Raw genomic sequence first — 288,358 nt, 5'->3', positions numbered from 1 at the left:
GGGTACTTGTTCTTGACTGTAATCTTGTTTAACTCTCCAAATAAATGCATATTTTCCAAATTCCATCCTTCTTTTGTACAATTTTGATGGGTGACCCATAAGGTGAGTTTCTTGGTTGAATTACACCCTGATCTAGCAGCTACTACAAATGTTTCTTCCCTTTATTTCTTCCATATTGAATTGTTTGTACAACCCAATATTTGGCAATGGAGAATCCAACAACAATTGCTTCTTCTGTTCCACTTTCCCTTTTAGTGATAACCCTTTAGGCTCCTAGAACACTCCCATGTATGACTATAATAACCTTTCTAAGTTATTTTATCTATTCTTTAGTACACCTCGTTAGGGATGCCTTTGCCATTATTGACTCCTCGCTAGACTAATTTTCTCTCAAAAATAGGAAAACATATTTCTTTGTAGAAATGATCAATTTTTTGGCTTAGTTGGCACGTACTAGTAAAATCTTGGACTTTCCTTTGTGCACATTGATGATCAATGATTTTCAATCCTTGATGATGTGATATTGGTTGGCTATCCACATGAATATTTCATCCTGCATGTACATATATAGACTCCTAAACACAACTCCACGTACGTCAAGTGGAACTACATCCAATTCCAATTCATCAATAAAATGGGAAATGATAAAAAAAATTATCCTACACTATTTTCTTACCTTAATTTCACCATCATCATTTACCCATCCTAATGGATATGGGTCAAGATGATCTCAAACCTCCAATCCAATTTTGTTGATAAAATACATTGCTATGAGACCATCTTGTGAATCTAAATTGAACAAGGCACTAATCTTTGTCTTCTTGAGCTAGATCTTAATATGGAAGAGCCATCTCTTTCTCCCCTCGATGGTGAAGTCATTTAGATTTGAATTCTTCTCCACTGAGGTATAGATAATCTTCATGTCCACGTTAGAACCACTTTCCGCCTAATTGCTTGAATATGTGAAAATAAGATTTTTTTCTTCCTACCCTTCTTCCAGTTATTTAGATTTAGCTTTGGATGCAATTTCTAAAACTTATCCTCTGTGTGGCCATCAATGTTGTGGAGTTTGTAATTATTGCTATGATCCTTGCATTGATGTGTAATGGTCATTATCTTCTTTTTCTTTGCCCCTTTCCACTTCTTCTTCCCTTCCTTGGAAGGTTCCTCGTGTTGTTTTTGCTTCAAATAATTTGACTGGCCTTACTTTTGGCCTATGTTTTCTAGGTATTTTGTTTGTACACAAGCCTCATCCATTATCTTGGCTCAACAACATCACTTTCTTTAGTATATGGTTATATAAATCCCCTATATACGTAAGGCATACATTTGGGCTGTTGGGAGAGATACCAAACATGATGGATGATGGGCCAAGAAATCAACTCCTTTTTGTCACTTTGCTATCATAGTTTTGACCATTTTTACCTTTTAAATACCTTCATAATCATCCTTTTTGCATATATTTGTCACCATCCATACATATATACACCATCATATTTACAAAGGATACAAGAAGGATCTTCAAAGGTAATGTGTCCAATATTCTAGAGTTTTATACGTTTTCTTTATAAAAGTAATCTAAAATGTGATAATTGAAAAAGTAATAAAATGTATAGCTTCTTTATAGATTTGTAGCAGATTTGTAGGATGGTGCCCCTCTAGGGACAACTCAGTTGAACCAAGCAATGGAATGTGTGGAAAAAGCACGATGATGGTTATTTACATATTAGGCAAACCAAAGAAGCAAATGTGTCACTATTGTAGCAAAGTCCATGTTCCATTCAAAGTGAAGAACAATTATGTGGTATAATACATAGGCAGATCATTGAAGAATTGTGACATGGAACCGTGACAAAGCATTGAAAGATTGTGATAAACAACAATACATCCTTACAATATTGAGCACTTGAGAATAATATTTCAATGGCTAGGTGTGATCACCCAAACTCATTCACCATCACACAATGGGCTGAGTTATATGCTTTGAGTCTAGATTATAGCGATATAATGCGTACTCATCATATCTAGTTCTGATTTTTAGCAAGGAAAATTTGAAGATTGTTACTTTACAAACTTTATATATTGCAGTATCGCTCAACATAATAGATAGACAGATAAATTTTGAGTTTAATTATTGCATGAACCTTATATCTTTAGTATAGTTTGTAGATCAATTGAGTTCCATTATTTTTATGTGTATGCATTTTTTATTCTATTCGAAAGTTGGGTTCTTAGGTTTCTTCAAGCTCTTGCGAACACCAGGAGGCCCCCCTGTGCTAGGTTGTGCAACATTTTTTTTCATATGTTTTTCATAGTATTATTTTCTTTATTTTTCACAGTATGATTTACATGTTCTATTTCTTACAACATTAGAGATACTCTATTTTTCTAGCATTTAACTAAGTATTTTGTGTTCATTACAGTCTTCCAATCAAGCGCCTAGAAATAACTTCAAAAATAATTCAAATTTAAAATTACTCCAATGATCACTTAGGTTTATTTTTGCAGTGTGAATTTTAATTTCAAGTAGTGTGGATTTATTTTCTTTTGGTGTGTCAATATGATGTAGGTTGATCATATGGAACTTCTGATTGAATAGGGGTCAAATCTTTAAAAACTTTAAACCATTATATTCAAAGATTCTTGAGAAAGTTTGTTGTTAAAATTAATTGAATTTCTACATGGAAAAGAGGGTTTATAAATGTTTCAGAACCATGATCATATTAAGTTAGACTAGATTTAAATCACTTTCATAGAATAGAATAGAATTTAAAGTTCAATTTACATTTGATAGAATTATAAGCTAAGTCCTTGCATATATTTTTCTTTACACTTAATAAGTCTACAAACTTAGATTGATAAGATAAAATGTTCTGGAATTCTAGTACAATTGAATTGAATGTCAATGCCCATCTTCTCGAATTCAGTGGTGTACTCTAGTACACTTTACCCCTGTCTCTACCGAATGTAGTGCCATTGGATCCATTGGTCCTCTAAATACCCAACAAGGTGGAATCAAGACTTTATGAGGGTTTTAAAATCCTCCCACTTAGTTATTGGGGGATCACCCTCCATCCTAAATGTCTTTGTATGACTTTCCCACTAGGAAAGGGAATGGCCCTCTAACTTCAATCTAGCAAATGATATTTTTTGCTCCTCATCTACGGGGTGAACGATAAAGTGAATTTCTAATAGTTGCAACCAATGATTTAATTTTAAAGCATCTCACCTTGATATGGCTTGATGTGTACCTTTTCTTCCATCTTGAAGAGGGACCGTGACTGGATCATGTCACTAAAACTTGATTTCTCCTTTTTCAGATTCTTCCCTTGACTCCTCAAGATATTACTCATCCCTCAATTTTCCATTTGATCTGACCTATGAGTTAGAGCCTCCCTCCTCTTTGATAAACCTAGTTTTTTTTTTTATGGCTACCATGAGGAGGTTCACATTATAGTTTATATCAATGAATTAAGCTTATAGCTATGGACATCTCTTCTTTGTTGGATCTCAAGGGCTATTATGAACATATTTGTTGGCTATGATTGGGATGTTACAGATTCTTTCTTAAACTGATCCCTAGATCCCCTGCAATTTCCCACAAAATTCACAAACAAACTTGCTTTGATACCAATATGATCCATAAATGGTTGTGGACATTCCACTAGATAGTTCTTCATAACATATCTGATAAAAATAGACAAAAATATATAATATGGGGGTTAATTTCCTTTGATTCTAGATTTTTTAATTATAATTTTATGCTTATGCATGTAAAATACAAAATGTAGAAAATAGGGAACAATGAAATACAATTGCACATTGACCACATTAAACACAAGATATTCTCTAGGAATCCATTATGGGAGAAAACAGAGCTAGAAGATTAGGTTGCTCTACTATTTCTTTCTCTAAAATAGAGTAGTGCAAATACAAAAGGAGATGACACTCTCTGTGGAGTTACCCAAAACTCGTGGCTTGATAGGATCCTACAGACACCAAACCCCCTGTGTTATGCCCTCTCACTCTCACTCCCAAGTTGTTCTTCTCTAGTGCAAAACAATATATAATCGAAATGAATGGAACTGTTATTCCTCTTAGTGGCCCAATATTAACATATCTTAATAGCCAACTAGGATCAAGTTTGAATCCTTCATCTCTCAACTAGAGTTATAACTTTGACTCTTCACGAGTCTTCTTCATAGTTTCCATGTGGCTAACCTCTTTTGCGTGAGTAACAACAATTGACGTGGTTAAAAAAAATCCTCTTGAATAATTGTGGTCAATCATAATAGGTCAACTTGTGAGAGGCATAACTGATCCGTAAATTGTCGTGGAAATTCCACTTGACAATTCGTCACAACAGATCTGATAATAATATATTAAAATTCTAAATTTTTGCACTATTACAATTTTATTAAACTTCTAGATCTGTAAATGTAACTATAATTAGTCCATGCATGTGAATGAAAATTATGCAAAAAAGTATAGAATGAAAATATAATCTCTCTCACACACATAAGACACAAGATATTCCCTTGAAAACACTTTTGGGAAAAAACCCAACTGGAAGGTGAGGTTTCTTCACTCTCCCTCTCTTTCTATTTCTGGAAATATGGATGCTTGTACAAAGAAGTAATGTGTATGGCATGTGTGATGCTACAGTGCACATATCCACTTTGTGTGCTCTACCTCATATCTCTCCTGCCTATCTTTTCTCAAGTATGTAACAAAATTCTCTTGAAAGAATGGAATGCCTCTTCGTCCTAGTGGCCCGGTTATAACACAACCCAATAGCCTACTAGTGGTTAAGTTTGACTACATCAACTCTTAACTAGAGTTACAATATAGACTCTTCTAGAGTATTTTACATAAAAAAACACATGGCTATCCCATTTTCCTTGAATAATGGGGGTTGATGTGGCATCCTCCCAAACTATAGGTGTGAAAATAGGAAGGTCAACTTCTGAGTGGAATAACTTTTGCAAATGTACCTCGATTGACGCGCTTCTTGCGCCATTGGAAAAATATATGTGTAGAATAGCATGAAAAGGTGTTGTTCTAAAGAAATAAATTTTTACCCCAAAAAATTTCATTTGATGCCTCAAAATGCTCTCAAAAAGTTTCAGACTTCGTTTCAGCAAACTAGGTCCTGCCAGTAAAAACGGTCTCGTGAGCTGATTCCTCCACTTTTTCCACTATGAACACATCAAGATGGATGGAAAACAATATAATGATGCAAAATGGATCAATAACTTTTGCACCCAAACTCATATTGATGCGATTCTTACATTGTTGGAAAGGTATCTCAGTATAGAACAACGTCACTAGGTCTCACATTTAAGAAAAAATGTTTTTACCCCCCAAAAATCATCATTTAAGGCTTCAAAATAACACAAAAGGTTTCAAACTACAATTCTCCAAAGTGGGTCCCACCCAAAAAAATATTCCTACAAGCTAACTCCTCCACCTTTTCCACTCTAAGAGTATCAATATGGATGAAAAATAATACAATAATCCAATCCTGATCAAATAGTATGCTTTTATTGGAATTCTTGCTTATTGGTTTTGACACAACTAATAAAGGTAGCAAAAAAGAAACTTGAATTGAATTTATTGATAAGTAATTATTCTTCATCGAATATTTGAAGATGGACTTGTAGCCTGGTGAATAACTAATGAATTGTTGTATTGTATGTTATTAGTATTGCTAGAGTTGTATTCATTGCACCATTAAACTTTGATGGTGTTCAAAGAATATAATTTCTCCTTTATAACAATGTAGAGATCATGTCCCATTTGATAAGGGGATTACTAGAACTAGCAATTGTCCCAAAAGGTACAAAGAGAGGCCGATAGGATTAGTTAAAGGAAGAAAGTTTTATAGATAGTCAAGCATATATAAAGGTATGTAGTGACGAAGGCAATAACCACGTTGACCATCCTGTACCAGTACATTTGATATTAGAAGAACAAAACCAAAACCAAACCATTCATATTAATATAGTAAGTGTAGAACGCGTTCATACTTAAAGCTCAATAGGTTCAATAGAATATTGGCAGCACGGTTTTTTTCTAAATACAAATTGAATTACAACGTTGTACATGGTAAATGAAAAGTGGAGAAATTTGTGATTTGAAAATGTTAAAACAAATCACTTACATTACTGGTTGACAGTAGAAGTAAAACATTAACATTATTAAAATTTTGAAACCGATTTTAAATTCATGTATTGTATTTTTCAAAGTATTTTGTTTTACATACTTAAGTCCTCAAATATAGTGGTTTTAGATTCCATTTTGGCAAACCCACCCTTCAAAACACTATGTATTTCTCTGGCCCTGAAAGCAAGATTTTAGCACTTATTAATCTATGCTCTGTCCAAGATACAATTCAAACTTTCATTTTCAAGCATTTTAAGAGGCAAAACAGTGCAAATATTTTAAATGTTCTATTTACTTGTCTGAATTTCTACAAATAAAATATATATCTTACATCCCCACCCCACCTTTAAGGGGTTTAAAAAGAAGAAAGAGCAGACTCAAAAAAATTAGCAGGATCTACGCATCAATTCTGCACTCAATGGCTCCACAATTATAGCCCCAAGCATAATTTGTCAGGGATTACCCTAGATTTGTGACGGTAACAATCTAGAAAGCAAATACTCAAAACTAATTGATTGAATATATCTCAGTCCCAGATGAAACATATAAAATTAACATTAATGGTAAAACTTAACAACATTTGAATCCTGCAAATACAGGCAGGGATTGCCTATAGTTACAGCCAAGAATAATGCCTTGTTCAGGATGATATACAATAGAAAAATTCATTATGGAATGAAACGGTTTCATTATGTATCAAGGATCAAATATGTAGAAATTTTGCATTATGTAATGAAACGGCAGCATTTCATCTCAATGATCAAAGATCTCTTAATCAAAATAATGGTTTCCATTAAATGAATGTCATTACAAATTGCAGGAAGAATGGTTAGGAGCTCTTTAATGAAGAGCAGATCCCCATAATAATCACATGGTCCAGAGAGATATCCCGCAGGTATGTACAAGTAGTTGAGAGTATAAATGAACAGAACATATTTACAGGTGGTCTAATAATCAGGACCCATGACCAAATCAAATGACTCACTAAAACAGAGACAACTCAGAAAGCTGTTGCTTCATCTGGATCAGTAAGTCCTTTGTGTTATGGAAACCAACGGAAGATAAATAAAATCAACTATACAGTTAGAAGAACATATTGTATTTCCAGGAGATGAATGAAGAAGCTTTATGGGCTTTCTAAAACAGTTGTTTTTCTGCCAATAGCAGGAACTTTATAGATAGCCCATAACAGTCAACATGGGATCGGTAATGGAGAGGCCATAACTGTTTGCAAGGCAGGACAATAGACACCTACACAGTCTATGATAAAATTTCATCAGGCATAAATGTTAATATGAGAGGAATAATCAAGGGTTCCAGCTCCTTCCCATCCCATCCATTCTTCCCACTCGTCCCAATAAGCGTTATTGATTCCCATCATGCCCTCGACAGAGTAATCAGCAGAATAGCTTTGTTGCTTTGCCTTTGCTAAACTGGACATTAACGTCTGCTCATTATCACAAAAGTAACAACAATCAGAAAATTGTGGGCCTGCATAAGAGTCCCATATTACAGAATGAAAATGCATATAGATAAAGATTACTCTTAGGCAGGCAATTTACCTCATAAGCCTGATTGATCTTGTGAAATTGAACCCCACGCACATCTCCTTTGCAAACATCCGGATGATACTGTAAGCAGATTATATCAACATATGAGTGCAATATTAATGTTTTCTGACATTATATATGACTAGGGATATTGCCAGACAAATTTTCTTAAAAATTCTCAAGAATGTGTGAAGTCTGACATTTTTAATTTCTATTTCAAAACTGTATCTCTTTTTCTATTTGCTTCAGAAATGGAAGATTTATTGAAAATATCTGATCTTGAAAGTAAGAGACATAGCTTCAAATGGATACTTGCATACCTGCAACGCAAGGCGACAGTAGGCTCTCTTCACATCTTTTTCAGAAGCCCCAGGGCTCAATCTCAGCGTCTCATACTGCTCTTTCATCCCAGGAAAAGCAACAGAGGCCATCACAGTTACATTCCTCCTGCCTCCCATTTGTAATAGAATACAGATTAATAGCAGTGTGCAGCCCATTGTGAGTGTCTGGAGCATCTTCCATAGTAGAGAAAACAAGGGATCTATCTTATTTGTGAAAAGCACTCACCATAATCCCCAACTTTCTGACAGAATTAAGTCTTCTTGTTTCATGACACATGTACACACTTGGCTCACAAAAGTTTGAATGATCCATAGTAATCTATATCTACCAGAAACAATTGCAACATAGCAAAATCATCCTGAACCAAAAACTATCACATGCCACGTACCAACACTAATTCTGAAGGGTTAATCCATAATAGTAATACTTTAGGTGAGATCACGTAATTACAGAAAACCATCTCTAAGCATCTTGAACCCAAATGTCTATAGGTCTCGTGTGAATTCTATGATAGGTGCAACAAAATATATAAGAGTTCAGTTTTGCAACAGTTAACGGAGGTTTTGCAATTTTTATGCGGGTAATGGAGATTTTGCAATTTTTATGCAGGTGTAAGCAAGCCTAATATGATTTCACAAAATTAGACAAGAACAACAAATCGTTTTGCTTATGACTGCTTTCGGATTAACATTTACGAATGCGGTCTCCATTGAGCTATTAAAATAATACAGTTAAGGAAGCAGCTGATGCAATTAAACTACGAGGAAATTTGATATGAAACCTTTCTCACTGATAAAGCTATAAGTCAAAAAAATTGTTCTCCAGACACCAAAAACTTTCAGATGGCAACCAATGACACCATTTCATTTACCTTTCAAAAAGATGAACATGACCTAAAATTATCCACATTATAAGCCAGCAGCTGTAATCTACAGTAAAGAATGTCAACTGAACAAACCTGTCCTCCAAAATGAAAATGATAGCACTTCTAATTTCCAAGGAGTAAAGGCCCAAGAGCCATATCTAGACAATATGAAACTAAAATAATTGAACTCACAATACTTGGCACTCTAACATGCATCACCAAGCATGTGAAGAGCCCAGAATAAAAGAAATAGTTCATTATAAAGAAAACACCTCTACTGTCAAGAACTATCCTCATCTACTATTTTAATTGCAAATATGAATATGAAATGCATGAGACATAAAATTCCCATAAATTCTAGGGATTTGTGGTGCTGGACGTGTGTTATTTCTTAAGGAAAACCATAGTTTCTGTTTCAATGCTGCATTGGCAGAAGGTACCAACTACTTGGCAGAGTTAAGTGCATTTTCGATACTGGAAAATTTAACAATTAAGAAAGGTACTGCTCAAATCCAGACACTGGGAGATTCAGAGCTAGTCATCAACTGGGTAAATGATAAAAAACAATATGCAGATTTTGACCCTATCAACACTAATAGAAAGAATTAAAGAGCTGAATGAAAATTTCCCTAATTAAAGAGCTGAATGAAAATTTCCGAGTTTTATTTTCATCACATAAGGAATTGAATATCAAGGAAAATGAGCTTTCTAAACAAGCCCTTACTATTCAATCTGTCGTTTTTAGGCCAGAGGTGGAAGAATGTTCCCGCCGGCTTCTTGTAAGGTGATTCAACCGGACTTCGATTATTCCTTCTGTTAAAGCCCTGTTTATCCTTTAAAGCACCCCCAGCCATATCCGAATCAATGTTGGGCATCACGACGAAAAGGGGTTTGCTTGCCACTTTTGAACCCTTATTGCGCTCATGATTAACCTCGGCAGCTCCGTTATCGCTACCATCGGCCAAGGGATCCCCTTCAAACTGATCAACATTTGTCATATTTTCACTCTGCTTGTTCATACAGATACCTTGAACATCAACCGGTGGAATCTCAGCTTGAACGTCCCTAGGGACTTGATCATTGCTCTGATTAAACCGTGACTGGGTAATTTTTCTTGTTCTGACTGCAGAAGGAGGCCTGGCTTTCGAAGTCGGTCGCATTGGCAGTACAAGAGGGATACTATTGTCACGTGATCTATCCTCACGACCCTTTTCGAGAGCACTAACCTGCAATTTAAACAGAACAGAGGAATTCTGAGAACCTAGGAAACAGAGAGCTGTACCTGCATTCAAATTCACATCGAGTCCTGTGTTGGTTATTTGTGGTCTCATTGCCACTGTCAGTTGAAGGAATCGCTACAAAGTTTGTAAATGCTGCGAGATTGCCGTAATGGAAGCCTCCAACAGTTGGAGGAGGCGGTGAATGTAAATGCTGCGAGATTGTCGTAATGGAAGCCTCCAACAACTGGAGGAGGCGGTGAAGTTCTCGGCGTGAATAAACAGAAATCACGACAGATGCTACCAAACGGACGGAAACCCGGAAGTTCTCGGCACTGAGAATAAACAGAAGCCCGCCGAATATGCATGCTAGGTGTCAACCTGATATTGAAAAGGACGACGAAAGTCTGTTTCAATAGGAAAGGCCTATCGGCCTAATGACTTATTAATGTGGTGGCATTAAGTTCAAAATCGATTTGTGTCTTGGAAAAAATGGAGTTCGATGATTCATCCACCATTCCTAAAATGTCTTCTAAGTGAATCATAGTGCATTTCATTTTTTGTTGTTTTGTCCACTCTAAACATGAATTAAAAAAATACCATTTTGTAGATTTAGGGGTTTAAACTTTCACCATCTAGTGTACTCTTGAACTTAGGTGATGTTACATGGATGCCCAACTAGATATTGAGTTTAGAACTTGCCATTGGATTGGAATACATGAGTGCATTATGTTTGCATACATTGCGTTGCATTTTCCAATGCCTCCAAAGTCATGTTTTGGATATGTACAAATTGCATTGTTGTCATCATGACTTGAATTATAACTATGAAATTTTATGGACTTGGTTGTTGTTATGTAGCTACCACGTCTTTCAAAGGAGCCACATCTTAATGTATTATCTTGAAGAAAATTAGGGGTGTTTTGTGCTTATTTTTATCATTTTGTTCAATCCACAAAAATAATTATAAGCTCAAAGATGGAAAATGAGTTCCTCTTGTGGTTAGCTAGGCTTTGATTTTTAGAGTCTTAGTCCGAAAGGGAAAATGAGTTCCCTTTCATTTTAGCTAACCTTTTCTTCATATGTAAAATTCAATTGTGTACCAAATTAGTGTGAACATAGGAAATCAGAAGTGTAAGACCTTTGAATCCATAATCATAAATGTAATGCATTAGAATGACATAAGGTATATATCAACTCAATTAATACAACAAGACTAATTAGCCTAAAGTCACATTCATTGAGATTTATTTTTATTTAAGTTCTTATAGGATTTATTTACATTTTGTAAGATCAATATACAAAGATTACTATGCCATGGTGATTGCCACATACAATGATAAAGAATATCCATTAACTTAACACAATGACAACTAATCATTTATATTAAATAAAGGCTCTAGATTATTTATGGACTAATGACTAATTCTATCGTATTTAAGACTGACTTATAAAACTAGTTTATGTTGATTACTAAAAAAACACCAATAAACTCTACTCACTTCCTACAAACCTTAACACATATCTCTACCATTTATTGCAATCCATTTAGCTCAAATAAATTCTTAAAACTATTATAACAAAATATATATATATATATATATATATATATATATATATAATTTCTACAAATTACTACCAAAAAAATTTGTTGGTTTTTTTTCAATAAATTTCCAATACCATTTTTGTCGCAAATTATAAATATACTTTAATTAATAATTTAAATTTATAAGTTAAAAACTGTGTATGCATTTTAATAATAAATTTAAACCATCAAATCTTTAATAATAAATTTAAACGGCCAAAACTTTATATCCTTCGAAAATTAAAAATACAGGGCATGAAGGAATAAATAAAATTCCAACATTTATAACCCCAGTCCCTTCTTTAACCTCGTTGGCTAAATATTCCACCACTAGCGCTTTCCCTTTTAAACGCGACTGGTTTCTGATCATCAAAAATATATTAAAAAATTAAACGAATGCGGACAGAGAATACTAGAGTAGCAGAACTATAAACCATATCTGCTTGTTTTTAAAATTAAACAAACGCGGACATACGTGGCAAGAAATAAAAAGGATATTTTCTGTAATATTTACAAAAGCACAGGTGGAAAAAGCTGCGAACTCAAATTTTGCATGGAATTCAAATTGGAAGTGGGATGTTGATGGACCCACTCCCCCTTCCAGAAAGCTATTCACAAAAGCTATCAGTGACCGTTTGAGAGGGACAATATATAAGCCCATCTGTTACAGAGCGCGTTCTCACTTTTATCTTATCATTTCTTCTGTAGTCTACATTGCATTGCATTTGCTTTCGCTTTCTGTTCAAGTTTATTTTCTTTGTTGCATTGGCTTCCTGTTCAAGTTTATTTTCTTTCTAATTTCTTTGTTGCATGGCCATGCACTTTAGATTTTACAGTGTTTTATTTTCGTTGTGTTTTTTCTGTTTTGATTGTAATTATCTTTATTTTTAAAGAGTGTTTGCATTGTTATATTGGCTATTTATTTTGTCGCTGTTATGTTGAGCACAAGAATCAATAGAAATGAAATTCTTGATTCATTGGAATGAAATTCTCAAAATTTTTGATGGATAAAAGCAGGTATGTTTTTGGTTTTCAATATCTCAGGGTTTTACTAATAAATTTATGCAGGGAAAAGCAGCTTGGTAGATAATGGCTATTCATGGAACCCAATTTTTCCAACAGTTTCATTTCATTATTTCTTTATTATACTGAAGCTGTGGAAAAATCGCAAACACTTTAACTGTAGAAATAGTGCTTTTATTTTATTTCGCAGTTTTTGCTGAATGGTTTTGACCTGCCTATTAATTTTGCAACAGGAACAGGGGAAAAGAAGAGTTTGCCATGGAGAGATAATATAAGCCAAGAAACTTCAATTTCTGATTTCTTTATCCATCAAAATCTGCCGCAGATGCGGATTTTGTCTCTCAAATCTTTCTAACACAGTAATTGAATGCCCGCCGTGAATCTGGACAGGTGAAACAACACGCAGGACAATAATATGCGTGCAAAAGGATATTCGTACACCACTTTGCGCCATTCATTTTATTAGGTAAGGTGGGTAGCGATTCTTCTTTTCTCAAAGATAAATCATTATCATTTTTGGTCCGCTCTCTGCAATTTCTATCCATTCATCATTTCTTGTTTAATTACTTGTGATTTTCTCCATACCATCAGTTGAATGTCCAGAACCTCCTATATTTATGGGTAGATGCCCAGAACAGGTAGATGAGAATGCCCACTTAAACAGGTAAGCAAGTAGAAGATGATGGTTAACATTAATTGATTAATTTGTTCAGTATTGCCCTGTATATATGCACCATGGCATTTTTACCTTATTTGGTTGCAGGGAGCCGTAACTGTTTTGCCGTATTCTTGATATAGCAGGAGAGGTTAAACCGTTTTTATTTATTATTTCACATGGTTTTAATTTTTTCGCATAGGGCAGCGATAATTGTCCAATGGTCGATATCGACTGTCTGTGGCTTCATTTTTATTTTTTTGGCATTTGCTTTCTTATTGTTTAATTATCTGAAACACTTCAAATGAGAAAGATGGGAACTCATCAGGACGAAATGAAGATGACACAGCTCAGATGGGAACTCATCAGGACGAAATGAAGATGACACAGCTCAGGTTTGATTCGTTATATTTGAACCGCGATTATATATGTATTTTTGCCTTTCACAATTTTTTTTATAGTTGAATTGTGGGAGAAAGGACGAAGAATACTGACTGGTTTGGGCAATTGAATCCCGAAAGAAAGAATACTTCGTTTGGCCTCTTGCAGAAAAAAGAGGGCACGACGGCCTTTTGTACTTATTTTGTCAGTGAAGTGAGCAGAGGGTATGAGATCAAGACAACTTCGTGGTTTAAGTAAGGCATTTTCACTCATTTTGGCTGAAATTGGCTCAGGTACTATGATATTAGTAAATGATCGTTTTTCATACTTCTTTTTAGATGAGTAGCGAATCTTCAAAGATAGGTTTAAAGAAGTTTTGGTATATAGCTATTCATGGAAAGTTTTTGTTTTTTCAATGAAGTTAAAGAATGTAAAATAATTATTTAGGAATTTCATAATATTAAATTTAAATATATATATATATATATTTTTAATGTTAGTTAATTTTTTTAATATGTAAAATGATATTGATTTAGGAAATCAGAGGGTAAAATGATATTATTTAGGAAATCAGCACGATATGATATTAATTTAGAAAGATAATTTAGGAAATCAGAAGTGCATGTCATCTTAATACAATCATAAATACAGAAGTGCATGTCATCTTAATACAATCATAAATACAATGAATTAGAATAACATAATCATAAATACAATGAATTAGAATAACATAATCATAAATACAATGAATTAGAATAACTTAATGCACATATCAATTTAATTAATAAAATAACATTAACTACTCTAATATCTTATTAAACATAAATTCAATGAATTAGAATTACATAATATTTCATTAAACATAAATTCATTAACATAATCATAAATACAATGAATTAGAATAACTTAATGCACATATCAATTTAATTAATAAAATAACATTAACTACTCTAATATCTTATTAAACATAAATTCATTAGACTGAATTAGAATCACATAGACATAAATTCAATGAATTAGAATCACATAAGGTATATATCAATTCAACTAATAAAACAACACTAACTAGCCTAATATCTCTTTGTCTAGTTTTATTTTTATTTATGTTTTTATAGAATCTATTTACATCATCTATTTACATCATGATCAATATATCGCTATACTAGCCTAATATCCCTTTGTCTAGTTTTATTTTTATTTATGTTTTTATAGAATCTATTTACATCATGATCAATATATCACTATTATTATGCCATAGTGATTGCCATATTATATAATAATAGTTTAGACTATTAGCTAACTTAAGACAAAACCAACTAATTACTAATATTAACTTTATTTACATTTTGTAAATTTTGCAAGATCACTCTACTAGGATTATTATGCCATAGTGACTACTTTTAACACAAAGCCAACTAATCACTAACGTTAACTAAAAACTTTTCATTATTCATAGACTAACTTTACCCATTATTTATTTAGGAATAACAAATATCTCTACTGTATATATTATAATTCAATTATCTCAAAAAAAATTCGAGATCCAAAGTATTTTTTTATTATTATAAATTTCTAATACAATTTCACCAAAAACACTTTTATTACCATTTATAAATGAATTTAAATTTAAAAATTATATGTACATTTTAATAATAAATCTAAATTGCCTAAGTTTAGAAAAAATATATATCCATATAAAACATAAAAACGTAAATAAAACCACACGCACATCTATTTAATTTTGTTTAGAAACAAAAAAACCATTCTTCTTCAACCTCGTTCGCTAAATTTTCTACCACTAGCATCTGTAAATAAACCACGCCATTTCCCTAATAAAGACCTATATTTAATTTGGTTTAGCAAATACCCATTCTCCCTCGACCTCGTTGGTTAAATCTACCACCACTCACATCTATTTTCGTTTTTATTTTTATTTTTCCCGAAAGAGTCATGAAAAATATATTAACATCAAACCAGGCGGGACAGAGGTTGCAACTAAGAACCATGTCTGTGCAATATTTACAAAAGCAAAGGCATTCACAGTTGGTTTTTACTTTTTTCGCGGGCTAAGGGTTTCTAATAATGAAATATATGTTATATCTTTAAATTAAACAAAGCCTGACGGAGGTTGGGAAAAATAAAAACAAGATTTCTGGAACACCATTTTGCCGCATTCATTCAATTGGGTAAGGTAAAGTAAGTACCAACTCTTTTTTTCTTAAAGAGAGAAAAGATTTGGTCATTCTGGGTATACTTGTTGTAGGTACGAATTCTATCAATTTATGTATGCACGCATTCGATCATTTCTTAATTTGCTTACCATTGATTTTGCTCAATGGCACCAGATGGATGTCCAAAACTGTACTCGATGAAGATGGCTCAAGCAAACAGGTAGATGGGAATACCCCAAGGAAACAGGTAACCCGTATATATGAGGGTTAACATTAATTTATTAATTGGTTCAATATTACAGAATATTGCCATGTATGTCTGCATTTTTAGCCATGGCATTTTTCTTTTATGTTGCATAGAGCTGTAATAGTTGTTTTACTGTATTTTTATTTATTGTTGCCATGTATGTCTTCATTTTTAGCCATGCCATTTTTATTTACCGTAGTAGTTGTTTTACCGTATGTCTGCAGCTTTTCATTTTTTTGGCATACACTTTCTTATTGTTTAATTAGTAGAAACAGTTGAAAAGAGGAAGATGGAGACTTAGTAGAAACAGTTGAAAAGAGAAAGATGGAGACTCGCCACGAGGAAATGAAGATGACATAGCTCAGGTTTGTTGAGCCCCGATTATATATCTATCTTGACCTCTGGCAATGTTTCAGTTGAATTGTAGGAGAAAGGATCAAGAATACTTACTGGTATTGCAGGAGAAAGGAGGAAAAATACTTCGTTTGGCATCTCCCATGAGAAAGAGGACACATAGGCCTTTCGTGCTTATTTTGTCAGAAAAAGTGAGCAAAGGGTATGAGATCACATCATCTTCGTGGTTTATGTTGTTGACTGAAGTTGACCCAGGAATGTTTAATATGATTGAATGGTTGCTGGTGCAGCCCTTTTCCTACTCTCCATTTAGGTAAATCGTTAAACCTGTAGAAGACCCTTTTCCTACTTTCCATTTAGGTAAATCGTTAAACCTGTAGAAGACGGGGTTAAAGTCTGGTTAAATAGAGGTAAAATAACTATTTAAACTATTTATTTTGATTAAATAGAAAGTAAAATAATTATTTAGATTTTTTTAAATTTTTTTTCCGTCTTAAATTTCATTAAAGATTGATTTTTGAAACAAAGTTAGTTGGAAGTTTTACCTATGATTAGCTTAGTTTTGAGTGGTTTTATTTTGGGTGTGGTTTATTATGGGATTTTATTTTATTGCATTATGTATAACAGAAGGGAAGAAAGATGGATAGATATGAAATTCATTGTAATATACCAACTTGATAACTGATTTTTAAGTAAATTAGAATGTCTAAAGATGTAAGAATTTTATTTGAAAAAGTTCATAATTTAGAATATGATAAATCTTTTTATTGATTATTTTAGTCATAGGTTAATGTATTTCAATTTTCAAAATGATGTTTGTTTGTTTTTAATTTTTTTGATAATGCTGGGTTATTTATTTGGGTCAAATTTATGGTTTCAAATGAACTTTGATTTGCTCATTGTTGAAAAAGAAAACTAGATGAAGAACATTTTTGTTTCAACTTAGGAGCATTCTTATTTTTTTCCTAATTAGGTTTGCTAATTTGGGTTGATTATATCATTTATATATAATCAAAATGGCAAAAGAAATTGATTATTTTAATTCTTTTAATTTTTTTTAGTTATTATAGAAATATTTTTTTTAGTTATTATAGAAATGAGATAACATGCTAGATGAGAGATGATAGAGAATACCACTGGGCTTTAACTTTTTTAGTTATTATAGAAATATTTTTTTTAGTTATTATAGAAATGAGATAACATGCTAGAGGAGAGATGATGGAGAATACGACTGAGCTACCAGTGTGAATCAGGTAGATACACATTCTAATGCCAACTAACCCCATAATTATATGTTATTATGCTTATTATTTGGATTTTATTTTATGGATCATTATATCATTCATATTTGTAAGTATTGTCAAAACAATGTTTATTAATAATTATCTATATTTTAAGAAAATTTTATTTTATTCCTAGGTGAAAATTTTGAAGTGCTTACCATTTTTATGAGCCTTGTTTTATTCTAAGAGCCATAGAGATGAAATACATATATCAAATGCTACCAGATTCATTCATTTGGATCTCATACTTCAACTTTATATTTTTATAATAAAAGCCAATTTGAATTTAGCAAAACTAAAGTAATATCATAATTTGATTTTGTATTTTTATAGCAAAGCATATGTGAATTTGAAAACCATAATAGAGCATTTTCACAATAATAGAGATTGTTTCTAGCCATACTCACACCCATAAAATAGGGAAATACCTATCAAATCATGTTACACTAAAAGAAGAATTCAAAAGTTTGCAAATGAGGTCCATAAATCTGGCTTAAGCCTTCATAATACATATGCTACATAGTGGTCAACCCATTTCCATTGGAGATAAAAGTTTTTCCTCAGCAGAGGAGAGTTGGTTATATCTTCTATTACAAGATAAATTGAGATTCCCACATAGGTATTGCTTGGAATTTTGTGAATAGCCAAACCTTTAGTGTTTTTTTATGCTAATCTGTTAAAATTTTGTTATCAAATCCATAGAAAAGATGCGATATTAGTTTGTCATGCAATATTAGTTTGTCTCTAAGCCAATCTTGAGTATGTCTCTCATCATCCTCTTCTTTTGTAGTAGTCTGCATTGCGTTGGCTTGCCTTGCTTCCTATTCAAGTTTATTTTTTGGGTTTTGCAGTGTTTTATTTTCGTTTTGTTTCTCTGTTTTGATTGTAATTATGTTTTTTTTATTTAAGGAGTGTCTGCATTATTTACCTGGGCGATTTATTTTGTTGTTATGTGGATCAGAAGAATCGATAGAGATGAAATTTTCGAAATTCTTGATTGATGGAAGCAGGTATGCTTTTGTTTTTTACTATCTATGTTTTTTACTAATAAATTTCTACAGTCAAAAGCGGCCTGGTAGATAATGGGTATGCATGGATGATGGAACCCAAATTTGTCAGGTTCAATTCATTATTTATTTTTTACGGTGAAGCAGTGGAAAAATTGCATGGGCTTTCACCGTAGAGATAGTGCTTTTATTCTATTTGGCAGTTTTTGCTTAATGGTTTTGACCTGCTTACTAATTTTCCAACGGGTGAAGAGAAGGGTTGGCCATGGAGGGATAATATAAGACGAGAAGCTTCGATTTCTGAACCCGCCATCTGTTTTCTTGTTTGTTTATCCGTCTAAATCTGCCGCACATGCAGAGTTTTTCTGTCTAATCTTTCTAACACGGTATTTAAATGGTTTGCAGCGAATTGGACAGGTGAAACAACACGCAGGACAATAATACACGTGCCAAAGGAGGTTCGTACATTTTGCTGCATTCATTCAATTTGGTAAGGTAAGGTAAGTACCGATTCTTCTTTTCTATTTTGGTCATTTTCGGCTACAAATTCTATCAATTCGAACATTTATTGTTTATTTACTTAAGATTGATTTTGCTCAACGCCATCAGTTGGATGTCCAGAACCTGTATTCATGGAGATGGCCCAGGTAAACAGGTAGATGAGAATACCCCAAGTAAACAGGTAACCCGGTAGAAGATGAGGGTTAACATTAATTGATTAATTTGGTCAGTATTGCTCTGTATGTATGCGCCATGGCATTTTTATCTTATTTTTTTTTCAGGGAGCCGTAGTTGTTTTACCGTATTCTTAATATAGCAGCAGAGGTTAAACCGTATTTATTTATTATTTCACATGGTTATAATTTTTTTTGTACAGGGCAGCGATAATTGTCCTATGGTCGATATCCACCGTCTGCAGTTTCATATTTTTTTGGCATTTGGTTTCTTATTGTTTAATTATTTGAAACAGATAAAATGGAAAAGATGGGGGCTCGCCACGAGGGAATGAAGATGAAACACCTCAGGTTTGAAACAGATAAAATGGAAAAGATGGGGGCTCGCCACGAGGGAATGAAGATGAAACAACTCAGGTTTGATTCGTTTTATTTGAACCGTGATTATATATCTATCTTTCCCTCTTAAAATGTTTTACAGTTGAATTGCAGCTAAAAAGACAGAATACTTACTGGTTTGGGCAATCGAATAGGAGAAAGGGGGGAGAATACTTCGTTTGATCTCTAACAGGAAAAAGAGTGACGCCACGCGAGGACCTTTTATTTGTCAGTGAAAGTGACCAGAGGGTATGAGATCATCGAGGTTGATGTGACGTATTTTCACTCACTTTTGCTGAAGTGCCCAGGTATGTATGATATTGGTGAAGGGCCCTTAGTGTAGTGATGTCAGTGAATGGTTGTTAGTGTAGGTTTTTTTTAGTACTTTCCATTTAGGTAAATCGTTATGGTTTTAAAGTTTTGCAAAATAGATTAAAATAGTCATGGATAATAATTAAAAAAATAAAATAACGTAAAATAACTATTTAGAAATTTGTTAATATTATATTTTATTAAATTCTCAATAATGTGAGTTTATTTATTTTTTATTAAATAAGAAATCAGAAATGTATGACATCTTAATCCATACTTATGATAAAGTATTTATCAATTCAATTAAAAAACAATATTCATTAGCTTAATATCTCATTTGTTGAGTTTTATTTTTATTTATTTTCTTATTAAATCTATTTACATCTAGTAAGATCAATATACTAGGATTATTATGCCAAAGTGATTGCTACATACAATAATAAAAATTATTAGCTAATTTAAGACAAAGTCAGCTAATAACCAATGTTAAATCTATTTACATCTTGTAAAATCAATATACTAGGATTATTATGTCACAATTATTGCCACATACAATAATAAAGACTATTAGCTAACTTAAAACAAAGCCAACTAATCACCAATATTAATTAAAAGCTCTTAATATACTAGAATCCACATACAATAATAAAGACAATTAGCTAACTTAAGACAACCAACTAATCACCAATATTAATTAAAGACTCAATTATTCATAGACTAACTTTACCCATTATTATTTCAAATTCTAAAAATAAGACTTAATTTCCTTCACATCCTATCAAACCTTTAACACACTGTATTCAATTTACTCAAAAAAAATAAAAAAAAATCTAATACATTATAACCATTCTTCCTTGTAACATTTATATTTAAATGAAAAATAGATAAAATATCAATAATCAAATTCTACCAACTCTCACTTAAATATTTTTAATTGTTTTTTTCCCTAAATTTTCAATACAATTTCACTATATAAAAACACTTTCATAGCCATAAATAAATTTATTTTAATAATTAATTTAAATTAAAAACTATATATGCATTTTAATAATAAATCTAATTTACTGAAACTTTAAATCGGGAAAAAATTAAAAATATTAAACATAAAAACGTAAATAAACACATACCACGTCATTTCCATAATAAAAACATATATTTAATTTGGATTAAAAAAAAGACCCAGTCCCTTCTTCAACCTCGTCCGCTAAAGATCCCACCACTAGCATCTATTTTGGTTTTTGTTTTTGTTTCAAGGGCGAACGTGTTATGAAAAATATATTAACATCAAACAGGCCGGACAGAGGTCACAAAGGTTGCAAATAAAAACCATGTTTGTTCAATATTTACAAAAGAGGCATTCAAAGTTGGCTTTTCTCCTTCACGCGCTAAGGGTTTCTAATCATGAAATATATGCTATATGTTAAAATTAAACAAAGCCGGACAGAGGTTGGGAAAAATTAAAACCATATTTCTGCAATTCTCCAAAAGCATAGGAATTCAATGGTTTTTTTCATCTTGGTAACTCAAATTTGGCATGGAAGTCAAACTGAAAGTGGGATGTATGTTGATGCCATGCTCACTACCCTCTCACACGTTCTCGCTTTCATCTCTTCATCTTCTTCTCTCCTCTGCATTGCATTTGCTTGTCTCCTTTTTCTCCAAGTTTATTTCCTCTGCTGCATCGCCATGCATTTTGGGTTTGTCTTGTTTTTTTCCCAAGTTTATTTTCTCTGTCGCATGGCTATGCATTTTGGGTTTGTCTTGTTTTTTTTCCTAGTTTATTTCCTCTGTTGCATGGCCATGCATTTTGGGTTTTACGAGAAATTTATTTTCGTTGTGTTTTCCCGTTTTGATTGTAATTAGTGCTTTTTTGGTTTGCATTATTTGCCTGGGCGATTTTATTTTGTTGCTGTTGCGTAAAGCAGAAGAATCAATAGAAATGAAATTCTTGATCCATTCGAGTGGATGAGCAGGTATGTTTTTTTTCCAATATATATAGTTTACTTTTTACAGATAAAATTGTACAGTATGCATAGTCCAAGTTGTTCAACAGATTTTATTCGTTGTTTCTTTATTACAGTGAAGCCGTGGAAAAATCGCAAAGGCTTTTATTTTCATTGGCGGTTTTTGCCCACCGGTTTTAACCTGCTTAATAATTTTGCAACAGGTGAAGAGAAGGGTTTGCCATGGAGGGAGAATCTAGGACGAAAAGCTTCGATTTCTGAATGTCTTTTGTTTTCTCACTTGTTTCTTATTTGTTTATCCGTCTAAATTCGTAGCAGATGCGACTTTGTCAAATCTTTCTAGCACGGTATTTAAATAGTTTGCAGTGAATGTGGACAGGTGAAACAAATCGCAGAACAATAATACACGTGCCAAAGGATGTTCGTACATTTTGTTGCATTCATTCAATTTGGTAAGGTAAGTACCGATTCTTATTTTGTCAAAGAGAGATAAAACATTCGGTCATTCTCGGTATCCTCTCTGCGGCTACAAATTCTATCAATTCGATCATTTCTTAGTTTTTTTTTCAACAGAAAAAATGGATCTCTGATTTTATAAAATAATAACAAAAGTTTACATCATTCTGGAAGATAATTATTTCATGCATTTCTTAGTTTAACTTAAGATTGATTTTGCTCAATGCCACCAGTTGGATGTCCAGAACCTATGCTCGATGAATATGGCCCAAGTAAACAGGTAACCCCGTGGAGGATGAGGGTTAACATAATTTAACTTATTAATTTGTTCAGTATTGCCCTGTATGTCTGCATTTTTCGCTATGGCATTTTTATTTTATGTTGCACAGAGCCGTAATAGTTGTTTTACCCGTGTTCTTGATACGGCAGGAGAGGTTAAAGCGTTTTTATTTATTATTTTACAGGGTTTTCATTTTTTGCATAGGGCAGCGATAGTTTTCGTATGGTTGATAGCTTTTCAGCTTTTTTGGCATTAGCTTTCTTATTGTTTAATTATTCAAAACAGGGGAAAAAGGAAAGATGGGGCTAGCCACTAGGAAAATTGCTAAACCCGTAGAAGATGGGGTTAAGGTCTTGCTAAATGGACAAAGAATGCTCACTTGTTTGCAATCGAATTGCAGGGAAAGGAGGAAGAATACTTTTTTGGGATATTTGCAGGAAAAAGAGGACATGAAGGCTTTTTGTACTCATTTTGTCAGTGAAAGTGGACAGGGAATGGGATCACGAAATCTTCATGGTTTATGTGAGGTATTTTCATACTCATTTTGGTTGAAGTTGGCCTAGGTATGTGTAATATCAGTGAATGGTTTTTCCTACTTTCCATTTAGGTAAATTGCTAAACCCGTAGAAGATGGGGTTAAAGTCTTACTAAATGGACGTGAAAGAACTGTTTTGAAATAAGTTATCACTAAATTTCACTAAAGATGATTTTTGAAGCAAAGTTAGCTGGAATTCCTATAAAAGATTAGCTTAGTTGTGAGTGATCTCACTTGTGTGTTTGTGTTGTTTACTTCGTGGATTTTATTTTATTGCATTATGTACAAGAGAATGGAAAAAAGATGGGCAAATATAAAATCAATTGGAGTGGATGAGCTTGATAGATGATTTTCACGAAATCTTCAAGGTTTATGTGAGGTATTTTTTGGCCTAGGTACGTGTAATATCATTGAATGGTTTTTCCTACTTTCCATTTAGGTAAATTGCTAAACCCGTAGAAGATGGGGTTAAAGTCTTGCTAAATGGACGTGAAATAACAACTATTTAGAAATAGGTTATTGCTAAATTTCACTAAAGATGATTTTTGAAGCAAAGTTAGCTGGAATTCCTATAAAAGATTAGCTTAGTTGTGAGTGATCTCACTTGTATGTTTGTGTTGTTTACTCCGTGGATTTTATTTTATTGCATTATGTACAAGAGAATGGAAAAAAGATGGGCAAATATAAAATCTATTGGAGTAGATGAGCTTGATAGATGATTTTGCTAAATGGATTAATATGCCTAAATCCGTAAGATTTTATTTGAAAGAGTTAATAATTTAGAAGATATTAAACCCTTTTATTGACTATTTTAGTCAAAAGTTAATTTTTTTTTATTGATTATTTCAATTTTCAGAATGATGCTTATTTCTTTTTAATTTCTTTGGTAATGTTTGGTTATTTGTTTGGGTCCGATTTATGGTTTGAAATGAAATTTGATTTGCAACATGTTTGAGAGTTCTTCTTTGAGAAAGAAGAGGAGATCAAGAACATTTTTGTTTCAACCTAGGAGCCACCCTATTTTTTCTAAGTAGGTTTACTTTTTTGGGTTGATTATATGATTTATATACAATCAAAATGGCAAAAGAAATTGATTCTTTTTTAGTCTCTGTTTGCAGTCATTATAGAGATGAGATAACATGCAAGAGGAGAGATGATGGATAAACGATTGAACTATTAGTTTGAATCAGGTAGATACATATCTTTTCATACTCTTTGTTTAGATGGTTTTTCTAAGTAGGTTTACTTATTTGGGTTGATTATATGATTTTTATACAATGAAAATGGCAAAAGAAACTGATTCTTTTTTAGTCTTTGTTTGCAGCCATTATAGAGATGAGATAACATGCAAGAGGAGAGATGATGGAGAAACGATTGAACTATTAGTTTGAATCAGGTAGATACATATTTTTTCATACTCTTTGTTTAGATGGTTATTCTATAGTTAACACCAACTAACCCCATAAGTTATATGTTATTCTCCTTATTGTATTAAATATCAAATGCATAAGATTATTATTTAGAAATCTTCCTACTGAAATTTCACTAAATGAACTAGATGACACTAGGAGCAACCTTTCCCAGAAGTTAGACGATTACATTGGCCAAACATGTAAGTGTATTAATGTCATGCACCGTGTATGCAAAATTTATTTTTTTCACAATCAAAGACAAGTATTTATGTTTTAATGTGGTTATGAACTTTTGGTAATGATTATCATGTTGGATAGGGGATTTGGATTTTATTTGAGGGATCATTATATCATTTATGTTTGGAAGTATTATCAAAATAGTGTTTATTAATAATTATCTAAGTTTTCAAGAGGATTTCATTTTATTCTTATGGGGTAATTTTGGAGTATTTACTATTTTCATGAGTGTTATCTTATTGTAAGATTCATAGAGATGAACTACAAATATCAAATTCTACCTGATTCATTTGGATCTCATATTTCAACTTTGTATTTTATTGATTTCACAAAACTAGTTTAATAACATAATTTGATTTTGTATTTTTAAAGCAAAGCTTAAATGAATTTGGAAACCATAATAAAGCATTTTCATAATAACTTGATCATAGAGATTGTTTCTGGCCATACTCATGCCCATCTTAAGAAAAATAGGGAAATACCTATCCAATCATGTTACGCTAGAAGACAATTTCAAAAGTTTTCAAATGAGGTCCATAAATCTAGCTTGAGCCTTCATAATGCATACTCTACATGGTTATCAACCCAATTCAATTGGAGATGGAAGTTTTTTTTGAAGCACGAGAGAATTGGTCATAGCTTCTATTACAAGGTAAATTGAAATCCCCCCATAAGTGTTGCTTGGAGTCTTGTGAATAGCCAAACCATTAGTGTTTTCTCCTATAATCAACGATGTTAATGATAATCTTGTTCTCAAATCTATAGAAAGGATGCAATATTAGTTTGTTTTTCAAGAGGGCGCACAACCCAATCTTGAGTATGTCTCTTTGTCCTCTGCTCCGTATATTTTTTGTGAAGGAGGATGAGTTGTAATGCACATGATAACCTCACTTATTTGGAGTCCAATCGACTTGAGTCTAGCTTAATCTTATGCATTGCAGCTTTTCTTAAATAACTGTACTTCTTGTTTTAGCTGCACAACTTTTTTTTTTTATTTTCTTTTCCTTTTTCATTAAATTGTGCCAAATTTATTCCACTCATTCAAGTCATTTGGACTCAAAGGCTTTGAGTCTTCTGTATTAATGAAAGATTTATTATACATGCTTCTCTCATTAATCATGGTTGGTTTTTGTCAAACTCCATAATATTCAAACTAAAATTTATTTTCTCAAATTGAATATCTAGATGTTAGAGATTTGAATTAGGTACCAAATAGAGTTTTCTAAACAAAAAATAACAAAACCTATATGCTCCCTCATGAATCCCCACACAAAATCATTTGATTTTGGATCACAATTACTATTTTTGGATTGTTTTTAGTCAAATCATATATCCCACTTCCTCATGTATTATTTTTAAGGTGCAAGTGTAAGTCATTTCTATGTTTGTCTACATGTTGCTTGAAGTTTAAATCATTTGAATCGAGCTTTATTTGCATGCCTACTATTTGGATTATTTGTTATTGCTATAAATTAGATCCTCATTAAACTTGCAAAAACTTCTCTTTGCCTTACTCATTTTCATAACTTAATTATTTTTATCTTGCAAAGAGAGGTCAATAACCTTGTAGGAAATAATATATCTACTAATCTCACCTAAGACAATGTCCTAAGGAACCAATTCATTTTTTTTACCTAAAAACATGTAAAGCATGAAGTGAAATGCATTGAATCAAATACAACTCCAACTACATAGATTATTAAATTTTCTCTTTTGGGCTTATCATTGCATTTTCCCAATATTATCCCTAGACCTTATCTAGCTCAAGCTAGCTCTTGAGACATCTGCTTCCTTGAGAGTGTGACAACTAGTATGACTATTGAACTATTTGTTACATTTTTTACTACTCCACTATGGCCCCACATTAGAGTGTTGAGCTAGTTAATTATTTAAGTGGTTCCTTGTCGTTTAAACCCACTATTTATGGGTTGCATTCATTGTTGTTTAGGTAGAATCCCTCCCCCCTTTTTTCTTTTCTATTTGTGGGAGAAGTCTCCTCCCCATCCCCCTCTCTCGCATTCTCTTAATAGTTTCTTAACCCTCCATTTTCAATAATTGGTTCCCCTTGTCTCCCAACAAGGCCATTTCCATTGGTGAACATTTAGTATCTCTTTTAAGTTTTGTGGATTGTTTCTCAAGTCCATATTGTATTCTCTTGTGCAAGACGCCTTCTTGCTCCTTTTCATTTGGGGACCTTGTCTCTCTCCACTTCCCTAGGGTGCATCACATTTCTTATGGCCTTCCCCTCTTTATAATAGCATCATTGTTACCTAAACAATTGTTGTGCCTACTCCTACCCATATTGGTGGAGTCTCTTTTCCTTTCTCTTGATTTTTTAAACAATTTGTGCTACAATCCATAATACTCACTTGGCCTTGCTCCTTTTACTTTAGCACATTCCGGATCATTAAGTAATTATACTTCAAAAAATTTCAACCATAAATGCAATAGAGCAATAGAGATCACAATAGGATAAGCATGCAAAGAGACACAAAAAATTTACCCTAGGAAAACCCAACCTTGGGAAAAACCCAACAATCTTTTCTTAGGAGAAATTGTCCAATTCAACAAATGTACAATCTGAATATCCCAGTCAAACTTGGTCAAATTGACCAAACAAATCATATAGGTCAAACTTGGTCAAAAGAGATAATTTTAGTCTTCTGCAACAACCAGTAAAATTTGGTTAAACAAGTCAAATTTCAGCCTTTGTAACTGCCTTAGAAATTTCGGTCAACTGCCTCAAATTTCAGTCAACTTCTTCAGCGAAACTATGGACAAATAGAGCAGTAGAATGTTTCGTCAATGTAGGTCAAATAGCTTAGAAAAACCTTAGTCAATGCTAGTCAAATCAAGTCAAACTTTTGGTCAACATTGCTAGTCTTATCTCTCTCCCCTTTGAATGCATGGACAAAAAATAGAATATTTGATGATCCAAATTGATGCCAAATGGAGGATGTCGATTGGTGTTTTTATAGTGGTCAAAGTAGGAGGGTTTTGATCCACGGTCAAACCCATTCAACTGTTGGGGCCAACTTGATTGTTTCGGTCCTACATGAACTTAAAAAATAATAATTTAATTTCCTTTGCTTTGTTGACTTGAATATCGACCTTAGCTAAAAAAATTCAACACTCCCTCTTTTCTAGGGAGGTTTTCACCTTGACTTATTAAGATGTACATACATTTGTTGAAAAAAATTATCCATCCCAAGAAAAGATTGAAAACATCCTGCATCAACATTAAATAAAGGAGCTAGTCACCCACTAGTCCTTGTGTCACCAAACAACAAAGGAGCTAGTCACCCACTAGTCCTTGTGTCACCAAACAACCAAGTTGTCACTTGGAACCATGTCAGTCACCCCTTGACAAATGGTGAAACCTAGGGCCCATTTAGCATTCCCACATGTCGTCACATGTTATTGAAGGTAAAAATACTTGCTCGATGTTGTAAGTGTTGATTTCTGGTAGCATCAGACGTGCTCTAAGTCTCAAATTTTGCAGAGAGGCTTAGGCACGTGTATTCCAAAGAACCGAGAAAGTGTTTGGGAAATTTCACCCAGAAACAATTTTATTAAAATAATTAATCATTTTTAATGGGACCCTAAATCTAAACATAGGAAAATAAAATAGTTAATGAGTATTGATCTAACTGTGGGTGTAACTTCTAGAAGAAGACGAAGATCAAGCAGAAATGATCTTAGCTTCTAATCTGGACCTTTGAATGCCAACGAGGAGATTATTTAAGGAGGCTTGAGGGTCACTTGGAAAGACACATAGAGTGAGTTCAGAAGTTCGATTTCCTGAAGCAGGGAAGTTGCTGAGAGAATTTCGATAGTGAGCTTGTGCAGAGAGGGGCATATGAAGTTTGGCTGGAGGATCTTCTCTGAAGCCAGGAATACTCAACAGAAAGGCAAAGAGACACACAGAGGAGGCAGCGTAGAGGGCAGAGAGGGTCACGTAGAGCCAAGAAGGGCTCACGCAGGCCCCACGAAGAGTAGTGCAACAACTTCCAACACAGAGGTCCAAATTTGCTGAAGGAGATGGCGTTTCTAAGCCGGGAGGGCTAGAAAAGGCTTCTAAAGGCAGATCGATTCTCAGTTGAGTTGACGCAGTAACTTAGAGGCTAACACAGGGCCCATGCAGGGGCATCACAAAAGTAGCCAGGGAACTCGTAGTTCAGCTATCGGATCAATTGGGATCAACAGTGTTGAGTGAGGTAATCTCACCCGTCTTTCTTGCAAGTGATTTTCTCTGTAACTGGATTGTCGGGAGGGCATCCAAAGTTGTATTCAGAATACTTCTACATAATAATAAAAACCCTCAGATCTGTTGCACTAGTTTTCCCGCATTGGGTTTTTTTGGGGACATTTGTCCAAAAAGTACTGTGTCACTTGTGTTTATCTTTCTCTATTGTTTTGGGCAAATTAATTAATTAAGTGAAGGTTGTTGTTGTATTAGCTTCGATATTTGTTGTAGGAAGCAATAAATAACTTGTTTAAGTAATTAACAAATACGAGAAGTATCAGAGGAGTGCAAGTGAAGCAAGAAGAATAGTGCCAGAGAACCCAGTGCTAAGCAGAAGAGGGAGATCAAAAAAGATGCAGGGGATAGTAGTTCGAAACCTCAGAGGGTTTGCGCAATCTTAACCGAAGGGATGAATTTCGAGGCAATCTCTCTCTGAGTGAGTCGATAGAGAGAAGGGCTACCAGATCGAGATCTTGTCGTGGCAGAGGGAGCAGTGCTGAAGCCTCAGCGTGAGGAGAAGCTGGTGGGATGCAATCTTTTCTGCAGGCTGTTTTGCTGGGCAAAAAGACGTCAGAAGAGAAGGAAGAAGCACGGTTGAGGGAATTTCTTCCTCAGAGGACTTCCAACCAAGGAGTCTGAATTCTCACTTGCTGAGCAGCAACAGAGAGGGGCAGATCTACAAGCTCCAGCAGGGAGTGCGTAGGCCAGTCTAGTGTTGCGCAGAGGAGAGAGGAGGTCATTCGACAGTTCTTGTGGCAGAAATGGCGACCAGTGGCTTGAGAGATCAGGATAGGTTGGACAGAGCATCCAACTATGTCATCTGGAAGGCTAGAATGTCATTCCTTCTAGATGAGCATGCTCTCAAGACATATGTCGACAGCATGGTGGTTGTGCTTGCAGATGCAGATCCGTTGAAGAAATACAAGGTCAAGATGGCGAAGGCAAAAAGAATGATCCTCGATGAAGTGAATGATCATGTTTTCTGTCACATCGCTAGCAGAGGGATTGCTAAGGAGATGTGGGATGCGTTGTCTACGTTGTATCAGGGATCTTCCGAGCAACAAAAGGTGTAGCTTGAGCTGAAACCGAGATCTGCTCAGATGCAGAAGGGGGGACGTGTGGATCCATTCCTCACGAAGCTTTAGGAGATCCGTGATGAGTTATTTGTTGTGGGGTCTACACCTCAAGACTTAGTTAGCTAGATTGGCCCTCAATTCTGTCTCATATGAGTGGCAAGTCTTTCTCTAGAGTATCCTGGGCAGGGCAACTTTTCCGAATTGGGATGAGATGTGGGCAACTCTCAAGCGAGAGGAGCTGAGGAGAGACTTGGTCCAGTGTAAGCTTGACAGAAGCAACAATAGTGGGTCAAAGCCCAAGGAAGAGGAGGATAATGCAGCCCTTGCATTGAAGGGGCAGCAGGAGCAGCGTAGGCAGAAGAAGGACGTCTTGAAGATAAAGTACTTTAGTGTGGTGAGATGGGTCACTATGCTACACAGTGTCCTCTCAGGAAGAAGGACAAAGATGAGAAGCATGATTCGAAGGTTGCGCTTGTGAAGATCGAGGAGGAAGAGTTCACCATGATAGCCGAGATACCTCTAGGAGGGAGGTAGAATGATTTGGGGTTGTAGTTCGAAAGAGCTACAGATGGGCAGGATCCTTGGGAGCCCACCTCTTGGATCAATTCCTTTCTACGGGAGCCTAGAGCAGAAGTAGCAGGTTGGACTAGTGTCGGATGGTGCCGAGGAGTGTCGGAGAGACAGTTGCAATAGCTAGGAATGCCACAGACTTTGAAGCATAGAGCAGAGTTAGCAACAATGCAGATGGCACAGAGCAGTAGTCAACAACAACACATTAGATTCAGAGAAACAGCGTAGAGACTAGCAATAGTTAGGCTCCAACATTCACATGGTATCATACTGAACACAATTAATTCAATAATTTGGGATGTTTTTCCCATTGCTGATGGAGTAGTAGCAACAATTTACAGTGTAGTGGTAGTGCCAGCAGCAACACAAATGCAAAATTTCAGAGGGAGTTGCAGTACAGATGCAGTGTTGACAGTGGCAGGGTTAGCAGCAGTAAAGTTGCAGTAGAAGCACAGTGGTTGGTGGACAACATGTCAGACATCAACAGTGCAGAGGACGATGATATAAAGTCAGTGTGATGCTTCAGATTGAAGGCACTGCTAGACCACATTCCTCGCTAAGAGGAAGTGTTGATTTTGGTAGAATCAGATGTGCTCTAAGTCTCAAATTTTTTAAAGAGGCTTAGGCACATGTATTCCAAAGAACCTAGAAAACATTTTGGGAAATTCCACCCAGAAACAATTTTATTAAAATAATTAATTATTTTTAATGGGACCCTAAGCCTAAACTTAGGAAAATGATCCTGCACAGAAACAAGGATCAAGCAGAAATTCAGAAGGGTCACTTGGAAAGACACTTAGAGTGAGTTCAGAACTTCGATTTTCTGAAGCAGAGCAGTTGTTGGGAGAATTTCGATAGTGAGCTTGTGCAAAGATGGGCATAGGAAGTTTGGTTGGAGGATCTTCTCCAGATCCAGGAATATTCAGTAGAGAGGCAGAGAGACACACAGAGGAGGCAGCGTAGAGGGCATAGAGGGTGACGCAGAGCTAGGAAGGGCTCACGATGTGAAAATTCCTACAATTTAGGAACCCCTATTGCAGCAAATTTGAATCTACTTCACCTACTTGCTTTTTAAATTATATTCATCAAGTTATTCTTCTGAATATTGAAGCAAATTACTTATGCAACCTACACTAATTAAATATTTAATCTCATGAAACAGAAAACAGAGCAAAGAACAAGATGCATAGGACACACTTATTTTTGGACACAATAGTCCTCGAAAAAACCCAATGAGGGAAAATCGGTGCAACATCTCTGAGGGTTTATTATTATGTAGGAGAAATATTTGAATACAAATGTATGATGCTCGTCTAGCAATCCTTTATAGAGAAAATATTGGTGGAAAATCTGAGTTATTTTTAACTCACTTCATCCGACAAAATTCTGGTTGATCCGACACAAGATTGGCTAACCCCAGCTATTTCTGTGTTGGCTTTGCGTCAGCCCTGCATCACCTTATTTTTCCTTTGCATCAGCCCTCTTGGCTGTTCTGGTAGTTCCCGGCAGTTTCGGTAGTTCCGGTTGTTCTGACAGTTCTGAATTTTGCGTGATAGGCATCTTTTTTGTGTCATCTCTCTCGGCTACTGCGTTGCCTCTGCGTCAAATCTCCCGGATATTTCGGCATTTCTCGACAGTTTTGACAATTCTGGATTTTGCATGACAGGGAACTTTTTTGCGTCAACTCTCTTGGCTACTGCGTTGCCTCTTTGCAAGCTCTCTCCACCTCTCTATTCTGTATTTTCCGGAAAGTCCTTCTCCTGGATTCTCTCTGCCCCTCAGCTACAAGATCTCCCCAATCGATTTTCCTCCTGAGAACTTCTCACTTCAGAAAATCAATTTCCTCGATCTCTCTGTGTCTATTTCCAAATGAACCCCAAGCCTCCATTTTATACTTTTCTTGTTGAGTCTTCAACGGCCGATATTAAGTCTTTAATCAACGGTTAAGATTAAAACATGACTTCATCCGCCTTCTAGATCATTCTCACCCATATTTTGATTAATACCCATTAATATTTTAATTTTCTTAAGTTTAGACTTAGGAACCCCATTAAAGATATTAATTATTTTAATAAAATACAATCCAAGTGGAATTTCACCAAACGGTTTCTGGGTTCTTTAGAACTCATGTGCTTTAGTCTCTCCACCAATTTTTCAAGGCTATAGCACTTCTGATGCTACCAAAAACTAACACTCCCTCTTAGTGAGGAAAGTGCTCTAGCAACAATGTCCACTTGCATGCTGCTCTGTTTCTGAAGCACCTTCTTTCTGCACTGTTGCTGCCACCAACACTATGTTGTTGTTGCTAATGTACTGTTGCCCATAACACTATTGCATCCGTACTACAACTCCCCTCAAATGTTGCATTTGCTATGCTGCTAGCACTGCCACTGCTAACACTGCATTCATACTGCAACTCAGTGGTTGAGAGAAGCAACTGAAAAACATCCAAGTTTAGTTGAACTTAATTGTGTTCAGGATAATACAATGAATGTTGGAAACTGACTGCCACTGACCCTTTGAATCTTCTGCACTGTGCCATTTGCACCGCTGCCAACCTTGCTCTGTGCTGATCAGTCTCTAGTCCCAAGTCACTGCTTTTGTCCTCCAAACACTCCACTGTATCATCTGACACTAAGTCCATCTCGCTACTGCTGAATCTTGGGCTCCCGTAGCAAGGAATTGATCCAAGAGGTGGACTCCTCAAGGATCTTGCCCACATGTAGTCCTCTCGACTACAACTCGATATCGCCCCATCTCCCTCCTGGAGATGCATGGGCACTCATGGAAAACTCATCCTCGTCAATCATTATTGAAGCAGCCTTAGGATCATGTTTCTCATCCTTGGCCTTTTTCTTCAAAGGACACTGGGATGCATAGTGACCCAACTTGCCACAACTGAAACATTTCACCTTTGAAATGTCCTTTTTCTTCAGCTTTTCCTGTCCCTTTGATGCAGGAGTTGCGTTTTCCTCCTCCTCCTCCTTCGTCTTTGAGCTACTCCCACTACTTCCACTGAGGTTGACCTTCATTAGGTCCCTCCTTAACTCCTGTTGAAGAGCCGCCCACATCTCCTCCCATGAAGGTAGTTTTTCTTTGCCCAATATGTTTGGACGAAAACTTGCCATTCATCCGAGACTCCATTCAGGGCTATCCTCACCATTGCGATTGGCTGAAAAGTGGACCCCACTGCAACAAACTGGTCTCTAGTGTCCTGAAGACGCTGAAGATAGAGGTTCACCCCTTCTCCTTTCTGCATCAAAGTCCGCTGCAACTTCTGCTTTAGATACATCTTCCACTATTCGGAAGAGCCTTCAGACAAAGAAGACAAGGCTTCCCACATCTCTCGGGCTGTATCCTAGACCTACAAGTGTGAGACCACATGATCTCGAACTCCATTGAGAATGAGCCTCTTAGCCTTCCCCTGCTCGACCTTGTACTTCTTCTTTTGATCGTTGTCAGCAAGAACAACTACAACACTATTGACGTAGGTCTCGAGATCATGTTCCTCCAGAACAACTAAGATTCTAGTCTTCCATATGACATAGTTGGAAGCTCCTTCCAACCTATCCTGATCTCTAAGCCCATGTGATGCCATTTCACCCAATTGTCGAATTGACTCCTCTAGTCACTGCTTAGCACTGCTCAGCTGCTCAACAAGTGAGAAATTCAAACTTTCTAGCGGAAAGTTCTCTGAGGAGAAAATTCCCCTTCTACGTGTCTTCGTTCTTTTCCAGCGGATTTCTGCCCCGGCAGAAACTGCGCCCTTCAAGCACTGCGCTGAGGCTCTGCGTCACTCCCTCTGCCTCTGCAAACTCACGAACTGGAAATCGTACCTCTCTATCGTCTCACTTAGAGAGAGATTTCTTGGATCTTCTTCCCGGCAAGGACTGCACAATCCCTTCAAGGAGATTCGAATTGCTGCCAAGTGCAACTTTCGGGCTCACTGCTCAGCATTTGATCTTTTCTTCCTGTTTCAAAACCTTGCTCTGGTACCATGTGAAAATTCCTACACTTGAGGAACCCCTATTGCAGCAAATCTGAATCTACTTCACCTACTTGATTTTTAAATTACATTCATCAAGTTATTCTTTTGAATACTGAAGCAAATTACTTCTGCAGCCTACACTAATTAAATATTTGATCTCATGAAACAAAAAATAGAGCAAAGAACAAGATACATAGGACACACTTATTTTTGGACACAATAGTCCTCGGAAAAACCCAATGTGGGAAAACCGGTGCAACAGCTCTGAGGGTTTATTATTATGTAGGAGAAATATTTGAATACAAATCTAGGATGCTCATCTAGCAATCCTTTATAGAGAAAATACTAGTGCAAAATCTGAGTGAGTTTTACCTCACTTCACTAGACGAAATTCTGGCTGCTCCGACACAAGACTGGCTAACCTTGGCTATTTCTGTGCTGGATCTGCGTTAGCCCTGTGTCACCTTCTCTACCCTTTGTGTCAGCTCTCCTAGTTGTTCTGGCAGTTCCCGGCAGTCCCGACAGTTCCGGTTGTTCTGATAGTTCTGAATTCTGTGTGACAGACAAATTTTCTGCGTCAACTCTCCCGGCTATTGCGTTGCTTCTGCGTCAGTTCTTCCGTCTACTCCGACGATTCCGGTAGTTCTAAATTCTGCGTGACAGGTAGTTTTTTTTGCGTCAACTCTCCCGGCTACTGTGTTGCCTCTCTGCAAGCTCTCTCCACCTCTCTGTTTTGTATTTTCTGGAAAGTCCTTCTCCCGGATTCTCTCTGCCCCTCAGCTGCAAGATCTTCCCAATCGATTTTCCTTCTGAGAACTTCTCACCTCAGAAAATCGATTTTCTTAATCTCTATGTGTGTTTTTCCAAATGAACCCCAAGCCTCCATTTTATACTTTTCCTGTTGAGTATTCAACAGTTGAGATTAAGTCTTTAATCAACGGCTAAAATTAAAACATGACTTGATCCGCCTTCTAGATCATTCTCACCCATATTTTGATTAATACCCATTAATATTTTAATTTTCCTAAGTTTAGACTTAGGAACCCCATTAAAAATATTAATTGTTTTAATAAAATACAATCCGGGTGGAATTTCACCAAACGGTTTCTGGGTTCTTTAGAACTCATGTGCCTTAGCCTCTCCACCAATTTTCAAGGCTATATCACTTTCGATGTTACCAAAAACTAACACGCGCAGACCCCACACAGAGCAGTTTAGCAACTTCTAATGCAGAGGTCTGAATTTGCTGAAGGAGTTGGCGTTTTTGAGTTGGGAGGGCTGGAAAAGGATTCTGAAGGCATATCAATTCTCAGTTGAGATGACGCAATAACTTAGACGCTGACCTAGGGCTCACACAGGGGCAACGGAAAGTAGTTGGGAAACTCGCAATTCAGCTGTTGGATCAGTGGGGATCAACAGTGTTGAGTGAGGTAATATCACTAGTCTTTGTTGCCAAGTTATTTTCTTTGTAATTGGATTTCCGGGAGGGAATCTAGAGTTGTATTCAAAATACTTATGCATAATAATAAAAACCCTCACATTTGTTGCGTCGGTTTTCCCACATTGGGTTTTTCAGGGACATTTGTCCAAAAAACACTGTTGCTTGTGTGTATCTTTCTCTATTGTTCTGTTCTTGGTTTGGGAAAATTAATTAATTAAGTGAAGGTTGTAGTTGTATTAGCTTCGATATTTGTTGTAGGAAGCAGTAAATAATTTTTTTTCAGTAATTAACGAATAGGAGAAGTTTAATCAGTTGCTGCAGTAGTAGATGCAGGTGGGATTCTCGAATTTTCACAATAAGGAACTCACTCAACCCACTAGCAAAGTAACCCTTGGCAATATGGTTAGGTAACCCCTGACCGAGAGAGCACTCCATGCCTTGATTCTCACTAGGCTAATCTCCCTAGCCACATTACATGGCTTCTGGTCAATACCCTTTATCTAGGGAGAATTTTCGCCCCTTGACGCTACAACATCAATATTTTCTCTCACCGAGGAAGACATTCTCAACTACTCCAAGTCTATCACTGAAGTAAACAAACTTAATCCTGGGAAGAGTTTTTGTGAGAATTTCAGCAAGCAGCTCGTATGTAGAGATGTATTGGAGCCTCATTGCTCCCTTTTGTACCATGTTTCGAATGTAGTGGTACTTGATTTCAATGTGCTTTGACCTGTCATGGAAATCTGGATTTTTTTAAAGCTTCACATAGCTTTGATTGTCACAATGTATCACGGTTGGTTCCAACACTTGATCAAACAATCCTGAAAGTATCTTTCGAAGTCACACTACTTCACAACTCACAAAACAAGCTATAATATTCTCAGCTTCAATAGTGTTGAGTGCGAAAGATGTTTGCTTCCTGCTCATCCAGGATATCATAGCAGAGCCCAAACTGAAACAACATCTTGATCATCAATCAAAATCTGTGAATCCCTTCAAATGTACTTCACCAATCATGACATATCTCAATCCATGACTAATAGTGCCATGCAGATATCTCAATATATGCTTTTCTGCAATCCAATGTACATGCCCGGGTTCCACAAAGAACTGGCTCATAGTGTTCACTGCATAGCAAATATCAGGTTTGGTATTAACCAAATAATTATAATATCTGGCCAGTTGACGATACATAGAGGGATATACCAAGTCTAAATCGGAGTCTCACAGGTTCTTTAGATTATTCACCATGGGAGTGTCCATGGACTTGAAATCCATCATCCCAAATCTCTAAAGGATATTAATATTATACTTTCCTTAACCATGGAAGATTTTACCTAGCTCTTGCCACACTTCTAATCCCAAGTAGTAATGCATTGAACCAAAGATCCTTCATCTCAAATTCAGAATTCAACTCCCTCTTACACAATGAGATTATCTACTCCTGTCAGAAATAAATCATCAACATATAGTAACAAAATCACAAGCTCACCTCCAACAACCTTGTAGTATAGATTTGGATCAACGTCACTCTTGGTAAAACCAAGACTCATTAGGTATCCATCAATTTGAGAATACCAAGCCTGAGGTGCCTTCTTGAGCCCGTACAAAGCTTTCTTCAGTCTCAAAACATGAGTCTCCCTTTCATGTACCTAAAAGCCTTAAGATTGCTCTATGTACACTTCTTTCTCAATCACTCCATTGAGGAAAGTTGTTTTCACATCCATCTTATGCGATTTCTAGCCTGTAATAGAAGCAATAGAAATAATAGATCTAATAGAAGTGTACTTGGCAATTGGATCAAATATGTCCTCATAATCCTCTCCCTCTTTCTAGGACTCGGGAGAACCCTCTTGCCACGAATCTTTCTTTGTACTTGTCAATGCTCCCATCAACTGCATGCTTGATCTTGTAGATCCACTTGGGAGTCGCACTGACTTCCCTTCATGTCTCGATACAATTTTTGATACATCATTCTTCATGATGGATTGATATTCCTCCATCATGGAATCCTTCCAAACTTGCTGGCCTACTGCCTCCTCATAGCTAGATGGTTTAGAGTCAATGATTTGAATCATCAATGTTGCATATCCTAACTACTTCTTAGGATTTTTGGGTTCTCTGAAAGTGCCACCGAGAGCTACATCTCCCTCTGCATCCTGCAATGTACTTTAAAGCCATGCTAGCCTCTTCTTGGATTCTAGAACAAAGGCATTAAGTGGGTCCACATGTTCATTTGGCTCTTCTGACTCTTCTTGATGATCTAGGGGATGTTTGGCAGGTCTTGAGCCCACATCCTTGGGAACCTCTTGCCCCTCATCATCAGTATCCAAGTAATATCCTTTGGACTTCCAGGAGGCGACATCCTCATCAAAGGTAACGTCTCGACTAATTTTAACTTGTTGTTGTCCTAGAAAATAAATCGTGTAATCCTTTAATGTCTCACTGTATCCAACAAATGTTCCCTTCTTCTCAGAAGGCTCCAACTTAGTCCTCTTCTCCTCTTCTCCTTGGGAATATGACTGTAGACAAGACATCCAAAGATCCTCAAATGCCCAACCTTTGGTTTCTCACCTATGAAGACTTCTTCAAGAGTCTTATTCCCCAATATCCACTGAGGACTTTTGTTCTGGACATAAACTACTTCCTTGGATGCCTCTCCCCATAAGAACATGGGTAAGTCCTGATCATGAATCATTGCTTTAGCAACTTCCATAATGGTTTTGTTCTTCCTTTCAACAACCCCATTATGTTGAGGGTTGTAAGGGACTATCAACTCCCTCTTAATCCCAACTTCCTTGTAGAAGGCAATGAGTTCCTTGGAGGTATACTCTCCTCCATTATCTGACCTCAGGACTTTAATCTTCTTCCCTGTAAAGTTCTCCACTTGAGCCTTGAATTCTTGAAACCTGCTGAAGACCTCATCCTTGGTCTTCAAGAAATAAATCCATGTCTTTCGGGAGAAGTCATCAATGAAAGTCACATAATACAAAAAACCACCCAAGGATGACATTGACATTGGTCCACATACATCTAAATGTATTAGGTCCAAAATTCCTTTGGATTTGTTGTCACTACTCGGAAAAGGTCCTTTGACATTCTTTCCAAGTGCACAACCTTTGCAAACTCCTTCATGCTCTACCTAGATTTCTGGAAGACCTATAACCATCTTCCTTAATGTTGGTAAAGCCTTGTAGTGAATATGAGCAAATCTTCGGTGCCATAATTTGCATAGATCAGTGTTGTCATGTACCAATGCTTGAATTGATTGTCCCAAGAGTCTATACAAGCCTCCCTTGAACACCATTCACCTTGGCAGAATCTATGCTTGAACCCTTCTTCCATACAAGGAATTGTCCATCAATGAACGCAATTCTATATCCTTTGTCTTCCAAGGAGGAGGTAGAAAACAAATTCTTTTTTAGACCAGGTACATATGATACATCATTTATAAAAATGTTACCTCCCGACTCCAACTAGAAAGATGTTGAGCCAACGCCTTTGATTGCATACTTGTTATTGTCACCAAGCTCCACTTTCTGTGTTGAATTCTTTTCTACCAATTCTGTGAGACTCACGGTTACCTGTCATATGTCTGGAGGCACCACTGTCCACTAGCCAAATGTCATTGTGATTTGCAATAGAACCTGCAAGGGCAGAAAAGAAGAAATAATTATCATCATCAGTATTGTCATTCCTTGACATCTTCTTATGTTCATCATCAATGTTTGTTGTTGAAACATGTTGTGTGCCCTTCCTCTTCCTATTATCCTTTCCTTTAGGGCATTTGTCCTTATAGTGACCAAACTTGTGGCAAATGAAACATCGAATCTTTGACATATCCTTCTATTGTAGCGGTTGCAACACCCTCCAAAATTTTGGCCTGCATCTAATTTCAAAGCCTCCCTTGGGTTTTAACTTGATTTTTGCAAACACTCGAGCTCACTCGAAGAGGTCGTGTTGAGTCTTTGCACCCCCCTTGCTTGACCGTACAACGGACATTTTTTTGCATGTTGGTCACAATGTCACGCTTGCAGCCATGTTCTGGTCATGCACAAGGTACCGCTTCGTGTGCACAAGTTGTATTCTCTATGTAAACATCCGTCACACTCACACACGAAGTTGTATGCATTGTCGCACAAGCGTCGTTGCGGTTATTCAACAATCTATCACAAGCTTCGCGCTTGTCGCTTGCACCGTCGATCAATCATGTTGAGACTTGAGTATATGTTGTCTTGAAGGTTTGAGATGTCTCGTCGTCGAGTCATGTTGAGTGTGTGTTCAATCATGTTGTCTTGATGGTTTGAGCCATCTCATCGTCGAGTCATGTTGAGTGTGTGTTTGCAAAGGTCGCGTATGCACAAATTCACTTGCTCACACACTTAGTCATTTTGCTGAAGTTCTGACGACCGGATCACCCTCTAATAGTCGGACCTCCACCCAGAGTCGAATCGACCGATTTTCATCCAAAACAACGCAGAAGTGTCCAACAAACCATTTCAATCTGCACTACCCGCAAGCTAGTCAACCAATCCTCCTGCTGGTCAACCGGAGAGTTTGACCGGGAAATGACCCCGTGACTCACTCCCCTCAAAAATTGCACAAAAGATGCAGACCTTGCCCACTCTGCTAACTGAGGAAATTGCGCAGACAGGCTGAACAGACACCTAGTGTCCGTCCTTGTCTCCCTAAAAAAATTGCACGGTTTTTCCAGTCAGCCACCCAGTCAATCGACTAGCTGCTCACCCAGAAAGCTACGTAGATTTCATGAGCAGTCCCTCAGTTGCCCAGCAATCCACTCAGTTGCCCATCAACCCTTTCAGCTCAAAAACTGCATAGAAGTGTTCAACAGGTCAATCTCCCAGCAATTGCGCAGTTTTTGTCACCAGCAATCACATAGCCTATTGTGAGCTCCCTGAAAAAATGCGCAATTTTTCCCGGCAAGCCTCCTGCAGCCCAATGCCAGACCCTCTAGGAATTGCATAGTTTTTGCTGCCAAGCTCCTCTACAGCCCGTTGCCATCTCCCTATAGGAATTGCACAGTTTTTGCTGCTAAGCTCCTTCTGTTGCAAGTTGTATTCGCTATGTAAAAATTCGTCACACTCACACACGAAGTTGTACGCACTTTCGCGCAAGCGTCATTGCGATTGTTCAACGATCTATCACAAGCATCGCGCTTGTTGCTCGCACCGTCAGTCAGTATATGTTGTCTTGATGGTTTGAGGCATCTTGTCGTCGAGTCATGTTGAGTGTGTGTTCGCAAGGTTGCGTATGCACAAATTCACTTGCTCACACACTTAGTCATTTTGCTGAAGTTTTGGCGACTTGATGACCCTCTAACCGCCGGACCTCCACCCAGAATTGACTTGACTGACTATCACTCAAAACAACGTAGAAGTGTTCAACAAGCCATTTCAATCTGCGCTACCGTCAAGCTAGTCAACCAACCCTCCTGTTGGTCAACCGGAGAGTTTGACCGAGCAGTGACCCCGGGACTCACTTCCCTCAAAATTTGTGCAAAAGCTATAGACCTTGCCCACTCTGATGACTGAGGAAATTGCGCAAACACGCTGGACAGACACCTAGTGTCCACCCTTGTCTCCCTCAAAAAAATGTGTAGTTTTTATAGTCAGCCGGTCGACAGCTCACCCAGAAAACTGCGCAGATTTCATGAGTAGTCCCTCAGCTGCCCAGCAACCCACTCAGCCAGAAACTGCGCAGAAGTGTTCAACAGGTCAGCATCCCAACAATTGCGTAGTTTTTGTCACCATCAATCCTGTAGCCCGCTGCTAGCTCCTTGAAAAAAAGCTCAATTTTTCCCAGCAAGCCTCCTGTAGCCCGCTGCCAGCTCCCTCTAGGAATTTCGCAGTTTTTGCTGCCAAGCCCCTCTGCATCCCACTACCAGCTCCCTCCAGGAATTGCGTAGTTTTTGCTGGCAGGCTCCTCTGTTGCCCGCACTGCTTCCCTCCAGAAATTGCACAGATTTGCCCTCTAGCCGAGCCAAATCCTGCGGATAGTCATTGTTGACCCAGAATGCCCATCTCAGTTTCCTAGTGACTTCTGCGCAATTTTCACCAGCAGTGCCCGGAGCCCGCATCCCAGCTTCAAACTTGTCTTGCGCAGTTTCATAGCCTTGTTCTCTCTCCCGGTTACCTGCATCCGAAAGCGAATGACAGTGCATCATGGTAGACTAGGAGGTTTATGGATTTGATGTCGTCTCGTCATGAGTGATTATAGAAATAGGTACATGGATAAGACATGATGCGATGACGGACGACATGAACAAGGAGAGCACGTGCAAGGAGAGGTGTTCGCGAAAGGAGGAACGAACGATACATGCGAGGAGAATTTTTCGCGACCGAACGATACATGTGAGGAGAATTTTTTGCGAACGGACGAACATGTGAAGCATGCCAAAGTATAAGCAAGCGAGTGACATGAACATGCAACATCAAGCGAACACTAAGACCATTGAAGACTTCGCACACCTTTCCATGCGAAGGTGAAGCTGTGATACACCAAAGAGCACATCTATCACTCAGCAGCACTGTCATGTCGAGTCGTGTCATGAGTCATGTCGGCCACATCACTATTGTGGGCCATGCTGTGTAAATCAATATAATGTAATGTGGAAGTCCAAGAGACCCACATGTCATATGAAGAGTCATGTAAAGCTGAAGAGTCAAATAAGTCAAACAGTCATGAGGGAAGTCGAACAATCACAAGGGCCAATTTTACCCTTGACTATAAATACCCCCTCATTTATACATGCAAAGGACTTTTTCACCTTGGCTCCTCCCACATAGCCTTGAGAGTCTATAGTCTTTTCTTTGAGGAGCAAGCAATGGCTCCAACGCCCCTTTCATGGGGTTAGTGATGTATGGTGTATCGATGTGTCTTGGAACTTTTGCTTAATTCAGAAGCCTGATAACAAGCTAGCACGTTTTCACACATGTATTGTAATTGTTTGTAAGACTAATCTTGAACACTTGTAATGCATGTTGCTTTAACCTGTGTTAAACAATCTGGTTTGTCTAATACATATATATTGATGAAAATGTGTTGTATAAGTTGTTAACGTTGTCCTGCCCATGTGGGTTGCCTCACCGGACATTAGACAAAACCTTTCCCATAAACTTGTTATAACGACCATCGCACTCGCGTGAACTGCCCCACTGGGTGTTGTACGTGCTATCTCCTCTTGTGTGTTGAGACTGTCGCATCTGTGTGGATTGCTCCTCTGGAAGCTGTGCATGTCCTATTGTGTTGTGTGTCTCTGACAGAGTTGGGATTTCCTCCCTTTCGACTAGAGACTCACCTCCACCCTCTCCCTTTGCGGTGAAAGAACCTTGACACAAGTAACACTAGCAATCACTAGGCACGCGAACCTCGAAGACAAAGCAGACCACTCTCATGTGCTGACAAGTAAGAGCTAAGGCAAACATTTAAGATAATGGCAACCGGGCCATCATACCGGATGGGACTCCCACACCAAACGGTGTGAGGTCTATTTGGGACTTCATACCGGGGAGATCCCTTGAATGTTGGCGTGTCCAGCGCTGTCAACACCTTCTATTCTTGAAATTTCTTCTTCCTCTACTATTCTTAGAATTGGTTGCAAATGCTTCAAAATCACCATCTTGAGGTCTTTGAATCTTTGCTTTCGATACTAGTCGAGATTCCCCTTGAGTACATGAGGTCCATAGTTGGTCAAAACTTGGAACTTCTGCTCTACCACAAATGCTAGATGAAAATGAATACAAAGAATTAGGTAGACCATTAACAACTGTAGTCACAAGTTTTGTTTCTTCAATGATTCCTCCAATAGCATGAAGTTTATCTCTCAATTGAGAGATCCCCATGAAGTAGGAAGCCACCATATCATCTCTAGTAATTTGAACATCACAAAGTTGGTTCCTCGAGCTCATTTTCTGACCAATGTTGTTGATCGTATACAATCTTCCTATGGAATCATACATCTGCTTTGAAGTTTTCATGTTGAAGTTTTTAAGTTTACTTAGTTAGAAACCCTCCATGCACTTTATCTGATTTATTCCTACCTACTTGTTATTTTCCTTAACAAGTTATTTACAATCTAAATACTGAAAATAAACACTAGTGCACGCTCAACATATTACAGATCAACAATTAACAAGAAATAGAAACAAGCACACCATATGACACCATTATTTTTGGACTAATGTCCCTGGAAAAAACCAATGTGGGAAAACTAGTGCAGTTATCTGAGGGTTTTCTTATTAAGCAATATTAGAGTACAATCTGGGTGTCGAAATTGGCCTACCCAACAGAGAATTTCCTTAACAGTAATATCTCTATGTTTCTGACAAATCTATTGGACGAAACCCTGGATCAATGTTGCACGAAGCGGGAGCGAAGCGGAAGCGTTTTTTGGATGTGGGGACGCGGAAGCGTCATTTTCCAAAAATCTAGGAAGCGAAGCGTCTGCGGAAGCGTCTGCTATATATATATATATATATTATATTTTTTTGCATTTATACTCAAAACAAACATCCCAAATAGCAAATTAATTGTATAAGACATGAAAACATGCATATTTTTGCATAAATCAAGATAGATATGGCATCCATGATTCCATTGTAGTTACTAGTATGTACACCAATCATCTATATTCTAGCTATTACAAACATGCATCAAATTTTTAAGCATATTATAAAACATAAAACATTTAAGCATATTATAAAACATAAAACATAGAGCATATTTTGATTTATCTAGCAAGTGAGCAACTGTCAACATTTGTCATGTCCAAAATTCAAATAATAATGTTTACAAAATATGTCACTTGGTCACCGCCAAGACAAAAAAGGTTCAAAATTCAAATTCACAAGCCTACAAGTCTAATGAGTAATCTATGACAAAAAGTAGTAGATTGTGAATATATCTACTAATCTCTCCTCCTTCCACCACGAACAGAACGTGTCGGTGGGCGGGGGCCTCCACGTGGTGGCAATGAAGAAGATGGTGCCGGTGGAAGTTGTGGAAGTGGCACTGAAACTGATGAAGAAGAAACCCCTGTTGTTGGTGTTGAACCAAGGGACCAGATGGGTGTGGGGGTGGCATATCAACACGATCATCATCATCCTGGAATCGCTCAAAAAATTCATGCAAAAAAAAAACACTAGTTAACAAAAAAATAAAAAACACGAATTAGAGAAATGCTTTATAAGGAAAAATTGGAAAATTCATACCACAATGGACACACCTGGATAAGAGCATCCTCTAATTGCTCTAATCGCAACACTCCATCCTCCAAATTGGTCTCCTCTGGATTCTTGTCCCAAATCAACAGGTCTTTATTAGACTTTGCATCTTCACAGTAATGGGACAACAATCGCAAGTTGTAATGAACATAAACCAAGCTCTCTGCCCGGTCTAAACTCAACCTGTTCCTTTTAACACTGTGGATGAAAGAATAAGAGCTCCAACACCTCTCTGCAGAAGAAGTGTTTACCACTTGTGATAGCACCCGCAATGCCAAAGCCTGTAGAAGTGGAGTACCCCCTCCATGCATGTTCCACCACTCAAGAGAAGAAAAAGTCTCTTGATCTTTAATTGCATGCATGCTCCCAAATGGACTAGTGTTAAGCGTATAGTTGCTCACCTGTCTCCGTACCAATGCAGCCTCCTCCTCATCAGGGATTAATTTACTCAATGCAGCCATATATTTTCTATGAACCTCTTGATCTTGGTGTGGTTTTCTCCTGCTTCCCCCCCTAGGTTCTGGTGTTGAAAGCCATGATGGATGATAGTATTTAGGTGTCAAAACATATGCTAATGCATGCAATGGAACATTTAGCATTTCCCATCGGTTTTGCACCTCTACACGAATATAATTGTACAAGGTGGTATCTCTAGGCTCAACAATGTCTTTAATCTGCCCCAACATGCTATCCATTTGCTCATACACCTCCCCAATTACTGGTCGATTTGAATCTGCAAACTTGATCATGTAATAAATTGGTTTGGTGAATTGCAAAACATATTTAACCTGTGACCAAAAGTAACTGTCAAGAACAGTGTCCTTGATTGCATTAGCACCATCTATGTCAGTGTTAATTTCATCCCATGTTTCAGTGCACACCAGATTAGTTAAAGCTTGTCTCACCTTCACTAGCAGCCTAAAGGTGAGGTAATAACTAGCAAATCTTTTCTTTCCAATTTTAAGCAACTGCAACTTGGAGTAAGTGCCATAGAAGTAGTTTACCCTTGTATGCCCTGTGATGAATTTAATGAGTTGCTTCCCTCTCCTGTAAAGCTCAGTAATCCACCCACATTCTTTGTGCTTCACAATATCATGCATCAAAAGGTTCAATGTGTGAACCAAACACCCAGACCAAAAGATGTGTGGATGAGTACGCTCAATAATTTTTCCTGCTGCCTTACAATTTGCTGCATTATCTGTGATCACTTGAACCACATTATTCGGACCAACATCTTTGATTGATTTCAATAGGAGATCTGCAATTTTTTGTGCAGATGCAGTGATGGAGGAGGAGTCATGACATGTAATAAATACTGCACCACTAGAAGAAACACCAAGAACATTTATCAAATGTTGGTTTCTAATATTTGTCCACCCATCTGATACAATGGATACCCCAGAATCTACCCACTCATTTGTAAAACGTGTCAAAGCTCTTTGAACCTTAGCTTTTTCTCTTTCTAATAACACTGTTCTAGCTTTCTCATAGTTGGGGGCCTTGTATCCTTTTGGGGCTTCATTGATGGCCTTTACCATTTCATGCCAATAGGGAGAGTGAAGCACATTGAATGGTACACCGCAAGCACAAAGAAAACGGACTATCTTTCCATCCACATCATCCCTCCCAACAACATTAAGGAAATCCCCTATTGTTCTTCTACCTCCAGAGCTTGCAGAAGTACCATGAGGAGATGAGCAGCTACCAAATTTAGAGGTTGCACTTGATTCAGAATGAGTTCTTTGTTTCTTGTTTTTTTGTTGTGCAACCATCTTTATTTGGATGTATTTTCTTCTTTCTTCAGTTGAAATGTTTGGGAAAATTTGTACCCCCACAGGACCCTTTTTTTCATCACTAACCAGCACCCCACAAAGATGCCTCCTCAAACGGGTATATGAACCACAATATGGTTTTCCTTCATGACAACCATGAGGGCACACAAATTTGTAAGATCCACCACCCTTTCCCCCATCAAGTTTGGTCACATAGTTCCACAAGGGTGTTCATGTAGCTTTCCCATCTTGTGTTTCAGTGTCCTCTTCAGGTTCATCCCCTTCCTCTTCAAACCCTTCCTCCTCATCATACATTGGGTCACTCATATTGGGACCACTGTCCTCTTGTGTTTCTTCCCTTCTATTCCTATTCCCCTTTGCCATCATTAAAACCAAGAGTGGAATGATACATAGAAGCCAAAAGAACACCATCTTGGAATATGGATATAGGTGGTGGACAACCTGTAAGTAAAGGAGCAAGTAGAAACAATGGGAAAGAGTAGGAGAGGGAGGAGAAAAATACAAAAAAATTGTCAAAAAAATAAGGGAGTTTGGGGTTTGAACTTACCTCTTTAGCTCTTGTAGATGAAGTCCTCCAAGCTCTTGCTCCAAGCTCCTCCTCCTTCTCCTAGCTCCTCCTCCTTCACTCCTCCAAGCTCTCCTCTCTTCTCCTCTCCTTTCCTCTCTTCTCTTCTCCTCTCCTCTCTTCTCTTCTCCAACTCTCATAAACTCAAAGTGAGAAAATGAGGAATGAATGGGGGCTTTATTCTTTTCATTCCTCACCTTAATCTCACTCTAACCTCACCCTAACCCACCCCCTTTATGTTAAGTTAACATAAATTAAAAAAAAATTGTTTTTTTGCCTTGCGCGCGACCTCCTTTCCGAAGCGTACGGAAGCGTACGCTTCCTCCTCCGAAGCGCCATGCTTCTGAGGCCCGAAGCGCCGTACGAAGCGCGCTTCGGAGGCTTGGAAGCTGCTAAAAAACAGATTCGGAAGCGCCGCTTCGGGCCACGCTTCCGAATTCGGAAGCGCCGCTTCGGGCTACGCTTCCTAGGTGCTTCCGTATGGGACGCGTTTTGGGGCTTGGAACCGCCTGGGGGGGGGGACGCTTCGTGCAACATTGCCTCGGATAATCCTTCCGGTAGCTACTCAGCACTACTTTGCCCCAAAAACCTCAGTGTCTTCCCAATCTAGACTACGTCAGCCTCTCCTAGCCCAGCGCTGGCCTTGCGTCAGCCTATCTTGGCCTGCGTCAGCCCTAGGAGGCCCTGCGTTAGCTCTTTGAGCCTCTGCGTCAGCTACGTTGGCCCCTCTGGTGCTCTGTGCAACACTTAGCTGCCTCTGCGTGGCCTTGCGTGAGCACTGGCTGCTCTTGCGTCTCTCTCTTAGCAAACCCCGCACTAGAGAATAGAATGACTGATCACTCTGGTGTATTCTCCAAGTGACCCTCAAGCCTCCTCTTATACTTTTCCTGTTGACATCTCAACGGCCGAGATTAAGTCCTTTGTCAATGACTAAGATTAGATCTGGATTGATCCATGTCTTTTGGACCACTCTAACACAGATTCATATTAATACACATTAATATTTTATTTTCCCTAAGTTTAGACTTAGGGACTCCATTAAAAATATTAATTAGTTTAATATCTCCTGATTTGTTTAAAATCTGCCCAAACCCTTTCTAGGTATTGGAGATCTCATATGCCCCAACCTCTCCACCAAATTTCGTGGCTAGATCACATCCGATGCTATCCCAAATCAACACTCCCTCTTAGCGAGGACTGTGCTCTAGCAATACTCCCCACTGAGTATTACTCTGATCATCCGACATCGGTACCTATGCTGATGCTAGGCCTTCCTGCCCAACATCCTCTGCACTACTGCATCCTATGCTGTTGCCCATGGTTCTGCCACTGCCACTGCTGCATCTGTACGATAGCTCCCTCTGCATCTGTGCTGCTGCTGGTCCTTTCTCCTAGCATTGCATTCGCATTGCACCTCCTCTCATCATGCTGCATCATATTGCCCATTGCTGCACTGCAACTCAGTTACTGAGAAGTAAGTAACTGATCTCCCAACTGACCTCCCTATTGGGCTAGAGACACCCACTAATGTTGAAGCTCCCTCTACCACTGACAAGTGCTCCCTCTCTGACCTCTGCGTTGCTGCAACAACTCCCTGCATCTCGCACCATTGCACACCTCTCTGTGCCTTCCTACACTGGTGCAACATTCCTGTGCCTCTTGCACTGCTGCAGCCTGCTAGCTCTGTGTTGTCTCGGGACTCTTGCACTATAGCTCTCTCTGCCGCTCCATCTGCATCCGTCTCTACCCACCCAGCCAGTCCTGCTACTCCTCGTCGGGGCTCCCGTAGCAAGGTCTAATCCAAGAGGCTAGGTACCTCGAGGATCCTGCCCCTCATCACTTGCAGTCCACCTGACTACAGCTCTATGTCTCCCCACTTCCGCTCAAGTGGTGCGTGTGCACTCATGGCATAGTCATTGTCTGTCAAAAATTGCTTCTCTGCTCATGCTGGCACTGCCTTGGTCTTGGAAGACTCTCCCTTACTTTTCTTCCTTGGACACTGGGTCACATAATGACCCAGCTCCCCACAGTGGAAGCACTTGATCTTGGAGAGATCTTTCTTCTTCTGCTTTCCCTCAGATGCTAGGGCCACATCCTCCTCTTGCTTGACCTTGATCCCTTTGCTGTTGCTACCTGTCTTTGACTGCGGTCTAATCTCTTCTTGGCGAAGAGTTGCCCACATATCGTCCCAAGGTGGGAGAGTCCCTCTGCCCAGGATACTCTGGACAAATACTTCCCAATCTTCTGAGACAACATTTTGGGTTGTCCTCATCATAAACTCCTGATCTGGTGTCGCTCCTATAGCAGTCAACTGGTCTCGGATCTCATTCAGTCCTCCGAGGAAGGTGTCAATCGATTGACCCTTCTTCATCTGATACGACCTCATCTGATTCTCGAGCAGCATTCTTCTCTACACAGAAGTATGCTGATACAGCTTCTTGAGAGCCTCCCACATCTCAAATGCCATTTCCTTCTCGGCTATATGTGGTACCACATGATCCTTGACCCCGTCAAGGATAATGCTCTTGGCCCTTGCCATTGCCTCCTTGTACCTGTCATTATCACTGGGGTCGACTGGGACAACTATTACCTTCAAGGTGAAGTTCTTGACACGATTCTTGTCAAGAACTGATAAGATTTTGGCCTTCCAGACTACGAAGTTCGATGCTCCATCCAGTCTATCTTGGTCTCTTACCTCGTGTAGTGCCATGATGCTCCTCTACTTCCCTCCTGGAAGTTCTTTGTTCGACTCCTCTGAGTCTCTACTTCCCATCTGGAAGTTCTCTTCTGGACTCCCTCTGAGTCTTGATTTCCCTCCTGGAAATCCTTCTGCCGCTTGTCGAGATGCCCCCTACTTTGATCGTCTTGTGCAACTGCACTGCTGATCCAGGTTCCTCGGCTAGAAACCCTCAGTAACAACTCCTCTGGCCCTGCTCTGTCAGTACTTTTCTGACTACAGTACCTCACCAACTCCACTCTGCAATATTCTTGCAGCCTTCTAGACCCCAACAACTGCCTCTCTGTGAACTGCATCAGCCCTCTCTGCCTCACGCTAGCTCTATGTCACCCCAGATTGAACTGCGTCAGCCCTGGGATGCCCTGCATCAACCCTCTGGCCCTTTGCGTCAGCAACGTTGGCCTTTTTGGGGCTCTGTGCAGCTCCCGACTTCCTCTCTGTGGCCTTGCTAGCTCTGTGTCACACTCCTTGGCTTCTGCATTGCTAGAAACAACTTCTGTCACCTCGGGACAGTTGTTTTCTATTTCTATTGCTCCACTCTGCTGATGTCTTTTAGTCCTCCTGTGATGCAATCACGCTCTAATACCATGTTGAAGTTTCTAAGTTTACATAGTTAGAAACCCTCCATGCACTTTATCTGATTTATTCCTACCTACTTGTTATTTTCCTTAACAAGTTATTTACAATGTAAATACTGAAAATAAACACTAGTGCATGCTCAACATATTACAGATCAGCAACTAAAAAGAAACAGAAACAATCACACCATATGACACCATTATTTTTGGACTAATGTCCCCAGAAAAACCCAATGTGGGAAAACTGGTGCAACTATCTGAGGGTTTTCTTATTAAGCAATATCAGAGTACAATCTGGGTGCCGAAACTGGCCTACCCAACAGAGAATTTCCTTAGCAGTAATACCTTTCCGTTTCTAACAAATCTACTAGTTGAAACCCAGGATAATCCTTCCGGCAGCTACTCAGCACCAATGTGCCCCAAAAACCCCAACGTCTATCCAATCTGGAGTGTGTCAGCCTCTCCTAGCCCAGCGCTAGCCCTCTGTCAGCCTATCTTGGCCTGTGTCAGCCCTAGGAGGCCCTGCGTCAGCTCTCTGAGCCTCTGCGTCTGCTATGCTAGCCCCTCGGTACTCTGCGCAACACTTAGCTGCCTCTGCGTGGCCCTTCGTGAGCACTGGCTGCTCCTGCATCTCTCTCTCTAGCTGCTCTACTGCTATCCCGACACTATCTATGCCTCTCTGTTTCTCTGTACTGAATGCCCCTCAACTGTTCTCCGGATCACTGATTCTATCTCTCTTAGCAAACCCCACTCTAGAGAATAGAATCACTGATCACTCTGGTGTATTCTCCAAGTGACCCTCAAGCCTCCTCTTATACTTTTCCTGTTGACATCTCAACGGCTGAGATTAAGTCCCTAATCAACGACTAAGACTAGATCTGGCTTGATCCATGTCTTTTGGACCACTCTAACACAGATTCATATTAATACACATTAATATTTTATTTTCCCTAAGTTTAGATTTCGAGACTCCATTAAAAATATTAATTATTTTAATATCTCCTGATCTGTTTAGAATCTGCCCAAACCCTTTATGGGTATTGGAGATCTCATGTGCCCCAACCTCTCCACCAAATTTCGTGGCTAGAGCACATCCGATGCTACCCGAAATCAACATTGTAGTCCTGAGACATATGGAATCAAGTGGTCTCTGATGGACTCAACAAGAATCCTCTTAGTTGTGATTTCAAACTTCTTGTACCTTGCTCTTTCTTCATTATCATGTGGTTCAGTAGCCTTGCCTTTCACATAATCCATAATATATTCTCTTCAAGAATAAGATCAATCTTTTCCTTCCAAGCCCTAAAATTTGTAGCACCTTCCAACTTATTCTCTTCCATAGTAGATGAACCCATGGTCAAAGCTCTGGTCACATATTAGATTGCAGAAGTATGTGTATTCAAAAGGGATCTCAATGCCCTTCCCTTTACCAAAGCTCTGATACCATGTTGATTTCTCAAGTGCAATAAAGGCAAGCACAATTTTCTATTACATATAATTACTTCCAATGATAATTTTTTTTACTTTAGCACATTCCAAATCATTAAGTAATTATACTTCAAGTAATTTCAACCATAAATGCAATAGAGCAGTAGAGATCATAGTAGAATGAGCATGCACAAGAGACAAAAACTTTTACCCTGGGAAAACCCAGCAATCTTTTCTTAGGATAAATTATCCAATTCAACAAATGTATAGTCCGAATATCCCAGTCAAACTTGGTCAAACAGACCAAACAATCATATAGATCAAACTTGGTCAAAAGAGAGAATTTTAGTCTTCTATAACAACCAGTGAAATCTAGTCAATGCTAGTCAAACAAGCTGAATTTCAGCCTTTGCAATTCCTCAAGAATTTCGGTCAACTGCCTCAGTCAAACTGTAGTGAAACAGAGTAGCAAAAGGTTCATTCAACACAGTGCAAACAACCCAGAAAAACCCCAGCCAATGCTAGTCAAAGTAAGTCAAACTTTTGATCAACTTTGTTGGTCTTCTCTCTCTCTCTCTCTCTCTCTCTCTCTCTCCTTTGCACGTGTGGACAACAAACTGAAGATTTGATGATCCAAATTGATGCCAAATGGAAGAGGTCGATTTATGTATCTATAGTGGTAAAAGTAAAATGGATTTGACCAAGGGTCAACCCCATTCAATTGGTGGGGCCGACCTGATTGTTTAGGTCCTACATGAACTTAAAAAATAATAATTTAATTCCTTTGACTTTGTTGACTTGAATACCCAGCTCAGCGACAAAAATTCAATAGGCATGACCTTCCTTCTTATTTCTTATAATCATCCCAATTGTCATTTCTCTTCATTGTCATCCCATTGTATGTTTCAAAGTACTTGTGAAGAGTCAAACAATTGGGTTCATTAGTGGTAGAAGCCATGCGTTCACTATAAGGGGCATGTCTTCTTGATGCGAGAAAAATAGAGTACAAAAACAATTGATATTTTATGCTAAGTTGTTGGATAATTTTTGAAAGTTTTGTAACCTTGCATGATGGTTCATGCTTCTCTTCCTATATCTTTTTCTACCCTTAATTTAATTTATTTAATTGTTCTTATCCTTTATAGTTGGTGGTTATCAACATTAACTTATCAAATTATATTATTAGCCATCCCAATACTACTATCATCACTTGTCTTTATTAAAAGCTAGGACCAGCCAAGAGTGTTGAATTTGACTACGCGGTTTAATGTTAGGACACATGTTTAATCAAATGAGTTTATTGAAGACTCCCCTTCCTTTTTTAGCCTTTGATTTCGTCAGGGAATCCTTTCCTAGTGTTATATTTTACATGAACCTAGCACCAGGCATTTAATTCAAGCAATTAATTACTGAATAAACACACAACTAGATTCCTAACACGTAATATTTGGCAGAAGCAAAGTATGATATGAATCACATATTGTAAACATATTTTTGCCCAAAAAATCAGTTCTTCATTAATAGAAACTCAGAACTTACTTGGGCTACCGTCCTAAGAAAATGGCCCTACTAAGAAATTACAGATTATAATATGTTGGGTTTGATCCAACATATTTGCTCTCTCTTGCAAATATGAATCTCCAATCCTTCTGCACTTTCTCGGACCCATTGCACACCCACTGAGATGTTTCTCTCAACCTTGTGTTGTTGTTTTGTGTCTTCTCCTCACTTTAGCCTTTCTTTTATAACTTTACATTGAGCCAAAGCCCTAACCCTAACCCTAACCCTAATCTCAAAGTGATTGATGACCGAGATTAGACCTCGTCTCACTTAAGATTGATGACTAAGATTGAAGCTTATTCACTAAAGTAAATTACTTTACTTATCCTAAGTTTTATTTTAACTCAACAAGCCAACATAGGCTAAGTTACATCAACAACTTGCTAAACCTAGAGCAAGTGTTCTAAGGAATGTGGGTGACTACTGCACACCTAGACAAAACTCCTGTGCAGAAGTACCTTCCCGAGCTACAAACTTCAACAGTCCCTCTCAGTGAGGGGGGTACTTCTAAAATAACCTTCTCGACCTGGATTTGTATCCAATCCCTTCATGTCATCTGTTGTTGTAGTTGCTCTCTCTGAATTGGAAGACTTCCCCACTACTTGCTTCAAAATTTAATTTGAAGACTTGTTTCTCCCAACCATGTTCCTGGGATCCTGCTCTTGAGCATCCATCAATGTTAGCTCATACCAAAGGGCCCTGACATATTTGGTAGAGGCCTCCCGCCCATCTTCAATATTATAAAGTTGAATCCTTGGTACCGAACTCAGTGTTCAGAACTTCTTTCTCAATCTCTATCACCAACATCATTCTTGTGCTAAGTCCTTCTAATATCGCTATGAGTCTGTCTCGGTCCTTAAAGACACCCACAAATTCTACTGCCAATCCCTCGATTGGGATGGTATCCCTCTCTCCCTCTGAGGGTTGACCTCTGCCAATCTTGTTGGTTGTTGGTACTACCCTTCGTACCTACACGACCGACCAAACCCTGCTGACACCTCTACTCATAGCCTGGCACCACATATCGCCTGCCCAGTGACCTTCGCTAGCCATTGCTTCTCGCAACTCCTTGATCATGCGAATGCATTCTTCCCATAACATGATCCTTCAACCTATTGTATGGCTCTACGTACAAAGGACCTTGTAGCTCCCTCTGCGATTGGACCGTCCATAGCCCAACTGCACTTTACACTGTGCAGTCTTTTCTTGATGGTTCCTCATGCACAACCTTGACACTCCCTGCCCAAATCCATCGTGCGGGGCAACAACTATCCTACCATGTCTCGTTGTAGACTGCACTTCTTCCAACTATCTAACAATGTCATGAGCCTTGTCTACCACCTCTGCACACCTCACAGTCTGCTTGTCTCTTGGCCTTGCATGCTCTTTGCATTGCTTCACCTATTTGATGACTATGTGGTTGTGATTCTTGCACAACTATGGCTCTACTTGCGGGTTCCATTTCTTGTAGACCCTTTTTGGTTGTGGCTCTATCATCCCTAGTTGGACTACCAAAACCTGCATGTAGGCTACCTCTCTTCCTCTATGAAGTCGAATACGCTCCACCACAGGAGATTTCAACTTCAATGTCCCTTCTTGGCTTGAAGTTACTCTTAACTCATCCCTAAGGTTGTGATCTTCACTGCTATAGCAGGGCAAGTTCTAGGTAGGAGTCAATTCAAGCTTCCCTAGTGATAAACATAATGCATCCCTTTGGACGCATAATCCTATTCCAAGGAATGCTGCAAAGTGTGTTTTCAATACACCCTCGACATTACGCATGGCTTGTAGTACTTGTACGCTCTTGAGAAATTCAATTCCATATGTTTGATCTGAGAAATGAGATGCTTGATATCCTCTTTGGAGGCTAGATACCTAGGCATATTTGCACCATCAATCTTGCTTTCATGAAGAGACTCATCTAGTTGTTGCGTGCAATACAGGTCAATAAAATTTATCAATCTTGACAATTATTGTCAATGAAGTTAATGCAAATGACTTAATCGGCCACTTATTTTGTCCTTGGCCCAACCTCAATCTGCTATGCTATTCTCTCCTTGGCTTCCTGTTGCTATTGTGCCACCCCTGACTAGATCTGGCGGCTCGACAAGTCAATTCTTCTCTAGTAGACCTTGGAGAGGGAAACCCTACAAGGTATAAACTAGACTAAGAATCAACAATGGGTTAGTGGCCCATTGTCACCACAGCCAAAACCCCCTGCTCTTTATGGACTTTCACCATTGGGAGGAGTTTTGGTAGGAAAGAGATCACTTATAATAGGTATTTTATGGTTAATGTGTGAAAAGATCTCACTAGGAGCTTTTCAAGAAAGACACAATTTAGGTTCAAGTTTCTATGAAGAGACTTAGAAATGAGGGCACAAGACCTAGGGTTTGATAAATTTGATGAGAGTTGGAGTAACCAAAGGTCAAGTCTAGGATAAAAGGCTTATTGCAATGTATATTAGCTATGCCATGGCTCATGAAACCTTAGGGAAAACACCTAGGGCAAGAAAATTTATAGATGAAATTGGAGTGGATTCCTAAAAAATTGATAGGTTTTGTGGCAAACCCTACCCTCTTAATGTTTAGCCTCTTCAAAATCCTTCTTCCCTAGAAATTCACTCCAAGCCCTAGCTCTCTCCTCGAGCCTTGAAAGGACCGAAATTAAGAGAAGAAGATGGATAAAATTGAGATATGATCACCAACCAAATGGACCAGACACTTGTTCCTTGGGAGTATGGAATCCTCAATGCGTTAGATCAGCCAAAGAGCTTCTAAGGGGGGGAAATTTTGATGCCCTAACAGACATAATTCCAACAATTACCTATGAAATGGAAGATGAATTTTTCATTGGAAAGCTACCAAAGAGTTCGCCTCTAAGGACATTCATTTACACATTATCTATGAGTAATGCATGCAACAGATCATCTAGATTAGCATTCAATAAATATTCAACAAATTAGGGTGCAATAGAAATTACTAGAATCAAAAAAGTTCCATACATTAGACATGTAAGAGATAAATTTTCAACATCTAGTTACACTTACAAGATAATATGCAAAGACGCCATTCCATTCATCTAAAGAATAGCTCCAAATGTCAAAGTGCATTAAGATTACTCCAAATTCTCCACGAGAGAAAAGTGAGAATTGCTCAAGAGATCCGAAATTCCTAGTGTGATGATGTTGAGAGATCCAAATGAATGATCTCTAATTTATATGTGTGCTACTAATGCCTAAGTATGCCTAGATTCCCTTCAAACGTTAAAATAATGGGCAATAACTAATCATGGTCACAAGATGATCTTGTAGCTAATGTGAAACATAATAAATCTCCCAACAAGAGGGTCGAAATTCTGATGTCATGTTGTCATAGGCCCTTCTAGGGCTTGCATTGAGCTCCTCTTATGCCATGGCAAGTGTAGAGGGCTCCTAAAATCAAGGTCTAGGGGTTGGCTCCTAGATATCTCTGCAAATCACCTTATAGCCCCAAACGTGGGTTTTGGGTTATAAATTGGGTCTCATGGGTCTCCAAATGATGAATAAGCTTAATTCTGTTCCAACGTTGAGGGTACTAAATATGGTGCTATCCCTCCCATTTCTCAAGGTATGAGACAAACCTCATCTGGGTCACGGATCAATTGCCAAACCATGTAATCACTACTTCGCCAACAGGGGGAAAACAGGTCCAGGTGCATCATCTCATCAATAATAAAGCAAGTGCGGGAACACTGTGGGTGTTGAAGGTGCCCATGAGTGTGAATGATGTTCTACAACTGTCCGAAGTCCCATGGCTCACAATGCATCACCTGTGGGTGTCAATATGTCCCTCTGGAGGATCTGGGCCCTAATTAAGTTGTCGAGGCCTATAGATGAAACCACTTGCCAATTACACTGAATATCTAGTGTTGCAACTTTCACCATTAGGTACATTAATCAGTATTGCATTTGAGTGAACCAAGCTTGAAAGAAATGGGCAGAATAACACTTCATGTGAGGCTTCTCTTCCAATATTGGGGCCTTAGTCATGTAATGGTGTTACCTACCTAGGTAGGAGTGGTTAATAAACTATCCTATTAGGTGTTCTAAAACCCCAAGGGGAAGTAACATGTCCTTGGTCCACCCTTCAATCAATATGTGCCATGTAAATAATGATGGAACGGAGGGGAAAGGACTTCATGGCCAAGTGTCATGGTCAAAGGGATTGGTTATGATGGAGTACCTCATCTTGGGTGTATATATGTGAGGAAGGCGCAATCGTGGATGCATGAGTTACCTCGACCTTTTTTTCCACCCATCTAAATGCCTTTTGCATTTTTTTGATTCTTCTTTGTATTACTGCTCATAGGTCAAGGAATGAGAGCTTGCTTTGTATGATGTATAATAGTTACTACCCCTTTTGGGATGGGGCAATTCATCGCCCATCAGGGGTTGGGACATGAAAGGGTTCCTTGTATTCTATGAGATAGGGCAACATTAGCCCAAGAATCGGGTGATGGCCATATGAGAGTGGTAAAGCTCATGCTTGGCTTTTGTTCATTTGCTAATTTGTAAGTCTCGACCATCATATGCTCTTCCTTTTTCTTTTAGCTGCGTCAAACTCCCAGGGTGCATTTCTAAGCCCTACCCAGCTATGAGGATGTGTGGATGCAAAATACCAATGAACCAATGGTCAGTTGAACCCGAAGAAGGGAGGTGGAACAGGGGCTTGTAATGTAAGATGGATAGTGTTAAGTATGGAATAGGGATAGATGGCGTTATGCCATTTGAATCATGGCTTCCCAAGTAGTGCCCCTTCCTAAATATGGTTGCCATCAGGGGAGGTCCCAATCGACTAGGATTGAAAATAACCCCCCATTTAAGGTGTGGAAACAAAACTATGGCCAAGACCCTTCTTTCTTCCAAGTTACCCCATAATCCATGTAAAATGCCCAAATACAAACAGACATAAGCACCCAATTTCAAAATGAATAAGGTACCTTTGGATTAGAAGCCCACCTTCCAACATGTGTTCTTGACAAATGTGTGAGGAGACATATGACTGATGTAGGTAGTGGAGATATGAATGACACATCACATCGGCTACAAGGTGGCTCTTAAGGGTTGTTAGTTAAAAGAGATGAATAGGAGAAAAGTTTCTCCTACAGGTCACCCACTTTTGGTGGGTAATAGTGTGAAAATTTCTGAATCTAACACATCAGAAACCCCTACTACATTTTCTAGTTTACTATCTCCTACTTGTTCTTTGCATTAACAACTTATTTAAATGCATAAATATCAAAGTAAACACAAATGCAGCCTTCACAAATATACTGATCAACAACTAAAATAAACTGAGACAACACAAGGTACACCGTTATTTTTGGACAACTGTCCCCGGAAAAGCCCAATACGGGAAAACCGGTGCAGCATATAGAGTGTTTTATTATTAAGCAGATTCTAAGTACAACTAGGGTGCCAAAAATGGCTCACCCTTCAGAGAATATCTTTGGCAGCGATACCTCTATCCGGAGGCAGATATTTCAGCTGATCAACAACTGGATGAACAATCCCACAGTGACTTCGGCTATTCCTTGTGCTCGACAATGAAAGTTGCTCCACTCACTCCACTGGAACTGCGTCACCCTCTCTGGCTCTGTGTCAGCCAATCAACTCTCAGTCTGTCCCACAGAATTACCTCAGCACAGCCTCTGGAGCTCTCTGCGTCCTTTGCGTCAGCCTATATGGCCTTTGCGTCAGCTCCTTTGGCACTCTGCCTCCTCTGCGCCTGCCTCCTTAGCCTCTGCGGTAGCCCTTGCTGCCTCTACGTCAGTCCTCCTAGGCTCTGCGCTACCTCTTCTGGCACTTTGCTGCCTCTCTGATATGTATTCTTCAGCCTTGGATCAAAATTCCTTGTTGAATTGCCCTTCGCTGCAACTGATCACTCACTCGATTTCCTCAGCAAACCCAGCCCCAGAAAATTGAATTCTTGATCTCTTTTGGTGTATCTCCAATTAACCCTCAAGCCTCCTCTTATACTTTTCTTGTTGACGATTCAACGACCGAGATTAAGTCCCTAATCAACGACTAAGATTAGGTTTGGCTTGATCCTCGTCTCTTAGTACTTTCTCACTCGTTTTATATTAATACACATTAATATTTTAATTTTCGTGAGTTTAGACTTAGGAACCCCATTAAAAATATTAATTATTTTAATATCTTCTCATCGAGGTGGAATTTTTCCAAACGATTTATGGGTCTTGGAAATCTCATGTGCCTTAGCCTCTCCACCAATTTTCATGGCTAGAACACATATGATGCTACCAAAAATCAACACCCCCTCTTAGCGAGGAATGTGATCTAGTAATGCTTCACTGTAGAAACATCACATTGATCTTTCGCATCGGTACCTGTGTTGATGCTTGGCCTGCTGCCTCACATCCACTGCACTGCTGCTTCCTGTATTGTTGGCCATGACATTGCCACTGCCACTGCCACATCTGTGTTGTAGCGCCTTCTCAACATGCTGCATCATGCTGCCCATAGCACTGCCACTACTAACTGCTGCACTGCAACTCAGTTACTGAGATGTAAGTAACTGACTTCTCCGAAACACTAACATCCCGGTCAATCTAGAAGCCTCATGATGTTGAAGCTACCGCAACAACTATTCTGTGTTCCCTCTACTGCCACTGCGCTGCTGCAAACACCCTTGTGCCTCTTGCACTGCTGGAACCTCCACTGGGCTGCTACAGACTTCTGCACTCTAGCACTGCCTTGCTGCTCCATCACCCCTTGCTCTACTTGACACCTGTCATCATGCTACTGTCATTAAGGGCTCCCGTAGCCGGATGTGATCCAAGAGTTTGGGTACCTCAAGGATCCTGCACTTGCATGTAGTCCTCCTGACTACAACTCGATGTCATCCCACCTCTTCTCTAGAGGTGCATAAGCACTCATGGCACAATCGTCATCAGTCCCAACATCCTTCTCCACCTTTGCTGGAGCTGCCTTTGAGTCAGAATCTTCTCCCTTGCCTTTCTTCCCGGGGCACTGAGATGCATAATGTCCCAGCTCCCCACAATTGAAGCACTTGACCTTGGAGATGTCCTTCTTCTTCCATTTCCCTTGCTGTCCCACAGATGCTAGAGCTTCATCCTCCTCCTCCTCTCTGCATCTAATATGACCTCAGTTGATTCTCCAATAGCATCTTCTGTTGCATGGAAGAGCCCTGGTATAAGGTGGTCAATGTCTGCCACATCTCATTTGCTATGTTCTTCTCAACAATATGTGGTATGACATGATCCTTGACCCCGTCTAGGGTCATGCATTTCGCCATCGCCATGGCCTCCTCATACTTCCCATTTGCATTCGGGTCAATTGGGACAATTACGGTTTTCAAGGTATAGTCCTTGATGCAATGTTTATCTAGGATTGCCAGGATCCTGGCCTTCCAGATGATAAAATTGGAAGCCTCGTCCAATCTGTCCTGATCCCTCAATTTGTTCACTGCCATCTCTCCTCCTCTTCTAGGCTCCCTCTGAGTCTCGACTTCCCTCCTGGAAATCCTCTTTCCAATTGTCGAATCACTCCTCTTGAATCCCCTTTTGCTGTTGCAACTCAGATTTGGATCTCTTGGCTTGAAATCCGTCGAGGTAGTGATTCCGTCTACCTTGATTCTGTCTCTTTAGACACTATTCTGCACAGACAGAAATAACGTCCCACTAGCTCCTCAAATCACAATATGCACAGCTCCCTTAGTCCGTAGCAACTAAAGAATCCGAGCCCTGCTGGCTCTGCGCAATCACAATGAGAGCTGGATCAGCTCCTCTGGCCTCAGTGTCGATCCTTCCTGACTGAGAAAATGACTGGGCATTGCATAGGCCTGATCTGCCGCCCCTCTGCTTCTACGCTGGCCTTTCTCCTGGCTCAGAATGATAACATAGGCTCTGCATGAGCCTCTGCGTCACCCTCTTAGCACTGCGTCACTCCTCTTGTCTCTTCAGCTCTTGAACAATGTTGTCTCTTGGGACAACTGCTTCTCTGCTGCAAATCCTTAGATTTCTTCTATTGGTGTCTTCAATCCTCCTTGATTTGCAATTCCTATGATACGATGTGAAAATTTTTGAATCTAATACATCAGAAACCCCTACTGCATTTTTTGGTTTACTATCTCCTACTTGTTCTTTGCATTAACAAGTTATTTAAATGCATAAATATCGAAGTAAACACAAATGCAACCTTCACAAATATACAGTTCAACAACTGAAAAAACTGAGACAACACAAGGGACACTGTTATTTTTGGACAATCATCCCCGGAAAAACCCAATACAGGAAAACCAGTGCAACATATAGAGGGTTTTATTATTAAGCAGATTATAGATACAACTAGGGTGCCAGAAATGGCTCACCCTTCAGAGAATATCCTTGGCAGCAATACCTCTATCCGGAGATAGATATTTCGGCTGATCAACAACTGGATGAACAATCCCATAGTGACTCTGGTTGTTCTTTGCGCTGGACAGCGAAATTTGTTCCATGCACTCCTTTGGACCTGCGTCACCCTCTTCGAAATTGCGTCACCCTCTCTGGCTCTACGTCAGCCAATCAGCTCTCATTCTGTCCTACAAAATTACCTCAGGGCAGCCTCTGAAGCTCTCTGTGTCCTCTGCGTCAGATGACCTTTGTGTCATCTCCTTTGGCCCTATGTGTCCTCTGCGTTGGCCTCCCTAGCCTTTGCGTCAACCCTTTTTGCCTTTGTGTTAGTCCTTCTAGGCTTTGCGCTGCCTCTTCCGACACTCTGCTACCTCTCTGATCTGTATTCTTCAGCCTTGAATCGAAATCCCTTGTTGAATTGCCTCTCACTGCAATTGATCACTCACTCGATTTCCTCAGCAAACCCAACCCCAAAAACTCGAATTCTTGATCTCTCTTGGTGTATCTCCAACTTACCCTCAAGCCTCCTCTTATACTTTTCTTGTTGACGGTTCAACAGCCGAGATAAGATTAGATTTGGCTTGATCCTCGTCTCTTAAAACTTTCTCACCCGTCTTATATTAATAGACATTAATATTTTAATTTTCCTAAGTTTAGACTTAGGAACCCCATTAAAAATATTAATTATTTTAATATCTCTTCATCCGGGTAGAATTTCTCCAAACGATTTCTGGATCTTGGAAATCTCATGTGCTTTAACCTCTCCACCAATTTTCATGGCTATAGCACATTTGATGCTGCCAAAAATTAACAAATATGACTCACATTAGAGTCTTGTGCTGGTTAATTATTTAAGTGGTTTCTTGTGGTTTTCCAAAATTGGGGCCTTAGTCACATAATGGTGTTACCTCCCTGGTTAGAAGTGGTTAATAGACAATCCTATTAGGTTTTCTCAACCCTTAAGGGGAAGTGACATGTCCTTGGTTCACCCTTTAGTTAATAGGTTCCATGTGAATTATGATGGAACGAAGGGGAAAATACTTCATGGTCAAGTGCCATGGTCAAAGGGACCGACTATCATGGAGTACATCATCTTGGGTATATAGATGTGAGGAGGGAGCAATCGTGGATGCATGGTTATCTCGGCCTTTGTTTTTTCCACAACCTCTAAATGTCTTTTACTTTTTCTTGATTCCTCTTTATATTACTACTCGTAGCTCAAGTAATGAGAGCTTGATTTTTATGATGTATGGCAATTATTACCCCCTCAAGGATGGCGCAGTTTGTTAGTTTTTGTATCATCGGATGTGTTCTAGCCACGAAATTTGGTGGAGAGGCTAGAATACATGAGATCTCCAAGAAACAAAAATCGTTTCTAGAAATTCCACCTAGAAGTGACTTAATTAGATTATTAACCAATTTTTTAATGTTTCCTAAGTCTAAACTTAGGAAAACTGGTTAATTAATTAGTATTAATTAAGTCAAGGTGAGAATCATCTAGAAACTCACACGGATCGATTCCAAGATGATCCTAGCCATCGATTAAGTTTGAATCTTGGGCATTGGTGCTCCAACAATGGATTATAAGAGGAAGTCGATGGGCACTTGGAGAAAACACTTGAGCAGTTCGATTTCTTGGTAGATCAATTGTCAGAGTAGCAACAGTTAGTTGTCGGATAGAGTCAAATATCGAAGTAGTGAGTAAGGGGTATGGACAGTGATCCAGAGGAACATTTCTAGATCTGGAGAGGCAGCAATAAGAGGGTTGAGTTATCCTAGTGAGGTAGCGTAGTAGCTTCAGAGAGGGCAGCTCGATTTGCTAGAGAGAAAATCGTTCTCAGTACCAGAGGTCGGGTAGAGGTTCCAAAAGGACGGGGAGACAATTTCCTCAGTAGTAGAAGGCAGAACGAATTCATCAGAGACTGGTTGGAGGCTTGACATCAAGTAGACTGCACAAAGCAGTGTAGAGGCTGATGCAGAGGGTCAGAGGGCTGAGTTTCTGTTAGGATATTCCGACACATAGGATATAGTTAAGTTCAAATTGGTCTAGTATAGAGTTAGGTTAGAGTTAGGTAAAGTGTGTTTCTTTACCGTTGTACATTTTGTAACTTACAATCCGACGGTCACGATATGTAGTGATCCGACGATTCACTCTCACCTCGGTATTACCGACACTTGATCCATGGCTTGACACCCGATTGGTCCATGAGTTCTATTTAAAGCGCATGGAGGGTCATTGTTCGGGTAATCCGTGCATGAGAGAAGCTTATGTAAATTTTCATTCTTTGATTAATAAATTGCCTGTAGTACCCACGTTGGGACAGGCCGTGGACTGTTTCCCTCCTTGCACTTTGAGGGTTTTAACCACGTCAAAAATACTGGTGTATTGATTTGAGATCTGGTTGTGAGCGGTGTCCTTTTGCTGTTCTTTCTGAGGAACTTACCCTGTAAATTCCTACATGGTATCATAGCTATTTGAGGGCCGCGTCCGTTGGTGATCCAAATCTGAAGCCGGTAGAACTGCATGCGGCTGTCGTTTCCTAGATCTGCTGTTTCTGACTGCTTTCGGGCCTAGAGGACTGCTCTGTTGCGTTCGGAGCATCTGTTCCAGTGAGGAACCCCTTTCGTTTCACGCGAAAAGGTTTCTGGTAGCCCTAGCTGCGTCATTTTTCAGATCGGGAGGTATACAGTGTTTTTTTTGCAGTTTACTGTTATTTTCTCTCTGCTTATTTCGGTCTCAGTTTATTTAGCCTTTTTTTTTAACCGGATCTATACCTTTCATTTCTGCGTATGCTCTTTGCCCTGCGACTCTGTGCGATCTGGGCAAATCAGAAACAGAAAGGAAGGATTTTTCTCATGCGTATGCTCTTTTCCCTGCACCTTAGTGTGATCTCGGAAAATCAGAAACATTGAGAAAAATATTTAGTTTTTCGGCTAAAGCTAAATTTGAGATTTTTTTTTTTTTTTTAATTTCTAGTTTTTTTGGTTAAAGCTAACTTCGAGCCGCAAGGTTTGTTTTTCTTTGCATATTTGTGTTGGGTTTTGTGTTTTGTAGGGAAAAAAAGAGCTTTCTCCAGGCAAGCACGCAAACCAAGGCCCCCCCCTCTCTCTCTCTCTCTCTCTCAAATTTTTTGTATAGATCAATTGGTTCAAAGCTATTTTAAGAGAGTAGAGGTCTTGGATTCAAATCTCCATTTTGTGGGGGCGGATTTTTTTCATTCCCGCACATTCGCGCACTTTGCCGGCAACGTCAACAATTTTTTTTTTCAAAAAGCCATAACTTCTTCATCCGGAAGCTTTTTTCAGAGCCGTTTTTTTTAAAACCGCCTATTTTTTCGAGATCTATCCATTGGAACACTTACTTTCAGCATCTTCAGCTTCAGTTTTTTTTTAAAAATGGAAAGTCCATGCCAAGTCATTCTTGACAGCACTAACTACTTCCAATGGGTAGCCTACATGGAAGATTTACTTAGAAGTAAAGGTCTCTTCAGAATAGCCACAGACCAAGAGAAGAAACCAAAAGATGAAGACAAGGCTGCAAAATGGGAAAATAGACAAGATCAAGCACGTGGTTTGATAGGGATGTCTATTTCTCCTGATCTTAGATTCCACATTGCAGAACTTGAAACTCCTCATGAAGCATTAGAAAAACTCGCTAAAGTTTTTGGGATTAAAAATGAAATTAGAGCCCATCAACTTGAAAATGAGCTGCTTACTTTGGATCCTAATAATTTTTCTTGCATTGAAGATTTCTTGTCCAAATTCAAGACCCTTAGATATCTCTTGGAAGGTGTTAAAGTTAAAAAAGAAGATGGTAACCTTATTTATTCCATCCTTACTAAGTTGGGACCAGCCTACTCTGTATTTGTTTCCACTTTCCATTCTACAAGGGAAGCTTTCATTTGTCAAGGAAAAGACTACAAGGCCCCTTCCTTTGACTCCTTTTGTGATTCCTTAATAAGAGAACAAGAAAAACTCTTACACCTTGGTCTTCTTAATCTTGGAAACTCTTCCACGAAAGCGTTAGCCGCCCAGCAGCAACCAAATTCAAAGAATCCTAAGAAGTCATATCCTCAAAAGAATGGTCCTAAACCATCTCAGCCTCAAAATGAAAGATCATTTCAGCAAAATGATAAGACCAATAAAAACAAATGGAAGAAGACTGATAGACATTGTAACTTTTGTAATCGAGATGGCCACTTAGAATCTAAATGCTTTAAGAAGATGGAAGCCTTGGAAGCCGCAATGAAGAAACATAACATCCATGTGGAGCCTACTTCAACTTCAACTTCCGGAATGGCACTTTCTGCATGTCATTGTCAATCATCTCAGTCTGGTTATGCATTAAATGTATCTTCTTCTTCTTCTCATTCTCATGAGTGGCTCATTGATTCTGGAGCCTCTTGTCACATGGCCAAAAACCAAGCCATGTTTTCTTCTTTAAATGATTGTAACGCCAAAAATATATATGTTGGTGATGATAGATCTCTTAATGTTGTCGGGACTGGAACAGTTCATCTAGACAATGGTCAGTTTAATGATGTATTATGTGAAGGTAAAATTGTTGAATTTTCACCTCATGATGTTGTAATCAAGGATCTAAAAGATCCTAAACATATTCTAGCTACTGGTCTTGCTGATGATTCCAAAAGGTTGTATAAGTTTCACAACTTTGGGTCATCAAATCTTCCCTCAGTATTTGTTGCTCATAATGATGAAGTGAGCAAACTTTGGCATGAGCGATTTGGTCACTTAAACTATCGCTCCCTTCAGCATCTATGTAAAGAAAATATGGTGACAGGTCTTCCTATGGTATCTTGCAGAGATGGTGTTTGTTCCGGATGTGTACTCGGAAAACATCATCGGGACAGTTTTGACAAACGTGCCTCTTGGCACGCCTCAGCCCCTTTACAGCTTGTGCACAGTGATTTATGTGGTCCTCTTCCTGTTGCTTCATTCTCTGGCTGCAAGTACTTCTTAACTTTCATTGATGATTTCTCCAGACGCACTTGGGTATACTTCTTAAAACTCAAGAGCGAAGTATTTAACACCTTTTTGGCCTTCAAAGCCTTTGTTGAAAAACAATCTGGACATCAAATTCTTAAGCTAAGAACTGATAATGGTGGAGAATATGTTAAAAACACATTCATCAACTTTTGCACCGAAAATGGAATTCAAATGCAACATACTGTTCCATACACTCCACAACAAAATGGTGTAGCTGAAAGGAAAAATCGCACCTTAAAGGAAATGGCTAATTGTATGCTGCAATCTAAAGGACTCAGTCTTAGTTTTTGGGCCGAAGCAATTAATTGTGCAAATTATATAATCAATCGCACTCCTACTAAGGTTCTAGAGAATATCACTCCAGAAGAAGCTTGGAGTTCCATTAAACCAGATGTAAGTCACTTTCGTGTGTTTGGAAGTGAAGCATGGGCCCATATTCCAGATGAAAAGCATAAAGCTTTAGAACCTAAGAGTGAGAAATGTACTTTTGTTGGATATTCTGAAGATGTAAAAGGTTATAAACTTATTCCATTTAAGTCCAAAAATGTTATCATTAGAAGAGATGTAAAGTTTGATGAAAATAAATCGGCCTGCGAGCCTAGTCCGGCGGATGTGCCACCTCTTCCTATCTTTTATACTTTTGAAAACATTTCTTCTTCAGATGATGAAAGCGAGGATGATAATCCTCCCCCACCTTCTCAGGATCCTCAACTTCCACGATGGGTCCGTGCTACTCGGGATGCAGCAGGTGATCTTGCCGGTGATCCTACAGATCAGCGACGTACACGTTCTCAGTTTGAAAGAGCCTCTTCTTTACTGGCTCAAGCTCCAGTAAATCATGATCCTGACACTTTTGCAGAAGCTTCAGGCCATCCACATTGGGAAGCAGCTATGAATGAAGAATATCATTCATTGATGACAAATGATACATGGGATCTTGTTCCTCTACCAAAGGGACGCAAACTTGTTAGATGTAAATGGGTTTACAGAACCAAGTATGGACCAGATGGGAAAGTTGATAAACATAAAGCTCGTCTAGTTGCTAAGGGCTTTTCACAGGTTGAAGGCATTGACTACACTGAAACCTTCTCCCCTGTTGCCAAAATGAACTCTATCCGCCTTGTTCTTTCCCTTGCTGCCTCTTTAAAATGGGAAGTCCATCAGATGGATGTTAAATCTGCCTTCTTGCATGGGGACTTGCAGGAAGAAATCTATATGGAACAACCCATTGGCTTCATACAAACAGACTCCAGCCTTGTTTGTCGACTTAAGAAATCCCTTTATGGCCTCAAGCAAGCTCCTCGGGCTTGGTATGCCAAAATGGATAGCTTTCTTTTAGAATCTGGCTTTTCTAGGTGTCATTCTGACAATACTGTCTACACCAAGAAAGTGGGCAACTCTCTTATCATCCTTGTTCTTTATGTTGATGATCTTATTCTTACTGGTAGTGATCCCAACCTTATAAACCATGTGAAGTCCAGCCTTAAAAAGAAATTTGAAATGACAGACTTAGGACACTTACACTATTTTCTCGGTCTTCAAGTCTTGCAATCCCAGGAGGGTATTTTCCTTTCCCAGTCCAAGTATGCTTGTGATATTCTTCGTCATTTTCACATGGAAGACTGTAAGCCAGCCCCTTCTCCCTTTCAGTCTGGAGTCAAACTTTCAGTCTCTTGTACTTCTCCTGAAGTTGATGCTACCTTATACCGTCAACTTGTCGGAAAACTCTTGTATTTAACCCATACTCGTCCTGATCTTTCCTTTGCTGTTGGCCTTGTTGCTCGTTTTATGCAAAACCCCCGTGAAAGTCATTGGAAAGCAGCTAAAAGAATACTTCGTTATGTTCGAGGTACAGTACAATTTGGGATTCATTACAGTGCCAAAGCAGCTCCTCTGTTAGTTGGTTTCACTGATTCTGATTGGGCTGGTGACCCTGATGATCGGAAGTCTACTGCCGGTTATGTCTTCACTCTTGGTTCAGGACCTATTACATGGGCTTGTAAGAAACAGGCTGCCATTTCTCTTTCGTTAGCAGAAGCAGAGTATCGTGGTGCCGTGGAAGCTAGTAAGGAAGCCTTGTGGCTTCGTCAGATCCTATCAGAGTTTGGCTTTGAGCAGCAGCATCCAACCACACTTTGGTGTGATAATCAAAGTGCCATTCAGCTATGCAAAGATCCAGTCCAGCATCAGCGCAGCAAACACATTGAACTACACATGCACTTCATCAGAAAGCTCATTCATGACCGTGTTCTTGAAGTGCAATATTGTCCAACAGATGATCAGGTTGCAGACATCTTCACAAAGGCTCTCACAGAGGCGAAGTTCACTAAACTTCGATATATGCTTGGAGTTCAGGAAGTTGTCACTAAGGGGGGATAGGCTCTAGTGCCTCCTTCCTTCTCCTATTGTGTCATATTTGTAAATCCTTCAATCCTATCCCAAGTTGTTCTTAAGGGGGGATGTTAGGATATTCCGACACATAGGATATAGTTAAGTTCAACTTGGTCTAGTATAGAGTTAGGTTAGAGTTAGGTAAAGTGTGTTTCTTTACCGTTGTACATTTTGTAACTTACAATCCGACGGTCACGATATGTAGTGATCCGACGATTCACTCTCACCTCGATATTACCGACACTTGATCCGTGGCTTGACACCCGATTGGTCCATGAGTTCTATTTAAAGCGCATGGAGGGTCATTGTTCGGGTAATCCGTGCATGAGAGAAGCTTATGTAAATTTTCATTCTTTGATTAATAAATTGCCTGTAGTACCCACGTTGGGACAGGCCGTGGACTGTTTCCCTCCTTGCACTTTGAGGGTTTTAACCACGTCAAAAATACTGGTGTATTGATTTGAGATCTGGTTGTGAGCGGTGTCCTTTTGCTGTTCTTTCTGAGGAACTTACCCTGTAAATTCCTACAGTTTCTGAAGGCATATTATGTCGGGATTACTGGAGGAGGAAAGTTAAATTCCCTTCAATAATTTTTCCCAGAAATTCTTGTTGTGGATTGCCAGTTTCAGGGATCCAAATTGTACTAAGATTTTCACTGTTGCATAATAATAAAAACCTTCACTGTTGCACCAGTTTTCCCATGTTGGGTTTTTCTGGGGACATTTGTCCAAAAATAGTTGTCTCATATTTTATGTCTGTGTGCTAGCATTTCTCAGCTTCCAGTGTTTTATTTTTCCGCAAAATTTTATTTGTGAAGGTTGTAGTGTGTTTATTTCGATATTTTCTGTAATAGATAAATTGTTAAATTAATTAACAATTAGGAGAAATAATACCAGTTGCTGCAATAGGATACCATATTGGAATTTTCACATGGTATCAGAGTGCAGTTGATCATTCGGAGAGCTCATAAGCAAAAAGAAGGAATTTCGCTACTCAGTAAGAGCAGCTGACCGAAATTCCCAAGAGCAGCACAGTCTTTTGCCAAGAGGCTGAGCTGCTTGAGGAAGTTCGATTTTTTTAAGAGGGGCAGAAAAATTCGATCCTTCCAGATTGAGTGATTCCAGAGGTAGAGGGAGAAGATCAGATTCTTCGTTGGGTAGATCTCTAGTTGGACGCAGAGTGTTTTGCAGCAGTTTGCTAGTGCAATAGTGCAAGACCAACGTCAGGGTGTAAGAGAGAATAGCACACAGAGGGAAAATTTCTCTCAGGGAACTTCTAGTCTCAAGAAGTCAATTTTCATTGCAGATTGGCATTAGTTGTGAAGAAAATATTCTCACTCCAGAAGGGAGTGCGAGTAGCTGGGAACAACCAAGCAAAAGGAAAGAGGGAATTTTCGACAGTTCGTTGAGATGGCCACTGCGGGGCTTCGTGATCAGGATAGGTTGGATGGAGCTTCCAACTATGTCATATGGAAGGCAAGGATGTCCTTCTTTCTAGATGAATATGGCTTGAAAGCTGACATTGATAATGTAGTGGAAGTTCCTCATGATGCAGATCAGTAGAAAGAATACAAGAAAGAGATGGCGCGGGTAGAACAGTTGATCTTGGATAGAGTCCGGGGTCATATAGTCTCACATATAGCTGGCAAAGATATTGCCAAACAGATGTGGGTGCTCTCTCAACGTTATACCAAGGAACTTCCGAGCAATGGAAGATATTTCTTGAGGAAAAGCTAAGATGCATCCGGATGCAGAAGGGGGAAGGCATAAATCCCTTCCTTACCAGGATTCAGGAGGTCTGAGACCAATTGTTAGCTATTGGGGTAGTGCCTCAACCCACAGAGATAGTGTGATTGGCACTCAATAGTGTCGTAGAGGAGTGGCAGGTCTTTGTCCAAAGAATATTGGGCAGATATAGGCTACCAGAGTGGGACAAGATGTGGGTCGATTTGTAGCAGGAGGAGTTGAGACGAGCTTTGTTAAAGAGCTCCATTAGTGGCAGTAGAGACGGTAGATCGAAGGTGGTGAAGGAGGAGGAGAATGTGGCCCTCGCATCAAAGGGTCCTAGTCAGGGGCAGGGAGAGCAGAGGAAGAAGGAGGATCTGTCAAAGGTCAAATGTTTCAGATGTGATGAGCTTGGTCACTATAGTATCTAGTGTCCTCTCAAGAAGAAGGACAAGGAGGAGAAGTAGGACCAGCAGGCAACGTCAGCCAAGATCGACAAGTTGTCCTTCAGGCTAGAGGAATACTTCGCGATGTTTGTAGATATACCTCCATGAGTGAGGTGGGGAGATTTGTGTTAAAATTGGCAATTAGGGCCAAAATCCATGTGGGTCATCTTATCTATGGCAGCTGATATTTTTGTTGGATTCCTCTTGTCGAGAGGTGTAGGATTGATCTAAAGATCATCTGATTTCGACACGTATTCATGGAGATATGAATTTATTTGTGTTATGGGACAATTTGTCAAGGTCGACCAACAACCAAATTGCCCCCACATGTGCTCAACGTTTTAGTATAAAAAGAGGTGGCTTGCTAGTCATTTACACACACTCTTCTTGTGATCTCTTCCTCTCCACTTGTCTTTGGGTTTTGGTGGGAGGAGAGATCCTAAGAGACTACGCAACCCTAATAAGAAGAAGCCCTAGCTCTACGCTATCATGGAGGAGGCTTTAATGAAGCTACAATAACGCAACAAGGAGAGATCTAATCGCAGGTCTAGGAGAGACCTTATTCGCTGTCCTAAAAGGCTTCCTAACGCTGTCCTAAAGGAAGGGATCCTAGCCGCAATAAGGAAGAGTCCTAAACACAGAGATGTGGCTAATGCCCTAACCCTAAACGCAATCTCTTAGCCGCACCACAGAAGAAAGAAACAATGAGGGGATAAGGGCTATTTTAGGGTCAAAACAAGGGTCTGAGTTGATGTCATGGAGGCTGAGGGTGCTAGTTGTTAGGCCGAGTTCTTGAGGGCTAAACATTGTTGATTTTGACAATTCTTTGGGCATGTTTTAAGGGACCGAAAGCTACCAGTTGATATTGTGCTAGGCCGCAGGCCATACCATCACAACTAGGCTTGTGTAGGGTAGTCAAGGGTTGGCATATGCCCTTAGGTAGCAGCGTAGCAAGGGAGGGGCTCTCTTAGATTGGGCCACAGCTCTAAGGCAGTCATCGAGGAAGATTCCTGAGAAGATTTGAGACGAATTGCCTTACAGACTATGCCGTAGAGCAGAGGAAATGTAAGAGGGATTTTGTGCATATTTATGTGTGTATTTTTTCTTTGTTTGGGCCACAGAGATAGGAAGCTACAACAGCGAGTTCTGGAGACTGTTTGTGAGAGCCGAGAGGGCTAGTGAGATGCTCTCTCCTAGTCGCAGACATGTAAAGGAAACCGTAACTCAAACAATGGTGGTCACCTTTGTTAGAAGGTTGGTTTGTATTGTTGGTACATGACTGTGTGTTGTTGGGTGGCTTGTGGAGGTTCCAAGACGAACAAAATTGTATAGCGATGCCTAGAAGGACAGCAAGGACAAGAAGCCTAATTGGGAAAGGGAGTTGCAGTGAATTGTAGCAGTTTGGAGGGCTATCACATTGTTTTATATGCCCTAACTAGTAATAGGGAGCTACATCAGGAAATCACAAAAATCAAGGCAAAAGAGTAGCAACATAGTGCACAATGATATAATGACAATGGTGCATACAGTGATGCACAGTGCAACATGATGATGAAGAACAACATGTTGGGTACAACATGATGAGGTATAATTCAGTGATGGTGCAGCATGGTGCAACACAGTGATGATGGACATCGTATGATGGTGCAACACAGTGATAGGTACAACAAGGTGATGGAATCACCTGTGTTCAGATCAGCTGTCTCATGTGCCATCTTCTTAGAGAAGATCTCTGCTCTTATTTAGATAAGTCAAAATGTTGATTTCTGATGTATATGTACTATCTCTCTCTCTGCTGAACTATTGAAGAACATATAAGAAGAATTGATCAAGGGTTTCCCCACATTGGGGTTTGTCCCTGGTTGGCGCCACATCTTGTGTCCTCTTGTCTTGGCTTGTCTACATCGATTTATGTTTATGTTCTATCTGCATTTTACTATCATACTAAGTGTGATTGCTAATCTGGAATTGATATTGAGCTAATATGGAAAATCGAAGTAAATTTGCTATCAGCATAGAACATACCTAAAATTAACAATTTGGTACTGTAGTACCAAAGAACTACAGAGATTGGGTAGGGTCCTCGAGGAGTCCACCTCATGGATCATTAGCTTGCTACGGGGGCCCAAAGTATTCAGTAGCAGGATGGATCAGTGGCAGTTAATGTAGTTGGTACCATAATGACAGTTGCAGACTAGTATCAGTCAGATGCTGAGGAGCGCAGTGCAGTGTTGACAACAAAGTAGATGGCTTAGTGTAGAGTTGGAAGTAGCGCAAATTCTTCTGTGATAGTGCAGATGCTAGTAGCAGTCAGAGACTCAGGAGACAGATGCATCATACTTAACACAATTGATTCAGTATTTTGGATTCTTTTCAATTGCATATGTTGCAGTTGAAGTAACAACAGATGAGAGGGAGTTGCAGTGAAAATGCAGTGTTGGCAGCAGTATCGCATTGTCATCAACAACATAGAAGTAGCGTATATCAAAGTTGCGCAGTGGTTGGTGGGAAGTGGCAGCCAGACATCAGCAGCGTGACAAGAGATGATACAGAGATAGAGTGTTGTGGTAGGGTGTGCAGCATTAGAATACATTCCTTTCCGAAGAGGGAGTGTTAGTTTTTGTAGCATCAAATGTGTTCTAGCCACGGAATTTGGTGAAGAGGCTAGAATACATGAGATCTCCAAGACCCAGAAATTGTTTCTGGAAATTTCACCTAGAAATGACTTAATTAGATTATTAACCAATTTTTTAATGTTTCATAAGTCTAAACTTAGGAAAACTGGTTAATTAATCAATATTAATTAATTCAAGGTGAGAATCATCTAGAAATTCACACGGATCGATACTAAGATGATCCTATCAATCGATTAAGTTTTAATCTTGGTCATTGGTGCTCCAACAATGGATTATAAGAGGAAGTTGATGGGGACTTGGAGAAAACACTTGAGCAGTTCGATTTCTTGGTAGATCAATTTCCAGAGTAGCAGTGGTTAGTTTCCGGACAAAGCCAAAGATCGAAGCAGTGAGTGAGGGGCAGGTACAGTGATTTGGAGGAATATTTCTAGATCCGAAGAGGTAGCAACAAGAGGATCGAGTTATCCCAGTGAGGTAGCGTATAGCACTGCGCAGTAGCTTCAGAGAGGGTAGTTTGATTTGTTGGAGAGAAAATCGTTCTCAGTTCTAGAGGTCGGGCAGAGGTTCCAGAAGGCTGGAGAGACGATTTACTCAGCAGCAGAAGGCAAAACAACTTCATTAGAGACTGGTTGGAGGCTTGACATCAAGCAGATTGCGCAGAGGCTGATGCAGAGGGTTAGAGGGCCGAGTTTCTGAAGGCAGGTTTTGTTGGGATCGCTGGTGGAGGAAAGGTAAATTCCCTTCAATAATTTTTCCCAGAATTCCTTGTTGTGGATTTCCAGTTTCAGGCATCCAGATTGTACTAAGATTTTCATTGTTGCATAATAATTAAAAACCCTCACTGCTGCACCGGTTTTCCCAAGTTGGGTTTTTCCAGGGACATTTGTCCAAAAATATTGTCTCATATTTTATGTGTGTGCTAGCATTTCTCAGCTTCCAACATTTTATTTTTTGTAGAATTTTATTTGTGAAGGTTACAGTGTGTTTATTTCGATATTTGTCGTAGCAGATAAATTACTAGATTAATTAACAATTAGGACAAATAATACCAGTTACTGCAATAGGATTCCATATTGGAATTTTCACACAATTCATTACCTATTTGGGGTTGGGACATGCAAGGGTTCCTTGTATACTATGAGATAGGGCAATATTGGTCTGGGAACTAGGTGATGATAATATGAGTGAGGTAGAGCTCATGCTTGGCTTTTGCCCACATGCTAATTTGTAAGTCTCAACCATCTTTTGCATTTTGATTTTTTTTTTTTTTTTTTTTTTCTTGTGGCCATCATATGCTCTTTCCTTTTCTTTTAACTGCATTAACCTCCCAAGGTATATTTTCAGGCTCTACCTAGGTATGAGGATGTGTGAGTGCCAAATCCCAGAGAACCAATGGTCAGCTGAACCCGAAGAAGGGAGGAATAAGAGCTTATAATCTAAGATGGACAGAGGAAAGTATGGAATAGGGATAGGTGGGGCCACACTATTTCAATTATGGCTTCCCAAGTAGTGCCCCTACTATATCCATTGGGCCATTAGGAAGGTCCCATTGGACTAGGATTGAAAATTAACCCCCCATTTAATGTCAGGGAACAGGATCAAAACCAAAACCCTTTTTCTTCCAAGTTACTCATAATACATATCAAAATGCCCAAATACTGTTGTTTTTTAAGCATCGGATGTGCTCTAGCCTCGAGATTTTGTAAAGAGGCCAATAAACATGCATTCTCCAAGACCAAGAATTCATTTTGGAAAATTCTACCTAGATATGGTTTAATTGGTTTAATTAAAATAATTAATCATTTTTAACGTATTCCTAAGTCTAAACTTAGGAAATGTGATTAATTGAAGGGTATTAATTAAATATGGTGCGGATCTTCTAGAAGAAGACGAGGATCAACTCCCAGTTAATCTTAGCCTTTGATTATGTTTTAATATTTGTCGTTGGTACTCCAATGAGAGATTATAAGAAGGATCTTGATGGGCACTTGGAGAACACATCGAGATAGTTAGATCTAGAGATTGAATTCTCAAGAGTAGTAGCGTTGAGTTGCTAGAGAGAGATCGAGTGATCTTCTTGCAGTGAGGGGTAGAGATTGTAGATCGGAGGTGATTTTCTAGTCAAGGTGAGTGCAAGGAAGAGAAGGCATCAAGAGGTCCAGAGAGGCAGCACAGTGCTTTAGAGGGAGTCCGTAATTTTGTCGGGGAGCAGTTGAGATCAAGTGCCAGAAACTGGGGTGTGAGTCCGAAAGGCTAGGGAGTTGAGTTTCTAGTGGGTAAAAGATCATAAGGAAGGGAGAAGTAGTCCCTTGAGCTGTGATACAGTGATTGCGTGAGCCCACACAGAGACTACATAGAGATAGCATAGGGCAGCTCATCCAAAGCCCAGATCAGTGTTGGATCTCTAGCGAAAGTGTGAGATATTTTCTCACTACCTCTTTTCCAGTTTATTCTTTGTATCAAATAGCCAGTTTGGGCATCCAATGATTTGTACTTAGATTACTACTGCATAATAATCAAACCCTCAGCTGCTACACCAGTTTTCCCACATTGGGTTTTTCCGGGGATATTTGTCCAAAAACAACAGCGTACTTGTGTGTGTGTTTATATCTCTCCTTTGCAGTATTTTGTTTCCGCAGTATTTTATGTTGTGAAGGCTGCATTAGATTTTCTTACGATGTTTACTGTGTAACACTATAAATAACTTGATTAAGAAATTCACAAGTAGGAGAAATTTAATTACTTCTTGTAGTAGGGATTTGGGTCACTAAATTTCCACATGGTATCAGAGCACAGTTCATAAGCCAAAGAGCTCAGAGCAGAAGAGGAGGAGGTTCGAATTTCTGCGTAGGCAGCAATTCATAACCCTAGAGGCAGCTTAGTCCTTGGGCTAAGAGGGTTGAGTTTTAAGGAAAGGTCTATTTCTCTGAGTGAGTCGACAGGGAAATTAGATTTTTCAAGTCGAAGCTTACCAAGAAGCGGAAGGGAGCAACAATATTTTCCTTGCAGAGAAGATCTTCAGCTGGGGCGCAAATTTTGGAGCAGTCTGCTAGTGCAAATACCGTCAGGAGGAAGGAAGAGCACACATTGAGGGAATTCTTTTCTCATGGGACTTCTAGCCCAGAAGTTTGATTTTTCCTAGCAGAGCAGCAGTAACTGTGAGAAGATTTGCCCACTCCAGCAGGGAGTGCGAAAAGCTAGTTAGCAACTGCGCAGAGTAGAAGAGGAGGAATTCAAATTTTTGTTGAGATGGGCACAAATGGGCAGGATCCATGGAAGAATAGTAGATTAGATCCAATTGCTAAAGATTCCTCACATGGATCAGTGTCCTTGCTACAATAGCCCAACAAAATCAGTAGCAGGAGGATCACAGTGTTAGCGGACGCAACTAGTTATTCAAATGGCAGTTACATAGGTAGTTGCAGTCAATTCCCGGAAGACAATTGCAGAACTAGTTGCAGTGTGAATTGCCCAGCTGCAATATGCAGGTGCAGTTCCAGCCAGGAGTTTCCCAACGCAGAGCTTTGTAGTCCACTTTCTAGTGCAGGAGGGTTGTGCGAGTTTCCAGGAGGGGGTAGAGAGATTTCCCATGGGGAGATCGAGACTCATGGGGAGTCTAGTTTCAAAAGAGAGCAGCCCTATGGAAGCTAGTACTTCTTAATCTTGGGAGATTAAACTCATTATTACAGTAGTTGTAGTAGCAATGCAAAAACATTAACAGAGCAATAACAACTGTAGTATGCGCAGATCATATTTTGCCATATTGGCAGCGATACCTCTAGGAGTGAGGTGGGGTGATTTGGTTTTGTAGTCCTATAGAGCTATGGGATGGGTAGGATTCTTGAGGAGGTCCACCTCATGAATCAATACCTTTCTACGGGAGCCCAAAACATGCAGTAGTAGGATGGATTAGTGGCATTTGGTGCAGTCAGGTGCTAGAGTGATAGATGCAGTAGCTAGAGTAGGTCAGATACTGGGCAACGCAGTACAGAGATGGTCACAGTGCATAAGGCACAAAGCAGAGTCAACAACAGCAGCACAGAGGCTTCAGTGACATCGTAGAGTCTAGCAGCAGTCTTTTATGTTGTGAAGGCTGCAGTAAATTTTATTTTGATGTTTATTGTGTAACACTGTAAATAACTTGATTTAGAAATTAACAAGTAGGAGAAATTTAATCAGTTGTTGTAGTAGGGGTTCGGGTCACCGAATTTTCACAAATACGAATAAGCATAAGCACCCAATTACAAAATAATAAAGTATCTTTTGATCAGAATTCGTGCTCTTGGCAAATGGGCGAGGATACATATGACTAATGTAGGTGGCAGAGATATGAATGGCATGTTAGATTGCTACAAGGTGGCTGTCAGGGGCCGTGTTGCTGCACAAACTAGTAGGCCTACTAAATAGGCTAAATTTAGAGGGCACAACAACAATTTGGGACCAAGGCCCAATGATAGCCACAACCTATGTCCCTTCTCTTCTCAGATTTTCACTGACAGGAGGAGTCCCAGTATGGAGGAAATCACTTAAGGTGATAGGATCAATGATGAGACATGCAATGATTTCTAAGGCCCATTCAATGGAGAGGCTCAATATGAGGCTCACTTGCTTCTATAAAGCTTAATGGCTCTCCAAGAAGGGCCTAAGTACAGGGAAATGAGACCTAGGGGTTGATAATGATACAATGAGGTTAGGTACACCTAGAATCAAGATCCCCAAGATGATATAGGACTTCTCAATAAGCTCTTTGAAATAAGCAATTGCTTCCAAGATAGGTGTTGCTTAAATTGAGAGACCTAGGATGGGTCCACACGAGACCTAGGGTTTTAAGATTTATCATGAGAGGGAGGCCTCCTAAGAGGACGCTAGGTCAAGCTAGGACAAAGAAAGGGTTAAAAATGATCAAGCTTTGATGGAAGATAACCCTCAAGAAAGTATTTCACTATGACGTCCAAGATTAGCTTTCAATGTCCAAGCTAGGGCTTGATTTTTCTCACAAATGAACCATTGAAATCTCACGAAACCTTGAGGATCTCTAGGAGAGACACCAGTGCAGAAATTGGTCCAAATGGAAATGCAAAATCATCCCTCAAAGGGAATTCACATGATTCCCTAGCAAGGTCGTCTAAGTGAGAGACCGAAAAATTTTGGAGGAAGGAAAGATGGTGAAATGAAAGGTGACCACCCAAATTTCTTAGACTAGTGCCCTCCCCTTGGGCTATGGAGTCTTTATGTTTCAAAATTAAGACTAATTCGTTTCTCAAGGAGGTAGAAAAATGATTCCCTAGCACAATCTTTCAACAGTTACCCACACAATGTAATATTCCTTTCCCAAGGCTTCTTGCATTTACATCAAAATCCCGAGTTTCAATTATAATCTTCAGTCTGTGGATTTGTCAAATCAGCATGTGATAAAGCTAATGTAGGTGTAGTTTAAATTTGGTGTTTGCGCACATGTGAACATGGGTGCAATTTCAAGTAATTATACTTGGCATTCTGAAAAATTTCAAGCAAATGTTTCCAAAATATTTGAAGATTTTCTCTGAAACCTTTTTACAAACAGACTGAGTGCACACTGCAGACTTCAGAAAATTCACTTTAATAGGCACACAGAGATTTTGTCAAAAACATCTAAGACAAGATTGATCTTCTTATTAAAGGCAAATTTTAGATTACAAAGCTACTGGAAGTAGGGCACATGGAAAGCTCCAATTGGCTGACTGAAATCAACTTGGCCTGCTTGGATTATGGCGTAATTTTCAGATCTGGAACCTCTTCAGAATTTGGTCTTATATGATCAAGTTCCACTGCTCGGCCTCCTTAAAAAATATCAGAAATTCATCCTCCTCCTGAGAATAATTTAGCTCACCTATAGAGCAGAGGTCGAGCTCTCTTAGTGTATCAACTCCAGCCTCTATACTCCTTGGAGAAAGTGCAAATCAGTCATGGAATTTGGCTTCCCACTGTGGCAAAGATCGTATTCCCTTTGGCACCTTTTCAACCTTAATATTTCTGGAAAATAATGCTCAAAACAACCCTGGAATAATAAGCATTTGGCTGCGATATCTTGGTGCTTCATTCATCTCGGCTCCTTAAACAAATGTGGTCATTGTACCTTGTAATTCTGAGCATAAATAGGCTTCTCATTCACGTAATATCACCCGTCCTTGGCACTAAATCTGGTCATACATCAAATCTGGCAACGAGGAGTAAGATTCAGCCCCAAAATATATTTGGCCTCAGTATCTTGTAACTCCTTTACTCGTGGGCATAAAGGAATTTGGTCTCAGCTGATCCACTGGCAGGTGGTAGCAAAAATCGACCTTTGGTGACAAATAGCCCAGCCCTCAGCGCTGGTGCAAAATTATATAACTTGGCCACTGACTGAAAAGCTTCCTTGTTATGGTCACAAGATGAAATGCTGATATGTCTTTGGCACTTGGTGACTTCTGGACACCATTAGATCTGGAAATTATATTGTCTCTTCCTTGAATCTAAACAATTCGACTACCAATGGATGGACAAATGATTCTGGTCTTAATGCAATTCAGTCTTGGCAGATGCTCTGAAATCAATCCCCAACTCTTGGTCTATTGAGAGAGAGGAATTCAACCCCTTGGAAATAGTCCTACAATCAACCTAAAACCCCAATGCTAGAGCCTCCTACAAAAATGCAATTCAGTCTTGGCAGATGCTCTGAAATCAATCCCCAACTCTTGGTCTATTGAGAGAGAGGAATTCAACCCCTTGGAAATAGTCCTACAATCAACCTAAAACCCCAATGCTAGAGCCTCCTACAAAAATGATGATTAGATCCTCGGGAAATGAATCAAACAGCAAACCCATTGAAATTCCAACGGAAGATCTGAAAATAATCTTTCCAACAAGCTAACTAGGGTGGCACTCAAAGTCCACTGAACTCAGCTAATGAGTTTTGCTTGAAACTCCTGAAATTAGCTTGAGCTTCTTCACAATGTCAAATAGAAATGATAGAAAAGAATGATTTGCAATTGAATCTCTCCTCTATTTATAATTCTCCATTGAATCTCCTTCTAGCTTCTAGACTCTCCTTTTTCCCTATTATTTTATTGGTGGGGCCCATTTTCCACCAGGAGACTGTTTGCCACCATTTTAAATAAAATAATCATTTGCCTCCTTTCTCAATAAAATATTATTTTGTTGTCATTCTCCAATGAAATAATAATTTTTTCCATCTTCCAATAAAATATTAATTTGCCACCATTCCCCATTAAAATAATACTTTTCCTCTTTTCCCCACTAAAATATCAATTTGCTGCCATTCTTCATTAAAATAATATTTTTTGCTTTTATCCCACTAATATTTTCTCCTTTTTATTTAATTTCACCAAAAATTGACAAAACTCCTTAGTGAACTTTGCACTCACAAAAATTGAGAACATTACACCCAAGATCATTGGACTTTAATGGAAGAAAAGAAACTTCAATCCACTAGGAACATTCTTCTACTTGCTATCAATGAGTAACATGCACAAATTTGCAATCTAACAATCTTTAACAATGATATTCAATAATTAGGGCATGAAAGAAAGAGCTAGTTGCACAATTCCCACACATTAGAGATTATTCGTGAAAAACTTTCTTCAATAAAATTCACTTTCAATATTGGGTAGGTGAACAAAATAGTTACTGGAGAAAATGGAAGATGAAGAGTGACTGGCTTAAAGCCCCAGAAACTGATCAATGGACAACCTATCAAAAAGAATTGGCAACCAGGAAAATAGCTATTAAAGAAGGACCAGATATAATAAGATGGGGCAAACGTATAAAGGGCATGTTCACAATATTAGAAGGCTACCATATGAAAACAGGAGGAGCTGGAAATGTAGACACAAAAAAATGGAAAAGAATTTGGCAGTTAAAAACCTGGCCAAAAGTGGTGTTTTTTACCTGGACAGTGCTACATGGGCGAGCCTTGACTTGGGATCAATTAAGAAGGAAAGGGACGCATGGGCCCTTGCGATGTGCGTTATGCCAAAATCAAGAAGAAACCATGGAGCACGTCGTAAATTCTTGCAGTGTAAGTAACAACCTGTGGCAAAATCACCAACAACTTTTTGAGATTACAGAAAGAAATTTAGGGAGCATTAAAATAACAATAGAGCAGTGGAGCAGCAAGCCATACTGCAACATAATCCTAAACCATGCTTGGAACCTGTCAATCGGGTTTCTCCTGTGGAACCTTTGGAAAGCCCGAAACAGGGTAATATTCAGAGAAGAAAAAAACGACAAAGGGGAAATCTAGAACCAAATTATGAAAAACATAAGAGAAACAATCATCCTGGGAAACTGGAAAGAGGAAGACTGGAAGACGGAAGGAACAGAAACCAACATCATGAACCAACTGGAAATCAAAGCAAAAAACTCAAGAAGCATAGGGAAGGAACATGATGCAGGAAAGGTAAGAACCGAAGAAAGATACAGGAACCCTCCCCAAGGATTCATAAAACTAAACTTCGATGAGGCAATCAAAGGCAACCTAGGGGAGGCGGGTATTGGAGGGATATTCAGAGATGAGGAAGGAAAGATCAAATGGGCATATGCAATGGATTGCGGCATTGCCACAAACAATGAAGCAGAATACCACGCACTAAACAGGGGACTGGAGATAGTGATACGAGAAGGGTACCAAAGACTGCAGATAGAAGGTGACTCCTTGCTGGTCATAGAAGCCATAAAAAAAACTACAGCAAGGAATACCAACGGAAAAACTAAGCAAAAGTTGGAGGACGACGTGGGTAATAACAGACGTTGAAAAGCAACTTCAGCGGCTGGCATACACCATCTTGTCCCATGTGAAAAGGAAAGGAAATGCCCCGGCGGACCTCCTTGTGAACTGGGGATGCCGAAATAGAGAGCAACAGTTAGACGCGGGAGAAGCAGAGCTTAGCCAGAATGAGGAAATGAACCAAATGATACAGGCAGTCGAAGCAGATAGGCGACATCTAGAGAATTCGGGTGATGCTGATGGGAGGGTAGAAGGACGAAGGCAGGTGTAGGCAGGTCAGCACAGATCACCCATGGAACAGCAAAGGACGAAAGAAAGGATAGAGAGGACATGGATGACGGAAGAGGGAAGAGAAAGGACTGACCCGAGAAGCGTGGGGGCAGAAATGGAAAGGGGTGGGAGAAGGGAGAACAGGACAGCAGGACCGAGAAGGGACAACAAAGGAAAGCCAGATGGCAATGTGGAGTCAACAAATGGATGGCAAGAGTAGTCAGGAGAAGATAAACATTAATGAAGCACGGAGGACAAGACATTTGGGCAGCATCCCAAGGAAAGTGGGCCGGAAAGCGAGCCAAGGATGGATGGAAACGGAGACAACTAGAGGTAATGTTAAGACAGGGGAATATTAAAAGAGTAGAGTATGAGGGAAACCATGCATTTTGCATGTGGACGTGGAAGAAGGAAGGTGGTGAGCGAGAACGCATCGACTGCAAACGACAACTGCAGAAGATAGAACAACGCAACCAGGTTGACGGGTATGTTAAATTTCCTTCCCCACCCTTGGAAAAAAGATTTATCATGAAGCATAGAGTAGGCATGAAGGTAGATAGGGATAATCTTCATCACCTCAGATTCAGTTACAGAGTTAAGGTAGTTTGGGACAGGGAAAAACCCCGAGAATCCATGGCTGGGAAGGGCGGGTATAATAGTAAGGAGAAGCACAGAAAGGAAATGAAGGACCCATCCACCCATATCCCCTGCGATAGATTTGGAGACTCAGGCATTTCAAACCTTGAGACTCTGCCTAATGAAAGGAAAACCCGGAAAAATCGAGAGTGGAACCAGGAGCATCCCATAGGGAACAAAGAAACTGAAGAAATTCGGGAGGGGGACTCTGGACTAGAGGAACCCAAACCAGGGATTGGGACAGGCAAGCCTAGGAAAGATAGGGGGAGCCTTGAACCTCTAAGTGGTGGAAGCGTGGAACCTGAAAGTTCTAGAGAGGCCTTAGCTCTGCATAATCGAGGCGGTTATAACATGAGAGGACCTATGACGAGGGGTGGTAGCACCACCCTATTCAATTATACCACCTCAAAGGCTAAAACTGACAACTGTGTTTATAATGTGATAGGTCTAACAAACGGTAAGGGGGCAACTGCAACCCAGCCAGAACATTTCAAGGATAAGAGCACTAGGACGCTGACAAGCAAAAACATGGCACCTAGGCGCAACAAGAGAAATGTTAAGAAGAAGGAACAAGCAACACAGGATAGAAAAAAGGAAGGAAATCGAACGGTGAATAGATTAAGAAACTAATTGACGCCTACATGAAGGCAAATCCGCAGGAAGTCCGGGACCAAATTTGGGGTTGGGAACGAGACCTGAGACAAAATATAAGAGGCAGAGACCTCCCTATGCATGAGTGGGAAGAAATGGTACAGGACCCAGGTACAACAAATGGTTGGCAATCTCTCTATAACAGGACTTTGCAACAGTACTGGATAATGAAACATATTGTTGCTCGAGCCATGACCTTGCATCAGGAACATATGGAAGGGGAAGTGTTGAACAGGCAGGAGAGAAACAAGGAACCAGAACTTGGACGAGGGGAAATTATGAAAGAACTGGCGACCATTCAGATACAAACCTACAGGAACAATCTTGCCTTGGGCTGAATTGAGCAGACTCTGTCAGAGATAAAGTGGAAATTGTTCTAGCAGGGACGAGAGCTCCCAGGCCCAGGGGTGAAGTCGCAGAATTCTGGCAAGAAGATGCTGAGCCTGGAAGAGAAGGAAACATTTCAGATAGCCTCCTCAGATGAGGAGTAGTTTATTTATCTTTAGTTTTTGAATGTTTTTGTTTAAAAGGCCAAATATAGGAATTTGGGTAATGGATAGTAAAGATAAGATGATATTGATGAACTTATTTAAGTTTTGGAGGGGATGCAATGTTGATCAATGGTTTCCTTCGGGCAAGTGACTGATTGAAGGTTTTGAATGTAAATTTTTTGAAAAAGTAAATATAGAAAGTACTACCTTGTTTACAAAAAAAAATAAAAAAAATTCACTTTCAATATAACAAGAGATATATCCAATCCAAGATCAAGACAATGGCTCCAAGAAGAAAATCGAACTAGCCTCCAAAGATATCGAAATGCATGAAAGAGTCTCCAATAGTCATCCAAGAAGAAATGTGAATTTCTCAAGAAGAGCTAATCCAAGAATGTGATGATGATCCAATACAAAATGAGGCCTCTCTTATTTATATGAAGCTCCTCAAGTTCGATTTAACCTAATTTATCTTAATTAATCTCTTAATAATATTTTCGTCTGTAAAATAACATGTCTTTGATGGAGAGGCACCAAATAGCTACTAAAGTGAATGATAAGCCATCCCAATATGATTGAAATAATGCAAAATGGAGTAGGAAGGGCCATTGGAAGGCCAAGATGAGTCCTCAATGTGCTATGATGAAAGTGAGGGCCTCAAACATGATGAATAAGAGAGGGGCGCCCTCCAAATGCTGCAAAACATCTCAAAACCCCATCTAGGGCTTTGTGGGCTCCTAATGGGTCTCCAAATGGCTCAAGATCATGTCGATGCTCCATCAATGAGGGCTAGAAGATGCAACATGCCCTCCCATGTCTCTCCAAGTGAGACAAAACCTCCCTTGGTGCCTGAGTCAACTGCCAAGTTGTTGATTTGGGGTAGCATCAGATGTGCTCTAGCCACGAAAATTGGTGGAGAGGCTAAAGCACATGAGTTATCTAATACCTAGAAATGGTTTGGGCAGAATCTAATCAATTTGGGAGATATTAAAATAATTAATATTTTTAATGGAGCCCCTAAGTCTAAACTTAGGGAAAATAAAATATTAACGTGAATTAATATAAAACTGAGTTAGAATGGTCCAAAAGTCATGGATCAAGCCAGATCTAATCTTAGTCGTTGATTAGGGACTTAATCTCAGCCGTTGAATTGTCAACGAGAAAAGTATAAGAGGAGGCTTGAGGGTCACTTGGAGAACACACTGAGTTGATCAAGAATTCGATTTTCTGGGGCAGGGCTTACTGAGGAAATCGAAGGAGTGATCAAAGTTGCAGTTGAGGGGCAGTGAATACAGAAGCAGAGAGGGTACCAGGAGCATCAGCGTAGAAGCTGGGAGAGGGTTGACGCAAAGCTAGCCAGAGGCTACACAGAGGCAGCTAGGAGCTGCACAGTGCCAGAGAGAGCCAGCGTGGGTGACGCAGAGGCTCTAGAAGCTGATGCAGAGCCTCCAGAGGCTGACGCAGGGCTAGGTAGGGTGATGCTGGGCTAGAGAGGTTGACGCAGACCCTAGAGGTTGACGCTGGGAGATTTTGTGGGGCAGATTGGAGCTGAGAGCTGTGGGATTGTACATCTGGGGTTTTTAGCGGAATATCTATCTCCTATTGAGAGGTACTATTGCCGAGAGAATTCTTTGTTGGGTGAGCCATTTCTGGCACCCATATTGTATTCTGAAACTGCTTAATAATAAAACCCTCAAGTAGCTGCCCCAGTTTTCCCGCATTGGGTTTTTCCAAGGACATTAGTCCAAAAATAACAGTGTCACTTGTGTGCTTGTTTTTCCCTTCAGTTGATGATTTTTATGTGTTGAGCATGTACTTGTATTTATTATCAGTATTTACATGGTAAATAACCTATTAATTAATAGAATAAGTAGGAAGAAATAAATCAGAATGTACATGAAGGATTTCTAACAAATAAGGATTTCTAACAAATAGAATTAGAAATTCCAACATGGTATCAGAGGGTTGTTGTAGATCACAAGAGAACTGAGGGCGTCAATCGAGCAGAGCAGCAGCAACAGAAACAATTGTCCCGAGTGACAGAAGCTGTTCCTAGCAGAAAAGCAGCAAGGACGGGGTGACGTAGTGCCTGTGTCATCAAGTTTGAGCCGGGAGAAGGATCAACGCAGTGGCAGAAAGGAGCAGACCTGACCTACGCAGTGCCCGATCATTTTTCTCAGTCAGGAAGGATTAATGCCTGTGGCCAGGAGGTGCAGATTTTGCTAGTGCCGGGATTGTGCAGAGTCTAGAGGCTTTAGCCTTCAGTTTGTTTGGGTATAGGAGGCTGTGGAGAAGTTGCGGAGTGAAGCTGGTGGGGTATTGTGGTAAGAACAATACCTAACATGACAAGACCAAGGAGGAGGGAGTTGCTACCGAGGATTTCTAGCTAAGAAATCCGGATTAGTGGCGCAGTTGCACTAACAATCAGAGTGGGGGCATCTCGACATTGGCAGAGGGGTTTCTAGGAGGGAAATTGAGGCTCAGAGGGAGTCACATCCAGAAATTCCAAGGGGGAAGTAGAGAGACTTGAAAGAGTCAAAAGAGGAGCAATGAGATGGCAGTGAATGGGGTAAGAGATCAGGATAGAATGGATGGAGCCTCAAAATTCGTAGTCTGGAAGGCCAGGATCTTGTCCGTTCTAGATAGGAATCGTCTCAAGGACTTCGCCTTGAAAACGATAGCAATCCCAATTGACCCGACTGAGAATGATAAGTACGAGAAGGCAATGGCAAGGGCCAAGAGCATCATCCTTGACTGTTGAAGTTTCTAAGTCTACTAGTTAGAAACCCTCCATGCACTTTACTGATTTATTCCTACCTACTTGTTCCGTTACTTAATAAGTTATTTACAATGTAAACATTGAAAATAAACACTAGTGCATGCTCAACATATTACAGATCATCAACTGAAGGAAACGTAAACAATCACACCAAATGACACCATTATTATTGGACCAATGTCCCTGGAAAAACCCAATGCGAGAAAACTAGTGCAGCTATCTGAGGGTTTTCTTATTAAGCAATTTCAGAGTACAATCTGGGTGCCAAATCCAGCTTACCCAATAGAGAATTTCCTTGGCAGTAGTACCTCTCAATCTGAGACAAATGTCCTAGTTGAAACCCCGGATAAACCCTTCGGCAGCTCCTCAGCTCCAAACTGCCCTAGAAACCCCAGTGTCAGCCTTTCTGGATTGCATCAGCCTCTCTCTACCCAGTGTTGGCCCTACATCACCCTGAATGGGACCGCGTCAGCCTCAGGAGACCTTGCGTCAACCTTCTAGCCCTCTGCATCAGCAACGCTGGCCTCTTTGAAGCACTGTGCAGCTCCCGGCTGCCTCTGCGTGACCCCTAGCTGCTACTACGTCACTCTCTCTCGCTCCCGCGCTGCTCTCCCAGCACTATCTCTGCCTCTTTGTCTCTCTATACTCAATGCCCCTCAGTTGCAACTCTGATCACTCATTCTATCTCTCTTAGCAAACCCCGCTCTAGAGAATAGAATGACTTATCTCTCTAGTGTGTTCTCCAAGTGACCCTCAAGCCCCCTCTTATACTTTTCTCGTTGACATATCAACAACCGAGATTAAGTCCCTAATCAACGGCTAAGATTAGATCTGGCTTGATCTATGTATTTTGGACCATTCTAACAGAGTTTTATATTAATTCGCATTAATATTTTAATTTCCCTAAGTTTAGACTTGGGGACTCCATTAAAAATATTAATTATTTTAATATCTCCTGAATTGTTTAGAATCTATCCAAACCCTTTCTGGGTATTGGAGATCTCATGTGCCCCAACCTCTCCACCAAATTTCGTGGTTAGAGCACATCTGATGCTACAACAAATCAACACTGACAGGGTCAAGGACCATGTAGTACCACATATTGCCGAAAAGGACACGACAAATGCGATGTGGGAGGCCCAGACGAAATTGTATCAGCAAAATTTCCGTGCAGAGGAAGATGCTACTAGAAAATCAGTTGTGGTCATATCATATGCAGAAAGGAGAACAGATCGATATCTTCCTCGGTCGATTGAAGGAGATCCGGGATCAGTTGACTTCCATAGGGACCATGCCGGATCAGGAATTAATGGTGAGGACTGCATTGAACGCAGTCTCAGAGGATTGGATGGTATTTTTCCAAAGCATATTGGGCAGATCAACCCTTCCAGATTGGGAGGAACTGTGGGCGGCTCTTCATCAGGAAGAGATCAGAAGGCTAACCAAGGCAGGAAGCGAAGACAAGGGGGTCAGAATCAAGAAGGAGGAAGAGGAGGATGTTGCCCTAGCATTTGAGGGAAAGCAAGAGAAACGAAAGAAGAAAGACCTCTCCAAGGTCAAATGCTTCCACTGTGGGGAACTAGGTCATTATGTGAGCTAGTGTTCGAGGAAGAAGAGAAAGGGAGAGGCTTTTGAGACCAAGGCTGCGCCAGCAAGGGCGGAGAAAGAAGTAGAGATAGATGATGACTGTGACATGAGTGCTCATGCACCTCGTGAAAGGAAGTGGGGATACATCAAGCTGTAGTCAGACGGACTACAGGCGATGAGGGGCAGGATCCTCGAGGTACCCAACCTCTTGTATTATACCTTGCTACGGGAGCCCCGAAGAGGAGTAGCAGAATTAATGGAGATGTCAGAGTTGGGAGATCAATTACTTACTTCTTGGTAACTGAGTTGCAGTGTAGCAGTTAGCAGTGGCAATGCTATGGGTAGCACGATGCAACATGATGAGGGATTATAGTGCAGATGCAGCAGTGGCAGTGGCAGGGCCATGGGTAGCGGCATGAATGCAGAGGGAGCTATTGTACAGATGCAGTAGTGGCATTGGCAGTGGCTGGGCCATGGGTAGCAGTACATGATGCAACCGTGTAGAGGATGTTGGGTAGCATGCCTAGCATCAGCACAAGGACCGATGCCGGATGATCAGGGTGATGCTCAATGAGGAGTATTACTAGAGCATAGTCCTTGCTAAGAGTGAGTGTTGATTTGGGGTAGCATCGGATGTGCTTTAGCCACGAAAATTGGTGGAGAGGCTAAAGCACATGAGATCTCCAATACCCATAAATGGTTTGGGTAGAATCTAACCAGTTTGGGAGATATTAAAATAATTAATATTTTTAATGGAGTCCCTAAGTCTAAACTAAGGGAAAATAAAATATTAATGTGAATTAATATAAAACTGAGTTAGAATGGTCCAAAAGGCATGTATCAAACCAAATCTAATCTTAGCCATTGATTAGGGACTTAATCTCGCTCGTTGAATTGTCAACGAGAGAAGTATGAGAGAAGGCTTGAGGGTCACTTGGAGAACACACCGAGTTGATCAAGAATTTGATTTTCTGGGGCAGGGCTTGCTAAGGAAATCAAAGGAGTGATCAGAGTTGCAACTGAGGGGCAGTGAATACAGAAGCAAAGAGGCAGAGAGGGTATCGGAGCATCAGTGCAGACGCCGGGAGAGGGTTGATGCAGAGCCAGCCAGAGGCCCTGTAGAAGCAGCCAAGAGCTCCGCAGTGCCAGAGAGAGCCAGCGTGGGTGACGCAGAGGCTCCAGACGTTGACGCAGAGTCTCTAGAGGCTGACTTAGGGCTAGTTAGGGTGACGTTGGGCTGACGCTAGGCCAGAGAGGCTGACGCTGGGAGATTTCGTGGGGTAGATTGGAGCTGAGAGCTATGGGATTGTACATCCGCGGTTTTTAGCCGGAATATCTGTCTCCGACTGAGAGGTACTACTGTCGAGAACATTCTTTGTTGGGTGAACCATTTATGGCACCCAAACTGTATTGTGAAATTGCTTAATAATAAAACCCTCAGATAGTTGCACCGGTTTTCCCGCATTGGGTTTTTCCGGGGACATTAGTAAAAAAATAACGGTGTCACTTGTGTGCTTGTTTTTCCCTTTAGTTGACGATTTGTATGTGTTGAGCATGTACTTGTATTTATTTTCAGTATTTACATGGTAAATAAATTGTTAATTAACAAAACAAGTAGGAAGGAATAAATCAGAAAGTACATGAAGGATTTCTAACAGATAGACTTAGAAATCCCAACACAAGTGTCGGGTGCAATGCATGGTTAATTGGGCAACATGGTCCAAGTGCATCATCATCCTTGTATGGAGGGGCATGAACAAGCAATGTGGTGGTGCTGAAGAAGCCCATAGCGTAGCAATCAATGCTTTGTAATGTTGGAGGCCTATAGCTCTCAATGCTCATCCTACAAGTACCATTATGTCCCTCTATAGGGCTTGGACCCCTTATAGGGAGACCAAGTCTAAGATAAAGATCCACCTACAATGTTGTATAAGATCCAATGCATATCTTTACTTTCCAATACAATTAATCATTACTGCAATTGAGTTAATAATCTTTCTAATCAAGGGCAGAAGTGGGCACTTTATAGTGGTATGCCCTTGCAAATGGGCTTTGAACACATACAAATGTCACCTTTCTTGACAAGAGAGGTCAATGAAGGACCTTATTAGGTGGTTTCAACCTCTAAGGGAGTGACAGGTCCATGGTACATCCATCAAATGGCAGGTGTCATGTGAAATAATGATGGAACGAAGTGGCAGCAAGACAGAATGCTCCAAGCCAAATGCCATGGTACAAGGGTAGCTATGATGAAGGAATCCCACACATTGGTATATGAATGTAGGAGGGAGCAATCATGGTACATGAGTTAACCCGACCTTTGTTTTTCCACCCTTCTTCATATGCCCTTTTCCTTTTATTGTTTTTCTTTTTTTTCCTCCTCAGAGCTGAAGGGGATGAAAGCATGATGTGTTAGATGTAGTAGTGAATACCCGCTTTAGGTGGGGCAGTTCATCACCCACTAGGGGTTGGGACAATCAGGGGTTCCTTAATGATGTAGGAGGGACTCACAGGGGCCCTAGGAACCAGGGTTTTGGCCATAATGATAGGGGGTAGAGCTCATGTTTGGCTTTTTCCCATGTGCTATTTTTTTTTCCCGGCCATATTTTTCATTTTTTGGTACATTTCTTGTTGTATGTGGCCATATTATGCTTTATTTTTTTTTTAGCTGCATCAACCTCCAGGGCATCGTTCCAGGTCCATCCCAAGGTGTGGACAAGGGGAAGGGGAGGCTAAGACCTTGTGGACCCACTGGACAAATGTGGACCTAGATGGGGAAAAAGTGAAAAGGGCTTGTAATGAGTAGAGGGGAGTGAGATATGTGGTATCGGGAAGTGGGACCACCCAACCAAAATCAGGGTTTCCCATGTAGTGCCACTCCTAATGCTAGTAGCCAATAGAGGAGATCCCACGGGACTAAGACCTAAGTTTAATCCCCAGGATGAGGTAAGGTAACAAGAGTACAATTCAAATCCCGTTCTTTCTGCCCAATTCCCCCACTAATCCATGCCCAAATATGCCCAATAAAAGCAAGCATAAACACCCAATTACATAATGAAAAAACATACCTTCATGGTTAGATGGCCCACCTTCAAACATGGTATCATAGCAGATGAGTGTAGGGCACACAATGGCTGGCTCAGTTGGTGGAGAATAGTAGCACATTGAACTATCAGGTGGTTGTTGGCTGCAAGCTGAAGAAAACTCTAGGAGAAAATTTTTCCTATAGGGGTCACCCACTGCTAGTGGGTAATAGGCCACTGGCTGTCAACTGGAAGAGATGAATACGAGAAAGTTTCTCCTAGGGGTCACCCACTTTTGGTGGGTAACATTTGGCACCTACTGCAACATGAGCTCATCGTAGAGCACATGATGCATGTACTCGAACGGGTTGTCCATGAAAATTCTAGCAATCTCCTAGGACTACAGACCTATAACCTAGCACATTAAAATACCATTGTTTGGAAGCATATGCACTGGGCGTACTATATTTGCCCATGTTTTTCATAAAAGAAATAATACATTTGGGAAAGTAAATCTATACTAAATTAAATTCTAATCTATATGCAACCTAATCTAGGATGAGACCATGATATGATATTAGCTATGCAAAAGGGATATGCAATGCACCTACACTACCATACCTAACATGTGAATCATGTGTCCAAAAAAGGGGTGATTCGGTTAGCTTTTACCGGAGAGGGCCAAAGATCACCATCAAGTTTAGCTATGTAAAAGTAACCCACACCAAACTTCCCATGAATCTTCACAAGGATGGGATGCTTGTCAACTAAAACCATTTCCCCAATCTTATTTTGCAAGCACTGCCTCTTAGGTATGGTCGGCTTAGGATTAGGTCTTGTAATAAGGCAGACCTCTTGAGGAGGGGGGAGGTTTATAGGCTAGGATTGGCTAGTGAGATGGCCTATGTCGGATAATGTAACTAGATTCGATCTTCATAATGACTATTGTAATCATGGCATTGTATATTTTATATATAAAAAGAGAAATAATTTTATTTATTCAAGCATGGGTTTCATGCTCAAAGTCTAGGGCTTGTTGAGTCAAAGAAGAAATTTTTTCATGTATTGTAGACTTATTTGGACTTGTAACAAAAGAAAATCATTATTTTTGAGTCTAGAAAGTCACTTTGTTGTCCAAGACCGAGTCAGCCCTACCGATGAGAAGTTGGCCTAGAAGAGCCCTATTCGACCTCTTGAAGAGTGTATATATAGCATGAGACTTCAACTCATTTGGAGCACTTCACAAGTTTGATTTGCAATAAGATAAGAAGATAATCTAGAGTGAGAAATCAAGGAAGAAAGGTGAAGTCAAATCGAAGGAAGAAGACTTGAAAAATCTATCTTTTCTGTCCACACGTGTGAGCAGATTAGGGTTCTTGTGCAAGTTGCTGGTTCGAATTGCAGACTTGAAGTTGTAGGACTGGATCTTTGACTGGAGCAGATTTTGAAGAGCTTGATATTCATTGAATTTGGTAGACTTTGACTTGTTTGGAAGAGATCCTATTCGAGGGTTGACTTGGTGCTTGGGAGGAATATTGGCTTTGGTCTTTGGGTCTTGGAGGTCTCATTTTGATTTGATTCTATAAGAAGAGAAATATTCTTTCTGGGTTTTCCCTTTGGAGGGGTTTTTCCTTGGCTTGGAGCCTATATCTTGTGTCTTTGTGATCTTTATGTTTTGGTAATTGCTTGATGAAGAATAAATAAATGTAATTAAAGGCCAACTAATATCATAAGTAATTCTCAAGTAAGAAAAGTCAACTATAATCTACAATTACCTTGATTTTCTAACATGGTATCAGAGCTAAGGTGAAGGAAGGAAGTTGGAAGATCACATATTTGTTGGCACCTTTGTTGAAGAGCAATCTAGAAGTAGTCATCTACTCTTTCTTCTCAATGGAAAGCTTTATGAAGAAAGGTCTTAAGACTCTTGGGAGTCTCCTTGTAACTATGTAAGGATACATGTTGAAGTACATGTCCAAGCAAGCAAAATAAGTGGTGGATGGAAGTTTCTTCTCCACTCTCACAGGTACTTTTAAGGATGATAATCTATGGGTTATTGATAGTGGAGCTTCTAGAAATATGACAGGCGAATGCAATAAACTCAATACCTTATCGAAAGAAATGTCTCCTCATTCAGTCAAACATGGAGACAAAAAGACCTACCCTGTAAAAGGAATTGGATCTACTTCACTGGAGCTAAACACTGGTGGAAGTATTCATCTCAATAATATACTCTATGTGTTAGGTTTGAAGAAAAAATTGCTTTCTATTTCTTGCCTAGAAGATAAAGGTGATAGGATTGCTTTTGTTGATGGCAAAGTTTTTGTTTGGGGAAGGGATCTAGTATTGAACATGCTAAGATAATTGGGATTCGTGAGGGGACGTTGTATAGACTTCTTACACCTCTTCCTCAAGCTTTAGTACACTTAGATGTTAGCCCTTCTGAATTATGGCATAGAAGGTATGGACACCTTCACTACAAGATATTTCCATTCTTGAATCAAATGGTCACTGGCATTCCTGAATTAAAGGAAGATCATGAAGGAATCTGTAAGGGATGTGCTCTAGGAAAGAATGTGAAGAAACCCTTTGTAAGAAGTGATACAAGATCCAAGGAAATACTATATATCATACACTGATGTGTGTGGACCTATGGCAATAAAATCTCTTGGAGGTCATCAATACTATGTGACATTCATTGATGATTACTCTAGGAAAACATGGATATACCTCCTCAAGAATAAAGATGAGGTATTTGAGAAATTTCAAGAATTCAAGAATGAAGTAGAAAACCTAACAGAAAGGAAGATAAAAACCCTAAGGTCTAATAATGGTGGAGAGTATACCTCCAAAGAGCTTATAGCATTTTGCAAGGAAGCAGGGATAAAGAGGGAGCTAATTGTTCCTTATAACCCTAAACAAAATGGTGTGGCTGAAAGGAAGAACAAATCAATTGAAGAATGTGTTAGAGCCATGCTTCATGATCAAGATCTCCCTAAGTTCTTATGGGGAGAAGCATCTGTAACAACTGTCTACTTGCAAAATCGAAGCCCTCATAAAGTTCTCAATAATTTGACTCCGAAAGAAGCATTTACAAGAAGAAGCCAAGTGTGGATCATCTCTGAATATTTGGATGTCCAGTTTACATGCACATTCCAAAGGAAAAAGGAATAAATTGGATCCTACAAGTACAAAAGGCATCTTTGTTGGTTATAGTGCTTCATCAAAAGCATACAAAATCTACATTAAAGAGGATAGTCATATTGAAGTAGGCAAAGATGTCATTTTTTATGAAAATTTAGCTTACAAGAGATCCAAAGATATCTCGGTTGATTCTAATGAAGAAGAGGTACCCATTTTTGTTAAACACACATGGGCAACCAGAAATATGAAAGATAAAACATGCAAGTACATTTTTTATTAACATGAGATATACATTTATAGTACATTGTTGTGACCGTTGGGTTTCACATCCCAAGGTCTCTTGGACTCCTTTTGTCCATTCAGCTTCCACACTAACCCATTGAGGATTAGGTGTCCAACATTCCCCCCTTAATCCGAAGGGTTATGTATGAGTCCAAGAAGAGAGCTGAAATACAAAATGTGCAAAAATGCATGGCAACACTAGGCTGAATGTGCTCTCTGAAATGTAAAATACCCGTAAAGCTTATAACTTTCTAGAGGCTTTATCCATCGTTGTTCTCTTCCACTTTGAACCAGTACAAATCACGTGAAGCAGATTTCTCAAGAAACTTCATTTGGTTAATCTAACTGCCATTTCTTCGAAAGCTAACACTTCTGGAAATAAAGCAGTCTCCTAATATGTGTGTAGTTGGGCCGACTCCTTGTGCATACTGCAAGCAACATCATCGTCCAATCGAGGATACATGTCTTCGTGCTGCTATAGCAAAGCGCTTAATAATAGTACAACTTGAGCGTTTTCTACCAATCTCAGAGAATTGAACCTTCTCTTGGAAAAACAACAATAATTACCAAAATCTGTTAAACACACACAACCTTCAACGCACAATTACATGGAAATTTTCATGGAAACCAGCTCAATGCATATCATACGGCATTCACATGTCACTAGTTCCATCAATAATATATTCACGCTGCTTCAAACCTCAACGCAGGAGGCTAAGACAACGCACAGGATGCAGAATCACGCTCAAGAAGAATCAGTGTGGAAAAAGTCGGGAAAAAATCGGGATTAAATCCCCAAAACGCGATTTTTTTGGCTGGCCGATTTTATCGGCCGATTTTTTCCGAGTCGAAAAAATCGGGATTAAATCGAAAAAGTCGGGATTAAATCGAGACTTTTTCCAAAAAATCGTGGTAGTTTCTTTAATGATTTTTTTTTTCTTTGAAAAAATCGGGATTTTATTGAAAAAAGTCGGGATTTTATTGAAAAAGTCGGGATTTTATTGAAAAAGTCCGGATTTTTTAAAAAATGAATATTTTTGTATTTTTTTTAATTTTGTCGACTTTTTGCCGACTTTTTCGAAAACCTCCGTCTTTGCCGAGTTTTTCAACTTTTCGACCCTTGCCGAATTAATCCCGACTTCGACTTTTTCCACATTGAGAAGAATTAGCACAACATTGAAAGGAGCCAACACAAAATTTCATTCAATTGCAGAGTCACTATTGTTTTGATTAGCGCTCAAGAATCTAGCGTTCGAAGAATCTCGGTATTTTTTTTTTAAAACAAGAGCAGAAGCAGCGTTGTTTACCAGCGTTGTTTAAGCAGCGTTGTTTACCAGCAGTTACAGGAGCAGTTACCATGTTCACCACGCTTCCGCTGTGTCAGCAAATGGTTCCTCGGTTGTAGACCTCAAGGGAAATTCTCAAGGGGATTTCTTTTTGCATAGGTATTCCGTCTCTACCCTTTCGACCGATTTCAGCGATGGACACGGTTTGCAGAATTTGGCCACGTTGCAACATTTAATTCAACCTCTGTCTGGAACAATTCGGCCTTAATACGAGCATCAAATGAATTGGTCTCGGCCTTTATACATTCAGGGAATTGTTCGGAACTTGCCTCTGTGGTAGTACACAGCCTCAGAAACGAATGTTCAACAACGTGATTATGCACAAAGAGGTATTCGGCTTCCGAAAAGATACACTCGGCCTCAAAGGATTTATTTGCTTGGAACAAAGAACTACGCCCCTGAATTTGTCTGCAATCTTCAATATTAACGGCCTTCAATTTCTCGGCTTGGGCATGAATTCAACTTTCAGTGAAGATCACATCTCAGCTACGCAGGTCCAGTTCACAAGTGAGCTTCACCACAGGTGTACACAAGCTCGTTGGGGTTTTAACCATAATTTAAACAACCAATGCATTCACCAAAATGAACACAGAGATTCAACGCTTAAATCGACCATAGCTGCTACATTCTCATGTTGGTATCAACGCAGTGTTCAAAACTTATTCCGCTTTTAACGCGTTCTTCAGCAGTTCAACGCTTTCCAAAAGCTCAGAACAGAAGAGAAACTTTCGTTCAAGTGATCGAATCCCTCAGATTGCATGACAGCTTCCAGTCGCGGTGGTGCAAAGAACAAGAAGACGCAGAAGAGGTCTCGGCTTTGGCATCGGCTTCAAAGGGTGGTGATGCTTTGATAGTTTGGCTCCGAATTGAATTGAGACTCAGAACTTTTGTAATCTGGATCGGGAAGCATTTCCAACACAGCTCGGAGAGACAGCAGTTCGTTTCTCAAGATTTGTATGCGATAGACTTCAAAGCCTCATAATCATATCAAACAGCAGAATGAGAGAGACGAATAGATTACGCAGAGATTGGAATCTAGAAAGGGCTCGTAGACTGCAACTCTCTGGCAAAGCCCGCGTCCATGGCAGAAATGTTTATGAATCAGTCATTTGCACAGTCATAGTATGCAATGATACCATGTCAGGCGCAGCTACCATGTCAGAAACGTTTATGAATCAGTGAGAGAGTTGAACAGTCAGACAGATCGCAGTGGCGCAGCTGAAAGGAATATGGACAGATGCATTATATGGCAGAGGCAGCATGTCAGGCTATTCACACAGACAGCGCAAATACCATGTCAGGCTATTCACAAAAAATTTTAACGTACAACGCTTCTGTCTGGACAGTATGGACAGATGCGTTATGAGGCAGCGCTGGAAAAGAATATGGCAGAGGGCCAGGACTGCTCACAACAGAGGAATGGCAGCGCTGATAGAGGTAACATCCTCTATTCTAAGAAATGCTCAGAAAAGTATAATCAAGAGGAGAGCATTGGTTTACAAAGGCCACAGAAACAGGTGGCTCACACTGGAGCAGGGCAGGAGATCGCCCGCTCTGATACCATGTTAAACACACATGGGCAACCAGAAATATGAAAGATAAAACATGCAAGTACATTTTTTATTAACATGAGATATACATTTATAGTACATTGTTGTGACCGTTGGGTTTCACATCCCAAGGTCTCTTGGACTCCTTTTGTCCATTCAACTTCCACACTAACCCATTGAGGATTAGGTGTCCGACAATTTTTGAGGAAATATTAAGGGATGAAAATGTTCAAGATCCTACATCTAATCATGAAGCTGTTGAAGGATCTAGTGAACCTGTGCAACATGTTGTTATTCCAAAAACTCATAAGAGACTTGCTTGGTTGAAAACAACTCTACAAGTGGCCAAGAGACATGCATCAGCTAAGGGAATTTTTAGCAAAAGTAAGAAACCTAAAAGGTATTTTGGTTATGTATCTTATATGACTAAGCTCATTGAGACCGAACCCTCTTCCTATGAATATGCAACTGAACATCAAGAATGGAGGAGTGCAATGCAAGAAGAATACCAGTCAGTTATGCAGAATGATGTTTGGGAAATTGTTCCTATACCAAGTGACAAATTTGTTGTCACTTCCAAATGGATATACAAGATCAAACATGCAACGGATGGGAGCATTGATAAGTATAAAGCTGGATTTGTGGCAAGAGGATTTTCACAAAAGGAAGTTATCTATTATGAAGAAACCCTCACTCCTACATCAAGATATACAACTATTAGATTGCTTGTCTCTTTGGTTTCCACTATAGGATGGAACATTCATCAAATCGATGTTAAAAAAACTTTTCTGAATGGGACCATTGATGAAGAAGTTTATATTGAGCAACCTCAGGGATTTTAAGTCCATAGGAGGGAGACACATGTCTATAGATTGAAGAAAGCTCTATATGGATTGAAACAAGCACCTAGAGCATGGTATACTAGGATGGATGCATACCTATTGAGATTTGGTTTTGTCAAGAGTTATGCAGATCCTGACCTCTACATCAAAGTGCTCGAGGATGAACTTGTGATCATACTTTTATATGTGGATGACTTACTTGTCATAGGTGTGGAGAATTAGATACAAGAATGCAAGAGGCAGTGGGAAGCTGAATTTTATATGAAGGATTTTGGGCTTATGCACTACTATTTGGGACTAGAAGTTTGGAAAAAACCTAGTGAAATTTATCTTGGTCAAGGAAAATACTGATCAAGATATTACATATATTGGGCATGACAACTCCTAGGATTACTAATCTAAAGAAGTTGAGGAGTTTAGAATCTATTATGGTGGATCCAACATGTTATAAATAGTTAATTGGCTCCTTAATGTATCTTGTGAATACTAGACTTGAAATTTGTTTTGCAGCAAATGTCCTTAGTGAATTTCAGATGGAGCCAAGGCATGACCGTTGGATAACATCCAAACATATCCTGAGATATCTTCGTGGGACAATGCATCATTGCCTTAGATATGCTGGAAACGAGATTAAACTATTAGGATGTATAGATTCTGATTGGGGTGGCAGTGAGGCAAATGTTAGAAGCATTACTGGTGGATGCTTCAGTTTGGGATCTTCTATGATCTCATGGATGAGCAAGAAGCAAGATACTCTTGCTTTGAGTAGTGTTGAAGCCAAGTACATTGCTACAAGTGAAGTTTGCAAAGAGGTTGTTTGGCTTAGAAAGCTACCATCAAATTTATTTGAAGGACCATTGAGCCCTACTATTATACATTGTGACAACCAAAGTTGCATAAGGTTGCCTAAGGACCTAGTGTTTCATGCTAGGACAAAGCATGTTCACTATAAGTACCACTATATTAGAAGCTTGGCACTCGATGGGGTTGTGAAGCTACATTATATCTCTATAGTTGAACAAGTAGTTGATACTGATATTTTGACAAAGGCACTTCCAAACAAGAATCTTGAGTACTTGAGAAGAAAGCTTGGTTCGGTAAATATCTCCTCCTTTATTGAGAAGGTGTTAAGTTATGGTATGTTCTATGCTTATAACAATTTACTTCTTTTTCTTATTATATTCCACAGATTAACAATCACATGTACATAAAGTAAAGTGCAGATAGAACATTAAACGATCGACAGAAAACAAGCCAAGACGAGACACAAGATGTGGCAGCTAGCCAGGGACAAACCCCACAATGTTTGGGGAAACAATTCGATCAAATCTTTTTTTATCTTCAGTAATTCAGCAGAGATAAATAGTACAATAAATCTGATTTATATTAACAGTAGAAAACCCTAGATCAGCAGCATTAGCATGAGCAACTTCATCATCAAACTAGGGTAGACGATATCTCACAAACCGACCTTCGGATCGACATGATTCCACCACCAAAAGTTGCAGCTTCCAGAGGAGGTTCAGATGAACCTACAACACAGTTTAGATGAGGAGATCTTCTAGTCCATGCAAGTCAAACTTTACTTCTGCAGTTGCAGCTTTAGTTTCAACAACTTCCTTGAAACTAGGGTAGTCAATATCTTGCAAACCGTCCGTTGGATTGACTTGATTCCACCACCAAAAGTTGCGGCTTTCAGAGGAGATCTTGATGGAATTACAGTGCAGTTCTAAGGAGGAGATTTGATGGTCAACGCTGGTCAAACTTTGGATCTGCAGTTGCAGCTTCAGGTTCAACAACTTCTAGCTTCACATGTGTGAGAGAGACCCTTTTCTGCGCAGTAGAGAAGAGACCCTTTTCTGCGTAGTAGAGAGAGAGAGATGTGATGAGATGAGTGAGTCCAAATGAGGAAAAGTCCTCCTGTATTTATACACAACGTTGGTGTTTGAATAGATGCGACTGTTGGGCTTCTGAGCCTACATGAGTTGTAGGTCGGCTTGATAATAATTCCATAATCAAAATAAATTCATATCTCCATGAATACTTATCGGAATCGGATGATCTTTATATCAATCCTACACCTCTGGACGAGAGGAATCTAATAAAAATATTATCAGCCATGAATAAGATGACCCACATGAATTTTTGCCCTAGCTGCCAATTTTAAGTTTTTAACACTCCCTCTCAACTAGGGAGAACTTCATCTGCAATCTGTCTATCGGTCGTTACTATTCATCCATCAAATGCATTGCCCTGTATAGCCTGACCCTTGCCCTGCTCTGCTCTATTCTGCCTGTCCTACTTTGTCTTGTTCTGCCCTGTACTGATCTGCTCTGTTCTGCTCTGCTCTTGCATTGTTCTGTTCTGCTCTGCTTTTGTCTGAATTATGAAGAAGAAGAAATGATCGAGGATGTATCATACTGACTCAAAGTCAGTCTCAGAGTATGTACCACTGGTCGCAGACCAGTCTCAACCAACCCGAAGTCAGCGTCATAGTGAGTACAACTCCACTGGTCCCAGATCAGTGTCATCCTCCACTGACTCAAAGTCAGTCTCAGAGTGCGTACCACTGGTCCCAGACCAATCTCAACTGACCCGAGGTCAGCTTCATAGTAAGTACCACTCCTACCACTAGTCCCAGACCAGTATCACAGTCATAGAGAGTGTACCACTGGTCCCAGACCAGTCTCAACCGACCCGAAGTCAACGTCATAGTATGTACCACTCTCACTGGTCCCAGACCAGTACTGCACTGACACGAAGTCAGTCTCAGGATATGTACCACTGGTCCCAGACCAGTCTCAACCGACCCGAAGTCAGTGTCATAGTATGGTACAACTCCTACCACTGGTCCCAGACTAGTATCATTGATCCCAGATCAATGGAGGTCATCCTAGCGTAGGGAGTACGGTAGATACAACGATGCGTCCATCGGTACTACTATGGTCCCTAACTTCATTTCCCTGTTCATTGATCAGATGAGAGGTACTTCCCATGAGTCCCAGACTGCATGGGTAGGATGCCTCGACAGGAGAACTAATCAATCCTGTCCTCACAGGAGAACACATCAATCATGCTACAATTTCCATGGAGAACACATCAATCCAAGCTGCCATGGAGAACACATCAATCCAGGCCTCATAGGAGAACACATCAATCCTGCTACAATCGCCATGGAGAACACATCAATCCAGGCCTCACAGGAGAACACATCAATCTTGCTACAATCACCATGGAGAACACATAAATCCAGGCCTCACAGGAAAACACATCAATTCTGCTACACAGGAGAGCGAATCATCTTGTCCCACAAGAGAGCGAATCATCTTGTTCCAGTGCGTACCACCAGGAGAGGGTGAGTCACCCTGTGGTCGTATGTTGCTCTGGTAAGAACCGCAAGCCCTTAGAGCTCCCAGAGCTCAATGTATGCAACATGTAGGACCCTTGTACAAGGGTTTCTTGACGACTCCAAGTCGTTTGGGAAAATCAGAAATTAGATCTTTCCTCGGGGCTTTGACAAGGTGTATCGGCATGTACATCATCTTAATGGGATGGAGCCTCCTTGCTCATCGACTTACCATATCCCAGATGATGTCTATCTACTAGAGCAATCGATGAATACAAGATTCCTCAATAATTGAATCCCACCTCTGGTTGTTACAGAGAATCACAATGGTATGTGTTCAAACATCTCATTGAAGAGCTTCCCCAACTAGGCAGCTTCATACGAGTTCATACTCGTAGATATGTATCCGTTCTTGGCGGTGCTTATGGCAACCGACTTCTGCTTCCTGCTCATCTATTATATCGAAGCAGAATCCAAAGAGAAACAACACTAAAAGTGCTGCAGTAATCCTCCACACTACCTGCCTAATCAACATTCGAATAATCATGCAGTTTCATATTTCCGGTAGTGTATCTCAATCCATGAGAGATTGTGTCCTAAAGACATCTCAGAAGATTCTTGGCACCAATCTAGTGAAGCTCAACCAAATATGAGCTCACAATGCTAACTGCAAAACATATGTTCGGACGGAGGTTCACCAAGAACATCAACGCGAATGAGTTTTTTTGAAACTCAGAGGCATTTCCCAAATCTGGTCCGACATCACTACCATATAACTTCTGAAAGTTAAGATCCTCGAGGTAATCACAGGCTTGCAGTCCACCATAACAAATCTTTTCAGAATCTTCACCACATATTTTCCTTGAGATAGGAAAATTTCCCTTGGCTTCTGCCACACTTCAAGTCCTTGGTTCTTCATTTCAAATTCAGAAACCAACTCCCTCTTATATTTGTGAATGAGAGGGTATGCACCTGTTAGAAAGAGGTCATCCACGTACAACACCAGTATGAGAGGCTTGTCATTTCCAACCTTAAGGTAAATGTTAGGATCGGCTTCACTCCTAGTGAATCCCAGCTTCATCAAGTAGCTATCGATCCTCTCATACCATGTTCGGGGTGCTTGCTTCAGCCCATAGAGAGCCTTCTTCAACCTGCATACATGAGATTTTCAATCATAAATCTCAAATCCTTCAAGTTGCTCCACATAGACCTCTTCTTTGATCGAACCGTGCAAGAACGTGGTCTATCCATTTGATGTAGGTTCCATCCTTGTGAAGCCACAAGGGCTATGATCAAGCGGATGGTCGTATATCTGGCAACAGGTGCAAATATCATAGTCTATACCTTCCTTCTGGGAGAAACCATGTGCAACAAAACGACATTATACTTTTCTGTACTTCCATCTGCTGCATGCTTTATGTTGTAAAGCCATTTTGAAGTAACAATTGTCTTGTCCGGGGTCTGGGAACTACTTCCCAGACATCATTCTCCATAATAGACTCATATTCTATGGTCATAGCATCCTTCCATACTTGATGCTTGACGACATCTGAGAATGATGAAGGCTCATTTTGTATGATCGTGCTCATGATGGTTAGGTATCCCTGATACCTGTTAGGTTTCTTACTTTGACGGAAGGTTCCTCAGGGTGCAACATGTCCTTCAGCATCATCAAGTATCCCCCTAAGCCATGAAGGCCTCTTTCTAGAAGAGGAAGGCTCATGTGGATGAGGATCAATCGGATCCATGGGTTCTTCTACATCAAGCATTGATTCATCATCCTTTTCTTTCGGTTCCCTGGTGTCGGCTTCTTGAGTGCTCCTCAAAGTTGGAAGATTGGCCACCTTGCTGAGAGCCATATCTTCGTCAAAGGTGACATCATGACTAATCACGACTTCCCTTTGACCGGCGGTGAACATTTCTTTAGGAGTCTTGGAACCCAATGCTTGATGAGGGCATCGATTTTGTACATATACGGCGGTGTTTGTAGTTTCAGCCCATAGAAACTTCGGAAGTCTTTGATGATGTAGCATGGCCCGGACAACTTCCACAATCGTATGGTTCTTCCTTCCCACCACACCATTTTTCTCAGGAGTATGTGGTGTAGTAGTCTCCCTCTTAATGCGAGCCTCAGATATGCCTGAGTGAACCAACTGTAATATATCGGAGTTCTTGCTTTGGCTTGAGGGGAATGGTCCCCTTTTGAGCTTTCCTTCGGCACATCCTGGACATACACCTCCTTTCTCTACTCGGAATTCTGGCATCCCTGTCACCATTTGTCTTACATCGAGTATAGCTTTGTAATGGGGGGGGCAAACCTCCGATGCCAAAGTTTGGACTGAAGAGGTGTCACAAGACATGACACCTAGTGGATTTCCATCGACTTGATATAATGAATCAACACTAAACCCAAGAGTAAAGGAATCTGTAGCATTATTTTTCCATATACGTACCTTGCCATCACTGAAGGTTACCTTGTAACCTTTGTCTTCCATTGCCGAGATGGACACTAGGTTCTTTTTGAGGTCAGGTGCATTTAATACATCCTGGAATGGTTGTCCTCTTCCTCGATTCCCATCTCTCCTCTTACTTTTTCTATTGAATTTGTCATTCCTTTTATTGCCATCAGAGGGATTTTGATCATCGTCTCGGTGTGAGTCCTTTCTATCAGGGCACTCCCTTGCATAGTGACCTGCTTTATCGCAGATGTAACATCGTCATTTTCTTCCACCTTTAGGTCCAACCTTTCCTTTTGGTTTAGTCCCGGAATTATTTCTTTTCTTAGCATGAGAAGAAAAGGCAGCAGGAGGACCTTTAGGCATGGGCATTTCTTGCTCTTCTTCCCTTGTTTCTTCTTGAATGCATCTAGCCATTAATTCCTCGAAACCAGGAATTACATTATTGTTCATAAGAGTAGTCCTGAACACGTATCATTCGGATGGTAATCCTCCAAGAGTCGTGAGTTCCATTTCCCTGTCAGTAATAGCCTCCCCAATAGATAGGAGATCGTTCTTGATCTCGGTTATTCATAAGAAGTATGCTTGCATACTCTCATCTTTACCCTTCTTGATTTCCCTCAGCTTATTTTTAAGAAACAAAACTTGATTTGCATCATTAACTTAAAATAAACTCACCAGTCTATCGTAGATTTCCTTGGAGGTGTCCAATTCAGAGATGTAGGCCACCAAATGCTTGTCGATAGAGTCCCGGATGATCTTCTTCGCTTTAACGTCTTCGTTCTTCCATTTGTTCCTGGTAGTAGGAGGTGCATTTGATCGAGGCTCAATAATATTGCCTCTCACATGATCCAACACTCCTTGATCTTCTAGGGTTAGATCGATAGACATCTTCCATCCGTGATAGTCAGCGTTCTCACGAGGCTTGCCTTCGACAGAGTGTTGAGGACCCCATAGTTTTTTTTTTTTTAGGATAGCCTCGCCAATCTTCTCTTCGATGATTGCTCTTGCTCTTGCTCGGCCTTTGTCTTCACCTCAGCTCTGATTCCATGTTAAGTTATGGTATGTTCTATGCTTATAACAGTTTACTTCTTTTTCTTATTATATTCCACATATTAGCAATCACATGTACATAAAGTAAAGTGCAGATAGAACATTAAACGATCGACAGAAAACAAGCCAAGACATGAGACACAAGATGTGGCGGCTAGCCAGGGACAAACCCCATAATGTGTGGGGAAACCCTTTGATCAAATCTTCTTTTATCTTCAATAATTCAGTAGAGAGAAATAGTACAATAAATCTGATTTATATCAACAGTAGCAAACCCTAGATCAGTAGCATCAGCATGAAGGGCTTCATCATCAAACTAGGGCAAACGATATCTCACAAACCGACCGTCGGATCGACATGATTCCACCACCAAAAGTTGCGGCTTCCAGAGGAGGTTCAGATGAACCTATAGCACAGTTCAGATGAGGAGATCTTCTAGTCCACGCAGGTCAAACTTTACTTCTGCAGTTGCAGCTTCAGTTTCAGCAGCTTCCTTCAAACTAGGGCAATTGATATCTTGCAAACCGTCTGTCGGATTGACTTGATTCCACCACCAAAAGTTGCGGCTTTCAGAGGAGATCCAGATGGACCTACAACACAGTTATAAGGAGGAGATTTGATGGTCAACGCTGGTCAAACTTTGGATCTACAGTTGCAGCTTCAGGTTCAATAGCGTTCGGCTTCACATGTGTGAGGGAGAGACCCTTTTCTGCGCAGTAGAGAGAGAGATGTGATGAGATGAGTGAGTCCAAATGAGGAAAAGTCCTCCTATATTTATACACAACGTTGGTGTTTGAATAGATGCGACTGTTGGGCTTCTGAGCCTACATGAGTTGTAGGTCGGCTTGATAATAATTCCATAATCAAAATAAATTCATATCTCCATGAATACTTATCGGAATCGGATGATCTTTATATCAATCTTACACTTCTCGACGAGAGGAATCTAATAAAAATATTATCATCCATGAATAAGATGATGCACATGAAGTTTTGCCTTGGTTGCCAATTTTAACAGAAGGAGTGATGATGGACATTATATTCTCTTATTCATGAGTCATGCACTACGCCAAGACTAACAATTGTACATCTAGTGAAGGCTATGGAGAGAGAATGGGGTCAGGTCTAAGTCACCTGACACAGGGATTTGGGATTCGTAGGATTCGGGATTCGTGGTGTCGGATTCGGACACGTTGACCCCCCAGAACAGGACACGTAGGATTCGTTATATATTATTTTATTAAAATATATATATATATTAAAATTTAGATATTTCTTACACAAATTTTAATTAATGATACAAATTTATTGATGTCAAATATAGATCTTCATCTATAGCTACTAGCATGCATAGTACATACAAAATTCAAATACATGTCAATCTATTATCTATTTCTTATGCTTGGCCCTCTTGCCGGCACGAGAAATGTCTAATTTTTTAGTCTTGTTGGAAAATCAGGATCTTTGTCATTAATATCACCCTCTAAGCATTAATATCCAGAGGTATATTTGTCATTAACTCTATATCTGTATAGGGATCTTTGTCATTAATATCACCCTTTAAGCATTAACATAAGATAGAACAAGCATAGCATGTCAAGTCAAGATTTTGTTTGAGTGATGCGTACATTTTTAGGAGGATCATGATACAGGAGTTAGACAACCAATGTCACTAACATCAAGGTACATAGAGGGATTGGTGCTCTTGATTAAATACGAGTTCCATACCCTAATACATGACAAAATTCAATGGAAACATTGCAATCCCCCAATCCTAAAATCCTGAAAAACTGATAAGTCTGCTGGATTTTGAGTGAAATGTAAAATTCTACCTTCTCCATATGAAATCCAATGAGGCCGGAACCACTCTCAAACATCCTGAGTCATTTCATGGTAATGTTAAAAATTTAAGTAAAAGGATGAAAATGAAGATTAAGGAGAATGTCACTTTTACTTTAAGAATTTAACATTACCATGAATAGCATATCAATACTAGGGCCTAGACTTGATCATTAAGCTGCCAAAACGCTTGCCAAATGAAAATATGCGTGGCTGTAATGACCAAATGCGGCCTTTTCATACCCGTGCAAGTCACTTTTGCCGCCTAACGAGTCCTGGAAAACAGGACACGCTACCAAAATCGTGACACGTAGTCGGATTCGACGTGTCAAAATAGGACACGACGTGTCATGGTTTTTGGACACGAATCTCGAGAGAATCGTGTCGGACACGATGGATTCGGGATTCGTGGGGCCTATAGGACGAATCCGGTTATCTAGGGTCCGGTGGATTGGATAAGCACCTGAGAATAGTACTTTAGGATTAATAATCCAAGATAGAAGTAGTCTCATAGACTGATATTCTTTGAGGATGAGGTAGGGAATCCAAGATAAGAGTAGTCGAAGAGGACTGAAATTATTTGAGGATTGGGAAATCCAAGATATGAATAGTCCTAAAAGTACATACCTATTCAACATCCGGATGGGGTATGTGCCTTAAGAGGTAGTGTGGTGTCTCACGTAAAGCCTCCCAACATTGTGCTCTAATCTAGTGAAGAGATAGAGCTCGTCAGTTAAGGCCTTGCTATGTTGACAATGTTGGTTATGATGTTAATGCTTAAAGATGGCTTATCAATTGGACTCTTTTTATGAGAATACTTCAATTTGAAAATCCTTGTACCTCATGATGGGATTATGAATGTCTCCCTAGTTAAGGACGGTTGGAGAATGTAACTAGATTCGGTCTTCATAATGACTTTTGTAATCATGACATTGTATATTTTATATATAAAAAGAGAAAAATATTTTTTTATTTATTCAAGCATGGGTTTCATGCTCAAAGTCTAGGTCAAAGCATGTTCTTCATGCTTCTAGGGCTTGTTGAGTCAAAGAATAATTTTTTTCATGTATTGTAGTCCTATTTGGACTTGTTGTAACAAAAGAAAATCATTATTTTTGAGTCTAGAAAGTCAATTTGTCCTCCAAGACACAGTCGAACCTACTAAGAAGAAGTCGGCCTAGAAGAGGCCTATTCGACCTCTTGAAGAGTGTATATATAGCATGAGACTTCAACTCATTTGGAGCACTTCACAAGTTTGATCTGCAATAAGATAATAAGATAATCTAGAGCAAGAAGTCAAGGAAGAAAGGAGAAGTCAAATTGAAGGAAGAAGACTTGAAAAATATATCTTTTTTGTCCACACATGCGAGCATATTAGGGTTTATGTGTGAGTTGCAGGTTCGAGAATTGCAAGTCTAAATTGTAGACTTGAAGTTGTTGGACTGAAACTTTGACTGGAGCAAATTTTGAAGAGATTGACCTTCGTTGAATTTGGTAGACTTTGACTTGTTTGGAAGAGATCTTATTGGAGCACCGACTTGGTGCTTGGGAGGATCCTTGACTCTGGTCTTTGGGTCTTGGAGGTATCATTTTGATTTGGTTCTACAAGAATAACAGTATTCTTTCTGGGTTTTCCCCTTGGAGGGGTTTTTCCCTAGCTTGAATCCTATATCTTGTGTCTTTGTGATCTTCATGTTTTGGTAATTGCTTGATGAAGAAGAAATAAATGTAATAAGGTCAACTAATATCACAAGTAATTATCAAGTAAGGAAAGTCAACTATAATCTACAATTACCTTGATTTTCCAATAGCCTATACATTTAGTTCCAGGTTGTTGACCAGGATATGGGTAAGGGTCCATATCTTCAACATGATTTGGGAGTTGAGGCTCCCTAGAGAGGATAAATGGGGTCCAACTAGGCTGAGGAATAATAGCCATTTGATAATTCCATTTGTAATTTCCCATCGATTGATGCACCCCACTTTCTAGACAACAACATTCTCCACACATCAGGTATATCAATGACAACAACATCCATGAACACAAAAATATCCTAATTAACAACTAAAGTTACTTTCAAATCCTTAATGAGCCCATGAATGGGGACGAACCTAGAATCAAAGCCACAAACATTTTTATAAGGTCTAGTAATATCCAACTCTAATTGGTGCATGATCTTAAGTGGCATGATGTTGGCGGAAGCCCCCAAATCTAGCATACAGTTCTGGAGAAGCAACCTATCAATGGCCAAATTCAGCAAGAATGGATCATCATTGGGGTTTGTCTTATCAAAGTGCATATTTTATAAAATGATAGGGGGATCATCGAGTTCATCATCAACTCCAAGAGCCTTCTTAACTTGTCTTCTATGTTGGCATTATGATTCTGGTATGGCTCTATGATACAGATGTTGTACTTGATGGCAACACCCTCAAAGTGGCAATGAACTGATCAGGCTCTCAAAATGTTGGAAATTAAGAGGTACGCAGGAGAATAGCTCAAAAGGTGCGTATCCGCAGGTACGCCATGAAGGGACTGTGGCCGCACACGCAGGTCACCAGTTCAGAAGGTGCGTACCCCCAGTTCACTTACTTCAAGGCAGAGAAGCGCGCTCACGTGGGGTTTCTTATGTTTGGCCCGTGGTATTTAGCCCGCCGTTCTTGATTCTATGGTTTTGGCCCGTGGTATTGTTTTATATTATTATTATTATTGAGCCCCATGTTTTTGGGCCCCTTGTATTGGTTATCTATGGTATTGATCCATGATTTTAGGAAGAGCTTGCCTATATAAAGCAAAGGAGATCACTTGGCTAAGCATCTTTTGAAAATTGAATATCTTAAGATCTGAAATATTGGGTTATTGTTTTAAAAGCTTGATCTATATAAAAGTGAAGTTGAAAGCGAATCTATGAAGGGTGATCTGTCGAGCGCATGATCAGATCTGGGCATTTGACGATCTGTATCACACTGGTGGACTGCCAATTTGGCCCTAATCAGAGGTACGCAGGTGATTAACGGTGCAAGTGCGTGGGTACGCAGAGCAGAAGAAGGAGAAGTGCGTGGGTACGCAGAGCAGAAGAAGGCGCAGTGCGTGGGTACGCAGCGCGACAGAGGTTCAGGTGCGTAGGCACAGGGAAAGTACGCGGCGCTTCAGAAGCCGCAGGTGCGTAGGTACGCGGCGCTTCAGAAGCCGCAGGTGCGTAGGTACGCGGCGCGATAGCATCTGTGGGTGCGTGGCTACAGTAGCAGTACGCAGCGCGATAGTATCTGTGGGTGCGTGCCTACAGTAACAGTACGCAGCGCGATTGAAGAAACAGTGCATGGGTACGCGGTGCAGCAGAAGGCTCTCTGCGGGTATACGCAGGGGAGCAGAAGGTGAAGTGCGTAGCCACGCAGGCCAGAGAAAGAAAAACTGCGTATCTGTATTAAGGCATTTATTTGACTGACTTTTCTCTGTTGATAAGGTGTTCTGGGTTCAGTTTACTGTTATTGTTGATCTGGTTACTGCAGTTGACTGGGTGATTTACTTGTACTTGATGATCTCTTGATGTTTATGGATCCAGTTTGAAAATTTATGAAAAGTGGTCCTTGAAAGAAAAGAAGTAGGGGGTTGTAGCTCCCTTCCAGGAGAGACTGGAAAACGAGAGAGAGTTGTAGCTCTCTGCAGGTTGCAGCCTGCGTACTGGTAAAGGACTGCACCAGTACAAAACCATTGTAAAAGAAGTTTCTAATTTGAAAGAAGATAGAGACATATTGCAGCAGGTGGTTTTCACCCACATTGGGTTTCCACCTTACATCTGGTGTTCTTTGGTGTGACTATCTGTTTTCTTTGTTCATGCTCATTATTTTATGGTACTGACATGCAAAAATAATTCAAAGTATAAATAAGGAAGATTTATTAAAAGAACTTGATAATACTGATTCACCCCCCCTCTCAGTGTTATTTCCAACAATTGGTATCAGAGCAGGTCCTTCAGAGAAGCTTGATCGCTTGAAGGAAGATCATTCATCATGAGCAACTACGAGAGGGAAGCATCAATCAGGCCACCAATTTTTGATGGGACAAACTTCAATTATTGGAAGGTAAGAGTTACTACCCATCTTCAATCTCTTGGTACAGAAGTTTGGGATATCATAGATACAGGGTACACTTTTCCTTCAGCTACTCCTACAGATACGGCCGAAAAGAAGAAATATGAAACAAATGCTAAAGCAGTCAATACTCTGCTGGGATGCTTATCTCAAACAGAATTCGTGAAGGTTATGCAATATAAATCCGCAAAAGAAATATGGGACAAGATTGTCTTGAGCTACGAAGGAGATGAACAGGTAAAGCGTGCTAAACTTCAAACCCTCAGGATTCAGTATGAGAATCTCAGAATGTATAATGATGAAAGTGTGGCTAACTATTTCCTTCGGGTAGACGAGATTGTTAATTGCATGAAAAACTTGGGTGAAGAAATAAAAGAGGCTATTGTGGTTGAAAAAGTTCTAAGATAATTGTCCCCCAAGTTTGAATCTAAAGTGTCTGCAATAGAAGAAAAAGAAAATCTACGAATTCTTACTATGTCGCAGCTACACGGAATTCTAATTGCTTATGAAATGAGAAAGGGAGGTCCATCAGACAGAAGAGAAGCTGCTTTCAAGGCTTCAGGCAAAGGAGACTATTATGAAGCAAGTCACGTGCTAGAAGAAGAAGAAGAAGAATCAAATTTTGTCAGAAATCTTCAAAGGGGTACTGGAAGGTTCAGAGGTAAGTTACCTTTTAAATGCTTTGCTTGTGGAAGAGTAGGTCACTATGCTGCGAAATGTCCTCATAAGGATAAAGGAAAGGAACCTGCTAGATGGAACAAGAAACAGATTGCAAATAAGAAAAGCTATTACACTCATGAAGATAGTGATGGTCTATCAAATAGTGATGAAGATGAACGAGGTAATGACTATAAACTTTTAATGGCATTTGAAGATGATGATTACATGGATGCTATAGATGTGGATAGCTTTTGTGAAGAAATTTCTAGACTCAAGACATGTATAGAAGAAAAGAATAGGATCATTGATACTCTACAACTTCAAATTGATGAAAAAGAAAAATATCTTGAAAAGTTAGAAGGTGAAATTGTTGGTCTTAGAAAAGAGATTGAGAAAACGAAGGCTATTAATCTTAAGTTTGTCAAAGGATCTGAAACTCTGGATGAGATCATCAATGTACAACGTTCTCCTCTAAACAAGACAGGTCTGGGCTATAATGGAGAAACTTCTCAAGCATCCACCTCAAAGAGTTATCTTGATGCAGCAAGAAGGAATGAGCAAAAGCACAATGGAGATCACCAGGTAAAGCAGGGACCAATTACAAACAAAGACTATCAGGCAAATCAGGGGCAATCCGTCTTAAGGATGAACAAAAGCTACAACCAGCCACAGGTAAAATCCTCTCAATTTGCTTCAAGAATGAATGACAATAGAAATTACAATCGCTTGGCCGGAAGATTTGATAACCGCAGAAGTTTCTTCAATGGACAATGCTTTTCTTGCCATAACTTTGGTCACAAAGCAGCTCAATGTGTTGCATATAAAACGATCATGACTAGAGAAGCTCAAAAACAGAGAAGTATGACCGGGATTACAAAAAGGACCTATAACAACTTTTCGGTTCTTGAAAATGAAGTTGAATGTTCTATTTGCAATAACTTTGGTCATGAAGATTCTGAATGCAGGAGCAGGTTTCAGCAGACAAAGGAACAAGCCTCAAGCACCAAAACATGGAGAATAAAGGAACCACAAATAGAAAGATGTGGGATAGCATTTTATGCCGAGGGATAGGAAAATCTATGGTACATTGACAGTGGATGTTCGAAGCATATGACAGGTGATAAAGAAAAACTTGAATCATATTCTGCTCAAGAAAAAGGAAAGAAAGTTTCTTTTGGAAATGATACTCCTGCAACTATAAAAGGAAAAGGCACTGCTCAGTTAAAAGAAAAGGTCAAAGCTAGAAATGTTTTGTATGTTGATGGATTGAAACATAATCTTCTAAGTGTCAGCTAGATGTGTGATCAAGGAACCAAGGTGATATTTAGAACAAATGGATGTCTTGTTCGTGATCTTGATACAGGTAAAACGGTGATCAAAGGTAAAAGAACTCCAAATAATCTATACATATTTGAAGAAGGACAACAACAATGCTATCTAAGCAAGGATGATGAACACTGGTTATGGCACCGGAGGTTGGGGCATCTAAGCTTTTCACAAATAAGGAAAGCATGCACATATCAGGTAGTTCGCGGTCTTCCAGATATCAAAATTCCAGACAACACCATATGCAAATCATGTCAGTTCGGAAAGCAAACCAGAACTAACTTTCCAGAGAAGGAAGGATTAGCTAGCATGCCTCTTGAGCTTGTACATACATATGTATGTGGACCATTCAGGAAAAGGACACCTCGAGGAGAAGAATACTTGATATTATTCATTGACGATTTCTCCAGGTTTGTCTGGTTAGGACTTATGAAGCACAAAGATGAAGCATTCGAAAAATTCAAATCCTTTAAAGCCTTGGTTGAAAATGAATCAGGATACAAAATTAAGTGCCTCAGATCCGACAGAGGTGGGGAGTTTACTTCAAATGAATTTTTCGATTTCTGTGAAGAACATGGGATAAGAAGAGAATTCTCTACAGCTAGAACTCCTCAGCAAAATGGAGTAGTGGAAAGAATGAACAGAACAGTCCAACAAATGGCTCGTGCTATGCTTGATGAGTCTGGAACTCCCGCAACTTTCTGGGGTGAAGCTGCATATGCTGTGGTTGTTATTCTCAACAAAACAAATGTCCGGGTGAACAGCACTCAAACTCCTCATGAGCTCTGGTATGGTGAGACTCCTTCGGTAAAGCACTTCAAAATCTTTGGGAGCAAATGCTATATTAAGAATACTGATGAGCAACTTGGCAAACTTGAACCTAGAGCAGATGAAGGCATTCTTCTTGGTTATTCTCCACACAGCAAAGCATACAAGTGCTACAATAAAAGACTTGGAAGAATTGTTGACAGCATTGATGTAGTGGTTGATGAGAAGGGATACATTCCTAGGCAAGTAAATCATGAAGATATCGAAGAAGATGAAGACTACCCTCAAAGACAGAATGATGAAGAAGAAGAACCTCAAGAAGAACCAGAGGAGCAGATAAGGATAGAAGAGAAGACTCCATCCAGATATGTTCAGAAGAATCATCCAGAATCTCAGATTTTGGGGCAGAAAGAAGCAGGTGTACAAACAAGAAGAACAGTTGCAGAAGCTTCAAGCTATTTGGCATTACTCTCTTCCATTGAACCACAAAATGTGAAAGAGGCATGCAAAGATGAATGTTGGGTGAAAGCAATGGATGAAGAACTTGAGCAGATTGAAAATAACAACACTTGGGAGCTGGTTCCTAGACCAAAGGATAAGAATGTTATAGGGACAAAATGGGTCTTCAAAAATAAATTGAATGAAAATGGAGAAGTAATTAGAAACAAGGCCAGACTTGTTTGTAAAGGGTATGCGCAGCAAGAAGGAATAGATTTTGAAGAAACCTTTGCTCCTGTTGCAAGACTTGAGGCCATCCGAATGTTCCTTGCTCTCTCAAGCTTTCAAAACTTCAACGTATTTCAAATGGACGTGAAATCAGCCTTTCTGAATGGAGACTTGGAAGAAGAAGTATACATTGAGCAGCCAAATGGTTTCATTCTTGGAAATGATCCAAATCTTGTATGCAGATTGAAAAAGGCTCTCTATGGGCTCAAACAAGCTCCAAGGGCTTGGTACTATCGTTTGGACAAATATCTTCATCAACAAGGTTTTTCAAAAGGGTCAGCAGACAACAATCTTTATATAAAAGTTGAAAATGACAAATTGCTAATACTTGTTGTGTATGTAGATGACATTATCTTTGGCAACAATGAAGAAGCTATGAGTCAAAGCTTTGCCTTGGTGATGCAGAAAGAATTCGAAATGTCCTTGCTGGGAGAACTGACATATTTCCTTGGTTTGCAAATCCAACAAAAAGAAGGAGGGATCTTTTTGTCTCAAACCAAGTATCTCAAGCAGATTTTGAAGAAATATGGCATGGAAGATGCAAAACCAGTATGTACACCCATGGTCACAGGATGTAGCCTCAGTGCAAATGATAAATCAGCAGCAGTGCATCAACCAACCTACAGATCTATGATTGGAAGTCTACTTTATTTGACAGTTACCCGACCAGACATCATGCATGCAGTGGGAATAGTTGGAAGATTTCAAGCAAATCCGAAGGAAACTCATCTTCAGGCAGTGAAGAGAATCTTTAAATATCTTCAAGGGACTCAAAATTATGGCTTATGGTATCCTAGAGATACAGATCTCACACTTCATGCTTATATAGATGCAGATTGGGCAGGAAGCGTGGATGACAGGAAGAGCACAAGTGGTGGTGCGTTCTTTATGGGTTCCAGATTATTATCTTGGTTCAGCAAGAAACAGAGTTCGATTGCCTTGTCTACAGCTGAAGCAGAATATGTTGCTGCTACATCTTGCTGCACTCAACTCCTTTGGATGATGCAGACCTTGCAGGACTTTCAAATCACTTGTACACCACCTATCTCCATCTTATGTGATAACACAAGTGCAATCAGCATTTCAAAGAACCCAGTCATGCATTCAAAGACCAAGCACATACCGATCAAGTATCATTTTCTCCGGGAACAAGTACTTGAACAAAAGGTCAAGTTGGAGTATGTTCCTTCTAAGGAACAAGTTGCTGATATACTCACCAAACCATTGCCCAGGGAGACCTTTGAATACCTCAGGCAAAAGCTGGGGGTTGTTGATGCATCATCTTGTTGAATCTCTTCTGATGGTTGGTTGTACGCAATTGCGGATTGGTTGAAGATCGAATGGCACAGGTTCAGGGGGAGCATATAATGCATTGTTGGCATTATGGAGGACGTACAGAAGGAGATCATGGATGCTGGTCTGAATATTGTTGCAATATGTCTCTATCTCTTTCATGGTCATTTATGGTGTTTGGTGGATTATGGTTCTTCTTTGCAGATCTGGTTTATATTCAGGAGGAGCATGTTCTTAGGGGGAGCATAACCCTTTGCCCTTGATGTCAAAGGGGGAGAATGACGTTGAAGATTTTGAGGTTGCCATCAAGTCCAAAGGGGGAGATTGTTGGCATTATGATTCTGGTATGGCTCTATGATACAGATGTTGTACTTGATGGCAACACCCTCAAGTGGCAATGATCTGATCAGGCTCTCAAAATATTGGAAATTAAGAGGTACGCAGGAGAATAGCTCAAAAGGTGCGTACCCGCAGGTACGCCGTGAAGGGACTGCGGCCGCACACGCAGGTCACCCATTCAGAAGGTGCGTACCCCCAGTTCACTTACTTCAAGGTAGAGAAGCGCGCTCACGTGGGGTTTCTTATGTTTGGCCCGTGGTATTTAGCCCGCCGTTCTTGATTCTATGGTTTTGGCCCGTGGTATTGTTTTATATTATTATTATTATTGAGCCCCATGTTTTTGGGCACCAGTACAAAACCATTGTAAAAGAAGTTTCTAATTTGAAAGAAGATAGAGACATATTGCAGCAGGTGGTTTTCACCCACATTGGGTTTCCACCTTACATTTGGTGTTCTTTGGTGTGACTATCTGTTTTCTTTGTTCATGCTCATTATTTTATGGTACTGACATGCAAAAATAATTCAAAGTATAAATAAGGAAGATTTATTAAAAGAACTTGATAATACTGATTCACCCCCCTTCTCAGTATTATTTCCAACATTCTATGGGGAGAAAGCTTCACTATCTCCTTTATGGGCACATGTACACTCATCTTACCCACAACACTACTTGCATCAATGTCTAACTTGACTTCATGGTCCTTGGTTTTGTGCTTGGGTTTCTGTTGGGAAGGTCCCTTTTTTTGAGGAGGATTTGCATTAGAGCTCGACTGGACCTTCTTATCATTCTTTCTAGAGTATTGCAAGCCCTTAAATCTCCCACTATTCTCCATAGCCAACACGTCTTTATCAGTTTTAGCCATTTGGAGGAACTTGTCAAGAGCCATAACTCCATCTAAATTGGAATCCACCTCTTCTTGAAAGCATCCTCAAATTGATCAAAGTTGGCAATGCTTCCTTGAGGGAAGCTAACATACCAATCCCTAGCATCACCTTCAAATGTCAATGCAAATAGCATGATAACAATGTCCTCCTCATCAATATTCCTGGGACATATTGCCCAAAGAAAGTTGTTCACATGTCTTTCAGTAGAGATAACAACACTTCCATTAAACTTGGGTAGCCATTCATGGAATTTTTCAGGAAATTGATGAGGGGCTCCAGGGAAGCTAGCAAAGTTTAAAGGTTTGAAGGATGCAAGATTCCATCTCTTAGCCATGGGGATATTGTGGTTAGGATTAGGGTTAGGAGTAGGATTAGGATTGGAATGATTATTAGTGAAAAACTTCCTCGCAGTTGTCTAGTAGGAGAAAGGATAATTTCACCCCTTCTAGTAGTAGCTCTAGTCCTGGTAGCTATGATTATTTCAGGAGTATTCTCTAGAGATTCGGAACCAACTTATTTAGGAGTCGTAAAAAGAGGATCTATCTTGTCGCTAGAGAAATCACCTCTTCAAATGGGGGAGAAGCTTAGATGCTTCAATCTAGGGGAAGGTAGACTCGCTTCCTCCCCGACAATGGCACCAAAAATGTTGCTGCAAAATCTAGCAGGCATTGGAGAGGGAAACCCTACAAAGCATAAGCTACACCAAGAAGCAATAATTAGGTAGTGGCTCACTATCACCATAGCCAAACCCCAGTAGGAGAGAGATCACTTATAATAAATATTCTATAGTTGATGTGTGAAATAATCTCGCTAGGAGCTCTTCAAGAAAGACACAACTTAGGTCCAAGACTTCAATAGGAAGAAATTATCTTTCTATGATAAGACCTAGAAAAGAGGGCAGAAGACCTAGGTTTTGATAAATTTGACAAGTGTTGAAGCAACCAAAGGTCAAGGCTAGGAGAAAAGGTTTCTTCCAATGTATATCAACTATACCAAGGCTCATGAAACCTTCAAGGAAGCCCTTATGTTAAAGGAAGGAGAACTAGGGTTTCCCTTTTGAGCTAACAACTAGGGCAAGGAAATTTGTGGATGAAATTTAAGTGGATGCCCACCAAAAGGATAGGTTTTGTGCCAAATACTATCTTTTTGATGTTTAGGCTCTCCAACCACCAAAATTCCTCTTGCCCAAGTTTTTGCACCAAGCCCTAGTTTCCTAACTTAGCCTTGAAACTGTCGAATTGAGAGAGAGAAAATATGGATAAAGTTTGAGAATGATCACCAATTGATTGGACTGGTTCCTTGTCCCTTAGGAATACGGAGTCAAGGATGTTAAAGATTAGCCAAGATTGTTCCTAAGGAGGCCGAAATTTGATGCCCTAGCAATCAAATTTCAAACTTTTACCCACTCAATGGAAAAATGGAGTTTTATGGGAGAGCTACTAGGAGTCCACCACTAGGAAAATTCATTACATGTTATGTATGAATGCATGCAATATTAATCTAGCTAGCAAACTAATTAATCTTCGACAAATTAGGGTGCAATTTAGCATAACCTAGAAACAATAATTCCATATATTAGACATCAAGAAATAGATATTCAACAATAGAGTGCACTTACAAGATAACTGCAAGATTTTCATCCTTTAGACCAAAGAATAGCTCCAAAGAATATCCAAGATCAGCTCCAAATATCAAAATGCATCCAAAGATCTCCAAACATCCACAAAAAAACAAGTGTGAATTCCTCTAAGGAGGCTGAAATTCCAATCTGTGATCATGATAGATCACAATGGCATGATCTCTAATTTATATGTGTTCTACTAAGGCCTATTTTAGCCTACAAGCCCCTCAAACAATAAAATAATGGGCAAACTACAAGCAAGGTCACAAGCCGACCTTGTAGCTCATAAAAAACATAATTATCTCCACACGTGTGAGCCAAAGTGATCAAGAAGCTCACATTATGCTAACAGATTTCCCTTATAAGGATTGCATTGGGGGCCTAGAGTGCCATGACAAGTGTAAAGGCCCTTTAAAATCATGTTCTAGGGGTTCTCCCCTAGATCTCTAGCAAAATCCTATGTGGGCCTCAGTTTTGGGCTTAGGGCAAAAACATGGGTCTCATGGGTCTCCTGGTGGTGTGAATGCTTGATTCTGCCCCAACATTGAGGGCATTGAAGATGGTGCTAGCCTTCCCATGTCTCAAGGCATGAGACAAACCCCATCTGGGCCCTGGATCAACTGCCTGACCTTGTAGTACTACTAAGCCGGTTGGGGGCATGCTGGTCCAGGTGCATCATCCCATAAATGATATAGGGAAAAGTGTAGGAACTCTATGGGTGTTGAAGGTGCCCATGGATACGAATGATGCTCCATAACTATCCGGAGTCCCATGGCTCTCAATGCATCACCTGTGGGTGTCAATATGCCCCTCTAGAGAACTTGGACCCCAGTTAGGTTGGCCCGACCTATAGATGGAACCACTAGCTAATTACACACAATATCCAGTGCTATAACATTCAACATTAGGTACATTAAACATTATTGCATCTAGGTGAACCAAGCTTGAAAGAAATGGGAAAATTAACACTTCCTATAAGTCTTCTTTTCCAAATTTGGGGCCTTAATCATGTAATGGTGTTCTCAATCCCAAAGGGGAAGTGACATGTCCTTGGTTCACCCTTCAATCAATAGGTGCATGTGAATTATGATGGAATGGAGGAGAAAAGACTTTATAGCCGAGTGCCATGGTTAAAGGGACCTACTATCATGGAGTACCTATAATATTCCTACTTAGGAAATACAATGATAAACAAAGCAAAAACTGACATGAACACACAAAATTCAGAAATATAAGTAGACACCCAGAAAATCTCCAAAAACACCATCGAGCTGAGCCATTTTATTATATATATGGAGCAATAGTATAATGGGGTATGAAAGGAGTGCACCTGGGCTTTCCACAATGGCAAGCTAGACAAGCCCTAGGTCAGAAAATACAATGCCCAGATGTGGAAATAAGTTGCCCCAAATATGCCCTGCACTGCCCTGGAGAAACTACTCTGTCTGCTAGAAAGAAATCGTTGAAAGACTCTCCTTTGGTGCTCAATTTTTTTTGCAAAATTAGCCTCAGGCTCCTCTAAACAAACCCACCAAAATCCAAAAAGTGTTTGGTCTAGTTCTGACCCCTGAAATTGACCCCCAAATAGCATGTCCTTCTCGACTGGCTAGAAAATATGGCCTTCCTGGAAAATCACTGTAGCATCCCTCTAATCACTCCAAAATGCTAAGTTTCACTCCCCCGGATGACTTCCTCAAATCCCCTACACAATCGATCTCCACAAATCCCTTCCTCGACTCCCCACGTGTGCCCAAAATTAGTCTCCTGCGTAGGCCCTAGAGAAGAGAAATTCGATCTGCCCCTAAGCAACAATCTCTGGCCCCAAAACTCCTCACAAGGCTTAGCCTTCCCTTGGAGTAGCTACACTTAATCTCCCAGCAAACACCCCTGGAAAATAGCTGAAATGAGTGGCACATGATCCTCCATTGCGTCCTCCGAGAGCATGAATTAGTTGAGAGATATGGCTGAAAGATGCTCTCAAAATCTCCATAAATCTCCCTCCAATGCAACAATGAATTTACCTCCCTAGGGTGGCACTCAAGGTCCATCGAAAGAAGGGTGAGCTCTCCCCTTGGAAAGCTCTGTGCTAAGCAACACTTGTGACCTAGCTAAACAACATGAGCAACAAGAAATTAGTTAAGTTGAGAAAATACCCCAATAACTACTATGCTCCTTCTATTTAAATTTTATAGTTTTGACTTGCCTTCCCATGTGGGTCCCTCCATCCACCATTTCAACCTTATTCCTTGGAAACTTCGATTTCCCTCTTCAAGGGGTGTGTATTACATGTGGGTGTGGCCCCCACATTCCACTAACAAAATTATTTCGGCCCCCATCTACTAGGTCTCATCCCCAAAATTTCGTGGGCCCCCATATAGTCAAAAAATGAAAAATTGTGAAATTAACTTTAGGGAAATTATTCTAGCAAGGAACTTTTCAGTCCTCCCCTCCCAAATGTTGCTTGTCCACAAGCAACTGCAATGTTGGATGTTGAAGTATGTGCTCACCCTCCCAAGTGGCATCCTCATCTGGTAAGTTCCTCCAACATACCAGATATTCTTTGATAGTTTTGCTCCTCAACTTCCTTTACATGGTCTCCAGAATGGCCTCTGGTTCTAACACTAGATGTCCCTCATCGTCCAATGGAGGTAACTCTATGACTGTTGTCACCTGCTGTCCCAACACCTTTTTGAGGCATGAGACATGGAAAACGTTGTGGATCTTGCTTCTAGGTGGAAGCTCTAGCTCATAAGCCACCTCTCCAACTCTCCTAATCACCCTGTATGGCCCATAAAAACGGGGTTGTAGCTTTTCGTCCCCCTTCTGCTTTAGCGTGGACTGTTTGTATGGCTGTAGTCGTAGGAAGACTAAGTCCCCCTCCTCAAAATGCCTCTTGATCCTGTGCCTGTCTGCATACAATTTCTGTTGATTATGGGTTGTTAGCAGGTTGTCCTTGAGAGCCTTAAGGATATCTTGGCTCTCTTGGATCCAATATTTGGCCTTTGGGGCCCGACTATGTCCAAAAACAATGTTGGAAAAATACAAAGCATCATATCCATACAAAGCACAGAAAGGTGACATACCAATGAACATGTGATGGGTGGTGTTGTAGCAATACTCTCCCAAATGCAACCACAGGATCCATGCTCGTTGTTGCCCGGTCACATAGTTTCCTAGGTATCCCTCCAGGTATTTGTTGACTCTCTCGGTTTGACCGTCCATCTATGGGTGGTAACTGGTATTAGGGGTGAGCTCTGTGCCCACTAATCGGAAAAGCTCCTACTAGAATGCTCCCATGAAGGGGTTGTCCCTGTCACTTACTACGGTCTTGGGAAGACATGCAAACGAAAGACCACTCTGCAAAACATATCCGCTACTTGCGAAGCAGAATACTAGGCTGGAATAGCAAAGGAGTGTGCATACTTGGTCAACTGATCCACCGCCACGTATTGTGAAATTTTTTGAATTTAACACATCAAAAATCCCTATTGCTATTTCTGGTTTATTATCTCCTACTTTTTCTTTACATTAACAAGATTTAATCATATAAACATCGAAATAAACATAATAGCAACCTTCACAAATATACAGATCAACCACTGAAATAAATTGAGACAACATAAGGGACATTGTTATTTTTGGACAATCGTCCGCAGAAAAACCCAATGCGGGAAAACCGGTGCAACAGGTATGAGAGTTTTATTATTTTGCAGATTTCTGAATACAACTAGGGTGCCAGAAATGGCTCACCCTTCAGAGATTATCCTTGGCAAAAGTACCTTTCTCTAGAGACAGATATTCCGGCTAATCAGCAACCAAATGATTGGGCCCATAGTAACTTCGATTGTTCCTTAGTTGGACAATGAAAGCTACTCCAAGCTATCTTTTGGAACTGCATCACCCTCCTACAGCTTTGCGTCAGTTGATCAGCTCCCAGTTTGGCCCACGAAATCACCTCAACGCAGCCTCTTCAACCTAGCATCAACTTTGCAGCTCTTTGTGCCGCTTGTGTTAGCCTCTTGGCCCTCTGCGTCCTCTGCGCTGGCCTCTTCAGCCTTTGCGTCACCTTTGCAGCTCTCTACATTGCCTACGTCAACCTCTGCAGCTTCTGCGTCAGCCTCTTGGCCCTCTGCGTCCTTTGCGCTGGCCTCTTCAGCCTCTGCGTCCTTTGCGCTTGCCTCTTCAGTCTCTGCGTCAACCTTCCTAGGCTCTGCACTGTCTCTTTGGCACTTTCTTTGCCTCTATGATATGTATTCTCGACCTCCTGCTGAATTACCCCTCGCTGCAACAGATCACTAACTCGATTTCTCAGCAGACCTTGCCCCAGAAAATCAAATTGACCGATCAACTTGGTGTGTCTCCAACTGACCCTCAAGCCTCCTCTTATACTTTTCTTGTTGACAATTCAACAGCCAAGATGAAGTCCCTAATCAACAACTAAGATTAGATCTAGCTTGATCCTCGTTATCTAGAACTTTTTCACCCATTTTATATTAATACACATTAATATTTTAATTTGACAAAGTTTAGACTTAGGAGCCCCATTAAAAATATTAATTATTTTAATATCTCTTCATCTGAGTGGAATTTATCCAAACGATTTTTGGGTCTTGGAGATCTCATGTGCCTTAGCCTCTCCACCAAATTTCATGGCTGGATCACATCTGGTACTGCCAAAACAACATATCCTCTAAGTGAGGAATGTGCTGTAGCAATGCCTCACCATAGAAGCATCACATTGATCTTCCGCATCAGTCCTCTATGTTGATGCTTGGCCTGCCGCCCCACATCCATTGCATTGTTGCTCCCTGTATTGTTGCCCATGACACTGCGCTGCCACTGCTACATCTGTACTGCAGCTCCCTATCAACATGCTGCATCATGCTGCCCATAGCACTGCCACTACTAACCGCTGCACTGCAACTCAGTTACCGAAAAGTAAGTAACTGACTTCATCTAAATACTCACATCCTGGTAAGTTTCTAAGCCTCGTGATTCTGAAGCTACCTCTGCTGCTATCTTGTGCTCCCTTTGCTGTCACTGCGTTGCTGCAACATCTTTTGTGCCTCTCGCACTGTTGCAACCTCTTCTGTGCCTCTTGCATTACTGCAACCTCCACTGCACTGCTACAGACTTCTGCACTCTAGCACTGCCTTGCCGCTCCATCACACCTTGCTCCACCCGACACCTGTCATCATGCTACTATCGTTAAGGGCTCCCGTAGCCGTATGTGATCCAAGAGTTTGGGCACCTCAAGGATCCTGCCCCTTGCATGTAGTCCTCCTGACTACAACTCGATGTCACCCCACCTCTTCTCTAGAGGTGCATGAGCACTCATGGCACAATCGTCATCAGTCTCGACATCCTTCTCCGCCTTTGTTGGAGCTGCCTTTGAGTCGGAAGCTTCTCCCTTGCCTTTCTTCCTAGGGCACTGAGATGCATAATGTCCCAACTCCCCACAATTGAAGCACTTGACCTTGGAGATGTCCTTCTTCTTCCTCTTCCCTTGCTGTCCCGCAGATGCTAGAGCCGCATCCTCTTCCTCCTCTTTCTTGACTCGAACTCCCTTATCGCTACTCCCTGTCTTGGTCAATCTCCTGATCTCCTCCTATCGTAGAGTTGACCACATCTCCTCCCACCTGGGGAGAGTCGCTATGCCCAAAATGCTTTGGACAAACGTCTCCCAATCCTTAGAGACTACATTCAGAGCAGTACTGACCATAAAATTTGGATCTGGTGTAGACCCCACGGAAGTAAACTGGTTGTGAATTCCTTGCAACCTGAGGAGGAAGTGATCTATCTCCTCTCCTTTCGGCATCTGATATGACCTCAATTGTTTCTCCAATAACATCTTCTATTGCATGGAAGAGCCCTAGTATAAGGTGGTCAGTGTTTGCCACATCTCATTTGTTGTGTTCTTCTCAGCAATATATGGTATGACATGATCCTTGACCTCGTATAAGATCATGCATTTCGCCTTCGCCTTCGCCATGGCTTACTCATACTTCCCATTTTCATTCGGGTCAATTGGGACAATTACAGTTTTCAAGGCATAGTCCTTGATGCGACATTTATCCAGGATTTCTAGGATCCTGGCCTTCTAGATGGCAAAATCTAAAGCCTTGTCCAATCTCTCCTAATCCCTCAATCTGTTCACTTCCATCTCTGCTCCTCTTCTAGACTCCCTTTGAGTCTCGACTTCCCTCCTGGAAATCGGCCAACTGTCGAATCACTACTCTCCAATCCCCCTTTGTTGCTGCAACTCGAATTTGGATTTCTTGGCTAGAAATCCGTTAAGGTAGTGCTTCTCTCTACCTTGGTTCTGTCTCCTCAGACATTGTTCTCCACATACAAAAACAACGTCCCACCAACTCCTTAAATCACAATCTGCACATCTCCCTTAGCCCCGACAACTGAAGAATCTGAGCCCTTCTGGCTTTGCACAATCACAGTGAAAGCTAGATCAACTCCTCCTGGCCTCAGCGTTGATCCTTCCTAGCTGAGAAAGTTGACCGGGCACTGTGTAGGTCTGATCTGCCCCCCCCTTCTGCCTTTGCGCTGGCCTGGAATGCTGACTCAGCTACTACGTGGGCTCCTCCCAGCTACTGCGTCTTCCCCTCCTGGCTCAGAATGCTGATGTAGTCTCTGCATCACCCTATTTGCACTGCATCACTCCCCCTCTTGCCTCTTCAGCTCTGGAACAACGATGTCCCTTGGGACAACAGCTTCTCTGCTACAAATTCTCAGATTTCTCGGCTTGTGTCTTCAGTCGTCTATGATCTGCAATCCCTCTGATACCATGTGAAAATTTCTGAATTTAACACATGAGAAATCCCTATGACTATTTCTGGTTTATTATCTCCTACTTGTTCTTTACTAACAAGCTATTTAATCATATAAACATTGAAATAAACACAATAGCAACCTTCACAAATATACAAATTAACAACTGAAATAAACTGAGACAACACAAGGGACACCGTTATTTTTGGACAATCGTGCCCGAAAAAACCTAATGCAGGAAAGTCAGTGCATCAGATATAAGCGTTTTATTATTATGCAGATTTTTGAATACAACTTGGGTGCCAGAAATGGCTCACCCTTCAGAGATTATCCTTAGCAGAACTACCTTTCTCCGGAGACAGATATTCTGGCTAATCAGCAACTGGATGATTGGCCCCACAATAACTTCGACTGTTCCTTAGCTAGACAGCAAAAGTTGCTCCAAGTTGTCTTTGGCAACTGCATCACCCTCTAGGGACTGCGTCACCCTCCTACGGCTCTGCGTCAGCTGATTAGCTCCTATTCTGGTCCACGAAATCACCTTAGTGCAACCTCATCAGCTCTCTGTGCTGCCCGCATCAGCCTCTGCGACTTCTGCGTCAGCCTTTTGGCCCTCTGCGTCCTCTGCGCTGGCCTCTTCAGCCTCTGCGTCAGTGCTGCATCTCTCTGCGCTGCCTGCGTCTGCCTCTGTGGCTTTTGCTCAGCGTCTTGGCCCTTTGCGTCCACTGGGTTGGCCTCTTCAGCCTCTGCGTCAACCCCTGTTGCCTCTGCGTCAACCCTTGCTACCTCTGCGTCAACCCTTGCTGCCTCTGTGTCAGCCTTTGCTGCCTCTGCGTCAGCCTTCTTAGGCTTTGCGTTGTCTCTTTGGCACTTTCTCTGCCTCTCTGATATGTATTCTCAGCCCACTGCTGAACTGCCCCTCACTGCAACTGATCACTAACTCGATTTTTCAGCAAACCTTGAAACAAAAAGTCGAATTGACTGATCAACTCGGTGTGTCTCCAACTGACCCTCGAGCCTCCTCTTATACTTTTCCTGTTGACGATTCACCGGCTGAGATTAAGTCCCTAATCAAAGGCTAAGATTAAATCTAGCTTGATTCTCGTTATTTAGAACTTTCTCACCCATTTTATATTAATGCACATTGATATTTTAATTTTCCTAAGTTTAGACTTAGGAACCCCATTAAAAATATTAATTATTTTAATATCTCTTCATTCGGGTGGAATTTCTCCAAACGATCTCTGGGTCTTGGAGATCTCATGTGCCTTATCCTCTTCCTCTCCACCAAATTTCATGGCTAGAGCACATCCGATGCTACCAAAAATCAACATGTATATATAGTCTTTGCCTTGCACCATGGGAAGCGTTGTGATAAAATCCATAGAGATGCTCACCCATTTCCCCTTAGGAATGGGAAGTGGTTGCAACAACCTGGCTGGATGGGTCAATTCTCCCTTGTTCCTATAATAGGCCTCACACTCTTGCACATGCCTCAACACATCTCCCTTGAGGCCCTTCCACGTGAAGCGTTCTCTGATCGTCCTACATGTTTTCAGGAACCCCTGGTATCCTGACAACGGGGAGTCATAGGCTGCTTGGAGAATCTTCTCCCTCTACTGTGAACCGGACACCAAAAATATGCATCCCTTGTTGTAGATGGCATTAGCCATCATCCTGTAGTGCTCATCAGTATGGGTGCCTTCCACGATCTCGCATGTTCGTCGATCTTTGGAGTTCTCTACCAACAACTGTGCCTTCCAATCATGGCAGATGCTCATGAGTGAAAGTGTCGCAGGCCTCCTGGGTAATGCATCCACTACTACATTGTGTTTTCCCTTGACATACTCGATATAAAAATTGTAGGCCTGAAATTTGCTAACCCACTTTTGTTGCCTGTCATTGAGGCGCTTTTGCCCTAGAAAATGGCGAAGATTGTTGTGGTCAGTCTTCACTCTAACTCGTTGCTCAATAAGTACTGTTGGAATTTGGCCAATGCATGCATAATGGCTAACATCTCCTTGTCGTAAATGGAATATGACCTCTCATGCGGAAGGAGTTTCTGAGTCTCAAACGCAATGGGGTGGCCATCCTGTGACAAAATTGTGCCAACGCCTTCACCGGATGCATCACACTCTAAGGTGAATGGTTGAGTGAAATCAGGGAGTGCTAATACTAGACAGCTGCTTATCACCTCCTTGAGGTGCTCAAATGTTGTGCCCTATCTGTCCATGCGAAGGTCCACTGCTTGGTCAAATCAGTGAGGGGAGTTTCCAACTATGAGAAGCCCTTCACGAACTTCTTGTAGTAGGTTCATATGCCCACAAATCCCCTCAACTCAGTCACATTCTAGGGTACTGTCCAATCCCTGATGGCCCTGATCTTCTTCACATGCACCCTCACACCATTTTCTCCAATAATATGCCCCAAATAGAGCATCTTTGTCAACCCAAACTCACGCTTGGACAACTTGGCGTGGAACTGCTCCCCTCTAAAATGCGCAACACCACCTCTAAGTGTTATAGATGCTCCTCCCAGGTCTTGCTATAGATCCGAATGTCATCAAAGAATACCAATACAAATTTTTGCAACTGCCCACAGAACACATGGTTCATGCAGGACTGGAATGTGGCAGGTGCGTTGGTTAGCCCAAAAGACAACCAAGAACTCAAAAGACCTAGTGGCATGTGATTGCCATCTTGGGGATGTCCTGATTCCTCACTCTTATCTGGTGGTACCCCAAACGGAAGTCTATCTTAGAGAAGTACTTGCCTCCTCTAAGCTCATCCATTAGCTCATCAATGTGTGGAATGGGTAGCGATTCTTCAGGGTCTTCCATTTGAGTGCCTGGTAGTCTATGCACATGCGTAACGTCCCATCCTTCTTCTTCACCAGAACAACTAATGAAGCAAAGGGGCTAGAGCTAGGCCTAATGTGCCCAAGTGCTAGTAGCTCCTGAATGGCTCACTTGATCTCATCCCTGTAGGCCTTGGGATGTCTATATGGAGTGGTAATAACTGCCTGTATCCTCGGCTATAGCTCAATCGTGTGCTCAAACCCTTGGTTAGGTGGATGCCTTGGTGGTATGTCCCTACACACTACCGGGTACCTATCTAGGATGGCATGAATGTTGGGGTGTGGTAGCTTGGGTTGACTCCCAGGCTCAGAAATCCTCAACTCCATTGCCCATGCAATGTCCCCATGTCTAAAGTCAGCCTCCATCCTATGCGCTGAAAAGAAATGTGGGGGGTATGAATGCATGCCCCAGAGAATAACAAGCTTGCCATCTGCTCCCATAAACTCTATCTCCAACTTCCTCCAGTTCGTAGTGACACATCCCAGAGAATAGAGCCACTGGACACCCATCACCACATTGGTGTCTGGTACATCCACCATGAAGAAATGATTTGTCACTAAATAGTTCCCCATGGTCACTATCAAAGTGGGGACATATCGAGTACACTGCATGGTCCTATCCCTCGACACAAGGACTAAGAACCCCTCAAACTGCTTGGTAGTGATACCCCACCTCAGAACCATCTGTGCATCGATGAAATTGTGGGTGGCCCCACTGTTTATCAAAATTGAGACATGCTGCCCCTGCATTGTGCCTCTAATCCTCAAAGCTAAAAATTTAGGAACCCCATGTAAGAATGTAAGGATGCCTCCTACCGGTGTCAAAGGTTCTCCCCTTGATGGTGGTGGTGGAGGTGGTCCTCTCTCAACATGTGTCTCGTTGTCGCCCCCGCCTATCTCCAATTCTACGTCATCCTCCTAGTCACTGTTAGAGAAAACCTCAATGTAATGGGCCTTGCCCGCTATGCGTCTATGGCTTGGTGCCCAAGGCTCCTGACATGTGAAGCATACGTTCCTCCTCTAGAGGTCTCTCCTGGTCTCCTCATTCGACTGTCCACGCCTCTGGTTAGCTCTCGGTGGTGGGGCCTTAGTGTCTCTCCTCCTCTGTTGGAACACCAGTCTAGGTGGTATTTGTGTTTTGGTTCTGGATAGAGCATCCTGCAAGTCCTCGGCTCTACTGACTACGTCCTGTGAAGTGGTTGACCTGTTGGACCTCACCAAACCCCTCAACAAATCTACTAGCCCCTCCAAGAACATGAAGACCCTTTAACCCTCTCATAAATCAGGCACCATCATTGACAATCTTAGAAACTCCGAGATATAGGCCTCAGCAATCCCAGTCTACTTGAGCCGTGTCAGCTCTCCAAAGTGTTCCTCCGGGTCTTTCCTCTCGAAATGCTCCAATACCCTCTAAGTGAAATCCTTATAGCTCATAACTCCTGTGTGCCCCATTGTGGTCAACCCATGGAACCACCAATCATGGGCTTCCCCCTCTAAGTGCAATGTAGCAATTTTAATTGCCTCCACCTCTATCATCTGGTTAAGCTGGAAGTAGACATCTAACTTCTCAACTCATGCCCTAGCTGAGCTCTTAGGTGAGCCATCAAAAGTCGAGGAATAATCTCCCCATATTGCGTTGTAAATCGGTGCCATGTGTGTAACCTTCTCCACTATGCCCCTTTCTCCTATTGTTGCCCTTCAACGGGCAGAAGTCCTTGAAGGTGATGGCTTCTCTGAAATCGAGCCCATAGGACTGATACACCACAAAATAATCCCTCATGGGCATCTCCTCCTACCATTTCTAATCCGGATCTAAAGAGGAACGCAACAAACTACAGATATAACCATAAATATAGAGATGCAACAGAAATAACACTTCATTTCATTGATATCAAATATTGAAATATGCTTACAAACAGAATGGAAATAAGACTAGCTCGGGCAATGGTAGCTTATCTCGTAGAAGAGATGTGGTGGCTACATGCCTCTGAACTGAGTTACAATGAGGTTCAAGGACCTTTTTATTATTGAACAATAAGAGAAAACCCTAAACAAGCAAAACCCTAACCTGAGGAGATGTAACACCAAGAGTTTATGGGCCTCGTTGGGGTTAGTTGCACAACCAACTTCGCGGGGTCGTAACTTGGTCATTTTATCTCTGTTTGACACGTATGATACCTTGTTGGAAAGATTTCTCCGAGAACTACAGTTGTTGACGCGATTTCCATAGAAGTTCTTTAATGCATTTTACCAAAAAAGCATCGTTTAGGGCCTCAAAACGACTCGGGAAGTTCAAGACCTGAAAAACTGCCAATAATAGTAAATTGTGCTACAAATAAGGAAACTGAAAAACAGAAAGAGACAATGGTGGGGGTCCAAGTGTGATAGGCGGGTGGCGACCAACATCCACCTGAATCATTCCTCACCCCTTAGGAAGCAATGGTCCCCATTGCGTTGAGTGCCTCCATGAGATGGGGAAATTTCTGCTGAACTTGGTCCTTGGTGAGATGTTTTGCAATCTCTGATGTGTCCAGTAATGGTGGGAAGCATGGTCGAGGGCGGTCCACATTGAACACTCGGTGCAAGCCAAGGAATGGGGGAATGTTGTGCTCCAAAGCATTGTTTCCCACAACCTTGGTAATGGTGTAAGGACCATATCGGAGTGGTCTGAGCTTCTGATGGGCTCTTGTAAGGCGTTCTTTCTGCAAATGCAACCAGACTTTGTCGCCCACCTGAAACTTGTGTGGCACCCGATGTTGATCATGTCACTGCTTGTACTTGGCATTTTCCACAATGGAGCGACGATATATCGGCCTGTTGGGTAGAGGTGCTCCGGGAGTCAGATCGAACGAATGCTTGACCTGACAGTGCAACGGTACCCCTGTGGGTGAGGAGAAGATGTCCCTGTATTCTTTCATGACCGTATCCACCTGCTTCTACTGCATGGAGGAACCCTTCCCGGGGGCCATGGATGTGGCTACGATCTTCCCCTTACTTTGAGAGTGAACCAGAAAGAAAATAAATTCCTAGTCTGGGAGATGATCTTACTGCATTTCTTAGTAGAGATCAAAGAGGTGGTGGTAGGTGGGGCTACCTCCAGTATCTTGTATAACATATTACCTAAAGAAATAATCACAGAGCGAGGTCTAAACTCATATACAACATGTTGTTTCCACAAGTATGGTTGTCCTAATAATACATCACAAACGTCGAGAAGAGCAACATCACACAATACCTCATCTGTGAAGGGTTTGATGTTGTAGGGAAGGCGACACTGCTGGCTAACTCGGAGATCTCGTCCTTGGTTAATCTACCCGATGCTATACGGCTACGGGTGTGGTATGGTCAGTAGGCTTAACCACTTCATGATCTCTGCTGAAATGAGATTTTTTTGGTTGCCATTGTCGATAATGAATTGCAGCGGCGAACCCTTCACCCACATTTGTGAATGGAAAAGACACTCCCCCTCCTCCGGATCTTCAGGCTCATTCTTCTGGATCTTGGTGGTGGCAACAGTGGTGCTGGGCTCCGCATCAATAATCTACTTCCCTTTGTCATTCCTCTTGTCGGGTTCTAACTCAGGGTCGGAACATGCATCTGATTTTGAAGCCTTCAACTTGGCCACCAGCGACTGTTTGGCCCGACACTCACTTGTGTTGTGAGTGGGGCTCTTATGGATCTCACACCACTTTCCTGTGCCCTTCTTCAACTTCGCATTGTTGTCCTTTGCTTGTGGTTTCGGCGGGTTGTCTTGGGTCACCCCCCCTTGGCTTTGTCCTTTGTTCGGTGGTTTCGCAGATCCAAAGTCTCGCTTTTTTTGTTTAAACTTCTTCTCGATTTTGACAGCGTATCAGTACGTCGTGCCAAGTGAGGAGATGTCCAGGAACTCCATCTCGTCCCGGATGTACCTGTGTAGGCAACTGCGGTATTTGAGTACCAAATGCTACTCAAAATCCTTGATACCCAACTTTGTGCAAAGGGTATGAAAAATATTGGTAAATTCCGGCACGTCCTGTTCCCTTCCTTGCCGCATCGTGGTCCACTTTATGTATTTATCCTCATAGCTTCCGACAGGGTCGTACTGCTCCTTGATGGCATCCCGGAATGAATTCTAAGTGGGTGCGGCTGAAAATAGTGAGGTCATACATTCATCCTTCTGCTTGCAGTAGTTTTCCCACCAATCCTTGTGTAGGGGGTGGCTTTGAGAAGAGCAAAAGTAATCTTTTCCTAGCTGGAAAAATCATGAACAGAAAAATATCCTTCTAGCAGAATTAACCATTTATCTACGGCATCCGCATCTATCTGACCCTCAAATATGGGAATGTCAAAGTTAACTTGTACCTTAAAGGGTGTGGTGCTTCCAGAGTAGATGCGTCGCCCCTGGGTAGCCACTGAAGGATCTAGGCAAAGTTGTCCATCATCGCGTTCCTTTGTTGCTCGAGGACTTCTTCGAGCGAGATTTTGATAGGATCTCCTACCCCCTCGTCTTTCTTTTCATCCGCCATGGGATGTCGTTGGGAGTTGCGAGACTGGTCTTGCAAAGGTTTGACTAGTTCAAGCCCTAACTCCTTATATCCCGACCTCGTTGGGGACATGCAACATAAAACAGACAAAAAACAGACCGCTCTGATACTAGTACCATTGATCCGGATCTAAATAGGAATGCAACAAATTACAGATATGACTATAAATACAGAGATGCAACAAAAATAACACTTCATTTCATTAATATCAAATATTGTAGATGCTTACAAATAGAATGGAAATAAGACTAGCTCAGGCGATGGTAGCTTATCTTTGAGAAGAGATGTGGTGACTACATGCCTATGAACTGAGTGAAAATGAGGCTCAAGGGCCTTTTTATTATTGAATATAAGAGAAAACCCTAAACAACCAAAACCCTAACCCGAGGAGATGTAACACCAAGAGTTTATGGGCCCTGTTGGGGTTAGTTGGAAAACCAACTTCTCGGGGTTGTAACTTGGTCATATTATCTCCGTTTGACGCGTATGATACCTCATTGGAAAGATCTCTCTAAGGACTACAGTCGCTGATGTGATTTCCGAAAAAATCACGAGAGGTTTTTTTTCCAAAAAACGTCGTTTAGGGCCTCAAAACGGCTCGAGAAGTTTAGGATCTGAAAAACTGCCAAAAATAGTAAATTGTGCTACAAATAAGGAAGCTGAAAAATTGAAAGAGACAGTGGTGGGGGTCCAAGTGGAATAGGCGGGTGGCCACCAACATCCACCTAGATCACTTGTGGCCTCCCAGCACTAGACTTTAGAAATGTGGGGATGGTTGACCTCGGTGGTGTACTAGAAACATATGGGTATGTTGTGTGTGTTCGCTGCATGGTGGTGCGAAGTACCTAAGCCTTGACCTAGATGAATTTCTCCCTGAATCCTCTTGCCCTTGTTGCTGCAGTTTTGTTGCCTCATCTCATCAATGCCCTTAGACAAATCGTTGATGGCCTTCAAAAGATGATGGACAAACTCCTCTTCTTTACTCATCTTGTCTCCCCCATTATCCCCCATGTCTGGCCTCTCAACCTCCAGCTCAATGGTTACTGGATCAGGAGTAATTTGTAGCTGCCTTTCTCTGCTTCTATACCTATGTCTCCTGTAGGTGACGTTTAGATTATCTTCTGGTGTCATAGACTAAAGCTACTTCCATATATGAGCCAAGATTATGAGCTTTGATACCACTGTAATATTCCTACTTAGGAAATACAATGATAAACAAAGAAAAACTGACATGAACACAAAATTCAGAAATATAAGTAGACACCCAGAAAATCTCCAAAAACACCATCCAACTGAGCCATTTTATTATATATATGGAGCAATAGTACAATGGGGTATGAAAGGAGTGCACCTGGGCTTGCCACAATGGCAAGCTAGACAAGCCCCAAGTTGGAAAATACAATGCCCATATGTGGAAATAAGTTGCCCCAAATATGCCTTGCGTTGCCATGGAGAAACTACTGAAAGACCCTCTTCTGGTGCTCAGAAAATTCTGCAAAATTAGCCCCGGGCTCTTCTAAACAAACCCACCAAAACCCAGAAAGGGTTTGGTCTAGTTCTGACCCTCGAAATTGACCCCCAAATACCACGTCCTCCTCAATTGGCTGGAAAATATGACCTTCTTGGAAAATCACTGTAGCAGCCTTCCAATCACTCCAAAATGCTAAGTTTCACTACCTTGGATGACTTCCTCAAATCCCCTACAGAACTCAACTCCACAAATCCCTTCCTCAACTCCCCAGATGTGCCCAAAATTAGTCTCGTGCATAGGCCTTGGAGAAGAGAAATTCGATCTGCCACCAAGCAGCAATCTCTGGCCCCAAAACTCCTGACAAGGCTTAGCCTTCCCTTGGAGCAGCTACACTTAATTTCTCCTGGCAAACACCCCTTGGAAAATAGCTAAAATGAGTGGCGCATGATCGTCCACTATGTCCTAATAGAGCACGAATTAGCTGAAAGATATGGCCTAAACATGCTCTCAGAATCTCCACAAATATCCCTCTAATGCAACAACGAATTTACCTCCATAGGGTGGCACTCAAGCTCCACCGAAAGAAGGGTGAGCTCTCCCCTTGGAAAGATTTGTGCTAAGAAGCATTTGTGACCCAGCTAAACAACTTGAACAACCAAAAAATAGTTAAGTTGACAAAAGATCCCAATAGCTGTTATGCCCCTTCTATTTATAATTTTGACTTGCCTTTCCATGTGGGTCCCCCCATCCACCATTTCAACCTCTTTCCTTGGCAACTTTGACTTCCCTCTTCAAGGGGTGCATATTACATGTGGATGTGGCCTCCACATTCCACTAACAGAATTATTTTGGCCCCCATCTCCTAGATCTCATCCCCAAAATTTCGTGGGCCCCCATAATAGTCAAAAAATGAAAAATTGTGAAACTAACTTTAGGGAAATTATTCTAAGAAGGAACATTACAATAACTCATCCTAGATGTATAGATGTGAGGAGGGAGCAATTGTGGATGCATGAGTTACCTCGGCCTTTGTTTTTTCTACCCCTCTAAATGTCTTTTACCTTCTTTTTATTCTTTTTTGCATTACTCCTCGTAGCTCAAGGAATGAGAGCTTGCTTTTTATGATGTATAGCAGTTATTACCCCCTTAATGATGGGGCAATTCATCACCCATCAACGATTGGGACATCCAAGTGTTCCTTCTCTTCTATGAGATAGGGAAACATTGGCCCAGGAACTAGGTGATGACCATATGAGTGAGGTAGAGCTCATGCTTGGCTTTTGTCCACGTGTTAATTTGTAGGTCCTAGCCATGTTTTGCATTTTGATTTTTCTTTTGTTTTTCTTGTGCCCATCATATGCTCTTCCCTTTTCTTTTAACTGGATCAACCTCCCAGGGTACATTTCCATGCCCTACCCTGGTTTGAAGATGTGTGGGTGCCAAATCTCAGAGAACCAATGGTCAATTGAACCCAAAGAAGGGCTGTGGAATGTAATGTACCAATATGGAATACAACCAATTTCTTGGAAATTTCTGAGTTTTCAAGTTCAGTTTTTTAGTGGTGCATTTATTCAAACCAGTTTGTTGACTTTCTACTGTAGGAGACTTTTATAAATTTGTTTTTTTGGGCAATACATTCAATGTTTAAGAAAAAATAACAATGAACTTCCAAGAGCAAATTTATATTTCATATGTCAAATCCAGAGATCACAAACTGCTGATATATTATAATACTACTCACTGGAAGAGTTTTTCTTATATAAAGCTTGAGTACACAGTAAGCAGATCAAAGAGGTAGAACCTGGGATTAGTGGCAGCCAGCAGAAGTAGGTACATATATGCATATATCAGTCCTCTGGAAGTGATGTATCAACACCCTGAATAAAGCAATACATTGCCCAGTGGAAGGGTAATAGCCCAAATTTCAAAGTATGACCACATGTCTAATCAATGGGCTATGGTTAAGATATACAATGTGTCCCTTTGACTATTTGACTACTCCAACATCCACCGGAAACAACGCATAGAACCAACATTGTGAAACAATTGTGGACAGTCCAGAAGAGGGATTTTGTGGCCCTTGTAGGCAACCAATACCCCTGTGCAAAAGTTGCTGCTCCTAAACAACATGCACAACCAACAATTATTGAATTTAGGCAGCTCGTACCAGCAAGTGGACTTTGGCTCTGACTCCTCAAATCGCAGCAAGAAACTCGACTTACCTCCCTAGCATCTTCGTCCCAATTCTATTGTATACTTGGCCCAGGAATTATGTGATGTAACCAACAAGAGAAACAAGGGATTCAAGCCCTCTTCCTCGGTAAATCTCACCCCAAAATTGCAGCATCTCATCCAGGAAAAACGTGTGCTCTAATTATAACTCAGAAATTGTCCTCTATTGGCATGGTCTCGACCTTTACTAAACCCAGAATGTACAACCTCTATTCCTGGTTCGAACTCCCCATTTCTGAGAAAAACTTAGCCACATTTGGTCTTCGGTGCTTGGCTCTGCTAGCAAAACAATTATACTTGGCCCCTTGATGTAGGAAACATAGACTGGTAAATACAAAACTATTATAGCAACAATTCCTGCAACAACTTGTGATTAGATCTTCAATATTGCATCGAACAACCAAACCAATTGAGCACCAATGGAAGATCTGAAATAATCTTCCCTCTAAGCTAACTAGTGTGGTACTCAAAGTCCACCAAAATCAGTGTAAGTCTCGCTTGAAACTCTTGAACTTGCTTGAGCTCCTTTCAATTTGTCATTGAGATAGCATAGCCTTGTCATTGAGTTCTTCCTCCTTTTATAATTCTACATGGAGCCTCCCTCTAGCTTCTAGATCCTCATTTTCCCTATTATTTTATTGGTGGGGCCCAATTTCCACTAGGAGACTTTTGCTGCCATTTTGAATAAAATAATAATTTGCATCCTTTCTCAATAAAATATTAATTTGCCGCCATTTACCAATAAAATAATAATTTTCCTCCCTTCTCCAATAAAGAAAAATTATTTGTCGCCATTCTCCATTAAAATAATAATTTCCACTTTTCTCCACAAAATAATATTTTCTACCTTCTTAATTTAATATCAACAAAAAATGGCAAAACTTATAAGTGGATTTTGCACTCACAAAATTTTGGAACATTACAGTCCTCCCTGCCAAAAATTGCTTGTCCTCAACCAATATGCTGTTGCTCCAAAAGTTGGCCTAGCTAATGTCGGGGTCCCAAATGTGCCACTGAACAACTCCTCGTTGTTGAACATCTTGCCATACTGGTGACACTCCCCATGTCAACAACGAATCACTAAAACCCAACGGAAGATCTGAATGTTCTCCCCGTGTAGAAACCAGCTCACCTGAGGGTAACTAAACATTGAAATCCTGTTATACTCGAATCCCATGCTAGTCTCAAAAGGGTGCCACCATGTTGACACTGCGCCACTTTGACTATGACAGACTACCCATCGTGGTCAAACTGTATCCTCCCCTCTTGGAATTGGATGGTGGAATATCTATGAAGGCTAAGCTCAGCGTGCACAGGCATCTCCATGATGTCAATGTCTACCCGTCCACTGTCAATCATGGTCCTGAGCAACAACAAGATAAATCTGCCTCCATACAATGGAGGTCTCAGTGATCTCCCATGCATCACACCCAATGTGAACTAGATTTCCCTCTCCCATGATCTTGCTCAGCACAAAATGGAGTATCCTATCAGCCAACTGAATCCTTGAATCCCATGATCAAATCTGATGTGGTATACTCTTGACGATGACTGGAACTCACCTGTGTTGTGTCTCTGGTCCTTGCATGCACTCAGTATAAAGACCCCATACCCCATGAATCAATCTCGTGTATGCAAAACTACCCTGTGCTTGACATACCCCACAACGAGCTCTGTTATCCCGTCTCCTGAAGGCGCTCCCCAATACTGCCTGGAGTCTAAACATCCATCTGTAAGGAGGGTCCACCACCCGTTATATATGCTCCTGAGGCACCTCAGAACATCTCGCCCAAAAGGTGTTAGGCATCTCCCTAAGTGTGGGCTCAAAGGTGGAGAATGTGCTACCCCTGCAAAAGATCAACACATCCCCATGCCTACATCTTCCAACTCGTGCCCTAACCATTTTCCTCTGTTCATAGGTCTCTCTCCTGGTGCATTGAATCCCATGCAACTGTCTCAAGTGAGCTCCCCGCACCCTGTTGCTCGTGCTGAGAGTGTCAAGGAACAACAACCAGTTCCTCAAAGGCTGTGAACAATACGAGGGAGGAATAAGCGTGTGAGTTTGGATATGTGGAGAGATGCTCGCCAGTGCCCTCATCGATCCTGGGTAAGCCTAACCCAATGATACGCCTATTGTCCCCATCAGGAGATCTCTCTGGGGGAGATGCTCCAACAACCTGCTATGCATCACCATACTCGGTTGTACACAAGCACGTACTCCCGCACTCCTCTGCATAACATTGAACTCTGTGGCACAACCCTGTGCACTGTTGGTCACCATCGCCTACCGTCGTACCACCCAATATCATCTGGTATCCCACATGTGCTAATGCATTCACCCCTTTACTAGCGAACCCACCATGATGTGAGCTACACCCCCTCATTTGTCTTGGTAGACTTGAGTGGCCTACCTCCGCACATGCTAATGGAAATAACACTATTGTGCCAATCCTCAGTACCTCCTGTGCATAACACAACAATGAAAGAGCATCGTCTCCATACAATGCCTTGTATGATCGCCTATCGATGTCACCTCCTCCTACAATCTCCTACCAGATTGCACTAATCAACCAACGACCCCATGCACTACCAACATGCCAAGACAACCCATGGAGTCTACTCACAAACTGCTTGGCCACTAGTGCAGATTGGAACTCCCCTAAGGAATGTATGCGCTCAGTCGCTAGGTCAACTATTTCATTGATGCCATAGCCAACCCACATCTCTGGTATCTGATAGGAAGCCCCACTTGGATCCCAATGCGAACTTGGGCCTCCAGTACTCTTAATGCCTGAGAGCTCCTGCTGAGCTTCACCCTGGACTACGACCATCTCCATAAGTCTAGCCCACAACTCCGAGTACCAACTCAGAATCTATTGCCATCCAACCCCAAGGCCAGGATCAAATGCACGTGTACCTGTACATGCAATATCCTCAACATGCGAATGTTGCGCCATGTGCAACTCATGTCACCTCATCCCATTGTCTTGGTCAACACATGAGGTGTGACTATGCAACTTAGCCTCTCTCTCTCCAATGTGCAGAGGTAACCCAATAGTGCCGCAAGCCCCATCTATGTATGCCTGAAGAGAGCTACTGTCGGAACGTACTGCAACTATGTTGGTTGCTTCTGCATCTGTTTGCTCCCTATCAAGGATGGCCCAAAAGATGACTTCCCATCCTCATCGGCCATGGGTTGAACATGAGTCACTCGCTGCCCCTCATCATGTTGTTGTGCTAGCATTCGTGTTTGCCAATCGAATTTCTTAATTATTTCATTTCCACTCCATCTAACATTCTCAGAATTGACAAGAACCCTGCTGAATTCATAAAGTGGCTGAGGTAGGATGACAAAATTATCTTTCCTTTCTTCAACCACAATAATTTTTTCTTGGAGCTATGTTGCCAAGGGCACCAACAAAGTTGTGAGCATGTTTCCTATGCCACCTTCGCCTTGATCAAAGACTTTAGTTGTGTTGTTGGGTAACTAAGTGGAGGTCTTTTTGTGTCTATCTAATTCTATGTTGCGGGGGAGCGCCCCCCCTCCTCGAACCCGCTCCCGAACCGCGCTCTGGGCGGGAGCGGCTCGAGAGTGCGCTCCCCAAATCGCTCCCGGACGAGAGCGATTTTCGGGGGCGCGCTCCCTTAAAAAAATTTGCGCTCCCTGGTCTATCAGGGAGCGATCGCTCCCGAGCTCCCGGAGCAATTTTTAATGCCCAAGAGCGATCGCTCCCTGATCGCTCCCGGGCATTAAAAATCGCTCCGGGAGCGATTTCAGCAGGGCCGGGAGCGGGTCGGCGGAAAAAAAAATCCGCCGGACCCGAAATTTCAAAAAAATTTAGAATTTTTATTTTATTTTATAAGCCCAATGGGCCAAAAAAATTTCATTTCAACTTCATTGAGCAAGAGATTGAGAGCTGGAGCAAGAGTAAAGGAGCAAGGAGCAAGAGCTGAGGAGCAAGGAGCCAGAGCTGAGGAGCGAGGAGCAAGTGCCAAGGAGTGAGGAGCAAGCCTGCAGAGGTAAGTAACTTAATCATTTAGTTAGTTTAGCTGGTTAGGTAGTTAATTTGGTTAGTTTAATTTAGCTGTTTGAGTTTAAAGATCATGTATTTAAATTAAATTAATAAATTAAATGAATTAATCCCAATAAACTAAATTAATTTGCAGATTCAAGACTCAAACCCTACAAACATCAAACACCATGGACCTGGGGATATTTATTGGCATTTTTCTCTTCCTGGTCCCTTTTATGGTTATTATGGTGGTGGAGAGTAGGAAACAGAGGGGGCCTGAAACTGAAGAGGTGGATGAAGAAGCCGGAGGAAGTCAAATGGGTGAAAACCCCAGTGAGGAGGAGGTGGAGGAGGGTGAACATGACCCTCAAAGAACTAAACAAGACCAAACTCCACTGTGGAAATATGTTCAAAGGGCTGAAACAGGGAGAGGGGGTGGAACCACTAAATTTCATTGCCCCCATTGCAACACTGATTACACAGGTTCATACACCCGTGCTAGAAGACACCTCTGCGGGAAAAGGCCATTGGATGGAGAGAAACAAATAGGAATCAAAACTTGTGCAGCGGTGTCAACAGCAGATAGAGCCAAATACATAAAGGAAGAGGAGGAAGCCCAATACAGAACAAAAAGATCAAGGGGTTTCTTTGAACCAAGCTCACAAAGAACTCCTTCAGCATCCTCCCAAGGCAGTGGATATGGACATGGAGGCACAGGGTCATCATCTTTACGCCGTAGAACCATATCAGATTTCCTTGATGAGGGGTGTAGGAATGATGTGGATTCAAAAGTTTACAGGTTTCTCTATGCATGTGGGATACCATTCAATGTTCTACGCTCACCTTATTGGCACGAAATGGTTTCTGCCATAAATGATGCCCCTAAAGGATACAAGAGCCCTGGGTATGACAAGGCAAGAACTGTTGGCCTTGATCATGAAAAAGCAAAAATATCACATTCTTTGAATAAAATGACAAGTTCTTGGACTGACTATGGGGTGTCCATTGTATCTGATGGATGGACAAATGTAAAAGGCAAGCCATTGATAAGTGTTCTTGCTGTGTTTGTTAGTGGTCCCATCTTTTTAGCTGCACATGATTACTCAGACAAGTTCAAGACCGCTATCAACATTGCAGAAGCATTACTTGAAACAATTGAGCGTATTGGCCCATACAATGTCATCCAAGTCATCACTGATAATGCTGCTAATTGTAAGGCAGCGGGAGCAATTATTGAGGATAAATACCCCAACATATTTTGGTCTGGATGTTTGGTTCACACATTGAACCTTTTGTTGCATGATATTGTCAAAAACAAAAATGCACAATACAAATGGATTGGTGATTTGTACAAGAAAGGCAAACAAATGATAAAATTTATTACAAATCATAGCAATACCCATGGCCTTTTCCGCAATCACTCGAGATTGGAGTTGCTGAAGATTGCGAAGACAAGATTTGGTAGCTATTACCTCACCTTCAGGCGCCTTGTGAAGGTAAGAGAGGCATTAGCTAGCATGGTATCAAGTCCACATTGGCAGGTATTAAAGGAAAGGGCTACAAATGCAGCTGACATGGGAGGTTTTGAAATGGTGGAGGAGGCCGCTCTTGATGGGCAGTTTTGGACAAGTGTGAGGCAGGTATTGGATTTCACCAAGCCAATTTATCACATGATTCGGTTTGCAGATACAGACAAACCAGTGATTGGCGAGGTGTATGAGCAAATGGATACCATGTTGGGGCAAATAAAAGATATTGTTCATAATAGAGATCCCAACTTGTACAAACTAATTCATGATTGTGTGTGTGAACGGTGGAATAAGCTTAATGTTCCACTACATTGCTTGGCGTATATCCTTACGCCAAAATACTACTCTTCATCTTGGTTGGGCAAACCTGCAGCAGGGGGTGGGGTTAGGACCAAACCCCACTTAGATCAAGAGGTAACTAGAGGATATTTGGAAGCATTAGAAAAATTGATACCTGACAGGGAGGAATGTGCAGCTGTGCGCCTTGAAATAGGCAAATATCTTAGTGGCAGTGGTTTGTATGGTAACTTCCATGCAATGGACGACAGAGATAAATTTGATACTCTCACATGGTGGGAAACATATGGTGGCCACGGACTTTTGCCAAAATTGGCAAAAAAAGTTCTTTCACAAGTTGTAAATTCTTCTTCTGCAGAGAGGTGTTGGAGCACCTACAGTTATATACATAATGTGAAAAGAAACAGACTCAACGAAAACCGAGCAGAAAGCTTGGTTTATGTCCACTACAACTTGAGGTTGTTGAGCCATTACTGTGATCGGGCTAATGAAGATCCCACATATAAAATTTGGGACAATCACCCTGAGGACGACAATTTGGAGGATGGCATTGTACATATTGAAGAACTAGAAGAGGAGCTTGTAAGGGATGAAAATGAAGCAGCTGCAGCAGCCATGCCACCTCCACCTCCACCATCCAGTAGCAGTGCTCGGGGCCCGAGTCTTGTTCCATTGCTGTCGCCACCTCCATCGACATCGACACCCTCGCGTGGAGGCTCTAGTTCTGGTCGTCGGTCTGTGCGGGAGACTCCTAGAAGACCACCACGACCTACTTATACTCCTGGAGACTCTCGTGGCAAGGGCCACTTGTAGATTTACAGTTTACTTGTCTTTTTTAGTTTCTATTAGACTTTAGTTTTCATAACTGTTGAGTTTTGAGTCCTTGACTCTTGAGTCTTGAGTCTTGACTCTTTCATATCATTATGACATTATGATATTTTTGTAAACATTATATCACTGTGACAATGAAAATTTGAAGTTTGAAGTTGGGCCTTGGCAATTATAAGTTATAACTCATTGGTAATGATTGTGAATTATGAATATGATGCTTTGTGAAAGACTAAAGTTGTTTCATTTCATCTCATTATTCATGTTTCATTTTATAAATTTTTAACATTTCATATCATGTTAACAGTTAGAAGTTAGGACTTAGAAATATCTTTGATATTACTTCTTGTAATGGTTAAACTTGGCTTACAAGTACAACTTTGGTGATCAATGATGATAAATGTTATTGAATTTTCAATTCTGAAAGCTTGAAGTTGAAACTTTAATATTGAATTTGATGAATCATGATTTATAAGACTCAATATGTTGCAGTTGTAATATGTATTTTACTAACTTGTGGACATGGTTGATGACGATTATAATTTCTAGATGATTGATGTGATATGGTTCAATGATCAATTTATGTTTTTTTATGTTTTTTATGTCTATTTCATCATTCTACATGTTTTTGTTGACATATATGTATCAAAAATTAAAAAATATAAAAAATATATATATTTTTAAAAAATCGCTCGCGGATTCGCTCCCAAACCGGGAGCTTCTGAAAATGGTCGCTCCCGCTCCCCGCTCCCGCTCCCCGCTCCCAAGTAACATTGATCTAATTGATGGTATACATCCTCCCAAGAAACACTTGCAACATCACAGGAATCAAAAGGAGCCTCCATAATTTGGTCCCTGTTTGACCTTTGGGTAAGTTTCTTGTTTCTTTCTTGTAAAGTGATCACACATGGCAATGATTCCTGCCCTTCCAAGCCCAAGGTACTGCTACCTTGCAATGGGACGGTAAAAATTTCTTTAAAGGTACTAGAGATAACTAAAATATCTCTCTTAGATATCTTCCCTTCAGGTCCAACGTGTTTTGTCAATGCTCCAAGTTGTTTGTTGGACAATTCAGCTCCTTGTTCCTTGATAGTGGTAGGATAATTCTCATTGATACTGCTACCAGCCCTTTTAATAGAATGGCCAGTGACATCATCATCTTCCTGGCAAGATTTGAACTTCTCTGGTCCTCTATTACCAGTCAAAGGATCATCCATGGGTTTGGATAGTGTTTCATCACTTTTCTTCTGGCTCCATTTTCTCTTCACTGCCCATGCTTCCAAGAGTTTTGTCATCTGCATGAAGGCTTGGCTATAGTCTTTGAATTTCTGATTTGGGAACATTTTATTTTCTTTGTTATTATTATTTATTTATTGCTATAGTCACCTTAGGCCTTTCGATTCTGGTTCCGTAATTCTTCTCTTTTAACGTGTTCTAGTCCCACAATTGGCCAGGAGTAGGTTATGATACCACTGTAATGCACCAGTTTGGAATACCACCAATTTCTTTCTGAGTTTTTCAGTGATGCATTTATTCAAACCAGTTTTTTGACTTTCTACTGTAGGAGACTTTTATAAATTTGTTTTTTCTGGGCAATACATTCAATGTTTAAAAAAGAACAACAACAAACTTCCAAGAGCAAACTCATATTTCATATGTCAAATCCAGAGATTACAAGCCTCTGATATATAACAATACCACTCTCTGGAAGACCTTTTCTTATATAAAATTTGAGTACACAATAAGCAGATTAGAAAAGTAGAACCTGGGATTAGTGGCAGCTAGCAGAAGTAGGTACATTTATGCATATATAGTCCTTTGGAAGTGATGCATCAGCACCGTGAATGAAGCAATATGCTGCCTAATGGTAGAGTAATAGCCCAAATTTCAAAGTATGACCACATGTCCAACCAATGGGCTATGGTTAAGATATACGTGTCCCTTTTACTCTTTGACTACTCCAGCGTCCACAGGAAACAACGCACAGGCCCAACACCATGAAACAATTGTGGACAGTCCAAAAGAGGGATTTCGTGGCCCTTGTAGGCAACCAATACCCCTGCGCAAGAGTTGCTGCTCCTAAGCAACACGCACAACCAATAATTCTTGACTCTAGGCAGCTCGTAGCAAGAAGTGGACTTTGGCTCTGACTCCTCAAATCACAGCAAGAAACTCGACTTATCTCCTTAGCATCTTCATCCCATTTCTATTATAAACTCGGCCTAGGAATGACGTGATGTAACCAGCAAGAGAAACAAGGGATTCGATCCCTCTCCCTTGGTAAATCTCACCCCAAAATTGCAGCATCTCGTCCAGGAAAAACTCGTGCTCTAATTATAACTCAGAAATCATCCTCTATTGGCGTGGTCTTGACCTTTACTAAACCCATAATGTACAACCTCTATTCCTGGTTCGAACTCCCCATTTCTGAGCAAAACTTAGACACATTTGGTCTTGGGTGCATGGCTTTGTTAGCAAAACAAGTATACTTGGCTCCTTGATGTAGGAAAAATACTGGTAAATACAAAACTATGATACCAACAAATATTGCAACAACTTGTGATTAGATCTTCAATATTGCATCAAAAAACCAAACCAATTGAGCACCAATGGAAAATCTGAAATAATCTTCCCTATAAGCTAACTAGGGTGGCACTCGAAGTCCACTGAATTCAGCTTGAGTTTCGCTTGAAACTCTTGAACTTGCTTGAGCTCCTTTCAATTTGTCAATGAGATAGATAGCATAGCCTTGCCATTGAGTTTCTCTTCCTTTTATAATTCTACATGGAGCCCCCCTCTAGCTTCTAGATCCTCATTTTCCCTATTATTTTATTAGTGGGGCCCAATTTCCACTAGGAAACTTTTGCCGCCATTTTGAATAAAATAATAATTTGCCTCTTTTCTCAATAAAATAATAATTTGCAGCCATTTACCAATAAAATAATAATTTCCTCCTTTCTCCAATAAAATATTATTTGCCGCCATTCTCCATTAAAATAATAATTTCCGCTTTTCTCCACAAAATAATATTTTCTACCTTTTTAATTTAAATCACCAAAAATTAGCAAAAATCCTATTTTGCACTCACAAAATTTGGGAACATTACATGGAATAAGGACTTATAATGTAAGATTGAAAGTGGTAAGTATGGAATAGGGAGAGACGGGGGTATGTTATCTCAATCATGGTTCCCAAGTAGTGCCCCTCCTATACCCATTGGGCTATTAGGGGAGGTCCCACTGGACTAGGATTGAAAATTAACCCTCCATTTAAGGTGAGGGAACAAGATCATGGCCAAGACCCTTCTTTCTTCCAAGTTACCCCATAATCCATGTCAAAATGCCCAAATACAAACAAGCATAAGCACCCGATTGCAAAATGAATAAAGTACCTTTTGATTAGAAGCCCACCTTCCAACATGTGCTCTTGGCAAATGGGCGAGGAGACATATGATCAATGTTGCATGAAACACCCCCTCCCCAAGGATCTAAACTGGGATTCATGTCCCGTACAGATCTATGGGGGATCTGCCATTGGATCCATGGTTTGAAAATTTGGAACTGCGGATTGGGTCGACAAACACAGTTCTTGGAATTTCGGAACAATGCCAGCCCGATCCGCAATTTTGGATTTGCAAACCGCAGATCCAACGACGGATCGGGCATGGATCTATATGGATCCCGAGCAGATTTGATGCTCGATGGGCAATTCTGCAACGGCCTACCCAATTTTTTAATTTTTTTTTCTCTAAGTTGAGTTCGGGGTGGGTTTAGGTTGATTTAGGGAAATGATGTATGGGGATAAAGCTCATTTCTCCCTTTCATTTCCCCACTCTTGTATTTTTTGAGAGCTTGGAGAAGAAAGGAGAAAGAGAGGAGAAGAGAGCTTGGAGAAGAGAGGCCTGAGGAGAGCTTGAAGGAGTGGAGGAGCTAGGAGCAGTGAAGGAGGAGGATCTTGGAGGAGTAAAGAAGGGATTCCATCTACAAGAGCTAAAGAGGTAAGTGCAAACCCCAAACTCACTCATTTTTTTGTCATTGTTGTTTGTATTTTTTCTCCTGCCTCTCCTACTCTTTCCCATTCTTTCTTTTTTCTCATTTGTCCATCTATATTCATATTCCAAAATGGTGTACTTTTGGATTCTATGTATCATTCCACTTTTGGTTTTGACGATGGCAAAGGCAAGTAGGAATAGAAGGAATGAAGAACAAGAGGATAGTTAGGATATTCCGACACATAGGATATAGTTAAGTTCAACTTGGTCTAGTATAGAGTTAGGTAAAGTGTGTTTCTTTACCGTTGTACATTTTGTAACTTACAATCCGACGGTCACGATATGTAGTGATCCGACGGTTCACTCTCACCTCGGTATTACCGACACTTGATCCGTGGCTTGACACCCGATTGGTCCATGAGTTCTATTTAAAGCGCATGGAGGGTCATTGTTCGGGTAATCCGTGCATGAGAGAAGCTTATGTAAATTTTCATTCTTTGATTAATAAATTGTCTGTACCCACGTTGGGACAGGCCGTGGACTGTTTCCCTCCTTGCACTCTGAGGGTTTTAACCACGTCAAAAATACTGGTGTATTGATTTGAGATCTGGTTGTGAGCGGTGTCCTCTTGGTATTCTTTCTGAGGAACTTACCCTGTAAATTCCTACATGGTATCAGAGCTATTTGAGGGCCGCGTCCGTTGGTGATCCAAATCTGAAGCCGGTAGAACTGCATGCGGCTGTCGTTTCCTAGATCTGCTGTTTCTGACTGCTTTCGGGCCGAGAGGACTGCTCTGTTGCGTTCGGAGCATCTGTTTCAGTGAGGAACCCCTTTCGTTTCACGCGAAAAGGTTTCCGGTAGCCCTAGCTGCGTCATTTTTCAGATCGGGAGGTATACAGTGTTTTTTTTGCAGTTTACTGTCATTTTCTCTCTGCTTATTTCGGTTTCGGTTTATTTAGCCTTTTTTTTTCCGGATCTATACCTTTCATTTCTGCGTATGCTCTTTGCCCTGCGACTCTGTGCGATCTGGGCAAATCAGAAACAGAAAGAAAGGATTTTTCTCATGCGTATGCTCTTTTCCCTGCACCTTAGTGTGATCTCGGAAAATCAGAAACATTGAGAAAAATATTTAGTTTTCGGCTAAAAGCTAACTTTGAGATTTTTTTTTAAAATTTCTAGTTTTTTGGCTAAAGCTAACTTCAAGCCGTAAGGTTCGTTTTTCTTTGGATATTCGTGTTGGGTTTTGTGTTTTGTGTTTTGTAGGGGAAAAGAGTCTTCCCAAGGCAAGCACGCAAATCGAGGCCCCCCCCCCCCCCCCCCTCTCTCTCTCTCTCTCTCTCTCTCTCTCTCTCAAATATTTTGTATAGATCAATTGGTTCAAAGACCTTTTAAGAGAGTAGAGGTCTTGGGTTCAAGTCTCCATTTTGTGGGGGCGGATTTTTTCATTCCCGCACATTCGCGCACTTTGCCGGCAACGTCAACAATTTTTTTTTCAAAAAGCCATAACTTCTTCATCCGGAAGCCTTTTTCAGAGCCGTTTTTTTTAAAACCGCCTATTTTTTCGAGATCTATCCATTGGACCACTTACTTTCAGCATCTTCAGCTTCAGTTGTTTTTCAAAAAATGGAAAGTCCATGCCAAGTCATTCTTGACAGCACTAACTACTTCCAATGGGTAGCCTACATGGGAGATTTACTTAGAAGTAAAGGTCTCTTCAGAATAGCCACAGACCAAGAGAAGAAACCCAAAGATGAAGACAAGGCCGAAAAATGGGAAAATCGACAAGATCAAGCACGTGGTTTGATAGGAATGTCTGTTTCTCCTGATCTTAGATTCCACATTGCAGAAATTGAAACTCCTCATGAAGCATTAGAAAAACTTGCTAAAGTTTTTGGGATTAAAAATGAAATTAGAGCCCATCAACTTGAGAATGAGTTGCTTACTTTGGATCCTAATAATTTTTCTTGCATTGAAGATTTCTTGTCCAAATTCAAGACCCTTAGATATCTCTTGGAAGGTGTTAAAGTTAAGAAAGAAGATGGTAACCTTATTTATTCCATCCTTACTAAGTTGGGACCAGCCTACTCTGTATTTGTTTCCACTTTCCATTCTACCAGGGAAGCTTTCATTTGTCAAGGCAAAGACTACAAGCCCCCTTCCTTTGACTCCTTTTGTGATTCCTTAATAAGAGAACAAGAAAAACTCTTACACCTTGGTCTTCTTAATCTTGGAAACTCTTCCTCGAAAGCGTTAGCCGCCCAGCAGCAACCAAATTCAAAGAATCCTAAGAAGTCTTATCCTCAAAGGAATGGTCCTAAACCAACTCAGCCTCAAGATGAAAGATCATTTCAGCAATATGACAAGACCAATAAAAACAAATGGAAGAAGACTGACAGACATTGTAACTTTTGTAATCGAGATGGCCACTTAGAATCTAAATGCTTTAAGAAGATGGAAGCCTTGGAAGCCGCAATGAAGAAACATAACATCCATCTGGAGCCTACTTCAACTTCAACTTCCGGAACGGCATTTTCTGCATGTCATCGTCAATCATCTCAGTCTGGTTATGCATTAAATGTATCTTCTTCTTCTTCTCATTCTCATGAGTGGCTCATTGATTCTGGAGCCTCTTGTCACATGGCCAAAAACCAAGCCATGTTTTCTTCTTTAAATGATTGTAACACCAAAAATATATATGTTGGTGATGATAGATCTCTTAATGTTGTAGGGACTGGAACTGTTCATCTAGACAATGGTCAGTTCAATGATGTATTATGTGTTCCAAACTTATCCTGCAACCTTCTATCTGTCTATCAGATAACTCATTCAGGTGAAGGTAAAATTGTTGAATTTTCACCTCATGATGTTGTAATCAAGGATCTAAAAGATCCTAAACAGATTCTAGCTACTGGTCTTGCTGATGATTCCAAAAGGTTGTATAAGTTTCACAACTTTGGGTCATCCCATCTTCCCTCAGTATTTGTTGCTCATAATGATGAAGTGAGCAAACTTTGGCATGAGCGGTTTGGTCACTTAAACTATCGCTCCCTTCAGCATCTATGTAAAGAAAACATGGTGACAGGTCTTCCTATGGTATCTTGCAAAGATGGTGTTTGTTCCGGATGTGTACTCGGAAAACATCATCGGGACAGTTTTGACAAACGTGCCTCTTGGCACGCCTCAGCCCCTTTACAGCTTGTGCACAGTGATTTATGTGGTCCTCTTCCTGTTGCTTCATTCTCTGGCTGCAAGTACTTCTTAACTTTCATTGATGATTTCTCCAGACGCACTTGGGTATACTTCTTAAAACTCAAGAGCGAAGTATTTACCACCTTTTTGGCCTTCAAAGCATTCGTTGAAAAACAATCTGGACATCAAATTCTTAAGCTAAGAACTGATAATGGTGGAGAATATGTTAAAAATGCATTCATCAACTTTTGCACCGAAAATGGAATTCAAATGCAACATACTGTTCCATACACTCCACAACAAAATGGTGTAGCTGAAAGGAAAAATCGCACCTTAAAGGAAATGGCTAATTGTATGCTGCAATCTAAAGGACTCAGTCTTAGTTTTTGGGCCGAAGCAATTAATTGTGCAAATTATATAATCAATCGCACTCCTACTAAGGTTCTAGAGAATATCACTCCAGAAGAAGCTTGGAGTTCCATTAAACCAGATGTAAGTCACTTTCGTGTGTTTGGAAGTGAAGCATGGGCCCATATTCCAGATGAAAAGCATAAAGCCTTAGAACCTAAGAGTGAGAAATGTACTTTTGTTGGATATTCTGAAGATGTAAAAGGCTATAGACTTATTCCATTTAAGTCCAAAAATGTTATCATTAGAAGAGATGTAAAATTTGATGAAAATAAATCGGCCTGCGAGCCTAGTCCGGCGGATGTGCCACCTCTTCCTATCTCTTCTATCTTTGAAAACATTTCTTCTTCTGATGATGAAAGCGAGGATGATAATCCTTCCCCACCTTCTCAGGATCCTCAACTTCCAAGATGGGTCCGTGCTACTCGGGATGCAGCAGGTGATCTTGCCGGTGATCCTACAGATCAGCGACGTACACGTTCTCAGTTTGAAAGAGCCTCTTCTTTACTGGCTCAAGCTCCAGTAAATCATGATCCTGACACTTTTGCAGAAGCTTCAGGCCATCCACATTGGGAAACAGCTATGAATGAAGAATATCATTCATTGATGACAAATGATACATGGGATCTTGTTCCTCTACCAAAGGGACGCAAACTTGTTAGATGCAAATGGGTTTACAGAACCAAGTATGGACCAGATGGGAAAGTTGATAAACATAAAGCTCGTCTAGTTGCTAAGGGCTTTTCACAGGTTGAAGGCATTGACTACACTGAAACCTTCTCTCCAGTTGCCAAAATGAACTCTATCCGCCTTGTTCTTTCCCTTGCTGCCTCTTTAAAATGGGAAGTCCATCAAATGGATGTTAAATCTGCCTTCTTGCATGGGGACTTGCAGGAAGAAATCTATATGGAACAACCCATTGGCTTCATACAAACAGACTCCAGCCTCGTTTGTCGACTTAAGAAATCCCTTTATGGCCTCAAGCAAGCTCCTCGAGCTTGGTATGCCAAAATGGATAGCTTTCTTTTAGAATCTGGCTTTTCTAGGTGTCATTCTGACAATACTGTCTACACCAAGAAAGTGGGCAACTCTCTCATCATCCTTGTTCTTTATGTTGATGATCTTATTCTTACTGGTAGTGATCCCAACCTTATAAACCATGTGAAGTCCAGCCTTAAAAAGAAATTTGAAATGACAGACTTAGGACACTTACACTATTTTCTCGGTCTTCAAGTCTTGCAATCCCAAGAGGGTATTTTCCTTTCCCAGTCCAAGTATGCTTGTGATATTCTTCGTCATTTTCACATGGAAGACTGTAAGCCAGCCACTTCTCCCTTTCAGTCTGGAGTCAAACTTTCAGTCTCTTGTACTTCTCCTGAAGTTGATGCTACCTTATACCGTCAACTTGTCGGAAAACTCTTGTATTTAACCCATACTCGTCCTGATCTTTCCTTTGCTGTTGGCCTTGTTGCTCGTTTTATGCAAAACCCCCGTGAAAGTCATTGGAAAGCAGCTAAAAGAATACTTCGTTATGTTCGAGGTACAGTACAGTTTGGGATTCATTACAGTGCCAAAGCAGCTCCTCTGTTAGTTGGTTTCACTGATTCTGATTGGGCTGGTGACCTTGATGATCGGAAGTCTACTGCCGGTTATGTCTTCACTCTTGGTTCAGGACCTATTACATGGGCTTGTAAGAAACAGGCTGCCATTTCTCTTTCATCAGCAGAAGCAGAGTATCGTGGTGCCGTGGAAGCTAGTAAGGAAGCCTTGTGGCTTCGTCAGATCCTATCAGAGTTTGGCTTTGAGCAGCAGCATCCAACCACACTTTGGTGTGATAATCAAAGTGCCATTCAGCTATGCAAAGATCCAGTCCAGCATCAGCGCAGCAAACACATTGAACTACACATGCACTTCATCAGAAAGCTCATTCATGACCATGTTCTTGAAGTGCAATATTGTCCAACAGATGATCAGGTTGCAGACATCTTCACAAAGGCTCTCACAGAGGCGAAGTTCACTAAACTTCGATATATGCTTGGAGTTCAGGAAGTTGTCACTAAGGGGGGATAGGCTCTAGTGCCTCCTTCCTTCTCCTATTGTGTCATATTTGTAAATCCTTCAATCCTATCCCAAGTTGTTCTTAAGGGGGGATGTTAGGATATTCCGACACATAGGATATAGTTAAGTTCAACTTGGTCTAGTATAGAGTTAGGTTAGAGTTAGGTAAAGTGTGTTTCTTTACCGTTGTACATTTTGTAACTTACAATCCGACGGTCACGATATGTAGTGATCCGACGGTTCACTCTCACCTCGGTATTACCGACACTTGATCCGTGGCTTGACACCCGATTGGTCCATGAGTTCTATTTAAAGCGCATGGAGGGTCATTGTTCGGGTAATCCGTGCATGAGAGAAGCTTATGTAAATTTTCATTCTTTGATTAATAAATTGTCTGTATCCACGTTGGGACAGGCCGTGGACTGTTTCCCTCCTTGCACTCTGAGGGTTTTAACCACGTCAAAAATACTGGTGTATTGATTTGAGATCTGGTTGTGAGCGGTGTCCTCTTGGTATTCTTTCTGAGGAACTTACCCTGTAAATTCCTACAGTGGTCCCCATATGAGTGACCCAATATATGATGATGAGGAAGGTTTTGAAGAGAAAGGGGATGAAGAGGACATTGTGACCAAACTTGAAGGGGGAAAAGGTGGCAGAAGCTACAAGTTTTTGTGCCCTCGTGGTTGTCATGGAGGAAAACTATATAATGGTTCATAAACCCATATGAGGATGTATCTTTGTGGGGTGTTGGACAGTGATGACAAAAAGGGTGCAATGGGGATAGCAATTTTCCCAAAGTTTTCAGCTAAACAAAGAAGAAAATACATCCAAATAGAGGAGGTTGCACAACAGGAAAAAGAAGAAACAAGAAACTCATTTTGAATCAAGTGGAACCTCTAGATTTGGTAGCTCATCTCCACATGGTACTTTTGCAACCTCTGAAAGTAGAAGAACAATAGGGGATATCTTGAATGTTGCTTGGAGGGATGATGTGGATGGAAAGATAGTCTGGTTTCTTTGTGCTTGCAGTGTACCATTCAATGTGATTTCTGAAAAATTAGTGACCCGATTCCTACTGCAACAAACTGATGATATTTTTCCCATTTGTTAAATTACTTGCAGTTTTCTACGACAAATATTGAAATATATACACTGCAGCCTACACAAATAAAATGCCGCGGAAACTAAATACTGCATTGGAGTGAAATAAACACACACATATACATTGTTGTTTTTGGACAAATGTCCCAGGGAAAACCCAACTTGGGAAAATCAGTGCAGCAACTAAGGGTTTTATTTATTATGTAGTCGTAATCTGAGTACAAATCGTTAGATGCCCAAACTGGCAATTCGATACAGAGAAATACTGACAAGGAGATAGTGAGAAAAATCTCACACTGTCATTGGCAATCTGAATTTGATCTAGGCTTTGGATGGGTGCCCCCACGTTGCCTCTACGCAACCTCTACATCAGCCTACGCAGATCTGTGTCATAGTCTCTGGGCTCTGCGTCACCTCCTCCTATGATGTACTGCTGGTTGGAACTCGATCTTCTGGCCCTCCAATCTCACACCTTGGCTTCTGGATCTGGAATTCGCCTTTCCCCACTAAATCTCAGACTTCCTCTGAAGCTTTATGCTACCTCTGCGTGGCATTGCGCTACCTCTCTGAACTTATGTTTGTCTTCTCTGCCTTGTACTCCTCGGATCTGGAAAACTCTCCTGCGGTTTACTATCCCTGCCTCCCTCTCACTGCTTCGATTTTACTAAGTCACTTCCGACAACTCACAACTACTACTCAGGAAATCGACTTCCCAGCAAAATCGAATTGCACAAGTGTGTTCTCCAAGTGCCCATCAAACTCCTTATAATCTCTTGTTGGAGCACCAACGACCAAGATTAAAACATAATCAAGGGCTAAGATTTGTTGGGAGTTGATCGTAGTCTTCTTCTAGAAGATTCACACCTGATTTAATTAATACCCTTTAATTAACCAAATTTCCTAAGTTTAGACATAGGGAACCATTTAGAAAATTTAATTATTTTAATTAAATCATCTCTAGGTTGAATTTTCCCAAATGATTTCTAGGTAATGGAGAATGCATGTGTATTAGCCTCTCTGCAAAATCTCGAGGCAAGAGCACATTTGAAGTTACAAAAATCAACACTCCCTTTTAGCGAGGAATGTTCTCTAATGATGCAACCCACTGAAGCATCACTTTGTCTCTGCACCATCTCCTTCTGCGCTGCTGATGTTTGGCTCTACTACCCACCAACTACTGAACAACTATGACATGAGCTGCATTTGTGCTGCTGCTGGCTCTGCTGAACTGTTGCCAACACTGCATTTGCATTGCAACCCATCCCATCTGCTGCTGCTGCAACTGAAACATCTACAACAGAAAAGCATAAAAAATACTAAACCAACTATGGTTAGTATGATGCATCCGTCATTTGAGTTTTGATTGCTCCTAGCCTCTGCGTTGTCACTGAAGCCTCTGGGCTGTTGCTGATTTTGCTCTATGCCAACTCTTCTCTGTGCTCATTGCTGCTCAATCTCAGACCGCTACTAGTTACTCCATTTGTCACTCTGGCACCTGACTACACCAACTGCGACTGATCCATCCTACTACTGCATGTCTTGGGCTCCGTTAAGGCGACAAATTTTCGCTATGCCAAAAAAGGGAACCAACCCGATCGCAGACCCCGATTAGATCTGATTTCGTTTGGAATGGCTAGTTCCGACGGGTTTTAAAGGACCCCATAAACTGTTATAGGTGTTGAAAGATTGCTCCCTGGAGGAAGACTTCCATTAAATCAACAAAAGAAACAGCTAACCTATATGTATTAGATCGTATCTATACTGATTCTAACTACTTATGCTAGTCCTAACTATTCTAATCTATCTTGTAGGAGCATAACAAAAAGAGATTAAACATCATATATAGATTCCAAGTCCAAATGAATCAATTACTGGTTCACAGATGAACAAGGTTGTATTAAATCCTAATTTCAATCTGATTACTCATACAGGAATACGCATTCCTTTCCATACAAATAAAACTTGCAACTGATGTTTAACAAGGTTTCGAATCAGCAATCGCTCATGAATTGACCATGGTAACAAATTATATTTGAATAACCAAGACTAGTCACGAACTGTCTGTTATCAATATACACAAAAACAAAACATATTTATATTTATGCCAACAACAACACCTTGATTCTAAACATGTGAAAGCAAAGGACGATAAATAGGAAAAAAGCTCCTTCTTGACCAGGGAAAATTTTAAGAACCCCCCCTAAATTTATAAATATAATAAATGGGCGAATCTCCATGGTATATAGGAAAAATGAAAGGCGATTTTATCAATAATATAATATGTAAATATAATTTTTTGGCGAATCTCTCACCAGGCATGGCGAATATTTTACTCAATTATAAAATCTTGTAAGATCTTGGCGAGTTTTTCACTAAATAATAAAACTTTGTAAAGTCCTAGTGAATCTTAGCATAGGCTACATGCTGGTTTAATTCCCCCATTTAAATAGGCTACATTCCAGGTGAATACCATGGGTCAATACCATGTGCCATTTTTATTTTTATTAATTCTAATATTAGGGTTAATAATGGTTTTTTGCATGGTATTAATAACAATCTAGTCCATGGTATTTGTCCCATAGTATTTTGGCCAAAGGTTTCACCTAAATATAACCCATTTTTTGAGTGTTCTTAAATATAAGGTGACTTATGGAGTAAATATAAAAAAATGTTTTATTTGTTTACCATACCTCTCGTTTATTTATATTTTTATTTATTTACCATACCTCTTTTACAAATATGGTATTTGGCCCATAGGATTCACTTAAATAAAACCTCTTTCTTGAGCCTTCATAAATAGAACGAGAGTTATGGACTAAATATAAAAAGAGGTTTTATTTATTTACGATATGTCTAGTTTATTTATATTTTTATTTATTTACCATACCTTTTGAGTAAGTATAAAAAGACGTTTTATTTATTTACCATACCTCCACTTTACTTATATTTTTATTTGTTTACACCCTTACATGTATATAAGGTGACTTATGGAGTAAATATAAAAAATGTTTTATTTATTTACCATACCTCTCATTTATTTATATTTTTATTAATTTACCATACCTCTTTAATAAATATGGTATTTGGCCCATAGGATTCACTTAAATAAAACCTATTCTTGAAAATGGGCGAATGGATTCACTTAAATAAAACCTATTCTTGAAAATGGGCGAATGGAAGGTTGTAAGTCCTAATTTCAAGGGCTAAATTTACCTTTTTTACCCTCTCCCTTAAAATAAGGTGGACTATTTGAGGTGATTTGTAAAAATGTACTATGATACAAAATATTCGCCCACTAAAAATTTAAAACCCCTTAATTTTTCCAAAGGGCGAACATTCGCCCCTAAAATTATCCTTGTTCTTGACCCAAACAGTCTTGTTTATTAGCACAATAAATCCAAAAGCTGTTCTGCCCCTCAAAAGCCCCCTCCTCCCATCTCTGGAGGTAATATTTATGTAGAAAAAGACTGACCCTCTGTCTTCCCCTCGACTTTCCCTCTTCCTCCCCTTTTCAATATACAAAATAAAATATACAGACGTAGAATGGTCGGTGAAACTGCTGACACGTCAAGGTCACATTTGCTGGAGCGTTCTATTTCCTTGGGGGAATGAATGGATGCCGATGGAAAGGAGAATGACTGTGTGTCATCTGCTCATGATGAAACCCGGGACAACATCACTTTTGGTATACACAGGCAACGCATGGAAACCCGACCATGAACGCCTAAGGCCGGATCATAAATAGAGTACACCTGCATATATCTATTCTTCGGATCTGCTCATGCATCTTTTACCCATAGCCATTCTTGATGCTTATGCATCTGCTCTTTGATCTCGCTTGCCTTCTCTTGGTTCTTGCCTACAGAAATTATCAACGTCAGTTATGCTTATGAAAATATGATAGAAATGCCTAAAAACACAAATCTTGCCCTCAATAAAACTTTTATAAAATCAAAAGGAACAAGTGTGAGAGAATTGCCCCCTCGTTTAGCCAAGGTTGCGATGCGATCAAGTTGCAATCGCACATCGCAGCGGGCAATCACATGCAACATCACCCCTGGTCCTGCCGATTGCGATTTGCGATTGGCCGAACCCGAAAATATATGTGTTGCGTTTAATAATCTCGGCGGGTCTGCCATATCGCATCGCGCTTTATGTATAAATGTTGGGTTTCGCCGATTGCGATTTGCAATTGGGGAGCAGACCCGAAATCATATGTGTTATGCTTAATAGTCCCGTCGGGTCTGTTGTATCGCATCGCGCCTTATGTATAAGCTTTGAATTCCGCCGATTGCGATTTGCGATGGGCTTCGGACCCGAAATCGTATGTGTTGCGCTTAATAATCCCGACGAGTCCGCCATATTGCGAAACGCCTTATGTATGGGCCTTGGGTTCTGCTGATTGCGATTTGCCATTTGCGATGGAGGAGCGGACAAGCGATTGCGATAAGCGATGTAACGGCGGACCCGAAAGGATATGGACGTGGTTAATTGCATTTGAAGTCCAGAAGGTCCTTGCTTATCAGATGTAAAAGAGGAATGCGCAGTGTATCTGCAGAAACTGAGAGATTGCAATAGCGATAAAGCCAAGCATCGAGAAATGTATAAATACCAAAAAAGCACGGAAAAGGTAAGTTAAATATGCTTGCAAAGTATTTCTATTACAAAAGTGTTATAATAGAAATAAAGGCGATAGAAGGTTTTGTAGGTTGAGTCCACATACGACCATAGTAAAGAGTGGGGGTTGGTTATATGTGTGGGCGTAGAGTACCATGAAGGTTTATGAGGATTGAAAAAGTCCTGATGAAAGATATGAATGAAGGGCTAGACTGGGTTATAAATGAATCATGCCGCAGAGATTTATTCAAGGGGGGTCTTAACCATTAAGAGTTGAAGATTTGACTCGGCAGAGAGTTAAAATCCCTGGGATAAAAACAGATCATTCAGAGAGTTATCATTCGGAGAAATGAAAGATCAAACTTCTAGGGGACCCATTCAAATTTGCCACCAGAGTAGGTTTTAATAGGGTGGTGGTTGTGGCCACAACAAATGGCGAACCGCTGGGCGAACCAATTATCTCTGTTACCAAATAAACTTTGATCCGTAGAACATCAGGGTGTTAAGATAAACTTGAAATGTAAATTGTATAGACGGACAAGCATGGGTTCCACTTCAGCATTAATTGCTTTGGGCGGGATAAAGACAAATAGCTTCTACTTATTGATAGGGTTTTGACAGACATTCTCCAATGGTCATATTATGGGATTTATTGACCCTCCTTTACCTGTTTTCTACTTTCAAAATCCTTTCAGGGCCATCACTGGTTTGTCAATACCTGTTTAGGTGTGTACCTCAGCTCTTTATCGCACATCAAGCTTGATGAATATATGTAGATATGCTTATCTGCACTTTATGTAAGAACTTTTAGTGCTATACTTTCGTATGATCGAATGGGGCACAGTCATGGATCATGCCATATTTTTAAACTACTTAAGCAAGGTTGGGCTTGCTGTGTCAACTGGTACTCTGAGCCCAGCAAGAGTCCCTACTCTAACCGGCTTCCCAAACAACCTGTCCTTCCACATTGGCACAAGGACTCGACATTTCATTTTCTTTTAAATAAGTCCTTCTAGTTTCAGGCACAAGGACTAGAGCACAATTGGATTTTCCACAGGATAAGTGACAGTGAGCTTAGCCCATGAAAGGAGGTTGGCTTGTACATGACAAATATTGGAAATTTTAGTGTGGTGGATGGAACCAATGGAGAATAACTACAAACATCATAGGCAAGTATAGGCTAGGTCTTGGTGGGATTTTGAAAATGCAGTGTTCTGCCATGCCAATCCAATTCGTAGTTACACATTTTTCGTTTTATAAAGATGTCCCTACCTGCTTCGGGTATCCAGGTTATCAACAAAGTCTTCCTAGTTCCCAACATGTGCCAATGAGTGGCTTTGACTCAAATTTCACTGTTGATTGTGCAAGTTCTCATAGGCTTGTTGACCACTACCGGTCAACTACCCATGCAGTACACCACCCTTTTCTTGGCAAAAAGGGGCAGCACCTGATCGACGTGTCCGTGCCATCCTACAGTCATCAGCAGCTTGATCATTTCAATTGTAAACCCAGTCTGCATGTATGAATTGTAAATAATCTAAGCAGATCAGAGTCATGTATGTAAAATTGCCTAGGTGGACCTAACTTTCTATGATAATCTATGTCCCGGAAGGTTTTTCGTCTCACCGATCCATGGATCGGCAGAGTTTTCCTTCAAACCTGACCCCAAAGCCGGGATGGATTTTGTCATTAGAACTTTAGGAGAATCCTAGTGTGTTAATCTGCTAGATTATAGTTGTGTCGCAGAACTGGGTGATTTATGAGGGTCTGTGTTAAGTGGGCTTGTCCCCTTGAGATGTAAGTTGTAAAAGTCATGATGTAATGTGTCTTGAGGGTCGAAAAATGTTTTAAATCCCCTCGTGAGTCCTAAGCCTAGGTCCTGGGTGATGTTTCCAAAGGTTTAGTTCGATGATCCATTTAAAAAATGAAATAAAATAATAAAATAAAATAAAAAATTTAAAATTTAAAAATTTTAAAAATAATAATAAAATAATAAATAATAAAAAAATTAAAAAAATTTAAAAATTAAAAAAAAATGAAATAAATAAAAAATAATAAAAAAAAAATTAAAAATTTAAAAAATAATAATAAAATAATAAATAATAAAAAAAAATTTAAAAATTTAAAAATTTTAAAAAATGAAATAAAAAAAAAATAATAAAAAAAAAATTAAAAATTTAAAAAATAATAATAAAATAATAAATAATAAGAAATTTAAAAAATTTAAAAAATAATAATAAAAAATTAATTGAATAAATCGACGGATGAGATCAAGAGATGTCTTGATCTTCATCAACGGTCGAGATCATTTCTACATGGATCATTCGAACTAGCTGTTGGGATCATTTCCTTTATATAGGGTCTTAGCTGGTCATTTCAGATTCATTCGATCTGTGAGTCAGATACTGAAGAAGCTCTCTTGTAAATCTGTTTCTGGTTAATAAAGGAAGACTTTGGGGTCCATATCTTGCTGGTGTTACTCTCTTGGAATGCGGTGAGATCATTTCATTTTCTGCATATGTTATTTTCAGCCATTAATAATAGCTTTTCGTAGAGTATTGTGAGCACAGGTATCTTGTTCACTTGCTGGGGTTTGGGTGCTGTTAGGGTTTCTGAAGTAATGGCAGGTATCTCCATTACTGTTTGAGATCTAGCAGCATTTTTGCCCTCTTTGTTGACGGTTGTTTTGAGCTGTGCAGAAAACATTTTCTGAAGGAAATTTGTGGGCGTTCGGGGAAGTTCTCGGCTGAACCAGCCAACTCCCGCAAGCATTTTTTTTGCTAAGCCCAGTTGGACTTGATCCTGGGTCTATCATTCGGTTTATTTTTCTAAGTTTGCATGAGAGATTTTCTGAAGTTTTTCACAGTGACGATCTGAAATTTCTGTTCTTTAAAATGTTTTCCGTGCTTATTGCTGAATCTGGCTGTTAAGGGGCCAAATCTGTAAATTAATTAGCTGATCTAAGGTTTTAATTTTTGCTTTATGCAGTTTTTTATTAGGGTTTAGGGTTTTTTTTTTGGGTTTCATTTTAGCACATTCATCTTTTTGAAGTTTTTTTTTTATCGCTGGATATCGTTTTGGTCATGTGATTTAGCTGATGATAGATGGTTGCTGTCCATGGTCCATGTTCCTATATCATTTAACAAGTAATCGTTTCTACATCAATCTCTTAAGGCACTGGTCTGCTCAATTAATCAAATCCATCGCGTCCTTTTTATAGCGTATCTCGTGTCTCCCAACCAACTGGTCGACAGTTGGTCTCATCATCTCACAGGGACTACCCCCCTTAGCCGTGGGAGACAGGCTTAAACGGAGGGATCGGGGATCAGAGTGACAGCCCCCGGTCTGAGCGTTGTCGTGTCAATCCGCGCGACAACATTTTTTGGCGCCGTTGCCGGGGAAATTGTTTTCTCGGCGTTTCAAACGAAAAATCATCCTTCTCATTTTTATCTTTTCATCTGGCCCGGCAACGCCAACATTTTTTGGCGCCGTTGCCGGGGATAGAGTTTTTCTGTCCCTGGTGTTTCAACGACTTTTCATCGTTCATCGTTCATCTTTTTATCATTCATTTGAGCCGGCAACACCAACATTTTTTGGCGCTGTTGCCGGGGACAGAGTTTTTCTGTTCTTGGAGTTTCATCGACATTCACCTTATCATCTTTCTCATCTCTCATTTTGAGCTGGAAAATTCAACCTTTTGGGTTATCATTTGGATCTTTTATTGCTTTATTTTTCGCCATATCAGTAGCATCTCTTCGGTCTGTTTTTTGTTTGGGTGGCGACTCCACTTTCTCATTTTTCCCAGACAAGAAGCTTTCCTCATATCTGCTTGTGGTTACTTTTTGGATCCTAGAATCAGATTCATTGTTCAAGTGGCGACTCCACTTCTGTCATCTCTTAATTTTCTTGAGCAGAAATCTCTTTCTATCATCCATTTGATCCTTCATTGTTCATCATGGATTATTCATTTAAACCATGTCATTTTACTGATAATCTCCATGATCTTCTGAAAGAGGCCGTTGGTAAATTATTTAAGTTCTCGGGTGGTGATTCGGTCACTGTTGAACAGCATTTAAACAAGTTTACTTGTGTAATGATCTTATATTGTAGATTTCCTCAATATAATCATGAAGATTTCAAGATGCGTCTATTTGTCCATTCTTTAGAGGGTGATGCCTTGAATTGGTTTAATAATTTTCCTAATGATTTTTTCACTTCTTTACAAGACATTCTCAATGCTTTTAAAGATAGATATGATAGTCCAAACAACTTGCCTTCTGCCTCTAAAATTGTGCAACAGAATGAAAGTAATTTGATAAGCGGTCCAGCTGAAAGATCCCAAGACGACTCTTCATATCAGAATGTGTCTTCCACCGAAAATATTGCAGATCAGGTTCATGATAGTGAAAAATCAGGGACAAATGACAATGAAAGGGAAGAGCAAAAGCAAATTTTACGAAATCTAATGATGCTGGTAAGGAATATGGAAATCAACCAAACTAATTATGTCAATGATGTGAAAACTTTATGCGCCCACCTGGAAAAACGTAATAGGGAGATTGAGGTCACGCAAAGTCACCATGCTAAAGAAATTGAGGCCATAAAAACTAATTATGAAACAGAAATTAGAATCATGCAAAGCAAGATGTCAGTGTTAGAGGAAAATATGGTGACCATTAAAGCTGATCATGATAGGGAAATTGACTCTATGCAAAACAAGTTTTTAACTATGGATGAGCAAATGACTATCATGACGTTCAATCATAACAATCAGTTGGCTGAAATGCAAGCGAATCATAAAGAAGAAATAAATTTCATGCAGCATTGCTTGATGGACATAAAGGAAAAGAACAATAAAATGATAAAAGACATGGAAGAACATCATGCCAGACAAATCGGTGATATAAAGGTTGAACACTCTAGACAGATGGATGCCATTAGAATACAGGTTCAAAGGTTTCAGCAATTGGAAGATGAAAGAAACCAGGTAACATCAACAGATCAGGAGTCTTCTCATTTGCTGCAACAAGCTCCATCTTATTATGAGGAGGTTATTGATTCGATTGAAAGATGGTTAATTGAAGGTGATCCGGATAGACTTAAGAATGATAAATATCAGATGCAGGATAAAGAAAGACATATCACGCATACTTCATCTGATAGTTTTGAAACAGAAAGTTCCAGTTCATCAGTAATTGAACCTGCCAGAAAGAAAAAGCGTAAGAGAAAGAAAAAGAGAAGAAGATTTGACGCATCAGACGGCCTTGAGCAGCTTGATTTTCGGATAGGAAAAAGTCCTACCTTATGCAGAATTGGACATGGTACATCCGACAAGCAGCCGACAGATTTGCCTGAAAGCAGGCAAGTGCTCAGTATGCACTATATTGAACACATCTGATGCCGTAGGGCATCCTTTGTGTCGTATTTCTAACCCTACTCCTTGTTTTTTCCGCATTTTTGTTTCTGCTTTAGATAGTCAATAAATGAAGAGCTTTTATCTCTCTTGTGCTTAATGTTATATGATGATTTTTGGATGGACGCTACTTATATTTTGTTGTGTGTTGTATGGATGCAGATTCTGGATTCTCACATTCCTGCAAGCAGCAACGTGTCCCCAAGTAGAGCCAGATGTTGACCACTACTGGTCAACTACCCATGCAGTACACCACCCTTTTCTTGGAAAAAAGGGGCAGCACCTGATCGACGTGTCCGTGCCATCCTACAGTCATCAGCAGCTTGATCATTTCAATTGTAAACCCAGTCTGCATGTATGAATTGTAAATAATCTAAGCAGATCAGAGTCATGTATGTAAAATTGCCTAGGTGGACCTAACTTTCTATGATAATCTATGTCCCGGAAGGTTTTTCGTCTCACCGATCCATGGATCGGCAGAGTTTTCCTTCAAACCTGACCCCAAAGCCGGGATGGATTTTGTCATTAGAACTTTAGGAGAATCCTAGTGTGTTAATCTGCTAGATTATAGTTGTGTCGCAGAACTGGGTGATTTATGAGGGTCTGTGTTAAGTGGGCTTGTCCCCTTGAGATGTAAGTTGTAAAAGTCATGATGTAATGTGTCTTGAGGGTCGAAAAATGTTTTAAATCCCCTCGTGAGTCCTAAGTCCTAGGTCCTGGGTGATGTTTCCAAAGGTTTAGTTCGATGATCCATTTTAAAAATGAAATAAAATAATAAAATAAAATAAAAAAATTAAAAATTTAAAAATTTAAAAAATAATAATAAAATAATAAATAATAAAAAAAAATTAAAAATTTAAAAAAATGAAATAAATAAAAAATAATAAAAAAAAAATTTAAAAATTTAAAAAATAATAATAAAATAATAAATAATAAGAAATTTAAAAAATTTAAAAAATAATAATAAAAAATTAATTGAATAAATCGACGGATGAGATCAAGAGATGTCTTGATCTTCATCAACGGTCGAGATCATTTCTACATGGATCATTCGAACTAGCCATTGGGATCATTTCCTTTATATAGGGTCTTAGCTGGTCATTTCAGATTCATTCGATCTGTGAGTCAAATACTGAAGAAGCTCTCTTGTAAATCTGTTTCTGGTTAATAAAGGAAGACTTTGGGGTCCATATCTTGCTGGTGTTACTCTCTTGGAATGCTGTGAGATCATTTCATTTTCTGCATATGTTATTTTCAGCCATTAATAATAGCTTTTCGTAGAGTATTGTGAGCACATGTATCTTGTTCACTTGCTGGGGTTTGGGTGCTGTTAGGGTTTCTGAAGTAATGGCAGGTATCTCCATTACTGTTTGAGATCTAGCAGCATTTTTGCCCTCTTTGTTGACGGTTGTTTTGAGCTGTGCAGAAAACATTTTCTGAAGGAAATTTGTGGGCGTTCGGGGAAGTTCTCGGCTGAACCAGCCAACTCCCGCAAGCATTTTTTTTGCTGAGCCCAGTTGGACTTGATCCTGGGCCTATCATTCGGTTTATTTTTCTAAGTTTGCATGAGAGATTTTCTGAAGTTTTTCACAGTGACGATCTGAAATTTCTGTTCTTTAAAATGTTTTCCGTGCTTATTGCTGAATCTGGTTGTTAAGGGGCCAAATCTGTAAATTAATTAGCTGATCTAGGGTTTTAATTTTTGCTTTATGCAGTTTTTTATTAGGGTTTAGGGTTTTTTTTTTGGGTTTCATTTTAGCACATTCATCTTTTCGAAGTTTTTTTTTAATCGCTGGATATCGTTTTGGTCATGTGATTTAGCTGATGATAGATGGTTGCTGTCCATGGTCCATGTTCCTATATCATTTAACAAGTAATCGTTTCTACATCAATCTCTTAAGGCACTGGTCTGCTCAATTAATCAAATCCATCGCGTCCTTTTTATAGCGTATCTCGTGTCTCCCAACCAACTGGTCGACAGTTGGTCTCATCATCTCACAGGGACTACCCCCCTTAGCCGCGGGAGACAGGCTTAAACGGAGGGATCGGGGATCAGAGTGACAACCCCCGGTCTGAGCGTTGTCGTGTCAATCCGCGCGACAACAAGGCTCATTGAAGGCTCGCTTGATTTGCAAGATAATAATGAATTTAGGATCTGTAGACTCATCAGTAGGTTAATGAGGGAAGCAAAAAGCTGAAGGTAGTGAATGAGGGCAATTGGAAGAGGGTTATAAAAGGTGAAAACGAGACTTGAAAGACCAAAATCAATTGACTGAAAAGGACCATTGAAGGACCAACGAGAAAAGTATAAGAAGAGGCTTGAGGGTCAGTTGGAGAACACACCAAGAGAGATCAATACTCGATTTTCTGGGGTCGGGTTTGCTGAGGAAATTGAGTGAGTGATCAGTGTTGCAGCTGAGGGGCAGTGAATACCTAGTATAGAGGTAGAGTTAGTACCGGGAGGATCAGCGCAGAAGACGAGAGAGGTTGATGCAGAGCCGGCTAGAGGCCACACAGAGGCAGCGAGGAGCTGCGCAGAGCCAGAGAGGGCCAGCGTGTGAGACGCAGAGGCTCCAAAGGTTGACGCAGAGCCCAGAGAGGCTAACGCTAGACCAGAGAAACTGACGCTGGGCTAGAGAGGTTGACGCAGAGCCTAGAGGCAGTGCTGGGAGATTTTTCGTGGGACAGACTGGGTGTTGGATAGCCGGATAAGGTGACACAATTCCTATCAGAGTGAGGCAGAGTAGCAAAAGTTGCATTGTTGCTGTGGGATCGTTCATTTGGTGATTTAGCTGAAATATCTCTCTCTTACTGAGAGGTACCACCGCTGAGGGCATTCTCTGTTAGGTGAGCCATTTCTGGCACCTAGGTTGTATTCTAAAACTACATAATAATAAAACCCTCTGAATAGATGCACCAGTTTCCCCGCATTGGGTTTTTCCGGGGACATTAGTCCAAAAACAACAGTGTCACTTGTGTGCTTGTTTACTTTTAGTTGCTGATCTGTATGTGTTGATATTGTGCTTCTATTTATTTTTAGTATTTACATGTTAAATAACTTGTTAAGTAATTGAACAAGTAGGAAAAAATAAATCAGAAAGCACAGGAAGAATTTCTAATGGGTTAAACTTAGAAATTCCAACATCTTCTACCTTCTTAGATTTTGCAATTTTCATCCACCTATGAGTCTTGCCTCTTTCCTCTTCCAACTACAAGAAGAGTGGTATAGCAAACTTCTCAGGTATAATCCTTCCTCCTTCAACAAATTTGTAGTAGGATTCAAGGTTAGCTTGTGGATCGGGCTCCTGGAGTTCTTGGGGACCTTCTTCTTTTCCTTTTGATGCGATTGTCTCTTCCTGTAGCATCTCCTGTTGCTCCTGTAGCAGCCCCTGTTTTTCTTGTAGGTCCTCTGTTTCTTCTGCAGTTCCTTTGTTTTTCTTTTTAATAGGGCATCTTGTGCTTTGAGCCTCTTAGATGTGACTTCTCTAGTGGTGGGCCTCCCTATGGGTGGCACAGGTTGTCTACTCTTGGCTTTGGGAGAGGTAACTTCTTCAATCTTCCCTTCACTAGGTCCCACTTCTTCCCTTTTGCTTGTTGATTCCTCAATGGTGATAGGGACCTTTGAAGGAGGTTGAGGCTTCCCTTGCCTTATCCTGGTGCTCTTCCTTGTTTTAAAGTACAAGGGGCCTTGCCTTGGCTGCCTCCTTTTGGGCTTGACTGGTGTGCCAAGTGTGGCCAATGTGGCAGCCACCTCTTGCTCTGTGTTTCCTAGTGAGAGGCTCATTTGTTTCCCTTGTCTTTCTGTCCCTTGAGGTTTGGAGGGCTCTTCAGCGTTCTCTTCCTCAACTTTTTGTTTATCTTCCTCTTTTTCCTTTGGTTCTGCTTTCTCCTGGTCTTCTTCCATCTCTTCCCTACCCCCATTACTAGAGGCTGGTGTTTCTTCTTGCTGTGTGGAGGTGAGGGTTTGTGTTTTAGTGATAACCTCCCTGTCCATATCTACAAATTCAATCCAAAAAACAAGGTTCCTTAGGTTGTTTAAGGAATCAATGGCATTTAGCTTGATTAGGCCATGATGGGCAGTGCACTGGTGCTTCCCTTCCCTCGCTTTCTGGCTCATTTCAATGATGGATTGTAAGAGGAAATGTGGGACACTGAGTTTGTTTGGAATTGGTAACTTTGTCTAGAACCTTAGCTCATAGATCAGCCTAAATTGATAGGCATACACAATGCTCAACCTCCCATCACAGAATATGTACTTGAGGATGTGATAGGCCACTTCATCCAAAGGGTAAGGGAGGTTCTCTCTTCGTACTCCATTTTTGTCTTCCACAGGCTTCTCTTTATGGAGGAAGAAGCTTTTCCTGGTTGTAACACCTATTGCTTTATCCTCCTTGCTCCATCGAACTCCTAAGGGTATGGTGGTTACTTTTCTTATAAGATCTACGCTTAAATGGATTGCAAGTCCTCTAAAAAGACTAGTGGCACTATTTCCCCCTAAGAATTTAGGGCCATGGAAAATTCATGAGTTACCTCATCATCATACCCTTTTAATTGCTCAAAGAATCCCATCCACTGATGTCTCAAAAAAATGTCCATAACAGGGGGATGCTGATGGATTCTTTTGGTGTCTGTGGGTTCTCTTCTATTGAAACCTCCTCCCATTGCTCCTACTGCTCCTTCTCTAGGTTATCTTAAGTGTACTTTCAATATGATAAATTTTCAAAGGAAATTAATGCACAATGGTCACTACACGGTACCTGATTTAAGCAAAATTCTTCATGCAGGTGTATGAATGGTAGAGATGGAGAAGACCACTTAACCTTTCCAAGATAAATCTCTCATGTGCATGAGGGTTTGAGGAAAAATTCTGGTGATTTTGGCTCCCTTTCTCCCCTTAATTCATCCCTGTAGCTTTTTTTTTGTGCTCTTGTAGCAATTCAGATCCTCTTGTAGTGTGAAAAATCGGCTAACCCTGAATCCTATTGTAGCAACTGATGTTAATTCTTCTAATGTTAATTCGATTAAACAATTTATTTGATGTGTACTACGACAAATATCAAATTAAATACACTGCACCCTTCACAAAATAAATATTGTGGAGGAGATAAAAATGTTGGAATAATAGATGCACACACACAAAAATGCACATTTATTTTTTGTCTAAAGTCCCCGGAAAAACTCAACTTGGGAAAATTAGTGCAACAAATGAGGGTTTTAATATTATGCAGTAGTAAATCTGAGTACAAAACTATTGATGCTCAAATCTAGCAATACATATAGATAAATGACTGACAATAAATCTAGTGAGAAAAATCTCACTCCCACTCACAATTTGACACTGACCTTGGCTCAAGTTGAGTTACTCTCTGCTGCCTCTACGTAGTCACTGCATCAGGCTACGCAATATTGCGTCCCACAACTCAGAACTGCTTCCCTCTCACTATCTGATCAGTTGTTGTCTAGAAGATGGATCCTCCTAGCCTCCGGACTCTCTCTTCGGCTTTTAGCACTGAATGATTGCTTCTCCCTAGCAAAATACGGAATCCCCTCTGAAGCACTGCGCTGCCTCTGAGTGGCTATACATTGCCTCTCTGTGGTACTCACTGCCTCTCTGCAATGCACTCACCAGAACATGAAAATCTTCCTCCACCTTACTATCCTTGCCCCTCTCTCATTGCTTCACTCTCACTAGCTCTCTCTATGGCAACTCAGCGCTGCTACTTTGGAGTTCGATCTACCAGTGAAATCGAACTATTGGTGTCACAAGTGTGTTCTCCAACCCCAATCGAGTTTCTTCTTATAATCTCTCGTTGAGTCATCAACGACCATGATTAAAAGTTAATCAATGGCTAAGATTAACTAAAACTCGATCCATGTCTTTTTCTAGAAGATCCTGACATTGACTTAATTAATACCCTTTAATTAATCAAATTTCCTAAGTTTAGACTTAGGAAACATTTAAAAAAGATTAATTATTTTAATTAAGTCATTTCTAGGTGGAATTTCCATAAACGATTTTTGGGTTTTGGAGAATACGTGTATTCTAGCCTCTCCACCAAATTTCATGGCTAGAACACATCTGATGCTACAAAAACTAACACTTCTTCTAGTGCTACAACCCACTGAAGCAATACCCTGTCTCTGCACCATCTCCTATCACGCTGATGAAGTCTGGTTGTTTCCTACCAACTATTGTGCAACTTTGATAAACACTGCATCTGTGTTGCTGCTGGCCTTGTTGAAGTGTTGCCAACACTGCATCTTCATTGTGACTCCCTCTCCATCTGCTGCTGCTATAACTGCAACAATTGCAATTGAAAAACATCCAAAATATTGAATGAACTGTCATCTGTATGATGCATTTGTCTCCCGAGTCTCTGATTGCTACTAGTCTCTGCATTGTCACTGAAGCCTCTTTGATGTTGCTGACTTTGCTCTGTGCGAAATGCACTGCTGCCAACTCTGCATTGCGCTCCCCAATATCTGACTGCTACTAGCCACTGCATCTGTCACTTTGGCATCTGACTACACCATTTGCCACCGATCCATCCTGCTACTGCATACTATGGGCTCCCGTAGCGAGTTATTGATTCATGAGGTGTACCACCTTAAGAATCATGCCCATCTTGTAGCTCTCTAGGGCTACAAAACCAAATCACCCCACTTCACTCTTGGAGGTATCTCGGTGATCATGGCAAACTCTTCCTCCAATCTGGAGGACAACTTGTCGATCTTTGTGGATGTAGCTTGTTGATCCTGCTTCTCCTCTTTGTCCTTCTTTCTGAGAGGACATTGAGTGTTGTAGTGGCCAAGCTCATGACATCTGAAGCATTTGACCTTCGAAAAGTCCTTTTTCCTCATGCGTTGCTCCTACTACCCCTCTGATGCGAGGGCCACATTCTCCTCTTCCTTCACTTACTTCATCCCACTGCTGTTGTTGGTGCCACTGATGGTGTTCTTCACCAAATCTTGCCTCATCTCCTCCTGTTGTAGATCAGCCCACATTCGATCCCACTCTAGAAACTTGTCTCTACCTAGAATACTTTGGATGAAGACCTGCCAGTCTTCGGAAATTCTGTTTAGAGCTAACACACCAATTTTGTAGGCTGGGGTGCTAACCCTACTGTAGACAAAGGGTCTCAAACATCTTGAATCCTAGTGAGGAAAGGGTCTATGCGCTCCCCTTTCTGCATCCTCATGCATCTTAGCTTCTCCTCAAGATACATCTTCCGCTGCTCAGAAGATCCCTCGTATAGCATAGCAAGAGCCTCCCACATCTGTCGGGTTGTATCTTTGCTAGCTATGTGAGACATGACGTGATCTCGAACCCTATAGAGAATCAACCTCTTTGCTTTCGCCATGTCCTTCTTGTAGGCCTTTAGCAAATCTGCATCTGCGGGTACAACTACCATGCTATCGATGTAGGCTTTGAGATTGTATTCATCTAGAAGACAGGAAATTATAGCTTTCCAGATCAAATAGTTGGAGGCTCCGTCCAACCGATTCTAATCTCTCAGCCTTGTTGCTGCCATCTTTGCAAAAATTCGAATTCCTCCTCTTCTCCTCTTCGCAGCTGGTCACTGGCTCTATAAACTCCCTGCTAGAGTGGGAGAATCTACTCACAACAACTACTGCTTTGCAGTGAAAAATCAAACTTCTGGACTAGAATTCTCCTGAGGAAAGAATTCCCTCAATGTGTGCTCTTTCTTCCTTGTGAAGCTATTTTGCACTAGCAAATTGCTACAAAATAATTGTGTTCTAGCCACAGATCTATTTTGCAAGGAAAATACTGTTGCTGTCTCTGCCTCTGGTAATCTTTGATTTGGAGATTTTATTCTCTGTCGAATCTCTCAGAGAAATAATTTTTTCCTCAAAAATTGACCCTGCTGGTCAAAGGAACTGTGCTGCCTCTGAGGGTTTCGAATTGCTGCCTAGGTAGAGTTTCAAAATTCCTCTTCTCTTCTGCTACTTAGCCCTCCAGCTTCTATCTGCGATCTGATACCATGTGAAAATCCGGCTAACCCCGAATCCTATTGCAGCAACTGATGTTAATTTTTCTAATTGTTAATTCGATCAAACAATTTACTTGTTGTGTGCTATGGAAAATATCAAATTAAATACACTGCAACCTTCACAAAATGAATACTGTGGAGGAAATAAAAATGCTGGAAGAATAGATGCACACACACTCAAATACACAGTTATTTTTGGACTAACGTCCCTGGAAAAACGCAACTTGGGAAAACTGGTGCAACAACTGAGGGTTTTAATAATATGGAGTAGTAAATCTGAGTACAAAACTATGGATGCTTAAATCCAGCAATCCATACAGAGAAATGACTGACAATAAATCTAGTGAGAAAAATCTTACTCCCACTGGCGATCCGATATTGACCTTGGCATAGGTTGCATTGCTCTCTGCTGCCTCTGTGCAGTCACTACGTCAACCTACCAGTACTGCGTCCCACAACTTGGAACTGCTTCCCTCTCGCTATCTGATTAGCTGTTGTCTGGAAGATGGATCCACCTGGCCTCCAGACTCTCTCTTCGGCTTCTGGCACTAAATCACAACTTATCCCCAGTGAAATACGGAATCCCCTCTGAAGTATTGTGCTGCCTCTGCGTGGCTCTGTGCTGACTCTTTGCAATGCACTCACTAGAATAGGAAAATCTTCCTCCGACCTTACTATCCATGCCCCTCTCTCACTGCTTTGATCTCACTAGCTCTCTCTTCGGCAACTCAGCGCTACTACTCTACAGTTCAATCTACCAGTGAAATTGAACTGTTGGTGTCACAAGTGTGTTCTCCAACCCCCATCAAGTTTCTTCTTATAATCTCTCATTGAGACATCATCGACCATGATTAAAACTTAATTGGTGGCTAAGATTAACTAGAAATCGATCCATGTCTTTCTCTAGAAGATTCTCACCATGACTTAATTAATACCCTTTAATTAATTAGATTTCCTAAGTTTAAACTTAGGAAGCATTAAAAAAACGAATAATTATTTTAATTAAGTCGTCTCTAGGTGGAATTTCCAGAAACAATTTCTAGGTTTTGGACAATACGTGTATTCTAGCCTCTACACCAAATTTAGTGGCTAGAACACATCCGATGCTACAAAAACTAACATGTAGCACCTGCAAACTCGACTTGTAGTAGTTTGGTGGCACCCTAGGCAGACTCTGGTAGCATCTGGTTCATCCTTCAGTACCTTGGTAGGTCTCTCCAATTGCTTTCTAGAAATGAGAAATTTTGCAAATGGAATCGAGCATCGTACTTTTGTCCCCTTTTTTGGTAATGGCTCGGAGTTCTTTGGTGACTTGGCTCTTGCACGAATTTCCTTTTTTGAATCGTATCCCTTAGTCCTCGTAATCATCACCCCACTTAATTTGACTTTTCCACATGCATGGGTGGCTGAGTGAACTGTAGTTTACTAATCAAAGGTGGCCAAGTTTACTGGCCACCTCTAGCCCATAAAAACTCCATTCTCGGTCATTAAAGACATTTTTTTACCATTATGTGCATAGGGAAGAGGTGAGGGGTGTCATACGTGAGCTTGCTAGTGATGTCGAAGTGATGAAGATGCATGCAGGCTTCTATTGAGCTGATGATTGATTAACTAACTCGTAGAGGTTCTAACTTTCCTTCTTTACTTTTGCACAGGTCTTCACAATGTGATGATGTAGTCGACTGATGAAATCTTTCTTCCATGCAAGCCTCCTTCCATTGTTTGATATGCTGCTATTTGAGTGGATAGATGACCTTACATCCATTCTTCAGGGATGGTGTGACCTTTATAAGCTTCAAGAATGGCCTCATGGTGCCTCAAGGTGGCCAGAACTTCTACTCTGGACAAAATCTGGTTCAAGATCTTGTTGGAACTGTGCAATCTGCTACAGGATTGATCTCCTTCCTGTAGCAGTCACTTAGTTCCCCCTCAAGACCTCATATTGCATTCAGGGATTAGGAAAAATCATAGTGGGTCTAGGGACAAGATTAGAATCATCAGAGGGTGGTGAAAAAGGTGAAGGCAAAGTCCTTTTTTTGTGTTTTTTTATGTATGGCTGAAGTGGAATTCTGAGGATGAATTTGGCTGAATGTGGTGGATGAGTAATGAAGGAATCTTGGTGGACCTCTCCCAACATTTCCCAAGGAAAAAATGACCTGTTGGCCCCTTTATGCTTTACGAAATCAAAATAGGACTTGTAACTCTCATCCCTTTGATGTTGAAAAGTGTAACTAGGTTCGGTCTTCATAATGACGTGTAATTATGATTTTATGTAATTGATGTAAAGAAGAAAATAAAATTATTTGTAATGCTTGACTCATGGGTTTCATGATCAAGGAATTTTATTTTAGTTAAGGCTCCCATTGTGAGCCTTTAGGGTTGGTCATCAAGTCATAGAGTCTAAGGAGTCATTGTCATGTATTAAAGACATGTTACACATTGTAAAAGGTTATTTTGATTACCCTCCAAGACCTTGTCACAAGCTGCCTAAGGATGCTTCCAGAATGACAAGTCGGCTTACCTATATCACAAGTCGACTTATTTTGATGGACGAAATACTATATATAGGGCAACTCGGCCTCCATTTGTGAACAAGAAATTTGGTCAAGTAAGTCTGCAATAAGAAGTGCGAAGATCACTAAGAAAGGAGCCTCATAACTAGCGAAGAGAAGGAAATGAAGAGCGAAGTTTTTGTTGTTGTTTATGGGTTTGTTTTAGGGCTAATACCTCCACACGTGCGAAGGAAGGAAGAATTGTCTACTGCAAAAAAGGTCGAAGGTCTTGCTGTTGTCCAAGAAGTTGAATCAAGGAAGAAGATAAGTCAAGAATGCAAGCTGAATTGATGTAGAAGAAGTCTCCATCCTAAGCGAAGGGATCAAGGGTACAAAGTTGATAGAAATACTTCCCACGTGCTACAATTAGGGTTTCTGAGGAGACCGAGAATTGCAGGTCTGAAACAAGAGGCCGAAAATCTGAAGTATAGCCGAGTTCCAAAGGAAAGCAAGTAGTTTGACTAGTGTTGACTTGGTCAAGAAGAAGAAGCTGGAAAGAAGGGTTTGTGACTTGGTCTTGGAAAGGGTGTGTCAAGGGTCTTGGTCTTGGTCTTGGTATTCGTCAATTGAAGTCTCTATAAGAAGAAAAATTCGTTTGGGTTTTCCTCTCAAGTTGGAGAGGTTTTGGCCCTGGCTGATTGCCTACATTTTGTGTCTCTTGTCTCTTTACTGTTTGTGAATTGGTAGTTGTTTGATGAAGAAGAACACTATAACAATCTAAGTAAAGAGAAGATCCTAATCTAAAGAAGTAAAAAGCATTCACAATAGTTATTATTAGAAGAGAAGTCACCTAAATGCTATGCCCTAGATTTCTCATCATTTGATTAATCAATTAGAGGTTAGAATGAATTCAAGCTTCTTTCTCCTTTTGGACAATTGATTCTAGGTACATTGTCTCTTCCATCTCTCATATTTTGACTGTCCCCTACTAATCTAAGGAATGAAATTAGAATTTACCCCATCCTTTTGTAAACATCATTGATCTACAATTGGTGGAATCCCACTAGAGAAGCCAATTTTTGTCCCCTTGAGGCTCGAGAGAGAGGTTCCAAATTGTGTGCATTAAAGATCTGTAATTAGGGGACTCAAGGTGAGAAGCAATAAACTTCAACCAACCTAGATCCATCTAACTCTAGATCTATCATGCATCGAGAGGGATCAAATCTCTTGAGGTGGAAAACTTTTTTTTGGACTGTTATATTTAATGATGTTTTTTAAGTGGCATGATAACAAAATTTATAATAAAACTACATCAAATTATTATTTTCAAATATTACAACTTTTGACCTGTATTTCTTTAAATATTTTAATATATCCATAGGATCTGGTTCTTCTTTTTAAAGATTCATTTTACAAATATTTAATTAAAATAAATATTAAAAGTTTTGGAGCAGAATTTTTGATTCTTTATGTTGAATTAACGTTTTTCTTTTGATTTAAGAAATGGTGTTGGCTTTAGTAAAGAGTAAAGATATTTAAAAAATTATCTAATTTGGAATTTTAATGTGGTAAAAAAATTGGTTGTAGGTAAATTTTGTTTGGGGCATGTTACCACTCAAACTAGTAAGGGACCTAAAGGGGATCCCTAAAGGATAAATTCTAGACTAAGGGCAAGAAATGGAGACTTAGCCCATTGTCACCTCAGCGAAGGCTCCCTTATATTTACAGACTTTCACCGATGGGAGGAGACTTGGTATATTATGGTGTCACCGATGAAGGATAAATCAATGAATGGATATGAATGACCCAAATAATCCCCTTCCCATAAGAGCTTGAAGGATGTAGCTTGCTTTATTTCTAAGCAAGGTACAATGTCTTCTAGGGAAAGGAAGGGAGGATTTGAGGGTTAGGTTTGTGGGATGTGACTTGTGAAGGAGTTTCCCAATCCGTAAAATTCTGATTGAAAATGGTATCCTGAATGGTTCTTGAAGAATTGTCTTTCAAAGGAACGGGAGCACACAGGACCAAGTGTACCCAGTCTAGTGTAGAAGGAAAGAGTATGGCAACCAATGATGTTCCTACCCCAGACGAGGTGGGGGAAAGGATCAAAAAAGATTTTCACTTGAAGGTGTTGATTTGATCCTATGAGGTATTAGCCTTGGGGATGCTAAGGCAAAGTTTGATCCTAGAGCTAGGGCTATGATATTCTCACAACTCCACTGTCAGAATGGCTTCAAAATTGGAGGAGACCTTGAGAAAACACCAGCGTAGGATACCCTAGGAGAGCAAACTTTTTGGAGGGCTAGCTCAACGGGAAATTGATTCCCTAGGTTCCCCAACTTCTCTAGACCTGGAAGAAGGTGAATGAATGTGATTTTTGGTGACCACCTTTTGTTAGATCAGTGCCTTAGGCTTTGGGAGAATGGAGTCTATGGTGAATATGAGTAGGATTTCCTGGTTCCCAGTCAAGGAGGCCCCAGGACCACTTCACTAGCCTTCTAGGTCTAGGAAAAGCAATCTTGCAGCGTTTATAATTTGATGCACAAAGGAAATGGATTATCAAGGTAAAATTATTTGATAGAATCACCCCTAGGAGATTTCTTTCATATTACATGGCCCATACATTGAGAGATGCTATAATAGAGACAAAATTCCACAATTTTAAGCAGTAAATGCATGCAGCAATTAGCCCTAGAACAACGAAAATCCCAATCCAATGTATATGACAAAGTAAAACAAGAATAACATTAAAAGCATGTACTTACATGTAACATAATATATCCAATCATTCACAATTGACAAAAGAGAAGCTCCAAGATAAGATAGACCAAAATCCACACATTAAAATTCATCCATAAAGCTCCAATTCATCCTCTAGAAAAAGTGTGAAATTCTCAAGAGAGAGAAAAGATCCAATCCAAAGTGATAATGAGAAAATGAGCTCATCTCACTTGTATTTATACACAAATTAGGAGTTCGAATTAGCCTCCTTGGCCTACATAAGCCCCAAAAATAAAATAATGTTCTAATAATTCAACTTTTGGTGACAAGCCCATCAAACTAGCTCATAAATAAAAAAATAAATTTCTAAAGAGGTCAAATAATAATCTATGCATGTCGTAGGGCCCTCTAAGAGGCCTAATGAGGTCCATGGGTGCTACAATGAAGAGTAGAACCCTCAAAAGCAGTGGACAAGGGTTTGGCCCCTTGTAATAACTTGTGGTGCTCCAAATGACATGTGGGGACACACAAGTGTCCTCATGGGTCTCCAAAAAAATCAAAGATGCTTGTAGATCGTCTGCAAGGGATAAGATGATGGTGTAGGTGATGCCACATCATCGTGCAAGTCCTTGATCATTTGCCAAGTGTATGATGCAACTCTAGGGCCAGTTGGGCATGATGGATCAGGTACATCTTCCTCGTCCAATAGGTGAACCACGAGCAATCTCTGCATGGCTGTGGGGATCCATGGAGTGTTATCTACTGTTGTGCAGGCCCATGGCTCTCAACCTGCACCTTACATGTGCCAATGTAGCCCTCTGGAAGATTAGGACCATGTATAGGGAGACCAAACCCAAAATGGAGACTATTTGCAATCCTGCATAAGATCCAATGCGTCCCCTAGCCCTCTATTACAACAAGTCATTAGAGAAATCGAGTAAATGAGCTTATTAATCATGGACCACAGGGGGGGACTTCAGAATTTCCTGCCCTTCCATAATGGGCTTCGAGATGTGCCAATGTCTCATAAACTCCAAATGGGGTTAACCAAGTATCCCATTAGGTGGTTTCTACTTCTTAAGGGGATAATATATTCAAGGTACATCCTTCAAAAGGTGGTGGCATGTGACATATAGGTGAATGAAGTAGGGGATGAGAAGGGGTATCCATGGGCCACATGCTGGTGTACACGGGTAGCTAATAAAAGGGAAGCCCACACTTGGGTTTATAATGTATAGGAGGGAGAAATTGTGGTACATGAGGTGCCTCGGCCTTTATTTTTCCACCCTTCTTTGTATTTTTTTTCCTTTTTATGATTTTATTTGATTAACTGCTCAAGGCTTAAGGGGTAAGAGCATGATGCATAAGATATAGCAGTGAATACCCCTGTTTAAGGTGGAGCTGTTCATTGCCCACTAGGGGTTGGGACAATCATTGGTTCCTATATGATGAAGGAGGTTCATAGAACCAGTAGGAACCAGGGTGATAGCCATGATGATGGGGTAGAGCTCATGTGTTGGCTTTTGCCCACATGCAAAATGTGTTTGTCCGAACCATCTTTTGCATTTTGTGGTACATTTTCCTGTTGAATGTGTCCATAAAGGCTTTTATCTTTCTTTTTAGTTGCATCAAACTTCGGGCTTCATTCCAGGCCACGACTCAAGGTGTGAGAAGGGGCATGCTAACCCTATGTGGACCTAGTGGAGGAATGTGGACCCAATTGGGAGAAATGGTGAATGGGGTGATAATGAATGAAAAGAGGGTAATATAAGCAGATTAGGGAATGGGACCATGCAACCAAAATCAGGGTTTCCCATGAAATACCATCCCTAGAGCCAAATGGTCAGTAAAAGTGATTCCACCAGACTAGAATCCAAAGTTAATACCTAAAAGGGTCTAGGGGACAAGAGCACAAACCTAGCCTATTCTATCCTTCGAATCCCCCCATTAATCCATGCCCAAAAATGTCCATGATAAGAAAACTACAACACTCAATTTCCAAATGGCAAGGCATACCTTTAGGTTCAAGAGGCCCATCTTCAAACATACGATCATGACAGATGGGCGAGGGACCACATGGATGGATCAGGTGGCGGAGAAATGGCACAATGAGCTCGTTGGTGGCTGCAAGGGGCTGTTCGCTTCCGGCTGAGGACAATCTTGGAGAACAAAATTTCTCCTAGGGATATTACCCACAAAATGGTGGGTAACATCTGGGTCCAACTAGGATGTGTGATATATCGAAGAATTGGGCGAAGCTACTCGAACAGGAGGTCATGAGAACTCCAACAATCTCTTGGTTACTGTAGGCCTGTCACTTGCACATATGATAGATGGAAAAACACGGGGCAGCAAGTTTTTGCGGCATCTCATGATTGCACATGCTACATGTCAGGCCATAAAATCAACAGAAGATAAAATATGCAGATATGCACCTATCTACCATGAGAAATATCATATGATAGTATTTCTAATGCAGAAATCAGTATGCAATACATCCTACCCTAAGATGCATGTGATAATGTTAATGCTAAGTGTAATCATTATTGATTTGTGGTAGTATCGGATGTGGTCTAGCCATGAAAATTGGTGGAGAGGCTAAAGCACATAAGATCTCCAAAACCTGGAATTTGTTTAGAGAAATTCTACCTGGATGAGGAGATATTAAAATAATTAATATTTTTAATGGGGTCCTAAGTATAAACTTAGGAAAATTAAAATATTAATATGTATTAATATGATTTTGGGTTAGAAGGTTCTAAGAAACGAGGATCAAGCCAAATCTAATCTTAGCCATTGATTAGGGACTTAATCTCGACTGTTGAAGACTTAACGGGAAAAGTATAAGAGGAGGATTGAGGATCAGTTGGAGATACACCAAGTTGATCAGTTAGTTCGATTTTCTGGAGCGGGGTTTGCTGAGAGAATCGAACTAGTGATCTATTGCAGCGAGGGGCAGTTCGGCACGAGGCCAAGAATACAAAGCAGAGAGGCAGAGACAGTGCCAGAAAGACAGCGCAGATCCTGGAAAGGTTGATGCAGAGGCAGTTGGGACTTACACAGAGGCTGAGGAGGCCAGCGTGGGTGACGCAGAGGGCTAGAGGGCTGATGCAGAGAGCCAAGTGGTTGACGCAGAGGCTAGCAAAGCTGATGCAAAGCCAAGAGGCAGCGCTGGATATTTTCGTGGGGCAGACTGGCGCTGAGAGGATGACGCAGTCCCTAGTAAAGTGACATAGAGCAATGGAAAAGCTTGGTGTAGCTTTCGCTATCTAGCTAAGGAGTTGCCGTAGTTGCTGTGGGATCGATCATCTGGTGACTGATCAACGAGAATATCTATCTCCGAAGAGAGGTACTTATGCTGAGGGCATTCTCTATTGCGTGAGCCATTTTTGGCACCCTAGTTGTGTTGAGAAACTGCATTATAAGAAAACCCTCATATTTGTTGCACCGGTTTTCCCACGTTGGGTTTTTCTGGGGACAATTGTCCAAAAATAATGGTGTCCCTTGTGTGATTGTCTCAGTTATTTCAGCTGTTGATCAGTATATGTGTTAAGGTTGCATTTGTGTTTATTTTCGGTATTTATATTTATAAATAACTTGTTAATGAAAAGAACAAGTAGGAGAAAATAAACTAGATAATGTAGTAGGGATTTCTAATGTGTCAGACTCAGAAATTTCAACATGGTATCAGAGGGTTGCAGATCACAGGAGAACTGAAGGCACCAGCGGTAATCTGAAGAATTTACAACAGTAGCAGCTTTCCCAAGAGACAACGTCGTTCCAGAGCAGAAGCAGCAAAGAAGAAGTGGCACAAAAGTCCTGCGTCATCATTTCGAGCGAGGAGGAGGGTCAGCGCGAAGGCAAAGAGGGGCAGATCAGACCTACGCAATGCCCGGTCATCTTTCTCAGCCAGGTTAATTCTTCAAGAATCACTTGGAACGCAAGTTTACACAAAAATTCTAAGGCTTAGGGATCTCCTTTATAAGACACATACTCAAAACCTAACCCTGGAAATTCTCTCCAAGCCCTTCCTAGAGAGCATTCCTTCTTGTCTTCCAACAAGAAAGACACAATCTTGAAACTCTCTTGTGAATAGGCTTCTAGGATCACCCTTCATCCCATCTTTGATCTATTCATTTTTGTGATCCTTGTCATATCGGAACTCCTCTCATTGGTGAAAGTCCATAAATAGTAGGAAGCTTTAGCTGAGGTGACAGTGGGATATTTCTCCATTATTTCCCTTGAACTAGCAATTTTCCCTTTAGGATTCCCTCCGAAGACCCCTGCTAGTTTGAGCGGTAATAGTGCCCTTTCTGCTTCCTCTTCCTTCATTTTAATTTGCATAGTATCCATTGCAGGGCAAAGGTATGCAACATTTCACTCTTAAAATCCTCCAACATACTTCCTATCTCATGTTTGATGGTTGTTGTGGAGGGAGATGAACTAACCAAGCCTTGGCTAGACCTACCCTTTTTCATAGCATCCCTAAAGTGATTCTTGGATAAATTTTTGATGTCATCATAAGGTAATTGGTAGATATCTCCTCCAAACAACATGTTGAGCGTTTCCATTATATTCTCCTTGATCCCTCGAAGAAGAACTAGCTTGAGTGACTCAGGGTCAAGGATACAATTAGCCCTCATATAATTGAGTTGCAATCTTTCCTCATAGAACTCTAAGGCTTCATCTAGTCCTAGGCTTATTGGGGAAATCATATGTGTTACAATTCCAACATTAAATTATCAATTCGGGACTCGCAAGCTTTGAGGCACAAGCGTAGGTAATGTAGGATCAAAGCATATAACCTAAATTAATATCAAATTCCTATTTCTGAATTAAGTACAGAATGAAAATAAACAATTTTAATCTCAATCTAAATCAATGAAACTTAATTTCAATGCAAGTAAAATTTAACTACAATGAAACCATAATGACATGTTAACTATGAAATGCTCAGAAGCTAATTACAAAGTGAAAACTATGGTTAATGAAAGAAGAATTCATTTAACACACTTTGATGCTAATAGAAAGCAGAGAATGTTGAAGTTTCTAAGTCTACCAGTTAGAAACCCTCCATGCACTTTACTGATTTATTCCTACCTACTTGTTCCATTACTTAACAAGTTATTTACAATGTAAATACTAAAAATAAACACTAGTGCATGCTCAACATATTACAGATCATCCACTGAAGGAAATAGATACAAGCACACAAAATGACACCGTTATTTTTGGACCAATGTCCACGGAAAAACCCAATGCGGGAAAATTGGTGCAGCTATCTAAGGGTTTTCTTATTAAGCAATTTCAGAGTACAATCTGGGTGGCAAATCCATCTTACCCAATAGAGAATGCCCTTGGCAGTAGTACCTCTCAGTATGAGACAAATATCTCATGTGAAACCCTGAATAAACTCTCCGACAATTCCTCAACTCCAATCTGCCCCAGAAACCCCAGCATCTGCCTTTCTAGATTGCGCCAACCTCTCTCTGCCCAGTGTTGGTGCTGCATCACCCTGAATGGGCTTGTGTCAGCCATCTGGTCCTCTACGTCAGCTACGCTGGCCTCTTTGAAGCACTGCGCAGCTCCTGGCTGCTTCTGCGTGGCCTTGTGTGAGCCTTGGCTGCTACTGCGTCACTCTCTCTGGTTCCTGCGTTGATCTCCCGGCACTATCTCTGCCTCTCTGTCTCTCTGTACTCATTTCCCCTCAATTGCAACTCCTATCACTGATTCTATCTCTCTTAGCAAACCCCGCTCTAGAAAATAGAACGACTGATCATCTGGTGTACTCTCCAAGTGACCCTCAAGCCTCCTCTTATAATTTTCTTGTTGACATATCAACAGTCGAGATTAGGTCCCTAATCGACGGCTAAGTTTAGATTTGGCTTGATCCATGTCTTTTGGACCATGCTAACACAGTTTTATATTAATCCACATTAATATTTTAATTTCCCTAAGTTTAGACTTAGGGACCCCATTAAAAATATTAATCATTTTAATATTTCCTAAACTGTTTAGAATTTGCCCAAACCCTTTCTAGGTATTGGAGATCTTATGTCTCCCAACCTCTCCACCAAATTTCGTGGCTAGAGCACATTCGATGCTACCACATATCAACATTCCCTCTTAGCGAGGACTGTGCTCTAGCAATACTCCTCACTGAGTATTACTTTGATCATCCAGCATCGGTCCCTGTGTTGATGCTAGGCCTGCTGCCCACCATCCTCTGCACTGCTATATCCTGTACTACTGCCCATGGATTTGCCATTGCCACTGCTGCATCTGTACGATAGCTCCCTCTGCATCCGTGCTGCTGCCCATGGCTCTGCCACTGCCACTGTTGCATCTGCATTGCATTTTCTCTCATCACGCTGCATTGTGCTGCCCACTGCTGCACTGCAACTCAATTACTAAGAAGTAAGTAACTGATCTCCCAACTCTGACCTCTCTTGTTGGGCTAGAGACACCCGCTGATGCTGAAGCTCCCTCTGTCGTTGATAAGTGCTCCCTCTCTGACCTTTGTGCTGCTGCAACAACTCCTTGCATCTCGCACCATTGCACACCTCTCTATGCCATCCTGTACTGGTGCAACACTCTCGTACCTCTCGCACTACTGCAACCTGCTAGCCTCGCACTGTCTTGGGACTCTTGCACTGTAGCTCTCTCTACCGCTTCATCTGCATCTGTCTCTACCCACATCAGCCAGTCCTGTTACTACTCGTCGGGGCTCCTGTAGCAAGGTCTAATCCAAGACGCTGGGTACCTCGAGGATCTTGCCCCTCATTTCCTATAGTCCGCCTGACTACAACTCGATGTCTCCCCACTTCCACTCAAGTGGTGCGTGTACACTCATGGCATAGTCATTGTCTGTCTCCACTTCCTTCTCTGCCCTTGTTGGCGTTGCCTTAGTCTCGGAAGACTCTCCCTTACTCTTCTTTTTTGGAATTGGGTCGCGTAATGACTGAGCTCCACATAGTGGAATCACTTGATCTTGGAGAGATCCTTCTTCTTCCGCTTTTCTTGCTTTCCCTCAGATGCTAGGGCAACATCTTCCTCCTCCTCCTTTTTGACTCTGATCCCCTTACTGCTGCTTCCCGCCTTTGTCTGTCGTCTGATCTCTTCTTGGCGAAGAGCCGCCCACATCTCATCCCAAGGTGGAAGTGTCCCTCTGCCCAGTATACTCTAGACAAATACCTCCCAGTCTTCTGAGACTGCATTCAGGGTTGTCCTCACCATCAATTCCTAATTCGGTGTGGCTCCTATGGAAGTCAACTGATCTCGGATCTCATTCAGTCCTCCGAGGAAGGTGTCAATCGGTTCTCCCTTCTTCATCTGATATGACCTCATCTGATTTTCTAGTAACATTCTTCTCTGCACAGAAGTATGCTGGTACAATTTCTTTAGGGCCTCCCACATCTCATTTGCCATTTCCTTCTCGGCAATGTGTGGTACTACATGGTCCTTGACCCCGTCAAGGATGATGCTCTTGGCCCTCGCCATTGCCTCCTCGTACTTATCATTCTCAACTGGGTCGACTGGGATAGCTATCGTCCTCAAGGTGAAGTGCTTGACACGATTTTTGTCAAGTACGGATAAGATTCTAGCCTTCCAGACTGCGAAGTTTGAGGCTCTGTCTAGTCTATCTTGGTCTCTTACTCCGTGTAGTGCCATGCTTCTCTTCTACTTCCATCCTGGAAGTTCTCGATGCGACTCCCTTTGAGTCTCGATTTCCCTCTTGGAAATCCTTCTACCGATGTTGAGATGCCCCTTGCGTCGATCGTCTGTGTAGCCACACCACTGATACGGATTTCTCGGCTAGAGACCCTCGGTAGCAACTCCCTCCTCCTTGGCCTTGCCTTGTCAGGTACTGTTCTAACTACAGTACTCCACCAGCTCCACTCTGTAACTTTCCTACAACCTCCTAAACCCCAACAACCTGAAGGTGAGAGCTCCTAGGCTCTACGCAATCCTGGCACCAGCAACTTGGCCTCCTCAGCCAACTGCGTCATAGCCCTCTGGTCTTCTGTGTGAGCCTCCTTTTGCCTCCCTTGGCCTCTGCGTTGCCTCTTCTTGGCTCACCCTTGATGACGCAAGCACTACGTCACCCTTCCCTTGTTGTTGCTCTGCTAGGAACAACTTCTGTCACTTGGGACAGTTGTTTTTTGCTGCTATTGCTCCGCTCGGTTGATGCCCTTAGTTCTCCTTTGGTCTGCAACCACCCTCTGATACCATGTTGAATTTTCTAAGTCTACCAATTAGAAACCCTCCATGTACTTTACCGATTTATTCCTACCTACTTGTTTCGTTACTTAACAAGCTATTTACAATGTCAATACTGAAAATAAACACTAGTGCATGCTCAACATATTACAGATCATCAACTAAAGGAAACAGATACAAGCACACAAAATGACATTGTTATTTTTGGACCAATGTCCCCGGAAAAACCCAATGCGGGAAAACCGGTGCAGCTATCTGAGGGTTTTCTTATTAAGCAATTTCAGAGTACAATCTGGGTGCCAAATCTGGTTTACCCAACAAAGAATGCCCTTGGCAGTAGTACCTCTCAGTATGAGAAAAATGTCTTGGCTGAAACCCCGGATAAACCCTCCGGCAGTTCCTTAGCTCCAATTTGCCCCAGAAACCCTAGCGTCTGCCTTTCTAGACTGCGTTAGCGTCTCTTTGCCCAGCAAACCCCGCTCTAGAGAATAGAATCACTGATCATTTGGTGTACTCTCCAAGTGACCCTCAAGCCTCCTCTTATACTTTTCTCGTTGACATATCAACAGTCAAGATTAAGTCCATAATCGACGGTTAAGATTAGATTTGGCTTGATCCATGTCTTTTAGACCATTCTAACTCAGTTTTATATTAATCCACATTAATATTTTAATTTCCCTAAGTTTAGACTTAGGGACTCCATTAAAAATATTAATTATTTTAAAATCTCCTAAATTGTTTAGAATCTGTCCAAACCTTTTCTGGATATTGGAGATGTTGACCCTGCTGCCTACACCTACCTACAAGTCAATGAGAAAAGCCTTCAACCCCACAAGGTGTGGTTGGTCGCAGGGAACTTAGGGAAGGGGCTGGCACACTGAATCCCTTCTCTCTCCGTTTAAGCTATCTCCTAGGTTAGCTAAGGGGGGTGGTCCTTAATGAAAAGTTAAGTTAAAAGGTGTGAGTTTCTAGGAGAATGTTAAAGTGAAAATAGATTACTTTTAAGGATTTATGAGCAAATATGAAGTGAGCAATTTGTAATAACAATGCCAATCATTAATATGATAAAAAACCATCAAACTAGTGCCTTATAGGAAATGTGCTCAACAATTTAAAGATATATTTGCTCAAAGTAAAATGTAGTGCTTTCAAAAGAGAAAACAAAGTCACCCTGAAATGTAAATAAGAATTGTTAGCACAAGATTGTAAGATACAAAATGCTTTTGAGACAATCAACTTTATAAATCAAAACATGTGAAACATATCTTGCCAAAACCCAAAAATTAGTAATTAACTTGGAAATGTAAAAGAAAGGAAGTGCCAAACCAAGACATCAATATGCAATTAGACTTGAAACATGAAAAGAAAACATTTGTTTGAAATGACTACAATACTTGCTTTTGGAATAGACTTTGCATATGAAAACTCAAACCATCAAGAGACAAGTAAAGTAAATGTAATGGAAAGTGCTCTTGGTTAATTTTATTAATTAGCTCTACAACAAGATTACAATTTAACTCTTCAATCCTCAGACCTCACCCTCGCCCATTGATATGGATCTCAAAGTGAGGAGTCAATAGAGGAGTAGAGGATATCTAAAATGTCTACCTCAACCAACTTAACTTATGTTGGAGGTAAAATTTTAATGAGGCTTGGGGCCTTCCTACAAAATGCCTAGATGAAATGCAAATTGTGTTAATTCCCTAAATTAAAATAATAATATATGCAAATTCTTCAAAGAGATTGATTTGCAATGCTTGAAAGTGAAATAGTGTTCAACATAAGTTGCAATTATAACTTCAATTGGAGGAATAAAATTAGCTTACAAGTGTTGCATGTGTTTCATCAATGAATTAAAATGATACAAGTAATTTGCTTGAAATTAAATTTGTTTCAAATAGACAATACCAATAAATTGCTCCAATATTCCAAATAACAATGTAGCATAAAATTGAAGCATGTATTCAAGTGCTCATGAAACAATTTACTGAGGTATATGGAAATGAATCAAAGTTTGTTAAGAATATAAAATGCTTGCATGTAAATGATGAATTGTCCAAAGTAAAGTGTAAACTTGTAGCTCCAAGCAACAATGAGAAAGAAAATGCAAAGCTCAAATGAAATTGTAACAAACTTTAACTTAATGAAATGTGATAGTGAGGTTGTGTTAATTCCCAATTAAAGCATGCATGTAAGAGAAAACAAAGTCACCCTGAAATGTAAATAAGAATTGTTAGCACAAGATATGTAAAATACAAAATGCTTTTGAGATAATCAACTTTATAAATCAAAACATGTGAAACATATCTTGCCAAAACCCAAAAATTAGTAATTAACTTGGAAATGTAAAAGAAGGGAAGTGCTAAACCAAGACATCAATATGCAATTAGACTTGAAACATGAAAAGAAAACACTTGTTTGAAATGACTACAATACTTGCTTTTGGAATAGGCTTTGCATATGAAAACTCAAACCATCAAGAGACAAGTAAAGTAAATGTAATGGAAAGTGTTCTTAGTTAATTTTATTAATTAGCTCTACAACAAGATTACAATTTAACTCTTCAATCCTCATACCTCACCCTCGCCCAATGATATGGATCTCACAGTGAGGAGTCAATAGAGGAGTAGAGGATATCTAAAATGTCTATCTCAACCAACTTATGTTGGAGGTAAAATTTTAATGAGGCTTGGGGCCTTCCTACATTAAAATGCCTAGATGAAATGCAAATTGTGTTAATTCCCTAAATTAAAATAATGATACGTGCAAATTCTTCAAAGAGATTGATTTGCAATGCTTGAAAATGAAATAGTGTTCAACATAAGTTGCAATTATAATTTCAATTGGAGGAATAAAATTAGTTTACAAGTGTTGCATGTGTTTCATCAATGAATTAAAATGATACAAGTAATTTGCTTGAAAGTAAATTTGTTTCAAATAGACAATACCAATAAATTGCTCCAATATTCAAGATAACAATGTAGCATAAAATTGAAGCATGTATTCAAGTGCTCATGAAACAATTTACCAAGTTAAATGGAAACGAATCAAAGTTTGTTAAGAATGTAAAATGCTTGCATGTAAATGATGAATTGTCCAAAGTAAAGTGTAAACTTGTAGCTCCAAGCAACAATGAGAAAGAAAATGCAAAGCTCTAATGAAATTGTAACAAACTTTAACTTAATGAAATGTGATAGTGAGGTTGTGTTAATTGCCAATTAAAGCATGCATGTAAGTGAATGAAGGATGAAAGCTTAAACCATGCAAATGTCAATCCACCCAAGAGAAGCCTCTCTCTAAATGGGGAGATAGGATACCATGGGAGAAATCCCAAGCTCCCACAAGCAAGTTAGATCTTTTATTAATATTACAATGAGAAGAGGGCCCTTCAAAGTTCTCAACTACACTTCAAGGAGAGTCCTCATAATAATTGCTTGAAACTTGGACACTAGACCTCCTTTCTTGAGAAAGTACTGACAAGATCTCACAAAACTTATGCAAGGGAAACAAGATGTGAGTTTCCTCCAAATGCCCACGGCTTAAAGAGGAAAATGGGCAGCCTTTTAGTGAACTCAACTTGGCCAAAATAAGCCTCTAAAGGGCTAACGGCATCCTTGGAAATTGAACCCCCAACACTCGCCAAAGGTCTTGCAAACAATTGTTAGATGTTGCAGGAAGTTGCTCTTCAAAATCTGCCACACAAGAGTTAGCAAACAATCCAAACAATGGCTGCAAAATAAGTTAAGTATTAATGGAAAAATCAACAAGATAAAATGTATATGTACAATTATAATTCACAAAAGGCTAAGCTAAAGAGTGAGAGTAAACTCTCACCTTTGCTTAGCCATTTTCGAGCTCTTAGATAACAAATGAAAGAAATGAAGTACAATGTTTTTTTAAAAGAGATTTAAATTTAGAAGTTCTTGACTTGTGCACAAGCTATGTGCCGAAATCCCTGCAAAACCACTTTGTAAGATAAGACTATGAAGGTTCAAAGAACAAATGAGAGCTCCTTTAAGAATGTATCAAGAGTGGGTTGGTCTCTCCAAAGACTTCCCCTCACGCTTGATTTTGTAATCCCAACAAGATATTCCCTCTACAAAACTTCAATCAAGAATTAGTTCCATATAGATTTAGCAATAAACAATGATAAGAAACTCTAGAGATTTATTTAAAACCAACTAGAGCATTCTATACTTAGAGCATACTTCTAAATCAAATGTCAATGCAAGATAGCTCTACATTAACAAATCTACAAGAGCATATGGAAGCAAATTAAATCAAAGCACGAGTAAAAGGAATTATACCAATGCTAAATAATTCATCACACTCGAAAGGAGGAACACCTCATGAATGAAACCCCAAAGTCTTTATTGATATTTCCGAAAGTGTACAAGGCAGTAGTGCTTCTGCAAGCACAATAGCTAGTAACAATCTTATCAATGTGAGAGCCCATGACTTTATTATATAGAGAGTTGGGAGCAAATCCCAATGAAGAATGACGATGACAAATGGCATTGGAGCCAATCTCAATGTAGAAGTGATTAAACAAGTGGCATGAGGTGACAATCCCAAAGAGAAATTCGAATTTGTTGAATGGGGTTCCAATGCCAAGTGTAAAAATTGAATTCTGGCAAGTGGACATCATTTTCTTCTTCTCTTATGTGCCAAATTCGAATTTTATGGTGGAATGGCAAGTGTATATGGGGTCATAACCCATGTGGGGACAATTTCCCACAAAAATCTCCACCAAATATTCTCCCAAATCCTCCCAAATGTGCGTTAATTTCACAAATTCGAATTTCCAAGCAGCGTTTTTCATTTAATGCCACAAATTCGATTTTATTTGAGCACATGTCCTTTCCTTGATTTTAGGAGTCGACATCACCTTGGGACTTCATTTTAACTCCCCCATAATTTTCCACCTCATTTCCACAACATTTAGCATGTGTGGATATTTATTTTTCTCCATTTATTTAATTTCTGGCTTAATTAATTGCTAAATTTTTTACTAAACTTAGGAAAAATGGTTTTGAGGGTCCAAAACACATTATTAACCCCTCAAAGTGTGTCATAGTAGAAAGTTGAGATTGAAAGGTGTAATTTTGATTACTCATACTCCATACAACTTCTCTAGACTACACGTATTACAATTTAAATAAAATTTTATTTGCAATTTTCGGCCTGTGGGAAATCTAAAAAATTAAAAAATGGCTACGTAGACCTAACCAAATTCCACGAAATTTTTTGTGTGCTCTGGTATGGTAATATACATCGACTCTAGACACTAAGATGTGTCAGGAGCTCAACCTTCAAACCTCCCCCCCGGCTTTGGGGTAAAACGTGAGTGAAAAAACCTAGAAAATTATCCGCTTCTGAAAAAGAAGGGATAATTAACCAGATAAAAAAAACACTCCAAGGTGTACTCGTTTTCTGATCGAGTCCCAACATCCTAGGTCTATTATAGACTTAAAACTCATCATTACTAGTATCATTTATTATAATTCCCCGTAGGGTGTGGAATCTGGGTACAAGAAAGATGATGAGAAGATAGAAGTAGAGTTAGAAAACTCTGTGTACTGACGATATCTGATGGTACAAGTGTCCTCTGGATCATCCTTGGGCATGGATTCTTCATATAATCATCAGGTGCCACTCTAGTGGTCAACATGAGATCTTATGTCCCCCAACCTCTCCACCAAATTTCGTGGCTAGAGCACATTTGATGCTACCACAAATCAACAAAGAATCCTATTCTAAAAGAATGCACACTAAATCTAAATCCGGGTCTCACAAATCTACTACTTTACTTAATCATCAAAAGATTAAATTACTGCAATGACCATTTCAAGACTAAATTACTTCAATTGGAATGCCAATTCAAACCTAGATTACTCCTAATTGAAATCGAAATACTTTAACTACAAAATTCAGATTGCATCTAATGGAAAACAAAATCATTCAAATCGAAATCAAAATGCTGAACTATAAGATTCAGATTGCATCTAATGGAAAAAAAATTGCTCTAATCGAAATCGAAATGTTGAACTATAAGATTCGGATTGCAGTCATGAAAATATTCGTTAATGAAAATCACTCTGCAAATCTAATCCCTATGATTGGAATGAACTACAGAACTTGCTTCCAGGTGGTAGTGGGCCCTTGTCACTCTTGGAGCAAGTTAGATTAACTCAATGGAAATAAAATTCAAAACACAGTGATAATAGAGATGAAACAAAATTCAGTTAAGATGCAATTATTATTACAACAGAGCTTCAATCCATCATTTATTTCTTCCCTGTTTCTCTTCCTTTTACAAACTTTAAAAGCTTACAATACAAACCATGACTGAGCCATTTATAAGATTTACAAGGCAAATTAGCCATTTTCCTTAATTATGGAAAATTGAACAATTTTAACAAACTGACCCCAAATATATTGGTATATCTTCCTAACCATGACGAATTTTGGAAAATTGTTTGGACAGAACCTAACTTGTTATATTGTCAACAAAAACCTCTTGTATTTGTCTCATTAAAATCCAGATCCTCGGAAATTGTGCCCAAAGTTGGATGTCTGGCTCTTTTTGCAAGATTCTAGAACTCTGGAAAATAGTCATTTTTTATAAAACTGCCTCCAAGACCTGCTTATAACTTTTAGAAAAATTTGAATCTGCAGAAATAGTTTTGGATATAGATAATTGGTTATATGGTTAACAAACCCAGTTGCTCAGATTTTCTATATTCACCTCTAGAGGCACGGACATTGAGGTCAAACTTGGAAGTTTGGAAACTGTGCACATTTTGAGCAGATTTGTTAATTAGCTCCTAGTGACCCACATGAGCGACCTGGTTACAATCCAACACATGGAAAGGTATTAAAACATCATTTTAGATAATAATCTCCCTCAGTTTTCCCCGGAAGCATGCCCAAATGTCGAAACCCCAAATTGGATATTCCTGTGTTCTACTTGTACCAACTAGTTCCACTGACTTGTGATGGAACCCTAAATCATGGCAAAATCATCTTTAATCATAGAAGATATAAGAAAACTAATGATAATCAACCATGAGGCGTAAGACGTGAATTGATGACAAGTGATGGAATTATGGTGTGAAATGAGTGTAATAGTACATGAATATAGGTTATGAATGGTGGTATTAAATGATGAAAACATGGGCATATTTGAGGCCCAACATCCCCCCATGCCTGAGGATTTTCATGTCCTCATGCAAACAAGGACTTTGCTCATATATAGATTTTATGGCATCGTGGCTTTGGGCAGGGTTGGTTTTTGTGGAGTAATACTGCATGAAGATTTGAGGGTGTTGGTTCTTGTGGAGCAACACCATTCTTATTTGATTGCCATATTGATTTTGAGAGCAATACAAATTGAGGATAAAAAATAGATGTGGTAGGAGGAAATGATAAATAAGATGATAGGTGGCAATGGAAATGGTGGGTGAGATGAGGTGGTGATGGGGATGGTAAAATAGGTGCTTGCATATTGGTTTTTGTGAGGCCAATGCTTATGGATGGTTCCTTTATGAAAGGCAGCAATGATTTCATCCTCTATTGGATACGTTCAACTGACAATACACGTGAATGTAAGAGGGGAAGGTACTATAGTCACTGCTTTGTTTACATGAACCAATATACTTTTCTTTTCATGATTATGACCTTATTAGAGTAGCATGCATTCTATTATGAATGAGGAGTTTGCAAATGGAGGGTATATGGAAAACAAAATATATGGAATATGTGGTGGTTAATCATCAAAGCTTTCTTAAATCTCTAATGAATTAAAGAATCTTAAGCCAACTTTACCTCAAGTTTTACCTTTATCGTGATGATAGCTGCAGGCTGAAGTAGAGGATGGAATGGCTGTAGTTGATGTGACTATTGATCTGACCCGCTGAAGAAGGTGAAAGGTTGAATTAAAGAGAAGAAGGATGAACTGAAGGTCCCCTTCTCCCCCGTGCCTGAGGAGTTGTATGTCCCCAAACTTTGAGGAAAAGTTGTTGCTGCAAATAACAATGGAAATGTTGATACAAAGAACCAAATTGTTGCAAATCTATGTTGAGATCACAAAACTGTGTAGTCTTCAACCGCTACACACCTGTGTGTAATCTTGCATAATCTTGCATATGTGAATAAATGGTGTCGATGTTGAACATGAGCAAGAATCATTGGATTACTGACCATTGAGGAAGTCGTTAAACAATGCGAGATATCCCACCTTTGATGTCAATGGGAATCAAGGCATTAGGTACATTCTGCTAGCCATGAATAGATTTGTCGAAGTCAAATGGATTGCAGAATTCATCTACTATGAAACATTGATGTATTTCCTTAGTAGATAACAAGGATACCTGCCATTAAGGCATGCAGGCTCCTAGGTACCTTATCTAACCCTAACCTTAATCCCAGATAATGTCTTGATGTTGATGGGATAAGGCTTGTCGGCAGGTGGGCCTTAAGGAATCTCACATCAACCAACTCGAGTACAAACATAATGACTTGAAAGATACATGATTTGAAGAACTCATACAAATTTACAAACTTTATTGGGAACTTTGCCCACCAGTTACCTAGCTTTCAAGCAAAGTCCCTGTCCAGTTGCACCAGACAAGCTGATTTCCATAAAAGGACTTATTTTTCTCTTTACTATTTTCATTTATTTATTACAATACTAACTTTCCTACTATACTAAAGAAATGTTAAATTATGGTATGTTCTATGCTTAGAGCAGTTTACTTATCTTTCTTATTATTATCCATAGATTAACAATCACATGTACATAAGTAAAGTGCAGATAGAACATTAAACGATCAATAGAAAACAAGCCAAGACAAGAGACACAAGATGTGGCGGCTAGCCAGGGACAAACCCGAATGTGGGGAAACCCTTTGATCAAATCTTCTTTTATCTTCAATAATTTAGCAGAGAGAAATAGTACAAAAATTTGATTTATATCAGCAGCAACAAACCCTAGATCAGCATCAGCGGCATCAGCATCATCGGCATTAGCAGCATCAGCATCATCGGCATCAGCGACACCAATATCATCGGCATCAACGGAATCAACATCATCGGCATCAGCGTCATCGGCATCAGCGGCATCAGTATCATCGACATCAGTGGCATCAGCATTATCGGCATCAACATCATCGACATCAGCGACATTAGCATCATCTGCATCAGCCCTAAACTAGGGCAGTCAATATCTTCTGAACCGGAGGTCAGATCACCTCATTTCCTATGCCAAAAATTGCGGATTTCCAAGGAGAGTCAGCTTCACCTACTGCGCAGTCAAGAGAGAGAGAGAATGCTGATCAACGCTGGTCAAAGTTCCAATCTGTAGTTTGTAAACCCTTAGAAAAATGCGTCCTTCCTTCCCATGTGTGAGAGAGAGACCTAAATGCGTCCTTCCTTCCCATGTGAGAGAGAGAGAGAGAGACTCTTTTTTGCGCAGAAGAGAGAGAGAGAGACTCTTTTTTGCGCAAAAGAGAGAGAGAGATGGATGAGAAGTGCATGTCCAAATGAGGAGGAGACATCCTGTATTTATATGCAAACGTTGATGATGAATAGATGTGTCTGTTGGGCTTCCGAGCCTACATAAGTTGCTAGCCGACTTTGACAAGCTGTCCATAATCAAAATAAATTCATATCTCCATAAATACTTATCGGAATCGGATGATCTTTAGATCAATCCTACACCTCTTGACAAGAGGAATCTAGATAAAATATTATTAGACATGAATAAGGTGATCCTCATGGAGTTTGGCCCTAGTTGCCAATTTTAACACTCCCTCTCAACTAGGGAGAACTCCATCTGCAATTCGTCTGACCGTCGATACTTTTCATCCATCAAATGCACTGCCCTGAACAGCTTGACCCCTGATCTGCTCTGCCTTGCTATGCTCTGCTGTGCTCGAACTATGAATAAGAAGAAGAAGAAATGATCGAGGATGTATCATACCATCCTCCACTGACCCGAAGTCAGTCTCAGAGTGTGAACAACTTGTCCCATACTAGTCCTTTACTGACCTGAAGTCAATCTCAAAGTGTGTACAACTGGTCCCAGGCTAGTCCTTTACTGACCCGAAGTCAGTGTCATAGTGGGTACCACTCTCACTGGTCCTAGACTAGTATCATTGATCCTAGATCAATGAAGGTCATCCTAGCATAGGGAGTACGGTAGATACAACGATGCGTCCAGACTCCATAGGTACTACTATGGTCCCTATCCTCATTTTCCTGCTCATTGATCAGATGAGAGGTACTTCCCATGAGTCCCAAACTGCATGAGTAGGATGCCTCGACAGGAGAACTAATCATCCTGTCCACAGGAGAGCAAATCATCCTTTCCACAAGAGAGTGAATCATCCTATCCAGTGGATGCCACAGAGAACTAATCATCCTGGCCTGCAGGAGAACGAATCATCCTGTTCCACAATTGCCATTGAGAACACATCATCCAGGCCTACAGGAGAACGAATCATCCTGTTCCATAGTCGCCACAGAGAACGAATCATCTTGGCCCACAGGAGAACTAATCATCCTATTCCATAGTCGCCACGGGGTGTCAGAGGGGAAGGTTGAACCTTTTACCCTATACAAAGTGCACCAACAGGGGATGGTGAGTCACCTTGTGGTCATATGTCGCTCCAAGAAGTACCCCACGCCCCCCCTGGAGCTCCCAGAGCTCAATACATCATACTTGACCCTCATCAGAGGGTCTCTGAACGACACCAAGTCGTTCTCGAAAAGTCAGAAATTTGACCTTTCCTAGGGGCTTTGTTAGAATGTTAGTGACCTGTTCATCTGTACCGATATGTTGGAGCCTTATTGCTCCTCGTTGCACCATATCTCGAATATAGTGGTACCTGATATCGATATGCTTGGAGGCTGGAGCGATCATGAAATACGAGATTTTTTGATAAACGGATCCTGCTCTGGTTGTCACACAGGATCACGATGGTATCCAATGTAAATCCAAATAGCTCACTGAAGAGCTTTCGCAACCAGACTGCCTCACAGGAGGCCATGCAAGCAGCGATATATTCTGCCTCAGCGGTGCTCAAAGCCATCGACTTCTACTTTCGGCTTATCTAGGATATCGAAGCAGATCCCAAGGATAAACAGCACTTGGAAGTGCTCTTACGGTCCACCACACTGCCTGCTCAATCAGCATCAATATTCCGGCAGTGTATCTTAACCCATAAGTAATTGTGCCACGAAGATATCTCAACAGATTCTTGGCACGAATCCAATGTATGTGGTGAGGTTCAACCATATGTTGACTCAATGTGTTAAAGCATATATCTGGACGGGAGTTCATCAAGAACATCAATGCTCTGACAAGCTGTCTACTCGATAGCATTTTGTAAAACGGGTTTGGCAGCACTACCGCTTAACTTCTTAAAGTTAAGCTCCATCGGGGTAGTTACGGGCTTGCAATCCACCATGCCGAGTCTTTCCAGTATCTTCGCCACATACTTTCCTTGAGATAGGAAAATCTCCCTTAGTTTTTGCCAGACTTCAAGTCCTAGGAAATAGTGCATGAGTCCTAGATCTTTCATCTCGAATTCAGAAGCCAGCTCCCTCTTACATTTGTGAATGGGAGGGTCTGCACCTGTTAGAAAGAGGTCGTCAACATACGGCACCAGTATGAGAGGTCTGTCATCTTCAACCTTAAAGTAAAGGTTAGGATCGGCTTCACTCCTAGTGAATTCTAGCTTCATCAAGTAGCTATCGATCCTCTCATACCATGCTCGGGGTGTTTGCTTTAGCCCATAGAGGGCCTTATTCAACCTGCACACATGAGATTTTCGATCATAAATCTCAAATCCTTCGGGTTGCTCCACATAGACCTCTTCTTTGATTGAACCATGCAAGAACGCGATCTTAACATCCATTTGATGTAGTTTCCATCCTTGTGAAGTCGCAAGGGCTATGATCGAGCGGATGGTGGTATATCTGGCAACAGGTGCAAATATCTCATCATACTCTTTTTCTTTCGGTTCCCTAGTGTCAGCGTCTTGAGAGCTCCTCACTGTAGGAAGATTGTTCACCTTGCTGAGAGCCATATCTTCGTCAAAGGTGACATCATGACTAATCACAACTTCCCTTTGACCGGCTACATAGATTCTATAGCCCTTAGTATTTTCACTATAGCCCACGAAGATTCCTTTCTTTCCAGATGCACCCAATTTATTCCTTTTCTCTTTCGGCAAATGAAAATATACAGGGCTTCCTAAAATTCTAAAATGAGATATATCAGGTTTCTTACTAGTGAACATTTCTTCAGGAGTTTAGGAACCCAATGCTTGATGCGGGCATCGGTTTTGTACATATACGACGGTATTTGCAGCTTAGGCCCATAGACACTTCGGAAGTCTTTGATCATGAAGCATGACACAGACAGCTTGCACAATCGTATAGTTCTTCCTTTCCGCCACACCATTCTGCTCAGGAGTATATGGTGTAGTAGTCTCCCTCTTAATGCCAGCCTCTTGCCATCGCTGAAAGCCACCTTGTAGCCTTTGTCTTCCATTGCTGAAATGGACACCAGGTTCTTTTTGAGATCAGGTACATATAATACATCCTGTAGGTGGATTGTATTACCTTGATTCAATTTAAGAGAGACATTTCCTACACCTTTCACGGGATATTTCATATTATCTTTAAGGACAATTTCCAGGTTGGTTTCTTTCTCTATCAGATTATGGAGAACTTCTTTGTAACCAGTGAAGTGTCTTGAGGCACCACTATCAATAAGCCAATTTCCTAGCGAGTCTGGAGGAGCAGAGGTAGATAGAGCAGCTGGTAGATAATATTCATCCTGCTTATTGTCAACATCGTTAGATTCATACTTGGAATTTCTTGCCTTCTTGAATGGTTGTCCTCTTCCTTGATTTCCAGCACTCCTTTTACCTCGGCCATTTGACCTGCCATTTCTTTGATTGCCTTGAGAGGGATTTTGATCATCATCCCGGTGTGAGTTCCTTTTATCAGGACACTCCCTTGCATAATGACCTGGTTTATTGCAATGGTAACATCATCTTTTTCTTCCACCTTTCGGTCCAGTCTTTCCTTTGGATTTAGCCTCAGAATTGTTTCTTCTTTTAGCATGAGAAGAAAAGGCAGCGGGATGACCTTTAAGTGTGGGCATTTCCTGTTCTTCCATCCTTGCTTCTTCTTGAATGCATTTTGCCATTAAATAAACTCACCAGTCTATCGTAGATTTCCTTGGAGGTGTTCAACTCAGAAACATAGGCCACCAAGCGCTTGTCGATAGAGTCTCGGATGATCTTCTTTGCTTTGAATTCTCTGGATTTATTTTTGTTCCTAGCACCAGTGGATGCATTTGATGGAGGCTCAATAATATTGTCTCTTACATGGTCCAACACTTCCTGATCTTCTAAAGTCAGATCGAGAGACATCTTCCATCTGTGATAGTCAGACTTCTCATGGAGCTTGTCTTCGGCGAGGAAGAGTGTTGAGGACCCCATAGTTCTTTTTAGATAGGCTTACCAACCTTCTCTTCGGTGATTTCTCTTGCTCTTGCTTGGGCTTTTTCTTCACCTCAGCTCTGATACCATGTTAAATTATGGTATGTTCTATGCTTAGAGCAGTTTACTTATCTTTCTTTTTATTATGCACACATTAGCAATCACATGTACATAAGTAAAGTGCAGATAGAACATTAAACGATCAACAGAAAACAAGTCAAGACAAGAGACACAAGATGTGGCGGCTAGCCAGGGACAAACCCCAATGTAGGGAAACCTTTTGATCAAATCTTCTTTTATCTTCAATAATTCAGCAGAGAGAAATAGTACACAAATTTGATTTATATTAGCATCAGCAAACCCTAGATCAGTGGCATCAACATCATCGGCATCAGCGGCATCAACATCAGCGGCATTAACATCATTGGCATCAACGACATCAGTATCATCGGCATCAGCATCATCGACATCGACGGCATCAGCATCATTGGCATCAACGACATCAGTATCATCGGCATCAACATCAGCGGCATTAGCATCACCGGCATCAGCATTATCGACATCAGCGGCATCAACATTATCGACATCAGCAGCATCAACATCATCGACATCAGCATCATCGGTATCAGCATCAGCCCTAAACTAGGGCAGTCAATATCTTCCGAACCGGAGGTCAGATCACCTCGTTTCCTATGCCAAAAATTGCAGATTTCCAAGGAGAGTCAGCTTCACCTACTGCGCAGTCAAGTGAGAGAGAGAATGCTGGTCAACGCTGGTCAAAGTTCCAATCTGCTGTTTGTAAACCCTTAGAAAAATGTGTCCTTCCTTCCCACGTGTGAGAAAGAGACCTATCTGCGCAGGAGAGAGAGAGAGAGACTCTTTTCTGCGCAGAAGAGAGAGAGAGATGGATGAAAAGTGTGTGTCCAAATGAGGAGGAGACATCCTGTATTTATATGAAAACGTTGATGATGAATAGATGTGTCTGTTGGGCTTCTGAGCCTACATAAGTTGCTGGCCGACTTTGACAATTTGTCCATAATCAAAATAAATTCATATCTCCATAAACACTTATCGGAATCGGATGATCTTTAGATCAATCCTATACCTCTCGACGAGAGGAATCTAGATAAAATATTATCAGCCATGAATAAGGTGATCCTCATGGAGTTTGGCCCTAGTTGCCAATTTTAACAAGAAAAGGCGTCCTTCAAGTGAAAGAGAACTTCCAACGAAGCCATGTGTGGATCAGGTACAAGGATATATTCATTCTTAGATTTAACATATAAGAGTTAGAATGTACAAGAGCATGAGAAATCAACAGCTTTGAAAGATGTGATACAAAGAGTATTTGAAGATGAGAGTGGTACTTTGACTGGATTGTGATCTGGAACCAATGCTCGATGTAATCTTGGTGGTATTGGCCCATTTCTTCATTTGGACCACTCTGAAAGTCCTCCTCGGTCATGCCAGACAAACTTGGATAATTGGTCTCTGGAATGCATACAAGGCTTGCTACTGGGCATGGTGAAAGTTCTTCAATCTCAGGTTCAGCTGGATGCTCCCCATCAGATTTGGTACATGATTTCTCAATCTCCTTGGTAGATAGGCAAGAGGAATCAAGGGAGATTTCCAAATCCTCTTCTAGTTGTGGAGAGACAGATAATTTCTTGAATGTGGTGAAGATGAACTCTTCCTGAGAGGCAGATATCCTAGCTACTGCTAGGATTTGAGAAAGTACTTCGAGGGACATTCTTCAAGCTCTCGATCGTTCTTTGAATTTCTCCTGCTGTTTTATGATCCCTATCTCGCAACATGGATTAGTACAAAGGGGTTCTTACAACACCCCAAAAATGTTTTATCTTTAAAGAGCTTTGAAATTTTAACCTAAATGAATTAAAAACTGCTAATTGCAATAAAACTCACCAAACTTGCTTATTTGGACAACCAAACTTTGGAGCAACCCCACAATAGTGGATGCGTGGCTCTTCACTCACATCTTACAATACACTCTCCGTCCTCTGATTGCTGTGCAACTAAAATCACCCAAAAAACTTGTTAAAGAAACTAACCTCTAATCCCTTTAGCACCTCCTCGGCAATGGGCCAAAAATGTTGGGGAAATTATATGTGTTACAATTCCAACATTATCAATCTGGGACTCGTAAGGTTCAAGGCACAAGCGCAGGATCAGAGCATCCAACCTAAATTAATATCAAATTCCTATTTTTGAATTAAGTACAGAATGCAAATAAACAATTTTAATCTCAATCTAAATCAATCAAACTTAATTTCAATGCAAGTAAAATTTAACTACAATGAAACCACACTGACATGTTGCTCTGAAAATGGGGCACTTAGGCTTCTTGTCTAACTTACAATCACCTCTCCCACTTCCAAAGCTTAAATATTCCCAAGTCTATATGATTAACCAATGCGGAATTAAATATGTGCTTGAAAATAAGGTGTATGCTTATGTTTGTTTTTAAACTGTTTGTGTATTTTAAATTTATTTGCTTGAGCTGATATAAAATATATAACAGCAAATAAAACAATAGATACAATGCAGCAATAAAACACACATAGAACAAAAATTTAATATGGAGTTCACCCAAAACTCTTGGGCTACATCTCCTTGAGCTGTAGTCAACTCAACTAGGCTCTCTAGGATTATGGTCTAAGTTCTTTTACAAACTCCACGTTTAACTCCACTGGTTTACACAGAACACAATGGATTCAGAACACCATCTTATCACCTGGCTCTGAAGCTCTCGGCTTTCTAGCTCTAGCTTTGGCTTTCTGCATCTTTCAGCGCTCTGGCTTTTCACTTGACCTTCAAGTGACTCCAAAGACTCCCTCCACTGATCTGTGCTCTCGCTTTTTCGCTTTCTCTGTTGTCTTTTTTTTTTCAATTGAGCTCTTTGCCTCCTTTGAGGTACTTTTCCAGCTTTTCAGCTACCTCAGCCGTTTCTCTGCGATTCATTATCCCTCTACGGCTCTGCGGCTTCTTTGCTCCCTGTCAGTTAAACTGGCCATCTGGCTTTGTGGCTCCGTGGCTTCAAAATGCATCATTGCCTGTAAAAATGCCTGCTTGTAGCGTGGCATGATGATCAAGAGCGGTTACAGAGGTTTCGGGGCCTTCTCATAGGCAAAAACCCAAAAATTGAGAAAATCCCATTACACAGAGAATGTCTGCAAAATACACTATTGGGTGTGATTTTTGGACGTGGAATCCCATTCAATCGCCCCTAAAATCCCTATCAGGTCCGCCATTAGGCATTATATCGCATCACATAAGTGTTTTGGGTAAAATCCCAAATACACGGGAAAACGTGAAAAACCCGATAGAACTCTTTCTATCGGACTTGAAATTATATCGAAATCACCCTAATATCACATCGCGTCTGCCTTTGGCCGCTATCGCAATCCCCACCGTCGATCTATGGGATCTCCGATCAACGATCGATATCTAATTTCGGGCGGCTTAAGAGTACGGGGGTTACCTGAAAAGGCAGTTTTCCTCTCTCCTTCGCCAGCCACGTGTCAACCGGTGTGTGGAAGCAGGTAGAGCCAACCCAATACCGCTTTCCACCCGAGGCCCGACCGAAATCCCGCCTTTGCAGAACTCAAATATCATGCGCTGTGTTTATAATTCCCTTTCGGGTCCACTTTATTGCTTTGGGGGCTTTTTCCTTTGTATTTCGGTTTTTATGCCGAAATGCGCCAATACACAGAAAATCCATTTCCGGCGAAATTCAAGCATTATGAAGCCGGGTTTATAAAACCCATCAGGTCCGACGATCGCATGTGCATGTATTATCACCCTTTTTATTGCCACGATGCGATATATCGCAATCGCTCGTCGCATAGCCTCGGGGGTCCATCCCTTGTCTTATGCCATCGCCGATGCTGATCCGTCGATCGGCAATCGCAATGTTGCATCGGCTCGGGTCCTTTCCTCATGTTATATGCACCAGCCTGCCTCCGACCCGATATGGCGGGGATCGGCAATCGGGGGTTTCTTCCCCTTTTTACTTAAGTCCGCTCTTGGACCCTCTCCGATGCAATTTTCCTTTATAAGGGTTTTTTGCCCATTTTAGGGGATTTTGCCTCTTTTTCTAAAGAACAAAGGGCATCTTCTTTCTGCGATAACTTCGGCATCCTAAGTCCATTTTTTCCCATTCAAGTTGCAGTAAATTCAGAATGAGACGATCTCTGCAATGGGGCTATTTCCAGGAACTTCCTTGGACTTTCATTTTCCTCTGTGAAGAACACTTAGACTTAGGAGTCTATCCAAAATCCATTTTGGATCATGCCTTCCCACTAAAGAACTTTTGGTCTCAAAAAAACTGATATACTGATCTGAACAGTAAATGAGAGTAACAACACCCTCTTCTTTCAGCGTCCATACACTTGCCTTGCATAGTGCCTCTAAACCAAAGCCTTTGACCACTTTCCTTCCTAGATATGCTGGTCCTCTTGAGAAGAACTCTCTTCCTCCTTGCCTTCCTGCAGAACTCCTGCTGAGATGGTCATAGAAGGTAGTTTGAACTTCTCTGCCTTGATCATTGATCCAAGGTGGCTCAAACAAATGTGAAGTACACCTGCTCCACAAAACTTTCATTTGTACCTGTTTGACAAACTCTGCATACAAATGATGGACTAGACAACAAGCCCACAAAACATGCCCTTAAAACAAATGACCCTTCAAGTCAAGCATGTAGGAAAAAAAGACCATTAGAACTCTTTTTCAAAAGATGAAACACTTCATCATTATCTCCATCTTGGAGACCAAGTTAACTTCTCCCAAGTCAACATTGCATGCATGTTTAAAGCAATCAGCCCTTCAAGTTAATTACACATACATGTTCAAATACAAGGAAAACATCAACATCCTTGTATTCATGCATCTCATGCTCATGCATGCATTTCATCCTTCAACTTTCACTTAAGCACACTGTACTTTCAAAGCTGAAATGAAATATAATGTTGCAGCAACAAAGTGAGCCTCCTGCTCAACTTTTCCATTCACCTTCTTGGTAGAAACCTGCAACTTGCATTCCATTAACATAGAAATGCAAATAGATGCATCAATAGACATGCAATCTTAATTGGTTAAGAACTCCAGCCATTTCTTACCAATCCATTTCAAAGGTCCTTTCTGTGTCTGCACATCAGCATCAACATGTGAATCATCCTGAGACACATTATTCATGGAATCTTCCTTTCCATTTCTGCCATCTTCTCCTTCCACCTTCTTCAGCTTTTGTGGAAGCATTGTTAGATTCAGAGTCTTGTTAGCCTTGGAAGCATTTGGCCCAAAAATGGATCCTTCTTCGAAATTCACCTAAGGATCATTTAAAAATCCCAATAGTCGCATGCTAAGAGCCCTTGGAAGGGCATAAAAACACTATCAGGAGGCTAAAACACATTAAAACAGTAAAAAAAACCAAGTATTGGAGGCTTGGACTGAGCAATGCATAGCAGCCGTTAGATCTGGCCGATCAACGACCCAGATCTAAGCAGTGAATCGCAATCGGTGTTGCAGAGAGGACGACGTAAGGATGGGCATAAGACCCCGCCGATCAGTGATCTCCGATGATCGACAGGTCGCATCGACGGAGGTATTGATGATTTAAGTAAGGGCCTTGGGCATGAGCGATAAGCGATTGCGATTAGATTGTATCGCTATATCGCAGCGGAGCAGCACCAAGGGGCGGGGCCTATGCATAGGTATATGTGCGATGCGATAACCGGACCCGACGGTTATATACAGGATATTTGATAATATTTCAGGTCCGCGGGTAGGCCAATTTTAATGCATTTTTATGTATTTTCGTTATATAACGAAATACAAAGGGAGCACAGGGCAGCGCCGATGCGATAAGTCCCACACCCGAAAGGGTTTGGGAATGAAAATATATATTATTTGAGATCTGCACAAAGTCCAGTTTTCATGTATTTCCTGTGTTTTTTAAGGATTTCAAAATACAAAGGAATACAAAAGGACCCGACCGTCTGTGATATGCGACAGCGACCCAAAGGGCAGACCTGATAGATATATATGCCATGTTTAAGGACTTTTGAAGTCCAAAATAAAGATATGGGCGGGATTTTTACAGTGTTGTAGCGTTTTTTGTATGAAACAAAAAACAATCATGTTTATCAGTTGAAACGATTTCAAAAGGCACGCGGACCCATTCCATCACCTAACAGAAGGCCGGAAGGGGAAAGGCGACAGCACAGCTCATCCAAATCAACAGCGCAACATACCCAAGCAACAGAAGTGATCGTGGGGCATCTCTGGCACGAGAGAGCTCCCAGACAATGCAACAAACTACCCGAAAGCAGTTACTCTTCTGTCAGAAGAAGAAACCTCCGAGCCATGCTTACCTAGTCAGGGCATCAAGTAGTTAAAGAGACAGAGGGATAGATTAAGACCTCTCGAGCCTTAGAAGGCTCAAGAGGAGCATTGTAAAAGGCCTATAAAAGGCTGAAAGCTAAAGAGATGAAGGGTTCAACTTCTGGAGATTGTTGCTACTCTATTCCTTCAAGCTTCTCATCTTCATTCTAGCAATATAAGCTTCTTTTGTTGTTATATGTTCAATGTCCATTTTCTCTGTTGTTCTATGCTTGCACTTGAATAGGTTATTCATGTTTTTTGTTGTGTCTAATGCCAAATAACTGTCATCTTATCTCTGCATTGATAAATTAGATTTGCAAATCTCATTTACTTTTTGTGGCTGGCCATTCATATGTGTTTATGTATGCAATCTGCTGGTACAGTCAGTATTCTCCATCTATCCATTGAATCTATAAACTATTGAGCTTTAGTGGTCTAAAGCCTTGTATTGTTGAGGGTGTTCATGCATGTCTTGAGTGAGAATAGAGCTGAAATGGTTATCTGACTTGATCCAAACCGTCATCCATTCCAATAGTTCTGAGAACAATATTGAAGATTATATGTTACTAGGCATCTCCAATCTGCAACCTAGGAGAGTTTCCTGGAGTGATAACATAATTGGCACTGCTGTAGGGGAGACGAATCTGAAGCTCAGCTTCCCTGGGAAACGACACAGATCCAGCTTTGATGATAGACAAAGTCTGGGCACTTTTTTGGTTGTAATCATCTATCTGGCAACTCTATTGGAGGCCAAACCTCTTGGCGACTCCACTTCATAGCTCTGGCTCAGTTTGTGAGGTATACTCGGAGAAATCCTAAGAAGCCACAAGAAAACCCAATACTTGACCTTGAAAAAATCATCAAAGAGAGAGGCATTGCAGAAAGGAGCACCAAGTTCAGGTAAACCTAAACAATCTTCTATATCTCTTCAAGAAAATCCTGCAATAAAACAAATACATGTTGAGAGTATAGCATCTAATACTAGCAGTGAAGAAAAACTCTCAGAGATTCATAAAGCTCCTTATTCTTTAGGTTCTCCTTTTGTTGTAAGCTCAAAGGAAGCCCCACCTCCTATCCATTATACTCCTTTGGTCTTGCCAGTCACTCCTCAGCCCTCTATCATTCTCACTGCCAGTACGCTTATAGCCACCACAGTTATGGAAAGTCCACAAGCACCTACCAAAATGGAAAGAATCATAGCTGCTAGGTATGGGCCTCTAATACTATCCACTCTTTTGAATGCCATGCCTACTGGAGAATATCAGAAATATAGGCTTAAATTCACTGGGACTGAAGGTGTTAGAGCTGAAGAACATCATGAATCATTTTATAGCTACGCTGATAACCTGGACATTAGTGAAGATGATGTCTGGATGAGAGTCTTTGTCCAAAGCCTAGATGGAGAGGCTAGAAAATGGTTCGGAGAACTAACCCCAAGATCTATAGCAGATATTGAGGCTTTAGATGATGCATTTCTAAAGCATTGGGTGGATAACGAGGATCTCCTCTACTACCACACTGAGTTTGGGAACTTAAAGAGGGAAAATGGTGAGTTGTTGTCTGATTTTAATAAGAGGTTTAACCGCATGTACAACAAGATACCAACTGAAGTAAAACCCACCACTACCTTTGCTAAATTCACCTATGCCAGTGCTTTTGATTCTAACTTCTGCCTACTGTTGAGGGAGAGACAATGTGCTACTTTGGCTGATATGCAGGATGCAGCCTTGGAAGTAGAATCAAACATCATAGCTGCAGAGAAGCCCAAGGGAAATGTCAATAGAAGAAGACCGAGGGGCAAGTCTTCATCATCTTCAGGCCCCCAGATAGATAAAATGACCAAAATGATAGTCATTAGCTTCTGAAATCTCCAAATTAAAGGTTGAGCAGCAACCTGGGAAAGGAAGGGTCCCTAATGCCTTTGCTCCTAGAATTCCAAATCCATATAGAAGAACTAATGAACAGTTGCAGATTTTGCAAAGAAGCAAAGATGCCAATGAAGAACAAAGGGTGAAGACCCCTTTCCAGAATGTAGTCATGGAAGAAGAGCAGTTTGAAGAAGATGATGAGATCCATTGTGTGGAAGACAAAGGCAATGCCTCCTTTTTGACCTCAGTTGCCTATAGAGAAGTTGTTCGATCATAACAATGTGCCTTATAAGCCTGCACAGTGTTGCGGGGGAGCGCCTCCCCCCCCTCGCTCCCGCTCCCAATCCGCGCTCCGGGCAGGAGCGACTCGGGAGCAGGTCGGGAGCGCGGTCCCTAAAAAAAAATTTCGCTCCCTGCCTTTTCGGGAGCGTTTTGCCTTTTTTGCATTTTTTTTTTTGTAGTAATGTTCGAAATGCAATTTTTTTTGAAAGAAACAAATAGTTTTTGAGTGAGGCAGCTTAATGATCAAGTCTAGGCCCTAGTATTGATATGCTATTCATGGTAATGTTAAATTCTTAAAGTAAAAGTGACATTTTCTTTAATTTTAATTTTCATCCTTTTACTTAAATTTATAACATTACCATGAAATGACTCAGGATGTTTGAGAGTGGTTTCGTTCTCATTGGATTTCATATGGAGAAAGTAGAATTTTAGATTTCATTCAAAATCCAGCAGACTTATCAGTTTTTCAGGATTTCAGGATTGGGGGATTGCAATGTTTCCATTGAATTTTGTCATGTATTAGGGTATGGAATTCGTATTTAATCAAGAGTACCAATCCCTTTATGTACCTTGATGTTAGTGACATTGGTTGTCGAACTCCTCTATCATGACCCTTCTAAAAATGTACGCATCACTCAAACAAAATCTTGACTTGACATGCTATGCTTTTTCTATCTTATGTTAATGCTTAGAGGGTGATATTAATGACAAAGATCCCTATACAGATACAAAGGTAATGACAAAGATACCTCTGGATATTAATGCTTGGAGGGTGATATTAATGACAAAGATCCTGATTTTGCAACAAGACTAAAAAATTAGACATTTCTCGTGGTGGCAAGAGGCCCAAGCATAAGAAATAGATAATAGATTTACTTCTCTTTTCTAGTTTCTAGTAGCTTTTATAACTATTGACTCTTTCATATTTATTATGATATTTTTTTAAACAATATATCTCAATTATAACTCATTAGTAATGAATTATGAATATGATGCTTCATGAAAGTTGAAAGTTGTTTCATTTCATTTCATTTTATAACATTTCATTTCATGTTAGATATTATTTGTTGTAATGGTTACACTTAGCTTACAAGTACAACTTTGGTGATCAATGATGATAAATGTTATATATTGAATTTTGAAAGCTTGAAACTTTAAGATTGATGAATCATGAAACTCAATATGTTGTATGTTACTATGTTACTAACTTGCGGACGTGGTTGATGAAGATTATAACTTCTAGATGATTGTTGTTATATGGTTCAATCTATGCTTTTTTATGTTTTTTATATCTAATTCATCATTCTACATGTTTTTGTTGACATAGATGTATCAAAAATTAAAAATTAATATATATATATATATATATATATATATATATATATATTTTTAAAAAATCGCTCCGGGATTCGCTCCCAAACCGGGAGCTTCTGAAAATGGTCGCTCCCGCTTCCGTTTTCGCTCCTGCTCCCCGCTACCGCTCCCGCTCCCAAGTAACATGGAGCCTGCAAAAACAGAAAATGAGTTTGTTGTTCGTAAATACAATATAGGGAGCTTAGCCCATTCGAAATACATCAATCTGTCCACTCATTTGTCTTCTGCCCAGAATTTCGAGTATTGCACCCTCATGAAGCAATTCGCTGATATTTTTGCCTGGGAATATAGTGATCTTAAAACCTATGACACAAACATCATTCAGCATAAGATTTCATTGGAAAAGAACACCACCCCTTTTAAGCAGAAATTAAGACCTATTAGCCCTCTCTTATTGCCTTTGATTGAGAAAGAGATCAAGAAGTTGTTGGATGCCAAAATCATAGTTCCCCTAAGGTATTCAAAGTGGATAGCTAACCTTGTGGTAGTAAGAAAGAAAAATGAAGAAATTAGGCTTTGTGTTGACTTTAGAAATCTGAACAAGTGCTCTAAAAAGGATAACTACCCCCTGCCTAAGATAGAACACTTGCTACAAAGAGTTTCAGGGGTCAAAGTCATGTCTTTCTTAGATGGATTTTCAGATTACAATCAGGTTGTTGTACATCCAGAAGATCAGGAAAAGACTGCCTTCACTACTCCTTGGGGCACTTTCATGTACTCCAAGATGCCTTTCAGACTGATAAATGATGGGGCTACCTTTCAGAGGGCTATGGACATAGCCTTTGTGGGAGAGAAGGACAAGTTTGTCCTTATTTATCTTGATGACATAACAGTCTTCTCCAACAGTCACAAAGACCATTTACACCATTTGAAGAAGGTCTTTCTAAAGTGCAGAAATACATTGTAGACATCCAAAATTGATGAGACTTGGTCAAGAACTACGTTGGTATGTCCTTGAGAGGTCCTCCAATTTTCAAGCCATTCCAACAGTGGAATCTCAAGTTATCCCAAGCCCTAGCTCAAGAATCGTTTCTCCCAAGGCTTCCTTTAGTTAGTGGCTTCATTAAGGGTCATTGCACTTAAACCCCAAGTCAAATCCTATCTTTTTGATCCTCTTATCCTCCCTCATTTGGTCAAGTCCATTTGTTTGAAGTTCCACCCCAAACCCTTGACCTCGTTTGGGTCCACTAGGGCTTCTTGGTGGTTCCGTAACCTTATCACTCTGATTTCACAAGGATTGCTTGAAAACCCTATTCTTCTAGGATTCCTTGGTCTAGGGCACTTCATATTAAGAAATATTCCTCAAGCCTAGGTCTAGGTCTCCTTCTAGCCCTTCTTGGAGATCCATTCATGTTGCTTCTAAAGCAAACAATCATTATAATTAGAGTCTCCAGTGAATAGGCTCTTGGAATCACAACCTTCACACCATTGATATATCTCTACTAGTGATTTCCTTAATACTGGGACTCCTCCCATTGCTGAAAGTCTATAAAGAGTTAGTTGATGAGATAATGGGATATTGCTCCATTTTTTCCCCTTGACCTAGTAGTTTCTCTATAGGAACCCCTCCTAGGACCCCTGCTAGTTTGAGCGGTAACATTTTGGCGCCGTTGTCAGGGACACAAGACGTGTTTCTTTTTCCCCATATGACAATGTTGACATATCTATTAGCGAATCCGTTGGAGGAACAAAGCCATAGTTCCTCATTGAACTTTAAAGTCAATGCTTGTAGAGTGAAGCAAGCATTAGTTGATGTAAATTTATTTACCCTAGCGACTCCCACATTATCAATATATAAATATCAATGGCTATCAAAAGACTTCATGAATGGTTCCCTGCTTTGGATATCACATGGGTCCCAAGATACCCAAATGGCCTGGATTGGAATGTCATGTGAAATATGCCACAATTTGATGGTGATCCATGTACAACAATTGAACATGTAGCAAAACTCATCAAGCATGCTTCCAAGATGAATGTGGTTCATCTAGACAACCTCATTGAGTTATCTATTGCCTCTATTGGATATGAACCTTGGGGAAGGTGATCACATTAGTCCCTTGGAAGTTGACATTAGGGTTTACTTCCATATTGAGAAGGAGAAATGGGAAGTTGTTGGGCTTCAATTTGATTGTGCTCCCATTTATGACACCAACAAGGAGGATGAAGTTGAGATTGGGCTCCCCTTTCTCTCGGGCGTTATTTATGATGACATATCCATTGATACCCTTGGGAAGAAGGATCATTATTTTCCCTTGCATCAAAGAGGGCAGTTGGAAGCAATTGATTCAACTTTTAGGAAATACCCTATTTGTTATACTAATGATGATGAAATATGATTTTGAGGAAAAGAAGCCAGTTAAATATAATACTTCGCTTTCTCCATCACCTTTCTTTCTTGTTCATCATTTTGAGTCATCCATATGTGATTCCCTCATCCCTTTTCATATGATCTCAAATTTGACCATGAGATTTTTCCTCCTCTTGAGTTTAGTGTCAAGGAAGAGCCCCTCATTGGATATATTTTACCTCCTCAGACACACCCTCAAAATTATGAGCACACCATCATTGTCCCTCTCCAATGTGACCATCACATTGAGCATCTTGTGTGTTGTGCTCCTTCCTTCCCTCAATCCCATTTCCCTTCCCATCATGATCCTGTGGCATCCACAAAGCAGAAAACGCCGATTTTGGTTGTGTGGTCCCGCTTCCCGACACCATACACATCACTCCCCTCTGCTCATTATAACCCCATTCACCATATTTCCCATCTGGGTCCACATTTGTCCATTGGGTCCACAAGGAGTTAGCCTCCCCTTTCCCTTGTCCACACTTTGGGTCAAGGCTGGAACGATGCCCTGGAGGTTGATGCAGCTAAAAGAAAAGAAAAAACTTAATTTTCCCACTCTAAATAGGAAATGTACCATAAAATGCAAAGATGGTCGGGACATACAAATTTTGAACATGGGTAAAAGCCAAACATGAGCTCTACCCGTATCACCATGGTCGTCACCCTGGTTCCTAGGGCCCCTCATATTGGCCTTTGCATCATTAAGGAACCCATGACTGTCCCAACCCTTGGCAGGTGATGAACTGCCCCACCTTAAGGGGGTATTTGCTGTTATATCTTCCATATCATGCTCTCATCCCCTGGAACCCCGAGCTGTTTAAAAAAAAAATCTATAAAAGGCAAAAGGCATATGAAGAAGGGTGGAAAAACAATGGTTGGGGTAACACATGTACCACGATTTCTCCCTCCTACATTCACATACCCAAGTGTGGGTTTCCCTTATTTTAGCTACCCATGTACTATGGCATCTAGGATGTAGCCTTCCCCTAATCCCCCACTCCATTCCATCATTATTTCACATACCTCCTATCATTTGATGGATGTACCATGGACATGTCACCCCCTTACATGCTGAAACCACCTAATAGCATCCTTGGTTAAACTTCTTCATGAACTTGGAGACACTTGTACATTCTGAAGCCCATTATGGAAGGGCATGCCACTATGAAGTGTCCACTTGGTTCCATGATTTGTAAGCTCATTTACTCAATTGCACTAATGTTTGGTTGTACTGGAAGGTGAGGGGATGCATTGGATATTATACAAGATTGCAAGTGGGTCTTCGTTTAGGGTTTGGTTTCCCTATATGGGGTCCAAGCCCTCCAAAGGATTATATTAGTGTTTGAGGGGTGAGCGTTGAGAGCCATGGGTCTCCACCATAGCAGAGAGTAGATTGCCACTTCATGGGATCCTTCAATTCCACTTATTCCTTGCTCATGTTCCACCTATGGGACGATGATGATGCAACTGGACCACCTCACCCAGCCGACTCCACTCTTGTACCACACACTTGGCAACTGATCCAGGACCCAGATGAGGATTTGTCTCACCATGAGAGATAATGGGAGGGTTTGCATCATTCTTCTAGCCCTTACAGATGGGATACAAACCTGTTCGATCAATTTGGAGACTCATGAGGATTTTTTGTGCCCCCACAAACATGTAGGGGCAATGTAGGTCATTTTCTTGGATATCAAGGGGAAAACCCCTTTATCACTATGTTTGGAGCTCATTCATTTATCTTTGCTGACATTGCACTCCACGAGGCCTCCTAAATAGCCCTTCAACCTATTGTATCTATTATCTTTCCCTCTTGGGAGGCTTATTTTTGTATTATGGAGCTATCTTGGTGGGCTTGTCACCAAGGAATGCTATTTTGGCACATTATTTTATTAGTTGGGGCATTAGTAGGCAAATCGAACCCCTTAGGGAGGATATATATTAATGTGATGATCATTTCATTTGATCATCACTTGGTTTTGGAATTGTGCCTCTTCTTGAGAATTTCACTAGCCTATTTGATGGACGAATTGGAATCTTGATGCATTTCGATGTTTGGAAAGACTTGTCTCTTATCTTGGAGCTTCAATTTTTGTCTCTATTGGTGATTGGAAAATTTCGCTATACTTGTAAGTGTCTTTTACATGGTTTCTTTCTCATGTCTTGCACTTGTATAATGTATGAAAATTTTCACTCATGAAGTTGGTGTAGTTGCCTTAATGAAATGCGAATTTGTTTGATTTTGTCTTTGTGATTTCATATGTTTATGCTAAGTATAGTGAATGAATGTCCTAGGGGTATATGATTATTCATAATTTCCTTGATAAGTCATCAATTGCAACATCAAAGAAGTATAAATTTCCCTAGTAACCTAGTTGTTGCCTCTAAGGCCATGCAAAGTTGTTGGGGAACTCCTTGATTGGGTATAAGCATCTCTAAACATTGAATCATATTGACTCCATTCTTCCCAATAGGCTAGGCATTGGTCTAGTCCTAGGTGATCGCTAAAACAAAGAGTTTTGTCACCTCTCTTTCTCTTTCTAAGCCTTGTTCCTGGTAGGCTTCCTTGGGCATCATGAAAAATATATTGTAGCCATCCAAATTGATTAAACTTGGTCAAGGACTGTGCTGCTATGTCCTTGAGAGGTCATCCAATTTTCAAGCCATTTCGACAATGGAATCTAAAGTTATCCCAAGCCCGAGCTCAAGAACCATTTCTCCCTAGGCTTCCTTTGGTTAGCGGCTTCATTAAGGGTTATTGCATTGAAAATCCAAGTCAAATCCTATCTCTTTGATCCTCTTATCCCCCCTCACTTGGTCAAGTCCATTTGTATGAAACTTTGAAGTTCCACCCCAAACCCTTGACCTCGTTTGGGTCCACTAGGGCTTCTTTGTGGTCCCACAACCTTGTCACTCTGATTTCATAGGGATTGCTTGGAACCCTATTCTTTTAGGATTCCTTGGTCTATGGAACTTCATATCGATAAATATTCCTCAACCCTAGGTATAGGTCTCCTTCTAGCCCTTCTTGGAGAGCCATTCATCTTGCTTCTAAAGCAAACAGTCCCTATCATTAAAGTATCTCCAGTGAATCGGCTCTTGGAATCGCTACCTTCACACCATTGATATATCTCTCCTAGTGATTTCCCTAATATTGGGACTCCTCCCATCAGTGAAAGTCCGTAAAGAGCAAGGAGCTTTCGCTCAGGTGGCAATGGGCTATTGCTCCATTGTTTCTCCTTGACCTAGTAGTTTCTCTATAGGAACCCCTCCTAGGATCCCTACTGGTTTGAGCAGTAATAGGTGCCATTGACTCAACTTCAAGGTCAAGCTCTCGCATGGATGGCCTTACATATACATCCATAGAATCATCTCTTCTCTCAGTGCTGGCAGGGACATGAGTCCTTTGCTTTTCTAAGAGCAACATCTTCATCAAAGTTCACATCCCAACTAAACTTGATGTTCGTCTAACCTAGCACATATATCATGTAAGCCTTAGAATTTTCACAATAACCAACAAACATACCTTTCTTTCCAAAAGCCTCTAGCTTTGACCTCTTCTCCTTTGGTACATGAAAGTATATAGGGCAACAAAATATTCTCAAATATCCAACTTCCAATTTCACACCTATAAATACTTCTTCAAGAGCCTTGTTTCCCAAGGCTTGATGAGTACTTCTATTTTCGACATATACAACAATATTCATTGCTTCTTCGCATAGGAACATAGGAAGCTTTTGATCATGAATCATGGCTTTGGCTGCTTCCAAAATGGACCTGTTCTTCCTCTCAGTAACTCCATTTTGTTGATGATTGTATGGAGAAATCACCTCCCTCCTAATCCCAGCATCTCTACAAAAATATTTGAAGTCATTTGAAGTGAATTCTCCTCCATTATCTGTCCTGAGGATCTTGATCTTTTTTCTAGTTTGATTTTCTACTAACGCATTGAAATCCTTGAATATGTTGAAATCCAAATCCTTCTTCTCCAAGTAGAAGATCCAAGTTTTACTGAAGAAGTCATCAACAAAGATCCCATAGTACAAGTATCCTCAAAGAGATGTCACCAACATGGGCCCACAAAGATCAGAATGAATAAGTTGAATAATCTCTTTAGATCTGCTACTACTAGAAGGGAATGGTCCCTTGACATTCCCTCCACTAACACATCCCTGGCATACACCTTCATAATCAACTTGAATTTGGGGAATCCCTGAAACCATTTTGCTCAAGTCAGGCAAATCCTTGCAATGAAGGTGAGAAAATCTTTGGTGCTAAAGCTCACACTGATTAGCGGTATCATGGACCAATGCTTGGATTGGTTGCCCACAAAATTGTTATAGGCCTTCAATTATGGCACCAAGTGTGAAGACTACTCTTAAGTTAGATCTCCTTGGCCATGTTACCCATCACCTGTGGGTGACACCCATAGGAGAATTTTTTCTCCTAGATTGTCTTCATCCAACAGCTAACAACCCCTTACATCCCCCAAATAGCTCGATGTGCCACCATATTTGCCACCTGAGCTAGGCATTATGCACCCTTGCCTATTTGTCATGATCGTATGTTTGAAGGTGGGCCTTCCAACCCAGAAGATATGGCTTTCATTATGTAGTTGGGTATTTTTTATTACTTATTATAGACACTTTTGGGCATAGATTAGTGGGGGGATTCGGCGGAAAGAATGGGCTTGGTTTGTACTCTTGTCCCCTTGTCCAACTTGGTGGTTAACCTTGTATCCTAGTCCTGTGGGATCTCCTTTATTGGCTACTAGCTTTAGGAGTGGCACTACATGGGAAACCCTAATTTTGGTTGTATGGTCCCACTTCCCGACATCACATACATCACTCCCTTCCTCTAATTATAACCCCTTTTTTCATATTTCCCATCTAGGTCCACATTTGTCCATTGGGTCCCCAAGGAGTTAGCCTCCCCCTCCCTTTGTCCACACTTTGGGTCGGGCTTCGGATGATGCCCTAGAGGTTGATGAAGCTTAAAAAGAAAGTAAAAAGCATAATTTGGCCACTCTCAATAGGAAATGTACCATAAAATGCAAAAGATGGTCGGGACATACAAATTTAGCACGTGGGAAAAAGCCAACATGAGCTCTACTCGTATCACCATGGCCATCACTCTAGTTCCTAGGGACCCTCATATTGGTCCCCCTGTATCATTAAGGAATCCATGATTGTCCCAAACCCTGGTGGGCGACGAGTTCCCCATCATAATCCAAATTAAAAGAAATAGAGTCATACCCTTTGATAGGATGTGTAGAATTATCCCCAAGTATAATTTTCAATGTAGACTCCTTCTCAACCAAATTTGAGAGGAATTCACGATACCTGATAAAGTGTCTAGATGCCCAACTATCCATTAGCTAGCTATCAATACTGTCTAAAGATGAGTTAGAAAGAGCACCAATAAGAACATATTCAGATTGATAACTTGCAACATTATTAGCATACCTTGTGTTCTTGGACCTCTTTTGAGGGCGCTGAGCTCTACAACACTTGCATGGGCAGCAGGAACTCTTCCTCTCCTTCCGTTGTTGAAGGTTTTGTTGTTACCATTATTGTTGTTACTGTGGGGCCTTTTAGCATTTCTTTTATTAGGAGAATCTTGAGCCATGTGGCCAAATTTTTCACATCTGTATCATTAGAATTTCGGCGAGTCCCTTCTATTATTGTTGAATGTTGGAGCTAGCTTCTTTGGCTTCCATTTGGAAGGTCTTCCTTTCCCTTTTCCTTTCTTGACATTGGCTACAAAGGTTGTAGGTTCTCCTTCCTCTTGTCTTTGAATTCTCCCTCTGGAAATGAGCTTGGATTCTTCTTGAGTGCAATTGCCCAAAAGCTCATCAAATGTAGGGAGCTCTTTTCTGCAACTAATGCTTGTAATGAATGTCTCCCAAGACATGGGGAGCCCACCAAGGGTCATCTGCACAAGCTCTCTATCAGGTATGACTTCTCCAATGGAAAGAAGTTGATCTCTTATTTGAGAGATTCTCATGAAGTAGGTTGTTATAGATTCAGACTTGTTCATCTTGATGTCATGAAGTTGACTTTTTAAGGAAATCACTTGACTAAGTGTAACAACCCCTGGTTGATTTTCCATGTAAATAAAATAAGACCAAGGTCATGGGAAACGTATTCCAAGCATAATGTTGGGCAAAAAACTTTAGTCGGCATCACTTGTGATTAATAATGGTGTTGAAAAAGGCATTGGCAAAGGAAAAGAGGCAATAATTGACATTTATTTATGAAAATAAAGGAAAATAGGAGAAAAGGAAGGTGAAGAGACACAAATTTGCATGCTAAGGAAATTAGAGGAAAACTGAAGGAAAATGAAGAAAATAGAGGCCTCAATGATAAAAAGGCATTAGAGAATCAGTTGCTAACCTTTTGTCAATTTATCTTTGTTCTCTCATACTCTTGCACACTTAGAGCATTGTTGCAGCACTCTAGCATTCACTTGGATTTGAAGAAAGAAGACAAAGGAAAGCAGGGAGCGTAAGGAAACAGTTGGATCAACAACTACAACTGAATCACTTTGCAGGTAAGAGGTTGCATGTGTGATTTCCTTGTTGATTTCAGGATGCATGGTATATGGATGTCATTCTCTGGTTATGTGTGGTCATTATCATGAATATTTTATTGGATTGAAAATGGTTTTAGCCTTGCCTTGCCATTTCCTGGATAGCCATGGTGTTGTGGCTTTATTCCACTTGTTTTTCTGATTGGTGTTCAGGTTCCTTATGGTTGTGGGTTGGAAAAAACGCTCTGGAAGCCTTGGAACAACTTGGGTTTAGTTACTAGTTCTTGGAGCCGTTGGTTGGGATAAATGCTCTGGAGCCCTTGGTGGGTTGAGTTACTAGTCCCTAGATCCATGGTCGGAACAAAGGCTTTGGAGCCCTGGAAGGCTGTGGATTGAGCTACTAGTTCCTGGAGCCCTAGACATCTTGGATAGAGGCTGATCTGGTTGATATTAGTGATTTCCGGACCATAGAGGTGGAATCACTGTGATTGAGGGTTGAGGTGGCTTGGCTTCTAGAAGCCCTAGTTTGGTTTTTGTTTTGATTTATTCCATGATATCCCACATTCATGCTTGGAATATGGTGCGGGGCTAATTTGTTGAAAGAGAGATTTGGTTCAGCCCAATCTATAGTCAGGTGGTACGTGGAAATCCCTGACTTGGCTGGCATTTTCATATATTAATAAGAGTTATTTTCCTGTTGTGACTTATGAATACTTGTAGTGATTATATTGGTGATATTATGGTTGAGTTGCCATGGTTTTTATGCTAGTTATTTGTTGGTTATATGATGTAATCTATTTATGGCTCCTGTCCTGCTTTGATAAGTTATTGATTGGTTGATGAATGCATGGACTAACAAGTGCTTTTGCAGCTAGCTAGAGAGGGATTAGAGCCTTCTTGTTGATTCTCATAAGAATACTATCAGATTATTATCAGATATTCATTTGTGACCTGTAGTTTACATGTTTTCCATATGTTTGATGAAATGTCTAGTGTGTTCTAGGCAGTCTAGGTCAAGTTTCTGATTCAAGTTTGAATGTTTATCTTTTCCATCATGTTAAATATGATTCTGGAAAGTTACAGGAAGTTATGGGCAATGGTCTGGAGGCTAGCCTGGAAAAGTGGTACAGATCTCGAGACCACAGGCACTGAACTGAGGAATTCAGGCCATAACAACATGGAAGCAGGCGTATGCGTGCGGTTGGAGGCCTATAACTACACCCTTGCCTTGTTGTGCATGTGCTTGGGGTGCTAGGTTAGTGAAAAAGGGTTCCATCTCAGGGATTGATCACCTAGGGTGGTTGTCTAGCTCTTGAGTGATTTGTAGTCCTCGTAGGATGTCAGTTTGTGGTCAGTTTGTAGGCCCCACTTCCTTAACTGGAAAATTGGAGGTCGGGGCATGTCATAGTGATGCTCATTTCATGTTTACCTCAACAAGCTTGTGAATTTGGTAAATGTGGGAGGGGTGGTTACACTAAGATTGTTGAGCTCATACATCCCAATCAATTTGTCATACATCTCCTTTGACTTCTTCAGCTTGGACACATAAGTGATGAGATGATCTCTAAGAGAGTTAATAATGATCTTCTTGGCCTTGATCTCACCCTTCTTGTACTTGGATTTGACACTAGCATTGGCATTCTTAGGAGGTTCAACTACTTGGCCCTGCACATACTCCATCACATCATTCTCTTCAAGAGTAAGATCCAATCTAGCCCTCCATGTTGCAAAGTTGGAGGCATCATTAAGCTTCTGAGTCAATTTTGAAGTAAGTAGTCATCTTGTCCGAGATTTGATCACCAATCAGCAAAAAGTGTCTCAAAGGGGTGATCTCTGGTCTCCAAAAGCTAATCTTCACCTCAACTTTGAAACCATGTAAATTTTTCACATTGTTCTATGCTATTATAATCACTTAAATCAATTTCATTAAATCTCATTCACCCCAATAGAAATTAAGAAATTATAGATTGAACAGTTTATAGTTAATGCACAATAGAAGATAGCCAAGCCCAATGAGACAGAGATTTAGGTCAAAGACTAAGGAAAAATCCCACAAGAGGGAAGACCAAGAATCAATTCTTCTTCTTCTTAGTCAATCAATGTTCAGCATGAGATACATCAGTCCAAGTCCACCTTTGACTATCCAAGTTAACCAAGTAAAATCCAATCAAAATAGAGAGAAATACAGTGTTGGTCAAACATGTCAGTCTGCAGTCGAGGGCTGAAGTTTGGTCAAATGCCTGAGTCAACTTGCAATCAAACCTTCAGTCAATGCCTAAAAAATAGTGCCAAAGATTCGGTTAACTCAGTCAAAGATTCAACCTTCAAGTATAGTCAAAGTTTCGAGCAAAAAAGAGTCAAACTCTCCTACAAGTATCGATCAAATTCCACAGTCAAACCCCACGGTCAACCCTAGTCAAATATTTTGTCAACCTCAAAAAATGTGCCCACAACAATGGTCAAACAACATCAAATATTCAAATAACCTTTGGCCTCCTTCCACAATCAAAGATTTTGTTCAAATCAACAAAAAATAGTCCAAGTTAAAGAGAGTCAACGTTGGTCAACGCAGGCAAGAACAGATCAGAAAGTCAACTTTGGTCAAAAGGAGTATCACATTCTATGCCTTGAGGAAGGAAGATAGAACTACAGTGAAAAGTGCAGTAGTACACAGAGAAGAAGCATCATCCTTTTGTCACATCTTTGTAATCATTGAAGAAGTATGACAACAGGGGTTTCTATTGTTAGTGGCCCAATCTTGCAATAAAGGTTAATTATTAGCAGTAAAGGGTTTTATCTTGCAGCAATCATTGTCAAGAAGTCTCATTGTCATCACACTTCCATTATTTTGTGTCAAATCATCTGAAGTGTAATTGCAGTAGGGTTTCATCTTTTGTTCAGCTGCAACGGTTTCTATTGTCATTCCTAGAACACCCTCCAAATTTTGGCCTACATTCAATTTTTGGAACCTCCCTTTGATCATGTGAACTGTCGTTTCTAGTTTTTAGTGTGATATAACACTTCTTTCCTAAGTTTTCAAGTCTCTTTCTAAAGGAATACCAAGGGTCGTCTTTTGTTAAGGGAAGTGTCGTTCTTTGTAAAAGGCAATTTTGGCACATCTTTTAAGAGGCAACTCTGATGCATTCTCATGCATTAATTGATCATGTATATCATTGGTACATGCACTGGACTCATTCGTAGGGTGTTGCACACCTCCTCTTTGTAGTTGACACTTATGTCGTAAAGGTATATACTAAGTGTTGTACTTGAAGGTAAGTGTTGTTTTGTTGTCGTTTCAGTGAATGAAGGTTGATTTTGGGCACCGAGTGTTTCCTTGTCATGTGGTTGGTTGCTATGAATGTGTGATCATGTTCAAGTTTTGTTACATGCTTTTATTCTCACCTTTCTATCACACTGATCCCACAATTATCCAATTTTGGAGTTTTCTTGGTCTCCTCGACTTGTGCAATTCACCATTGATCTCTCTTCCTTCTCTAACTATGCACTGCGTATTCCCAAGCTATAGAGGTGAAGCTCCTGCCTCTTGGAAATGTGCACAATGCAATCATAGAGCCCAATCACTCCTATCTATTGACTGCACTTGCTCAATGCGCAGTCCTTGGTCAACCTTACCTAATGTTGTGCACTTCCTGTTAAATTATGCAACTACAATAAAATTCCACTTTGGACATCTCATTTTATGGAGATAATGATTGCATTGAATTCCTCTTTTTGAGAGGACAAAAATCGACCTAAAGATCATCTAATTTGGACAAGGGAAAGTGTAATTTTTATCAGGTCGGCCCTAAAGAAAATTGGAAACCCTTGGAAGGCTATAAATACAAGTGACCTCTATCTCATTTGGACAACAAAATGGAGCATTCTTCTATTATCTTCTTTGTTTTGTCTCAGAGAGGTTTGAGGCTCATCCGCGAAGAATTGGTTTGCATGAAGGAGAAATTGCAGGGTTCGAAGCTCATATTTATGTTTTAGGGTTTTGGGTCTCAGTCGCAGGCATGACACAGGAATATCGCAACTATGTGGCTCACTAGTCACAGGCACAAAATGTCCTCCATGCCACTGACATCTAGGGTTTCTAAGTCATAGTCGTAGGCTTTCCAAAGGCTAATTTTGACAACAGTTGTTGGCTTATAGGCTCAAGGGAGCGACTAAAGAATTTCAGTCACTCGCACAATATGTCCTCCATGCAACGAGAAGTTAGCGTTTGGTTTTTCAGTTATTCAAAGTTTTCACTCGTTGACCATAGTGTTCGGCAGTTGACTGCAAATAGTGACAATTCATTACAGGCTTCTGAATCAGGGTTTTGAGTATTGACATGGTTGGGTCTATCTCATGGATAATTGTTTAGTTGATTTTGTTAGATAGTTGTATGGATGAAGATATGGATCATTGTACTCTCTTTTGCTCAAGGTTGCACGAAACGGGGAAACGGGTACGAGTTTCCGAAACGGGAAGCGATACGAAACGCGACCTCCCCAAATTTTGGAAACGGGGAAACGCGAATATATATATATATATATATATAGATATATAGATATATTAGGAATTTAAGAAATATGTGCAATCATAAAGCATATATGATACATTCTAATTTATTACATTATGATAAAATTGTCAATTGTCAATGCATAGACTATAAGTATCTAAATTTACATCACATTTACTCATGAATAATCACATAATGAAAATAGAAATATCCAAAATCAGCCACGAGAAATTTCTAATTTTTTGTCTCGTGGTTGATTGGGAGTCTCCTCCTACATAGTCGAATGACCTTAGTGCTCTTGATTAAATACAAGTTTCATACCCTAGTACCCTACATTCTCTTGATTATTGGGAGTCTCCCCTGCATAGAGGGCTTTGTTCTCTCGATTAAATACAAGTTCCATACCCTAGTACATGATAAAATCCAATGGAAACATTGAAATCCCCCCAATCCTGAAATCCTGAAAAACATTTAAGTCTGCTGGATTTTGAGCAATGTGGAAAAAGTCGAAGTCGGGATTAATTCGGCAAGGGTCCAAAAGTTGAAAAACTCGTCAAAGTTGGGAGTTTTTTGAAAAAGTCGACAAAAAGTCGGCAAAATTAAAAAACACAAAATTATTCATTTTTATTTTATTTTTTTTAACATCTAGAGTATCCACAACATCAAATAAATGCATTTACACATAAACATGTAAAGAAAGCTAATATATAATATGTATATGAAGTCTAATGCTACATCACATATCAAAATAGTGAATCAACTCCTGAATTTTGGGTCATGTCTGAGTCTCAACTCTCAAGAGTCAAAATATCAACAAAAAATATAATAAATGTATATCATGAGTCATCTAAAAGTCATCAAGTAATCAGTCCCTAAGATCCTCTTCCCCTTTTAATTTTTGTTTCCGCTAATTGTATTAAGAAATAAGTCATGCATTTATTTAGTAGATTGTAATCTGCTTGGGTAATAAGGTGTCAGGTGGTAGGTCCAATGAAAATTAACAGCGAGTATCACAGTAGATGTGAAAATTAACGCTTGGTGACTCCAAGTTGCTTATTTTCTGAGAAAACAGTAGATGTCAGATTACTAACCTAGCCTTGGCATCTATTATTCAAAAACTCTTGGAGGTAAAATCCACTTCTGATACATAACCTTTGCCCACATTTACAGGGAGTTCACCACTAAAGAAGATTCCCTTTCAAAACGTGCTCTCATTGCAAGAAGGATCTTTGTTGTCACAAGATTTCACAGGTACTTTGTTCCTGTCTGAAAAATGGGTTCTTTTTTGAGGCACTGGTTTTGTTTTTTTTGGACAGGTTGTTGCTATTTGATCTTCATGACCTCCTCTTTGTTGTTTCTTCTGGAAACATTCAACAAATGTAACAATGTTTTTGATGGTGTGGGGTTCTTTCTACGGAAGACTGTTGTATGCCTGTCCTTTTGGTACTTTTGTAATCTTTTGAAGGGGCAGTGGTTGTTAGAGTCTGGATCACTAAAAGCCTGAAGGCTTAGCCAAGGTATACTTTGATTTCTAACTAGAAATATGAAGTATAAAGATTTGTTTTTCCTTGGAAAGCAAAAACATATCTTAACCTCAAAACTAACAGATTACAAATGAGACTGCTATGCTCGCAAGAAGTATGACAAACAATACAATGCAATAACTTGAAAATGCATGGATGGAAGCTTCAATTTACAGTTTTTTCACCTTTGTGGCCTCTTTATCCGTGACCTAGGAAGGGAGGCAGACTTTTTGGGTCAACTCCCGATTAAATCGGGAGTATAAGGAAAAAATCGGGATTTTTTCCTTTGTGAAAAAGTCGCCAAAAAGTCAGGGGATTAAATCGTTTAGTTCAAAAAATCGCGTTTTTAGGATTAAATCGGGATTTTTTTCAGACTTTTTCCACACTGATTTTGAGTAAGATCTAAAATTCTACTTTCTCCATATGAAATCCAATGACGGCGAAACCACTCTCAAACATCCTGAGTCATTTCATGGTAATGTTAAAAATTTAAGTAAAAGGATGAAAATGAAAAATAAAGGAGAATATCACTTTTACTTTAAGAATTTAACATTACCATGAACTGCATATCAACACTAGGGCAAACAAATGTAAGAGATCTACATTAGAAAAAAAAAATTTAAAAAACAAATGTTTTTTTAGGGGAAACGTGGCCCGTACAGCCTGGAAACGCGTTTCCGGCCATACGGCCATGTTTCCGTTTCGGGAAACGTGGCCGTACGGCCGGAAACGCGTTTCCAGGCCGTACGGTACGGGGAAACGCGTTTCATTTCGTTTCCCCTGGCGAAACGCCCCCTAGGGCCACGTTCCTGCAACTTAGCTTTTGCTTAATCATTCAATGACAATCTAATAAGAGGAAGAATTTGAAAGGGTTTTCCCCATAGTGGGTTTTGCCCTGGTCTCCAACCAATCCTATTGTTTCTATGTGTGAATGTTTTTCTTCTATTGTTCCTTTATGTTCTGCTTCATTGATGATGATAATATTGTTATTTCTACATAGTTACATATGTTGTTAAATAATGATATATATTTGAATAATGTTATGATTTTATGGGATGAATTTAATCTAATAATGAAGAAATGCAATTAACAAACTAAAGAACAATATAGCCCTAAGAAAAATTAACATGGGATCAGAGTTAGGCTGAAGAAAAGTCATGGAGATCACCCCTATGATGACACCATTGAAGGATGCAAGAGAGGATGGTGGAGACCTAAAAGAATTCTAGGGTTTGAAGGAAACCCTAGGCAGTTTGGTTATTAGGGTTTGGTAGGTAGTATGGGGCTAGGGCTTGAGAGAAACCCTGATTTATGGCAAAAATTTGATGAAGCTCTAGATGGGATAGTCTCTATTAGGCTTGGTTGTTGATAAAGTTGGTTGAAATATTGAAGGCAACATTGTTATAGGGACAATGGACAATGATGGCTCTTGAAGGCTGGTTCAAGAGGGAAATGATCACCTCTCATTAAAGATAAGTACTTTTCATGCTTAGTTATGTTTTTAATTTAGACTTATGGATTTGATTATTGTTTTGATCATTACATATACTTCTTGCATGTATATTTGAGTATTTGGATGCTTCTAACTTCTTGATGAGATGTGATAAGTGGATCCTTCGTGCGGATCATCTGAGATGTAGGAAAGATGGCTAGTGCAAGAAGAGAAGGCTTGGCGTTGTTAAAGGTAAAGAGGCACTTGATGAAAAGAAGAGAAAGTGCTACAAGTTGCCTATGTAAGAAGGTGCACAGATATTTGAATACTACAAGGTATGCATGGTATATTGTTTCAATGTTACATTTCAACTGTAATATTGATGGCAAGGAAAGCCTTAAGGTATGATGAGAATTTCTCCTTCACAAATGGCTCATGCATGTATATGAAAGTGATTTGGATTCATGGTACTTATGATGAAATGGTGCACTTGGTATTGAACAAGTATCTTACTTCTTAGACATGATGAATTTTTTGATTCTATGAAGCTACTTAGAAATATTGATTTTTGATATATTGGTATACTTGATGTTTGGCTAACATCTATCATATATTGATCCCATAAAGAAGGCTAGCACCTTGATTCTAATAGATGGTAACTTGATATTATTGATAATGTTTATGATAAGCATGGTAACCATGATAATAGAAGTGTAACAATGAGATTGATATTCATGATCTTTTTTTTACCAAAGTTATGTTTTTAGTAATTATGGCATATGGTAAAATTGAATGCCCTGTCTTGATGGATTGAGTCATGTAACAAAGAACTAATGTTGTGATCATGATTCTTGAAGTATACTCCTATTAGTTATTTGACATTAACCCTTGATGAAAAATTGATGTAATGGTAAAGTAATTGATGCTAACATGATATGACCATGATAAATGTGTGACATAGTCTGACTTTATGATCTAACAGATTTGATGATGTATGATAGCATTATAGACAGGTTGATTACTTGAATGAATATGATTGAAGTGGCTTCCCATTCAGAGGGAGAATCTTTCCATAAGATCCCTACTCCTATTATCATTTGCATTATATGTATATAAGATTCTTTACTGTTGAAGTATGATTTATGGGCATGAATAGACAAATATCTGATATTGTTGGTCTGCAACAAAGTTCTGATCTAAGAAGAGAGAGTTTTCCCTTACTCTGAGCCTCATTCACACGGAAGTAAGCTCAAGGGTGCGACTATAGCCTCTCCACCGCACAGAAGAAGGTCTATGGGTGCGGTTATGCATGTAGGTCACAAAAGAGAAGCTTTGTGCATAAAATTAGAAGTACACCTGAAGGATGACAGTCCTACATACACAGAGCAAACAATAGAATGTCCTATGACCAAGGAAGTTTGAATATTTATAGAATGTGAATGTGTTGACTAAAATTGTGCTTGCAGGAAACCGAAATATGCATATTCATATGACATCTTGATTTGATCATTGAAGATAGTGTACAAACCTCTACTTCAAAAGTAGTCCAAGGTATGATTTTGATTTTTCATTTTATATACTGATGGCCTACTCTTGATTTGTGATGAGTCTTTGATGATCAAAGTAAGATGGAGTTATCTTCTGAAGCTCGAAATAATGAATCATGGCATGATGAATCGATTTCTAAAGTTTTAAAAAGAAAATTTGTATTGCAAAGCTATTGAAGAGTTTTTGGAAAGTGGAAATGCAAATCTTTGGACACTCCGATTGAATTTCAAGAAGTTTTGAAGAGATATTGTTGACCCTGACTTGGCAACCTACAATTAATTGAAGCATTGATGTTACGTTTGAACACTCGTTCATAACCTAAGTGAATTCATGATTGAGTCGCTTCATATACATTGAGTTTCTGCCAAGCACCCTTCGAGATATTTGCATGGGATGATCTATCTTTGGTTTGAGATATTCTTCCTATGATATGTGACTGCATGGATATACTGATGATGTTTGGGATTATTATTGATGAGCACATCTAGGTGCTTCCTAAGTATGAGATCTTCCATGATATCTTGGATGAGACGTCAATAGCATGACCGTGGTTGAGTACGATGTTGCTAGCATGGTTAGATGTGATGCAGGATGAAGAATCTTTTTGGAGAGATGTTTGAGCAGGTTCTGGATATGATATGGATACATTGCAATGACAAAGAGTGGGAACCGATTGGCAGAGAGTCTCGTATATAGTTGGGAATGGGATGCCTTCATTGAGACAGTGTTGTTGTACGAGACAAACTTAGACTTGTGGTTGGCACCTATTTGAGAGGGAGGATGACTATGGTATCCTTTTTTTTGTGAAATGTATATTTTGTTCTAATATGATATTTGATTTGATGTCCTACATGAATAGGAGACAACTGCTATTGAGACATGATGATTACCAAATATGGGCACGATGATATATTGTTGATCTACATAGAGCATCACTGATCAAGAACACTGAGCCAGCTCTTCCCCCTTGTTCGAGCTCCCAGGATGTAGAATTGAGATGGAGGGATATTGGCGCTGAGGGATCTCTAGATAATAGGACTCCCCTATCTTGGTCTTTGTAGAGTATACCCCAGTTGGCATCATACCCATAAGTTGAACTTCTTACGATTGTCCTCCCCGTTTGGCCAACTGGTTGAGGAGGCTTAAAGCATGTGATCCTTACCTTTTGGTAAGTCAGGTTTCTAGCCCAAGCTCGAATTATGATGTAGGTGTTCTACCACATGAATCTTGAGGGTCATTGATGGGAAGGTCGGTAGACAATAGGATGGGTTGAGATGTGCTTCCCTATATCACTTACTACTCGATATGGGGTCGTAGATGTTTAGCTCCTCCATGAGATTCTGAGTTGAGATGTGCTCCCCGATGTGATTTTGAGATGTGCTCTCCAATGTTGATGCAGGTAGTAGATTTGGCTCCCCACTGATGTTTCCCAGGTGGTAGCATTGGGCTCCCCGCTTGTAGTGATTCTGGGTGTTAGCAGTGGCTCCCCGATGAATAGAGGGTGGTAGCTTAAGCTCCCCTTTGATGTCAAATTTTTCTTCTTTTAGATTCGAGAATGTTCGCATATGAGCAGGGATAATCAAGAGATAAGCAAGAATAAGCAAGAATCGAATCGAGACAAACAATGATGATACGTGAGGTTGAGATACTTGAGATTGGACATGATATGATGGCAGGATGACATAATGACCGATGGTCAGATATTGACAGGTGTAATTCTCCCTAATTGAGAGGGAGCGTTAAATTATGCAACTATAGTCAAATTCCACTTTGGGTAGCTCATTGGATGGAGATAATTGCGTTGAATTCCTCTTTTTGAGAGGACCAAAATCGACCTAAAGATCATCTAATTTGGACAAGGGAAAGTGTATTTTTGAATTATGAGCCCACATGTGCATATTTGATCAGGTCAGCCCTAAAGAAAATTGGACACCCTTGGAAGGCTATAAATACAAGTGACCTCTACCTCATTTGGACATCATCATGGAGAATTCTTCTATTCTCTTCTTTTTTTTGGCTCGCACAGGTTTGAGGCTCGTTTGCGGAGAATTGCTTCGCATGAAGGCGAAATTGCAAGGTCCAAAGCTTGCATTTTTGTTTTAGGGTTTTGGGCCTTAGTCGCAGGCATGACACAAGAAGATCTCGACCACATTCGCTTGTTGGCCGGATCATCTGTGTGACTGAATCTTTTTAGTCGCATGCACAACTCGTCCTCCATGCGACTGGTATCTAGGGTTTATGAGTCACAGTCGCAGGCTTCCCAGAGGCTGATTTTGACTGTAGTCACTAGCTTACAGGCTCAAGGGAATAAATGAAGCATTTTAGTCGCTCACACAACATGTCCTCCATGTGACTAAAAGTTAGGGTTTGGTTTTTTAGTTTTCCGAAGTTTCCGCTTGTTGACTGCAGTGTTCGACAGTTGACTGTAGGCAGTGACAGTTCATTACAGGCTTCTAAATCAGGGTTTTGAGTATTGGCATGGTTGGGTCTATCTCATGGATAATTGTTTAGTTGATATTGTTGGATACTTGTATGGATGAAGATATGGATCATTGTACTCTCTTTCATTGAATCATTCAATAACAATCTAATAAGAAGAAGAATTTGAAAGGGTTTTCCCCATAGTAGGTTTTTCCCTGGTCTTCGACCAATCTTGGTGTCTCTATCTGTGAATGTTTTTCTTCTATTGTTCCTTTATGTTCCATTGCATTGATGATGATGATATTGTTCTTTTTATGTAGTTGCATATGTTGCTGAATAATGATATAAATTTGAATAATGTTATGATTTTATGGGGTGAATTTAATGTGATAATGAAGAAAAATTAACACTTTCCACTTCTAGTGAATATATGGGTCATCGTTGGACCCTTCCCATGCTCAACTACGCAATCTTTAAGTCCTCTCCTTCATCAACTGTCATTGTGCAATCACAGTGCCCAGTCATGCCTCCTTGCCCCCTACACTTGCCTAATGTGCAATCCCTCGCTTGACTTTGTCAACTGCGAAGTCACAATGCCTAGTCCTTCACTTCCTTCAGTGGTTTTGTTGTTATTGAGGAAGTCTGGCCTTTTCAAGCATAGTTCTAATGAATCATATCTCCTCTTGCACCTATGACAAATAAACTCTTAAAGATGTTGATTCTTGTTAACTAGTCCTCCTCGTAGAAAGAGATCAAATTCTAGTGAGTATGGAAAAATAATATATACTATGGCAAGTAAATATCACTGTGACAAATAAATCTAGTAAGGGATTCAGAGGAATTATCTTCAGTAGTCAAGACAACAAGCAGTACTTTGTTCAGAGTTTGTTGTGTCATTTTTGTAATCATTGAAGAAGTCTAGCCTTGGTCAGCAGTAAGGGTTGCAGTCTAGCAGTTTGACAATAAAGTATTTTGTGTTACATTTGATGGAGTCTGTTCTATCTCAACAGTAAGAGTTTTATCATCATTTCAAGTATATCATCAACAGTAAGGTTGTTTTGTGAACAAACCTCACTGTTAGATGCTTAACTATAATACATGTGACTTGTGATTGTACTATTTGACAAAGATACATTTCAGAGAGTGATGCTCTTATTGATTGTGATTCATGCTGGCGTGAAAACAATAGTTGGCAATGTTGGATGTTCTTGTGATAATGATGTTTGATTGTGAATGTAATCAAAGGCGAGCGTGTTCTACACATAATACTTGACTTGTTAATTGTTGCAAGATCAAGTATTGACCATGCTTTGGCATCTACAATCAACAACAGTGGCAACAAGCGTGGTAGTGGACAGTGGTAGCAATGAAGTGCAACAACAATAGTGGCAGTGGATAGATGAGGAGCATATTGTAGTGCAGCTAGGTCATTGCCCCTCGTACAGGAGCCCAAGTGTAGTCTTGTTCTTGGTTTCAGGTAGTAGAAGTTGAAGTATGGAGTAGGGGAGTTAAATTGTACAAGGGGACTGAAGATCCCTTCAAATTGTATCTATAAAATTCTTCATAAACTTTTGGGGATTTTTGTACTTCCTTCTAGTTCAGCTGGTAAATGTGTATGTAACCATGCATAACGAAGCTTTGTTAAGAGAAAATCTTTTGTGCACTGCCTATTAGAAAATTCCAAACGGGAACCCTATTGCAGCAACTAATATTATTTCTCCTAATTGTTAATTAATCAACAATTTATTTGCTACAACAAATATCGAAATAAATACACTGCAACCTTCACAAATAAATATTTTATGGAAAAAGAAGCATTGGAAGCTGATAGCACACACACATAAAAATAACACAATTATTTTTGGACAAAAGTCCCCAGAAAACCCAACTTGGGAAAACCGGTACAACAACTGAGGTTTTTATTATTATGCAGCAGTGAGAAAATCTGAGTACAACTGGATGCCAAAATCTGGCAATCCTATAGAGAAAAATACTAACAAAAATCTAGTGAGGAATTTTCCTTACCCCATAGGCAAACTCCTGGCACGACTTGCCTTTTGAAACTCGGCCCTCTGACCGTCTGTGCAGCTTGCTAGACGTCTAGCCTCAGACTAGTCTCTAATGAAGTCATTTTTCCTTTTGTTGACTGGAAAGTTGCTTCTCCGGCACACTGGGATTCCTTCCTAGCCTCTAGAATTGAAGACATCTCTCTCTCTCTCAGCGAATCGGTCTTGCCCATAGAGGTTGCTGAGCTGCCCCAGCATCAGCGTCTCTGTGGCTCTTCTTCCTCTCTGCAAATGCACTCGCTGGATTTGGAATGCCTCCTCCAGCCTCACTATCTTTGCCCCTCTCACACTGCTTCGATCTCTATCTCTCTCTTCGAAAACTGACTGTTGCTACCTTGGAAATCGATTTGCCAAGAAATCAAACTTCTGGTGCTCTCCATTGTATTCTCCATCATCACATCGACCTCCTCTTATAATCCTTTGTTGGAGCACCAATGGCCAAGATTAAAACTTAATCAATGGATAGGATCATATTTGGATCGATCTGTGTGAGTTTCTAGATGATTCTCACCTTGACTTAATTAATACTGATTAATTAACCATATTCCCTAAGTTTAGACTTAGAGAATATTTAAAAACTGGTTGATAATGTAATTAAGTCATTTCTAGGTGGAATTTCCATAAACGACTTTTGGGTTTTGGAGATCTCATGTATTCTAGCCTCTCCACCAAACTTCGTGGCTAGAACACATCCAATACTACAAAAAATAACACTCCCTATTAGCGAGGAATGTGTTCTAATGTTGCACTCCTTCCATAACACACTCTCTGCATCATCTCCTATCACGTTGTTGATGCGTGGTTCCTACTACCCACCAACCACTGTGCAAATCTGATATATGTTGCATTTGTGTTGCTGCTAAGGCTGCCATATTGATGCCAACACTGCAACTCCCTCTCATTTGTTGTTGTTGCAACTGCAACATCTACAACTAAAGAGCATCCAAAATATTGAATCAACTGTGATTAGTATGATGCATCTGTCTCCTGAGTCTCTGACTGCTACTAGCATCTGCCCTGTCACTGAAGAATTTGTGTTGTTGTTGACTCTTCACTATGCCAATTGCACATTGCTGCCAACTCTGCACTGCGCTCCCCAACATTTGACTGCTACTAGTTGCATTCAACTGTCACTTAGTCTCTGACTGCATCAACTGCCACTAATCCATCATGCTACTGAATACTATGGACCCCCATAGCCAAGTACTAATCCATGAGGTGGACGCCTCAAGGAACCTGCCCGACTGTAGCACTTTGGGGCTACAACACCAAATCGCCCCACCTCACTCCTAGAGGTATATCGGCAACCATAGCAAAGTCTTCCTCTATCCTGGAGGAAATTCTATCAATCTTTGCAGAAGCTGCCTGCTGGTCATGTTTCTCCTCCTTGTCCTTCTTCCTGAGAGGACACTGGGTACCGTTGTGACCAAGCTCACCACATTTGAAACACTTGACCTTTGACAGGTCCTTCTTCTTCTTCTTCTTCTGCTCCGTTTATCCCTGATTGGGACCCTTAGATGCGAGGGCCACATTGTCCTCCTTCTTCACAATCTTCGATCCACTATTGTTGTTGCCATTGATGGAGCTCTTTAGAAGAGCTCACCTCAATTCCTCCTGTTGCAAATCAACGCACATCCTGTCCCACTCTGGTAACTTGTCTCTACCCAATATGCTTTGGACAAAGACTTGTCAGTCCTCGGAGACACTGTTGAGTGCCAATCTCACCAGCTCTGTGGGTTGAGGTGTTTCCCCAACAACCGACAACTAGTCCCAAACCTCTTGAATCCTAGTGAGGAAGGGGTCTATGCCTTCCTCTTTCTACATCCAGATGAGCCTCAGCTTCTCCTGGAGGTACATATTCCGCTGCTCGGAAGTACCCTGCTATAATTGGGCAAGATCATCCCACATCTGTTTGGCAGTATCTTTGCCAGCTATATGCGAGACTATGTGATCCCATACTCTGTCTAGGATCAACCGCTTCGCTCGCGCCATCTCCTTTCCGTACTCTTTTAGTTGATCTGCATCCCGTGGAACTACCACCACTACATCAATATAGGATTTTAGGCCATATTCATCTAGAAGGAACGACATCCTATCCTTCCAGATGATGTAGCTGGAAACTCCATCCAACTTGTCCTGATCACGAAGCCCAACAGTGGCCATCTTAACGAACTTTCAAAAACTTCCTCTTTCCTTCTACTCGGTTGTTGCTCTACTATTCACACCCCCTTCTGAAGTGAGAAGATCTGCTCACAACTACAGTCGATCTACAGGGAAAATCAAACTTCTTGAGACTAGAAGTTCCCTGAGGAAAATTTTCCCTCTATGTGCTCTTCTCTCTTCCACCCTGACGTTGGCTCTGCTCTAGCGAATCGCTGCAAAATCCTCTGCGTCCAGCTACAAATCTACCCAATGAAAGTATTGAGCTATTCCCTCTGCCTCTGGAATCATCTGGAGAGATCGATTATTTTTCAGCCCCATTTAGAAAAATCAAACCCCCATAAGTAACTCGGCCTCTTGGCTGAATGACTGCACTACCCTTGGGGATTTCGGCATGTTGCCCTTGCTGAGCAGCGAAATTCCTTTCCTTCGTTTTCCTAAGCTCTCTAGCTGATCAAGTGCACTCTGATACCATGTAAAACTTCCAAACTAGAACCCTATTGCAGCAACTGATATTATTTATCCTAATTGTTAATTAATTAATAATGTATCTGCTTCGGCAAATATCAAAATAAATACACTACAACCTTCACAAATAAAAAATTTGCAGAAAAATAAACGCTGGACACTAAGAAATGCTAGAACACACAAAAATAACACAATTATTTTTGGACAAAATTCCCCAGAAAATCCCAACTTGGGAAAACCGGTGCAGTAGCTGAGGGTTTTATTATTATGCAGCAGTGAGAAAATCTGAGTACAACTGGATGTTGAAATCTGGCAATCCTACAGAGAAAAATACTGGCAAAAATCTAGTGAGGAATTTTCCTCACCCCACAGGCAAACTCTAGGCACGATTTGCCTTCTGAAACTCGGCCCTCTGACCCTCTACTTCGGCCTCTGCGCTACCCTCCGCATCCTGCTGGATGTTTATCCTTAGGCTGGTCTCTAATGAAGTCGTTCTACCTTTTGCTAACTGGAAAGATGCTTCTCCGACACTCTAGGACTCCTTACCGACCTTTGGAGCTGAAGACATCTCTTTCACTTAGAAAATTGATCTTTCCTTGAAAGGTTGTTGCGCTGCCCCAATGTCAGCCTCTCTGTGGCTCTTATGCCTCTCTGCAAATGCACTCACTGGATCTGGAATGCCTCCTCTGGCCTCACTATCTCTGCTCCTCTCACACTTCTTCAATCTCTAACTCTATCTCCGGCAACTAGTTACTAATTGTTGCTACTCTGGAAATCGATCTGCCAAGAAATCAAACTTCTGGTGCTCTCCAGTGTATTCTCCATCACCACATCGACCTCCTCTTATAATCCTCTATTGGAGCATCAATGACCAAGATTAAAATTTAATCAATGGCTAGGATCATCTTTGGATTGATTTGTGTGAGTTTCTAGATGATTCTCGCATTGACTTAATTAATACTGATTAATTAACCATATTCCCTAAGTTTAGACTTAGGAAATATTTAGAAACTGGTTAACAATCTAATTAAGTCATTTCTAGGAAAAATTTCTAGAAACAATTTCTGAGCTTTGGAGATCTCATGTATTTTAGCCTTTCCACCAAATTTTGTGGCTAGAACATATCCGATGCTACAAAAACTAACATCTATGTGATGTGATGATGATGTTTCATGTTTTATTTGATTCTCTAGATGTTTAAAGGAATCTAACCAATTGTGTAAAAATTAAGGAAACACTGATTCACCCCCTCTTGGTAAATCCAACACTTCACCTTTCCCCACTTGACTAGGGGAATACTGTGTGTATGGTAGGATCCAGCCCATGTTAAATGAAAACTAATTATCATGACTTTTAGAAGTATTCATTTTGGAAATTGGGCGATCAACATCTAATCCAAGGGGATGCTTTCGAGGACTACTTTAATTAGAGTCAACTAACCACCTCTAGTTAGTAATTTATTCACCCATAGCAAGATACATGCTTCTATTTTGTTGTATATCCCTAGCCAATCAACAATTTTGTAGTTATTTGGTTTAAGATAGTCACCCAAGTATTTGAAACCTTCATCCAAAGACTTATGTGGGAAGTAAACAATGTCTCAATCTATTGAAGGAGAGCATCTAACATCGCATGGGAAATGAAACTGAATTTTTCAAGGTTCACCACTATACCTATAGCTTTACAAAACAAATCCAACATGGATTTTAGCTCAAAGAGATCCCTCTAAGCACCAAAAGTGAAACAATGGATATCATGTATCAAGAGTAAATGAGAGAAATATTGGTGGTCAACTACCTTGATTCCCCTGAAGAAGCCCCTAGACTAAGCATCATAAAATAGCTTATTGCGCACTTTAACTACTAGTAAGAAAAGCTAAGGGGAGAGGGAGAAACTTGTTACAACCCATGCAAGCCTTAAAAAAAGAGGAAGGGGCTCCAATTATAAGGACTGCATAGGAAACAGATTGTATACGACCCATAATCTAATTCACTGAATGGAGACCCATTCCTAATTTGAGAGAAAGATGAAGAAATATCCAGTTCACATGTCAATCATATGGCTTTCCAAGATCAATATTGAGAGCGATCACAGGGACATTTGTTGTCTTCATAGAGTGAATGACATCCTGGGCTAGGGAGACTACATTGTGTATTTGTCAACCATGAAGAAATCCAAATTGTTCTTCTCAAATGAGGTTGCTCAAGATCATTTTGATGCGGTGATCAATGAATTTGGAAATAATCTTGTATATAATATAACAGCATGAGATTTGAGCTATGAATTTGGAAATAATCTTGTATATAATATAACAACATGAGATTGGCCAATAATCGTCAAAAGAGAAAACATCCGGCTTTTGGGGCATTAAAGTGAGGAAGGTTAAATTGAGTGCTCCCAACACCTTACATGTTTGCTTTGATTCCTTAACAACTTTGAGAGAGTTGTAGAAATTTGCATAGAATACGGACCTGGACTTTTACCTCTTTGGAGAGTGTAGGTAGTTGTCTTAACCTCATCTTTTGTTACTTCTTCCAAGAACTCATTGATGTCCTTAGTCAAAACCGGAGGAATTTAGAAATCACCTCCAATATTTTCTAAATGGGACAACTAGTTGGCTCTTTCAATAGGGCTTCAAAGTGTGCCCTATGTTCAAAAGCCTTATCCATAAAAGAGCATGCTAGTGAGTCATCTAACTTCTTTATTTCCCAAATCATATCCAATTTTTTCCTATAGTAAGCAAATTGATGAATAAATTTATGCCATTATCACCTTCCTCGATCCATATGGCTCTGTTTTTGAGTGACCAGGCTATTTCCTCTTTTTGCAACAAATACTTCCAAGACGACTCTAATTCCTGAAGATGCGATAATTCATACTTCGAAAACAACTGAATAATTTCCATCATAAAGATTCTTGATACCCTGTTCCACATTTTTCATCGTAAAAATTCTTGATACCTTGTTCCACATTTTTCATCGTAAAGATTCCTGATACCTTGTTCCACATTTTTTAATTGTGCTTATGATTTTTCCTTGAAAAAGATAAACCATTTCTATGTAACTACCTTGATTTTGGAGATATTATTGCAAATTGGGACATATAAGATATGCAAGGAGGGAAGACCAAGGGTTCCCACGGTTCATCGTAAGTTTTTTAAAACAATCTTCCTAGAACCATGAATGGTTATACCTTAAAGGGAAAGGAGGATATTCATCCTCCAAGACCATCCCAAAGAGGATCGGCAAATGGTATGATAAACCATTGGAGGAAACCTGAAATTTTGTAATAAATGAAGTGTTCATCAAATACTTAGAAATCAAGAAATGATCATCTTTTAGATATAGCTCCTTCATTGGATTGAAAATTGCGCCAAGTAGGAGAAAGCTTAACCAAATCAACGTCCACTAGACCATGCTTCTCAATAAAAGCCAAGGAAAAATTGCTTAGTTGATCCCATCTCGAATTACATCCCCACAACTCCCTCAACGATAAAGTGAAATTCAGGTATTCACCTATGAGAATGTGCAGAATATTCAATATACAAGCCTCCTTGAGGCTTTCCCAAAATGGAATCCTATCTGAATATGGACCACATATCTTAAAGACTATCAACTCAATAACCAACTCCTTTGCTTTGAGATGAACTGAGAGTAGATGTTGAAAAACCCCGGAAAGTGAGGCTCCAACCCATGAGTAGACCACTTGAAGGACCCTTTTCATCCCTTGAAGAAAAGGACAGATATTTTATCCAGGGTTTGAAAGTAGTTATTGCTCAAGAGCCTTCCACCATCATTTCCTGAATGAGGATGATATCCAGGCTATGGGACTTAATCAACCTTCTGAGGGAAAACTATTTCTGAATGCCCCTACTCCTCGACAATTAAATTATAGCACAAGCATTGGGGGTTTACGATTTAAGGGCATTCCTTGCTCTAATGGCTTTTGTAATGGTTATTTATTTTCCTTTCTTGATATCTAAAACTACTTTCTTGATGTCCAAGATTAATAATATAAAAATATGTTTTTTTGGTTTGTTAATTTGTTTGGGATTAAGCTATGTGTAAGAAGCTCCCATATAGGGGGCAGATTGTGTCACCATCCATTTGTTATATGCCCATGAGCAATAATTATAAAAGTATTGATGTAAATCAATATTTTTATTAATAAATATCTAAATAATAAAAATAAAAATGAATGAATATAAAATTATTTAACCTTCTTAATAAAGTTTTAATATAGTTAAATACCAAAACAAAATTAATAAATATAATAATATTAATATAAGTAATTGATATTAAAATAATATTAATGTAGATAATTAATCAAATTTTGATAAACAATGATTAATTAAACAATTAGTAACGAGCAATTACCTTAAAAAAGTGCAAAAAAAAATGCTAAAACGTGCAAAAAGATGCTAATGGGGTTTTTAAATTGAAGTTGTAATTTGGATTCCATCATCATGCAAATAATAATTGGTATGTTAAATTTATTTTTTTGTGTATTTTTTTCTGTAATTTTTATTTTAGTGTTTTTTTAATATATATATATATATCATTTTTGTAACTTTTTGAAAGTTGATATTAAGAGAACGGGGAATATACTGTGTTCTATATTGTGAAGCTCTGGCCCATTTTCAATGTTATTATAAATATTTTTAATGCTTCTAACTTGAGCTTATTTCTGTATTGATCAAATTGAGTTAGGAAAACAAGTTCTTGAAAGTTGAAACATTAATTACAAAGTGGAATGATTTATACTATTGTGAGCGGAGGTTTTATGAGTAGAAATGTTAAAAGAATTTATCAATAAAATTATCCTGGTGATTATCTTACTTGGGACTAACAGTGATAGATTTGATACAAATTGTTCCCTTTTAAATAACTCTTACAGATCAGAATCATCTGGCTATCACAGAATGAACAGTACAAATTGACTTTGATGGACTAAAACTTTGATTGACTAAACATTTCATATTATTGTTTGTTATGTAGGTTGGTCCTCAACATATATTGGTAATTGGTAGACATGAACGTGATGCTGAACAAGATGTTCCTGCAAACTCGGAAATTCTTGATTTTGCTTTTGTTAAGTGGATATCCAGTAAAGTAGATGTGAAATTGGCAGAGGAGCAAGATGCAGTGCAAAATTGGTCCAGAAGTAATTGGTATGATCGAGCTCATTTTAAATGTTTTGATAGTGTAAAGAACCCTATGGGACACTTCTATGAGAAAGAAATAGGCAGGTACAGCTGTCTAAGGGTTGTTGTTAGAATCCCCTGTCCTGAATATTTATCTTTTTTCTCTGCGTTTTGAAGAGACGTTTTGGAATTGTATTTGGAGGGTGAGCAGAAAGGAAAGAAAAATATAGTTCCATTTATAACAGAGTTGCAGAAATGAGAACCTTCCTTTTCCATTTCAAAGTTGCAAGAAAAAACTAAATGGGAAGCAAAATATATTATTATTTTGCCGTTTCTGATGTTGTCGTGTTGCAGCTGGAGAGTTTGAAAGCGAAGGTGGAAGAAGCTGATTGCTGCAAAGAGAACAACCATAGTGACGTGGCTACATCAACGAAGGTAACAAGCACCGTTGAAAATAGCAAGAAATTTGCAGCAGATGTTCCAGGCGAGGAAAATGATAATGACATCAAGCCTTTCAGTGATATTACACTGCTCTTCAAGGAGAAAGATATGGGTTTGGACAAGATATGGCACTTTGTGGCATGGGCCTTCCTCCAAAAGCATATCAGCAACTTTTCAGAGTAGATGAAGGATATCTTCATGAAGATGCTTGCAATCACTTTTCCAATGAAGAAGACCAAGGTGCTGCAAATACTCTGCCTTGGTGGGAGTACTGGCCTTGACGTCATGAAGCTGCTGAATGGGCTTGAGCCTTGCTCAGAGAAGTAAAATATCTTTCCCTTCCAATAAATATGTGGCAGAAAGGAAAAACCTTATGGCCAAATTAATATTCTGTTGGTGAGATGGATGATTGTAAATTATTATGGCTTGCAACCAAGTCTTCTTAAAGATTGTGAAAGACGCAGATTCTTGCATTATTAAGTTATTGTAAATTTCAGTATGAATTAAATGTATATTGTTGGCTATGTCCTCAGGAATTTGCAGTGGTGGTGGGCGAAGAGGAGAAATAGTAAAAAAGAGACGCTGCAAAGATATGAATTTACGCTGAACATAAATTGGTCCTTTTGGGACCTCTGCAAGACAACTTCTATATTGGCACATCTTCAAACTATACAGTTTTGGAGGATTATCTGCAGTCTAGATTGGCTTATAGATTAACTACTAAATTCAGGGTATTGCATGTACAGAGGAGGAGAAACTCATAGAAAAAGGGGCCTTCCTTTACAATGCTGCCCATGTTAGGGCATTAATCATGAATGGAGTAGTTTGGATGTTAGAGGAGCCCTTGCATTAACTATTAAGTGTATAATTGAGTATGTGACTGGTTCATTTCTTGCCTATAAAAACAATATGATATACTTTTGTGTTAAATCCCCTATATTTTTCCACAGCCAGTGCTACTCTAATATGTTATTTTACTTTTATTAAATATTTCTGTATATCTTTCCTTTTATATATGTCTTGAATGTTTAAGTAATACGAGGAATCTAGAGTAAAAAGAAGCTGCCCGACTTTACAGAGTGGAGAAACTATGTCTGTTTTAGTTTTTATTTTCATTTTTTGGGTGAAAGGTTTCTTTATCTTGTGAATTGAAGATGAAATAAATGCTAGTTCAAACATATCAAGTTATCTTTAAGGCGTCACTTGGTTCTGCAACAATCCAGTATAAAGTACTAAGATCCCAGGTGTAGAGTCTAAATGGGAGTACCTTGGCCAATATATCAAGTCCAGCACAAAATCCACTATGATTCACCTGGCAGCACTTGGCCAATATTATCAGAGGCTAACACAAAATCCAAATAATAGTTAGCCTAGCCAAAAGTAGGAGGCTAGAAACCAAATCTAATGGTAGCTTGGGTGGATATCCACTGCTATTTCCAACCACGGGATCTAAATGATAGCCTACTACAAGAATGTCAAGAGTGTTCTTGCTATTAACAGGGATGGAACTTGAGATGTGTTTGGTGATTTGTCTGCTTTGACATTGAATTACATGCTCAATCATAAGATTCGAGAGGAAAAAAACGATTCAAAATAATTGGAGAACAGAGGAAAAATAAAAATGTTTGAGTACAATAACCTGTAGACTTTGTTACCAGCCAACCGAAAGAGTTGTGGACATATGTGGTGGTGGCATAATTGCTTAGCATGTAGGTATCACAGTAAAATTGAGAAATTATGACTTTGAGCCTCTCTTACTAAATTTCCCAGGTAAAACTACCATTGCGATTTTGAAATAAATACATGTTTTTGCTAACTGTACCCAATTTAGAGAAATCAACAGCAATTCTCTAAACTAGTATTCACTACATGGACAAATAGTGCAAGCACTACTTACAGGTGGAAAAATCAAGACAGGCAAGAGAGATTTTTGACGTGGATATTAATTAATCTATAACTTGCGGCTTTTTCAATGGGGTCTCTCAAGCAAATCCAAGCCCTAGTGAAGTAGAATGTGTTCTATAGTTTTAAGATCTCACAAACTCCTTTTTCGGTGAGGTAAGGAAGGGGTGCCATATTCTAATAATGATGCTGAGGTAGAGGCTGCCATTTTTGAAATCAATCAAGTTCTTTTTTATTAAACAATGTGGATGGGAAGAGGAGGCTGAATGTGAAAAATGGTATGCAAGTATGAACTGCATTATTGAACTAAATGGGAGAATATTTACTTTACACCAAGAATTATGATATATATAGATTTGTTGGCACTAACTGGCATACAGGAACCTTTAAAATGACAAGCAAAGAATTGGCGCCATAGGATCTGTCCCTTGATTAATAGAAATTTGTAGACAGACGATAGAGCCATGCTCTGCATTTTTTAGATGGACAGTAAATATAAAAAGTATACAGAGACAACATCTTCCGTGGAAAGAATGTTACAGTTTATGTCAATCAATGTTTGCATAAACTAACTTGAGGCATAAAGTGAAAATCAATAACAGAAACTGAAATTTTCCTTTAAGCATTTATGCACGCACTCTGCTATCAGGTAAATGCGCTGACTGTTTGCGAATTTATAAAATCAACCTCACCCTAATAAATAAAGGATCCTACACAAGTAATACAATAACATTTTAGACAATACTGTAAGCAGAAGACCTGCAGAGGCAACACGTATATCTATCCTCGTCCTTGCTTACATACTTATGTAAACAAGTAAGAATGGGGAGAAAAATTGCAGCATAGGGCATACAAAGAGTTTCAAATGCTAATGCTAGATAGACATAGCATTTTACCAATTAAATTCAGTGTCTTTACATTTAGAGACAAGTATCAAAGATAAGTCCATGAGCTGTATCACACAAAAACTACAGTTAGTCACGTCCATACTATGGTTAGCATGCAACCAAGAACCCCTGCATCCATACTTGGTAATGAATTGTAGGCCAGCAATCTGGAGATACATGGATGTACTTTTGTATCCAAAGGAGTTGTTATAATAGATGAAGCAACACATGCCAATGTTCCAGAAGTATGCAGATGGGTATTGCAATGCTAAGAATCATGGAGGGATCAATATGAATTTTGTCAAATGCTGATCTTGGTAAGGCCATGTTCAGTACTTCTACAGGCCCTCTTTGAGAAGCTTTCCTGCGTATTCATAGAATTTGGTTTAGTCAACTTCACAACTCCTTTTGGCTTTCATATTGCAGTAAGCTTATAGCAGACAACCTTATCAATGACATCATTCTCTTTTGAGTTCTAATTTTCTCTTTGGATTACAGCCCTGTTTATGGCATTGCAACCACGCATTATAGCATGTGGGAATTCTATTGCAGCATTTGCAATGGCTGTGAGGTTTCTTACTGGGCCAGCTGTAATGGTAGTAGCTTCCATTGTTGTTGACCTTCGAGGAGTTTTTCTTCATATTGCTATCGTGCAGGTTGTAGAGCAGTCTCTTTTCTTGTCATCTTTTCTCTTGTTTACTTGTAGCTAAAGCTAGATGAAACCAGAGATAGAAACAGCGTGTACTTGTAAACTTGACCTCTTTGTCTTTCCCTCCTCTTATATGCTATTCTGATCGAAAGTTCTGCAGGTTCCACCATACTTGCATCCTTATTTGGGAATTGAATAAAAAGAGCAGAACATATCTGCACACGCTCTTAGATCTCTTCAACAAGCACTTTCAGAATAATCCTTAGAACAGATGTGGCTGAATAAGAAATCAATGGACAATAAATAGTCCACAATCAGCAAAATTTGAGGTTTTGATAATTACGCCTTAAGCGTTGTTTTGAAAAGAACTCCCTCCCGTGCCACTATGTGCCCTCCCGCATCATCGATTCTATGCTAGACGATAGAACTATAGTCTGCCGTCGGATTGATTTCCCGAGAGAACTGCAGGGAGTGCCTCCATATCCAGTTCACAATGGCATTAGAGTGCCTCCATCATGGGCCATATCCAGTTCAGAGTGCCATTAATGCCCTCGATTGAAAGCATGATAAACCCCCGGCGAGTGCCTCCATCGCAATTTCCATGACTTTGAGACGGTTAAGAACAATATGAATCCATCAAATTCAACTGAATGACAACACATGGCATCTTTCTCGCAGGTGTCATTAATGCCTTGATTATGAGCGGACGATAAGCCCCCTCCACGATGGTGAGCTTCAGTTTGGTGTTATTCGGTTACAGAGAAAAGGGATGGTAAAGGCTTTCTTTGGATGGTAAAGGCTTTCTTTGTATGCGTCAAGAAATATCTAAATTCCTTTGTCTATTGGTACATCGCAGGGGATTGTTGGGTTTCAGAGCTATGAATCTGTCATTCTTTTGAAGGAATCCTTGCTCTCTGTAAGAAAACTTCCTAGTTTTTTTTATTCCCTGTTTTTTTCTGCTTACCCTGGTTCGTAGAGGTCATGGAATTGGTTGTTGCAGTTAACGATTGCAGAGTGATTGATTGAAATTAAACTTTCTCGTTGCCTTAGAACTCATTATAATCCCAATATCTCACAAATAGCACACTATCCGGATGCCTTTTCTCCTCCATGTCAAATTTTTTTTTTTTGAGAATTCAAGTACCAATGACGAAATAAAACAAAGATTTCAGAAAACAACCAACCAAGTTTTTTTCTTAGCAATGGGATTTCAAACCTAAATTGTAAGCATGGTAAGGCTAATTCGAGAAAACGATTTTTTCGCATTGTCAATGTGTCCCCGTCAGGACCTAAACAATTTTATCATCTACTAAGGTTGTAAGGGAGGGATGTGCATTAACAACTTTGTACAACCATCGGAAAAATGGTAATAATTTTAATTCTTTGAAGGATTAAAGAACCAAATTCGCATCAACATTCTTGAAACTTAACTTCTAACTTGGGGCTCATTTCTATAAAGGGAACAGTTATTGTATGGAAACTTCACTCTAACACTCTTTTGGTAACCATTCCTAGATTATTTCATATATATAAATTTGTTAGAATTATTTTCAAGATTTTCTGCCAAATTCAAATGCAAAAATGTGTTAAAGTAATTATTTGTGCCTTCTATAACTAAAGAAACAAAGAAATAATTAGTAAAGCAATTAAGAAAGAATAATTTAAAAAATGAAAATTTGAAACTTTCAGTCGAATATTAATGTGAACTTTGTAAATGCAAAAATTCCTTTCCACTCTTGCCACAGTCTTGTCATTTTTATGTTGTGAAATTTGGAAGAGGCAATTCTAAAATTTGTTTATTTTCTAAAATTTGTAGTTGTTTGTCTGCTCCTGTTAAAATTGGGTAGACAAATTTCCCCCAAGGGAAACACCAAGCCACTAAACCCCATATGAAGCCCATCTTGCAAAAGGAAGAATTATAAAATAAAATAAAAAATTATTTTGGGCAAAAATTTATAAGGAGGTCTATTTAATAAGACGAGCAAAAATTCAAAATTTGGAACTTGAGGATTTCCCTCCATATTGTAAAGCCGACCTCACTAAAATGCAAGCATTTTCATTGACATCAATTAATATAAATAGAGATTAATGTGAGCTCATTCAAGAAGATCGAATAGGGCATTCTTTGGAGGTTTATTTTGTGGAGATTTTATTAATCAAATTTTGGCATTGAAGTTTTGTTTGGCATTGGTGGTCGTCACTCTTATAGGACCCTCACTCCTATAGGATCCTCGCATATAACATAACTCTCTCTCTCTCTCTCTCTCTCTCTCTCTCACACACACACACACACACATTGGCTCAATCCCTCTAGCTAGTCTCTCACATTGGCACATGACTATATTCTTGGTTATTCTCTATACTCTGCAATGATTTTATATAACTCAGCAATAACATTAACTCTATACTCTGTGATGGTTTTGGCATAACTCTGCAATTTGTATCACATCAAATCACCATTCATATTCATATATATATATATATATATATATATATATCGGTGGATGAGGCTTGTGTACAGGTACAATACCTAGAGAACATAGTTCTGAAAAGAGAGCAATCAAGTGGATCAAAGTAGAAGAAGCAACAAGAAGCTTCAAAGGAAGGGAAGAAGAAGCAAAAAGGGGGAAAGATAAAAAGATGACAGCCACAACACAACAATGCAAAGATCCTAGAAACCACTGCAACATTGATGGCCATACAGAGGAGAAGTGTTGGAAGTTGCATCCAGAGCTAAACTTGAAGAACAAGAAGAAATATAATAAGAAGAAGAATCTCATGGCCACTAATTCGAGCAACCAAGTTGAAAGTAACTTGGACGTGGATGAGAAGATCGTCGTGTAGAAGGAGGCGAACTTGAGTAGCCTTCAGCAACAGGAAGAGAAAGAACTAACCAAACTCTTCCATATAAAGATACAGGTCAAGAAGACAAAGATTGATGCTCTGTTTGACTTAGGATCGCAGGCGAATCTCATTGCAACAGAGCTAGTCAAGAAGTTGGGGCTGGAAGTTCATGATCATCCAAACCCATATCCACTGGGATGGGTAAATAAGGATGCAAAGTTGAAGGTATCAAAACAGTGCAAAATTAGATTCAGTGCTAATTTTATTGATGAAGTAGATCTGGATGTGGTTCCCATTAATGTATGTGGGGTTGCGTTTGGGAGCCCATACATGTACATGTGTGATGTAATATTCATGAGGAGAGCTAACTAGTACCATCTCATCAAGGATGGAAAATCGTTCATCATCAACGCGCACAAAGGCAAGTCGAAAATTTCATTAGTAAGTGCCAACCAAGCCAAGAAATTGATCAGTTCCAACAAGAAGTATGTTTTAATGTTTTTAAGAGAATGTCAGTCTGAAGAGGAGTTAATAAGAGGCAAGGCATCCTTGGAGGGGTGTACTACGAAGCAGAAACAACAATTGGAGGATTTGTTATAGGCATACAAGGATGTGTTCCAAGAGCCTAAAGGGCTACCACCTAAGAGAGAAGTGGAGTATGAGATCCAGCTATTGCTAAACTCCCCATTGCCAAATATTGGAATGTACAAGCAGTGTATTATAGAAGCAAGGTGAAGAAACAATTGCAGCAGCTGCTAGAACAGGGTGTCATTCGACCAAGTACATCACCTTGTGGGTCACCCATCATCATTGTGCCAAAGAAGGATGGGACTTGGTAGATGTGTATAGATTACAGGGCATTGAATAAAATCACGCTCAAGAATAGATACCACCTGCCCAGGATAAACGATCTGCTAGATTAGTTGTAGCAAGCAAAGTATTTCACCAAGCTAGACTTGAAGTTTGTATATCACTAGGTTCGAGTCAAAGAAGAAGATACATGGAAGACCACCAACAAAACCAGGCAAGGTTTGTATGAGTTGTTAGTTATGCCATTTGGCCTATGTAATGCACCAACTATGTTTATGACATTAATGAATGATATATTGTGCCCTTTTATAGATTCATTTGTTATTGTCTATCTGGATGATATATTGGTATATATTGTCTATACTAGATGATATTTGGAGGAGCACATTTCACATTTGGCGTAGGTGCTAGAAACATCGTAGAAGCACCCGCTGGTAGCAAATCTCAAGAAGTGTGAGTTTGCACAATAGTCTTTGGTGTATCTGGGGTATGTGATCAATGGAGGAGAACTGAAGATAGATCCTTCCAAGATGGAGGCCATCATGAAATAGTCGGTGCCTACTAATGTTTCTGAGGTTAGGAGTTTCATTGGGGCAACATAGTACCTGAGGAAATTCATAGTTTTCAGTGGTAGCAGCACCGCTCCATGCCATAACAGAAAGTGGCAAGAGTTTGCAATGGGGAAAAGGTCAACATAGGGCTTTTGAGTTGTTAAAGAAGAAGATCAGTCAAGCACCAATTCTGGCATTACCAAACTTGTAGCGACCTTTTGAAATGGAGACAGATGGTAGTGGGTATGGTATGGGAGTTGTCTCTATGCAGGGAGGAAGGCCTGTATGCTACCATTCTGAAGTATTTCATGGGGCAATCCTTAACTACCGTACCTACGACAAAGAGCTCTATGCCATGGTGCAAGCTATGAAGAAGTGGAAGCACTATCTGATAGGAAAGGAGACAGTAATCCACATAGATCACCAACCATTACAGGCCCAGAGTAAGCTACAACAGACCAGGAATTACAAGTGGATGGGGTTTTTACAGCAATTTCATTTGGTGATCAAGTATAAGAAGGGAAGCAAAAACAAGTTGGCCAATATGCTTTCAAGGCCAACCATATCAAAGATTACAAATTTGGGGACTCTTATGAACATGGAGCCGTTCACCCATGATACATACAGAGAGGCATATTCAAAAGATGGGGACCTCAAGGACATGTCTCAGCAGTTGCAAAGTTAGAGTCATGTGCATGATGGCAACAACATCGTTAACTACCAACTCTAGAATGGGTTACTCTACAAGATGGATAAGCTATGTGTTCCTAAAGGTGAGCATTCACAACTGATTAGAGAGGCTTACACCTCTAAGGTTGCAGGTCACTTTGGTGTAGGTAAGACATGGCTAACTTATAGTGATATGTATATTGGCCCAAGATGCAAGAGCAGGTAGCTAGGTTCATAAGAGGATGCATGCTTTGTTGTACCATCAAGCCTAGCAACAGGAAATAGGGCCTATATTGTTAGTCTTTAGTAGCATCGGAAGTGCTCTAGCCTTGAAAATTGGCAGAGAGGCCAGGGCGCATGAGTTCTAAAGAACCCAAAAACTGTTTGGTGAAATTCCACTTGGATTGTATTTTATTAAAATAATTAATATTTTTAATGGAGTTCCTAAGTGTAAACTTAGGGAAATTAAAATATTAATGGGTATTAATCAAAATATGGGTGAGAATGATCTAGAAGGCGGATAGAGTCATGTTTTAATATTAGCCGTTGATTAGAGACTTAATCTCGGTTGTTGAAGACTCAACTAGAAAAGTATAATATGGAGGCTTGGGGTTCATTTGGAAACACACAAGGAGTTGATCAGTCAGTTCAATTTTCCTAGGGCAAGGTTTGCTAAGGAATTCAAGCCAGTGATCAAGCAGTGAGGATCAGAGGCAGTACTGGAAGGAAGTGATTTCTAGTTCCAGTGAATATACAAAGAAGAATTGTAGAGCGAGCACTGGTCCAAGAAGGGACAACACAACAGCTGAAGGAGATTAACGCAGAGGGTTAGCGCAGAATTTGGAGGAGGTTGACACAGAAGTGCTAGGGATGAGCAGAGATCAGTGCCGAGAATCATAGTAGGTGATTGGCAGGAGAAATCTTGATTTCTTAGCAGCAAAAGCAATAACATTGCAGGTTGAAGCAGTCAAAGGGAACCTCCATGCAGAAATCATGCAGAGGTTGTGTAGGCTTACATAGGGAATGCGTAGTGGTTCATCCAGGAGCTGGGGATAGAGAAAAATCTCCAGAATCAGTGTGAGAGAATTCTCAATTATCTTCTCTGAGTGGATTGTCATTTTTGTCTAAGGCATCCAAATTGTATTAAGATATTTTATTGCCAATAATAAGAACCCTCAGATTTGCTACACCGATTTTCCCACATTGGGTTTTTTCGGAGGAAGATTGTCCAAAAACAAGTGTGTCAATGTGATTGTTCATATGCTTATGTTTTTCTTACCTTTTAATTTTCATTTCCTAATTTGTGAAGCTTGCAACTGAATTTATTTTGATATTACTGAAATATTGATGAATAATTTATTATAAATAAGTAGGAGAAATAAATTAATTATTGCAACAAATTTTCACATGGTATCAGAGGGAGGTCTAGACAAGATGGAAGCAAAGAAAATGGCATGGAAATAGTAGGGATCAAAATATTTCCTAATTAGCTTCCAAGCTGGAAGAGAAGTTTGCTTGCTTATCAAATTCTGCATCAATCGAGGATTGGTACATTGATAGCGGGGCTTCAGCTCATATGACTGGAGAATGAGAATATTTCTTGAGCTATCAGGAGGAGCAGATGAACTTCCAAATCACAATGGGTAACAGGACGAAATGCACCCCAGTAGGAAAAGGAACTATCATATTCCAGACAGTAGCAAGAGATAGTCTTCGGGCCACGAACGTACTACATGTGCCAGGTATGGAAATGAATTTGATTTCCATCTCTGAATTACAAGATAAGGGATATAATGTATAATTCATTAGTAATAGAGTATATGTCAAGCATACAAAGTGGAAAAAGAGGGCCCAGATTGGAACTCAAGGGAACAGATTATACAAGTTGCAACTCGAGTCTCCTATGGCACTGATAAGCAGTAATGTCGATGGAGAAAAAGAATTAAATGAGTTGTGGCATAGGAGGATGGTACACTTACATGATGGGGCATTATAGATGCTCAAGGAAATTGTTATGAGGGTTCCAGTGCTTACTACCAAGCATGATGATACATGTAGAGGCTGTGTGCTAGGCAAGTATGCCAAAGCAGTGTATTCTAGAAGCAACAATAGAGCTAAGAGTGTATTGTGGTTGACACACTCAGACATCTACAATCGAATGTCTACAAGGGCCATCAGTGGCACTGAGTATTTTGTTACCTTCATAGATGACCATTCCAGGAAAACTTGGATCTATTTTTTGAGAACTATGGTGAGGTCTTTGATCGGTTGAAAGAGTTTAAGGCTTTAGTGGAAAACCTGACAGGGAGGAAGATCAAGATATTGCGCTCAGACAATGGCAGAGAATACACGGATAAAAACTTCATTGATTTCTGTGCAAGAGAAGGGATCCGAAGAGAATGGACAACACCTTATAATCCAAAACAGAATGGAGTCACAGAAAGGAAGAACATAACTATTGTTGGAGCAGCAAAGGCGATGTTATATGATCATAATCTACCCAAGTTTTTATGGGCAGAAGCATGCAACACGGTTGTACACATTCAGAACAGGACTCCTCACAGGGCTTTAGGAAAGAAGACGCTAGAGGGATTTTTCACGGGAAAGAAGCCAAAAGTAAGTCACCTCAGGATATTTGGAAGTGTAGCTTATTTCCATATTCCAGAAGAGAAGCGGAGCAAGTTAGAGAAGATTGGCGATGTTAGGTATTTCGTGGGTTACATCGAGACTTCAAAGGCATATCGAATCTACATTCTGAGCAGTAGGAAGATTGTAGTATGGTGGGATGCAAAGTTCATGGAAGATAGAGCCTTCTAGAAATCTCGTGAGATGTCGTTTGAAGAATAGGCTGAGGATGCTCCTGTAGTCCAGCAACAGGGATCAGATCTGGCAAGAAGGCGAGTGTCTGGTTCAAGCACGGTAACTAGTACTAGCATCTCCTCAAGAGAAGAGGAGCCAAGAGGTTCACAGCAGGTACAACAACAAGAAGAGGAATAGATTGAACCTCCCACCACTAGTGGAAGAACTAGCCGAGAAGTACGACAGACTCTGAGGAACGTAGAGGAATTCGTTGGAGCTCCTAGAGCCAAGAAAAGGCAATGTAGACAACCTAACATGTACCAACTACCAAGCATTGGTAGCTCAGGTCAAAGAACCTTCTAGTTTTCAAGAATTTGTACAACACCAGGTATGGGTGGATGCCATGGTAGAAGAGTACAGTTCTATTATGACAAATGATGTTTGGGAAATTGTACCATGACTAGAGAACAAATCAATTGTGGGTTCGAGATGGATCTAGAAGATCAAGTATGTTGCAAATAGCAGTGTAGAAAAGTACAAGGCTAGGTTTGTCACAAAAGGATATGCACAAAAGGAAGGAATAGACTATGAGGAAACCTTTGCCCCAATAGCTTGGTATACCTCTATCAGATCCATTATATCCCTTGCAACACAAATGGGATGGGAGATTCACCAAATGGATGTCAAGACAACGTTCTTGAATGGGGTGATAGAAGAAGAGGTATATATCGAACAACTAGAACATTTCGAAACATGTGAATAGAGAACTCATGTGTGCAGGTTGAAGAAAGCATTGTATGGGCTAAAACAAGCACCTAGAGCTTGGTATGGTCAAATTGACATCTACTTATAGTAGTTGAGATTCATCAAGAGTGATGTCGATCCCAATCTTTATTATCTGTTGGTAGAAGGTGAGCCGTTAATTGTGGATGATCTATTTTTGACAGGATCATCCAGACTCATAAAGGATTGTAAGAAGAACTTGGAAACTAAGTTTGATATGAAGGATTTGGGGCTAATGCACTATTTTCTAGGATTGGAAGTTTGGCATCAGGATGGTGAGGTCTTCCTTGGCCAAGGAAGATATGCATCAGAAATTCTGAAAAGATTCGGAATGTAGGATTGTCGACCTATGGCTACGCCTATGATTACCAATTCGGGACCCCACCTTATACAAACAACTCATTGGGTCGCTTATGTATCTGGTCAACACTAGGCCAGACTTATGTTATGCTATCAACACCCTTAGTCAGTTCAGGGTAGAACCAAAAAGGGCACACTGGGCAGCAACAAAGCACATTCTCAGGTAAGTGCAGGGAACAATCAATTTTGGATTAAGATATACCAAGGGAAATGATATCGAATTGAGTGAATTCACTGATGCAGATTGGGCAGGAAGTTTAGTAGATAGGAAAAGTACCACTAGGTATTGCTTCGATATTGGATCTGGGATGACCTCCTGGTGCAGTAAGAAACAAAAATATATAGCTATGAGCTTTGTTGAAGCTAAGTACATGGCAACTAGAAAAGCAACATACGAAGCTATATGGCTCAGGATACTGCTTGTAAATCTATTTAGGAGAAGGATGGAAGTGATGAGGATCTTCTGTGATAATCAGAGTTGTATCAAGCTCTCTGAAAATCCAGTATTTCATGATCGCTCCAAACATATCGATATTCGGTGTCACTTTATTAGAGACTATGTTTAGCGTGGAGCAGTACAGTTGGAGTACACTCCCATAGGAAATCAAGTAGCAGACATACTTACAAAGGCTCTAGGAAGAACACAGTTTGTTCATTTTCGGGATCAAATGGGTATGTTGGAAAATCCCTTTCAATAGAATGATGTAGCATTTGAGAGGGACCTATAGTATAGATGTAGAAGTGGCAGTGGCAATGTCATGGGCAGTAGTATAGAAGCATCAACTGCAGTGTTGGTGGCAGCAACAATGCAGAAAGGAGGTGCTTCAGAAATAGAGCAACATGCAGGTGGACATTGTTGTTAGAGCACTTTCCTCGCTAAGAGGGAGTGTTAGTTTTTGGTAGCATCGGAAGTGCTTTGGCCTTGAAAATTGGTGGAGAGGCTAAGGCACAGGAGTTCTAAAGAACCTAGAAACCGTTTGGTGAAATTCCACCGCGGATCATATTTTATTAAAATAATTAATATTTTTAATGGAGTTCCTAAGTCTAAAATTTTAGGGAAATTAAAATATTAATGGGTATTAATGAGAATGTGGGTGAGAATGATCTAGAAGGCAGATCAAGTCAAGTTTTAATCTTCGTCGTTGATTAGAGAATTAATCTCGATCGTTGAAGACTTAACAGGAAAAGTATAAGATGGAGGCTTGGGGTTCATTTGGAAACACACAAAGAGCAGTCAGTTCGATTTTCCTAGGGTAAGGTTTGCTAAGGAATTCGAACCAGTGATTAAGCAGTGAGGATTAGATGCAGTACTGGAAGGAAGTGATTCCAATTCAAGTGAATATATAGAGAAGGATAATAGGGCCAGCGCTGGTCCAAGAAGGGACAACGCAGCAAATGAAGGATATTGACGTAGAGGGTTAGTGCGGAATCTGGAGGAGGTTGACGCAGAAGTGTTGGGGATGAGCAGAGATTAGTGTCAGGAATCATAGTAGGTGATTGGTAGGATAAATATCGATTTTTCAGCAGCAGAAGCAACATCAGTCTAGGTTGATGCAGTCAGAGGGAGCCTCCACACAGAAATCATGCAGAGGCTATGTAGGCTCACGCAGGGATTGCGCAGTGGGTCATCCAGGAGCTGGGGATAGAGAAAAATCTCCAAAATTAGTGTGTGAGAGAGAATTCTCAGTTATGTTCTCTAAGTGGATTTCCATTTTTCTCTAAGGCATCCAAATTGTATTAAGATATTTTACTGCGAAAAATAAGAACCCTCAGATCTGTTGCATCGGTTTTCCCACATTTGGATTTTCTAGGGACGATTGTCCAAAAACAAGTGTGTTAATGTGATCATTCATATGCTAATGTTTCTCTTGCCTTTTGATTTTCAGTTCTTAATTTGTGAAGCTTGCAACTTAATTTATTTTTATATTTACTGAAATATTGGTGAATAACTTATTATAAATAAGTAGGAGAAATGAATAAATTATTCCAGCAAATTTTCACATATATCATCCCTTACCTATACCTACTCGTCCTTGGGAAAGCATTTCCATGGACTTTGTGGGAGGTTTACCGACAACCAGGAAGGGACATGGCTACTTGTTTGTGGTAGTTGACAGGTTCAACAAGATATATGTTCTCATGCCTTGTAAAAAGACCATCAGCAGACAAGAAGCAACAAACTTGTTGTTTGGACAGGTTTGGGTGCACTTTGGGATACCAAGAAGCATCATTTTAGACAAGGACACAAGATTTGTCAGTGCATTTTGAACTACATTGTGGGAGAAGATGGACACAAAGTTGAAACGATCTACAAAATTCCATCCACAAACATATGGGTGGACAAAAGTAGTCAAAAGGACTTTGGTGCAGCTTCTGAGGGGATACAATCAGTAGTATCCGAAGACCTGGGATGAAAATTTGGTATATATACAACATTCTTATAACAGAGTAGTCCACACTTTTACAATAAAGTCTCAATTTGAGACTTGTTTTGGATATTTGCCACCTTCACCTTTGGATATTGCACATGGGAAGCAAGGAGGAGTGAGGAAAAATCTTACAAGAGATGCTTTGAGGGCTTAAAAATTTATATAGAAGATCAGGCATATCCATCTATAGGTACAGGAAACACCACAGAAGTCGCAGGAGATGTATAAGGCCAAGCATGATCAACACAAACAAAGAAATCATTCAAGGAGGGAGACAAAGTATGGATACAGTTGAACAAAGAGATACTGTAGGGGCCCGATAAGAAAATCAAGGCTCTAAGGTATGTTCCCTTTAAGATATTGGAAAATGTGGGTGATAATGCATATCGACTCAGTTTACCACCATATATGCGCATTTACTCAGCTGTGAATGTAGAGAATTTGAATCTCTCTGATACTTCCATGCTAGATCAGGAAGAGGAATAGATCCTACCTTTTGTGGAGGATTTGGGTCCAAACATTCAGGAAGCATGACCTTTGGCAGATTGGTTGAAGGGACAACTTCCAGGCAGAGCTAAATGGTACACTAGAGAGAAGGTGAAGGAAAAATTTCCTCATCTCATTCAGTAATAGCTTTTGGGAAACAAAAGCCTCCCAAAATGGAGAGGTATGATGCAAATTGGATCATTATATTGTTTTTCATCCATCTCAATGCATTTGGAGTGGAAAAAGTGGAGGAATTAGTTCACGGGGCTGTTTTTACTTGCAAGACCCAGTTTGGCGAAACGAGATCTAAAAGATTTTGAGAACATTTTGAGGCATAAAATGACGTTTTTTGGGGGTAAAAATGTGTTTCTTTCGCATAGCACCCTTTCATGCTATTATAAACACAAATATCTTTCCAACGACACAAGAAGCACGCCAATCAGAGTCCATATGCAAAAGTTATGCCACTCAGAATTTGACCTTCATGTTTTGACATCTATAATTTGGGAGGATGTCGTGTCAGCGCTCATTATTCATGGAAAATGGGCTATCCACGTGTCTATGATGTAAAAGACTCTAGAAGAGTCTATATTGTAACTCTAGTTAAGAGTTAATGTAGTCAAAATTAACCACTAGTAGGCTATTGGGTTGTGTTATAACCGGGCCACTAGGAGGAAGAAGCATTCCATTTTTTCAAGAGAATTTTGTTCCATAGTTGAGCAAAGATAGCCTGGAGAGATACGAGGTAGAGCACACAGAGAGGATCTGTGCACTGTAGCAACCCATGAGCCATAGGTACTACTTCTTTGTACCTGCAAGCATATTTCCAGAAAGAGAAAGAGAGTGAAGCGACTTCACCTTCTAGCTGGGTTTTCTCCCAAAAGGGTTTCCCATAGAGCATATCTTGTGTCTTGTGTGTGTGATTATTTTGTTGTTCTCTACTTTTCTACATAATTTCGATTCGCATGCATGCGCTAATTACTATTAAATCCACATATCTTAAAGTTTAATAAACTGTAATAATGTAGAATTTTCAGAGTTTTAATATAATATTATTAGATCTATTGTGAAGAACTGTCCAATGGAATATCCAAGGCAGTTTACAGACCACTAGGCTTCAAAATCCTTGTGAAAACTTGGTTTCCAAGTGGTCTTTGTGAAATTGACTTCAATAATTTGCGAGACGACATGAGACCAAGTGGGCCTAAAATTAGGTCAAGGGTATGGAGTTGACTACCCAATGAGGGGCTTGACCTAATTAAGGAGGAGTCGAGGATCAAAGGAAAATTTTTCTTTGATTTTGGTGCAATGATCCAAGTGAGGTCACTAGCCAAGGGAAACCTAGGGCAAGAAATGGTCCTTGAGCTAGGGCTTACTATATCTCGAGATCTCGTCGTCAGATTTTCTTCAAATTTGGAGTTCCTCTATAGAAAATATCAGTGCAATTGTGGACCACAAATCAAATTGTTTGGATGGATACATTGTGAGATAATTGATGCCCTAGGTGACCTATGGAGGCTAGGCCTAGAGAGGAGAAGAAGGTGCAAAAATATGCTTTAAGGTGATCACCTATGGAGGATTGATTCCTAATCCTTTGGGAGAAATGGATTCAAGGAGATTCTAATGCTTAGAATGATTTGAACAGTGTAAACTATGCAACGGGAACTGCTATTGTTACCCGTTTTGTAGAGATAGCAAAAAAGTGACCCGATTTTGAAAAGCGGTGATGCAGAACACACATGTTTTTTTTAAAGCATAGTTTTTGAAACTTTAATTTTTTTTATGTACATTGTGTTTTAGAATGGTAGTGATTTTCATGCTGATTTAAAAAAGTGGTTATTCTGCATCAGACCCCTTTTTTTAAAAGACCTATTTTTTGACTTTAAATTTTTCTAACATAGGAAATGTAAATAATTATTTCGTAAATTTAATAATTTTGGAAGTGGTCTTCTTTTTCATATTTTCTAGTCTTTATTTTAATTTTTATTTTTTTTGTAGTGGGGTTTTTATTGATTTGCATATTTAAAGAAGAAAGTCGATATTTTTTATTTTCGATATACTACATATTTATACATCGTTAATTAAATTTTCAATCCAAATGAAATAATTGTCTCTAAAAAAATATATAAAAAAACAAAAATAAAAAATAAAAAATGTTAAAAAAAATTATCTCACAAACCATAAAAGAATTTGGAAAAGAAAAAAAAATTAAAAAAATACATATATATATATATAAAATTAAGTAAGTAAATATTGAGAAATAAAAAAAAAAAAAAACATTAGCAAAAACTAGGGAAAAGAAAAAAAAAATTAAAAACAAACTAGTTAAAAAAAAAAGAAATAGAAAAACAACGAAAAAATTTAAAAAATAGTAAAATTAATATTAAAAAAAAAATACAAAATGTAAAAAAAAAAAAAAAAACTCACAAACCATCAAAAACTTTGGAAAAAAAAAAAGAAAATTAAAAAAATATATATTTATAGAATTAAGTAAGTAAAAATAGATAAATTAAAAAAAACATTAGCAAAAACTAAGGAAAAAATTAAAAACAAACTAGTTTAAAAAAAAAAAAAAATAGAAAATTAAGGGAAAAAATTAAAAAACTGGTAAAATTAATATAAAAAAAAACACAAAAACAAATTTAAATTATAAAAAAAACCCAATAAAAGCGCGTACTTTTTATTAAAAAAAAAAAAACTGCAATTATTTTTATTAAACATATATATTTTATTTAAAAATAAATAAATAATTTTTTTTTTTTAAACCATCTTTGTTTTTATTAAAAACAAAAAATTAAAAAAAATTAAACAATTTTTATTTGAAAAAACCAAAAAAACAATTTAAAACGAATTTTTTTTTTTATGTGAAAAAAATTATTTTGAATTTTATTAAAAATTATATTAAATTTTATTAAAAATTAAATTATTAAAAAAAAATTATCAAATAATTTTAATAAAAATTAAATTTTAATTTTTTTTGGGCCGCTCGGGGGCCATGGGGCGATTCCCGGAATCGCCCCATGGCCCCCGAGCGGCCCGGGGGTGGCGCGGCCGGGGGCGGGGGTCTGCGTGGAATCGCCCCATGGCCCTCGAGCGGCCCGGGGGTGGCGCGGCCGGGGGCGGGGGTCTGCGTGGAATCGCCCCATGGCCCCCGAGCGGCCCGGGGGTGGCGCGGTAGGGGGCGGGGGTCTGCACCCCTGCCGCGCCACCCTCGGGCCGCTCGGGGCCCCTGCCGCGCCACCCCCGGGCCGCTCGGGGGCCATGGGGCGACTCCCGATGATTCCCGGAATCGCCCCATGGCCCCCGAGCGGCCCAGGGGTGGCGCGGCCGGGGGCACACATTATTTTTTTTTTTTCATTTTAATTTTTTATAAAATGAAAGTTTTAAAAAAATTAAAATTTAATTCTTATTAAAAAAATTTGTTAAATTTTTTGAATAGTTTAATTTTTAATAAAATTTAATATATATTTTTTTTAATTAAAAAAAAAAAATCGTTTAAAAAAAAATACAAACATTATTTTTTTTTTTTAATTAGATTTATTGATAAGTGTTTTTAATAATTTAATTCTTATTATAATGATTTAAAATTTAAGTTATATTAAAATTGTTTATTAAATTAAAATTTAATAATTTTTATTAAAAAAAATTAATGATTTTTTTTTGTTTGTTTTTAAATATGTAATGAAAATTTAATAAAAAAAAATTTATTTTTATTTTTAAAAATCAAAAACACATTTTTTTTTTAAGTTTAGAATGTTTTTTAATTTTATTTTATTTTTTTAATTGGAAAAGACGTATGTTTTTAAAATTTTGATTTTTTTTTTTTAATATTTTGAGCTTATTTTTGTCTTTTTTGTTTTTTCTAAATGCTTTTAATAGTAATTTTATTAGTTTTTATTTTTTATTTATTTTTGTTAATTTTCTAATTTTGTTTAATCTAGTTTGTTTTTAATTGAAATTTTTTTTTTTGCTAGTTTTTGCTAATGATTTTTTTAATCTTTCTATTTTTACTTACTTAATTTTATATATATAATTTATTTATTTTTTTAATTTTTTCTAAATTCTTTTATGGTTTATGAAACAATTTTTTTAAAACATTTTTTTATTTATTTTTTGTCTTATATATATATATATATATATATATATATATTTACATTTATTTTTTTAAGTAATCATCATTTTAATTTTAATTTCACTAGTTTTTAATATTTTTTTGTTAATTTTTCATTTTTTTTAAAATCTAGTTTGTTTTTAATTTTCAGTTTTTTGTTAATGTTTTTTTTTTTTTTTTGCCTACTTAATTTTAGAGTTTTTTATAATGTTTATTTTTTTATTTTCCCAAATTTTTTAAGTTTACATATTTTTGTTTTTTTTATTTTTTTTTTATTTTTTTTTAATATGGGTTTTTTACTATTTATTTGTTTATAATTTGTAATTTTTTTCTAGTTTTTTAATTCTTATTTTTTGTTGGTTAATTTTGTTTTTTATTTCCATTTTTATGATTGATTTTTATTTTTGATTTTTTTTTTTTTTTTTTTTTTTTTAGTATATATATTTTTTTTATGTTTTGTTATTTTTATTTTTTTTGTTTTGTGTTTTTCATTGTTTTAACTTTTTTTTTTTTTTTTCTATATGAAATTTTAATGTTTTTCGGGGTCATGATAAAATATTTTATGCTATTATTTTGAAATGTTGAAATTTTACCTTTGAAAAACAATTTGTTATCCCAGCATCAACACTTTTCGTTTTGAGGGTGTTTTCTGCACAAAATTTACCATTGAGAAAAAAAAAATGTTATTCGAACATCAGCACTTCGTTTTGAGGGTATTTTTTGGATAATTTTTGCACAAAAAATTGGTTTTCGTCACCATTTTTAAAACATGTTTAAAATTTACCCTGAAAAAAAAAAGGTGTTATTCCGGCATCAACACTTTTCGTTTTTAGCATTGTTTTTGATGTTTTTTCGGGGTTTTTTGGCCAGAGTTCCCGTTTTGAGTTTATAGTTCCCGTTTCATAGTTTACACTGTTTTAGTCAAGGAGGCCTCTAGAATAAGTTCGCATGGCAATTAGGGCATGGGACAATTGTTCAAGGTCTTTACACTTCGATATGCAATATGTGATGAGTTATCAAGATAAAATATCTCTAGGAACATTCACTTATTCATACATGGCCCATGACATGATGCAACGCTATAAAAAGAAAAATTTCCTCCATTTCACATAAGAAAAACAATGAATTTCAGCCTAGTATAGCGAAAATCCCCAACAACATGCATGTGATATAAAAAAAGTAACAAAATAGCATTAAAAGAGTACTTACATGTAAGAATAAGTATATCCAATCATCATCATATGCCAATAATGAAGCTCCAAGACAAAAATGAAGAGATCCAAACATCAAAATTCATCCATTAATTCAATTTCGTCCTCCAATTATAATAGCGAAAATCTCACAAGAGAGAATGATCCAATCCAAGTGATGATGATACAAATGATTCATCTCACTTCTATTTATACACTTCCTAATGATTTCGATTTAGCTAATTAGGCCTAATTTAGCCACTAAAATAAAATAATGTGCATAATAACAATGACTTTTGGTGAAAATCCCACCAAATATCTCAAAAATGCATGAATAAGCCTCTCAAGAGGGTCGAATGATCATCAAAGTGAGTCACTGGACCTTTGAGGAGCCCTAATGAAGTCCAAAGGGTGACATAATGAAGAAATGGACTCCAAACATAGTGGACAAGGGGTTGGCCCAAGTTTTCCAAACAAAAACCTGTGGTGCTCCCAAGTGGGTGGTGGGGCACGAGGTCATCCTCATGGGTCTCCAAATGGATCGAAAGTGCACCATATGTAAGGGCTGGAGTGATGACATAAGCCCTCCCTCTACAACAGGGGACAAGCCTTTGGATCCTAGAACATTTGCCAAGTGTATGGTACATTTGTGGTGCCGACTGGGCATGGTGAACCAAGTGCATCATCCTCATTCCAAAAGTGGAATAGGAGCAATCAATTGGTGTTGTTGGGGATCCATGAAGTAATCTCGGCTATGGTGGAGGCTCATGGCTCTCAAAACTCACCCTATAAGTGTCAATGTGGCCCTTTGGAGGGCTAGGACCCCATACAGTGATACGAAGGCCCAAATGGGGATCCAACTGCAATCTTTCATAAGATCCAATGTGTCCCCTTTCCCTCCAATAAAAAATCATTAGAATAATCAATTAAAATAGCTCACAAGTCATGGAATCAATGGGGCACTTCATGGCGGCATGCCCTTCCATAGCGGGCTTTGGTATGCACAAGTGTCTCCAAGCACAATAGGGGGTTAGCCAAGAACCTCATTCGATGGTTTAAACCTCTAGAGGGGGTGACATGTCTATGGTACATCCCTTAAATCGTAGGTGGAAAATGATATAATAATGGAGTGGAGAGGAGATCAAGGGAAATCATCCACACCACATGCCATGGTTCATGGGTAACTATAATAAAGAAAGCCCACACCTGGGTATGTGAGTTAGCTCGACCTATGTTTTTCCTCCCTTAGTCATATGCCTTTTTTCCTTTTATGTGATTTTTCTTCATAACTGCTCATGGCTCTAGGGGATGAGAGCATGGTGTGTAATATGTAGCAGTGAATACCCCCTTAAGGTGGGGTGATTCATCACCCACCAGGGGTTGGGACAATCATGGGTTCCTTAATGATAGAGGGGGCTCATCTATGACCCATAGGAACTAGGGTGATGACCATGGATAAGGGGTAGAGCTCATGGTTGGATTTTTCCCACGTGCTAAATTTGTATGTCCTAACCATCTTTTGCATTTTGTGGTACATTTCCTATTGAGAATGGACAAATTATGCTTTTTCCTTTCTTTTTAGCTGCATCAACCTCTAAGGCATCGTTCCAGGCCCGAACCAAGGTGTGGACAATGGGAGGGGGAGGCTAACCCTATGTGGACCTAGTGGACACATGTGGACCTGAATGGAAAAATAGATGAATGGGGCTAAAATGAGTGGAAGGGGAGTGATATAGATGGTATTGGGAAGTGGGACCATGCAACCAAAATTGATATTTCCCATGTAGTGCCAACAAAAAAGCCAAATGGTTAGTAAAGGAAATCCCACAAGACTAGGATACAAGGGTAACCACGAAATCAGGTAGTGGAGACAAGAATACAAACCTAACACACTCTTTCCGCCGTATCCCCCCGCCAATCCATGCCCAAAAGTGCCCATGACAAGTAAGGAAAATTACTCAACTATACCTATGAAAAGCCATAGATTTGGGGTTGGGAGGCCCACCTTCAAACATATATTCATGACAAGTGGTTGAGGGACCACATGGTTAGCTCAGGTGGCGGAGACAATGGCACATTGAGCTATCTAGCGACTTCAAGGGGCTGTTAGCTGCCGGTTGAGGACCATCTGTTAGATTCCATAGCATCGGATGTGTTCTAGTCACTAAATATGGTGGATAGGCTAGAATACATGAGATCTTAGAAACCTAGAAATCGCTTATGGAAATTCCACTCAGAGATGGATTAATTAGATTATTAACCAGTTTTTAAATATTTCCTAAGTCTAAACTTAGGGAATATGAGTAATTAATCAGAATTAATTAATTCAAGGTGTGAATCATCTAGAAAATGACATGGATCGACTCCAAGATGATCCTATCCATTGATTAAGTTTTAATGTTGGCCGTTGGGGCTCCAACAATGGATTATAAGGGGAAGTTGATGGGAACTTGGAGAAGACACACAAGAAGCTCAATTTCCAGAGAGCAACAACAGTTATTAGAGAGCTAGAGATCGAAGCAGAGTCAGAGAAGGTTCAGAGATAGTGAGGCTGGAGGAATTTTTCCAGATCCAGTGAGTGAATTTTTAGAGAGGAAGAAGTACCACAGTGAAGCTGATGTAGGGGATGCGCAAAAGCCTTTAGAGGGCAGTTCTATTTAGCTGGAGAGAAGATGAGTTTCAGTTCTAGAGGCCAAGAAAGGGTTCCAGAAGGCCAGAAAGGCAGTTTCTCAGCCAGTGGAAGACAAGACAACTATAGGAGGTAGATACTATGCTAGGGTTATGCAGGCCAGCACAAAGGCAATTTGGATGGCTCACTTGGAGCTGCAGTTAGAGTCCTGATTTGTCTGTGGGGTGAGGAAAGTTCCTCACTAGAATTTTTCTAGTATTTTTCTTTATAGGATTGCTAGATTCGACATCAAAATTATTGTGTTAAGAATTTATCACTGTTGTATAATAATAAAAATCCTCGGCTGTTGCACCGACTTTCCCAAGTTGGGTTTTTTTGGGGACATTTGTCCAAAAATAATGGTGTCATTTTCATGTGTGTGTGCTAGTATTTTGTTACTTTCTAGAGCTATTTTATTTCTGCAGTTTTATTTGTGAAGGTTCTAGCGTGTTTCAATAAATTGAATAATTAATTTATTAGTTAGAAGAAATAACACCAATTGCTGCAATAAGATTCAGATTTGAAATTTTCACATTATATCAAAGCATGAATGATCAACTGGGAAGCTCAAAAGTGGAGGTGAAAATTTCACTGTTCAAAGGGAGCAGAAAGCCGAAATTCTCAGAGGCAGTGCAGTTCCTTGAAAGGTAGGCCGAGTTGTCGAGGCAGGAATTCGATTTTTAGTTGTAGTGCTGTGGAAAATTTGAGTTTCCCAAATTAGTGACTCCAGTAGCCAGAGGGAGTAGTTGCAACTTAGTTTTTCACTGAGAAAATTCCTTGGTTGGACGCGGAGGGTTTTTAGTAGCAGAACCAACGTTGGGTGGAAGATGAGATGAGTTTCAGTTCTAGAGGCTGGGAAAGGGTTCCAAAAGGCCAGAAAGACAATTTCTCAGCCAGTGGAAGACATGACAGCTATAGGAGGTAGATACTGCACTAGGGTGATGCAGGCAAGCTCAAAGGCAATCTGGATGGCTCACTTGGAGATGCACTCAAAGCCCAGATTTGTCTGTGGGGTGAGGAAAGTTCCTCACTAATATTTTGCCAGTATTTTTGTCTATATGATTGCTAGATTCGACATCAAAATTATTGTATTAAGAATTTCTCACTGCTACATAATAATAAAAATCCTCAGCTACTGCATCGGTTTTCCCAAGTTGGGTTTTTTCAGGGAGATTTGTCCAAAAATAATGGTTTCATTTTCATGTGTGTGCTAGTATTTTCTCAGTTTCTAGAGCTATTTTATTTCTGCAGTTTTATTTGTGAAGGTTCTAGTGTGTTTAATTAGATGTCGTCGTAGCAATAAACTGAATAATTAATTTATTAGTTAGAAGAAATAACACCATTTGCTACAATAAGATTCATATTTGAAATTTTCACATGGTATCAAAGCATGAATGATCAACTAGGAAGCTCAGAAGTGGAGGTGAAAATTTCATTGCTCAGAGGGAGCAGCAAGCCGAAATTCTCAAAGGAGACGCAGTTTCTTGAAAGGTAGGCCGAGTTGCTGAGGTAGCAATTCGATTTTTAGTTGCAGTGTTGTGAAAAAGTTGAGTTGCCTGGATTAGTGACTCCAACAGCCAGAGGGAGCAGTTGCAACTCAGTTTTTCATTGAGAAAATTCCTTGGTTGGACGTGGAGGGTTTTTCAGCAGCAGAACCAACGTCAGGTGGAAGAGAAAAGGACACACAACAGAGGGAAAATTTCTCTCACGGAACTTCAAGTCTCAAAAGTTCGAAATTTCCACGCATATTGGCAATAGCAACTAGCATATCTCCACATTCCAAAAGGGAGTGTGAGTAGCAGAGCAACAACCGAGGAGAGGGAAAGAGGGAGCTCTCGACATTTTTTTTGAGATGTCCACGAATGTGCTTAAAGATCATGATAGGTTGGATGGATCCTCCAACTTTGTCATTTGGAAGGATAGGATGTCCTTCCTTCTAGATAATATGGCCAGAAAGCCTACATAGGTAATGTGGTGGCAGTTCCTTAGGATGTGGGTCAATAGAAAGAATACAGGAAGGATACAGCGAAGGCGAAGCGGTTGATCCCGGATGGTGTACGGGGCCATATTGTCTCACATATAGCTGCCAAGGGAACGACTAAAGAAATGTGGGATTCTCTCTCTACGCTATATCAGGGTACTACCAAGAAGCAAAAGATGTTCCTGGAGGAGAAGCTAAGATGCATCAGGATGCAGAAAGGGTAAGGCATAGATCCCTTACTCACCAGGTTTCAGGAGGTTCGAGACCAACTTACAACTATTGGAGAAACACCTCAACTATCAAAGCTAGTGTGATTGGCTCTAAACAGTGTCTCAGAGGATTGGCAAGTACTCATCCAAAGTATATTGGGCAGAGATACTTCACCATAATGGGATAGGATGTGGGCTGATTTGCAGCAAGAGGAGTTGAGGCAGGCTCTGCTAAAGAGCTCCATTAGTGGCATCAGTAGCAGAGGATTGAAGGTGGTGAAGGAGGAGGAGAATGTGGCCCTCACATTAAAGGGTCTAAGTCAGGGGTGGGGGGAGCAGAGAAGATTCTTCAGGTTGGTAAGCTTGATTACTAAAGCACACGATGTCCTTTCAATAAGGACAAGTCGAAGAAGTAGGACAAACAGGAAGCATCAACAGAGATCAACCAATGGTTCTCCAGATTGGAGGAAGACTTTGTGATGATGGTAGCCATACCTCTAGGAGTGAGGTGGGGTGACTTGGAGTTGTAGCCCTAAAGAGCTACAAATCTGGGCAGGGTCCACTGAGGAGTCCACGTCATGGATCATTACCTAGCTACGAGGGCCCACAATATTCAGTTGCAGGATGGATTAGTGTTAGGAGATGCAGTCAAATTCCAGAGTGATAGATGCAGACTAGTTGCAATTAGATGCTAGAGAGCGCAGTGCAGAGTTGGCAACAGTGCAGAATGGCACAGTGCAGAGTTGTTAATTTTAAGAAATAATGGTATGTTATATGCTTTAGAGCAATTTTACTTCAATTTCTTTATTAGCCGAATATCAATATCCAATTTAGCATTCACATCAACATGATAGTAAAATGCAAATAGAACATAAATATAAACAGTAGAAGACAAGCCAAGACAAGAGGAAACAAGATGTGGCACTAGCCAAGGACAAACCCCAATGTGGGGAAACCCTTGACCAATTCTTCTTATATTCTTCAATAGTTCAACAGAGAGAGAGAGATATTACAATTTACAAATTTGATAATTTATGACAGCAGCAGAAGAGCCCTAACCAGAAGAGTCAACGTTGGTCAACAAAAATTCTTCCTCAATTCAGCTTGGTCAAACCTAGTCAGCTTCAGCCTCCAATAGCATGTCTAATTAGCCCTAAACAGTCTGAAAAAGTCCAGTCAAAATTCGTCAACAAAAGTAAACCCTATTGCCAGCCCTAGTACAGTCAACGCTGGTCAAGACTCAAAACAAAGGTCAGATTGCCTCAGTTTTTGTGCCCAGATCTATGGCCTGCTAGGGCAGAAATTCCTCACCCAAATCTACAGTCAAGGAAGGTCAACGTTGGTCAATGCAGCCCAAGAAAACAGCCTCTGAAATTTGGTCAAACTGGCCGACACCTAAAACAAAAAATCATCCTCCTTTCCTTCTCACATGTGAGAGAGAAAGTTTCCCAGAAAATGCGTACCCAACCAGATGAGGAGAGAGAGAGATGTGAGTGAATGAGTGATGTCCAAGTGAGGCTTAGGCATCATGAATTTATAGCAAAAATTGAGGATGAAAGGACATGACTATTGGGCTTCTGAGCCTACATAAGTCTATTGGCCGACCTTGACAATTTGTCCATAATCAAAATAAATTCATAACTTCATTTGTACATGTCAGAATCGGATGATCCTTAACTCAATCCTACACCTCTCGAAGAGAGGAATCCAAGAAAAATATCAGTTGTCATAAATAAGATGACCCATGTGGATTTTGGTCCTAGTTTCCAATTTTAACACTCCCTATCAAATAGGGGGAACTCCATCTGCTAATATGTACTATCTCTGCCATCAATGCACTGCTTTGCACTCCTTTGCTCTAGTGAACTATGAAGAAGAAGAAGTGATTGAGAATGTATCATACCATTCTCTACTGACCCGAAGTTGGTCACAAGTAAAAGAGAGTGTCTCATACCACTCTTATTGACCCGAAGTCAGTTCCAATCAAAAGAGAGTGTCTCGTACACTCTTACTGACCCAAAGTCAGTTCCAATTGATCCCAAATCAATATCGGTCATCCTAGCATAGGAAGTACGGTAGTACATGATGCATCCATCAATAGTACTATGGTCCCTATCCCAATTTTCCTACTCATTAGCTAGATGAGAGTTACTTCCCATGAGTCCCAGACTGCATGGGTAGGATGTCTCAGTAAGAGAAGGATGAACCACTCATCCTGCCCACATGTCGCCATGGGGTATCATAAGGGAAGGCTGAACCACTCACCCTATACACATAAAACCACCAGGGGAAGGCTGAACCACTCACCCTGTGGGTGCTCATTGCTCTAAGAAGTACCCCAAGCCCCCCGAACCTCCCAGAGCTCAGTGTCCATATCATACAGGACCCTCATAAGAGGGTCTCTCCACGAATCGAAGTCATTCTCGGAAGGCAGGAACTTGACCTTCCCCACGAGCTTTGTCATAATATCGATGACTTGCTCATCAGTCCCAATGTGATGAAGCCTTATTACTCCTAGTTGTACCATATCTCAGATAAAGTGGTACCTGATATCTATATGCTTGGAGCGATCCTGAAACACGTGATTCTTTGATAATCAGGTCCCACTCTGGTTATCATAGAGGATCACAGTTGTATCTAGCACATGTCCAAACAACTCACTGAAGAGCTTCCTCAACCAGATAGCTTCACAGGAGGCCATACTAGCATCTGTGTATTTGGCCTCAGCGGTGCTCAAGGCAACCGAATTCTGTTTCCTGCTCATCTAGGATATCGAAGTAGAACCCAAAGAAAAACAGTATCCAAAAGTGGTCTTGCGATCCACCACACTGCCAGCCCAATTAGCATTAGAATAACCATGCAGCCTCACATCTCCGACAGTGTATCTCAGTCCATGAGTGATTGTGCCCCGAAGATATCTTAGAAGAATCTTGGCACCAATCCAATGTATATGATGAGGCTCAACCATATATTGGCTCAATGTGTTAACTGCAAAACATATGTCTGGATGGGATTTCACCAAGAACATCAGTGCTCCTATGAGTTGACGATACTCAGAACCATTTCCCAATTCACGTCCGACAACACTACCACATAAACTATCAAAGTTAAGTTCCATTGGGGTAGTGACATGCTTGCAGTCTACAATCCCAAATATTCCAATATCTTCACAATATATTTTCCTTGAGATAGGAAAATTCACCTGGATTTTGCTAGACCTCCAACCCTAGGATGTAGTGCATCGGTCGTAGGTCCTTCATTTCAAATTCAGAAGCCAACTCCCTTTTACATTTGAGAATGAGAGGGTTTGCACCTATCATAAAGAGGTCGTCCACATAAAGTACCAGAATGAGAGGATTATCATTTTCAACCTTAAAGTAAAGGTTTGGATCGACTTCACTTCTAGTGAATCTCAGCTTCATCAGATAGCTATCAATCCTCACATACCAAGCCTGGGGTGCTTGCTTCAAACCATAGAGAGATTTCTTCAACATGCATGTTGAAATTTCTAAGTATTACCCGTTAGAAATTTTATCTGTATTCTTTGGTTTATTTCACCTACTTGTTTAATTATTAACAAGTTATTTGACCATATAAACACTAAAATAAACACAATACAATCTCAACCATCTACAGATCAGAAACTGAAAGAAATGAACAAACACACAAGGGACACCATTATTTTTGGACAATCTTCCCTGAAAAAACCCAACTTTGGAAAATCGATGCAACAGTTTTGAGGGTTTTATTATTAAGAATCTTTTCTTGAGTACACTGGGTGCCAAACTGGCTCACCCAATAGAGATAAATAATCTAGCAATAATACCTCTCTTCGGAAGCATATATTCTGAAAGTCTGCGCCACGAAACCCTCTCCAGCACAATTTGAAGCATTGCATCATCCCTCCCGGCCTCTGTGTCAACCCTCCTGGCCTCTGCGTTAGCCTGAAACCCTCTGTGTCAACCCTCTGAGGCTCTACACAGCTCTCTGGCCCTCTGCGTCACTTGTTCGGCCTCTGTGTGGATGACACGGGCCCTTCTGGCCTCTGTGCAGTCACTGCTGGCCTCTGCGTGGCGTTTGCATCTCTGCATCTGCACTGGTCTTTTGGCACTATCTCTATCTCTCTGCCTTGTACTCACTGTCCCTCGCTACAAATTTTATCACTGGTTTGATTTCTCTTAGTAAACCCCACTCTAGAAAATCGAACTGACTGATCACTGTGGTGTATCTCCAACTGACCCTCAAGCCTCCTCTTATACTTTTTTTGTTGAGTCTTCAACGGTCGAGATTACATCTCTAATCAACGGATAAGATTAGATTTGGCTTGATCCATGTCATTTAGAACCTTCTAACCCAGTTTTATATTAACACCCATTAATATTTTTATATTCCTAAGTTTAGACTTAGGAACCCATTAAAATATTAATTATGTTAATATCTCCACTGGGCAGAATTTCGCCAAACTATTTCTGGGTCTTGGAGATCTCATGTGATTTAGCCTCTGCAACAATTTTCATTGATAGAGCACATCCAATGCTACCCAAAATCAACACTACATACATGAGATTCTGGTCATGAACCTCAAACCCCTCGGGTTGTTCCACATAGACTTCCTCTTTGATCGAACCATGTAAGAAAGCGGTCTTGACATCCATCTGATGTAGTTTCCATCCTTGCGAGGTAGCAAGGGCTATGATCGAGTGGATGGTGGTGTATCAGCCAACAGGTGCAAATATCTCATCATAATCTACTCCTTCCTTTTGAGAGAAGCCTCAAGCAACAAAGCGAGCCTTGAACTTTTCTTCACTTCCATTAGCTCCATGCTTGAATTTGTAGAGCCACTTAGAGGTGACAACAGATTTGTCCTAGGGTCTAGGGACCACATCCTAAACATCAATCTTCATAATTGACTCGTATTCTTCATTCATAGCATCCTTCCATACTTGTTGCTTCACGACTTCTTCAAATGATGAAGGCTCATTTTGAATGATAATTCTCATGACAGTTAGGTATCCTTGATACTTGTTCAGATTCTTGCTTTTATGGAGAGTCCCCCTTGGTGCAATATGTCTCTCGGCATCTTCGAGAGTCTCCCTAAGCCATGAGGGTCTCCTCTTGGAGGAGGAGGGCTCTTGAGGAGGAGGATCAATAGGATCCATAGGTTCATCAATATCCAACATTGTTTCATCTTCTTTTCCACCCTATTTTCTAGTCTCAGCTTCTTTGTCCTTCCTTGGGATAGGTTGGTTGTTGATTTTGCTATGGGCTATATCTTTGTTGAAGGTGACATCATGACTTTATCTCAACTTCCCTTTGACCAGCCACATAAATTCTATATCCCTTAGAATTTTCACTATAGCCCACAAAGACTCCTTTCTTCCCATATGTACCCAATTTGCTTCTTTTCTCTTTTGGTACATGAAAATAGATTGGGCTTCTGAAAATTCTAAAACGAGAGACATCAGGTTTCTTACCAGTGAACATTTCTTCGGGAGTCTTGGAGTCCAAGGCATCAGTTTTGAACACACATGGCAGTATTTGCAGCTTCAGTCCATAGGAACTTCGTAAGCCCTTGATCATGGAGCATGGCACGAACAACTTCTACAATAGTGTGATTCTTCATTTCAGCCACACCATTTTTCTCAGGAGTGTATGGAGTTGTAGTCTCCCTCTTAATGCCAGCTTCTCTGCAATAATCTTGGAATTCATTGGATTCGTACTCGGTCCCATTATCAATTCTCAATATCTTGATTTTCTTCTTGGAATGGTTTTCGATCAAGGCTTTGAAGTGTCGGAACTAGGTGAACACTTCATCATTCTTCCTCAAGAAGTAGATCTAGGTCTTGAAAGAATTTACATTTGTAAAGGTCAGATAATATAAGTATCCTCCCAAAGAGTGTATGGGCATCATACTAGATATGTCGGAGTGGATCAATTGCAATATATCTGTGGTCTTGCTATTACTTGAGGGGAATGGTCCCCTTGTAAGTTTTCCTTCGGCGCATCCCAGACATACACCTTCATGCTCTACTTTGAACTTAGGCATACTTGTCACCATCTATGTCACATTAGGTAGGGCCTTATAATGAATATGGATAAACCTCTGGTGCCATAGTTCATATTGTAGAGATGTGTCGCAAGACATGGCTCCCAATGGACTTCGTCCAACTTGATACAAAGTGTCAACCCTGAACCCAAGAGTAAAAGCATATTTAAAATTTATTTTCCAAACACATACCTTTCCATCAATGAATTCCACCTTGAATCCTTTGTCTTCCATTGCCGAAAACGACACTAGGTTCTTCTTGAGATTAGGTACATATAGTACTTCTGACAAATGAATAGTGTTACCTTGATTCAATTGACGGGTAACATTCCCTACTCCCTTCACGGAATAGGTTGCATCGTCTCCAAGGATGATCTCCAAGTTTGTCTCCTTTTCTACCAGATTAGAGATGGCTTCCTTGTATCCGGTGAAGTGCCTTGAGGCACCACTATTAGTCAGCCAATTTCCCAAAGTGTCCGGAGGAGAGGTAGTGGAGAGGGCTGATATAAGATAGGACTCTTTTTTCTTATTTTTAACAACATTTGATTCTTCATAACTAGAGTTCCTTGATTTCTTGGAGGGTCGACCATTTCCTTGATGTCCCACATTCCTTTTTCCCTTGCCATTGGATCTTCTATTCCTCTGATCGTTGTTGTTGAAGTTTCCCCTGGAATGATTATGATCATCATCATGCGATGTGTCCCTTCTATTTGGACACTCCCTTGCATAGTGGCCAAACTTATTGCAAACAAATCATCTTCCCTTCCTTCCATTTTTGAATCCTAGTCTTCCTTGACTTTGCTTCTTTGAACCCGCATTGTTCTTCCTCTTGGCATGAGTGGAGAATGTTGTGGGGTTGCTTCTATTAGAAGGAATTTCTTACTCCGCCATTCTAGTTTCTTCTTGAATGCATCTTGACATCAATTCTTCAAAACCTGGAATTCGATCATTGTTGAGTATAGTGGTTCTAAATACATACCACTCAGGTGGACGTCCTCTAAGGGTGGTGAGAGTAAGTTCCCTGTCAGGAATGACTTCTCCAATCGAGAGTAGATCATTCTTGATCTCAGTAATCCTCAAGAAATAGGACTGAATATCCTCATCCTTGCCCTTCTTAATATCCTTCAACTTATTTTTGAGAAATAAAATTTTATTAGCATTACTAACCTTGAACATGCTGATCAACCTGTTGTAGATCTCCTTGGCAGTCTTCAATTTAGAGATGTAGGCCACCAAACGCTTGTCAATGGAATCTCTAATAATCTTCTTTTCTTTGACATCACCCCTATTGTACTTGGCCTTCGCAACAACCGGTGCATTTGAAGGAGGTTCAGGGATTTTACCCTGCACATAGTCCATCACTTCTTTTTCTTCTAAGGTCAAATCAAGAGACATCTTCCATCCATGATAGTCAGATTTATCACGGAGCTTGTCTTCAGCTGGGAAGCAGGATTTGGAACCCATTGAACCTTTTTTCCTTGTCCAATTGTCTTTGGTGATTGCTCTTTCAATCTTGCTTCGGCTTTGTCTTCAGCTCAGCTTTGATACCATGTTAATTTTAGGCAACAATGGTATGTTATATGCTTTAGAGCAATTTTAATTCAATTTTTTTATTAGCCCAATATCAATATCTAGTTTAGCAATCACATCAACATGATAGTAAAATGCAGATAGAACATAAATATAAATAGTAGAAGACAAGCCAAGACAAGAGGACACAAGATGTGCCACCATCCAGGGACAAACCCCAATGTGGGGAACCCTTCATCAATTCTTCTTATATTCTTCAATAGATCAACTGAGAGAGAGAAAGAGAGTACAATTTACAAATCTGATAATTTATGACAGCAGCAAAAGAGCCCTAACCAGAGAAGTTAACGTTGGTCAACAGGGTAGAATTCTTCCTCAATTCAGCCTGGTCAAACCTAGTCAACTTCGACCTCCAACAACAAGTCTAATTAGCCCTAAATAGTATGTAAAAGTCTAGTCAAAATTGGTCAACAAAAATCAACCTTGCGGCCAACCCTAGTACAGTCAATGCTAGTCAAAACAGAGGTCAGATTGCCTTGATTTTTGTGCCCAGATCTGCAACTTGCTAGGATAGAAATTCCTCACCCAAATCTGCAATCAAGGAAGGTCAACGCTGATCAACGCAGCCCAAGAAAACAACCTCTAAAATTTGGTCAAATTGGTCAATGCCTAAAACAAAAAATCTTCCTCCTTTCTTATGCATGTGTAAGAGAGAAAATTGCCCGGAAAATGTGTACCCAATCAGATGAGGAGAGAGAGAGATGTGAGTGAATGAGAGATGTCCAAACGAAGCTCAGGAATCATGAATTTATAGCAAACATTGAGGATGAAATGACATGACTATTGGGCTTCTGAGCTTACATAAGTCTACTAGCCGACCTTGACAATTTTTCCATAATCAAAATAAATTCATAACCTCATTTGTACATGTCAGAATCGGATGATCTTTAGATCAATCCTACACCTCTCGAAGAGAGGAATCCAAGAAAAATATCAGTTGTCTTAAATAAGATGACCCATGTGGAGTTTGGCGCTAGTTTCCAATTTTAACAAGAGTCAACAACACCACAAATTCTTTAGTGATAGTGCAAAGGCTAGTAGCAGTTAGAGACTCAGGAGACAGATGCATCATATTGAACACAGTTGATTCAGTATTTTAGATGCTTCTCATTGTCAGTTGTTGCAGTTGTAGTAACAATAGATGAGAGGGAGTTGTAGTGCAGATGCAGTGTTGGCAATAGTACAAACGGGTTAGTAGCAACACATATGCAACATCATAGTTACGTAGTGGTTGGTGGGCAGTGACAGGTAGTCACAGTGGCTAGACATCAACGATATGACTGTAGGTGATACAGAGACGAGGTGTTGTGGCAAAATGTGCAACTTTAGAGAGAACTTAGTCCTTGCTAAGATGGAGTGTTAGTTTATGTATCATTAGATGTGTTCTAGCCACGAAATTTGATGGAGAGGCTAGAATACATGAGATCTACAAAACTTAGAAATCGTTTATGGAAATTCCACATAGAGATGCATTAATTATATTATTAACTAGTTTTTTAATATTTTCTAATTCTAAACTTAGGGAATATGGTTAATTTATTAAAATTAATTAAGTCAAGGTGTGAATCATCTAGAAACTCACAGGGATTGACTCCAAGGTGATCCTAGCCATTGATTAAGTTTTAATCTTGGTCGTTGGTGCTCCAGTAATGGATTATAAGAGGAAGTCGATGGGAATTTCGAGAAGACACACGAGAAATTCGATTTCCTTGGCATATCGATTTCTAGAGAGCAACAATAGTTTCCACAGAGCTAGAGATTGAAATAGAGTCAATGAGGGGTAGGGATAGTGAGGTTGGAGGAAGTTTTCTAGATCTAGTGATTGCATTTCTAGAGAGGAAGAAGTACCACAGTGAGGCTGACATAAGGGTTGTGCAGAAGCCTCTAGAGTGTAGTTTGATTTAGTTGGAGAGAAGCCAAGTTTCAATTCCAGAGGCCAGGAAATGGTTCCGGAAGGTCAGAGAGATATTTTCTTAGCAAGTGGTAGAAAAGACGGCTATAGGAGCAGCTGATTTAGGCTGAGCGTGGCAGATACTACGCTAGGGTGGTTCAAGCTAGCATAGAGGCAATTTGGACGACTCAATTGGAGCTACAATTAGAGCCCTAATTTTCCTGTGGGGTGAAGAAAATTCCTCACTAGAATTTTGCTAGTATTTTTCTCCGTAGGATTGCCAGATTCAGCATCCAGATTATTGTACTCAAAATTTCTCACTGTTGCATAATAATAAAGTCTCAGCTATTGCACCGGTTTTCCCAAGATGGGTTTTTCTAGGGACATTTTTCCAAAAATAACAGTGTCACTTTTATGTGTGTGTGCTAGTATTTTCTCTGTTTCTAGTGCTATTTTATTTCCGTAGTTTTATTTGTGAAGGCCTATTGTGTTTAATTCAATGTTTCCGTAGCAATAAAATGAATAATTAATTTATCAATTAGAAGGAATAATATTGGTTGCTTCAATAGGATTTTAGATTTGAAATTTTCACACCATCTAGTAGAAAAAATTTCTCCTATATACACTACCCACAAGTGGTGGACAACATCTAGCTCCAACTAGGACACGAGCTCTCGGGGAAAGTACACGAAGCTACTCGAACCGGAGGTCATGAGAACACCAACAATCTCTTGGTACCGTAGACCTGTTACTTGCACACATCAAGACCAAGTACATGGGGCAGCATGTTTTTGTGGTGTCTCATGATCACTCATGCTTAATATTAGGCCGCAAAAATCAATAGGAAAGTAAAGATATGAAAATTTAATCTGAATGTAACTAATATACCATGAGAAATATCATATGATATTAGTTCTAATGAGAAACTTGAAATTCAATGCATCTTGCCCTAACATGCATATAAGAAGGCTAATATTAAGTGTAATCATAAAACTAGTGCAACCAACATATAATCATATCGCTATACATATGCCTGCCAATATGATTAATAATGAAACAAAGCCCAAAGAAAATGCGAACATAATCAGATGGAGGGTGAAGTGCGTGGGAGGTGGGAAGACATGATCTCCATTCAAGGTAAAAGGAAGCCCTAGGAGAAAGAGAATAGGTCAATGTAGAAGTGTGGGGCTTTCCCTCTAAGAACACAATGGATGAATGAAAGATCACTCTCAAGAACTCCCTGTCACAACCATTGTTTACAATATTATTCTTTATAGATGCCACAAGGTGGTGATGAGAGGGGAACGAAGGGTGGGAGAAGGAAGGAGTGCAACAAATAGGTTGCTCACAATGATGGTCACATTGGAGAGGAAAGGTTGTGGAGTGATCATAATCTTGAGGGTGTGTCAAAGGAGATAAAGTATATTCAATGAGGGGTTCTTCCTTGAAACCATACTCAAAAGTGGGAAAGGGCCCATGGTCTCCTGAGATCATTTGAAAAGGGGCAAGGGAATCACTTTTGGAAGACTTCAGGTGAAGAACAAGAGGAAAAGGAAAAAGGGGAGGTTGAAGTATTATATTCAATGGATTTTTCCTCCTTAAAATCATAATCTAAAGGCCCAATTGATTTCCTTAGTATTGAAGATTGGGTCTCCCCTAAAAGGAGAGTTGATTACTTCCAACTGCCCCTTTTCATGTGTAAATTAATTAATTTCTCCGACAAAATAAAATTAAATCCTAAGAGAGAATTAATTAATTAGAGTCAAAATTAAGTTGTTTTACGAAAATTGATTCTCCAAGTGGAAAAATTCGTGGGTCTTAAAGGAATCAAGTTTTAAAGGTCTTCCACCAAGTGAATATTGTATATTTCAAGAAAATTTGGACCCTTGGACCTTGGTGGTTAAGTCAAAGTCAAAATTTTGAGGAAATTAGCTCAAAATAATTATTTTTGAGTTAATAAAAATGGAATTAAATAGTAAATTCGAAAATTCCTCAAAAATAAAAAATCAAGGGCCAAGATTAAAAGATCTTGAAGTGTCAATCAACGACCAAGATTATTTTGACAATGATCAAAGAAAGTAGCCATTATTTTTCCACTTGGAGGATTTCTCTATAAATTAGAGAGTCAGTTGAGTCTCTAGTCATCTTGATCTCTGGCTAGAATATTGTTGCTAAAGCATTTATGTAAACTGTTGTCCCGTTGGGAACTATTTTTACTCCATAATAAAAGACTTTAGTGTGCAACTCGAGGTTTACTTGTTCGTTGATTTGTGGTATGTACTGATATGGACTTTCTATGTTGTACTTATTTATGATTATTTTTGAGATAATACATAGTGATTGTAGGTACTTCAGTCCTTGGCCTCCAAGTTCACAAACTATGCCTAATGATAATTTTTCTTGGATTTTAAGTTTTTATATGGTGGATTAAATCTTCGCTAAGGCTATAATGTGCATGGATTTTCTGAAGCATTTTTAGCCATTTATCAAAGGACAAAATATTATAAAATTTATTTCTCAAAATTGATTTAAAACCCTTATATAATTTGTAAAATAATTTTGTAAATTGTAAATTATTTTTGTAATTGGGGTTTTGGGGATTTTAGACTTTTTTATATATTTGGGATTTGGGTGTTATATTCTTCATTTTTGTGGGTTGGACAAAGGAATCAAGTGGATTAAGAGCTAGATCTAGGCCCTTGAGGGTAAGGTCTTGTCTCTTGGAAAATTTGCAGGGCTACCCACTGAAGATTTTGCAGCAAAATTCAAATCTAGAAGAGAATTTTTTTTTTTTTCAACACAAGGGTTTTTCTTTTCAGCCCTCCTAGGACCAGATCTAGCCCTCCTAGGGCCAGCGTTGCCCTCTCTCCTGCCTGCATCATACTTTTTTCCTCCTTCATCCAATTTTTAGACCTTTCTGAGGTTGGTTGTGAGGCCTAAAGGCCTCGACCTCCTCCCTTTCTCCCCGCACAAAGGGTTTAATCTGTTTTCAAGGCTAACCGTGGCCTAAAGGGGCCTCAACCTCCCTCTGGAATCCTAGAGGGCAGACCTATAGGGCCTTCGTGGGCTTTTAAGCCCATAAATGCTCAACATGCACCTTTTTGGGCATCCCTTACCCCATCATCAAGCCCTTAATGGGCTTCCTCCTCGAACGTCAGCGCTTTTGAGCCTCCTCTACCCTGTTTGGTCCCCGATCTATCATCCTTGCCCCCTTAGCCCTCTACACTGACCTTCCTTGGACTAACGTTGGCTCTCCTTGGCCATTTTTTACCCTAGTTTTCCCTAAAACTTCCTCTAAAATTTTTGGGACTGATTCCTTCGTGGTGTGTAGAATTTTGAGCTCCAAAAGTTTGATTTTCAAGTGGCATATTCATCCAAAATTTTTGGGCTGCTTGGGCAAATGAATCTACAAGGCTTTGGGCCTAAGGTTTGACCACTAAACCCTCACTTTGCCTCTATTTTATTTCATCAGTAATTACAGTGATAATCAGGCCCTAAATTCACTTGCAAATAGGTCAAAATTGTTCAAAATTGCTAAATATTGATTTTCCTAAATTTTGGCCATCTGGGTGTTGATTTCTGGTAGCATCGGATGTGATCTACACCTAAAAATTAGCAGGGAGACTTGGACACATGTATTCCAGAATACCCAGAAATCGTTTTGGGAAATTCAACCCGGAGACAATTTTATTAAAGTAATTAATTATTTTTAATGGGTGCCTAAGTCTAAACTCAAGAAATTAAAATAATTAAAGGGTGTTAATCAAAATAGGGGTGAAACTTCTAGAAGAAGACAAGGATCAAGCCAAAATGATCTAAGTCATTAATTAGAATCTAATATGGGCCATTGGTTCTCAATGAGAAGATTATAAGAGGAGGCTTGATGGGCATTTAGGAAACACATTGAGTGAGAGATCAAGAGATCGATTTCTCAAGAGAGCAGCACAACAGTTGCCAGAGAAGAGATCGAAGTGATTTCTTGCAATGAGAGGCAGGGATAAGTTTATGGAGAATGAATTCCTAATCTGGGGATACATCCAAGAGGAGGCAGAGAGAGATCCAAAAGAGGCAGTGCAAAGCCATGTTGAGCAGCATAGAGCCATGCTGAGGTAACGCAGATCAACGGAGGAGATTTAAAATTTGTTGGAGGGTCGAGTTATAGAGCCAGGAGCCGGGGTGTGAGACCGGGAAGGCAGAAATTCGAAGTTCTAGAGGCAAATCGATTAGCAAGAAGGGTGACGCAGAGGCCAGTAGCTGTGATGCTAAGCTGCGTAGGCTGACGTGGAGGTAGCACAGAAGCATTATGGGGCTTTCCATACAGAGTCTAGTTTAGTATTGAATCTCCAGTGATAGTATGATGTATCTCTCATTCATCTCTTTTCCAGTTAGATTCTATGCATTGGATAGCCAGTAAGGCATTCAAAGGTTGTATTCAGAAATTACTGCTTAATAAAACAAACCCTTAGCTGTTGCATTGGTTTTCCCACATTAGGTTTTCCCAGGGACATTGGTCCAAAAACAACGGTGACGTTTGTGTGTGTTATTTATTTTTTGCTCAGATTCTTGTTTCTGCATATTATTTAAAGTTGTGAAGGTTGTAGTTGTATGTACTTCGAACTTTACATTAGAAAACAATAAATAACTTGCATGGATTAACAAGTAGGAGAATAAATATCAGTTTGTTGTAGTAGTGCTTTGGGGCTTCTCAAATTTTCACATGGTATCAGATCGCAGGTGAAGTGAGAGAGCAGACCGAAAGAGACCAACATTGAAGAGAAGAAGGAAGATCGAAGTGCTACATAGGCAGCAAATCGAATCCTCAGAGGGATTGTGTAGTCCAAGCCTGGAGGGCAAGATTCTTAAGGAAGATCTCTCTCTAAGTGAGTCGATGGAGAGGCAAGATTTCCAGATCGAGATTTTTCAGTGGTAGAGGGAGCAGGGTAGCAACAGATTCAACGCAAAGCAGTTTTCTGGTGAGACTCAATTTTCTACAACTTTTTCTAGGGAAAAAGAACATCAGAAGAAGGAAGGAACACTATTTGAGGGAATTTATTCCTCAAAGAATTCCTAGCCAGTGAATTCGATTTCTCATTTGTTGAGTAGAAGTAGGGAGGAGCAGATCTACTAAATCCAATAGGGAGTTAGTAGGCGAGCACAACAGCAACACAGAGGAGAGAGGAGGCAGTTCGACATTTTTATTGGTAGTGATGGTAGCTAATGGGTTGAGAGATCAAGACCGGTTGGATGGAGCATCCAACTATGTGATCTGGAAGGCTAGGATCTCATGCGTTCTGGATGAGCATGATCTCAAAATGTACGTCGACAGTGCGGTAGCTGTACCCAGTGATGCAGATCAACTCAAAAGGTACAAGGCCAAGATGGCGAAGGCCAAGTAGTTTATCCTTGATGGAGTGGGGGATCACGTTGTATGTCACATTGCTGGCATTGAGATCACCTAGGATGGAGAAAGGGGAACACATGGATCCGTTCTTGTCAATGATTTAGGAAGTCCAAGATCAGTTGGCAGCTATAGGATCAACACCTCAATCTATAAAGACTGTAAGGTTTTCCTTGAATTCAATTTCATAAGAATGGAAAGTGTTTTCCCAAAGTATCCTGGGTAGAGAGAAATTGCCAGATTGGGAAGGAATGTGGGCCACTCTTCAGCAGGAAGAGATGAGGCGAGATTTAGTCAAGTGAAAACTTGATGGCAACAATAATAGTGGGATGAAGCCTAAGGAGGAGGAAGAGAATGTAGCCCTTGCATCTAAGGGGCAACAAGAGTAGCGAAGAAAGAAATAGGATGTATCAAAGATCAAATGTTTCCGGTGTGATGAACTTGGTCACTACGCTACACAGTGTCCTCTCAAGAAGAAGGACAAGGATGCAAAACATGATCTTGTTGTAGTGGCTACAACACCCTCCAAAATTTTGGCTTGCATTCAATTTCGGAGCCTTCCTTGTGTTTTTCCTTGATGTTTGCAAGCACTTGGGCTTACCTCGTGAGCCCATGTTGAGTCTTTGCACCCTCCTCACTTAACCATTCGTCGGACATCTTTCTGCATGTTGGTCACAATGTCATGGTTCCAGTCATGTTCTGGCCATACACAAGGTCCACCTTCGTGTGTACAAGTCGTGTCTACTATGTAAACATCTGTCGCACTCACACACAAAGTTGTATGGATTGTCGCGCAATATCTATCACAAGTATCGAGCTTGTCGCTCACACCGTCAGTCAGTCACACCGAGTGTATATTGTCTTGATGGTTTGAGGCTTCTTGTCGTCAAGTCATGTTGAGTGTGTGTTTGTGAGGTCATGCATGTACGAAGTCACTCGTTCACACACTTGGTCATTTTGTTGAAACTCTATCGACCGGACCAACCTCCAACAGCCGAACATTCACTGAGTTGCATTGTGCAGTTTCAACTCTCAGTGATTATGTACTGCTGCCCAAAATTGCGCAGAGCTTGAGGCTGCCTCCCAGGCAGTCTGCACTGCGCAACCCTGGAATCGACTCGACTAAATTTCACCCAGAACAACGTAGAAGTTTCCCAGCAAGCCATTTCAATCTACACTGCCCACAAGCATATCAACTACGCCTCCAGCTAGTCAACTGGAGAGTCTAAACAGGCAGTGACCTCGGGACTCACTCCCTTGAAAAATTGTGCAAAAGCTTCCAAGCATGCTTGCTTTTCCGACTGAAGAAATTGCACAAACATGTCATACAGACACCCTGTGTCCGTCACTATCTCCCTAAAAAATTGCGTAGTTTTTCTAGCTAGTCACCCAGTCAACCGGCCTGCTGCTCGCCCGGAAAACTGCGCAGCTTTCATGAGAAATCACCAGGCTGCCCAACATCCCGCTCATCTTAGAAACTGTGCAGGGATGTTCAGTAGGCTAGCCTCCTAGAAATTGCGTAGTTTTTTCCAGCAATACTCCCACAGGCCGCTGCCAGCGCATTGAAAAAATTGCACATTTTTTCCAAAAAATCTTCCTGCAACCCACCACCAGCTCCCCAGAGGAATTGCGCAGTTTTTGCTACCAACCCCCTTTGCTCCCTACACTGCTTCCCTCAAGAAATTGTGAAAATATTCCCTCCAGCTGAGCCAGATCCCGTGGACAGTCACTACTAATCAAGATTTTCCATCTCAGTCTCCTAGTGACTTTTGCGCAATTTTCACTGGCAGTGTTCGAAGCCCACATCCCAGCTTGAAATATGCCTAGCGCAGTTTCATAGCCTTGTCCTCTCTCCCGGTCACCTGCATTTGAAAGAGAACAACAATGCATCATGGTAGACTAGGATATTTATGGATTTTATGTCGTCTCGTCATGAGTGATTGCAGATACATGTATATGGGTAAGACATGACGCGACGACGAACATGATGAACAAGGAGAGCACATGCAAGGAGATTTGTTCGTGAACAGACGAACGAAGAATGCATGCAAGGAGAATTTTTTGTGAATGGATGAACATGCGAAGCATGCCAAAGTACAAGCAAAGGAGAGACATGCACATGCGACATCAAGCGAACACCAAGACCATCGAAGACTTTGCACACCTTGCCATGCAGAGGTGAAGCTATGATACACCAAGAGCACATCCATCACTCAACAATTGTGTAACTCGACATGGACACCACCACCAGGATGAAAATACCAGCACTGTCGTGTTGATTCGTGTTATGAGTCATCTCGGCCACATCACTACTGTGGGACATATTGTTGTAAATCAATGTAATGTAATGTGGAAGTCCAAGAGACCCACATGTAATATGAAGAGTCATGTAAAGTTGAAGAGTCAAATAAGTCAAACAGTCATGAGGGAAGTTGAATAGTCACAAGGGCCAATTTTACCCTTGGCTATAAATACCCTTCATTTGTACATGCAAAGGACATTTTCACCTTGGCTCCTCCCACATATCCTTGAGAGTTTATATTCTTTTCTTTGAGGAGCAAGTAGTGGCTCCAACGCCCCGCTTACAGGGTTAGTGATGTATGGTGTACCGATGTGTCATGGAACTTTCACTTAATTCAGAAGCCTAATAATAGACCAACATGTTTTCACACGTATTGTAATTGTTTGTAAGACCAATCTTTGAACACTTGTAATTCCTGTTGCTTTAACCTGTGTTAAAACAACTAAACTAATTCGGTTGTTCTAATACATATGTACATGAAAATATATTGTATAAGTTTTTAACGTTGTCTTGCCTGTGTGGGCTGCCTCACCGGACATCAGACACACCCTTTCCCATAAACTTGTTATAATGTTCGTCACACTCGCACGGACTACTCCATTGAGTGTCATACGTGCTATCCCTTCTTGTGTGTTTGTGACTTCTGCATTCATGTGGACTACTATGCTAGAAGCTGCGCATGTCCTATTGTGTTGTGTGTTTTTGAAAGAGTTGGGACTCTTCCCTTCCGAGTGGAGACTCACTTCCACCCTCTCCCTCTATGGTGAAAGAACCTTGACACAAGTAACACTAGCACTCACCAAGCACGCGAACCTCATTGTTCGAAGACAAAGCAGACCACTCTCATGTGCTGACAAGCAAGATCTAAGGCAAACCTTTAAGATAATGGCAACCAAGCCATCATACTGGATGGGACTCCTACACCAAACGATGTGAGGTCTAGTTGGGGCTTCATATCGGGGAGATCCCCTAAATGTTGGCGGGTCCAGCACCGTCAACATTTATGGCGCTAGAAAGAGGGCCACAAGTTTTTTATGGCTGAATGTCCTCTCACCCCTAGTCATCAATCATCTGATCAGGTAGTAACTCACACTCCCTTTCACCTACACACGACTCTGAAGTTGGTTACTCCTCACCTCCTATACATGAACGTGAAATTTCATATCAGCACCTCTGCTCCGCCCATCCCATCACCCATTAGTTCGCGAAAGAAGTCGAACTGATCCCAAGAATACAACATCTTCCATACGCATCAAGAAAGCCAAAAACCACTCCCACAAGGGTTGTTGTATCATCGGTGGAAGAAGCAATTCTTGCCACACTTGAAGGTCTGGTAGAAGCTATTCAGAACGGAGAGGAACCTCCGGTCTTCCAACAGGGAGAACGAGACACCGTCTTGATATTGGGCTCAAATTCTGGTATAGGAGGTAGAGGGGAAGATAGTGTAGGAGGCGGGGGAGGAGACGAATCAACAGACTCAGAGCCGGAACCATTAGATTTTGAAGAAGAGGAGGAGGATGAAGAAGAAGAAGACATGGCTGACCAAAATTTGGAATGGATGACTCAGGGACCATTGGCTCTCCCAAGTGATTTGCACAGGATGCCAAAGCATTCGGAGAGAATCCTCACAAAGTTTGACCTTGACAGCACAGTGAAGGTAGAATATCACTTGGACAAATTCTACCTACAGCTGCAGTCGCTCGAGGTACAATACGACGATGTTGCATGTAGATTGTTTTCGTGTACCTTGGATGGTCACGCAGTAGTATGGTATCACAACCTTCCTGTCAACTCCATCCGTAACTGGGGTACATTCAAACACATCTTTCTAGAAAATTTTGTTGATGACAAGACCCCAGCCATGTTTCTTAAAGAGTTTGGAAGCATGAATATGGAGGGAAAAAAAGGTAAAAGATTTCAATCAGAGGTTTCTGCGCATATTGAATAAGTTTGCAGTGGACACGAAGCCTCATGACTCCATCACTGTTGACTACTACACGCTCGCACTGCCAACCAACATTGCGCAATTTGTCAAGCGAGTTGTGATACCAACATTATTAGAAATCTATGAAGAGGCAATTGTTGTAGAGAAGAAATTGGAGTCATCAAGGATAATGAACCAACAAAATACTCCAGAGATGCAAGCAAGAATCCCTAGGCTACGGCGAGCAAGGGTAAAGACAAGGAAACAAGTGATATTGAAACCCTTACTCGTCTTGTCAAGAACTTGACAACATAAGTGTCTGAGCTCAAACAATGAACAATTGACACATCTACGAGCAGTCGACCACCTAGACAAAGACAAGGAAGCATGTCATTTTGCAGTAATCACTTCTTGACTAAAACTGCGCAGAGCTCCAGCTCAGTGTTCTAATTCGAACAGTGCGTGAACAACGAATTTTGCTCATTTCATGAAGATAAGCACCCAGAAGGGTCTTGTTCGGACTGGAAACGAGTTGCAGGCTCAATATGCGACCACATGCCAAACATGATGAGAAGTATGCAGGGATATCTAGGAGACACGGATGATGATGAAGATGTTGCACCTGATGAGACCTCAAGCGTTGGGCAGGTGATTAACATGTATCAGTGCTCACAAGCAGCACATAAGACAAACACTGAGAAGAAGCCCCAAAAGCAAAATGGTCGTTACAATCTCAGAAGTCAAGGGGCTCCCCCTACAATTAGGGAAATGCAACAAAGGCTTGAACTGTTGAGGAAGGTTGATCCACCAACCGTCCAAAAGCAGAAAACACAAAGCAAGCCTGAGAAGACAACAACGGACAAGAGTACGTCCATAAGAAACAAACTGTAAAACACTCTGTCGGACAACACGAACACCAGTCTCACCTTGGACATATCGGTGAGTCTACCCACTCTGGATTACAATATCGTGGAAGACATGAAGAAAACTCACGGAAACATCAGTTTGTTCAAGTTGGCTAAGATTCAGAGTCAGCGGGATATTTTGCTGCGTGTACTGGGGAATTCATCTACGGACAACGCACCCTCTACTAGCAAGGGATCAAGAGGACCTCCTGGATCACTCTCAATTATGGTAAACACACTCCAGATGGAAGAAGAAAACTTTGTTTTCCTTCCATTCTTGCTTTCATTTGAAATATTTAACTGTAATGTTTAGAACTGTTTGGTTGATTCTGGCGCAGCAACCAACATCATGCTACTCTCCATTTCCAAAAATATCAATGTGCAATGGAGCAAGACATCCACGCAGATCATCCAACTCGATCAAACATGCATAGCATCCATTGGTGAACTTCAAGATGTGATCATCTGACTATCTCATGATAGTCGAGTTCACCAATGCATAAACATTGTTGTTGTGGACTTACCAGAAGCATATGGCTTACTACTCAGCAGAGACTGGTCTAGCAAGCTAAACATATACTTTGCTATAGATTGGTCACACTTATGTCTTTCGTATTAGGGAAAAAGAAACCAAATCCGGGTGTTATCCAAGAGATACATGAGGCATAACATCATTCCCATCGATGCCAAGAATGAACCGTTGGCCTTCTTAGAGCTCATGTTTGGCAACTTCCTCTTGGAAGCAACGCTGGGGTGTTATCTCACACATCCAGCTCCAACCCCACCAGACATGTAGTTGGGTCTCCTTCCTTACCCAACTGATGGAAATGAAACTTGTACAATGCATTGTAACACTAGTAGCAATAGCAATAGCAGTAGCATTAGTACAAGTGCGTCAAACAGTCAGTGTACAGATGAGTCTAAACAACGCAGAGCTAGTGTTGGTAGCAATGCAATTGGCACATAGTAGAATCAGCAGCAGCGCAGTGGATTCAATAACAATGCAAATACTAGCAACAACCATAACTCCAACAACATATGCATCATACTGAACACCTGTTCAGTAATTTTGGATGCTTTTCCGTTGCTAAAGTAATAGCAACAACAGTGGGAGAAGGTTGCAGTAAAGATGTAGTGTTGGTAGTGGCAAGGTCAGTGGCAGTACAGATGCAACATTTGCACAGTAGTTGGTGGGTAGTGATGTCAGACATCAACGACGCAGAGGGAGATGTTACAGAGAAGGGTGATGCTTCAGCAGGTTGCATTACTAGAGCACATTCCTCGCTAAGAGGGAGTGTGGATTTATAGTAGCATAAAATGTGCTCTAAGCCTCAAGATTTGCAGGGAGGCTTGGACACATGTATTCTAGAATATCCAGAAATCGTTTTGGGAAATTCCTCCCAGAGACAATTTTAATAAAATTAATTATTTTTAATGGGTGCCTAAGTGCAACTATTTTATATTAAGAAAAAAGGGATA

General features: G+C 40.0%; 1 protein-coding gene across 1 annotated transcript; it reads right to left on the bottom strand.

Annotated features, from left to right (window-relative positions):
* Positions 1 to 7,424: 7,424 nt before the first annotated feature.
* Positions 7,425 to 8,607, bottom strand: LOC149188633 (chaperone protein dnaJ 8, chloroplastic-like). The gene is made up of 3 exons (XM_089413066.1): positions 8,036 to 8,607; positions 7,728 to 7,796; positions 7,425 to 7,612 (listed from the first exon to the last, which is right to left on the bottom strand). Exons 1-3 carry the CDS (start codon positions 8,228 to 8,230, stop codon positions 7,442 to 7,444), a joined length of 435 nt encoding a protein of 144 aa, XP_089269192.1. The 5' UTR covers positions 8,231 to 8,607; the 3' UTR covers positions 7,425 to 7,441.
* Positions 8,608 to 288,358: the final 279,751 nt, after the last annotated feature.

The sequence above is a fragment of the Pinus tabuliformis genome, chromosome 3_1 (genome assembly GCF_031772625.1).
Source record: "Pinus tabuliformis cultivar Carrire ecotype Pingquan chromosome 3_1, CPIR1, whole genome shotgun sequence".
NCBI classification, from domain to species: domain Eukaryota; kingdom Viridiplantae; phylum Streptophyta; class Pinopsida; order Pinales; family Pinaceae; genus Pinus; species Pinus tabuliformis.
This window is presented reverse-complemented; position numbering and strand designations above follow the sequence as displayed.

Bases quoted from the DNA above. Each gene is read 5' to 3' on its own strand.
- LOC149188633 (XM_089413066.1), bottom strand. From the start codon at position 8,230: ATGCTCCAGACACTCACAATGGGCTGCACACTGCTATTAATCTGTATT. The intron at 7,797-8,035 runs GTATGCAAGTAT...ATCTGCTTACAG, and splicing joins ACTGTCGCCTTGCGTTGCAG to TATCATCCGGATGTTTGCAA. The intron at 7,613-7,727 runs GTAAATTGCCTG...GATAATGAGCAG, and splicing joins AGATCAATCAGGCTTATGAG to ACGTTAATGTCCAGTTTAGC.